The sequence below is a fragment of the Macaca nemestrina genome, chromosome 8, assembly GCF_043159975.1.
Source record: "Macaca nemestrina isolate mMacNem1 chromosome 8, mMacNem.hap1, whole genome shotgun sequence".
NCBI lineage: Eukaryota > Metazoa > Chordata > Mammalia > Primates > Cercopithecidae > Macaca > Macaca nemestrina.
In genome coordinates, this window is record NC_092132.1 from 53,857,149 (window position 1) to 54,105,539 (window position 248,391).

At 36.0% G+C, this 248,391-nt stretch overlaps 1 protein-coding gene and 1 non-coding gene across 4 annotated transcripts; one reads left to right on the top strand and one right to left on the bottom strand.

Moving 5' to 3' along the window:
- The first annotated feature begins 29,183 nt into the window (after positions 1 to 29,183).
- Positions 29,184 to 29,287, top strand: LOC112429427 (small nucleolar RNA U13). The gene has a single exon (XR_003021632.1). It is a non-coding gene; the product is annotated as a small nucleolar RNA U13 (small nucleolar RNA).
- Positions 29,288 to 99,351: 70,064 nt separating this feature from the next.
- On the bottom strand, positions 99,352 to 243,088 carry LOC105497269 (solute carrier family 26 member 7). 3 transcript variants are annotated; one of them, XM_024797730.2, is made up of 19 exons: positions 242,955 to 243,088; positions 242,531 to 242,835; positions 203,206 to 203,316; positions 197,051 to 197,223; positions 174,494 to 174,658; positions 158,728 to 158,880; positions 154,962 to 155,044; positions 152,666 to 152,813; positions 150,900 to 151,013; positions 142,186 to 142,263; positions 141,082 to 141,177; positions 134,337 to 134,443; positions 133,266 to 133,332; positions 130,058 to 130,195; positions 127,225 to 127,273; positions 107,811 to 107,908; positions 103,670 to 103,724; positions 103,482 to 103,585; positions 99,352 to 102,417 (listed from the first exon to the last, which is right to left on the bottom strand). In XM_024797730.2, the coding sequence occupies exons 2-19, from the start codon at positions 242,721 to 242,723 to the stop codon at positions 102,382 to 102,384; spliced, it is 1,968 nt and encodes a 655-aa protein (XP_024653498.2). In that variant the 5' UTR covers positions 242,724 to 242,835; positions 242,955 to 243,088; the 3' UTR covers positions 99,352 to 102,381. The 3 variants fall into 3 exon arrangements, with proteins under 3 accessions (XP_024653498.2, XP_011766578.2, XP_011766577.2); XM_011768276.3 differs by having other exon boundaries at positions 107,811 to 107,911; positions 242,531 to 242,756; positions 242,955 to 243,086; XM_011768275.3 differs by having other exon boundaries at positions 107,811 to 107,911; positions 242,955 to 243,086.
- Positions 243,089 to 248,391: the final 5,303 nt, after the last annotated feature.

Sequence of the window (248,391 nt, forward strand, 5' to 3'; positions counted from 1 at the left end):
AGGAGAGGCTGGATGAAAAAAAAAAAAAAAGCATTAAACCCATTAGAACTGGTAGTGCCTAACACTAACCATTGGTTCACTCATTCATTCACCTGACACACACTTATTTTGTGATTGCTCATGTTTTAGCTAGCCATTGCTCTTGACAAAGAATTAATGGTTAACATTTCCTGCTTTTAAGGAGACCACAGTATTTGGGGGGACAGAGAAAAATAGAATTAGTAATAATTTAATGTAGCAAGTACACTTACAGATATATGCCAGAGTGTGAACACAGGAGACACATATTGCATAACCTGGATGATCAGGGAAAGGCTTCCTAGAGGAGTAAAGGCTGTTTCTATAGGTAACACAGGCAACTGGAGGACGAAGAAAAGTGAAAGTAATTCTAGACACAGGATACAGAATTTAAAAACACACACAGGCAAGAAATAACACAGAGATCAGGTAAACTGAGAGATGTTTCACATAGAAAGGCCAGATGAAGAAAGGACTTGTCTGCCATACTAAAGGGTTTGGATCTTACTATGTTGATAAAGGAAAGCTACTAAAGATTTTTAAGACGCAGCAAAGTACAGACTGATTTGTACTTTACATAGTACACTTTTGAAGGGATATGGAATTTCAGGAGATATACTAAAAAGATAGTGGTTTGCATTCTTTTTGATCTCATTGCAAACATCATAAAGACCACAATGCATTGTAAAGACTACAGCGTACCACCATTTGGCAAAGCCATCAATTACTCTGCAATAAATCGCGAATATAGATATGGCCAGAGGACAAAGCAGAAAAGAGTTGAGACAAATCTTGGATAAAGCATAAAAGCATAGACTCTTCTTTTTTTCTCTCTCTCTGAAAACTTTCATCTCACAAATTGAAACAGTGTCTTATTGTCCTGAACAAAATCCCTCCTTTCTCAGAGGAAAACACCATGAAAATTAATGTCCACTAACATCAATGTTTGTTTGAAGTAAAGAGTCTATTATAACTCCATTAGAACAGAATTGCTTGTGGCATCAAATTACTGTGGGAAACCAGTTCATGCTCCGCCTTCCCATACACACATTGCTAAGACCCCGTAGAGAATCCATTAGTGGGACCCAGAGTCACACCAGCCTATAATTTTTCTTTGCCTTAAGAAAACAGTAGCCTGTAATTTTTCTTTGCCTGAGGTTTTAAAAGGGCTGTCCCTGCCTGAGTCTCATGTATGCTATTGTAGCCCCAAATCCAACTCATATACCAGTTACCATCTGTATACTTTCTGAAGAAAAGAAGACCCAATGGAAACAGCCCTTCTTGTTTTGTAGTTTGTCTGTGAGCAAAGACATTCTTTTTATCTGAGCTCTCTTTCTTTATTTTTCATTGTAAGTTTGGTTTTAAGCTTATAAAGAATCTCAATTACAGTCGTCCCTCAGTATCCATAGGGATTGGTTCCAGGACTCTCCAAGTATACCAAAATCCACAGATATCAAATCTCTGAGATAAAGTGGCATTGTATTTGCATATAATCGACACACATCTTTCTGCATACTTAAATCATCTCTAAATTACTTATAATAACTAATACAATGTAAATGCTATGTAAACAGTTATACTGTATTGTTTAGGGAATAATGTCAAGAAAAAAAGTTGCACATGTTCAGTACGGATGCAATTTTTTGTCTAAATATTTTTATCTGAGGTTGATTGAATCTACAGATGTGGCACCCAAAGATACGGAGAGCTGACAGCACTTGGGTTTAGTTTAATATTAGATATTTTCTGTCATCAAAACTTTTCATGTAATTTTGTAAGCTTTATGCCAATGATATAGAAATTTAACCGCAGTGTGTTAAAACAGGTTCTATGTCATTATAGAAAGCCATGTTTAAATGATCATGTTATGATATTCAAATACATTATACTGAAGCATATAAGTTTGATGTTACTTTAAAAGACAGCATTTATCTGTTATATTTATGAACACAAAAGGTTAAAATGATGATTAGAGTAGGTCAAACATGGATTATGTTTACTCAAATACACAATAAGTACTTGCTTGTTATTAGCGGAAAAAATAGATACACATCGTAGACAAGGAGAGTCTATAAAGGCACACTTTTAATTTAATAACACTTACTTCCCTAAAATCTAATTTCAAGTTCATGAGTAGAATGTCTGAATGCCATGTTCAAGTTCATGAGTAGTGTAACTGAAATCTCCTCTGGGTTAATTTTTGAAGAGCACTGGACTAATGATAAAGCAGCAATGTCTTCCCAAGTGGAATTTTTGACATATTTTTTGGATACTTTAATTTTCCACAGTGTTCCTTTTTTTCTTCTCTAATGACTCACATTCTTTGAGAGGACAGGAGTTTGTTATTTAAAAAAGGAGGAAGTATCACAAAATACACTGTTTTGTGTATAGAAGTAGTACTTGTTAAGTAAATCAGATTTCACCTCCTGGGACCTTTAAACGTTGGATGACTGTCTTTTTTGACCAATTGGTATTGCCATCCAGGAGGGAAGTCCTGATATATAGTAAGAGGCTCTCATGAAGAATCAGCAAAGAACAGAGGCAATGAATAGCGGCTGTATCCGATTTACCATCTGCCAATGAATAGTTAATAATTGGCAGCATGTGGTATAGCTCATCATGCCATTATTCTTGAACTACACCTTTCTCTTTACCCTAACTGTAGGTTCTCATCCTTTGCTCACTTATTCTCAGCATTCTTTCCTATCTCCATCTCAGATTTCCAATCTGTAAAAAACAGGACATCTTAGAACTTGGTTATGGGATCATTTCTTTTCTCTATATACCAACAAAGTCTTCCCATGGTTTTAAATATCATCTTTATGCTAATAACTTTCAGGTTCAAAATCCACTCTTACTTCTCCTTGAAATATATCCACTGTTTACTCATACCCAATTATGTTTTTGACACCAATTCTTAAATGCTTAAAAGACATCTCAAAATTAACTTTGAAAAACTAAACTCTTGATTCTTCTCCCCTTATTCTTGTTTTTCCCTTATTTGCACTGTATCAATAAATAGAATTCCACTCTTCCAACAGTTTAGGCCAAAAGTCTTTAAGTCTTCCTTGTTACCTCCCCGTCTTTCACACCCCGGATTTGATCTATTAACAAACTACATTGGTTTTTACTTCAAAATACTTTGAGAATCTAACAATTTTTCACCAATATCGGCCCCTAGTCCAAGCCAAAATTGGTTTTTGCCTGGATATTGAAGTTATCTGCAATTATCATCCTTGCTTACCTTACTACTGTCTATTTCCCACAACAACGCTCAGATTATCACTTTTCAGCTCAATATTTCCCAGATCATTCCATCTTACTCAGAATAAATTCCAAAGTTTTTATTATTGCTTACAGCTGCCTACATGTTCCGGGCCCTTTTCCTTTCTCTGTACCTATCTCCTACCACCCGATTACACCGTGCCCTAGAGCACTGCTGTGTTGTTTTCTTGCTGTTTTTTTAATGTGCCAGGTACTCTTCCACTCCAGAGACTTTGCAATTGCTGTATCTTCTACCTGGAGAATTATCTATAACTAAATCTATGTATCTATGCATCTGTAAGATAGATAAATATCATTGCATCTCTGCATCGCTTCATTCAAGTTTATGTTCAAATACAACCTTAAAAGAGAGACCTTCCTTAACTACTCTAACTAAATAGCTCACCCCATCCATTCTCTGTCCATATCTCTTTACTTTGATTATTTAACCTATTAGTACTTCAGAGCACTAGCATGACAGAGTCTTTTTTGTTTATTGTCTCTCTCCAGCCACCATCATGTATTACCCTTGGTAACAGAGACTTGTATTCTCTGAGAATCTTCAATGACTAGGGCATGAAATACTAGGTCCTTTAACAACATTTAAGAGTCAATGAATTTGTTATACTTCAAACTAGGGAATCTGTTCTACTGGCTTCATGTTAAAAAGTAATTTTAAAAGTTTGTCTGTTTTGAAGGAAAAAGCACCAGCTTTCCAAGCTGTCTTTCAATTTCTCAGAAACCTGCTTAAAATATAAACGGTTATATAAGCTTAAAAACAAGCCTGCTACTTTGGCAAAGAGACAACCATGGAATCTCCTGCCATTCATTTGCTGGTGCTGAATTTCATTTCTTCAAACTATTAACTCCTTTGCTGGTAAAATTATTCTCAAAGAATGCCTCTCAGAAAATGTTTACTTCTCTGGTCTATGAATATAGTCATATATACATATTACTACTTGCCTTTGAATAATATTATAATAACTCTTAAATCTTCATTAACTAGGCAGATTATTTAGTAGCACTATTTAAGCTTCAGACTTCTATATATGAAATAAGTATCTTGCTCCTGTGATTTTTAAGAAATATCTTATTTGTGTGAGCATTAAGACTTAAAACAGACATTGATTCTCATCCAATGTTATGGTTCTTGAATTAAAAGTTTCAACACCCACTTGTGCACTTCACTTAAGGCAAATTGTATCACTTATTACAAGTGAATAAGGCAAATACATAGACATGTCCTTGTGGAATATGCATTCTGTGAAATCCCACTTTGACTTGCAAGAATTTCCCAAATCCATCCAGAAAGTGAAAGGGATAAAAGTACGTGAAGAATGCTATATTATTACACACATGGAAAAAAAGATTCCATAACACATTTGGGATTTTCTGGTACGGAAATTCAAGGAAACTCTCCTAGAAGTCTCCTTCCCCTGGATATTCTTTGTTTGTTACAGATACTCCTCTCACTTGTTGATGACACCTTCCTGGCATTCATCCCCTTGATAAAATTTTATTCTCTCTCCTTTGTTATGTATGGGAAAAAGCAAACTTTGACTTCCTTTTCAGTATTCAAATATTATATTATGTTTGTCAAGTATCCATATTTAGCACCAATTATTCCCCAGGTATGTTTTAATCAAACACAGTATATCTGCTCAGTGTTATCCATCACAAGAAGAATAATACACTTGGAGTTTTCCCCCATATATATATTTCAGAATCAAACTTAATTCATATTTGGCAAATAGTGAGTGGTATATGATCCAGATTTTTTTTACAGTACCTACTTCTGACAGTAGAGGAACTAAGAAAATCTTCATATAGAATATTTCCAAATAACAATATCCTTTAGACATTTTTATTTAGATACCCTTTTCTGGAATCATTTCTTGGGCATGCCACAGATTTATGTACAATGTACAAACATTAAAACAATATACTTCAATTTCTGCCTTCCTGCCCTTTGTGCTATTCTTGTCAATAATTTTACTTCTATATACCTGCAGCCAACAAATACATGAAAAAAAGCTCATCATCATTAATCATTAGAGAAATGTAAATCAAAACCACAATGAAATATAATCTAATCCCAGTCAGAATGGCTATTATTAAAAAGTAAAGAAAACAACAGATGCTGGCAAGGTTGCAGTGAAAAGGGAAGACTTATGCACTGCTGGTGGGAATTCATATTTGTTCAGCTGCTGTGAAGGACAGTGTGGAAATTTCTCAAAGAACTTAAAACAGAACAACCATTTGACTCTGCAATCCCACTATTGGGTATACACCCAAAGGAAAACAAATCATTTCATCAAAAAGGCACATGCACTTGTATGTTCACTGTAGCACTATTCACAATAGCAAAGACATGGAATCAACCTCAATGCCCATTGATGGAGGACTGGATAAAGAAAATGTAGTACATATACACCATGGAATACTACACAGCCATTAGAAATGAAATTATGTCTTTTGCAGCAACATGGATGCAGCTGGGGGCCATTATCCTAAGTGAAGTAACAGGAATAGAAAACCAAATACTGCCTGTTCTCACTTATACATGGGAGCTAAACACTGAATACACATGGACAAAAGATGGGAACAATAGACACTGGAGACTGCTTGAAAGGGGGTATAGGTTGGAAGGTTACCTATGAGGTATCATGCTCATTACCTGGGTGACGGGATCATTGTACACCAACCCTCAGCGACATGCAATTTATCCCATGTGAGAAACCTGCACATGTATCCCTGGAACCTAAAATAAAAGAAGAAGAAGAAAGCATATAATCTCTTTAAAACCTAGATTACTTAATTCCACTGAAAAATAAATAGTAATTTTACTTCCACATATTATATACCCCATTATACATTGTTACTTTTTCTTAATCAAATATAGTTTAATACAATTTTAATGAGAAATAAGTTTTTATATTTATTCACATATTTACTATTTAAGAAACTCTTCTTTCCCTTGTGCAAATATCTCTATCCAACATCCTTTTCCTTAAGCCTGAAGAACTTTCTTGAACATATCTTTTAGTGCAAGTCCCCAGTGACAAATTCTCTCAGCTTTTGCTATTCTACAAAGGTCTCATTTAACTTTCATTTTTGAAAGACACTTTTGGTAGATATAGATTCTAGATTAACTTTTTTCTCAACTCTCTAAGAATATCATCCCATCGCCTTTTGGTTTGCATTACATATAATGAGAAGTCAATTAAATTTGTTACCTTGTATGTAATATATCATTTTCCTCTGAAGACTCTCTCTTCATTACTGGGTTTTAGTAGTTAGACTATGATACGTCTAGATGTGGTTTCATTTATTCATATTCAGTTTAGGTTTCACTAAGCTTTTTGAATGTGCAGATGTATATATATCACCAAATTTAAGAAATTTTCAAACTTATTCATTCAAAATTATGTTATGCCCTACCTTCCTCACCATTAAGGACTTCAATTACATGTGTGCTAGAGAGCTTATTAATGTCCAACATGTCACTGAATCTCTGTTCATTTTTTAAATCACTTTTCTTTTAGGTTCTAGTGCTCTGATTCATTGTCACTAAACATTTTCTTCTATGGTATCTATCACGCACTTAAAACTTATTTAGTGACTTTATTGCTTCAGATATTCTATTTTTCATCTCAAGAAGTTCCATTTGCTTCTTTTATAAATAGGTTTTATTTTTTCTTCTAATTATGTTCATATTTTCTTTTAAATTATTAAACATATTTATACTAATTTAAATTCCTTTTCTTTTCATTCTATCAGTATGTAACAGCTCAGAAACTATCATCCGTGGAACTTTTTTGGTACAATCCATGAGTTAAGAATGGTTTGCATATTGTGAAATATTGTTAAATACACACACACACAAATACACAGCAAAACACAACAGAGAAAAACATAAAGACCATAGGCAGCCTTCAAAGCCTAAAATATTTACATTATGGCCTCTTATATAACAAAATATTGTTTCGCCCTTAATTTATGCCATTTCTGAGTTCAATTCTGCTGACTGATGTATCTACTGACTATGAGTTTATTGCCCTACTTTTTTTTTCTTTTTGAGACAGAGTCTCACTCTGTTGCCCAGGTGGAGTACAGTGTGGCACAAGCTTGGCTCACTGCAACCTCCACCTCCCCGGTTCAAGCGATTGTCCTGCCTCAGCCTCCCGAGTAGCTGGGACTACAGGCGCATGCCACCATGCCTGGCTAATTTTTGTATTTTTAGTAGAGACAGGGTTTCACCGTGTTAGCCAGGATGGTCTTGATCTCCTAACCTTGTGATCTGCCCGCCTCAGCCTCTCAAAGTGCTGGGATTGCAGGCGTGAGCCACCACATCCGCCCTGCCCTACTTCTTTACATGTAATTTTTGATTGGATGATGAGAACTGTAATATGGCATTGTTGGTTGTGTAAATTTTGTCTTCTATAAAAGAATGTTTTATTCTAGAAAACAGTTTTTTAAATGATCATTCTGAGGATTGCTTTTCATCCTGCTAGGGCAGGTTTACAGTAACTTTTATTCTAGATTTAGTTTCGTTCTACTCCTAAGGTGTGGCTTTCTGAGGTCTCTCCTGTATGTCCCAATTACTCAAGGAGGTCTCTCTATTTCAGGTCATCAAACTGGAAATATCTCCCAAACCACTGTAATATCCAATCGTTTTTAAATTTACACTCTACATAATTCTTCCTTTACTACTAGTTGTTTTTTGCCCAACCTCATTGACACCAGTGTAGAATTCAACCAAAGATTTTGCCCAACATATGCATACCAATTTTGTATGTAGCTCATTGTTGCTATAGCTTTTATTTACCCAAACTCTACAATAATAAACCACTCTCATCAATTTGAATAATGCATTTTCTTGAAAAACAACTATGTTGGTCAGACACGGCATATATCAGTCATTCATTTCTTTTGATGATTCATATTCCATTGTATGGCTATGCCGCATTTTATTTACCTATTCATCATTTGAAGGACATTTGGACTGTTTTCACTTCTTTGTTCCATAAATAATGTTAATATAAATATTCTTATATAAGTTTTGTGTGGACAGATGTTTTTCTCTTGGGCATATATGAAAGAGTGGCATTGCTGGGTCCTATAACTACTTTAGAAATTACCATACTGTTTTCCACAGCAGTGACACCATTTTACATTCCAACGAGCAGTGTATGAAAGTACTGACTTCTCCACAACTTTGACAACACTTATTATTGCTCTTTTTTTATCATAGCTATCCTAGTAGATGTGAAATTACAACTCATTGTGATTTTGACTTGTATTTTCCTGATGTTTAACAATGAACATCTTTTTATGTACTCACTGGTTATTCGTGTATCCCTGGAGAACTATCTATTCAGATCCTTTGCCTATTTTTTAAATGGGTTATTTATAATTTTATTATTGAATTTTATTAGTTCTTTATATAGTTGATCCCTGAAGAACAGAGGTTGTGGTGCTGACTTCCTGCACAGTCAAAAATTCTCATATAGCTTTTAACTCTTCAAAAACTTAACTACTGATAGCCCATTATTGACTGGAAGCCTTCCTGATTACATAAACAGTTAACGCACATTTTGTATATGTATTATATATTGTATATATACAGCTTAATATAAAGTAAACTAGAGAAACAAAAATATTTAAAAATAAGAAAAAGAACATATATTTACTATTCATTAGGTGAAAATGGATTATCATAAAAGTCTTCATCCTTGTCCTCTTTACATTGAGTAGGCTGAGGAGGGGGAAAAGGATGGATTGGTCTGGCTGTCTCAGGAGTGGCAGAGGTGAAAGAAACGGAGGAGAAAGAAGCGGAGGCAGAAGAGGCAGGCACACTCAGTGTAATGTTTATTGAAAAAATTCACACATAAGTAGACCCATACAGTTTAAATCTGTGTTGTTCAAGGGTCAACTGTATATTCTGGATACAAGTCCCTTTTCAGATGTAAGATTTGTAAAAAAATTTCTCCCATACTGTGGATTATCTTTTCACTTTCTTTATGATGTCTTTTGAAGCACAGAAGATTTTAACTATGATGATGTCCAACTTATCTATTTATTTTTTGTCACTTTAGTGTCATATCTAAAAAACCATTACCTAATTACAGGTTATAAACATTTATACCTGGTTTTATCTAAGAAGTATATAGTTTTAGCTTTCAGCTAAAATAAATACATGTAGATATTTAATCCATTTTGCATTGACTTTGTATATAGCATGAGGTAGAGGTATAATTTCCTTCTTTAGCATGTGACTATCCAGTTGTCCCAACACCATTTGTTACCAAAAAAAAATTCCCCATTGGAATTGTCTTGGCATTCTAATATTATTATTTTTACTTTGGACTTAAAGAAATAATTTCAGGGACCCTCTCTGTCTCCAGACAACACTTAGAGAATGGCTATAGAGAATGGACATACATATATATTTGTATTTGATATAGAATGCTCTCAGAAGCCATTTAAAAAACAAGCTTCCAATGTGCCTAAATCTTCATCCTCCTGAAACAGGTTATATAGATAGAATAGCATGACCGTAATTGAGTAAAATATGCTTTCTGTCCTAGTGAATGACCTGTCATTTCTCTAAAACATTTAAGCATGTCTTCATCACCTATTGCCCACCTATAGACTAGGATAATACAATATGACTCTGTAGGATCTAAATACTGTTTTATATTTGGAGTTTTTACTTACCTAAATACAGATAAACTGAAAGATACATTATGAAATCCTCAAAGTTATGAGTTAAGGTTCTTAGGATAGGTAAGACCTCTGGATTTAAATTTTGGTCTCAAAACTTGCTGTGTGGCCTCGGCATAATTTCCAAAACTTTCTAAGCCTCTGATTCCTCATTCATAAAATAAAGACAATAATATTATTTCATTATGAATATTAATAATGTTAAAAACTAAGTCTCTGTTTCCTCATTCATAAAATAAATACAATATTATTTTATTATAAATAATATCAATATTCATAATAAAACCTTATATTATCAATGTAAGGTATAAAGCAGAGAATATATAAAGCACTTGGCACAGATTTGGGCATATACTAAGAATGCAATACATATCAGCTGTAATTAATCAACAAACATTCTTTGATTATATATGCTAAGCACTGTGTTTAAATACTGGAAATAATAAATAAGAATCAGTTCTTGACTCTAAAGCAAGGATTAACATATGCCATCTTCAGCAGCTTCCTATATGTTTGCTTAAAGACTCCCTTTTAGGGTATATTTTTATGCTTAGATTTATCCTCTTTGATCTTCAGATAGTCCAATGGCTTGTTTTTTTTACCTACCCTCCCAAACTACCACTTTCAAGATATAACACAAAGTGATCAAGTATCATTTACATTTTGATATGAACTTATTTATACCAAAGTATATGTTGAGGTTCAGTCAGTCATTCATTTCTCCATTTATTCATGAATCCAGTAATCAGACTTTATTGAGCACTTACTAGTCCTAGACACTAAGCAAGCTGGGAATGTAAATAAGATCATTTCCAAACTGTGATAAAGAATATAGGTTAATTCATGAACATGAACTATAAGAATATAAAACAATTTTATAATTAATAATTACAAACAAATACCATAAATGTCCAAAGAAAGATAAGGGAAAATTTGTTTGAATGTATCAAATCAGCCCTGGATTATGATCTTTAAGAATTAAAAAAAAAATCAGTAAGAACCAGTGAAGAATTTCTAACTGGAGGAAACTGCAGTCATAGAGTAGGATTTCTACTAGATGAGGAGAAAGAAAAGGTACAGGTATTTCTCCCTGCTCCAGAAAAATATTATATCCTAAGAATAGCATTAAGGAAAATCACTGGTATTACATTTAAGATATCTCAGGACTGCTCTTAAATGCCTGTCTTTCCCTTCCCTTCTCTATTCTCTTCCTTTTACCTAACGCTTGCTTGCTCTCAAGTCTACTTTAAAGCATTGAGATAACAGGATTTAAGATCCTCTTCTTTTTTTTCTTAATGTTGTATCTTCACTTTAACACAACTGGTGAAATTGGATTTATTGACATGATAAAGATGACCATGAAGTCATTATTTTAGACACATAATGCACAGTTTTAGGATCAGTTTCTGCTGTCTTAAGTGTTCTAGCACCTACTACACATAGCCTATGAGAAACATGAAATTGTTCAAGGAATTTGCAGGCCTAGTGAAAGGAACCATACGAGGAGACCAAAAGTAATCTCAGGATTAGATACGTCTTCAAGGTAGAGTAAGATTCAAAGTCCTGACAACCTGAATATTTGGCCAATCACACAAACTAGGTCCTGAACAGATGGGTACAAAGGAAAAGTCTAAGGAAATGTCATATATTTATCACTACTATTAATACACTGTATTGCAAGTTTATATATGGAATACTCGGCCATTAGAAAGTACGCTAGACTTTATATGATATACAAGGACATATTTTTTCCAAACAAGAAAAAATGTACCTTGTCCAGGACAATTTCTTCTTCCCTTTGGTTTGTTTTCTGTTTTTATTAATAAAGCCCACTATGCCTCATCAGATATATTAAAGATAAAATACTCCAAATAAAAAATAAAATCAAGGCGTTAAGAATACCAAAATTCCATTTCATATGGAGATAAAGGCTTCTTGTTCTTAGCACATAAAGATGCAACCCCAGAACCAAGGTCCTAGGTCTTCTTAGCCATGACCCAGTCAGCACATTGCTTCAAGGAATGAATAAGCTTGAGCTCCTTCTAAGGTTTAGATTTGCATCCAACACTCAGTACAAAGTGACAGACACAGTGTTTGTGTTATAGAATCCTAACCATTGACGAGGCTCTGGGATTCAATGTAAGTCTATAGTATTATGCACTGCCTATATTCTTGAATTGTCAAGGATGATGGTAATATAATAGTGAGGATAAATAAATGCTAAAACAGAAAAAAGTACAGCCACTTATGTATCCATTCATGAAATGCAAGCCATCCATTAAATACAAGTCACTGGAGAACTAGAAAACTGAAAGGGAAACTTTGAGATTTTACATGAGCTATGTATAAATAAAAATAATTGAAACAAGTAATTGAATTGCTATATTTCTATTTACTATTGAATGATATATTAAATATATCAAATTTTCCTTTTATACATGTTACTTGATTAAAGAGTTCATCTGTGTCTGTGTACAGTTATCATAGTTTGTGTCTCATTTAAAAAGTAAGTTGCTTCTTGGCTGGGCGCAGTGGCTCATGCCTGTAATCCCAGCACTCTGGGAGGCCAAGGAGGGTGTACCATCTGAGGTCAGGAGTTCGAGACCAGCCTGGCCAACATGGCAAGACCCTGTCTCTACTAAGAATACAAAAATTAGCCGGGCACGGTAGCAGGAGCCTGTAATCCCAGATACTCAGGAGGCTGAGGCAGGAGAATCACTTGAACACGGCAGGTGGAGGTTACAGTGAGTAGAGATCGTGCGACTGCACTCCAGCCTGGGCAACAGAGTAAGACTGTTTCTCAAAAAAAAAAAAAAAAAAAGAAAGAAAAAAGAAAAAAAGAAAGTTGCTTCTAATATTTTTAATTTTAAAAAGTACCTCTCATGTTAAAATGTAACTATAAAGTATTTGAATAACTATAATTCACAGTTGAGACTGTATGCCAACCTTGAACTATTTTGTTTAATGGATTATGTGATTATGTGATTACTGCCTGACATGTCATGTCTCTGAATCATTATAACCATTTGAAAACAAATACTTCACATCATATAGAAGAAGCCTATGAATTAGTTTCTGTTGATCACCCATAGGTTAATGATCACTTCAAGCCTATTAATAAGATTCCTACAACTTCACCAGATAACCTGCAATTTTATGCATTTTTTTTATAATAAGCACATGTGTTTATTATGATATCGTCCTTAGCAAGGCTTTTATATCAGTTTTTCATTCTTTTAAGTTGAGTTATGCCAAGTTGCTTCCTGAAACCAGAACTGATTCTACTTTGTCCAACAAGAATAAAAAAATCTCAGAATATAAATAGTTTAAAGATACTTTTTTTCCTACTGTAAATGGCACACAGATGGTGCTTAACTGTTCTCTGAATCAATTCCAAAAATGTGCAACATCCTCAATAGGGAGAACTAAAGATGGCTGAGGTTCCATGAAAATCTTTAGAACTTGTAAAGGCTTTTCTAGATTTTAGATTGAAATTTTATTACCTACAAAGTTGTTTGGAGGAAAAAACATTTTCCTAGAACATGATTTTCAATGACATTTAACAATGTCTAATAAAATATTTTAGTTTACTTTGTACATTATTTCATAGATAGGAAGACTTTAAAAACCCAAATACTTCCAAATTCAACCCCACCCTCTGGCTAGCTTGTATGTTACAGATGGAGCTTTTAACAATTTTATTTGGATTTCACTCTTCCTTGAAAGATTTATCATTCTGTTTCCAGAATTCTATGTATCTACATGTTTTATTCTCTTGCATTTAATTATTCTCTTCTTTTTCATTTCCCTTCTCATATTTCACACCTTGTCTTTCTTCTTATCCTCATAAAATAGGAAGGTGATCAAAACGAGGTAGAAGAAAGTAAATGAATGGGAGAATAAAAGAAAGAAAAAGGAGCAAGAGCAGGATCTGTAAATCACATGATTCCCACAGAAGGCCTGGCACCCACCTAATGACTCTCATACACAAGTCCATGTCCGCATCCAAAACATGACCTAGGTGATATGCCAGTATTTTCCATCTTGAAGTCAAGGATGACTTAGAAAAACATTCCTGGAAATTTGGGGACCTCAAAGAGCCATAGAAATACATGTCATTCAAATAGAGTAATATTTTGTTAGAGAGTGTCCCAATTGTCAAATGAATATAGAAATTCTGAATTTCCAGAATCAAATTAGGGGCCTATGCTTCCAACATGCAAAAGTTTATGAAGGTTCTAGGCAAAAGGCCAGCATAATTGAGGGTTCATACTACTCAAATCAGCTTTCAAAACTTTCTGAAAATGTGTTTATATACTGAGTATGTTTCTCTTCAATATTACTATGTATCAGTCACTCTGCAGGGTTCTATCCTACAAAGATGTGACAAATGGTCCGATACCAAGAAATCATTGGCTAACAGAGTCACAAAGAGCTTCTCTTGTCTTCCCCTAGAAGTTTTACAGCTTTTCTTGTGTTTAGGTCTATGGTTCATAATGTTAATTTTTTTAGTTGTCAAAGTTTATTTTTTATGTAGATATCAAATTACACCAACACTGTTTGTTGAAGAGACTATTCTTTTCCCATTGAATTATTTTATTAAGTTAATTTGAAGGTAATTAACATATGTGAGTCTATTTCTGTAGTCTATTCTGTTCCATTGATCTATATGATTGTTCTTATGCCAATACCACATTGTCTTTACTAACGTAGATTTGTGCTAAGCTAATTGCTAACTCACTGATAGGCAGTGTAAGTGCTCAGATATTTTTTCTCTTTTTCTATATTGTATAGGCTATTCTAAATTATTGATGCTTTCATACAAATTTAAGAATAAACTTGTCAATTCCCCAAAGTAGTCCTGATTGGAATTTGAATAAAATTGCATTATATCTGTAGACCAATTTGGGAAGTAATATTTTAACAATTTTGAGTCAATCAATACATTATATAGTTCCATTACTTTAGATATTCTTTAATTTCAGAAATGTTTTATAATTTTCAAAGTGCATGTCTTGCATATATTTCATTGAAGTGATGAGAGAAATTTCATATTTTTTGATGCTGTTGGATAGGGTATTATTTTTAATTTCCATTTTAAATATTTATCACTAGTATATAAAGCAATTGAGTATTAAAATATTAACTTTAAATTTTATGGCCTTTGTAACTTACTACTTTTTAGTGTTAGGTTTTTATAAATTTACATTTGGGATTTTTTTATATTAACAATCATCAGTGAGTGAAGAGCTCACAGTATTTCTTTACAATCAGTATGCATTCTCTTGACTTACTGAAGTGACTATGACCTCTAACAATGTTGACTAGATATGGTCAGATAGGTTTTTACTATTAAGCAGAAGTACAATACCAACTGTAGGTTTAAATATTTTTTGCCTATTTATTCTATCTATTATTGAGAGAAGAGTTTTGAAAATCCAAACTATAATTGTGGATTTGTCTGTTTGTCCTTGCAGTTCTACTATTTTTCTGCTTTATGTATTTTGAAGTACCATTATTAGGTGATTCAAATTTTACCTTTAGGATTGTTAGGATTGTTATGTTTTCCCGATTAATGGATCTTTTTCAGCATGCAATTTCTTTCTTTATCTCTGTTAATACCCATTTTTCTTTAGATTAGTGTTTCATGGTATATATTTTCCATCCTTTTACTTTTGACATATTTATTTTAAAATAATTTTCTTATAAATAGTAAATATTTGAGCTCGTTTTTTTAATCCAATTTGGCCATTTCTACATGTAAATTTCAGTATTTAGACCATTTATATCAAATACACCTTTTGATAGGGTTGGGCTTAAATCTATAATATGGTTGGGATTAAATCTTGCCATTTCTTATCTAGTATTCCATCTGTTCTTCGTTTCATTCTTCCTCTTTTTCTGCTATATTTTGAGTTGAGCACTTTAATAATTTCATTTTATCTCCACTATAGGCTTATTAGCCATATATCTTTGTTTTATTTTTTAAATTGTTGCTCTGCATTTTACAATATGCATTGTTAACTTATCACAGCTTACCTTCACACAATAGTATACCACTTTTTGCACAACACAGGACCCTTACAACAGTATACTTCTATTTCTTCCTTCCTATCATTTGTACTACTGCCATATATTTTGCTTTTACACTGGTTATTAACCCCACAATATTTTACCATTCTTTTTGTTATAAAGTATCATTTATCTTTTAAAAAGGTCAAAAGTAAGGGAAAAAAATCTCTTCTATATTTGTCTACATTTTTACCATTTCTGGGACATATCCATTCCGTAGACATAGATTTCCAACTGACCTCATATTATTTCTGTCCTTTATAAGACTTATTTTAAATAACATATCTTGTGGTGCAGGTAAGCTAGTGATAAATTCTCTAATTTTGTTTTTAATGTGAAAAATTACATATTTTTTATTTTTAAAAGGGATTTAGTTGGGTATAGAATTATTGGTTGACAAGTTGTTTTGTTTTGTTTCTTTACCCAGCTGACATGTCACTTCATTGTTTTTCTCTTTTGTTTTTTCTTACTAGCTTTCTGACGAAAAATCTACTGCCATTATTAACTTTGTTCTTCTCTATATGTTTCTTTTTTCTTTGGGTATTTTCAAGATTTTTTCTTTATTTTTGTTTCTAAGCAGTTTGATTATGATGTACGTAGGTATATTTAGTCTGCTAGGGGTTCTTTGAGATTTTTGGAACTGTTGTTTGTTGACTTCAGTAAATTTTGGTGAATTCTTGGCCTGTAACTCTACACGAATTGTTGGGTTCTCACTATTCCCTGTTCTCATTCTGGGATGCCAAGTCTAGGTATTTTGTAGAGTTTGATAGTGTCCCACATTTCTGGATGTTTAATTCTCTTTTCTTCTCTCTTTTTCCTATTTGCATTTCAAGTTGAATTATTTCAAATGACTTATCTTCAAGTTCATTGATTTTTTCCTCTTCTTTGTCTAGTTTGCAGATAAGTGCAAAGGAATTGTTTCTGTTAGCATTTTCAATTTTTTTTTATACTTCCCAGTCTTCTACTGAAATTCTCCTAATAATATTTTGTCTACATTTTTGCTAGATTTTAAAAATATTAATCATAGTTATTTCAAAGACTGCCGAAATTTTCCAACGTCTGGGATATCTCTATTTCTATTTCTACTGACTATTTTGTTTTCTTGCCAATGGGTCTTTTTTTTTGTCTGACACACACATACACACACACATACACACACACACACCCCAGGAAAAAAAAACAGGAATGAAAGTAGATATGAATAAACATCAAACATTGTGTGTGAAGAAACAGTAGAGACTGAGGTAACTATTATTTGTACCCAGAAATTGATATATCTCTTCTTCTCTAAGACTGTTAGTGTTGGTAGTTGAGTCAGTCTCACCAGTAATTGAAATGGATGAGAGTTTTGTAGTTGCTGTATTTATCTCAGTGCACTACCAACTCCAAATTTCTCCAATGATGGACCACAGCTTCCTCCTTGTGCTTAGTGTGACATGTGGAGTACTGAAGGTTTCATTGGTGACTTGGTGTTCCTGCACCATTTTCTGTTTTTCTCAAGCCCTACTCATGACATATAGTCTCTTTCTGAACTCCTGCCTCTTCCCAAGTGAAGGATTGCTAATGCTTGCTACTCTCTTCTGATATTTCTAGTATGTACATTGGCTATTTCTTATTGCATGTAGTAGAATACTTGAATGATAAATATATAACAAAAGTGGGTTTTATAGCCACTGAATAATATGATTAGCTACCAGAATTTGAAATATATGCTCAATATATAAAATATATCATTAAAACCAGAGCTAGTATAAACTAGAGACAAAGCCTAAACTAAGATTCTTTTTTTAATGCCTGATAGACATTTACTTCTTTAGAGTTAATATGCTCTATGTCCAGAAATTACATCATTAAAGATTATGATTTATTAAATTTACCAGTAGGCACTTGCATGATAAAATCAATTCGGGTACTAGATTATTAAATCTAAGTCTAGAAAAAAAAACAGAATTTCACATTTGCTTCACATTGGAGGCTGAAATAGCCTATCCTGGGCATTCTCTGTGAAGGAGAATATAATCCCCTGAGGTTTACACAAATTCCTTGATTATAGATAGTGGCACAAGAAAAATTCAAACTGGATTACTGCCAAATAGAAAGAAAATTAAGTATGGGTTTTTTTTTTTTTTTTTTGACCCAAATGACTCTAATTTGCTTTTAGACATTTGGTGTTTTAACAAACAAAATATCCATTAATTCAGGCCATCTGGGAAGTGCTTCTGTGCTTGGGACATAAAGTCAAGGATTTTTCTGCCCTGCTATCTTTAACTGGACTATTTGTAATAATGAGGTTCAGATATTCAACATTAGACAAGATAGTCCCAACAAATGACTTACTGAATATTTTGATAAAGGGTCTTCCACATGCTTCTTACTGATACATGTTAGTTGACATTAAATCCCATCTCCTTCCTTCTTTCTTTCATTATTTTTCCTCATTTTCTTATTTGTTCTTCATGGTAAATTCTCCCAAGCCACAGTTTTTACAGTACTACAAAGGAGAGCATTATTTTTAACTTCAGTAACTCAAATGCTACTTTCATTATATTTATCTTTTTAAACTACCACTTATATACCAAAATATATTTTTTAAATTTAAATAATTTTTAATTTAGCCTTACCCTAAGCAATTATATATTCATCAAATTAGTGGTTCTCAAACTTTAGTACACATTAGAATCACCTGGAGGGATTGCTGGGCTTCAGCTGCAAAGTTTCTGATTCAGTGTATCTGCGGTGGTGCTTGATGATTTGCATTTCTAAACTCCCAGGTGATACTGTTACTGTTTGGGAACCACAATGTAAAAACTACACACTATTTTTGGTTTTCTTGTGCTTATTACACAAACACACACACACACCCCACTCATTTTGTAGTATACTAATGTATATTCAATATATAACTATTAAAAGTGAAAGGTTGCTTTGCGAACTACCAAAAAATATTCTCACCTATTGCACTTTTTTTTGAAGGAATTTTCTAGCAGATCTCACTCTATTCTCCTGATAAATCATTCTCTATTTAGTTATTTCTACTTCTTCCCTACTTTTTTCCTTTGATTATAAAGCTCCGAATGCCTGTAATGTTATGTATTAGTTTGTTTTCACACTGCTATAAAGAACTGCCAGAGGCTGGGTAATTTATAAAGGAAAGGGGTACAATTGACTCACAGTTCCACATAGCTAGGGAGGCCTCAGGAAACTTACAATCACGGCAGAAAGGGAAGCAGGTACATATTAACATTGCAGCAGGCGAGAGAGAAGTGCAAGCAGGGGGAATGCCAGACGCTTATAAAACCATCAGATCTCGTGAGAACTCACTATCATGAGAACAGTAAGGGGAAAACTGCCTTCACGATCCCATCATTTTCCACCAGGTCTCTCCCTCAACACCTGGGGATTATAATTCAAGATGAGATTTAGATGGGGACTACCAAGCCTAACCATATCATTTTATCTGCACGCAGATAAAAGGTCTCCTGTCATACTCACACATACAGCATTAATATATAGGTGTTTGGGGTTGCTCATTAGTTGTTTCATAAATATACAGGGGTCTGGAGTTGCCCATTAGTTGGGAAAAAAAAAAAGTTTTGTCTCAAGAAACCTAGAGAAAAGCTTACAAGTACCCAATAGGAAGACCAGAGTTCATCATGCTATTTTGCACAGCCCTTCTTTCTCCACCTCTGCCTCAAAATCTAGCTGAATTACATCATGATTTTGAATCTTAAGACCATGGTCTCTTCAACACATTACTTGTAAAGCACTATTTAAGTAATGGATTTAGAGAACAGCATTTAAGACTGGTTGTTTATTAATATATGTTGACAGTGAGAACTGTAATTGCAGATTAGACAAATAATATGACAGCGGATTACTATCATTCTTCTTTTCATTATTGTCTAATAAACGTTATTACTAATACTGTTCCAACATTTCAATAAAGACAAGGTCTGCAAAATCAGAAAGGAGATGGAAATTCAAGATATTTTCTAGAACCATGTCTAAAATAAAGGCACTCCGTATTATATTTTCACAGACAATCTGGAAATGCACACCCTGCTTACTTTCACCCTTAGGATTTCCCTCACGTTGCCCTTCTCATCTGGAATGTCTTCCTTTCTCACCTCTATCAATTCAAACTTGACCTTTGCTTTAGGCTCAGCTGGAACACCACCTCTTCAACACAGCCTTCATCAATCTTTTTTCCCTTGGTACCCCTAAAGCAATTATAGAATGTATTTTAGCACTTATATTCTGTTGTATATTTTCAACATTGTTTAATAAATATTACATTTTCCTCAACCAAAGCAGGGTGTCCCTCACAGCCCCTCTAATTGTGCTAAGTATATGCTAAGTGATTCGTCTTTGTGTTTATTCTAGTGACTCCTAAAGAAATATCTAATTATACTGTTTTCCCTATTATTTAACTATATTTCTTATTTTACTCATAAATAAAAATAGTCTGAGCCAAAATTCTACTATTAATTCATTCTATTATCATAGATATGTTTTATATGTGTATATTTTACTTATTGTCTTAATTTTTATTTAATTCACTATGGCCAGCATAGCATAATTTTATAGAAAATTTGTATTGTAAGTCAGTCTTTAATATGAAGTCAATTTTTAGATTAGTTGTCTAAATGAGTAAATAGGCTCTTAATAATTCTGATTCCTCCTAAAATCAAGAAAAATATCCCAAATTTTATATCCATAAATTATAAAACATCATATAATTATACTGCTTTAGAAAAAAATACATAACATCAGGAAAAATACAGTTGTAGCTATAAAACATTATATAACTAGTTTATTTGCATTTTTCTTTTGTCAACACATCATTTTGGCATCATGTAGACAATGTTAATGTCTATACAGTGCCAAAATATTTACTGTAACAGCCAACTGACATGTGGGGAAAAAAATCTACGTATTTCCTTTTGTACACTTGATGCTAAACAACTGATTCAATTTATTTTTTAACATAGAAACAACCACATTAATCAATATTTTGAAAAATGTTTATATTCTAGTCCCTCAAATTTAGCCTAACAAAAGATGGGGAGGAAGATGACATATACTTTGTTTCCGCCAAAAGGCACCTTGCCTCTTCACAGAAGCTACAGAGGACTCTCGGGCATATGGAGACAGTTTTTACCACTGTCAGGTCCAGTGGTAGTCTGTTGAGGAGAAGCAGGAAATGCTTTATCGACCACAAAAAGGAATTGTCTCAAGAAGCTTCTACCTTTATAAATAAAATCTCAACTGAAAACTGTTGTGATACTGAGAGCATGGTAAATTGATTCAGAGAAGGAGACAAAACTTTTTTTTTTATCAGAAAAGGACACCATCAAGCATTTTTCATTTATTTAAAGTTACAGAAATAATATAAAACTAAGCAATCATACATTATATTCTGCTATATTCTAGTAATACCATAAGTGTTTTCCTTGCATTTGATAATTCTGATTCAAACCATTTCCACTGAGGTGTAAAAACATTAAGGCATAGGCTGGGCACAGTGGCTCACGCCCGTAATCCGAGCACTTTGGGAGGTCAAGGTGGGTGGATCACAAGGTCAGTAGATAGAGACCATCCTGGCCAACATGATGAAACCCCATCTCTACTAAAAATACAAAAATTAGCTGGACATGGTGGCACGTGCCTGTAATCCCAGCTACTCGGGAGGCTGAGGCAGGAGAATCGCTTGAACCAGGGAGTCAGAGGTTGCTGTGAGCTGAGAGCGTGCCACTGAACTCCAGCTTGGCAACAGAGTGAGACTCTGTCTCAACATAAAATAAAAAAAAAAAATAAAAAATAAAAAATAAAAATAAAATAAAATAAAATTTAAAAATTAAGATATAAACTCTAAAACCTATTTTCCAGAAAAGTAAAACAAGTATCTGATGCTAAAGAAAAATAAATTCTGAAGTCAGAAGACTTGAATTCAAGTCTCTGCTTCCTCATTAACCAGTTCTCCTTCATCATTAACTAGTTAGGTCACCTTGGGCTAGATGCTTTAATTGCCTAAGCCTCAATTCTCCTGTCTATAAAATGAGATTAGTAATACCAATTTTACCCTTCTATGATGAGGTTAAATGAAATAAAAGAAATATTTTTGTAAGCCATAGAAAGTAAAAACTAAACAAGAAATTGGCAGCCCAGATCACTGACTTCTTTGTTGTTATTCATATCCTCAAAGATTAAATGAATCACAGGGCTGCCATGTGCTTTCACAGATTCGATGTAGCTACAACTCAATCACTGTCCTCTAAAGTGTTAGAATATCACCTTTTTGCAAATGTTTAGTGTCATGTTGGACAAAGCATCTGCATGATTAAGTATGTATTTTCTTTTGAATGTTACTGATGTGTAGGCAGAATCTAAGTACATGTATTTGCATTTGGTCAAGTAAAAGAAAGGTTTAAAAATGCACAAGGAATAAAGGGTGCTAAGCAAAGATGGCAGTCACATTAATAACTAAACAACCAAACCTACTCCAGTGTAATTCAGCAAGTAATGGTGGACAAGACTGTCAAATTTATAGAATCTGAAGTGCTGAAAGGAAGCTTAGAAATGAAATCCTTCACCTCCCATCTCATGAGAGAATCCCTCCTGCAATTTCTATGATCAGCCAGATCATTTTCATTACATCCCTACATTCAAGCATTTTCTTTTCCACTCTTTGTGTCGGCTGGCCTAACAGCCATTCCTTAAACAGCATGACAAGTTTTTCTAGGTTCCTTCCGATTTTTTTCTTGGAGGAGATATCAAAGAATCTTTTGGGGAAGGAAGAAAGGAATGGATAGTATGAAATAAACCTCTTCTGCCTGCTATTCAGATTAATTTTCTCATATTTTCAAAAGTTATCTCAATCTAAGGTAGATGTACACAATCCCAAATCAAATAAATTTATGCTTGTGAACATATGTGTATCTTCATAATAATTTTTAATCAAATAGAAATTTTTAGTTGATATTGTGATAGTTTTACTATATTCGGTATTTTCAAACTGTTTGGGATTCTGATAGGTATTCGTAAGTACAGTTGGATTTGTTTTATACATAAAATTAACACATATATAATGTATTAACATATGTTCAGAAATTAATTTATAAAAATAAGTATTTCCAATTTTAAGTTATTATTATTCTTTATATGCTCTAACATCACTGTTCTTCCTCTTGTCCTATTGCCTTTTACTCAAGTGTAATCAAGGCCTTCACTGGAAAGACAAAACTGTAAATGTTTCTATCTACAGGTGGGAAATTGAACACATTTGCTTTGTCAGGAACTGGATAAAGAACAAGAAAAGCTGAACAAAGGAAAACTGTTTTAATGCATATGCTCCAGGACTCAGAAGACTTTGAAATAAAGTAGCACTTCCTTTTTACTTTTTTTTTGTTATAAATGTACTTTTGTACAGACACTCTTTTATGAGGTTTCTTTCTCCCGGTACCTCTGGGAATCCTGATACCATTTGTTACATGCTCTCAAATTGTATTTTGGAACTCACTGGTCACTTGGAATACCCCAATCTAATGCTGGACCATGCCCCCCAGTTCTGAGTTGAGTTTCATTTCATGTACATCTCAGGGTGGCGGTGCTTCTCCCCTATAGAAGCTTTACTGCAAGTGTAATGGTAAGCTCATCCCTCAATTCTCTAAAGCACAACTGCGCTATGTAATGCTTAATAAGACGTCACTAAAAGAAACCAGGGACGGGAACTATATCACACAGAAAACTTGAAATTGGTTGTGGCTGCGTTTAGAATACACAGTCCCAAGCCACATGTCAGTCATCTCCTGACACCTTTTCCTGTTTAGATCTTCACCTGCCTCACTGTGGTGAAAATCAACCTTCCTGCCATTCCTTGTCTCCTCTATTTTATAAAGTCCAGCTTACCTTCTGGCAAAGAGGCAAGGAGAGCTTCCTAAGTACAGTATACATCTTCTTCTGCAGTCTAGACACCAACTCCCTGAGGTGAGAAAGAAAAGAAACGGCTTTTCCTTCCTCCTGACTCCCCCAGGAGTCCCCAATCTCTTGATTGATTTCCAATCAAGTTTCTGCCCTTGATTGACCTCTCCCCAGCTTGCTTCACGGGGATCATGCATTCTTCTTAGGGAGAACTCCACCCCCTACTCACAGGCATTGGTCTCACCCTAGGCTCCTTTCAGGACAATCCCAAAATACAGAATCACCTGTGTTTTTTTCCTAGTGTAGCATGTTAAGCATTGGAAAGCTTCAATGTTGTCAAGGAACCAAGACAGGCAACAAAGCTTCATTTCTGTTTTCAGAATTTTATGAGTACATGCTTGCATAGAAAAACTCACAAACAGACATTCCCTAAGAACAAATGAAGAAACAATAATGCTAACAAAGGCAATCTTGATCAAAACAAAATGACCGAAGACAACATTTATTATCTCCATCTCAAGTGTCCGCACGTGGACTGCTTTCTGGAGATTAACACTTTCTCAAGAAGAAAATGTAGGTGCTTTTCTATAAGTATGAATAAAAGCCCACAAATGCAGACATTCCCAGAGTATAGTGGGGGATCACCACAAAGAGAAGAAGAGAAAATTCCACCCTGGAAAGCAGAAATGAAGTTCCAGTAAATTTTTAAATGGCAGATTCTCCAGTTTTAACAGCAACACAGCAAATATAATTTAATAATTACTTTATCTGCTATATTAATATCAAACATCAATAGAATACTTTGTTTCCATTATTCTTTTTATTACTACTACCACTACTATTAGAAATACTTGGGATACTAGTATCTATAGTATACTACTATCTCTGAACATGAATTTTTAATTATAATTTAGTAAAAATTTATCTTATTAGAATATTCTTACAGTAGTATGAATAGGTTTCTATGTAAATATATTATGTTTACCCTAGGTTCATAAAAATGCAAGACAGTTGAATATCACTTGTTCATAATTTTACTAATTTCTTAAAATCATTTTTAAATTTAAAACTTTAAAAATACTGGATTTTCATGCTGCTATAAAGACACATGCACACGTATGTTTATTGCGGCACTATTCACAATAGCAAAGACTTGGAATCAACCCAAATGTCCATCAGTGACAGACTGGATTAAGAAAATGTGGCACATATACACCATGGAATACTATGCAGCCATAAAAAAGGATGAGTTTGTGTCCTTTGTAGGGACATGGATGCAGCTGGAAACCATCATTCTCAGCAAACTATCACAAGAACAGAAAACCAAGTACCGCATGTTCTCACTCATAGGTGGGAACTGAACAATGAGATCACTTGGACTCGGGAAGGGGAACATCACACACCGGGGCGTATCATGGGGAGGGGGGAGGAGGGAGGGGGGAGGGATTGCATTGGGAGTTATACCTGATGTAAATAATGAGTTGATGGGTGCTGACGAGTTGATGCGTGCAGCACACCAACATGGCACAAGTATACATATGTAACAAACCTGCACGTTATGCACATGTACCCTAGAACTTAAAGTATAATAATAAAAAAAAAAATTAAAAAAAAATACTGGATTTTTATTATAACAAGTTTACAAGTAGTCATCATCTCTATTTTACAATAATGTTCTAGGCTGGGCGCAGTGGCTCACGCCTGTAATCTCAGCACTTTGGGAGGCCGAGGCGAGCGAATCAACTTGAGGTCAGGAGTTCAAGACCAGCCTGGCCAACATGGTGAAACCCCATCTCTACTAAAAATACAAGAAATTAGCTGTGGTGTTGCATGTCAGTAATCCTAGCTACTCGGGAGGCTGAGGCAGGAGAATCCCTTGAACCTAGGAGGCAGAGTTTGCAGTGAGCTGACATAATGCCACTGCACTCCAGCCTGGGTGACAGAGTAAGATTCTGTCTCAAAAACAAATAAAATAAAATAAAATAAAATAATGTTCTATATCCACATTTTAAAGTATAAGCATTATTTTCAAAATATTTTGTCCTTTGAGGTAGGCAGAATTCTAAAATAACTCACAGTGAGTAAAACCCTTGTATAACAACCTCCTTTAAATATGGGCAGAACCTAGAACTTGCTTCTAAGTTCCATATTCTAAAAATACGGAAAAGGTATTAGAATAGTCACTACATTGATTAGCTTACATTTTATGACGAGAATACAATGGCTTTTCAGATGTAATTAAGGTCCATAATCAGTTTTCTGTAAGTTAATTAAAAACGAGATGTTTACTGGGTGAGCCTAACCTAAATCAGCTCACCTAGTAAAAATCCCATCGAAACGAGGGTCCAGAGGTAAGGAACTCTCTTTCCCACTGGCTTTGAAGAAGTAAGCTACCACAGATTCTACTGCTCTGAGAAAATTAATACTGCCAGTATGAGTTTGGAAGAGGTCACTGAGCCTCAGATGAGAAACTAGCTGCAGCTGATACCTTGATTGTAGCTTTGTGAGATCCTGAGCAAAGGACCAAGTTATAGCAGCCATTCTCAGACTCCTGACCTACAGAAACTGTGAAATAATTAATGTGTGTTGCTTAAGCCACTATGATTGTAGTAATTCTTCATGCAGCAATTTAAAAAATTACTACATCATTCATCAACAAATATTTATGGAGCACCTACTATGTGTCAGTAGCTGTTCTAGTATTTGGGATACAACATTGAAGAGAACAGGGAAAGTCTCTACCTTCAGGGAGTTTCTATTATGCATCGAGGAAGAAGATCAATGCTATTGTCAATTTAAAACACTTTTTTCTTTTCTCTGAGTGATGTCAGTTACGTGGATGTTTCCCATTTCATTAGGTTAACACTAGCTGCTACAGAAGATGAATACCCAAATATTGGTGACTTAATAATAAAAGCATATTTTTTTCTTTACACAATTCAGTGAGAATGTTTGGCACATAACACTCCACATGATGACTCAGGGTGTAGCGCTGCCAGCACCTAAAGGTTCCATGACTTTTGCTTCTAACTGAGGAAAAGGAAAAGCAAAAATAGAGAAAGGCACATCTGCTTCTTAATCATCTTGGCTTGGGAGTGGAACACCTCTACTCATATTCCATTTACAGGAGCTAATCTCATGGTGGGAATTGTAGTGACTGAGCAGCAGCATCTTAGCAGATACTCTGCTTTATGAAAAGTGAGTGAGGGTGTAAATATGTACTAGACATCCACCATTGTCTGCTGCAATCCTGAATAGCTGGACATTTGCCTCAGGTAGACAAGACCATATTATAGTCTTTGAATCAGTGAATGAATATATTTATGTACATGTTTACATATTGGGGGGATATATTATGTCAGGTGAACCTGTAGAGACTATAGTGAACATCAATTGTTTTGGTTAGTGCAATAGCCCTTCCTACTTCTGGTAACGCACTGTTTTCACTTTGGTTATAGCCACAAAACCCACTGCCTACCACCAACTGGAAAACACATTGACCAGGCCTAGTCATTCAGAGTGGACTGGACCATTCTTCCAACAGCAACAATAGTCTCATGAACCAATCAGAGTCAATTAGGGTTCTCCATGGGATTTAACACCTTGAAGGATGTAAACATAGGGCTGCCAGCAGTCATAATGCCTTTCATAAGAACAAGAAGGCCTCATTCGTTAGAAAGTAAGCCTCAGAGACCACAGAAAAAGACCTAGCTCAATGTTACCTTATTTTCTCATCTTCATCTATCACACATTGACCTGGCCCGATGTTACCTTATTTTATTTTTCATCTTCATCTATCACACATCATTCTTACTTATAATCTCCCCTGTCAGATTCCTAAAGAATGGGTGGCAGCAAGAAGAGAAATGAGCTAATTAACAATGAACAGGCCGGGCGCGGTGGCTCAAGCCTGTAATCCCAGCACTTTGGGAGGCCGAGGCGGGTGGATCACGAGGTCAGGAGATCGAGACTATCCTGGCTAACATGGTGAAACCCCGTCTCTACTAAAAATACAAAAAACTAGCCGGGCGTGGTGGCGGGCGCCTGTAGTCTCAGCTACTTGGGAGGCTGAGGCGGGAGAATGGCGTGAACCCGGGAGGCGGAGCTTGCAGTGAGCCGAGATCACGCCACTGCACTCCAGCCTGGGAGACACAGCGAGACTCTGTCTCAAAAAAAAAAAAAAAAAAAAAACAAAAAAACAAAAAAAAACAATGAACAATGGAGCAAGCATGTGACAGAAGACATTGGCATGGTTGGGTGACAGGAAGGACCAAGGCTTGAGGGAAGACACAATTGCTCAAAAAAATGTAGTCAAATTAGGAAATGTCTTTAAAGCTGGACATTAAGATTTTTGGCAAAAGTAGTAATGTGAACTCCTAAAACAAATAAGAATCATAAAACTTTTGAGTTAAAATGTCACATAGAGATCATTTTATCACCCAAATGCCCATCAATCAATAAGTGGATAAAGAAACTGTGGGATATATGTAGCTATATAGCTATAGTATGTGTGTGTGCATATATATACATATATACATGTATATGTGTATATATGTATATACACATATATATACACGTATATATACACACATGTATATATGTTATATATACACACGTATATATGCATATATATACATGCGTGTATATATAACATATATAATTAAATATATATAATGAAATACTACTCAGCCATAAAAAGGAATGAATTAATAGCATTCACAGCAACCTGGATGGGATAGAGACTATTATTCTAAGTGAAGTAACTCAGGAATAGAAAACCAAACATCATATGTTCTCACTCATAAGTGGGAGCTAAGCTAAGAGGATGTAAAGGCATCATAATGATACAATGAACTTTGGAGACTTGCAGCGGGGACATGGTGGGAAGGGGGTGAGGGATAAAAGACTACAAATCAGGTTCATTGTATACTGCTTGGGTTATGGGTGCACCAAAATGTTACAAATTACCACTAAAGAACCTACTCATGTAACCAAATACCACCTGTTCCCCCAAAACCTATGGAAATAAAAAATTTAAAAAAATAAAATTAAAAAAAAGATCACTTTATCAAACACCTTTATTCTCTGGAAAATTAATTCCAAGTTCAGAGGTCAACATTGGGTAGCTGGATGGTAAATTGGCACCCTTGTGGGAAAATGAAAAAGCAAAAAATGGAGTAGTGATCTTTTTTCTAGTTCATAAGCTTGTGGATGGGTTGTCACGCACATGTATGAGTTGTGCCTTCCTCAAACCTTGTTACAATGTCAGGACATTACCTATCTGACGTGGGAAAAAAAAAAAAGGAATAGTTCAGGTGATGTCAGAGTGGGCTTGGAAAGCAGCCCTGAAGAAAACGACGTGGCTATGAAAAGCATTCCATATGGAGTACTGACGTGAGGGAAAGCCACATGCACTGAGACTTCAGGTGAGGAAATGGAGGGAGGTGATACCACTAACTAAAACAGAGACTTGAGTGAGGGTGCCAGTTCTAGGGAAATATCATACATTCTATTTTAGATGTATACATTTAGAGTATGTTGAATTTCTGAATATAGCATATCACACAGGATAACTTTCATATTGTATATCACCCAGGAGAACAAGTTATAGAGGATATATTCTGGGCTAAGAATTATAATAAGTGATTTACAGATGTCATCAAATTTAATCCTCACAACAGCCCTTGGAGGGCTGGTTTGGCAGCTTTGCCTTAAGACCCACAACTACCAAGGGCCAGGTCCAGGAGTAAAGCCAAGATTCAGGTAACTACCAAGCTCATTCTCTCAGCAATGATGTCTCCCATCATTCTGCCTTCCTGAAGATATTTTGGAGGCGTAACAAACATCATTCAACGGGTAACTTCATATGAGGCCTAAAGAAAGCAGAAGAGTCAAATACTTCCAAAGTAGGGGTAGACATATGAATTTTTAAATCACTCATACAGAAGTGATCATGGATGGTTTGAAAAAGACATTGATCATTTCTCATGTTGCAACAATGTGGTGAGAAAAGAGTATGGGGCAAAAACATGGTCCTGAGCACCCATATCCATAATTAGATTCTACTAATTATGAAAAAAATTATGGGAAAAAAGGGCCTAATCAGGCAGAACAAGGAAACTCAGAAATACAGGATTTAGACATAGTAGGTTTTAAAATGTACTGTATCTTAGAAACACAAATTTAAAGAAGATGGATTTGATGACTCAGGTCAAATACAACAGAAAGATCAAGCAAGAACGGTGAAAAAAATAATTTGGTCACTACGATGCCATGGTGGCTACGGAGGAGGCAGTTCTACTAGTAACATGGAGCCAGTTTGTGATGGCTAAATAGAAAGAGAGATGGAAACAAGGACACTGGGTCTAACTCTGCATTTCACATGGATTTTTTCTACCTACTTCTATATCATCTAATAACTGCATACAATATGTATGTCTACATTTGACACTCCCATCAAAATATTCTCTTCATTTCGTGTTTGATTCCTTGTGAGGTTCCCCTTGCTATTCTCAGGTCATGTTAGTCCACAGGAATCTACATGCTCTAAAAAGGCCAGACATTGCTGTCTATGTTCTAAATCACAGTTACTTAGGCAGAAATCCATTACCAGGGAAAACAGTGGGGAAAAGCTGTGTAGTGATAAAGGAAAGAGGACACAGTCAACAGAGCTTTTTAAAGGAATTCCTTCCTTTCCTCACTGTTACCTGTCTGGCCACAAATCACTCACAGTCAGACTGAACTGAGCTTACATGAGCTGGCTTTCTGGCAGAGTCCAGATTTGTGCCCCTTCTCAAAGGGGGAATAACTGGGCCTGCTGCAGAAGCAGCTCTCCTTTCGAATTTCAACATGGAATTTTTATGCAGTTGTGCTCACTCCTCTTTGGTGTTATAAAACAGTCAAACAAGATGAATATGGCTGGTAATTTATACTAGGAACTTGCATTGAATTATACTTGGATGACTTATTAAATGAAGGATATTATCAATATTACATCTGTCATAAATGAAAAACTCCACGTTTGAATGGATCTGATCCATTCATTGTTTTATGGGCACATTGGCCTCCAGAGAGAGTCACAAATCCAAATGATGTCCCTGAGTGATGGATTTTATGTTCTCTTCCTCAGGCATTGCTAAAAGATGTGTGAAGTCCTTATGTAAAGTGAGGGTTCCCCTTTAGCCAAGCATCAAAAGAGACTTTCATAGAAAAGTTTCATGAGACCACCTGGAAATGTTCTATCCAGCTGCAATGAGCATGAAAGGCAAGGTGGTAAATGGCAGCTAGATAAATGTGACTTCATATAAACAGAAGTACATGAAGCCTCTTTTTTCCTTACAAGTCCCTATAAAATACTTTGTGAAAAGAGCCTGGATTTGGAAGTCTAGGCTTCCTCCACTCAGTGAATATTGGTTAACTCATCCATTGCACTTTGAAACAAAGCCCAGGAAATTAAAAACTGCAACAGTTTCCTCATTTCCTTAGCCAAATTCCCTATTATACATTATATTTCTCTTTGATTTGTCATGCTTAATCTCTCTTTGGTGAACTATAATATCTTCCATACAAAACACAATCCACTATGTTCAAACTCAAGTCTAAAATAGAAAATGGATGACTAACATTATTCTAAGGGCTCTACACATCCTCTTTTATTTAATCCAGAGGACCTCTATGAAGTAGGTTATACTATTATACTAATTTTTAGATAAGAAGTTGAGTAGCAGAAAAAGATTTTTAAACTACCTAATGTAAATGCTTCAGAACTCTAGAACCCTCACTCTTAAATATTAAATGTAATTCATCATAAAAGCACTCATACAAGAACATTTCCCAGAGTGTATGTACATTTATGCTACCAATTGAAATGGCTCATCAGGTGCCCAGTGCAACCCATGGAAAGGGGATCTCACCAAGGCACGTTTTTTCGTGAAATTTTACAAGGGAGTAAGGAGGAGTAACCAAAATTTCAGAGAAAATAAACATCACCTTACAAAGGAATGGAGAGGCATATGACATATCACATTTTAACAGCAAGTTTCAATGCTAGAAGCTCATAAAGAATATGCTCAAATTTTGGAGAGGAAGTAAATTTTAACCTAGAATTATATGCCCAGCCAGACTATTAATCAGCAGACAGCAGGATTAAAAGCATTTACAAACAGGGCACAGGGGCTCACGCCTGTAATCCTAGCACTTTGGGAGGCCGAGGCAGATCACCTGAGGCCAGGAGTTCGAGACCAGCCTGGCCAACATGGCAAAACCCTGTCTCTACTAAAACTACAAAAAAAGAAAAAAAAAATTAGCTGGGTGTGGTGGTACAAGCCTGTAATTCCAGCTACTTGGGAGGCTGAGGCAGGATAATTGCTTGAACCCAGGAGCCAGAGGTAGCAGTGAGCCAAGATAGTGCCACCGCACTCCAGCCTGAGTGACAGAGTGAGACACTCTCTCTCTCTCTCTCTCTCTCTCTCACACACACACACACACACACACACACACACACGAAAAGCATTTACAGACAAGCGCTGTCTCTGAAATCCTACCTATGTATTCTTTCTTAGGAAGCTACTTGAGGGTGAACTGTAACAACATTTTGTTGTTAATGATTAAACCCACAGAAAGGAAGGCACAGGATTGAGGAAATAATAACTGCAATAACTGAGAGCACCAACAGGGCATTCTTGGATGATATTGCAGGGATGTCCTTCCCACAGGCCTCGGGAACACTCAGTCAGGACTTGGAGCAAGAATAACAAAGAGCTTCAAGAGGAAGTTCAGTAAGGAGAACAGTAACTCATGGGAATATTTTTAAATGATGGCATATTTGTAAAGAAACAAAAGCAAAAGGAGATATTTTAAGCCAATGGCTTGGAGAACAGAAAAGAAGGAGTGTTTCAGAAAAAGGAATTAATGATTTGATGATGAGTGCACTGGGGAAGGAATCAAAAAGTAAGTTTGAAACAGCTGTAATTTCTAGATAAGAGACATTCATGTTCATTTCTTAGATAACCAGGTTATAAATTTACTCTGATTTTCTGACTAGGCCACCTTCAAAGTATCTTTCTTGTAATCACCTTCTTTTCTGGCTGAGAAGGGGCCTCCTTGTGGGTACTGCAGGGAGGAGAAAGAAGGATGCTGGAAAGACCTCCTTGCTGCACCCATCTCCAACTTTGGGAGGTCACCTCCAGCCCCACCAGCCAGAGGAGATAGAGTCTAGATTCCTAAACAGAAGCAGCCAAACTGGCCCAGATATAGAGAAACTCTTTCTGGAAGTTTCTAAGTCTATGTTGTGTATTTTTGGAGGGACTTGGAGAGAGAGAGGAATGGGGAGAGACAGCTTTAACAAAGGAACCAACGTTAAAACTTAGAGCAGGAGTTAGGCCAACTGAGAAGTCGGGAAAAATTTTCAGGCTGAGGGAACAGGTTGGCAAGAAATGAGGAGACCATATCACATTCCAGAAACTGATAAAAAGTTCTGTGTGATTAGATTGTGAAAGATCTCAATTCATGTGTGAAAAACACACCGAAAAGGAGAAGAGCAATTCAGAAAACCTTTGCTGGAGGAACGGACGTTCCAAACCTGAAGTATTCATTCCATGTGAAATAGTTCTGAATCCATGCTCAAATATTTAGATGTTCCAATATAAAACAAAATAAGAAAACAGAACAAAAACACATGAACAGAGAAACAAGTATGTATGTAGAAATCCACAAAGCAAGAAAAACGGTGGAAAGCAAATGTGATCACACTGAGGAAGGATAATTTCCATCGTGTTCAAACATGATAAAAATTAGCTATAGATTTGGAAGACAGAAATCACATTTAGAGCTTTTATAAATTACTTTCTTATTATAAAAGTCATGACGGTTGTATATTCATATTTGAAACCAATCATAGTAGAACTGGTGACTCACAGGGTACCCAGGGCTGTGGCTTCAGGTGATATTCAGTGGAGAGAGTGTATACTGGGGTCATGTCAGTAAATGGATGGCCCCTTCACAATCACAGTTCATAAAACAATGGCTGGGCCAATACATAGAGACCCAAAGTGAGGTTCACTACACTAGGGCAGATAATTTGAGTTAGAGTCAAAATAATAAAATTTTTAAAATCATTCAAAGAAAATCATAACTGCCTTCTGAAATTTGAAGAATGAGAGCCAGGAAACAATATATGGATTAATTTGGGACATTCTCCAATCTTCACCAGTATTGCATCAAATGAACTGTGTTTCTTAGTTGAGTGGTGCGTGAGCATGTAAGTTTTTCACATGGAAGTTGCACTACTGGTAATATTTTTCTTATTAATCATGTTCCTTATATTTTGGCTGCCTTAGTACTCTGCTACTATTCTATAATCATGAGATGTGAGATTAAACTTATCAGAGAAGTGCGTCAGCCACCACTGCTGACAAGGTAGGCTCAAACACTTTACAGGAGGTCCTATAACCTCCAGAAGGAAATACAATGGACTTCAATTAATATCAAAGTCACAGTCAGAGAGAGTGCAGCTTTTAGGAAGAATAAAAGAGAGAGACCTAGAGAGAGGAAGGCCAGGAGGAGGCAGTTTAGAGTTTAAGTAGCAATGGAAGCTTTTGAGAAGCACCTACGGGGAATGGATTTTACCGTGCTGGAGGTTTTGGGACAAACATTAGTTTGAAAAATAAAACTTGCATGCAATCTCAGCATTTATTCCCCGAAAATGTAAGTACTTGATAATTTTGTGACTTGAGGCCTCAGGCATTTTTCTTTCCCTTAGGAACATAATTAACAATTGTTATCACTGAAATAAAAATGACTAATAAATACTTTTACGGTACTCACGAGATAACTATATACAAAGGCTCTAGGATAGAGTGTCTCCCTTTGAAATAATGACAGAATGAAAAATAAAGCAGACTAAACAGCAGTCATATCTTAAAAAGAATAAAGAGAAGACACACAAACACCAGTTCTACTACTTTTCTTTTTTCGAATATATAATAAATTACTCCTACAAAATTAAAGAGGTACAGATTAGCAAAACAGTACATAGGGTTTCTAAAACACAAATTTGAATCATACAATAATTAGCTTTATAATGTGATTTTTCATTTAAAGCATACCATAAATATACTTATTTTATTAACTAACCTTACACAAAATAATTTTTAACAATGGCATACTACTCCGTTCTATATACATCCCATAATTAATATTACCAATATCTAGAGTTGAAAATTTGGCTTCCTCTTGCTTCCTGCTCCTCTTTATTTATTCTTTAAAGACTTCTGGTATTTTCTGTCAGTTTTTGAAACTACTAAAGATTTAAAGGAGAACTCTAATCTGTGTATATCAACTATGCCAAACTTTAAAATAAAACTTGTCCTCTCTGGCTGGGTGCCTGTAATCCCAGTACTTTGGGAGGCCAAGGCGGGTGGATCACGAGGTCAGCAGTTCCAGACCAGCCTGACCAATGTGGTAAAACCCCGTCTCTAATAAAAATACAAAAATTAGCTGGGTGTGGTGACGCGTGCCTGTGGTCCCAGCTACTTTAGAGGCTGAAGCAAGAGAATCACTTGAACCCGGGAGGCGGAGGTTGCAGTGAGCTGAGATCACACCACTGTACTCCAGCCTGGGGGACAGAGCGAGACTCTATCTCAAAAACAACAACAACAACAAGTCCTCTCCTTAACTAAAGATTAAAACACTTTTTACTTTCTGAAGAGAAAAATTGTCATTTCTTTCTACTAAAATGCTAATCAATCTATGCAATTATCTAGTAGAGATGCAAGTTCAGTGAGATGAACAATAATTCTATTTTATAAAACGCTCTATTTTATATGAAGATCTATTAGACATCTACAAAGGACAAGAAGCCTCAACATACTGTTCTTTGCTCACAATTTGTTTCTCTAATGAAACATTCAGATTTATGTTATTGAAATAAATAGATTAGTTAGGGTAGAGAACATAAAGTCATGTGTTTCCAAACTCAATCCGAGATGGAAGGTTTAAGCATAAGAATTTATTAGAAAAACCTCTAAAAAGAATGATATCCTCACTTTTGCTTGAATAAAACATTATTTTGAAATAAATATCTTAGATGTACTAACGTATATGTATGTGCCTTATAATCTATAAAACATGTTCTTCATTGGGTGGTTTATTCTAATGTCAAGTGAACTGTCATCAGTAAAACTACTAACTCAACGAGCAACTAGGACTTCTTGAACATGAGCTGCAGACCCTCACTTTCACTGTGAGCCTACTGCACTTACAGCCTATGAATACATCTGCCATTGCCCTGAGAGTATATTACACTTCCTTGTTTGTCTTTCTTCCTCATTAGACCGGAAGCTCCGTGAGGAATGGTACCTTATCTTTCATGTGTTCACATCTTCCCTCCCTATCAAAACAATGGAATTATAGCAAACCTTAACAAGTTTTTGCTGGATGAATTAATCCATGTCATCTTTTCACATCAGGTCACCAAACTGCATTTTTATTGAGTTAACAGAAGTCTTCAAACATGTCTGGTAGAAAAAATATGGGCTTCTGGAAATTAAAAAGTTATTCTAAATGTTCTATTTTGTGTTTTATTATACCATCCCGTTTATTTTCTCTCAAGGATTTATGGCTAAGGTAGTCTAGACAGTGCTGTGGAATGAATATTTGTGCCCCTCCAAACTTTATATGTTGAAGCCTGATTCCTAATATGATGGTATTTGGAGGTGGGGCCTTTGGGAGATCTTGAAGCTGGAGCCTCTGAATAGGATCTCTCCCTCTCTGTCTGCTCCCTGCCATACACTGAAGACATGGCCACCTGTAAACCAAAAGACGGCTCTCACCAGATGTCAAATCTGCCAGCATCCTGATCTTGGGCTTCCCAGCCTCCAGAACTGTGAGAAATACATTTCTGTTGTTTAAGCCACCCAGTCTGTGGGACCTTGTATACAGCCTGAACAGATTAAGACAGGAAAATAGAACATGACATGAGAATGAAAGTGGTTTGAGGAAAAACTAGCCCTCATACTTATTCTATGCAAAATCAAATTGATGCTTCCATATTTGATCTAGTTATTGAAATGGAGGGGGAACCGTAAATTCCTCTAAATCCATTCTCCGGTGTTTTTGGGACTTAATCTTCTATACTTGGGTCAATAAAGTTGTGAAGCTTCAATGATTTTAGGAATAAAGAAGCAAGTAATAAGGTAGTTGTGAGGCTTTGTAGACTATAATTGAAACTCTTACTTTTTAATAGGAAAATTACTTTTACCCACATTTTTCTTTGGAGCTAAACAGACCATTGAACTGTACATGGATCCCGCTCTTTAAAGTATGTATCAATACTGTACACATCAGGCTCTTTGCTAAGATGGCTACACTGCACCAGTATCTAAATTGACATGCAGGGTTGGGTTGTATATTTGAATGTCTCTTTGTAGATAGTATGTTATACTGGTTGACTCACTCATACAAAAGGACATTATTTACTTTATTTCTATTTCTTTAAAATATCTTAGATACAATTTGATGGCAAACTATTTCCACTGAAAGGGAAATAGTGACATCTTGTGGAATCATCTAATTTTATCCTAAATTCTAGTCATTAACATTTTTATTCCTCAAAATAAGTGAAATACATATTCTCTCCTTAGAGAACAAATGAACTTTTGTAAAACTAGCATATGTCATATATATCACAACATTATTTTATGGTACTAATACTAATAATTTATTCCCTTTTTAGACTAATAAGTGACAGATGAGAAATTACCTCATGAGTACAGTGTACAATATTCGGATGATGATTACACTAAAAGCCCAGATTTCAGCACTATGCAATATATCCACGTACCAAAACTGCATTTTTATCCCCTACACCTATAAAAAAATTTAATTGAGATTTTTCGGTGAATGTATAGAGCAATAAATCTAGAAGAAAGCAAAACAAAATAAAGCAAAAACTGATACCAGGATTTCAGTCTTTTTACCATTCTAGCCATTTAAAAAATGCAACCTGAATGTAGCAAGCCATATGTTACACACAGAAGTAAACACAGATATGTTTATAGATATATGTATATAAACCTGTGGGGTCAGACAACATGGAGGAAAGTACAACTTCATTTTATAATGTTCAAGACTTGCCCCAGATCCTCATGAATTTCAAATTTTCAAATACCTGTATAGCATATTTTTAAAAATTAAATTGTACACAAATATGAACAGTGAGTCACAAAGTGGCCATAAATAACAGTCCTGGATGGTGGTCTGGCCTGGAGCCTGCACAGCAGCTAGTGTTAATGTTCTAAGATTACTAATTGTACTACCTATCTGGGAATGTGGATCATTTGAAACTATTGTGAACTGTAAATGCTAAGTTAAATAAAGCCAAGGGTCTCTCCTAGATTACATGGAAGGCAGTCTTGAGAGGCAGTTCTGATCTTAGTTTCGGATTCTCACAGATCTGAGCTAGAATCCTGGTTTCACCAGTAAGGTAAAACAGGACAAATGACTTAGTTTCATCGCAGGGACAGAAATGAAATAGAGTTGTTGTATTAATTGAAAAACAGAGGTAAAGCATTTTAGCAGAGTGACTAAAAAGTAGCACTTATTTGTTTTAGATATGGTTGTGTTACTTCCTCCCTGTGTCACATATTGTGAACTTTATTGCTGTGTCACAGTTTCTTGGAGGGCATTGTTTTACATTAGTGAGAAAGGTCAGAACCACACAGCATTTGAGAGCTTGTGGTCTAGAGTCAGTTCAAAATGTGGTTCAAATCCTGACTCAGTCACTTACTAACTGTTTGATCTTGGGCAAGTGATTCAATTTCTCTGTAAGTCAGTTTCATCATTCATAAAATGGGGCCAAAATTTTCTCTTACCTCATGTGATTTTATTATGAGGATTAAATGTATTAATGCATGTAAAGCCCTTAGAGCACTGTCTGGCACAAGGCAAAATGATATAAATGTCAGCTCTTAGTATTGTGTTATTTATAATAAAATAACATAAAAACAAATAGCACTTTTGACCTACTCATCCAAATACTCTTAAGGGGTGTAGGTGGGAGAGTTTATCTAAGTTTGACTCCTAAATTATTAATAACTTAGAACAGATTATCAGAGCATTTGCTTATTCCATGGCCCCTGATCAGTTTGTCTTGCTTATCCATTTATGAATACATATACTCAACTGGAATATGTAATTCATTTTTTCTCCTTATATAGATATGATCACAGCTTGAGTCTAAATTATGTTCACTGCTGGGATTCAAACATGGTTGAGTATTTCTAGCAGACTGGAAGAACAGTCCCAGCTTGAGCTTATTTGTGTAAGGGATTGAAAAGTTTCTTAGGAAATAACCCATCCTAAGAGAAGAAGAAAATTTCACAGACGAATTTGCCCAATAACAAAGCCTGAGTTCTCAAAAGAGGCGGGTAGGTCTCTGCCACTTGAGTTTGCTTCTAGTTCAACTCTTACAGACTTATATGACTTATGTGAATCCTGAGAAGGAGGCTGCATGATCAGTCATATTTTAAAACTATCGTAAGATAATGGGGTTCAAAGAAATCTTTATTTTAGAACTAATATGATGTATATAACAAAAAGCAAGAAGAAACAATAAGGAACAACAGGCTTGTCACAGACATCAAGATTCTCATGCGAACCCTTACCATCAGGATAGTAACAAGTGACAGAATGGCTTTAAAGGCAAGAGAGGCCCAAGCATGTGATCTTCCTGAAGGAGGGAAGAGATGAGATACATAAATGGGAGATAAAAGTAGTAATGAAGAGGACTTAATCTTGAGTAAATGTGAGACAGTCTAGAAATAATAGATAAAGCTTTGAAAAAGACTGGAGATTTGTAACAGAGAAATGGAGTTAGAGCCAGAGAAATGAAATTTATGTTTGTATTTTCCAAACTCACCAAAAAGAGGATACTAAATACATTTTGAAAGAAGAAGAATAAAACAGAGAAAAAAAGGAAAAGGAGGAAGAAAAGAGACAAGTCATCTCATACCTGAATGTGTGGGTAGAAAATTATGCGAGGTTTTTACAGAATGGGAGAAATCTTTGCAATCTATCCACCTGACTAAGGGCTAATATCCAGAATCTACAAAGAACTTAAACAAACGTACAAGAAAAAAACAACCCCATCAAAAAGTGAGCAAAGGATATGAACATATACTTCTCAATAGAAGACATTTATGCAGACAATAGACATATGAAAAAATGCTCATCATCACTGGCCATTAAAGATGTGGAAATCAAAATCACAATGAGATACCATCTCACGCCAGTTAGAATGAAGAGCATTAAAAAAATCAGGAAACGACAGATACTGGAGAGGATGTGGAGAAATAGGAATGCTTTTACGCTGTAGGTGGGAGTGTAAATTAGTTCAACCATTGTGGAAGACAGTGTGGCGATTCCTAAGGATTTAGAACTAGAAATACCGTTTGACCCAGCAATCCCATTACTAGGTATATACCCAAAGGATTATCAATCATTCTGCTATAAAGACACATGCACTGTTCTCGCTCAGAGGTGGGAATTGAACAATGAGATCACTTGGACACAGGAAGGGGAACATCATACATCGGGGCCTATTGTGGAGAGGGGAAAAGGGGGAGGGATAGCATTAGGAGATATACCTAATGTAAATGACAAGTTAATGGGTACAGCACACAACATGGCACATGTATACATATGTAACAAACCTACATGTTGTGCACATGTACCCGAGAATTTAAAGTATAATTTTAAAAAAGACACATGCACATGTATGTTTATTGCAGCACTATTCACAATAGCAAAGACTTCGACCTATCCCAAATATCCATCAATAACAGACTGGATAAAGAAAATGTGGCATATATACACCATGGAATACTATGCAGCCATAAAACGGATGAGTTCGTGTCCTCTGCAGGGACACGGATGAAGCTGGAAACCATCATTCTCAGCAAACTATCACAAGAACAGAAAACCAAACACCACATGTTCTCACTTACAAGTGGGAGTTGAACAATGAGAACACGTGGACATAGGGAGGGGAATATCACACACTGGGACCTGTTGGGGGTTGGGGGCCTATAGGAGGGATAACATTGGAAGAATGACAGGCTGATGGGTACAGCAAACTACCATGGCACGTGTATATTTATGTAGCAAAACTGCACATTCTGCACATGTACCCCACAACTTAAAGTATAATTTAAAAAAGAAAATGAAAATTATGGGAGGTTTTGTGATTAAAGGAACATGTTACAGGAAATCTGAAAGCCCTTCTTACGTTTCCAACAAACTCGGTCAATGATCAATTCTGTATTGTTGGTTAAGTCACTTAAAATTTCTCAGACTCAGTTTTCTTACTCATTCATCACTCAAGCATTCATTCAACCAGATTTATTGAGCTGTTATTATTCACCAAGTTCTGTGCTAGCCCTAGAAGTGCATATGAATATTTCCTCTATTTAAGGCACTTACAGTGTAGTGGAGAACACATGAAAATGAAGCAACTAAATAAGACGTAGAGAAGGCACTGAGGGAAGTTTTTGTGTAGGATGATATGCTTGGGTTAAGTTTTTGAAGGACGAGGAGGAGTTGTTTTGACAAAAAAAGGAAAAGAGCTCTCTAGGTGTGAGCAGCATGTGGAAACACAAGGAGGCATGAAATACCATCATACTTGTGGGAAACTGCCAGAAATTCTGTACAGCTGAATCCAAGGGTGTGTTGGGGTAATGTCGTGAGTTTGGAACGAAAGTAGTAAACGGAAGCTAAGTCAAAAAAGGCCTTGAGTATTAAGCCCATCTACAAAATGAGGAAGTTGTACTACATGGACTTCTGTTCTGACTTCCATGGAACATTTTCTCTCATGGACATAAAGCCCTTTATCCTACAACATATGGAACCATTGACACTCAAGATTGGATAAAATTAGCTCCTAATTCCAATGTGACACAGGAATCTTGTCAGCATACCAAGTGATCATTTGTTCTCTGCTCGAACACCTCCAGTGGTTGAGAATTCATCATCTCTTGAGATAGTGCAGATAGCACATTTTGCCTTTTAGACGGTAATTACTGGAACTTAAAGTCAAACATAGAAGATTGAACAATTCATTTATCTCCTCCCTTTATTTCCAAAATCCAAGTAAAATGACTAAGAAATTGCTAAATATCTACCAAGAATGTCAATAAAACTTTGGAAGCTGATTTGGAGGAATAAAGAAACTTGAAACTTAAGCCTGCCAGGGGAAAGACTAACCATGGAAAAGCTCAGGTACATCTGTAATGTCAGTCTAAATATGGGAGAATTTATTAAAGGATATGTAAGAAGAGTCTGACACACAGATTCCCTCCCTCACCCTACAAAGCCAGGAAGCTGTTCTTCCCATCCAGGCAGAAGCGCATTGGTTTACTTTCTAAAGATATTAAATTGTGAAGATTGTGGACACTCAGATACAAGGCACAGTGGATGGTGGAGGTGAAGCATCTTTGGAAAACAAGAGGACTAAGACAAGATCTGTACAGTGAATACAGAGATCCCCGAATGGTCTTCTAGTACACTGGCCGCTATCCATCGCCTTCCCCAATTTCATCTGTGGAAATTTACCAGCCCAAGAGAAATACCTCTGATACTGACATTTGAGGCTATCTCAAGGTATTCCCTCTTCTGAAATGATAACTTTGTGGTGAGGTCTACCATTTGCTTAATCTCATCTACATGATAGCATTTTAGTGCCTTTCTATAGAAGGTGCTGTAGTGTATCACCCTGAGTCCTCTTCAGGACTGAGGTGGTATTGTCAACTGTGTGAGTGTTGGTGGCTTATGGAGTATAGCTGATTCCCTCTTAGGGAATTGCTCGCAGGTCAAGAGAGATGACTCTCATAAGATCACACCCCTGGAAATAGCCCTTATAGGTATGGGATAAATAAGTCTAGCCCACTTGCTTAAATTAATTTTTACATCTGTGAGGAGACATCCAAACTCCAGAGCTTTCCATGTGATTGTCTGTGAACTGATTGCAACCATATTCCCATTCAAATTCTCAACATTTTCCCCCTTAGGTGTTGATTTCAAGGGAATTCCCAGTAAACTTGCTACAGAGACTCCATTTCCCAGACAGCCAAATTTAATACACTCACCCAAGAATATGAAAGGATATTCCAGCATTTTTTGTAAGAAACTCTCTAACATTAAAGACAGTCCAAATCAATGTATGGAAAAAAAAAAGGAACTTGAAAGAGACACATAATGTAGAGAATATTAACATTAATTGTTTAAAGAGGTAAAAATTCTGTACTCATAAAATAAAGAGCAGAATGTTACAAGAACAAAACTTTCAGAAAACAAAAAGGAGTCCCTTGGAATTCAAACTACAGTAGTGAAAATGAAAACTCTGATTAAAAGACACATTTGTGGCACTCTCCAAAACACAGAACAAAATACAAAGAAAGAGAATATGAAAGACAATATGAGAAAAGTAGAAGATTCAGAAGGTACATTTGACTAACAGGAATTCTATAAAGAGAACAACAAAAAAAAAAACAAAGGGGAAATTTGCTTTCAAAAAAAACTAATAAAGAAGACGAAAGAAGGGGCCGGGTGCAGTGGCTCACACCTATAATCCCAGCACTTCAGGAGGCTGAGGTGGGTGGATCCGAAGTTAGGAGTTCGAGACCACCCTGGTTGAAATAGTGAAACCGTGTCTACTAAAAATTAGCCAGGTGTGGTGGTGTGCACCTGTAATGCCAGCCACTCAGGAGGCAGAGGCAGGAGAATCACGTGAACCTGGGAGGCAGAGGTTACAGTGAGCCGAGATCGCACCATTGCACTCCAGCCCAGGCGACAGTGTGAGACTCCATCAAAAAAAAAAAAAAAAAAAAGAAGATGATGATGAAAGACTTTCTAAGAAATGAAAATCAAGAGTTTCCCAAGTGCCCTGTAAAATGAATGAAAAAGTTCTACACCAACGGAAATCATTGAGAAATTTCAGACTAACAAGAGAAAAAGAGAAGTTACTAAAATCTTCCCAGAAGTGGGGCAAAAAAAAGCAGCATGAATGTAAGGGCTTAGGCTTCTTAACAAAGATCCTGAAAGTTGGAAAACAATAGCATAAATCAATGTCTTCAAAATTTAGAAGTAATGTAATTTCAAATCTAGAATTCTAAGCCCAGGAATATTCTCAATCAAACTTAAAAAAGAATAGATGCTCATTTCAAAAATTTTACTTCTCATACATTTATTCTGAAGAAACTACTGCAGAAAAATGTTCCACCAAATAGGGAAATAAAACAAGAAAGAGGATACTGTAAGAGTCAAAAAAGAAGTAAAGGGAATCGCACAAACCACAGCTACATCAAGATGGAAGCCACTGAACTGAGGACTTCAGAGAGAATTTTGATAGGAAAAAATAGTGCTAAGAGATGGACCAGTGCATTTTATTGTATTGATTTAAGTTATGCAGCTGTCCTAGAGAGTTTGGGGATGAAATAACACAAATTACCTAAGGGAAAAAACAAACAAAAAAAACAGTTATTAATTCTAAGGAAGACAAATCATTCCATAAGAAAATATAGTCAGCCAGGCGTGGTGGCTCACGCCTGTAATCCAGCACTTTGGGAGGCCGAGGAGGGCCGATCACGAGGTCAGGAGATCGAGACCATCCTGGCTAACATGGTGAAACTCCGTCTCTACTAAAAATATAAAAAACACTAGCCAGGTGTGGTGGCAGGTGCCTGTAGTCCCAGCTACTAGGGAGGCTGAGGCAGGAGAATGGCATGAACCTGGGAGGTGGAGCTTGCAGTGAGCTGAGATTGCGCCACTGCAGTCCAGCCAGGGCAACAGAGGGAGACTCCACCATCTAAAAAAAAAAAGAAAAGAAGAAAGAAAATATATTCATAATACTTCATATGTCTCAATCATAAACTATTTACATAAAGTACATCCTGGATATTGATTTAAGCAGAAACAGTTATTTTAACTAAATTGACAGAACGGAGAAGGAGAAGGGAGAATAATAGAGAACCAAACTCTCATTTTCTATAGAAGTCATTAGATTTAATTTTTTTAAAGTAGAGTATGCATGACATTTGGAAAATAGAGGGAGTACCAGGAAATTAAGTAAAATAATTCCCTAGAGGTTGCCTCCAGGGAGCAAGGATTAGGGTGGAGAGGGAGAAGATAACTGTAGATTTTAATTACATGTTTGGCAGCATTTTTTTGCCTCTGTAACCAATGTATCATTTTGATAAACATTTTTTAAAAGAAAGAATTTCTTTCTCATGCTGACCTAAAATTTGCCTCCCTAAGTTCTGGTCCTAATTATATTTTCCAGGGCTCTACATACAAAAATAAATAAAAGTTTCTCTTCACCATGACTATAGTTTTAAGTAATTTAAATCAGACCTCTAATTGTCCCTTTAGTTTTCATGTATAAGGGCTAAAATCTTTCAGTTCATTCAACCATGCTTCATGTGAAATCCTTCCCTTCCCCCACCTGGTTGCTTTTCTCTATACTCAAAAGAGTGTTGTCCAGAAATAAGGATGATGCTCAGGATATAATCTGGCTAATTTACAGTAAACTATCACTTCTATCATTCTGTATAATTCGTTAAAGGCAACAAAAAATCACATTGACTTTCTTAGAAGCTAAATCTCATAAATGCTTAATATTAAAAGCAAGTCTTTTCCATGTATATAATGTTTAATTCACCTATCCTATTGGTAGGACTTGCTTTCTGGGTCATTTTTTGTCCTGGTGGAGGACCTTACATTTTTCTCTGTTAAAATATGTCTTATTATAGTCACTTTATTACCAAGTTGAAAAGAAAATATATTTCACTGTTAATTTATTCACAGAAGATATTAGCTGTCTCCTCCAAATTTGTGTCACTCATAAATTTGATAACTGTGCTTTCAATTTGTTATTGAATAAAAATAGCGAACACCACCAATCCTAGCAAGGCCGAGCCCTTCAGCCACCAGAACACACGTTTCAAGTTAACAACCATCTGTTAGCCAGCTTTACGTTGCAAGTTGTTCAACCGTTATAAGTTCATCAAATCTGGCCCTGAGCCAGATACACCAAACAGATGACAGTCCTCTATTTTAACCATTTTTTAACCTACTCATTCAGAAGATAAAATAATATCATTAAATCCATTACTTCCTTTACTGATATGCATTATTATAAAACAAGCAGTTATCAGCCTTCCTACTTCACTAGATATTCAAAGGGATGTCATTTGGCTTGTCTTATAGTGACAGATCTGGAATGCAAATGTGGATTTTGGCTCCTGACTTCTAGCCCTGTTCTTCATTCTTCAGAAGTAGGTCAGCATCTTGAGATTTATCATCATCATCATCATCATCATCATCTTAATGTGAGGCTGTAAAGTAACCATTTTTAGCCTCTTTTCCTTTTTTTTTTTTTTTTTTGAGACGGAGTCACTCTTGTCACCCAGGCTGAAGTCCAATGGCGCAATCTCTGCTCACTGCAACCTCCACCTTCTGGGTTCAGGTGATTCTCCTGCCTCAGCCTCCTAAGTAGCTGAGATTACAGGCGTCTGCCACCATGCCCAGCTAATTTTTGTATTTTTAATAGAGACGAGGTTTCAACATGTTGGCCAGGCTGATCTAGAACTCCTGAACTCTGGTGATCTGCCTGCCTTGGCCTCCCAAAGTGCTGGGATTATAGGCGTGAGCCACAGCACCCAGCCTTTAGCCTTATTTTCATACCCTGGAGATGTGAGAGCTCAGTCCTGGAGGTCATGCCATGGATTTTTAAATTGCAGTGGGCAAACCCTGCCCTCCTCAGGCCCAGCCATTCCCATTGCTTTCTGACAACTGACTGAGGTACAGCTTTAAGCCTTCTGATATTCCTAGGCAAAGAGTCTGTGCTTTGACATTTGCATTTATCTCATTATGTTTGACTGGCATATTGAGATCCATAAGCTTGTGGTTAATATATTGCCACAGATTCTTAATTAAGCTGGTTGTGCAAAAAACGCATTAGAGTCTCCAGAGAAATGTATCATCTTTGCCAGTCGTTCGCTTTGAATTTGCCTTGCTGCCCCAGTGGCATAGCAGTGGTGCTACAGGGAGGGCTGGGGTCTTGACATAACAGTCATAGGCTTCTAAAACCTGGTGCTGCTATTTGAGTTAGGAGTAGGGAGATGGTTACCATAGGAAGGGGAGACAAGCAGAATATCTAAGTTCATATGCCCCATGGGCAAATGAAACCAAAGAACAAAATATATGACAGGCAAAGTTGTCCATTGTCGTACTCCAAGGAATTACTAAACATTAATATGCTTACTTTCTACTTATCTTTTTCTATTAGTATTTTAATGAAATTGATACTTTAGGAAGCTGAGACAGAAAGATCTTTACTGAATCAAAGTCATTTATAAACACTCCCCAGGTCCCTGTGTGCTAGAAGCAGTGGTTTTCAGTTTCGCTGCCCAAACTGGCACCATCAGCACCACCTTTGAACCTAACAGAAATGCAAATTTTCAAGTCTTACCCCAGAAATATGTAATCAGAAACTTTAAATACAGAGCCCTGGAAATTCGTGCTTTACTAAGCCTTCCAGGTGATTGTCATAGACAGATAAGTTTGACAACCACTGCTGTAAAGAAATTACTCAGCTTTTCGAAAATGATTGAGTTTCAAAACAAACAACTCATTAACACTGGTGAGCATATTTACTTGCTCACTTTTCCCCATTCTGCCTGCTTGTCTGTCATTGTGTTAGCATCCCCTGCACGAACAATGCCACAAGGACTCCAGTGTCCATCAGATGTCCTCAGGAGTTCCCTTTAGGAATCAGCATTCTTACAGAAGCATGATGCATTCCCCCTCACGCATGATTCTTACCTGCCCAGGAACACCTACCTTTGCCTTCAGCCTTCTTCTCTCTATCCCATGGCCATGAGCCTTAGGAGGAAATGAATTTTATTAACTCCAGACACTGTGCATTCATCTCTTTCCCACCTTTTTTCCCCACCCTATTCAGAATTCCTTCAGGCATCCCTTTATGTTCTGACTTCAGCAGGAAGCTGCTGTTTAAATGTGGGTCATGCAATGAGTAGTGTGCCGCTGGGAGCTATGCTACTGTGCTTACTTTGTACCCTGTTGATTTCAAATGATCCCACTCTCAATTTTGTTCCAAACCTCTAGGTGATGCTTCCCTGGCACACAGTGGCTGAGACACCTCAACTCTGCCGTGCCTTCTGAGAATCTGTTAAATACAGAGAATGGGTATCGGGCTTTAGTCCAAGAAGGATTTAGGGACATTTTCCTTATTTGTCATATACACAAAGTATCCCTATGGCATGCACCGCTGCACAGTAATTTCTTTAGTAGGTATTTGGGTACATGCTATAACAAATGTATTTAAATCTTTTCAATCTGTGGATTCCTTGGTTGTTTTCCTTTTGTTATTCACTCAGTGTGCCTAGCCTTTGCCAAACAACTGCAGAGCTATGTCCTGGCCACAAGTTTTATTTGCTGCCTTTAGTCATTTTCAGTTTCTTAGTAGAAGAAAATATGAGGGTAAAAGTCAATGGAAAGCAGGTTTAGGTAAGCTCCATTTGGTCTATACATATTGCCAAGAATCCAACCATGTACTTGAAGCAAGAAAGGGGTTTCTGTTCTGATTTGGAACACTATAAATCAAATAACTAAGGTTCAGTCACTCCCAAGACTGCAGACATGGTTCCCTCCCAATATTTATTGCTAAATGTAAGAACTTACAAATGCCAACTTGGGTATGCTGCCTGCACCTGGATAATTATTTCTGGTTTGTCAGAAAATCCAGGGGCTGCTTTTGTTTGATGTTAGTGCTGTTCAGTTCTTGTTTCTGGGCTGTTTGCATGACACTTTTCTCATAGCGTATCCCGTCAGAAAGGGTGAGAGTTACCTGGAGAAGCTGTAGACCTCATGTGGCATGACGCTTGTCTCTATAAATGCCAACTGACAAGCATCTCTTCAGAGGTGCCAACATTTAAATATTTCAAAGATAGAGTTAGTGAGTGAGGAGATGTTTTCACAGCTATCTGGTATTGTTACTTGAGTTGTTACTTTCTGTGAGTGAGAAAATGATGCATCTAATGGCTACTTAGTGAACACCCCCTATGCAACAGACAATCTGATGGGCACAGCAGACACCAACCCTGCCCTCAACAAGTTTATATCTTTTAGTACCCTTTGGGAATAATAAAGGCAGACTCCTTTTTTAGTCACTTTGATTCTACCCTCTCTTTCCAGGCATCAAAGCAGCTTACACCGTGCTTGTTGACAAACACACTTAAGTACTCAGAGGTGACGGAGCTTTTCTAAGCAGCTCTATTTTGCACTGAGCTCTGTGGGAACGAGTTATATTGTCACAGCAGCACAGCTATTGGCAAGGCACCTAGAACTCTTAATTGATCATGAAGAATACAATCACTAAAGGTAACTAGGATATACTTTTCAGTAGACTAAGACTTTTCTAAAAATTTTATAACAATAGATCATCAATTTAGATTAGAGCAATATAAACATAATGCAGAACCACATACAATCTCTTTCCCCAGAAAAGCATGATACTTTTGTGTAGCTGTATAAATATAACTATTTACAAACATGAAATATGAGCTATTATAAGTATATGCTTTTGAATCTAGTTTCTTTTTTCTCAGAAAAAAAGTTTCTTTTTTCTCAGAAAAAAAGAAACTAGATTCAAAAGCATTGTCTCAGAAAAAAGAAACTAGATTCAAAACCATTTTATATGATTGTATGATACAACATTATTTGGACATGCCATCTTTTTTTAAACCATTCTCCTAGATTAGGACATTTAATCTGTTCCTAATTCCCCTCCCCTCCTCTCCCCTCCCCTCCCTTTTCTTTTCTTTTCTTTCTTTCCGGAGTCTTGCTCTGTCACCCAGGCTGGAGTGCAGTGGCACGATTTCAGCTCACTGCAACCTCCACCTCCCAGGTTCAAGCGATTCTCCCGCCTCAGTCTACTCAGCAGCTGGGACTACAGGCGCGTGCCACCATGCCTGGCTAATTTTTGTATTTTTAGTACAGACCAGGTTTCCACGTTGTCCAGGCTGGTCTCAAACTCCCGACCTCAGGTGATCCACCCGCTTCGGCCTCCCAAAGTGCTGAGATTACAGGCATGAGCCACTGCACCTGGCCTCTAATTTTCATTAGTTTGAATATCTCTATAATTTACATTCTTCTACATGATCTTTATCTTCGTTCCTTATTATTTCTTTAGAATAATTACCTTGAAGCAGTTAAATACTTAGGTCAAATCTCAAGAAGACTTTTAAGTCTTTTGGTTACACAATGGAAAAATATTTTCTAGAAATGTTATGTCAATTTATATTCTCATCAAAAATGTTTAAGAACACCTATGGAGACCAAGTTTTTTTATATTTAAATGAAACCTAAAACATCTTGTAAGTCAAAGAATATATAGGTTTTCTAAGCATGCGTCGTTCCATATGACATTTTTAACATTATTCTTTGTGCATATGTAGAATATACGATATATGAGCTGCACTACAGTAAGACACATGTTTCCAGAACGGTAATTTTGACCTTATAAATGGACTATGAAAGCTATGATTTTAGTCATAGCAATATGTTCCTTGGTTCCCCTTCTTTGCTTTTAAAACACCCTGTTTTTCCTTTGGAGAATAAGGTCTCTGATTCCTTACAATCCCAACAGGCTTTCATTCAAACTACCATACCTTCCTCTACACACAAGAAAAAGAGAATATTACCCAAAGCTGGCCATTTCCCATGTGGTCACATGATTCTGCTAAAGCCAATTAGAGTATTTTCTAAAGCTTTTCACTGGAGCTAACAGGGACTCCAAAAAAATATGTGTCTAGCCTGAGGGAAGCCATCTTGACTGGCACATGGTGAGAGTTCACCTGCAGAATGAGGTCAAATAGGGACAAGTAGAACAGTGAGCGAGTACCCTAATAATAATGTCTGATTTCCAGGATGAGCTACACCTGAAGTTGGCTTCCTTCCTGGAGTTCTAAGTTTCATGAGACAAAAATATTTGGTTCAAATTGGCTGTGATTTTTTTTTTTATACTCTTAAGTAAAAGAACCCATTTGAATAGGCAGCTATAAACTGTCCCATAGAGATAAAGGAGATACAAAATCTTAAGCCAAGTCAGAACTACATTAAGTAAAATGTGGTTCAGGGGGTTGGTGAAAGAACATGTAGTATCATTTTGAATAAAACTACTTATCTAAAGAATGGAACCAATTCTCAGGTTGAAGAAAATGAAAGACCTTGTAGAAATGTACTCATTAGGTCTTACACACTACATCCATGCTTCTCTATAGATATGAAGTAAGGAAATGCCTGCAAAAAACCATATCATGTTAGTTACTAAAGAGGAAATGATCAAATTAGTAGAAAGCAGCCCTCACTTCACTAAGTTAGCCTAGTTAGATGATAGTTAGATGAAATTAATACATGCATGTTTCTTGTTGCTTGACTACAATCTTCAAAAGTGATTAAAGTAGACTTCTTCTCTGTAGCATGTTAAAATGGGCCTCTTTAGGACATAAAGTATACGTGGGACTCTATAAGGTCAACATGTTTACCCCATTTAGATTCCATTTGATGTTGTGATGCATTCTTCGAAGGTATGCAATAGGTAAAACATCACAGGGTAATGGAAATAGCACTGAACTGAAAGTCAGAAAACCTTGTATAAGTCCAGCTTTTAGCCACAGGTAGTCATGTAACCTTGAACTAATAATTTACCTCTCTGAGTTCCATTTTATTTATGATACAACAAGAAATTTAAACTTAGGCTGTAGCACTAACAGTCAAAAATTCATATGTTCAAAATATAACATCTCAGAATAAGGAATTAGTGTTTTCTCTGGTGTATTAGTCCATTCTCATGCTGCTATAAAGAACTGCCCGAGACTGGAAAATTTAAAAAGAAAAGAGGTTTAATTCACTCACAGTTCCACAGGGCAAAGGAGGCCTCAGGAAACTTACATTCATGGTGGAAGGGAAACCAAATACATCCTTCTTCACAAGGCAGCAGGAGACAGAAGAATGGGTGCTGAGCAAAGCAAGAAGCCCCTTATGAAACCATCAGATCTTGTGAGAACTCACTCACTATCATGAGAATAGCATGGGAGAAATAGCCCTCATGATTTAATTATCCCCCACGGGGTCCTTTCCACCACACTGGGGATTATGGAAACTACAATTCAGATGAAATTTGGGTGGGGACACAGCCAAACCACCATATCATGTGAAAACTATTCATTCTTCAATCACCACTTTGGTAAATCCCCTGAGCTCTCTAGACAGCGGTATGATACATCTAACTACTCAAGACGGTTGAAAATAAAAACTAGAAAAAATATTCCAGACAAACACAGAAAACTGGTGTATCTATATTAATATCATTATTAAACATATAAATATAATTTAACACATTGTGATAAAGTACACATATTATACCCACTATAAAGATCAAGAAAGAGAATTTCAGGTGGCACAATTCTTCTGTGATTTTCTCCTTTAACATTATATTTGAAAGATATTACTGGCACCCACAATTTGTATACTGTATTTTCATATAATATTTCATGTGCGCCAGTTATTGATCTCTCATCGTTCATCACCCTACCTCTATAGTACTGGAGTTAGACCTTGTACATATTTCTCCTTTGTCAGCTAGCACAGTGTTAAACTAGGTCAGTAGAGAGCACTACAAGAAAGCTGTAAGAAGGGGCTTTCCTTTCTGCTTCCAATGAGTTTTCTTCTTGCTCCTGTGGTTCACAGCAGCCAGCAGCATCAGAAACTCCCAGCGACACACACTTCCGTGATTTCAGCAGCACTTCAGTGGATGATTTTCCAATGCACCCAGCAGGCAGCTTCCTAGTAAGTTTTGCTGGCACCCTCAGAAAATGATTTCCTGTTCTCCAGGTCTGGCCTGTGGCATTTAGCAAATTCTTTTCAGAGGCAGTGGGCCACAGCCACACTTTCTCCATGAGATGTGAAGCTCATCCTTGCCAGGGTCCCTCTTTCAAGGTTCTTCCTTCCTTGGGTACTTTCTCTCAGCTCAAAGCTGCCCCTATGTCCTCTATTTCCAGGTTGGTTAGAGTCTTCTTTACCTCCCTTGGTAGACTATTCCCTGCTACTAGCTAATAATCTCTTAAAATTAGCAATATAGTTTCTGTACCCTGATGGAATACTGACTTATAACTACTTTAGAATGGCCAGATATTCATAATTTGTGTAAGTTTTTTCAAAGAATCAACTCGCTTTTGTTAATCTTTACTACTATACATTTCTATATCACTAATCTCTGGTGATATAAATATGAATACTGCATCATTTCCTCTACTTTGCTTGGATTTCTTTTGTTATCCTTTTCCAACTGCTGAGATGGATGTTTATTTTGTTATTTTTAACCTTTCTTATTTTATAATATAGGTATTTAAATCTATAAACTGCTCTGTAAGTACAACTGTAGTTCCATCATGCATTTTCTATATGTAATATTTTGCTATCATTCAATCAAAAGTGTTACTTTCATTTTCATTTCTTTTTAACTCACAACAGTTAATGTCCAAATACTTAACAATTTTCTAGTTCTGCTTTTTATATTGACTTTTAGCTTTTATTTGCCTTTTATCAGAAAATAGTCCCTGTATGATGGCAATTCTTTAAAATTTTTGAACTTTTATGGTTCAGTGAATGGGCAATTTTTGTTTTATATATTTGAAGCAATATTAAGTGCAATTTAAGATTTAAATTGGTATATTTTCCTTATTCATATGAAGTAATCTTTTTTACCTCCCTTAATGTTTCTGCCTAAAATCTAGTTTGCCTATTATCATACCTACAAAATATTTCAGTTGGTTAATAATTTCCTAGTATATATTTCCTATTTCCACTTTTTCAACTTTTCCATATCCTTAGGTTTTAGATGTTTCTCTTTTAAATAATGTGATTGGAATTTTAGAAATTCATTCAGAAAACCTTTATATTTTAATTTAACCTTTATGTTATTATTATTTGTATAAATACTGTTATATTCAGGTTTAAATCTATTATCTATGTGTACTGCTCGACCAATATTGTTTCTCTTCTTTATTGCTTACTTTTGTATTGCTTGATTTTAGCATTTTCCTCGGTTCTATCTGGCTCAGTTCTTTTAGTGGTTATCCTGGCAATTACAATATTCATATAAAACTAAATTAATCAAAACATTTACTGTCCTCTCAGATAACACAAGGGCCTGAGAATATTTAATGCTATCCTTCTTGATTGATATTTTTGATATTTTTTCAGATATTTTGATTCAATAATTTTGATTCTATTAGATATTATTATAATTACCTTATATAATCAATGTTTCTTTATAGTTGCTCACATTATTACCCATTTTCCCCCTTAATTCCCTTTTTCATTTCACGACTTCCATCTGGGATCTCTGTCATCCTTCTTAAGCACCTTTAAAATATCCTTCAGTGAGACACTTCTATTAATAATTTTTTCAGATTCATTGCTTTGAAAATATCTTTATTTTACTCTTACCTTTGAAAAATATTTTAGATGGGTGTGAAATTCTAGGTGGACAATTTCTCCCTGGAAAATTAAAAATATTCTACTTACAGAAACTTTCACTTTTACAGTTGAGTAAAACTTACAGTTTTCAGTACTTCAAGCAGAATTTGGGTTTGGTCTCTTCAAGTTTTTAAAGGTATTTCCTCTCTTTGGTTTGTCATAATTTTGTTATTTTATGACTAGGTATGGATTTTTAAATTTTATTATAGTTGGAATTTCTTCTGGGTAACTCGATTCTGTAAATTGAAGAATTTCTCGCTTCTGGAAGTTTTTCGGCCATTATGTTTTTGAATATTACCTCTGCTCCTCCTACTGGGACTCCTATCAAATATTGCTAAAGTCCTATAGTGTCCTCTCACCTTTCTCACTCGGTTTTTCATCTACTTGTCTCTCCAGGTGTTGTTTAAATTATGGCCAATTTACCAGTTTATTCATTTTCATTTTCTTCATCCTTTCTGCTGAAAAACAGTTCCATCAAGTTTTAACTATTTACACACAAGCAGATACAGTAATTGAATAAACTCAAAACTCACACAGCTTAAATATCTAATCCTAGCCAATCTTGCCTCATTTATATCTCATCTAACTTCTCCCATACCCACAAAAGTAGAAGCAATTCCTATTGTGTATAATTTTATCTATAAATATTTTAATGTAATTTTCTGAAAGAATTTATTCAAAAATAATTACAATAATATTATCACAAATTAAATTATTAAAATATTTACTATCACCAACTATTCAGAGCCAGATTTCCAATTGTCTTGTGGATATCATTGGCTTTGGTACCTTCTTATTACTTTCCTTCAAATACTGGAGCACATTGAGCATATTTATAAGAGCTCTTTTAAAATCATTGTCTACTAATTTCATCATTTCTGTCATTTCAGGGTCTGTTTCTATTAACTGCTTTTTCTCCTAGTTAGTAGGAGTTATTATTTTCTGCTTCTTTGCATGTTTAGTAACTTTCATTACATTCTAAACAGCATAATTTTCCATCATTGAGAACTGGATTTTACTGTATTACTTTAGAGTTGTAAGCTATTATGGCAGGCAATTAGAGCACTTGTGAATCAGCTTGATCTTTTATAGGGCTTGTTTTAGGATTTTGTAGGGCCTGAGTAGAGTGGGCTTTTACTCTAACCTAAGTTTAGTCCTGCTACTAACATGTGACCCTTTCACAGTCTTCACTTAATATACTCAACATGGTCTCTTCCATCTAGTGGAAATGCAAATGATTTCCAGACTTCGTGAACTCTTAATATTGGTCAATTTACTCTTCCCTAGCAATTGTTCTTTTTATGATCATTGTTATTTATGCAGTCTTTGGATTTTACCCTATGCTTGCACAGATGGATATTAAGACAAAGCTTCAAGGAAATCATTATGTAGATTTCCACAGCTCTTTCTTGCATAGCTCTTTCTTCCATGCAGAAGTTCTCTTGCAGAATTTGCCTGAAAATTATTTGACTCTTCATGTTGGTAAAATTTCTGAGCTCTGTTTGGGCTTCCAAACTCTGCACCAATTCAAAAACTGCCACAAGACATACAGCTGTTGTGATCGCATGGCTTACTATCTTTGTTTCCCTTCCCTCAGAGCACATCAGCTTGCACTGACGTTTTTTCAACATCTAAGAAAAGTTATTTTGTACTTTTTTCTAGTTTTCTAGTTATTTACAAGGGTAGGGGAAGTCCTGTAGAGGTTAACTTTTCATAATCAGAAGCAGACATCTTCTTTTCTTTTAACATAGAAATCACAGATGTTTTATAATATTCAAATAATTCTAATGTGTGAAATCTGTTTCTGCTGCTATTACCTCTTCTGCTTCTCACTCATAATGCCTTGTTTATGCCTTTTTACATTTGGCAGAAATGTAGGCATTGTATTTTTTTTTTTTTATTGAACAGAAACTTCCTAAAGTCCAGGATAAATATGCCCTATACAGAGGCATCTGATGGTACCACCAGCTGGGAAACATCTCAAACCTGGGGACAAAACTAAAGAGGAATATTTGTCTCTTGTCACACTTTTTTAGATATTTTCTCTTTTTTCTTTCTATTTTCCTACTTCACTGCCCCACTAAGGTATATTTTTCATGTTTGGGGAGATATACAATGATAGCTTTAATTATAGGTTACCCTAATGTCCTCAGAGTGAGACTTTTTAGGTCCTACTTGAATGTGAGAGGAAGTCTTTAAACTATAGACAATTTCCTTTTTTTTTTTTTTTTTTTTTCCTTGATGTAGTCTTGCTCTGTTGCCAGGCTGGAGTGCAGTGGCACGATCGTGGCTCACTGCAGCCTCCACCTCCTGGATTCAAGCAATTCTCCTGCCTCAGCCTTCTGAGTAGCTGGGACTACAGTTGCATGCTGCCACGCCCTGCTAATTTGCTTTTATTTTTAGTAGAGATGGGGTGTCACCATGTTGGCCAGGATGGTCTTGATCTCCTGACCTTGTGATCCTCCCGCCTTGGCCTCCCAAAGTGCTGGGATTACAGGTATGAGCCGCTGCGCCCAGCCAAGATAATCTTTTATAAAACACAAAATCTTGGGTTTTAACTTCTGTTTTTCTTGCCCCAAGAGGTCCAAGAGTGTGTCACTTTTACCCTCAGCATGAAATTAACAAAGAAACAATTTTAGTGCTCTGATAGTCTGTTTATTCTGTTTATTTCTTTAGGTTTTAACTTTTCCAAAATATTTAATATTTGTTATGGCAGTATCCCAAATATATGTGCGCATTCCACTATATCTTACCATTTTTAGCAAGAGGCAGTAAGCCAAATAATCTAACACACCATTCCTACAAAAACTCTTTCAAACTAATTTTCTAAAAAGCTGAAATCATAAGAGGATGAGAGTATTGTTTTCTTTCTTCTTGGCTTTGATCCAATGTGAAGAGGTATTCTCGGTGTGACTGCTTTGAAGACCAAACCCTCCTTCATGTAGGCTGTTCTAAAGTCTAGGTTTAGAGACACAGAAAGCATTATCAGGTTTATTTGACTGCAGATCTAGAGCCACGTTCTTCAATCACATTTTTCTATAATAAAGCTTACACTTGACCTCCAGCTCTCTATTTCCTATATCTTGTTTCTCAACTGCTTCCCAAACTTGGAAACAAATAGTGATTTATCTACCAAACCCTACCCCCAAAAAGAAAATCACAACTATATATATGTAAAAAAAAATTCCATTTAATTTCCAACTAATTTTATATGAGAAAATATGAAGAGATAGAAAAGAAACAAACACAAACAAATCCTGCCTCCTAGCTGTGACAATTTAGGTGGAACAGAGGACTAGTTACATCCTTTTACTCCTCTTGTGTCCGGAAAAAAACTTGATGATCCCAACTACAAAGTCATATGGTGCACCAAAAATGACTTGCTGCAGTTTGTGGCTTTACAGTTTGTATGTCCTCAAGGTAAGTAAAAGATGTCTCAAAACAACTAAGGTCATTACACACAGCAGTATCTCCTTTTAGCACTTTTATTCAGTGATTGCTCTAAACCTCACAAGTTGAAGATAAGAAAAAACACTTTAAAAACAACCAAAAGCGTCTCAAGAAGGTAAGGTGATAATTAAGTAAAATTATTAATCTTAAAATACATCTAAAATTATTCACCACAAAATTTCTGCTCTCTGTGCACCCTTCAAATCATTCTGGTTTTTGGTGCCTGGGACAGACTGAAACCAGTCTGCATGATAACTCAATTACCAATTCACTCTACCAGTTATGCTCTACATGACAACATAATATTGGATAACTGAAGAGTCTGTGTTGGAGTTTAAAAACGTTTAAAAGTCAGAAAAGTAAACAGAATTAGGGCCATTGATAGCTCTACAGGTCATTAAATGGATTTTTTAAAGTGCTATGCTGTTCAAGAGGCAGTCAACATAAAGACTGTAAGATAGGAGAAATATGATCTGTAGACCATGTCTTAGTAACAATGCTGGCAGCAGCCACATTCAAAACCATCTGCAGCCAGTTTAGCAAACAATCTGGAATGCCACCAGGAACAAATTAAAATAGTCAATGATAGAAGAAATGAAAGCCTAGTATGGGTGAATGAAATGTTGCTTGCTGGAGAATGCAAAGACCGTAATCTTACAATATTCTAGAAGTCAGAAAAAGAATTTTTCAACATGAACGTTATATGGAGATTGAAAGTCAAATTGAGGGCCATAAAGAGAAACATGCATGGCAAAACCACCATGCCAAGGCAAGGAACTGGAATCCCAATCCCAGTGGCTTTGCTGACATAAAGTGCAACTCAACCAGGAAGAGAATGTGTTTAACGCTGCTATGATCTGTAAGGGACAATGCTCACCGAGTCAGTCCTGGAAGCACAATAATGTCAAGGACAATCATCTGTTTGAAGCCAGCAACTGAAATAATGCCCCTTGATAATACCTGAAGTGGATTTTGGTATCAGATCTTTACAAAGACAGCATGATTTGCATTTGTTAAGAATGAACTTATCATTTAGTAAATTTATGTTGTTTCTTAAATAGTAATTAAAATTAGATGCAAACAAATATAATCTGCTGAATATTCTGATTTGATCATTACACAATGTATATATTTATTGAAATATTACGCTATATCCATAAATATATACAATTACGTGTTAATTAGAAATAAAACTTAAAAAAACAGGAAAGGGTACATATCATCACTAACATTTAGTAAATGCTTACTTTGTGTCAATATGGTTCTATGTGCTTTATATAAAGTCTAAGGTAATTCTGACACCATGAAGTGTTATTATTGTCTTGTTTTATTTCAACTAACTGCCAGGATATCCTGTATATTCTTTTCCTAACCCCTCAATGATGCTGCTCCGAGAGAAAATACTATATGCCCTATCCTTTGCAATAGTTGGAGCAAGCAATTTTTAAGGATGATTATAAGAATTCTAGCATTGCAGGGATATGTGTAGAAACTGATGGAATCAAATACCCTGATGACATAACTTTTCTGATGAAGTAATGTCATCATCTCCATTTTACACAAAATGTAAAGAATGCTAGGGCACCATGAAATTTAGTAGCTTATACTTTGCTATGATAGTAGAGACATAATGTGAACTCCACTGCTTTAAAATCATATACAAATCTAACAGAGTGGTTCTGGATTTAGTGCCAGAATCCTAGTCCCATCTCACTCTGACAGTGATGAAACTCTCCAGTAGGAGAGGCTGATAGAATTCATCTATCCTGAGCTTGCCTTGGTCTCCTTCTGAATTCATCAAATTCTGTACTAGTCACTGAATAACTCTTGAGTCAACTCTATTCCAAGCCCTCCTCCCTCTTTTGCCACCCCCCATTATTTGCTGTATCTGGATAAATTCAGAAACTAGGGATGTATTTCAGTATATACCTGAAACTGTTCACAATTTTTAAATTTTAAGGATGGAGTCTTCTGTGGAAGAATTTAACATCTCCCACTGATTTCTGCAATACCAGAACCCCCATGCTCATTCTCAGAAGTTGTGTCCTCCAATGGCTTGCACAGTACAGCCTTTTTCTTTCATGGCAATGCCATTGGGAAATTAATAAAAGTTACAGGATAAATGTGGCCAAAATAACTTTCTGTTTGAGCTCAGCTTCTCCAAGCCATAGTTCATGGCATTGACTTTTTTAGAGTTCTACAGGTACTTTCTGTGTTATATTCATAAAGTTTATCTCCCTATCCTGTAGGAGTTACAATTGTTGACCAGTGGTCCCATCCTGCTATTTGATATTTCTTTTGCACTGTTTGTTGGCTTTACTTGTAAGCCCCAAAAGGATGTCAACTGTGAATCATGGTATATTTGGAAGTTACTTAAACCTATTCAGAAAGAACACCCATCCGAGCATGGATGGGGAGAGACACATTAACTACAAAATAGTGGTATTTGATTAAACTGTACAGGAACCACTGGAAAGGTTAGATGAGTATTTAAAGGTTTTTGTTTGTTTTATCATGATTCTCTGAAGAGGAACAGTAACAGGAAGAACTCACTGCAAGGAAGAGAGGTTTTTAATGTGAATTTTGAGAATGATTCAAAAGTCAGATAGGATTTACATATTTTTAAGAAGGATGGGTGCTTTTTAGCTTTGCTCTAAAATACATTTTAAAAGATTGTTTCAATTTCGAAGAGTACTATTAGAGCTGCATTTTGAGGGGTGGTCTAATTTACGCATACAGAAGGACATTCTGATATTCTCAAAATTTAAGGAATCAAATCAAATTTATATAGAGAGATGTTATTAGTGATAATGATAGCAATTTATCTTTGGAATAAAGTTTACAACAGACGTAAAGTTATTTTTTGTCTTTATTGCCTCTTTACACATCAGGCATAATATGAATTAGAATTAAGTGCTTTAAAAGCTAATTCAACAGAATGCCTTTGATGATTATTCCATTTAAACTGAATACCAACCGCTGGTTTTCCAATTTATACAAAATTTCATAGCAAAGGAAGAAACTCAGGAATTAGGCTGAAATATACTGATGAATAAGGGTATATGTCATGTATTCAAAGCTTAATATTTCCTAGGCACATCCTGGATTCTTTACATTCAGTATTTATTTAATTGACTCTATCCTATTATCCTTTAGAGATGAGGACTTTAACTATCATAGTCACTAGGCTCATGAAGTTACCATGACAAAGCATAAAGGTAGGTTAAATCCATAAACGTTCAAGTTAGTGTTTCAGGATCCAAGATTCTAGCATATTCCATAGATGACATTGTTGCGGGTACATGGGATGTCTAAATATTTATCTCAGTAATTTAAGTATTCACTTTCATAAAAATGTGAAATCGTATATATAAATACACACTCATAGATTATATATCTATACATATATAAGTGTAAAGGTACACTTATACACTCTGAAAATAACTGACATGTATATTAATCATACACAGAGTTGCGCAAATTTGAAGAAATAAAAAAATCTTCCCATAACCCAATAATTTCACTTCTAGCTAAAAAGAAATAAAAATGTATGTCCACACAAAACTTGCATACACATGTTCATAGTAGCATTGTGCTAAATAGCCCAAAAGCGGAAATAATCCAACTGTATATCAACAGGAAAGAATAAATGAAATATAGTATGCTCATACAATAGAATATTACTTGGCAATAAAACATAAGGAAGTCTTAATACATGCCACAATATAAATGAACAATAAAAATTTTCAGATAAGTGAAGAAGCTAGTTTGAAAAGACACACCATATGTTTCTATCTATATAAAATGTCTAGAATAGGCAAATCCATACTGACAGAAAGTAGGACAGTGACTCTAGGCACTAGGGAATAGAGAGTGATTGCTAGTGGGTATTGGGGGTGATAAACCTACCTAAAACTAAATAGAGATGATGACTGCATAACTATGAATATATCAAAGACCTCTGTATTATATATTTTAAAAGGCAATTTTATGACATATGAATTATGTCTCAAGAAAGCTATTATTAAAATATATAATGATCACATGTAGACTAATATTATAAATTGGTGAATTCATGAGAACAAAGTACATCATCAAGAGAAAACCATTGGCTAGAGACATATGACAAATAAGATTATGGCAACAAGAGCAAAACTATGTCTCAAAAATAAATAAATAAATAAATAAATACAATTGTGATGCATATCCAGTCTAGAGGTTATTAACTATTAAGGATAGGTACCTGCTTGTCAAAAGAGAAAATATCATGTGACCAAATAAGCTGTCATAGGCAAATGATTGCAAATCTGGCTGAAATTTGATGCTCATTCTAGCAGGCATTTTAAAAATATTATTATATTTATTAAACATAACCAGTCTTTCATGGTAAATGAAGATAAATTCACTCCATCGAAAAACTCATTAGTTTTTTCCTATAGGCAGGTGTATTTCAAACAGGCACACATAACATTTTGTGTGACTCTTGAGAAAGTCATGATGCACAAGAAGGGAACTGATATTTAGGTGGTGTCACTGGTATGACCATACTAGTTTTTAAAATAATAAAATTGTCTGTAAGTACCTGGTAAATAGCCTTTGCCTCTAGCCTCTTAGTGCCTTCTCATCTTGTGGACCTAGACCTTACCTTGAGACCCCAACCCTAGACCTCTGTATAAAGCAACTATAGGGTTCAAAACATGGTGTCCACATAATGTCAATTGTAAGTATTCTAAATATAACCCCTGATAGATGGAATCTGAAGACATTATGCTAAGTGAAATAACCAGTCACAAAAGGATAAATCTTGTATAATTCCACTTGTATCAGCTATCTACAGTAGTCAAATTCATAGAGACAGAACATAGAAGCATGATGTATTAGTCCATTCTTGTATTACTATAAAGAACTACCTGAAACTGAGTAATTTATGAAAAAAAGATGTAATTGACTCACAATTCTTTAGGCTCTACAGGAGGCATGGCTAGAGAGGCCTCAGGAAACTTATAATCATGGCAGAAGGCATAAGGGAGGCAGGCACATCTTCACATGGCCAGTAAGAGAGACAGGGAGCAAATAGAGAGGTGCTACATACTTTCAAACAAAAGATCTCCTGAAAACTACCACAAGAACAGCAAGGGGGAAGTCTGCCCCCATGATTCAATCATCTCCCACCAGTCCCCTCTCTAATACTGGAGATTACAATTTGAAATGAGATTTGGATGGAGGCACAGAGCCAGACCATATCAGGTGGTCACCAGTGTTTGAGTGAACAGAGAATGAGGAGTTACTTAAAGGGTATAGAGTTTACTTAAGGAAGATGAAAACATTCTGGAGATGCATGGTGGTGACAGTTGCACAATATTGTGAATGTATTTAATACCACAGAATTGTACACTTAAAAATGGTTAAAATTGTACATTTTATGTTATGTATATTTTATTACAATAAAACAGATTTTAGGCCGGGCTCACGCCTGTAATCCCAGCACTTTAGGAGGCTGCGGTGGGTGGATCATGAGGTCAGGAGATCAAGACCATCCTGGCTAACACGGTGAAACCCGTCTCTATTAAAAATACAAAAAAATTAGCCGGGCATGGTGGCGGGTGCCTGTGGTCCCAGCTACTTAGGAGGCTGAGGCAGGAGAATGGCGTGAACCTGAGAGGCAGAGCTTGCAGTGAGCTGATATCGTGCCACTGCACTCCAGACTGGGCAACAGAGCGAGACTCCATCTCCAAAACAACAACAACAAAAAAACTCCACACTATTTTAAAGTGGGTAACAAGCATAGAACTTGCTAACTAGAGACAGCACTGAAAATATTTAAACTATCCATTTTAAACACTGTAAAACCCTAAGTTCAAGAAGCATCTTGATAAACAAGCTTGTGATAGGTCCACAACTAGTCACTTAGGGAAACTAAGAAGAGTTGACGCTATAGGTAATACTCGGAAAGTTGATATCCTACAAGATCCTGTATTCGTCTGTTAAGGCCACTATAACAGAATACCACATCCTGGGAGGCTTCCACAACAGAAATTTATTTTCTCACAGTTCTGGAGGCTGGAAGTCCAAGATCAAGATGTCGGGAGATTTGGTTTCTGGTGAAGACTTTCCTCTGACTTGCTGAGGGCTGCCTCTGTGTTGTTTGCTCACATGATCTGTCCTCTATACATGCACACTCCTGGTATTGCTCCTCTTCTTATAGAGACGTCTGTCCTATTGAATAGGATCCTTGCCCTATACCCTCACTTAACCTTACCTCCTTAAAGCCCCTGTCTCCAAATACATTGAGAGTTAGGGCTTCAGCACATGAATTTGGGCAGAAGAATACAACTCAGTCTATAACAGATCCCTATGTACTTTTACCTACCACTCCACAGCACTATCATCAAAGGCAAAATGCTGACCAAATTCTAACAATTCTTTTACAGTCAATCTTATGACATTCTCATTTGATAATAAAGCAGTAATGATTGTGTTGCAAACTGAATGGGAATTTTAAAGATGGTAAATTACTTGAAAATGTAGTATATAGTTGTCCTCTGGGGGAAAAGTGTAAGCTCAATTATTAAATAAGGAAGCACAGAGCACTACACCTTTGCCTAGTATCATATCCATCAGACCAGATAACTGTATCTTCATCCATTATTTGATACAATAGAAATGAAATTGTTATAATAGAACATCAATGTAGAGTGCTTTGCAACTAAATTTCAATAAATGTCTTGACTGCTCCTATGATTCCAACTTACAATGCAATAACATTATGTGTGATCCACATTCTATCCCTCTCACATTCTCTCTTAATTAAAGTTTAAGAAGATTTGATTAGACAGACAAAACAAAAGCTTCTTCAAACCCGTAGACTACATACTTCAAGGATATTTTGAGTCTTTGCCAGTATTAAATTGCCCAACTTTCAAAAAGTGGTAGGTTGCTAGCTTCCTGGTCATATTGTGCCTCATCTGAACCACCTAGATCTGAGATTAATAGAAACTGACTTGCTCTTGTCATGTTGGATCTGTCCAGTTTTTTCAGTCCATTTTATATTATTTTACTTTTTATTTATTTATTTTTTGAGGCAGAGTCTCACTTTGTTACCCAGGCTGGAGTGTAATGGCACGATCTCAGTTCACTGTAACCTTCACCTCCTAGGTTCAGGTGATTGGCCTCAGTCTCCCGAGACTACAGCTGTGTGCCACCACACCTGGCTAATTTTTGTATTTTTAGTAGAGACAGGGTTTCACCATGTTGGCCAGGTTGGTCTTGAACTCCTGAACTCAGGTGATCCATCCACCCTCAGCCTCCCAAAGTACTGGGATTACAGGTGTGAGTCACCACACCTGGCTCAGTTCATTTTAAATATTTTAAAACCCTAAACTCGTATATATCTTATCCACCATTATAATATCCTAAAAATCAGGATTTGCCAGTTGAGGTTAATAATTTATATTAAGAAAGCAAAAATTTCTGAATTTATTTATAGGAAGAAACACAATATAGAAAATGCTACATTGTCTAATTGCCTTCTCACTACTGCAGCAAACAAAATATTTCTGTCTAAATGGTGAAGATTTTAGTGAAAATTTTAGAATCTTTTCGTGTGTTTATCTTATTTTATATATGTATATTTTATAAAGATAAATACTACCAAAAGTAGAACATCCTTCTTTTATCAAATATTAAAGTATCGATAACGGATGTCTACTGATCAAATAGCTGATTTATTTGGTTTCTAAGAAATTAATTGAGCCATCTGGAAAGTTCTCTTACCTCAGACAACTACCTAGTAATATATGTACATTTCAATGGCAGGCAAATTGAAGGTGCTCAATAGATAATAATCATCATAAAATAAGAATTATTATATTGCTACATCATTTATTGTTTTGTGATTAATATTCAAGTAAAAATGATTTGTTCATACAAAATTGATGTAATTCCTGTCCTGAATCAAAAATAATTTAACCCATAATTACTGAATGCCTACAATGTGCAAATCTCAGTAAGCACCTGTGAGGAAAAGTTAGTGCATCAAACAACAGCTTTAGAAGGATTAATACCAAAATAAGACTTCTTCTTTTGTTTACGGACACTTTGGAACTTTATTTTTCTCTCATAAAACTTAAACCCAGTTTGTGTAACTTGCAAGCATAATATTTTGAGAGGGATTGTTCCCTCCAGTCCCCCATAACCAGCAACAAAACCAAATTACTACTGCTATCTCTTTCTTTCTTATTTGGTTCTATCACTGCTGAAAAATATTAAAGATGAAAAGAAATCTGTTATAAGTTTCTCCAGGAATGTTCTTAAATTTGTCTCACTATTCCTCATCTACCCCTTCTGAGCCTACTGAAAGTGAAAAATAGAAGTGGTTGGCCAAAGGCAAGAATATCAAGTTAGGAAGAAGTTGTGCTCAGTTAACTCTTTTTAGCTTATTAGCATTTTACATACATCAGAAGAGGGTGGAGGAAGAGGGAAAGGCAGTAAGAGAGAAAGAAAAAGGCTATGTCTTCTGAGCTGTGTGTGGTGTCTAGTTTTAAAGAGTCAGCTCTGTTATAGTTCTTCTTTGAGAAATTGCAGTTGGAGACAAGGAAAATCAAAACATCTACATTCAACATTACGTTTTGTAAAGGATTTCCCCCAAAGATTTTCAGCTTTCATATACGAAAGAATCAGAGTTCACTGACTCAGATAAACATCTTTGCCTATAGGCTTAAAATCAGATGGACTTAGCCCTTTTTCTTGGTTGAAAACCTCAAAAGATTAGAGAAGCGATATGGTGGTGGTTGACTACTGATGAGATCAAGTGCTGTTTGAGTCCGAGTTTTCCTGCAGTCGATGAAGAAAATCTTCTATTATAATTCCATCAAATTTAGCACTGCATTGTATTATTATGTCAAAAATATCTTCAGATGTGCTAAAAATACAAGAATATTGTTATTGGAATTAAAATGCACCATTTACAATTATTTGATCCCAATCTAGTTGGCTAGACTTATACACATATATTTATCATTTTCAAGTATGGTAAGATAGTGTCAAATCACTAAAATTATTTCTTTGGGTCAATTACAGTGAACAGTACAATAGAATCTGAAAATGAAATACAGTGACTGTTATACGCTGGGCGCGGGGGCTCACGCCTATAATCATAGCACTTCAGGAGGCCAAGGCTGCCAGATTGCTTGAGCTCAGGAGTTTGAGCTCAGCCTGGGCAATATAGGAAGCTACTGTTTCAAAAAAAGAAAAGAAAAAATTACCGTGGTTATCTCATACAATTTCGTATAGACTAAATTAAAATTTTGTTTTGAATAGTAACAAACTAATCTAAATTGGAAAGCTACAGAGCTTTCCTTGAACAATTACATGTAAGTAAACAAATTTATCATTGCTAATTTTTTTTTTAAAAAGGAACATGAAACTTAACTCTTAGATAATTACACATACCAACTTTAAAACTGACAACTACTAAAATATTTACTCTGCAAACATTGCCTCAAGACTTGACTCCCTGCCACTGGATGGAGTTCATGTTAATATTGATCTTGCATCACAGTGTCCACTAACCCAAGTCCTAAAGGAGATCTCCTTTTGGTTTTATCCGCATATCTTATGTTGACTTGTATTTTTGACAAATACTATAAACCAGCTCACTTATACCTTCTACAAAATAGAAGTAATAACATTTGTTCCTTTCTTTGTTCACATAGGGTATAAATTAAGTGATATCAAGAAAGAAAGTGATATCAAGAAAGTTCTATCAAGTACTACCAAAATGTAAGACAGGACTTCTTTCTGAGAATAAAAATAATCTCCCTCCAAAATATTAAGCATAAATTGTGAGATCAAATTCACAGTTTACAAATATGAATTAACCATTTCTCTGTGTCAGATATTATCAATGACATACACACAATGAATAAGGCAAGGTTCCTTTTCTCAAAAACTTCCCAAATAATAAGGGAAATAGACAAGTAAATACAAAGTGGCAAATTTGGGTGTTATGGTGAGGCCCAAAGAGTGTAATATCAGCTTAACCTGAAAGTATCGAGAAAGAACAACCTGAAAGTATCGAGAAAGAACTTGGTAAGAAGTGGTATTTAAATAGTGTCTTGAAAGGTGATTCTCCAGCTCATTCACAAAAATATGACGAAGAATGTGTGTGAAAAATGTGTATGACTAAGAAATGAACATACAGTGGGGAATGTATGTGTCAGTACTCCTTTGATTGCAAGCAATGGAAATATAGCTCAAATGAACTTACACATAGAAAGAAAATCTGTTGATTCAAATAACCAAACTACAAAAAGGCACAGGTAGCCTTTCAGACAATGCAATCCAAGGATAAAGCTTCATTACACTCTGCTGCTCCATCTTCTCCCTGTCTCTAATCTCTCTTTTGTTTTGCATTTTATGGCTCTGAATCACTGAAGAAAGATTTTTTTTTCTACAGGGTCATTTTCCACAGGGGAGAGACCACAACCACTGAGGATTAGAGATTTACATCCTAATAGTTCACCAACAGAGAAGAAGAATATTTTTCTTCCAGTCCCAGAATGAAAATATCCAAGGAAGGACCAAGAATAAAATAAGCCCAGTTTGAGTCTTGTAAAAAAGAAGGTTAAATACAATAGCTATAACAAGATAATAGATGCCATAGTTATGAAGGTGGGCAAGGGATCATTGAGAACCTTATCATTGAGATCATTGAGAATCTCATATGCTACACAAGGAAGTTTGGATTTCACCAGGTAGGTTAAAGGGGACTAACAAAGGGTTTTATGATTATATTTCCATGCTTAGCACACAGAAGATGATGGGATAAAGGGAGAGAGGGCAGGGTGACACTTAGGAAGTCGTTGCAATGATCTCCACTTGAGATGATAATGGCTTGAACTAGAACAATAGCAATGATAATGTAAAAGAAATAGAATAAGTAGGAGTTAATATTCGCCATTCACCACTACATAGGTGTTTGAGAGGGAATATCATATAGAATGACTATAAGATTTCTGGTTTCGTTGCTAGGTAAATAATGGTAGCAGTAACCAGAATGAGAACTATACAGAGGAGAGAGATTAGTTCATTTTTGGACAAGCTGAGGGTCACATGAACCGTAAAGGCGATGTCCAGTGGGCAGTGGAGATCTAAATCCATGGCTCCATAGAGATGTCAGCTGAGCTGAGTGCATGGAATTGGGGAACACCCTCTGAGAGATGATAGATGAAGTCATGGAGATGTGTAAGGTGGCCGAAAGAATATGTAAGATAAAAAAGAAGAGAGCAAAATACAGAACTCTGTAGACTTAATGGGTATGATGACTTTGCAATGTGCCCACTTGGCTAGGCTGAACTATATTTCCCAAAATCCCCTTTACTTTTATCTTTCCAGTTGGGTTGGGGCTGAGGAGTTTCTTGGTAGAGTTGGAAGGGAGAAGGGAAGTGAGAGCTATTTTGAAACACACACATTGTTGCAGATCTCTGGATTACCTCAGTGCAGGAAGCAGCAGCGAGGCCTACAGTGGCTCTCCTTACCCCCTAGATTTGCTTTCAATTTCCCTGACTTTTGGACCAGGTATGGAAATTTTGCTCCATAATGAAGGACTTCAGCTTCTGCATAATACCTTCATCATCAAGGTCAGAGGAAACAAGAATGGACACGGGTTGCAGTTCATCCCACTGCGGTTCCAGCCCATGCTCATCGAGTTGGAGCCTGCTGTGATCCCTTTCTGACAGCCTGCCTGTGGCAATTGGGCTCCAGCATTAGATGCAAAGGCTATTTAGTATATACGTATGCTTGCATAAACCGAGGTCTCCACGATCAGTTTACATATCGATTACTATATATTACTATATGTGTGTGTATATAATTATATATGTATGTACATATATACACATAAATATATATTTGAAATATACTCAATATATACACATGTATAAATAGCATACAAATCTCCTGCTGGATCTGTGATTGAATCTGCTACAGTGGGCAAAAGAAGAGAAGACCCAAAGGAGATCTTAAAAAAAATGTTGATCAGTGATGGAGGAGGAACATAGGGTTAAAATAACGGCAGGAGACCTTTCCAAAGGAGAAAGGTAACACATGAAATGCTGCAGAAAATCCACTAAGTATGGTCTGTAGACTAGCCATCAAGTTTAGCAACTAAAATAATAGTTAACATTTGTTCCGGTAATGTCCGAGAGGAATAACAGGGAAAGAATCCTGGTGGAAATGGACCAAATATAAAATGAGAAAAAGAAAATAAATATATACTAATCTTCCAAATAGCTCAATTTTGAAGAAAAGCTGTATTAAGAAGTAGTTTCAGGATAATGCTAGGGTTATTTTGTTTGTTTATGTTGTGTTAAAAATAACAATATTTACCTTCTTAATCATTAAGAGTACAGTACAATAGTGTTAACTATACACATATTAGGTAACATCTCTAGATTTTCATGTTGCAAAACTGGGTCTCTATATCCATTGAGCCACTACTCCCTTTTTGCCCCTCCTCCTAGCCCCTGGAAACCACTATTCTATTCTGTTTCTAAGTCTTTGACTACTTTAGATCCCTCATATAAGTGGAATTATGTAGTATTTGTCTTTTTGTTGCTGGCTTATTGCATTTAGCATAATGTCTTCAAGGTTTATCCATGTTGTAGCATATAAAGGATCTCCTCTTTTAAGGCTGAATAGTATTGCATGGGGGGGGGGTGTGTATATTTATATTTGTGATATATATGTGAGATATATATGTGATATATTTAACATGATATAAATATATCATGATATATATATATAACATGATATATATATATCATATTAAATATATACATATTTAAAAAAACTTTTTTTTATCCTTCACCTGCTGATGAACATTTAGGTTGCTACCACCTAGGTTGCTTCTTGGCTACTGTGAATAATGCTGCCATGAACATGGGTGTGCAAGTATCTGTATGAGATCCTGTTTTTGATTCTTTTGGATATATTCTCAAAAGTGGAATTCTGGGTCATATAGTAATTATGTTTTTAATTTTTCAGGAATCACCACACTGTTTTCCACAGCAACTTCACCATTTTATTATACATTTCCACCAGTAGTACACATGGATTCAATTTTGTCTACATCTTCACTAACACTTATTATTTTCCATTTTTGGGTTTTTTTAAAAATAGTGTCTATCATAACAGCTATTAGTTGATATCTTATTGTGGATTCAATATGCATTTCCCTAATGATTAGATATGCTGGTCATATTTTCATATGCTTTTTGGCCATGTATACATCTTCTTTTAAGAAATGTCTATTCAAGTCCATTTGTCATTTGTCCAGTTTTTTTTTTTCTTTTTTTCTTTTTTTTTTGAGATGAAGTCTCGCTGTTGCCCCCAGGCTGGAGTGCAATGGCACGATCTCGGCTCACTGCAACCTCCACCTCCCAGGTTCAAGTGATTCTCCTGCCTCAGCCTCCCGAGTAACTGGGATTACAAGTGTGTATCACCATACCCGGCTAATTTTTTGTATTTTAAGTAGAGATGGGGTTTCACCATGTTGGCCAGACTGATCTAGAACTCCTGAACTCAGGTGATCTGCCCACCTCAGACTCCCAAAGTGCTGGGGTTATAGGTATGAGCCACCACGTCCAGCCATTTGTCTATTTTTCAATCAGATTGTCTGTTTATTGTTGAGTTGTGGGAGTTCTTTATATATTCTGGTTGTTAACCCCTTATCAGATACATGGTTTGCAAATATTTTCTCTCATTTCATAGGTTGCCATTTCACTGTGTTGATTATTTCCTTTGCTGTGCAGAAGTTTTAAAATTTGATATAGTTCAGTTTATCTATTTTTTACTTTATTCTCTATGCTTTTGATGTCATCTCTAAGAAATTATTGCCTATAGCAATGTCATAAAAAGTATTTCCTTTATGTATTTTTCTAGGAGTTGTATAGTTTCAAGTCCTACATTTAGGTATTTAATTGATTTTCAGTTAATTTTTGTATACGGGGTAGACAGGGATTTGAATCCATTCTGTTGCATGTGAATATCTAATTTGCCCAATAACATTTATGGATGAGATCATTTTTTCCCCATTGTGTAGCCTTACAATCTTTTTTGAACAATCATTTGACCATATATATAAGGATTTATTTCTGGACTATTTATTTTATTTCATTGGTCTATATGTCTGATTTTGTGCCAGTACCACACTGTTTTGATTGTTGTATCATTGTAGTACAATAACATAACCCAGAGAAATGATAGTGACAGAACAAGAACTTTGTAGTCTCCTAACATTCTCTAGGAGAATGAGACCTGATTCCATGAGACTAAAGATTATAGGTCTCTGTATAGAACTTTATAATGTAAGACAAAAAGGTCAAAATAGTCCTCAAAAATATCGGCTTCCACTTTTTCAGATTCTTTGCTCCCCACGCACCATTCTGAATATAATTTGACATTACATATAGGTTATGCTATTATAAAAGAGAATGCACTAACCAAAAGGTGAAACTCCTAATTTCCGTTTGTCAGCTTTCTCATTATAAGTTAACTAATACAGTATGTTAGCATTTTTTTCTTTTTTTGAGACAGAGTCTCACTCTGTCGCCCAGGCTGGAGTGCAGTAGCACGATCTCAGTTCACTGCAACCTCCACCTCCCAGGTTCAAGCAATTCTCCTGCCTCAGCCTCCCGAATAGCTGGGATTACAGGGGCCTGCCACCATGCCTGGCTAATTTTGTATTTTTAGTAGAGACAGGGTTTAATCATGTTGGCCAGGCTAGTCTCAAACTCCCAACTTCAGGTGATTAGCCCCCTTGGTCTCCCAAACTACTGAGATTACAGGCATGAGCCACTGCGCCTGACCTATATTAGCATTCTGGTTAACGTATTTATCTCATGAGTTTGTCTTCCTGCATCACTTTATCTTGGGATACACTGACAAATGGAACTCCTAGGTTTACAAACCCCAAATCCTGACAATAGTCTCTCTATCAATTTACTGCTTTGGGAAACTCTCTCTTTGCAATGACCAGTGAGCTCCTTGAGAGTGTCTGACTTTCCTTTACCTTAGTTACTTTTCAGTCACTGTTTATTAAATGAATGAATGAGTGAATGAGTGGTCAGTCATCACCTTTAAATGATCATCCTATAGTCCAACTAGACAACATGAATTATATTTGGAAGATTTGGAACTTCTTTGAAGTAGGAAGTATTTGAACCAAGAGTATAATGAAATGAGGTATAAATAATATTAATCTTTTTATTGTCTTGAAACATTTTCCTTATAACTTGCTTACTTTATGAAGACAATTCTCACAATAATTTAGGCTTTGATATTGGTATGACTTGGCTGTGTCCCCACCCAATCTCATCTTGAATTGTGGTTTCCCCCATGCTGTTTTTGTGACAGTGAGTAAGTTCTCATGAGATCTGATGGTTTTATAAAGGGCTTCCCCCTTAGCTTGATTTTCATTCTTTGTCCTGCCACCCTGTAAAGAGGTGTCTTCCACCATAATTGTTAGTTTCCTGAGACCTCTCTAGCTGTGCACTACTGTGTCAATGAAACCTTTTTCCTTTATATATTACCCAGTCTCAGGTATTTCTTCATAGCAGCATGAGAAATAGACTAATATAGATACTGTTGCCTTGCTACATTGCTCTGAGAGGGCTGGCACTGAAGCAGAAGATGGTTTTGGCTATTATTGTAGGCTATGAAACACCCTCTTCAAGTGCTATCAACTCTAATCCCCCATAGGTTGTTGGAGAGAGTCATGGGAATTGATGGGTTAGGCATATGGGGAAAAGATGCTTACCTAAGCTTGGATATTGTGGGGGTTGATTGATTTCCAGACAATAAAATAGCTCACTCTTATCACTTTCATCTATCACAAATAACATTGATCACTAATTATTTGTTCAAAATGTGTCCTCCCAAATACTACCTTGAATTTTCAATACATTTCAGAGTAATATCAAGTTACATTTTTGATTAACTAAAATAATAACCCACTTACTGAGTGAGCTTCCTTAGGTATCATGACCACAGGCATAAGAAATTTTAATTTAACTTTTAAAAGTAACAATAGAAAAGAGTGGCTTTATGGTGATAAAATATATTTAATATACTCCATTTTTACATTTTTAATACAAAACTAGTATTAACTAGGATTATGAATGCATTTTCAACTCTTTAGAAAAAATTTCAAATGCACACATTTTAGAAACCTTGGTCAACTTGGATTGAATGAAGTATATAGATTAGACTATCTAAATTTCTCTGGTTTAGTTAGTGTATGCAAACTAAGTTGGTGCAGCTGAATTAATCACAAGTTCAAGCTAATTCTTTTTGCAACCTTATTAAACAGGCTAGAGTTTCTGTTTTATGAATGTAAACAGAGAAAGGTCAACAATTTCACTAGGGGCATGTTCCAGGGCATGGGAATTAAGTGAAAAGTCATCCTTCATTCCCTTGCTGAACTAAAAACAGCCTCAATCCTCAATTCTTAGTTTTGGATAATGTAGAATGTGCTGTATTCACAGAGCATGTTTCTGAGCAGCAATGAAGGTCATTTATTACAGCATTGTCAGTCAACTCTGCAATGATTCTTTGATTAGTGAAAAGTACTTTTGCATGTTATGCCTTAGGATGTTTCTTTACCGGTTGTTTTTGTTTTGGGTTTTTTGTTTGCTTGTTTGTTTCCTCCAAAAGAATTTTGTGGATTGTACTGATTCTCTCCATGAGAATTTTTGGCAAGAGATTTGCTACATCATGTGCCAAAGGTGGTCCACAATAAAGCATAAAGCTCAAATTAATATACAACGTTTGTGTCTTTCTCTAGGGGATAACTGTTACATACCTTTACCAGCCTTCATAAAAGACAGCAGAGTAAGTTGTATAGAGCTCTTATTCACTCTTAACATTTAAGACTGTAACCATTTTGGAAAAAAGTTGCAAGACAGTGGGTGTGTTTGTTATATTTTAAACTTAAACCACTTCAAGCCCAATATAGGACCCATCCTTCTCTCTTACATACATCAAAACACCAGTTATTTCTTTTTTCTTGCAAGGAACACAGGGCTTCACAGATCAGACAAAAGGATTTCAAGTGAAGGTACTCCTCAGCTCCAAATCTGTGCAATAGCTTTAGACGATGTGTTTCATTGGATCAAATAATTAAGTGTGGCAACTAAGAAATACTGTCTGCCTCTTGAACTAGGATGTGATTGATATCCTTCTAATTTCTAAAATCTGGTGTTTTTACTCAATTTGATGATATTCCAGTTATGTAGCAGATCCCAGGATGGAGAAACAATACCTAAGGTCTCCCAGGGCACGTGAAGACCAGGGTTCTCACTTGTTCATTAATTTATTTGTTCAACCATTGAACCAAAATTTATTGACCCCTTCTTCAAGCTAATCACTGTGCTAGATATTTGAGGTAGGGCTATGGATACAGAAAACAAGCCCGAAATTGTTCCTATCCTCTTGAAGCTTATAAATTAACAGGTTAACAATGAGAAGACATAGGCACAGGGAGGGGAACAACACACACTGGGGCCTGTTGGGGGGCGGGGGAAGGTAGAGCATCAGGATAGATAGCTAATGCATATGGGAGTTAATACCTAGGTGATGGGTTGATAGGTGCAGCAAATCACTATGGCACATGTTTACCTATGTAACAAACCTGCATGTTGTGCACATGTATACCAGAACTTAAAATAAAATAATTAATTAACAGGTTAATGTGGCAAAAACCACAATTACTTTTACACCAACCTAGTAACATATTCTTTCCCAAAGGCTTTGAGGATGCTTTCTCTGGGAGTTCCCAGCTCCCTCTAACTTCAACGGTTTCCTCAATTTTGCCAGAAGCATGCTTCCCTGGCATTCCTAACACCAGTAAGCACAACCCAATAAGGATGATTGCTACTGTCCCATGGAAACGGGCTGTCCTATCGCTTTATATATTGCTTATCCAATTGCTCTTCCAGATCCCAGAATAGTTTCTACAATTGAAACAAAGACTTTCCCCCTTCTCTAAATAAATCTTGTGGAGCCCTGAGTATTTACTATCCCCAACTATTACATGAAGCCAATAATCCAAAAGAAGTTAGTTAGGTCCTGCTCTTTCCCCAGCTTCTTAAAGATTCTTGCTAACCTTTCAGCTTATAGCAGCAGCAGCAGCAAACAGCTATTGTCATTTGTGATGGAATTGTCACTGTTGGGACACAGAAACAGAAACCATCACTTCTCTCCTGGAGCGGCTTATAGCTGAGCTGTCCCTGCGGTATCACCTACCATTGCTCTTGCTTTATGCCCTCTCACATACTGAGATCTAGAGCTTATGAATGTTCCAGCTGTTACTCCCACTAGGGTTTTATAGTTCAACTGATTACTGGAATTTAGACCCTTTATCCCTGGTTTCTACTTTAGGGAATATCTGAACTCAGAAATTTTAGCAGTCAGATTGGCAATAGAGAATAGGTGAACTCGTGCAACTGGCCGAGGGTGATCCCTGCAGGTCTCACATTAAGACACTAGGGTTATTGACTCACTTGTCAGAGGTTTTAGGAGTGGCACACTAGGCTGAGGGTAGGTCATCTCTATCACCCTTCTACCAAAAGCAAGTCTAAAGTACTTACTTATTCAGTGTCTACCAGGAGCCAGGCTCAGTGCTAAGAATTCAACATTAGTACTAATTTCCATAAACAAATTTCTCTACAGGACAGGTATAGAAAAGCTTTTGTTGCCCAAGGAAATGAATCTAAGATTCCAACCTGCTTCAGCTTTCTCATTGTGGCTCTAATTCCCTGATGGGCCAGATCTGCTACCCTGAAACCAACCCATTTGGCTGGGACTTGTCTAATCTGCCTGGTTCTTGTCTAATCTGCCTGGTTCTTGGGGAACTGAATACTGTTCCCCAATATTCCAAGACATTCTCAAAGACCCTACTTTTAGTAGGGACAGACTCTATGAGCCCTGTTGCTATAATTTACCTGGCTGAAAATATCACCACCTGGAAACCACTGCTGACTCCACCCAACAGTTCTAACTCCTTGAAGGATGATGATGTGAATGATATTGATGAGATCTATCAGTTTTGAACTCCTGTTACATATCAGACTACATACTCGGATCTTTAAATTCAGCAGGTAATTTATTCTTTACAGAAATTATATGATATGAGCATTGTCATCTCTAGCTTACAAATGAGGAAAATGAGATTCAGAAAGGTTAAGCCATTTGCTCATGGTCTATGAATAGAAACTCAGTTTCGCTTACCCAAAGTCTATATTCTCACCTGTAGGAAATATTGTGATATAGGTCTCCATTTAGGGGATTGGCCTCTCTGATTTAGGGTAAACTATCAATCCAGTTCTCCTGGGTCTCTGACAGTTTTTAACTTAGACATGCATCCTGGGAAACCTCTTATTCTCACAAAAACCAGGACTATTGGCCACTCTTTTCCATGTCAGAAGCTTTATCTCTGGCCCCTTCTCTCTTTGTGGTACAACATGGCCAGAAACGGAGCAGGCCCAGTGTAGCAATGGCCCTCCCTGGTGTAACCTAGGAAAGATTAGAGGCTTCTAGACCTCCAATCTCAAGAGTTATACAATTTTGAGACTGTTTTCAGAAATGAACTTTAGGCTGCCTCAGTAAGAAAATAGAGAAGTATTGGGAAGCAATGTCCATTTACTTCCCTTTTTATTTATTTGCACTGTTGATTTGTTTCTTCAGTAATGAACAGAAGAGAATGCAATATTCAGAGGAGCCCTAGTTGTTACTCTTGTCAGCCTTCACATCTGAACCAGTCCTTGATGAAATGGCCCACCTTACCTTTCCTAGCTCCTTGTTTTGAACCCTGCAAGGAAAGGTTTCTGGAATGCTTTGCCATGGATGCCATCTACAACTTCAGAGCTCATCTGCTCCTGGTGGTGCTCAGGGATCAATGTGTCACCTGGGTGGCAGCAGAGCTTTTTCCAGAAAACAATTGAAGCTTAAGCCTCAGAGTCCCTCACCTACCTGAGTCTTTTCAAAGTCCCAGAGAAAGATTTCAACAATGTGTTCATATGACAGAACATTTATTTTTTTAAGATTTATAAAAGTAAGACATTTTAACCTCAGTCGATTAAGACTGGTGTCTCTTTCTAGACCTACTACTCTTCCATCATGCTTCATCATCAGCACTTGGCTTTAGCAAAGGTCTGGCTATCTTTTGAGATCTGGTGAAGGAGGCTAAGTTGAAAATGTGCCATATTATGTAAAATTTGGAAGGGTGTTTTGGAAAGTTTCAATAAAACAAATAGAAATTATAGATAGCTTATTTGGCTTTATATTTCATCTCTTTCAAGATTTACATATTAATCAAATTTTTAAAACACATAAAAGTTAATGGAGTCAAAAATATAGGAAAGGAAATCAAGAAGAAGTTATTCTGCAATGAGAAACAAATTGTAGCAAAACAAAAACTTACATACTATCAAAAGCAGAAATTCCTTACACAAAAAGATGATTTTGAAATGGAAATCATGAGTAGGTATTTGGTTTGTTTGAGAATCCCATTAACGAAAAAGAGCAAGTCACATTAAAATACTGGAAAAAAAGATCTAAATTACCTGTTAATTTGAAGAACGTGAATAGAGACAATGATGATAAAATACTCAAATACTACACCAAAGACATTGACCAACTGGTTAATGCCATTTATCAGTTCGAAGGCCTTTGAAGAGCAGTTATTGCACAAGAAAACTTGAAATACCTTGAAATAGCCAAGCTAATACATGGAAGAAATGGTTTTTCACAATTTTGACAAGCATCTTAAGTGTTCACATGATATTAAAAATGCCAAATTAGGAATCTAAAAGATTTTCAAAATTATCAATAAAAAATACAAATTTATGCAGCCATGCTAAAAGAAATAGTTTTTTTATTTTCTCTTTAAAAAAAAATGTTACATAATTGTTATATGAAGAAGTGAACAAAGAGTATGCAGGGGAAAAAATCATGTTTCTAAAAATATTATTATTTGGAAGTGAATCCCGAAGTTAATTAATTAAAAATAATTATTTTTCTGAATTTGGAGGCATTTGTGATATTTGTCAGCTTTTTGAAATATAATTTGTTTAACATTTTTCTTCATTCTAAATATTTATTTTCCTACATAATTTCACAATCTCTTTCTGACTTAAAGAGGGTATTCCCAATAGTCTAAGCTCCAGATCTCGAAAAGCCTAGACCTGCTTTTCCCTTTCTCAAATTATAAGTGAAAGTATTCACTTACTAAGCTCAGTAAATTCAATCAACTGGGCTGGCCCGGGGTACCATTGTGTGCACAGTCAGAATTTATCTTATATCATTAAATCTCCTACTTCCTATTTTAGGCAGTAACTTCTAATTGAAATGCTCAGAACTTTCCTGTTTTCAGCAGAAAAATTAGAGATTCTCCAAAGCCAATCTGAAAGTATCCTTATTGGTTCACAGGAATCCACCACTGCTTTTTCCCACAGTACATTTTAGTATCTGGTTTTTTTTCCTGTAAATTTGTAGCCTAAATATAATAGAGCACCAATAGATGTTCAATCACATATTAATCATTTGCATATATTTAGAAGATTTGATGGTAAAGTTTCACAAATTTAATCAGACTGATTTTGTAGAACCACCTGGTTTTGCTTTATTTATTGTAGTGATTTTATTGTTGTCGAGCCAGCCAGCAGCATTAGAACTCAAAAACCCTAAACATAACGTATCAAATAGGCTCAACAGACTACTGCATTTCATCCATCTTAGACCATCTGGTTCTTCACTTATCTTAAATTCTACTCATTTATGTATAGCGCCAAGGATTGTGGCAAACTATATTCTATTGTATAAAAAAGTGAAACAAATCAAAGACACCATGAATCAGTTTATTTGAAATAATTTCAACCTTTTCTGGAGATATCTGGTTATTCACTGGTAGGAACAACCAAGCTTACTTGAAACATCTTATTTATTAGATACAGCACAAGTCTCACAACATTCAAGAAATGCTCAAGTTATGACTTAAAATCCTGATTTTTATCCCAAATGTATGACTGATGACTTCAGAAAGATAATGTGGTGGAATGAAAAGGGTAGAGGAGTCATGCCACAGGATAGAAGACTATACTTCCAAGAATAAATGTTTTAGTACACAAAATTTCTATCAGGAAATGAAGTCAATCATAAAATATTTAAAGCAGTCATTGGTCTTAAGGCGGCTGAATTTAGACATTGAAAACACTGGACGGGGAATCAGAAAGACCTCGGTTCAAAAGCCATCTGGCATGGGCAGATTATTGAACCAGCTCAGTGTAACTTTCTTCATGTTAAAAATGGCATAATAATACTGACGCCGTAAGGTTATTGAGACAATAAATGAAAAAAGTGTACTTAATACTTGCCAGTAACTGGAAGATATTTTTAACTTGCTCAAATAAGATTTAGGCAATGACTTTTTACAAATAAAGGTAATGTCTAGGCAGTGTTTATCTATGTAAAATACCTTCTATTGTGTATTATATTTTGTTTGTCAATATACAGTTTTAAATAATTAGGATGAAAGTTAACCTTTTGGAGGATCTTTCCAAACATATTTGTCAGGGAACAACTTCAACCTCAGAGGAAGAGAAGAAATAAGTTACAACCGTTCCATAAACGCCCAAAGTAGACAAGACAGTTTATTACTCACAGTGAGAGGTGACGGCGTGCTAGCAGCCCTCGCTCTCCGCACCACCTCAGCCTCAGCGTCCACTCTGGCGGTGCCTGAGGAGCCCTTCAGCCCGCCACGGCACTGTGGGAGCCCGTCTCTGGGCTGACCAAGGCCGGAGCCACCTTCCGCTGCTTGCGGGGAGGTGTGGAGGGAGAGGCGCGAGCGACAACTGGGGCTGCGCGCGGTGCTCGCGGGCCAGCGTGACTTCCGGCTGGCAAAGGGGCGGGCTCTGCGGGTCCCGCACACACAGCGGCCGGCTGGCGCCCCCGGCCAGGGCAGTGAAGCGCTTAGCACCTGGGCCAGTAGCTGCGGAGGTTGCGCCGGGTCCCCCAGCACTGCCCGCCCGCATGCACCAAGCTTGAATTTTCAGCGGGCCTTAAGTGCCTCCGCACGGGACAGGGCTCGGGACCTGCAGCCCGCCATGTCTGAGCGTCCCCTGCGGTGGGCTCCTGGGCAGCTCGAGCCTCCCGATGAGCGCCACACCCTGCTCCGTGGCCCTAGGTCCCATCAACCGCCCCCCTAGGGGCTGAGGAGTGTGGGTGCACCCGGCGGGACTGGCGGCCCTGGCGCAAGATCCACTAGGTGAAGCCACCTGGGCTTCTGAGTCTAGTGGGGACTTGGAGAACTTTTATGTCTAACTAAGGGATTGTAAATACACCAATCAGCACCCTGTGTCTAGCTAAAAGATTGTAATCACACCAATCAGTGCTCTGTGTCTAGCTAAGCTAGTGGGGACTTGGAGAACTTTTATGTCTAGCTGGGGGATTGTAAATGCACCAATCAGCACTCTGTGTCTAGCTCAGGTAAACGCACCAATCAGCACCCTGTCAAAATGGTCCAATCAGCTCTCTGTAAAATGGACCAATCAGCAGGATGTGGGTGGAGCCAGATAAGGGAATAAAAGCAGGCTGCCCCAGCTGGCCCATGCAACCCTTGGGGGCCTCTTCCATGCCGGTGGTAGGTTTCGTCTTTTGCTCTTTGCAATAAATCTTGCTGCTGCTCACTCTCTGGGTCCACGCTGCCTTTAAGAGGTGTAATACTCACTGTGAAGGTCTGCAGCTTTACTCCTGTCAGCGAGACCACGAATCCACCGGAAAGAATGAACAACTCTGGACACACCATCTTTAAGAACTGTTATACTCACTGCGAGGGTCCGCAGCTTCCTTCTTGAAGTCAGCAAGACCAAGAACCCACCAATTTCAGACACAATAGCACAGCCAACAGCAGGGACATCAGCACAGTGGTCCAGATTCTTGTCTCCAAACCCCATGGGCCCAGATGGGTGCCACACATACAGTAGGTTGTACTGCAGCTGAAGAACCTGGAGCCAGGGGTCCAGTAGTTACTGAATTAAGAGCAAGCAAATCAGTCCTCCTTCACTAGGCAGTGAGCAGTTACATTGCAGTGATGCTGTGGTAACCCTGCTGCTTAGGGGTCCTTGTGACTATGAAGATTGGGCACTATCAGGAGATGAATACAGCTTGCAGTTTACACACATGGCAAGAACATGCAGAGATGCTCAGGGTCCATGTTCAACTACTTCACCCAACAAGGTTAATGTCAATAAAGAAAAAAATCTTCCTTTGAAGTTAAACGGTAACTGAAGATGCTGTTATTCACATATTCTGATTCTGATTCAATGACATGAATTCTCTTCAAAATCTACAACATTCCACTTTACAAACTGAAGTTTCCAAAATGGTGAAGAAACTACTTCTTCCCTTCCCACCTATGGAGCACTATCTAGCTAATACGCTTTTACAATTTAGTACAATATTTCAAACTGGAATAAAATTATGTGATACAAACCAAGCATTTCATTTGGGGTGTCATGTTTAGCACCTACATATATTTTTTCCAGATATTCCCGCCTCCGTCTTCTACTCAGCCACAGGAGGACATACTAAGAGGTAACACGAAAATACAAAAATCTAGTAACAACCTACAAAGTTCTAAATGAGTAGTTTGCAGTTCTAAAATGAGTAGTTTGATTTTAGGTTCTCCCATCGCCCGGGACTTAGTAAGTTGTTGACAACCGGAAAATATAGTTTGTTTGTTTGTTTCTGCAAAGGTGCAAGACAGCATCATTTTAAACTTCTACAGAGCAAAAAATTAAAAAGAGTTTGTAGGATTATGCTAAACACCATTTAACACCATAGATTTTCAAAAGATCAACTGCCTGATACGATGTTAAATATACTTGAATGTGGTCCCACATCTCTGTGCCACTTTGCCAAGTTTCCGTCGGATGTGATTTGCAACAAGCAACATATTAAACCCCCATAAATAGTCATTATAATGTAAACACTGAACACTCCTTATTGTAGCAGTGAAAGCAGCCTCTTCAAAATATATAAAACAGAAAACAAATCCTTGAATTCCATCTCAGGGCAGAAGGTGGATTTGAATTTGAAGAGATGCCAAATGGTAATTTCGGGCACAAATATTTCAGACAAAGCTGATCTATTATGAGTAATAACAGCATATGTTAGCTTCTAAGTCAGTTTGCATATGTCACAGGAAGCACACCCAATTAGCATGTGAGGCCATTTGCACTTCAGCAAAGTTACTAACAGTAAATCATAACAAAGTAGGTATGTTAGAATTATACATACTATTTGAAATATACATGAAAACCTCACACAAAAACAGTAAAAGAGAGAAAAAGAGAATCTTGAATGAATTAAATCAGCAAATTAGCTTTATTTCTATTCGTTCCTGATCTTATTATTATTATTTCTGTTTTCTTTTCACATAGGCAGTTGCTATGGTTTTTGACAGTTTCCTTTTAGCTAGCTAAGCCTGGGAGGATTAAAGAAGACATTTGGCCTTTATGGTTTTCTATGTCTGAATGTGTATGTCCCGAGGAGAAAAGGAACTGTGCAAGAAGCTATTAAGCACCAATGAGCGAGCACGGATTTGGAATGTCTGAGTTATGTTCACTGAAACAGATGTTGTGTCCCAGAATTCCCCGAGCTGCCTCAGGCTTTTGCTGGTGTCAACCCTGTGGTAAATGGGTTTTCATAATGAATTTACTGTTAATTCCCTCTCACACACAAACCATTAGAATCACATTAAAGAGCTGACTAAATGCCACCAAGGCTCAAAGCATGACTGTCTTTTGTCCACTTCTGAAGAAGCTCTGAAGAGTCCAGAATCTCAAATCAATCATTCATGATCATTTGGGGGAAGTAACACCTCCCAGTGACTGGAGAGGGGCAGACACATTTGTGGGGGTGGTTCCCAGACCCCACTCACTAGGGCGAGACTCCAATGCTTTTCCAGATAATCACAGTAAAAATTATTGCTCTTGATACCAAATGTGGAGTATTTTAGTGAACTGATCTGATTTTTAAATTATTTTGTTTAGACATTTCTCTTTTAAAAAATGTTTTAGTAAATAAAAGGATCAAAAAGCTTTGAAGTAAATGAAGTAAATATATTCAAGATACAAGTATTCCAGATGAACCACTAATCATGGGTGGAATGCCTAGAAAATACAACTGCTGAATATTTGTGCTCTGAAAGTAAGGATAAAAGCAACAGGGAGAGTCATGAAGACTGTGACAGAAACAAAGATGGAACAGAGCACTAACAGGAGGCACCTGAAGTGTGATCTGCTTTTCAAAAAATAGCAGTGCCACTAGTACTGCTCAAATAACAACAAAAATAATGGGAGATACTATTGGTTGGCATCTACTATGTTTCAAATACTATATTAAATATTTTTTACATATTACCTCATCTCCTCCTCATATAAATGACAAGAATAAAAGCCGCTGCCTTTTGTAAATGTTTCCTCTGTACCAAACACTGTTCTCACCCTTCTGTCCACCTGTAGTACTCACTGTCCCCAAGCCATGCTGTGGTCCTTTCAGCATCTGAACACCTGAATTCTTTCCTGCTTCTGAAATTTTGTGCATGAAATTTCCTCTCTTGGAGTCCTCTCATGCCTGCTTCCTCTACCCCAACCTGGATTTTTTGTTTGGATGTCTTCCTCTTATCCATAGTGTCTCACTTTTAAACTTCCTGCTCCAAGAAGTCTTCCTGAGCAGCTTACCCAGAGTAAGTTCCCAACCGTCTCGCCCAATCCCTCGTCTACCCTCCTATTGGCTATGTTATTCTCTACCATGGTGGTACCTTGTTTATTTCTTCAGGGCACGTTCTCAATTTGTAAGCATTTATTTGCATGTCTATTTACCTTGTTTTGTCTCTCCATCTCTATATTAAAACATCAAATGTCAGTTTCCAGTTCCTTTTCATTCAGTTATCTACACTAAACACATAGAAAAGTAGTAGGTACTCAATAAATATTTATTAAACAAAAGAATGTGCTAAGTGCCTTGCATCAATTCTCTCATTTAGCAAATAATCTTCCCATGAGTTTTTTGAGGTCAATGGTCTCTTAACCATATAGATAGGAAATGCCTAAGGTAAGATCCAAAACCATTTCAGTAGGACTTCAGAGCTGTGATTATAACCATTATACTCCCATTTTACAGATCCGATAATTAGTTAGTTAGTTAGTTAGTTAGTTAGTTAGTTAGTTAGTTGAGACAGAGTCTCACTCTGTTGCCCCGGCTGGATTGCAATGGCTCAATACCGGCTCACTGCAATCTCTGCCTCCTGGGTTAAAATGATTCTCCTGCCTAAGCCTCCTGAGTAGCTGGGACTACAGGCCTGTGCCACCACTCCCGGCTAATTTTTGTATTTTTAGTAGAGATGAGGTTTCACCATGTTGGCCAGGCTGGTCTTGAACTCCTGACTTCAAGTGATCTGCCAGCCTCACCCTCCCAAAGTGCTGGGATTACAGGCATGAGCCACCGTGGCCGGCCCTTGATAGATTCTTAATATCAGTTTGATATAAACTTCTTGGGACTATTTTTTTTAGGAACCCATCACGATCTTGGCCAATGCACATCCTTTTGTACAGCTTCAGTACTACTTTTCTCAAGCATCTATCAGCCACCTTCAGTTTAGCAGCTCTGCAATTTACAGCCAAGTAGATTAAGAAAAGGCAAACACCCTCCTCTTAGATACAGAGCTCTCACTGTACACAAGCTTAGGGAATAAAAATCTCACCCTGTTCTAATTTCTTTGCTCTGGAAAAAGTGCAAAGAAGAGATTCTTAAACACATTCTTGTCTCCTCTGATGATCCAAGATTTTTCTCTCTATATTTGCCATTATGCTTTGAAAACCAATTATTTCTAGCCCTACAAATCACGACTTTTAGTAACTGGCCTCAGATATAAACCAGTTATATGAATGGGAAAAAGCACACTCTATTTTGCTTTAGTAAAATTGTTTATACATTCAACAATTTTGCCCATAGAATAGGTAGGTATATATAGAGATACATATAGAAAAGAAAATGTGGATTTTCCTGAAATATTAAAAAAAAAGTGTGTGCCTAGATGCTTGGACATCTTAAGCAATGTTTAAGACAAACTAACAGTTATATTTTCTACCTATTTAGTGGCTCTAAGCATCAAATTATACAACTTGTAAAGCACTTAAAATCATGCTGACACACAGTAAATAACCAAGAATGATAATTTATTATATTTTACTTTTAAATATTTTATGTATTTTGCTATAAAATGTATCAATCACATTACCTAATAACCTAGAAATATGTTCATTTTGTTATATTTTCAATTACTTATTACTTTCCATATTTATTTTGCCTTCTCTTGGAGTTGGTTAAGGTGAAGGAGAGAATTGTCTCTGGTCAAATTAAATTGCTAATTTAACAACGCCTTGAATAAGCTGTTTCCCTTTTTAAAACTGTTTTTCCTTAATGTATCTTTTAATTTGTTATCATGAAAAGGAGTGGGATGCTGTATAGATACCCTGGACAAATAATTTTGCTAAGAAATCTGTGAGATAGGGCAGAGATAGCTAATTGTTTAGATCATAGATTGGGAAGTGGGAGTTATCAGGTAGGGAAAGAAGGCAGAAAAAGACGCTTCTGGGCAGTGAGCAAGCTCCTTCACTTACACTTTCCTCCCCTCCAGTTTTGTGTCAGCACCTGCTTCTCCCAACTCTGAATTGAAGTCAGGGGCTGCAAATGGCTGAAATAAGAAGTTGATATTTGGGTTGCTGAGATATAGCTGTATATCAGGACTTTATCTATATTTATACCTTTCATCCATTCAACAGGCATGAAGGACGAACTACTATGTTCCAGGAACCGCTATTTTAGGAACTGACAATAAAGCACTGCAGATAGCGGATCTGCCTTCATAGAACTTGTGTTTTGATAGGAAAGATAAATGATAAAGATACAGAGGGGATAGATAGATAATGAAGGGAGAGGTAGGTAGATAGATTAGATAGAGACATATAGAATGATTATGTCATTAATAATATCACATTGAATAACCATTATGAAAACATCAGGAAAATAGACAAGAGAGCCTGGATATGATTCTGGATATAAGGTTGTCTGTTAAGTGTTCTCTAGCAGGGCAACAGAAGAAATCTAACTGAAGTTGGGGAGCAAGCCATGTGACTTTCTCGGGGAAGAGCTGCTGCTCTGGACCAGATACTTTCATGAAGGACAAAAAAAGACCCATCTTGTTTAAGTCATTTTTTTCTGGGGCAGTAGAGAGAAGGACTTTTACTTAGAGCTAAACCTGCTCCTAACTAAAAGAATGTTTCCTTCTAACCTCGGGTATGTAGTAGGTTAATGGCCACAAACTCCTCCCATTCTAATAAGCATGTTCCTTTAACTGCAACTTTGCAATTCTTCCCATCCAGAGAAGTCCATCCGTATGTCCCCTTAAGTAACTGGTCTGGTGTGTAACTTGGTTTGATCAATAGAATGTGGCAGAAATGACATTCATGAGTGCCAGAGAGTGGGCCTCAAAATGCCTTCCAGCTTCTCCATTTCTTTCTTATGGTGAAAAACCTAAGATAAAAAGGTCACATGGAGAGAAAGTTCCAGCAACCTTCACCATCACAGCTGAGCCCATCTCTAGTCAATCCTTCAGCTACATGTAGCTACAAGAGTGTGCACGACTGAGATTACAGAAGATCAAGTCAGCCAAACAACAGAATTCTGAAAGATAATATATTGCCAATTTTAAAGCTACTAAATTTTGGGGTGGTTTATTACATAGCCATAGATAAGTGATACAGAAACCGGTATTGGTGTCGGGAGCTGACATAAAAACTAGAAACAATGTGGCATTAGTTTTGCTACTGGGAAACAGGCAGAGGCTGGAAGAGCAGTGAAGAAGTGCTATTGGAGACAACTAGAAAAGCAACTCAGTTATAGCCCGGTGCGGTGGCTCAGGCCTGTAATCCCAGTACTTTGGGAGGCCGAGGCAGGAGGATCACCAGGTCAGGAGATCGAGACCATCCTGGCTAACACGATGAAACCCCGTCTCTACTAAAAAAATACAAAAAATTAGCTGGGCATGGTGGCGGGCGCCTGTAGTTCCAGCCACTTGGGAGGCTGAGGCAGGAGAATGGCGTGAAACCGTGGGGGCGGAGCTTGCAGTGAGCGGAAATCGCACCACTCCAGCCTGAGAGACAGAACGAGACTCCATCTCAAGAAAAAAATAAAAGAAAAAGAGAAAAGAAAAGAAAAGCAACTCAGTTATGTAGTGGCAGAACAACAGAGAAAATATAGCCTGCGGCAATTTGAAATACAGAAAATGAATGCGTGGATCTGTAAGGAGAATGCCAGGCAGTGTTGAAAGTGCTTTTTAAGCTGCATCTGATGAGTAGAGAGGAGAGAGATGAGCTGAAGAGAGAACTGTTCAGTTTGAAAGCAGAATTTAGAAGAAATATAGAAGAGCTAGAAATTGCTGTGCTGAAAGGTAAAATTCATTCACATGTCCGTCCTGTAGAATATTCCCAGTGTAAGAAATGATCTTAGGAAAGATCATTTATCATAAGTACCTATTTAACTATGTTGTTATAAACCCCTTTAAAATCTGAGAAAGACTTAAAAGTGGTGTCTGACTAGTAGGCTTTTGATCTCACCACTCTTAGAGTCAAAAAAACTTCTAAGAATCAAAAGTGTGTTGGCAAACAGCAGTTTTTTATGCCCAAGGTAGACACAGAACAGTCCTGAAAAGAATTATGGATGCCACTTTGGGGCATGGCATCAACTTCAGTAAACTTTGCAACAATTTTCAGAGAATGGTTCTGACAGGCACTGCTTCTTTGGGTCGAAGAAAGAGAAATGGGGACCAAAAAAAAAGTCCTCTGAGTCTGAACTGTCTATGAAAAAGAAGCAGGCTGAGATGCAGCTGCAAAGACCAGCTATTTCTGATGAAAGAGTGAAGAGGTCTTTAGAGAACAGAACCAAAAGGACAGACAGTGTAGCCAGATCCAAGATCTGTTATTTGTTACAAGATCCAGTAACAATGAATTCAAGAATCACTCCCAAGATGTAGAACTAGGCTTTAACCAAATAATTTCTCTTGCCCATAGAAAAGGGGAAACGGGTGACATGTGCCCTACTGTTTTTCAGAATTGCTACAAAATTGAGACTGCTTCTCTTTTTACTCTTCTTTTGAAAAATTTATTATTATTTTAGGGTAGTTTTATATTTACAGAAAAGCTGCAAATATAATACAGAGAGTTCCAGTAAGTATACTCTTTATCTAGTTTCTCTATTAACATTTTACATAATCATGAAGCATTTGTCACAACTAAGGAACTAACATTGATACCTTACAATAAACCAAACCCGACAGTTTATTTCAATTTAACTACATTTTCTCTATTTTTTTTTTTTTCTGTTTCAGGATACCCTGTAGAATACCACAATACCTTTAGTCATCATGTCTCTTAGCCTCCTCCAGTCTGTGACAATATTGTAGTCTTTTTTTTTTTTTTTGCATTAGATAACCTTGACGGTTTTGAGGTGTATCTGCCAGGCATTTGGGACACATTAAAGGTATTCGTCTCTCAACCTGGGTTTTCTTGATTTTTTTCTTTTTTTTTTTTATGGTTAGACTACTCCAGCCCTAGAATCATCTTTTTTTTCTCCAAGGAGTCCTGCTTCCTTCTCTTGGGTAATAGTGTTAGAAACCAAAATCCAGGAGCAGGGTGTGCTCATTGCTCCATTCTTAATATTTAAAAGCGAGTGTCTACTGTGGTGATTCTGTCCCTGTCTCACCAATGTATGTTGAAGGTAGTTCAATAGGTAGTTCAGGTGGTTCTTTACAACAATGGGAGAATTAACTAACACATATTTGTAGTTTACATATCTCATCATCAAGAGAAGCTACATCTGAGGAGACTCACCCATACCCATCCAGATGCTGATCATTAGGTCCTAGACTTAAAACCTGGTGCTATAACCAGGGTGAAACTTGGAAGTTCCTGGATGGGATAAGCATACTTTACACATCAAAGGAATGTTAATAATTTGTGTAACCAAAGGTAGAGAACTCCAGAAGGTCGTTTATTGGAAGCTTACATCTTTGCCTTTGCCAAGTGGCTTTGCCGCTTCTCCCACACAGAGGTGGAATCTACTTCTCTACCCCCTTGAAACTGGGCTAGCCTGTGATGGAAGGAATGTGGTGAAAGTGACATTCTTAAGTTTTTGAGCTTAGGACTCAAGAGGCCTTGCAACTTCACCTTCATTCTGTCACAGTTCTGTGGCTTCCAGGCTTTTGAAGAAGACCCCCCAAAAAAGACCACATAGACAAAGGGAACTCAATCATCTCTGCTTTCCCAGATGAGCCCAGATCCCAGCTAATTCAGCAGCTGAGTGCAGCAACATGAGTAAGCCCAGGAAGACCAGCAGAATCCAGTAAACCTCAAAATCATGATAAATGATGAATAAGTTTTAGAGTAGTTTGTTAAGAAGAAATGGATAATTAACACAGCATATTAATTGACTGTAATAAAGGCCAATGTTCTATTAATCCAAGTCCACTTTTCCGTAAGTCCCATTTACCCAAGTCTGGGTTCATGATAAGCAATAACGTATGGTAAATTGTGATGATGAATTAATAGCTTTATTTTCCTTTATCATATTATAGTGTCCTTACTGATGACATATTGAATTAATGCTTTAACTATGAAAGAGAGTTTTATCAGTAGAAATTTTGAGAGCTGTCACAAATTGACAACAGATTTGGAGAATCGAAGCTTCTCATTACCCTTCAGATGGCTTCTTAGAAATACCTGCTTACTTTATCTAAAAGTAGAGATTAGTTCTCTAGGAGTCAAGTTAGGTAACTGCAGTGTAATTGTGATTTAAAACTGGCAGGTTTAAAGTGATCAGTAGGGGCAGCAGCTTTTTCATGAGTGAAGTTCTATTTGCCTCTTCAGATTTGCCTCAAGCCTTTTACTGTTCCCTGATGTTCCAAACACGCTCACCTTCTGGGTCTCTTGGAAACGCTAACCTCTTTTCTTTAGTTGATTTCTAGGTTTTTAATATCATTAAATATTTTTTATTTTTATTGATTGATCATTTCATTCATCCTTTCAATAAATACTTCATAACATTTAAATGGCCAGGAACACACCAATGATTACTAGATTGCCAGTACGTTTAGAAGTATATAAGTGAATAATTATGATAAAATATGGTGAGTATATAACATTAGAAGAAAGAATGACATTTTAGCAAAACATAGGTGTGCATCTAACATTAACCAAATCAGTTTTAATAAAAAACGACTCCATTTTTTGAAGTTTGACTACTCCTGACAACCTTTAAGCTTCACACCTCTGTCTTTCCTTTCTGCCCCACATTGGAGCAAGCTGATAAGAAAGCTGGAGTACTTTCTCCTTTGCTGCAGGGAAGTTCAAAACACTTCAGGAACTTTCCTTCCAGCTTCATCCCTTAACCATCATAAGAAGTTTAAGTCAGTCTCTTTTCCTTGTTGTTCAGCTGAAGCAGCCTTCCCTGCTCTTATCAGAAGGACAAATTATGTAAGTTAATGAACCTTTCCATATCCTCTTTGTACCTTTGTGGCATCATCAGTCTCAAACCAAGCTCTGTCTCATCTCTAAAAAGTGACCACAAAATAGGTGATCATAGACAGTAGCTTGAATGGCACCTTAAACTGTGAGCACATATCTAATACGTGGGATTATAGTTCTTCTTTTTTTTCCTGTTTTGCCCACAAGTATCTAAAATCCTTAAGGGCAAATAATTATTGATTCTTGTGCCTTTATCAATCAGCCTGGTGCCTGGCTCATAAGAGATGTTCAATTTTTTCTGATACATAAGTGATTTATAGAAGTCAAAGGAATATGATTTTATGAAAAAGAGTGGTCAAGAGTATAAAAGCAAACAAAATCAGTAAGAAGAGGACTGAAAAGAGGAGCCATTGACTTTGGAAATTTGAAGTGAATGGCCATCTGCGCAGAACCCTTTAGAAGTGTGATAGAGGCAAAGTTTTCTGCAGAAGCCAGAGATGAGCAAGTAGAGACAGCAAATGTCTACTCTTTCAGCACATTGGAATTGAAATTATTCAGGGGCACTGAAGAAAATCAGAGATAAAGGGCAGAAAAGGAAGCATGGCCAAATGAAGATTTTTGTTTTAAGAGAGAGGATAAATAACTTATTTTTTAAATATACTATAGTTACATCCAGTTTAGTAAAAGAGATTGAAGACACTTGGAAAAGGACAATTAACTGACACAGCTGTGCCTGGGAAAATGCAGTGGAAGTTTTTGGTTTTTTTAGAAAAGTGAAACTAAATTAACAAACAAAGTTAAGAGAAACTCAGAGTAGCAGATTTGACCTTGATTAGAAAAAAAGAACAGTTACATCAATTGTTTTAAAAAATGTAAGTACATATGGCTTGGATGTATATATCTTTAGGTGACCAGGCAATGAATAGAAAGTTGAGGAAGAAAATGCATAATAGTTTCCTGAAGATAGAGGCAAGGTTATCTGTGGAAGGCCCTTAGGAACAGGATTTAGAAGGGAGATTAAAGATGCAGTTGCAGCTTGGAATACTGGAAAGTGGAAATGGTAGAATTACTAAGCACAAAGAAGTGACAGCGCTAAAGGTTCACTCTAGGATAGAGAGAAGGAATTTTCAGGAACACCAAACTGCAGAAATGAGATCACCTTCCAACCACCTCATCTGGACACCAAACAATTGAGTCTGTATATACCACATGAGTTGGAATCCTGAGTCTAAAGAACAGAAATATCAAATTCTCCCCCACTTTTACTCAGACTGCAAGTAATTTTTCTAACAATTGTTGTGTCCTATTTTCCTTTATTCTCTCTCTTTCCTTCACATTGCTGGTGACCTGGGCAAGTGTGGTATGAGATACACAGTGAAGTGTCCCACACAGCTCCTCTGTAACTCGGGCTACAGAACATTGTTACCTAACATGCACTTTAGATCAATTTCTGATTTCTGTTTTGAATTGTGAGATGGAGTCCAAATATGTATTTTATTAATTTTTGGATATTCTGAGCATTTAATGCAACTATATCTGTTATCCATGGAATGAGAATAAAAGTGAATAAGAAATAAACTACAGTAAGCATATTCCAGAAAATGAAACTTGAAGACATACATTCACACATCTGGCAGTGATTCATAATTGAATATCATTTTCTCTCTAGTTATGATAGTTTACATCAGCCTCAATCTCCAAACTGAAAGTAGCTGAGTAATATTGCTGGCACCATCTCTTTATTCCAGCTCCATATGTGCAGAATAAAAGGTTTAACTATAATTCACTCTGGTAGCATTACACAGGGAATTTCAATGAAGGTGTTGAAAGAAAATAATTACCTATATAGCCTTAGGCTGGAAGGGAAATATCTCCTTTTCTTTTACGATGTATTTCTAGTGGATGTGTATGAGAGGCAACTTGGAGGATGGGATCATTTTCTTATATGACTACATCAACATGTGTTGGAAATGTATAAATTTGTGAAACAAGGAGAAGATTTAAATTTTCCATGATAAGGGATATTACATCCAAACTTGCACTCTTAGGAAAACTATTGCAAGTCACCCAAGAATATATGTATAGGGATAATATGTTTTAAATACTTTCTGCCCCTGACATGCTTATATTGAGCAAAGGCTTTGGTTAATTTGACACCTTCCTTTGCAATGTGACATAACTATGTACCCAGTTTTTGTTACCTAAGCATAACACTATAGGGATACCATACAGCCACAATACATTACAACTGATGCACAAACCGAAACAGACGAAGTGATGAAAACGTAAGTACCTAAGAATTATAGTACAGGGCTTCTTTTAAATACCAGACTAAAGAAAGTCTTTGTGACTGTGATCCTAAACTTTAGGGTCTAAAACGAAAGGGACTGTCATTTTAAGATACATATTCCCAAGTCCACCCCAAATAAATCCTGATTCACTAGGTCTTGTGTAGGCCATTGGAATCTGTTTGCATTTAGCAAGCAAACACTCAATTCTGGTGTAGATATTATAAGGTTCGCATTTCAAACAAGATTCAGAAGGACTCTAGCAACATCATTTGATTAATTTTAATTGATTACACCTCTACTTTCTTAAGCTAGACCCTTCCTACTTCAGTGTTTTCATTGGCTAGGTGAAGAGGAACAATTGGAAAAACAAAAGGTTTCCATGAGACAGAAATTAGATGTCAATCTCATTTGGGGCAATCACACTGTTATTCTCAAATTTTAATTCCAGAGCCAAAGCAAAACGCATAGATCAAGCTCCAGAAAGAGTTGTAATGTGGGAAGAATTGTGTTTGGCTTTATGAAACCCAGTTCTGCCATGTCTGTGTCACCGGGGGTTGGGGTCACGGGAAGAACCGGTCACCCAAAAATGCCTGAGGCCTGTTACTCAGCCTGCCTCCCCTCCCCCACCCATTCTCCATCACCACCCATCTTGCCTCCCAACATCATGCTACCACCCCAAGCCCTGTCCTCTGTAGCCCCCAAAATATTCCTAGCCGTCCTTCTTTATCAAAATTTATTGTATGCTTTGTTCTTTCAGGTCTTTGGGGACAATGTCTTATAAGTTCTTTAAGTGAACTAGTTCTTCATAAGACTAACACAATGTGTTACAATGGCTTTCATGTGTTTTCCTTTCATATACTATTTACTCCAGCCCTAGTGAATGACTGATGATGAGAACTTCAAGCCTCTTGGAAGACTGTGAAGTAGATATTTGGACTTCGGGGACATTTAGATACTCCTGAAATCATACCACCACAGGGTCAATCATGCCTACCAACTTTCTCCTGAAATACCTTTTGTAAACCTAGCTTTATCTTCAGTCTTTATTTTTCCCCACAAAATCTGTTCAGTGCACAGAAATTGGGTTCACTTCTCTCCCTTTCCTGCTCTCTCGCAGGCTTTGTTAGCATAAATAAAGGCACCCTTATTTAAACAATAGGTCCCTAACTACAAATTTAAGAAAATAAGGAGCATGGAAGCTTGAGAAGCCTGTAAGATATAAATCAAGGTGTAAGAAGTATAGAAAGAGAGGCGTTAAATAGGAAAGTTTATCTGGAAGACACATGCCAGTCCAAAAGATGTTCTGTGTTTCCTCACTTTTCTAGCCTTATGAGTCCATAAATTGCTTCAAAACCAAGAAGATTTTAAAAAGCAGCTCTAACAGTAAAGGAAATAAAGATAGATTTCTAGTTTTATTTTTATTTATTTCATTATCAAAGTATTTTATTTTTTAATGTAACAACTGTTCTTGTAATTTATGGATACTTATAGGACTTATTAATGAGCCAATTTCTAAATGACTCTTTAAAACAAGAGGCTCCAAATTAAAAAAAAATACTGAAAAACTTCCTACACTTACTATAGGTAATAGTCTTTATTATATAGAAGAGAAAGGAGATAAGTCTGATCAAAATGAATTTCCAGCCAGGTGCAGTAGTTCACGTCTGTAATCCCAGGACTCTGAAAGGTCAAGGCTGGCTTGTCACCTGAAGTCAGGAGTTCAAGACCAGCCTGGCCAACATGGGGAAACCTCATCTCTACTAAAAAATACAAAAATTATCCAAATGTGGGGGCGCACGCCTGTAGTCCCAGCTACACAGGAGGCTGAGGTGGGAGAATTGCTTGAACTCAGGAGGCGGAGGTTGTAGTGAGCTGAGATCATACCACTGTATGCCCTCCACCTTGGGTAACAGAGAGAAACTCCGTCAAAAAAAAAAAAAAAATCCCGTTGCTGAATCGATTAAAAAAAGAGTAAGGATTTTTGAAGAGTAAGTACTTTAAAAGAAATTGTTCCGGAGAACTAAATCAATTTGGAGTAACTGAGCATTCTTCTTTTAAAAAAAAAGCAAAACAAAACAAAAGAAAGCAAAAACTCAAGTGGAAAGTTATCAATAAGACTGTGTTCTGTGCCTATCTCTGAGATAACTGGTGAAATTAAGCAAGTCTATGCTGTTATTTTTGTTAAAACAGTATGATAACTTAGAGAAAACTAGCCTAGCGAGTTCGATTCTATCTTCTTTAACGAGATAGCTAATCATTAGGAACCATCACCAGAACACCATATGCCGCAGTTTCTGAATCCCCACTGGCATGTTGCAAACCCATTCCTGAACACATCACTCTGTTTCATGGCCACAGTCTCATCTGAGTAGCCAGATATGGCTAGTTATGTCTATGTAACCTACTGTCTCTAGTGGCAGAATGTTTTAACCAGACCATGATCAATGATTATGTTTTTAATACAAAAGCATGACATACAGTAAATGAAAATACAATTCTAGTAAGGCTGGTTTTCAGTTTGAAAAAAAAGAGAAAATTGTTAAAAGTCTAGGAAATGCATAACTGCTTGCTATTGACTGAATTGTGTCCCTGCACAATTCATATATTGAAGCCCTAATCTCCAATATGACTATATTTGAGATAGGATTTATAAGGAGGTAATTAAAGGTAAATGAGGTCATAAGTGTCAGGCTCCGATCTCATAGAATTAGTGTTCATATAAGAAGAGACAGCAGAGAGCTTGCTCTTTCTTTGTCTCTCCTCCCTGAGAACACAGAGAGTAGGCATCCTTCTACTAGCCAGGAAGAAAGCCCTCATTAGAAACCAAATTGGCCAGCACCTTGGTCTTGGACTTGTAGTCTCTGAAACTGAGAGAAGTACACTCCTGTTGTTTAAGCCTCCAGTTTATGGCATTTTATTGTAACAGCCCAAATGGACTAATACAGATTTTGGTACTGAGAAGTGAGGTACTACTGCAACAAATAACTAAAAATGTGGAAGAAGCATTTTAGGTGCATGCTAGAAAAAGCCTGGATTATTGTGAAAGGACTGTCATGAACTTAAAGGCGATTGTGGTGAGGGCTCAAACAGAAAAGGAAAGAGAAAGTCTCCATTTTCTTGGGGAATACATAAGTAATCCTAAATGGAGTGTTAGTAGAAATATGGTCATAACAGGCCATTCTGCTGAGGTCTCAGATAGAAATGAGGAACATGTTATTGGAAACTGGAGGAAAGGCGACCCTTGTTGTAAAGTGGTCAAGAACTTGGCTGAACTATGTTCTACTGTTTTTTTGGACAGTAGAAACACAAGTGATAAAACTGGATGTTTAGCTGAGGATATTATTTCTAGGCAAAGTGTTGAAGGAGTGGCTTGGTTGTTCCTGACTGCTTTTAGTAAAGTACGAGGGGAAAGGGGAATTGAACAAGGAGTTGTTAAGAAGAAAGTAACAAGAACTTGAAGATTTGGTAAACTATCAGTCTGTTCATGTTGCATAAAATGAGAAATCTTGTTCTGAAGAGAGCACAAAGGGTGTGGCAAAACAACCATTTGATAAGTAGATGAATGTGGTTGTGAACCATGAATCTGATTAGCCACCTCAGCAGGAGCCAGAAATAGAGATAAAATTGTGTCAGCAAACCACTGCCAGTTTGAACTGAAGGAGACAGAGATGGGACAAAATGAAGGAGAGCTATCAGATTTTTTAGGTTCTACAGCACAACACCATAGAGCTAATCAGCTGTAATGTGATATTCTTCAAGAAAAGAAAGAATGACACCACAAGCAACCCAGAGATCATCCATGCTGCCTCCTTGGTTTCAAAGGGTGGGGACATTGCCTTAATTTTAATGGGGCAGACAGCCTCAAATTGAAGTTCTAGGGGTGGGAAGACCCTGCAAAGCAATCGAGTGGAACCACCCTGTGGAAATCTGGAGGCAGGACTGCTACCCCAGAGGGTCAAAGAGGTGGGGGATCAAAGCAAAAGGGATTATTTTTGTGTCTGCATCTGATGGAATTTTCCTTGGTAGGTTTTGGACTTGCTTGGGACCTATCACTACTTCCTTCTTTCTTATTTCTCCTGTTTGGAATGGGGATATCATTTCTATGACAATGCCACCATTGTATTTTGGAAGCATATAGCTTGTCTGGCTTCATAGGTTCACAATTGGAGAGGAATTTTGCATAACAGTTTATCTTGTTTCTGTTCTCATCTATGTATGATTTAGATGATATTTTATGAAATTTTGAACTTCAGACTTGAGGGTGGATACTGGAATGAGTCAGGACCTTTGGGGCTCTTAGGATGTAATGAAAGTATTTTGAATTTGGTGAAGGCTAGAATGTTGTGGACTGAACTGTGTTTCCCCAAACTTCATACGTTTAATCCCTCATCCTCAAAGTGACTGCATTTGAACACAGGACCTATAAGAAGGTAATTAAGGTTAAACAACAGTATGAGGATAGGCCCTGATCCAATAAGATGAGTGTCCTTAGAAGAAGAGTGCTCTCTCTCTCTCACTCTCTCTCCCCCACATGAGGACATAGCTTGAAGGTGGCCATCTACAACTGAAGAAGAGAGCCCCCACCAGAAACCAAATTGACTAGCACCTTCAACTTGGACTCCTCAGACTCCAGAACTAAGAAGTAACTTTTGATTGTATAAGCTCTCTAGTCTGGTAATATGTTATAGCAGCCAGAACTAAGACACTACCATTAATCACCTTACTGCCACCCTATGTAGGAAGGCAACACTTTATCCTCTGCCATACTTCCTATCATCTTTCCTTAATGTATTTTCATTTTGGCACATATCATCATCTAACTTGCAATAAATGCATTTTAAATGTATTCTATTTTGCTTTCCCTTGATACAACAAAGTTTGTGAGGGCGTTTATTCTTTTTCTGTTTTATTATCTGCCATATCTCTAACACCTAGAAGACTTCCTTTGCTTCTACTCTTTGGAAAAGTAGCCTTTAAGACTGAAGAATAGTAGACTGAAGAATACTGAATTCAGCCTAGGAAGTCAGGAAAGACAAACAACAGTATATAATGAAGAGCCAAATCAAATAAAAAAATAAAATGTATATATTAATTAAAATTGGAATGCAAAGGATGTAAACCTGGTGAAAGAGTATGTCTAAATGTAGTTTTGTAGCACAAAGTATTCTTATCAGCAGTCCATAAATTAAGGCACAGTATCTTACAGTCCTAGGTTGAAATTTTGTAAGAACAAATTACCAAGAATAATGGATACTTCCAAGAATATTCAACACATAATACTCTGTGGCCATTCCAAGAAACAGTATGTGTTATTTGCTTTGCAGGAGAGTAAATACTATGAAATAATAGACACAAATCCATTTAAGCATAATAGTTATCATATTTTGATTTATTTCCATGTAAATTGGTTGTTACATGCTGAGTTAGTACAAAGAATTTTTAAAAAGATAATTAAATGCATTGAAAAATATAAAAAATAACTGCAGCATATTAGACTACATGATTTTTAACTAAAAATCTTTGGATTGTGAAAGTACCATTTAACTCCCTATTTGAAAGCTGGCCACAAACTCATTGCCAAATAGCATATTCTATATTGAATTAGATTATCATCCCACAGAATTCAGAATGTGCATTTCTAAGGCATAATGTATGTTCACAATATACTAATATATTTTGGCAACCACTAAATGTCAAGCATTTCCCATACAGGGTATTAACACATTAATGTTTTCATTAAAAAGGAAAGATCTCTTTCTTCATTATATAACACATTTATAGAATAGAGATCTGTCAAATAAATTACTGTAAAGTAGTTCAAGCTAAATCTTATAACACTTGAATCATATAATCGGGGGCAAATAACCTTTAAAATGAAAGACAAATGGTGAAATTTATGGGCATTTAATTTGCATAAATGTAATGTTAACAGTCTTTTCCTGGCTATATATTTTATGCTTAATTTATATATGTCACTCTATTAGGTCCTTAACACTCTTATAGGTCAGTTTTAATTTTTTCCAATTTTATTTTACCATAATAACTGTTATCAAGTAGTTTGTCATATATAAAAATAAGGTAATCTCATAAAAATAATTCAGTGTGACTATAGAAACAATCCAGCTTCAAGACCGCTATACAGTTTTTGTGTTGTCAATACCTGCTTCGAAATAAACATTTGCGTTTTAGAATGTTGTGTGTCTAAACTCATGTTTACCTCTTAAGCTCTCAGAACTCAATACCAGAGACTTCCTCCAGGTTAACAGTCATTGTAGCTTTGTTGTGTGGAAGTCTTAAAACAAAGGTCTTCATAAGGTACATGGTTTGGTCTTCCTTTACATTGAATACAACATTAGCATTTGACACCCAAGTTATTGGACTTAAAGTTTTATCCACTAAACTTCTACTATGAACACTGAAGTGCATTAAAATATAACTGCTCCAACAATACTGTGTCCATTTTGTCAACAAAGTATAAAAACCATCCATCAATTAACTATGATTTTAATGTCAGACCTGATCCATAATCTCTAATAAATTAGAAAGTGCCTGCATTATATACGTTCAATTATAGGAGTTGCATAGCAAAATATCAATTTATACACAGCAAAATATATTTTCTTTTTTGACTTTCCTTGACTCATGCTTACCTGCCAGTGACCAATGAATCAGAGATGGTGAATATTACCATCCACCAATGGAATAATTTAATTGGACAAAGCAGAATAAAATTATTTTCTCTAAGGAAACTTTACCTCCAATTATTACTTCTGCTTTTCCTTGGAAGAGTGTTTAATGGGAATGTGAGTTGGCCTCACTCATTGAGATTGAGGCTACCATAGGGAGAAACACTATTCTTTGTAGTTCATTTCAATCAAAATTGAAATGGCTGGATATGTTATAAGAATTTGAAACCTTTCTTAATTCTCTTTCATTTTATTACATTGCCCTACCTACAATTTAATGTTAAAATTAAAGGTCATATGAATGTTTACCACACATTTGCTAGAGACCATTATAATCCATCACTTGGCAGGCACTAGAATTTACTTTTATAGATGACAGAGACGGTGCCTAAATGGCTGGTATTTTAATTTTATTTTCAACCTGTTTCTCAAACTCACTTTAAAGTACCTAGCTTTTTCTTACTCTGGTAAATTTTAGAGCGGTTAAAATGCTGTTAAAAGCTTAAGCATAATTATGTGTCTATGCCTATCTTTGAAGGTGGTAATTTTTTCCCAGGTAAATCAATCTGCTAAATTAAAATGTGAAATTCTACGTACTTGTACGTGATTGAAAATATATGTATAAGCATGAAAACAATAACATACAGTTCAACCTAGCCTATGGCGTTTATTTGTCAATTATCCTGTTGGTTTGATGGGTTTGCAGATAATCACATTAAGCTTTCCTCTAACAAAAGAAAAAAAATCTATGAAGATCTACCTACCTATACATCCATATGCATATAGATAAACATATTATATTGATTATCTCTGAAATAAGAAAGTTAAAAATTATTACAGTTCATCTTATACTGGAATAGCACAAAGCTATTCTGCTAGTGGTATTTTCTCATCTAAAAATTATAAAATGTGTAATTTCGTATTCTCTTTCTCCAACAAAACTTCAGTGGAAAACAGAGCCTCTTATTGGGTAGAAATGCTAAAATTAGAGGTACTGGGTCTGAAGATCCTAAGCATTTCCAATATTCAGAGCAAAACAGACCAACGTCAAGAACTTGGTTTTATTGGGATACCCGTTTCTTTTGATTATGAAAACATTCCTGAATACTTCAGGAATGGATGTATGGAAAGATATGGAAATGAATTATTTCCAGTTTTTCATTTGTTTTGTTTGGTTTACTTTTTGTGAATTTCACATCTTACTGTGTAAAGTAATATTTAGCCTTATTGATATTTCAGAGGCCTATACAGAGAGAAGTTGTGTGAAAATGGCACATTTGCTAAGTTGTTTTTATGTATTAGTTACAGATTATCTTAAAATTTTACAAATGGCTTGTAAATGCTCAAAATTGCCTATGACAAAAGTATTTCTCAATTTTAAACATCAACTTACAGCACAATAGAAATAAAACAGCACAAAATATTATAGTAAAATAAAATAAAACCATGTTTATCCTTTAGTACACTAAAACTAAACACATACTGATTTTTATATAAAATAACTAAGTGAATCTTCTTACTAACAAAAATGAGAAAAAAGTTGGCAGTTCTTTCCAACTGCTATGCAGTTACCAAGTTACATCATACTTATTGTAGCAGAGGTCATCTGTAGGCTCTAAACAACAAAAAAGTTGTGCAAAATCCCAGCGTATGGCCTCTTTAGGCAGTTGGTAAAGACGAGAGCTGTACTGAGACAAAAGGGTCTCAGACTTCACTGTGGTCACTGAGTTTGCTCAAATTCTGAAATGGAAGAGGAAGAAATAAGTATGTGCTACTTACTCAACTCTAAATTGGTACCAAAGTAAAAGAACAGTAGTAACTGAAGCAAGCTGTCCAGCTAAGCCAAAAAAAAAAAAAAAAAAAAAAAAAACCAAATGACCCTTTTATGAGACATCAGCGTAGAGCAGTTCAAAGCTCCAGGTCCAACGTCAAACTGCTGACTCTGCAACCAACTCTATCACTTATAGATTGTGTAATTTCCCTGGTCAGTTTCCTTGTTTCTAAAAATTGATTAAATTATCGTATCTACCTCATAAGGTCATGGCAAATTCAGTTAAACAACATAGTAAAGCTTTTAGAATATTCCTGTAATATAGTGAGAGCACTCAATATATGTTAGATATAATAATAGTGTTGTTATTATTTTGTAAATACATACTGTTCTGATTGTATACAATAGAGATGACTCTGTGAGGCACCAAATGTTATTCTAGGGATGAGGAAAGGCAAAACAATTCAAAACTCAAGGAAAAATTGCAGGAAATCAAAGCTCTAAGAACAATTGTAAAACTAAACCATAAGCCCAGCATTTGTAAGATAACTTTGACACTTCAGATCATGTGAGCACTAGACTCTGCAAATAATATCTCCAAAGATGGCAACATAAGCTTAGAGGCAAGATATCAGAGCAGAAAAAACTTTTAAGGCCATATTTAGAGTTTTTATTTTTGAGAAAGGTGGATTCAAATCCCCAGGACAGTAGATCCTGGAAGAAGCATTTGTTGTACGAGTAAGCTGTTTGCAATTGATAGGCAACCACCTAATCCCGAGAGCAGTGACATTGTTGGAAAATCCAAGTTACCAAACAACAGTTTATCACTGGCCTAAAAAAAGAATGGAAACATTCTTTTACTTGGAATAAAAAATCTGAGGGTCTGAAGTGGGCTGGGGCGGGGGCGTGGGGGGGGCACTGTTAATAGATTTTAGATACCAATGGAGTAATAAGCTGATACAAAAGATGCAAAGCTTCGATTCTATATCCTGAATATTCTTATAACTCCTTCAGGCCAACTTAATCAACTCACCTTATTTGAATGGATATGACTTATTGCAGCAGATACTGATTCAAAAAAAATTGGTTTCTCTGAGTCTAGGTTTCCATAATACGTCATTCCTTTTATCAAGGAAGCTACAAGAAAGCACAAGTGATATAAGAATACATGTGGAAGTGCAGAAGAATCACATTCAACGTTAGTCAGGGACATGTTCTTACCTGTACAATGGGCTAACAATACATCCACACTCCTGCCTTTACAGTCCATGTAAACCTGGAAGAATTAAAATAGGATACCCACAGTCAATTCAGAATAGCCAGCAGGAGGAAATAAGATGGGCTTCAGAAGAAATCAAACTTTCTTTAAAGCGAATGTTTATGAAGTCAAACCACCAGAGGGAGGCATTGTTACACAGTCAGGCATAATCTGGCAAGCATCTAAAAGACTAAGATTAATACAGCAGGGCATCTACCTTTATTGCAACTAAATTTGACTGCTTACCTTTTCCACATCATTTAATAAAAGTAAAAACAGTTACTTTCCTGCCCTGTAAGAATCATATAAAATTGTTCTCAACCTCTTTTAATAGAAAACAAGGACCCATTTGTGAAAATGAAGAAAGCTGCTGACCTACTGCTTGCTTTAATATTTTACAATAATTTGGACATATTCACGTGCTCTACAAACCCTGTGCATGAATGGTAAATTGAGAACCTCACTATAATCCAAGCCAAGTTTGATTACTCAACTTCCATTTTAAAAGGATTGCAAGATGAGAGATCCTGACTCATTTGTTTGGCATCTTTTAAGTCCTAGAAAATCTCAAGCAGAAACAACTTATTAAAGGCTCTGATCTTAAATTCACTCAAATCAAAGTCAGTCTATGAACTTCCGTAAAAGTAAATTTAGGCATTTTAGTTACCAGGGGATGGATTTCATTATATAATAGTGATGTATCTTACACATAAAATATAGAAAGGTTCATTTACAATATATTCTAATAGTGTGCATTGTACATTCAAAATTTCATTCATATTCTTCCAGTAGTAAGAAGTTCTTTCTATGTGAGAATTGTGAAATAATAGAAGATACATTACTGAGTGTAAATGAGAAAAGAGCAAAAAACATGGACTGCATCTTTGCCATTGAATAAATGGCTCCCATTTTTGTAAGTTAAAATATTTAATTCAAGGTGACCTCCCAGTGTTTGACTTTTTCTTAAGCTCGGTGAAACACAAACACATTGCTATGGGCGGTTTGTAGGTGCTGATAAATATAATCTCCAGTTCACTGACCTCCTCAAAGTCCCAAGTAAAAGAATAAAGAGAAGTCACCCCACTTCCTTCAACCTACAACTCCCAAGAGAATGTTTCTAATGCTAAAGCAACTAAGAAAACAATGCAAGGAGTGTTATTAGAAAGCAAGAAGCCATGAAGGACTGAAGAGTTGCTGTGGCTCTTCACTCTGAACCTTCTTCCAGGGTGGCTGGAACTAAGAAATAATATTAGTTGCAATGATATTAATTACACTTGAAGAAATGACATTTTTAAAATGAGAAAAAATAATAGAAACTAGCATTATTGAGTTCTTCCTAACTGCTAGACACTTTCTTAAGTGCTTTATATGCAATACATCATTTTTAAGCCTCACAACAACTTGCTGAAGGGGGTATTTCTACTTCCAGTTTACAGAAAAGCAAGTAAACACTTAAGTCCAGATCACAGAACTAGTATATGGATGATATTTGGAACCAGGCTTAGTCTATCTTTAAAGTCTATATTCTTAACATAGATCATGCTGTTACTGTAACCATAATGAAATAAAGAAAATAGGAATAACAAGGAAATTTAAAAGGGCAAACTGATACAAAACTGCTGGTTTTGTATATATAGATAGAACACACCTGGCTAAGGGAATGTCATTTTATGCCAATCTAAAAATAAATTGCATCAGTTGATTGATCCTGTCATTCCAGTGTACAGATCTTTAAAACTACTAAGATGAATGATGAAAAATAAGTCTTTTTGCAACATGCCCAGTGCCAAGATTGTTTGAATTTCTCTGAATTGTCAGCCGTGGATCCTAAACTCAGTGAGAGTAGGTAATCATTTCTCCTGCTTTCTTTATTAACCCTAAGTCCTGTTTGTAATATCTAGAGAAGGAAGCTAATAATTTCAGAAACCAATTTAAAATGCAATTGAACAACAACAACAAAACACACACACACACACACACACACACACACACACACACACATATACTGGCCTTTCCCAGTTTTAAAAAAAACAATCCTAGTCTAGTGTATCTCAAAATAGGATCCTTGAGCCTCCTGCATCAGAATCACCTATGGGTGTTTAAAATGAAGCTCCTAGATCAGAATCAGAACCCAGAAGACTGCATTTTCAATGAGCACCCCAGAAGAGCCTGAAACACGCAACTTTAAGAGACTCTTGTAGACTTTAGGAACACAGAGTAAATAAAAATGCCGAATACAAGAGGCCCTCCTGTGAAGAGGGACCATGTGTTTACAATTTAGTTTCAGCTAGAAGAAAACATGAAGTATTCAGGTTGAATCCTAAGTCCAACTGTGCAAAGGTTTTATAGTGAACCACAAGAAAATGAAAACATATTATGTGGGGAGAAAGGGCGACTTGCTAAAAATAGTCACTAGATTTCAGGCCTCTGATACTTAAACTTAATTGTTTTAAACAATTTGTTTATTTTCGAAATATCTGCCAATTCTGAAACAAAATCGCCGCCTTATTTTTACAAAATGAATAAACTGAGATCCAGACAAGTGAGATGATTTCCCCCACACCTCAGCTAGTGTGATGCAGCTGGGACTATGCTGTGACTTCCACATACTAAGCAATTCCCCTCCACACACTCCCACCCATATCTTCGTAGGAAAGCAATACTAATGTTGACCTTTGTCCTACCGTGAGTTTGAAAGGCTGGACATTTCAAAGTAAATTTAAGATATAAATGAATAGAGACACAAGGTATACTACACCACAAGAAAACAATACAAGTCCACAACATGAGACCTTTTCAAGGATACTGATCTGAACCCTTTACAAGTCAATGTCTGGTTTCCACTTTCTGACCATGATATGTAACTAATACAAGACTATCCCCTCCTCCACAAAGAAGTGCACAACTGGACAAAAATATACAACAACCATGTTTAGACAATCGGCACCAGGCAGGGCAGCACAGGGCAGCTGAGGTTCCTGAGAAAGGGGGAAAAATGGGGTGAGCCCTCTGATCATGGTAGCTTTCTGCCGCAAAGCAGTTTCTGGGCCCTGGCATGATGAGGGGGACCTAATAAAAATGTGGCAGCTTCCCTGAGCTGCACAGAGAGAACCAGAGTTCAGGGAGAGATCAATGGGTGACGAAAGAACTCCAGAAATTTCCATAAGGTTTAAATTAAGTATTTGGCTCAATGTCAAGCCACACAGGGAGGCTCTAGGTGGTCTGAGTAAGAAAACCTCTGGGAAGTAAACACCTGAAGATGAGATGAGCCAATTCACAGGCTCAGAAGCTGGCAGAGGACTGAAGAAACTGAGGAACAGATGCTGCCCCACCCTCAAGACGTCCCACCACCACCAATTCAGGGTATTAAGGGAAAGAACAAAAAGAAGTAAGAAAGAAGGTGAATTCCCTGTTGACTTAGTATTTACTAAAAAAAGGAGGTAAAAAAAAAACCTTAGAAGTGTCTGAGTTTTCTGTGAATTAACAAAATTAGGTGTTCTTCTAGCTGTGGAAATGGGGTTTGGAAGCTATGTCAGTTTTAAATCCATAAGTGGAGTTTTATTTTTTGCATACCTGGATCATGGAGACCACATGGAGATCATAGGGTAGAGAAAGAGGCACTATTGCCTGAGAGAACAGAGAAAAGCCGTTGCATTGGGCACTGCTTGTGAGACCAGGAATGGTATTAGGCCAAACTGTACCCAACCGTAATGTGAGAGAAAACCTCCTGCCATCATCAAGGCACTTGCTTATGCAGCCTGTGCTCTGGAATGGGCTTTTCTCCTTTCTAGAATCCTTGTAAATTGACTGCCTAGGAGATCCTATGCCCACTGTATCTCAAGTCTATGTACTGTTCTCTCTGACTACCCCATGCAAATATTCTTAGCCCTGACCCTCACACATACATACAACTAGAAGCTGAATAGGATCTCCTGAAAACAAATCTACAGTGATGGGAGGCATGCAGTTCTACGTCCTTTGCAAATAATGGGGTGAGATGTGTATCGCAACAAGCAGCCTCAAGGCTACAGAGAGAAGGTGGTGAAAACCCCTGTTACTGAACAAAAGGGAAGAAACAGTTCTAAACACAAGCTCCATAAATACCTCAACAAGCATGGAGACTCCAGAATAGTCAAAAAAGGTAAATCCACTGCAATCCAGGATTAAAGAACACTTCTCATTAGGGCAGGACTGTGAAACTTCTTCTGTAGGAGAAACAGAGACTTGAGTTAGGCAGAATTTTAAGAGATTTCTGCTGCTGGCTTTGTTGACTGGTGGGAGGGTAACAGTGGCCTCATATTTAACAACACTAATTCTAAACACTTTTAATTTTTACATTTTTCAGTAAATTATTAATTATTTCTGAACTTTCTGATTTTGTATTGCTGGAATGCAATTTCAGGTGATTATGACATGACTCAAAGAAGAAGACAAAATAGGTTAACTACCAGTATCATTTCATATATGGACAAACTGAAGTTCAGTTTAAAAGTTTAAATGCTTTTTAAAGGATATCTGGCAAGTTAGTGCTAAACATAGACAGAAGCAAAGTCTCTAGACATTCTGAATAGTACCTTTCCCACAATATCACAATGTTTCCTTAATAGGCATGCCCAAAGTAGAGCTCTGTTTTGTGATGCCTGAAGTGTATACAATTTTGGAATCACACTTAAAAAAAAAAAAAAAAAAAAAAAAAACTCCATTGCTAGGACTTGTCCCACAGCCTTGGAAGGGATCTGTATGACGGGCTCTGAAAATTAAGCTTCATTCGGTTCATAGTAAATCGGCCTCTGAATTTACCTGATGAAAACAATAAGATTTTACTTAGGAGTTCATGACCTCTTTTTGATAGACATTCTTAGGGCCACGATTTCCTTACATGATATGACCTATTTCTTCACAGTGACAGGCCACATTTGGGGTCCCTCTGAGGAGTGATGTGGCTCTCAGAGCAGATCACACATGCTGATTCCCCCACCACTGTAGGCAAAGTCTATCACTTAAATTCAAATTCATTAACTATTATGACATTCTCTGAAAAAATTAATTCTTAATTTCAATAGCATTGCCATTTAAAATGTTCAAGGTTTTTCTGTATAGTGACTATATAAAAGTGGGACTGTGGTTGTTTCTCAATTTGGGAGAAAATATGAGGGAAATAGTGCAATTTAAAAAAATCCTGCTTACAGATTTAAAAAAGCAGTAAAACAGAAAATAAAAAATGACACTGAAAATTTATATATGACAGTAACTGTCAGGAAAAAGAGAAATGCTACAAAGTAATTTCTATGTATTTGAAAAGTGATAGGTATAAGACTTGGTTTTCAGTTTCATCTTTAGATCTATATTTATATTTATTAATCAAATAATATGCTATTAATTGAATAATAACTATGTTGTGTTTGTACTATGTTCAAGAAAGAGAAGATAATAACACTAAATAATCAATATTTCTAAGGAGTAATTTTTTTAAGGAGTGAGTGATAACAAACATGAGTGAGGTCTTATTCCTTTCTTTAGGAGTTTATAATACTTTTGAGTGTCAAGGATAGCATTGGTATATAAATGACATGATTAAAATGATAAAATGAATAAAAATGTGAATTTACAAAACAGAGTAGTCTCTTTGGAGTAATCAGGGAAGGCTTCATGCAAAAAGCAGCCTTGCAGGATATATCAGATTCCAAAAAGGAGAAATAATGTAGACGTGTAAGCATTCTGACCATGTGGACAGCCTTAATCCAACACTAATGACAGCTTAAATCTAAAACTCCTTCTGCTCCCATTCAACCATTTAATGAGGACCAACGATATGCCAGGCACTCCATTAGTGCCTTCTGTTCTGCTGTTTCTCCCAGGGCAAGGGGGGCTAAGTGGTTACTGAACATTCAGGCTATGTTTCCATAGGCCTAAAATGGTAAACTAGAACCTCAGGCAAAATTGAAAATAGCCACAACATAGCTCATCTATTGACCACTCAGCTGCAATCATTATCATTCATTATTTCCCTGATTAAACACAAGATTTACCTCTACTAATGCAGAGGCTTTTATTTATATTTTCAGGTATAATACGCCCTGGCTTATTACCAGAGATAGGAGAGTATTAAGATTGCAGGAAAAAGAAAAATACTCTAAACAGAGAATACTTGTTCCTGTCAACAGTGGAATGTTGACTGGTCATAAATATATATCTGGAAATGTTCTATTAAATTTTCACAGTATAAAAATCTCTAACAATTAAATATTAGGTAAACTTTATGAGAAAACGTTAAAAAATTATATAATATACATAGGTAAAATATATATAATGAAGTTAGATGTTTTCTTACAAAGTAAGATTTAAAAATTAGTAAGACTAATCACGTTTACAATGTATATTGGAGCTTAATATGTGAAGATTTCTTATGTTGACTTTTTCAAACTTTTTTTTTAGAAAATAAAATTTATATGGTTTCTTTAAAGTCAGTAATGAGTTGGGCCAGATGATGCCAGTTCGTGAAAGTCAATCGTGTATATATCTTCCATGCTTAATCACAGCATGTTGGTAGCTTAAAATCAGTGATAGTAGAAATATTTACACCATGGAAATTGGCAAATGCTACATATCAGAACTTCTCCACCATCTGACCTTATATCCCCACTCCAAGAATCATTTGCTATTCACCAGCATATCATTGCTTAAAGGTGGGTATTCTTATTAAATATAAAGAAAATCATCAGTAAGTTTTAAAAATCCAGTGGCTTTGATTAAATGAAAGACTTAAACCACTGACATATTTGACAATAAAATAACAATGACACAAATTGATATCAAATTTTGTCCTTTTTTAATCCATTTATACAGTCTTGTTCTTACCAAATGATTCCTGTTTTATAAAATAATACATATTTCAAAATAATCTGCAATCTAAAGTTATTTGTTCAAAAATTTCCATAGAAAAAATTAGCATTCATATTTAACTTAAATAATAAGAATTAATAGATTAAGAATTTTTCTAAGATATTTAAGCCTTATTATCTATTTACTACCAAACATAATACTAATGTCTATAAGACAGGCTTGCAGCTGGGCGCAGTGGCTCACGTCTGTAATTCCAGCACTTTGGGAGGCCGAGGCAGGTGGATCACAAAGTCAGAAGATCAAGACCATCCTGGCTAACATGGTGAAACCCCGTCTCTACTGAAAATACAAAAAATTAGCCGGGTGTGGTGGTGTGTGCCTGCAGTCCCAATTACTCCGGAGGCTGAGGCAGGAGCATGGCGTGAACCCGGGGGGCGGAGCTTGCAGTGAGCCGAGATAGCGCCACTGCACTCCAGTCTGGGAGACAGAGTGAGAGTCTGTCCACCTCCCCCACCGCCCCGCAAAAAAAGACAGGCTTGCTAGAAAGAAACTGTAATCGGAAAGAATATTAGCAGTTATTATGTATAACTGTCTGACATGAATTCAATCCTCCCTATCCACAGCCACGGCAAAGATAGCTAATGAATTTGGTATTTTTTTCCACTGAGGTCAAACAAGACCTTACAATTTCTATCAATCAGTGCTTCAGGAAGCCACTACTAGCTGATCAAAAACTTATTTGTCATTCTGAACTTAAAAAATATTACAGTGAAAAACAATCTGTGTATATGTTACTTAGAGAGATTGATAACTGCATTTAATTGATGAGAAAATCGTGATAAAATGGTATTGAAAATTCTTAAACAAGTTTTTTTTCCTTTTCTATCCTACTATATTTCACTTCTAAATTGTACTTGCAATTTTATTTATTTTCTTGTAATTATCTCATAATGTACATGATGATAGATTATTAACTCTGAAAGTATTTGGGGCTTTATCAATAGTGATTTAAAAATGTCCCTTCCATTGTCTGAGAGTGTGTTCATGCCATTGTTTGCTTCATCTTTGTTTTTTTAATCCAACCTCCTTCTGTGCTATTCCTTTAATTGAAATATGTGTATATTTTCAGGCCATCCAAAAATAAAAATAAAGCAAAGCAACAGGCTCATGCCTTGTATTTGTGGTTAATAATTTAAGTAAGCTATTTTAAGAGACGCAATTCATGATTTTCTTCTAAATGAAAAAACAGTCTTAATGGTAAAGTTACCAATTCACTCGAATGAAAATTTAAATACAATGGACATTTCTAACATTTTTCCAAAAGTAAGTGAAGTTTCTTTTACACAGTATCCTTTCAGTTCTGCCGTTGCACTAATTGTATGGCTATAACCTTGTGTTCTAAACTTCTAAGTAAATCAACCAGAGCAATAAAAATCACATAATCCTAGAAAAGAGTAAAGTGAATGCACAGCTAATATCCTGCCTTAAGCAAAATGAGGTAAGCTTGGAGCATGTGCAAAGGAGACAACTAATCTATTCCCATGTGGAATGGGGTAAATGATGGGCTTTATCTACACAAAAACAACATTTCAGAAAGAAATTAACCATCAGGTGTGGGTGGGCAATTAACTCCAGACTGTGGAAGTCAGCTCTCTCCTGTGGAATACTCATTAACTTCTTTAATTAAAAAATATTCATAGTTGCATAATTTAAAAGTGCTTTTTATATACTTCAAAAGATTCTTGACAGTCCATGAGTAACTCATAATTTTTTAAAAGAAAGTATTTTCTGTTGATATCAATTAACTATTGAAAAGCAGATTTACATCTCAAATTTCTCAAGAAAATAAGAAGTTAAGAAATATTTAAGACAAACCACAACATTCCCTTTGGAAAACATGTGCACATATTATTGAACATTTCTTTCCTTCCTTCCTTTCTCCCAGCAGTCAGCTAATATAGATGTATTGAGTGCCTACTCTAAGCACTGTCCTAGAAAATGTAAGTACAATGACGAACAAGGAAGACAGTGATCACTGCCCTCAACAGATTCACAATCAGGTTGGGAAACTCGTCAGTTGAACTAGTAATTTAAAGTGTGAAGAGGGCTAGAGATGTGCAGAAAATGCTATGGAGGTGAAGGAGACCTTGCGTGGTGGACAGAATAATGCCTCTTAAAGATGCACACATTTGACTCTCCAGAAACTGTGAATATGTTGCCTTACATGGCAAAAGGGACTTTGTAGATTTGATTAATTTAAGGATGTTGAGATGGGCAGGTTATCCTAGATTTCTCAGGTAGGCCCAGTGTCATACAAGGAGACAGGAGGTTCGAGGTCAGAGAAGATGTGGTGACAGAAGAGACCACATCTCTTCTGATATTTGAAGATGAGAGAGGAGAGATTTGATGATGTCACACTGGCGGCTTGCAAAAGGAGGACAGGGCCATGACCCAAGGAATACAGATGGCCTCTGAAAGTTGGAAAGGGCAAGGAAATGAATTCTCCTCTAGACCCTCTAGGAATGCAGCCCTGCCCAAACTTGATTTTATCTCCAGACTCATTTCAGTGACTTCTGTCATCTAGAACTGTAAAATAAGAAATTTGTGCTGTTTTAAGCCACTGCATTCATGGCAATTTATTACAGCAGCAATAGGAAACTAACATACCTGCACTGCTTATTTGAGAAATGAGTAATAAGGGTGGGAACTTGTTTAGATTTCAAGGTCTATGATGGCAGAGTTCGTGTCTACTTTCTTCATCCTTGAATATCCAGCACTCATTGTTGTGGCCAGGATTTATTAGATGTTCAATACATACAATACAGATTAACTGAGTGAACAAGAACATGAATTAATGCAGGAATGAATGGAAGAATGTGATCTGTGAGCTGAGACTTGATAATGATTGGAAGTTAAGTAGATGACTAGGCAGTGGAGGTAGACCCAGCAAGTCATAATGCTAAGAAAGACCTCAACAGAGTGCATCTTGGTATTGACATAAACTGACTGAAGTGTTTGGAGACTCAAACTGCTAAAAGTGGTAATGGAAGATTTCTCTGTAAATTGAGAAATTTTTATTTTTACTAAGAGAAATAGCATGATTTCCATTTCATACTTGATGTAACCCTGCTTCATATATTTTGAATATTCTATCATGTGCTCAACTACAAATCTTTTCCTTCTGAAACGATTTTTAGCGGGGAGGGCAATTTTTTTTTGTTTTGTTTTGTTTTTTTGAGGCAAAGTCTCGCTCTGTCACCCAGGCTGGAGTGCAATGGCCGGATCTCAGCTCACTGCAAGCTCCGCCTGCCAGGTTTACGCCATTCTCCTGCCTCAGCCTCCCGAGTAGCTGGGACTACAGGCGCCCGCCACCTCGCCCGGCTAGGTTTTTTTGTGTTTTTTAGTAGAGACGGGGTTTCACCGTGTTAACCAGGATGGTCTCGATCTCCTGACCTCGTGATCCGCCCGTCTCGGCCTCCCAAAGTGCTGGGATTACAGGCTTGAGCCACCGCGCCCGGCTGGGGAGGGCTATTTTTAATTCTCTTCCTTCTTGCCCATTCCCTTACTCAGTTTACATCTTTTCTTCCTTTAATCACTTCTAGATCTATTCTGTAGTCCCCAAAACCCACTTGATGTCTCCTGGATGACCTCACTTAGCTTAAGTTTACCATTGTCCCACCTAAACTCACTTTTCCTTTTAGCTGTTCTCCTGGCTTCACTATTATTCCCAGTTTGAGAGTTTCAAAGTTTCAGAATCATCATTTGTATCGTTCTCTCCCTTACTTCAACTCCCAAACAGTTCCAGCTGCTGTTCATTACACTGCTGAAATCCCTTTTGAGTCCTTCGTCTCCATTTTCACAACCTGGTGACCAAAGAAGGGGAAGATAGAAACTTCACTCCTCTTCTCTAGATTATTATAGCCCTATCATTCTTGCTTCCCTCCATGCAGGCTGCATTTAGATCAATCTTGAATCTCAATTTTAAGTACCCTTTCATGTATATAGCCTACTTTCAACGGGGACTTAAGTCCTGCCTCTACCCCTAACTAGCTGCATGATCCAGAGCAAGTTACATCTCCCCTATGGGCCTCAACGTCATCAGTAAAATGAAGAGTGTTCTGGTAATTATTTTAATTATTTTAAAATGAAGAGTAGAGCATTTGCCTATTACCTATTTTAGTTATTGAGAATAATGCCCTGTGAATTGCTATACAAATATTTTGTTCATTGGACAATGAAGGATAATACAATAGAAATTAAAAATGCATTATTTACCTTAAAATCTAGTTAGGAGGAAAATGACTCTATAACCATATAGGTAATATGTGATGGATTAAAGCACGTGGTAATTTCTGTGTTTCACTATTACTATTGAATTCCACTTTATAGGTGAAGATACTGAATTCCAGTCTGCACCTGACTGAGTATTCTTCTATATGGATCTAGTTGACTTTTTTCTCCCTAACAAGATTGAAAGGAAGTGTGTCCCTTCAATATATTTTACTTCCCTATTAAACCTCAGAAACAGTATAACATTTGGATTGGAAGAAAAGGGAGATGGTTCTAGTTATGAGAATCCAAATAAAGGCTTAGACCCAGAGATGATTAAGTTAGATGTTGGAGCCATAAATGGATTTGTCTGGCTGGGATGGAGAACTTGTACAATGTGTGGTGAGAAGGAAAGCAATTTGGAAGGATAAGGAAGCTTTCAGGTGCCACACTAGGGAGTAGGTACTTGATCCTCAGAAGGAAACCATTATAATTTATTAAGAACAGTAGGGATTTTTTAAAGTAGAGGTGATTTAACATTAATCTGTCATTACATCACAGAATGAAATAAAGCTGGAATGGCAATTAGATCTTAGCTGCATGTCAATTCCATTTGTAGTAGCTTCTTATAATAACATGTTGAGAGGGTTCTGAGGCTACTTTGGCTCATAGGAAAAAAATGCCCTGATCTATTATTCTATCTGGTATGCACATACATACTAGGTATTTTCTATCTATAGAATACAACAAAGGCTATCTCATAGCAGAAGATAAAAAACAATATGAAAATAATACTAATTCATTTCGAACATAATTAAGGACAGAATCAGAGTCACAGAAGTGAAAATGAAAGGTAATGAAACCAAGTTATAGGTTTTAGGGATTAAATTAAGATGCGAAATAAAAAGTAAGCACAGTACACATAACCTCAGCATTTAAAGCATAGGGGAGTAGAGCAGGGCACTACTTGAACAAGAGAGAGAGATAAGAGGACCGAGGAAACTTTGTAGGGGAGAGAAGGAGGATGTCAGAAGAAGTGTTCTGATCAACTATGTCTGACAAATATCAAAGGGCCACTGGGTACCAAAGAGTTTCACGAGGACCCAGCAAAGGTGATCATGCCCATCAGCTACTGTTCTGTGCAAAGTGGGCCTGGTCAGGATGCAGAAGTAAGAAACTCCTCTAAAAATTTTTCAGTTCAGAGAGTAAGGCACTCAAGTTAAATAAGTATTATTCTAGTCTTACATAAGTGTTCTCCGAGCACACAAGGCAGGTAAAAGTACATTTGCCACAATAAACTAGAAAAGACCAGAAAAGCTGACATCTGAGATGCATCCATGTTAATGTGGGTCCATGCAGTTCATTCATATATTTATATTCTATTTTATTATGTTGTATATTGATTTACAACGTATTATATGCTGTAATTCAATTGATATTTTAATATGTATTTTATCTTCTTACAAAAACACTCTACATATTGATTGTCCATTGTACTGCTAATGGATGTTTTGCTTATTTCCAGTTTTGGGGGATTAATAAACAATTTTATGAAAAATCTTGTAAACTCTTCCAGATACAAATATTAAGGTATTCTTTTCTAAATTGTGTTTAGAAGTGCAAAAACTAATATAATGCAGCTTTTTATTCATCTAAGTTTATATGAATGAAATTAGAACCTTACAATATGTTTTCATTTGTCTTGCTTTTTTCCCCAACATTGTTTATAAGATGTATATAATTTTCATTATTATGTGAGTATAACATATAACAAATATATTAAGTAAAAACTCAATTGTATAGATATGTCACAATTTATATGAACCTGCTGCTTTAGTTGGTCACCTGAGTTATTTCCATGTTTGGATAGTTACAAACAATATTGTCATGAATATTCTTGTTTGTATACTTTGCTGCACATAAATTATCATTTCTTCAGGGTGTACAACTAAGAGCAGAATTGCTGATCACAGGATATGTGTATCTTCAACTTTATAAGACATTGCCAAACCGTTTTCCAAGGTGGATGCACAGATGGTAATCTGAAAATGCAAAATCCGAAATGCTCCAAAATCCAAACTTTCTCAATGTCAACATGACATCATAAGTTACCTTGAATACATCATTTTACTATCTTAATGGCATGTCATAATTGTTACTGTTCAGTACTTACATGTGGATAAATGTAAGAAAATGATTGCTTATTGGTAGCATATAAATTCAGTCAGGAGTGATGGTAATGCCAAACAACTGGAGATGGATTGTCCACATCATTTGCTTTCTTATGGTTAAATGCACACAAACTTTGTTTTATGCACAAAATTATTTAAAATATTGTATAAAATTACCTTCAGGCTATGTGTATAGGGTGTACATAAAACATAAATTAATTTTGTGTTTGGAGTTGTGTCCATTCCCAAGATACCTTATAATGCATAAGTAAGTATTCCAAAATCCAGAGAAATTCAAAACCTAAAACACTTTCGGTCATAAATATTTCAGATGAGTGATACTCAACTTGTAAGAGTTTATACTACCACCAATATTGTAGGAGACTTCTTGTTGCCCTGTATCCTCACCAATCCTTGGTATTGTCAGATTTTTCTATTTTGACCAATATCATACATATAGTGTTATTTAATTTGCATTTCCCAAATAATAGCTGTAAATAATAAAGGTGAAGTCAAGCATATTTCATATGTATGTATTTTGGTAACTTAAAACAATGTCCCTTTTTGTGAAATGCCTGTTCGTGTCTTTTGCTCATTTTTCTATTGAGTTGTCTGCCTTTTTTTACTCATCGATTTGTAGTAGAAAGCAGTCCTTTCTGAATTTTATAAGTTACATCTATCTTCTTCCACTCTGACTTATTTTTTCATGTTTTATATAGTGCCTTCTGGTAAACAAAAGTTCTTAAAAATAATATAGTGAAGTTTAATAATCATTTTCTTTATGCTTAATGCTTTATATTTCTTGTTTTAAGATAATTTACTTATTCCAAGTTCTTTTAAGATATTTTCCTATGTGCTCTTCTAAGTTTACATTTTGTCTACTATATTCAGATTGATTTACCTCATACATATGTGTGGTATGGTGTGGATTAGGGGCCTAATTTCATTCATATAGATACATAATTGTCTCTGCATTATTTATCAATAAGACCGTCCTTTCCCATTGCTCTATAGTGCCATTTTTGTCATAAATAAAACAGCAATACATGTGAGGACTTTTCCCCCTCTGAGCTCTCTACTCTGTCATATTGACCTATTTATTTCTGATCCAATACTACACTGCAATGATTATTAGAGCTTTATAATACATCTCAATGCTAAGAGGACATACCCTTCATCTGTTCATATTCTTCAAGTGTCTTAACTATTCTTGGCCATTTGCATTTTTATTTAAATATGTAAATAAGCTTGTAAAAAGCCATTAAAATATTCTATTGAAACTTTACTTGATATTAAATCTAAATTTATAAATCAGTTTTAGAAATTATGCTTTTTGATATCAAGTATTCTAATCAATGGGCATTGTGTTTCCCTCCATTTATTTATGAATATTTACTTGCTACAGGTATTTTTAATGTCTCATAATAAAGTTATACACCTTCATCCTGTGTAGGTCTATATATTTTTATTTAAATTCATTTCTAAGATTTGATTTTTTTTTTTTGAGACGGAGTCTCGCTCTGTCACCCAGGCTGGAGTGCAGTGGCATGATCTTGGCTCACTGCAAGCTCCACCTCCCGAGTTCACGCCATTCTCCTTCCTCAGCCTATTTATATATACTTTATATTATATATAATATATATTATTTATATAAATATATCATTATACATTATAATATAATTATATATTTCATTTCTTTCTTGTTTCTTTTTCTCTCTTACCAAGGAGTGATGCTAATTTTATATACCATATAACCCTATATAATCCTAACAAGTATTTAGGTAATGATTTGGACTTCAGTGATTCTGCCTTCATTTTTTCTGCTCTCCCTCCCTTATTTGCTCTCTTTTTTCCATTTATTCATTAATTGACCATCTATTAAGTTTTTGTGCCTAGTGATAAAGCCATAATAGAAACAAATACCAAATTCTTTGGGAAATAATGTTAAATGAAAGAGACAGTCAATGGGAAAAGAAAAATAGTTAAGACTTGAGAAATAAGGCAGTAACCATGCCATTCTTGCTTTCTAAAAATATTCGTAATTCATTTTTTTCAAGATGGCTGACTAGGGACATCAGATACCAGTTCTCTTCAAAAACTAGGTCAAAGTTGTTGGTGAATGGGCATGTTCTGAATGGAATATTGAGGGAAGAGAGCCAGGACCTGTCAGAAATCCCAATAGAAGAAGCAGGGTTGCATACAAAAAAAGCAGCAAAATCCGAGAGATTGGCAGCAGAGGAACTCAGAGTTCCACAGAAAATATAGGTGGGGGTGCTTCTCTGTTCCCCTCACCCCTGTAACAATCTGCAGACTACCAAACTCTTAGGGAGTCCTTCCGCTCTTGTGACTGTGTAATGCTGTTGGTGGCAACTTGAGAACTTCTCAGGGTCAAAGAACCAGGTGACCAGCTCAAACATGTGTGCCCTCACTCTCCTCAGATCTAAGCTAAGATGGCACCATACTAATTGTGCACCCATGGTGGACTTCTGCCCTGCCAGAAGATTCTGTGTCATTGAGTCGCTGCACCGCCAGATTGCCCACAAACATCTTCTACAACCCACTCTGACTTTGGCAGGTGCAGAGGACCAGTGGGTCCCAGGGGAGCTTTCAGACCCCTGGAGATCTAACCTTCAGCCACTTCTATGGGTTGGCACTCAGCTCACCAAAGCCCCCCTTGGGACAAAGGAAGCATAGATGTGGTACCAATCACTGAAGGGGGGCAACACCAGCAGCCAGGAACAGACATGGAGAGGTGATCATCTCCCACTCCCCTCATCCACTATTGCAGACCCAGGAGAGGTTCTCCCTGCTGGGGGCTGGTATGTGTGAAGGAATGCACTTGGAGAAAGTGCTTCTCATGGCAGCTCCACCACCATTGAAAGTGAATCCACCCTGCTTGGGATTGCACAATGAGCAGGGACCAATTTCTCCTTCCTATACAGAACAGCAGCAGCCCTGCAATGGAGGACATAACCTACAGAGTTGTCTGCTCTGGACTGGGGAAGGTGGCTCTGCCCTGAGTTGGTTTTAGTGGCAGTGGACAGAGGGCTTTATCTACAGTCTGCAGCCACTTTGCAGCCATGAGCCAAAGGACAAAGTCTATATAAACTGAAGGTCATGAGCCCTGAGGCAGGGGTGCAATAGGGAGGTAAATTGCATTCCTGCCAGCCCAGCATTAGAATCTGGTGCTCACCCCACTGCCCCTTCCTTGGAGATCTACTCATAGCCCAACATTATCTCCCCTTGCCATCCTCCCATGAAAATAAGTGCTTCCACTCCTCAGCCTCCTGGAGAGTGAGCCAGCTCTAAACTGCCCCACAAAATAAAAACCTGCTGTCAGAAGGACATAGTGCTAGTGCAGGAGAAAAGCTACCTGAGACCTCTGTACCCTCAGCCCTGCAGAAGATACTGTTTTGGCTCTTACATTCAGTATACCACTACAACAGGCAGCATCTGAGAAAGCCAGTGCACAGAAGCTGTCCACAAACAAGGAACTCATGCAGAACCTTGCCCTGAAAGCACCCAGAAATGAAGACAAAGGATTGTAAAAAAATACACTGCAGTATACCCTCAAGGGAAAAAAGAATGAAAAATGTAAAAGTCCCATCCAAACTATATAAAACTCAAAAATAAGCAACAGTTCCTTCAGATGAGAAGGAATCAGTGAAAGAACTACTGCAGTACAAAAAGACAGAGTGTCTTGAAACCTCCAAAGGATCAAACTAGCTTTCTAGCAATTGATTCTAACCAAAAGGAAAAGTCCAAAATGACAGATAATGAATTCAAAATGTGGATTCAAAAGAAACTCAGTGAGATCCAGAAGAAAGTTGAAAACCTGCACAAAGAAACTGGAAAACAATTTAGGGTTTGAAAGATAGCTATATTTTTATAAAAGCCAAATAGACCACCTGGAATTAAACAACTCACTAAAGGAATTTCAAAACACATTTGAAAGCTTTAATAATATACTAGAAAAAAAATAATTTTAGACCTTGAAGACTAGTCTTTCAAATTAACCCTGACAGAAAAATAAAGAAAAAGATACTTTAAAAATCAAACGAAGTCTTTAAGAAATTTGAAATTATATAATACAACTAAACCTGTAACTTATAGGCATTCCTGAGAGAGAAGGAAAAGTAAGCAATTTTACTTTTATGTATGAAAAACATATTTTAGCAAATAATTCAGAGAAATGTCTTTTATCTTGCAGGTGAGGTAATTATCCAGACACAAGAAATTCAGAAAACACATGTGAGATACTGTAGAAGACATCACTGAAGCAGAGTCATCAGACTGCCCAAGGCCAACATGAAGAAAAAAAAAAAAAAAAACTTAAAGACAGCTAGAAAAAAGGGCTAAATTACCTATAAAGGAAATCCCATTACACTAACAGTAGATGTCTCAGCAGAAATATTACAAGTCAAAAGAGGTTGGAGGTCTATTTTTAACCTTCTTGAAGAAAAAAAAAAAGGCCAACCAAGAATTTTATATTCTCTCAAACTAAGCTTCATAAAAGAAGGAGAAATAGTCTTTCTCAGACAAGGAAATGCTAAAGACAACCAGACCAGCCCTACAAGAAATCTTCGAAAGAGTTCTAAACGTGAAAATGAAAGGACAATACTTGCTACCATGAAAGCATATTTTGTACAAAGTTCACAAATTTTATAAAGCAATTACACATTTGAGACTACAAAGCAACTAGGTAACAACATTATGACAGGAACAAAACCTCACATATCAATATTAACCTTGAATATAAAAGGCATACATGCTCCACTTAAAAGATATGGCTTGGCAAAATGGATTTTTTTTTAAAGACCCAACCATCTGCTTCCTCCATAGACTCATTTTATGTGTAATGACACTCACAGGCTCAAAGTAAGGGGAGGGGAGAAAGATCTATCTCACAACTGGAAAATAAAAGAACAGGAGTTTCTGTTCTTGTATCAAATAAAACAGACTTCAAACCAACAATGGCAAAAAAAAAAAAAAGAAAGAAAGACAAAGAAAGGCCTTATATAATGATTAAAGGTTTCAATTCAACAAGAAGATTTAACTATCCCTAAATATATATGCATCAAGCACTGAAGCACCCAGATTTATAAAATGAATACTACTAGACCTAAGAAAAGGGACAGTGGCCAAATTATAATAGTGGGGGACTTCAATACCCCACTGGCAGCACTCGAAAGATCACTGAGGCAGAAAACTAACAAAAGAACTCTGGATTTAAATTGGATTCTTGACTGGATAGACCTAATAGACAACTACAGAACATTTCACATAATAAGCACAGAATATACATTTTTCTCATCTGCAAATGGAACATTCTGTAAAATTGACCACATGCTTGATCATAAAGCAAATCTAAATACACTCCAAAAAAAATTCAAATCATATGAAGCATATTTTTGGAATACAGTGGGATAAAAGTATAAATCAACACTAAGAGGAATTTTCAAAATCACACAAGTATATGGAAACTAAGCAACTTGCTCCTGAATGGCTTTTGAATAAACAATGAAATTGAGGTAGAAATAAAAAGTATTTTTGAAACAAATCAGTATAGAGATACAACATACCAAAACCTCAAAGATACAGCAACAAAACAAAACAAACAAACAAACAAAAAACAGTGTTAACAGGACAGTTTATAGCATTAAGTGTCTACATCAGGAAGATAGGAAGATCTCAAATTAACAACCTAATATCATATCCAAAGGAACTATACAAATAAGAACAAATCAAACCCAAAGCTAGCAGATGAAAAGAAATAACAAAAATGAGAATAAAACTAAATGAAATTGAGACAAAAAAATACCAAGGAGAAATGAAACAATGGTTCTTTGAAAGGCTAAACAAAATTGATAGAATATTAGCTAAATAAACCAACAGAAAAAAAGAGAGAAGATTCAAATAAGCACAATGAAAAATGGTAAAGGTGACATCACAACTGACAGCACAGAAATCCAAAAGATCCTCAGAGACTACTGTAACCATCTCTATGCATACAAACTAGAAAACAAAGAGGAAATGGATAAATTCCTGGAAACATACAACCCCCCAAGATTGAACCAGGAAGACATTGAAATCCTAATCAGACCAATAAATAATTATGAGATTTATTCAGTAATAAAAAAAAAATCTACCAACCAAAAAGAAGTCCAGAACCAGATGGATTCACAGGCGAATTCTACCAGACATACAATGAAGAACTGGTGCCAAGCTCATTGAAACTATTCCAAAAAATTGAGGAAGAGAGAGTCCTCTCTAACTCATTCTTTGAAACCAGTGTCATCCTGATGCCAAAATCTGGTAAGGACACAATAAAAAAGTAATACTAAAGGCCAATATCCCTGATGAACAAAGACACAACAATTTTCAACAAAATAGTAGCAAAGTGAACGCAGCAGCACATTAGAAACAAAAATTCATTGTGATCAAGTGGGTTTTATTCCAGGGACATAAGGATGGTTCAACATTTGTAAATCAATAAATGTGGTTCACCACATAAACAGAATTAAAAACAAAAACAATATGATTATCTTAATAAATTCAGAAAAATGTATTCAATAAAATCCAACATCCCCTCATGACACAAACCCTCAACAAATTAGGTATCAAAGAAAAATATGTCAAAATAATAAAAGCAGTCTATGTCTATTGAATGGGCAAAGACTGATAGTATTCCCCTTTAGAACTGGAACAAGACAAGGATGCCCACTCTCACCATGCCTATTCAGCAAAGTACTGGAAGTGCTAGCCAGAGAAATCAGGCATGAGAAAGAAATAAAAAATATCCAAATAGGAAAAGAAGAAGTCAAACTATCTATCTTTACAAATGATACAATTCTATACCTAGAAAACTCTAAAGACTCCTCCAAAAGATTTCTGGAACTAATGAATGATTCAGTAAAGTTTCAGGATACAAAATTAATGCACAAAAGCTGTTGCATTTATGTACACCAACAAAGCTGAAAGACCAAATCAAGAACTCAATCCCATTTACAACTTCCACAAAACAAAAACAAAAACAAAAACAAAAACCTAGGAACACATTTAAACAAGGACATGAAAGGCCTCTACGAGTAGAACTACAAAACACTGATGAAAGAAATTGCAGATGGCACAAACAAATGGAGAAACGTCCCATGGTCATGGAAATGAAGAACCCATGTCATTAAAATTACTACCACTTGAAACAATCTACAGATCCAATACAATTCCTAATACATTATATCATTTTTCACAGAAATAGAAAAAATAATTCAAAACTTCATATGGAACCAAAATGGAGCTAAAATAGGCAAAGCAATCCTAAAGGAAAAAGAACAAAGCTAGAAGCTTCACATTATCCAACTTCAAACTATACTACAAGGTATAGTAACCAAAAAAGCATGGTACTGGTACAAAAACAGATACATAGATCAATGGAACAGAATAGAGAATCCAGAAATAAATCCACATACCTATAACCTATTGGTCTTCAACAATATCAACAAATATTAAAGATGAAGAAAGGACTCCTCATTCAAAAATGGTTCTGGGAAAACTGGTTAGCCACATGCAGGCAAATGAAATTGGACCCCTACTTCCACCATATACAAAAATTAACTCAAGATAGATTAACGACTTAAATGTAAGACCTGAAACTATAAAAATTCTAGAAGAAAACCTAGGAAAAACTCTTCTGGACATTGGTGTAAGCAAAAGATTTATGACTATGATCTCAAAGCAAATGCAACAAAAACAAAAGTAGACAAATGGGGCTTAGTTAAACTAGAGGCCTTCTGCACAGCAAAAGAAACAACCAACAGATTAAACAGACAACCTAGAGAATGGGAAAAGATATAGGCAAACTATGCATCCAACAAAGGACTAATATTTAGAATCTATAAGGAATTTGAACTCCAGTGAGAAAGAGAAAATAACCCCATTAAAAACTGAGCAAAGGACATGAACAGATGCTTCTCAAAAGAAGACATGCATGCAACCACCAAACATATGAAAAAATGCTCAACATCATTAATCATCAGAGAAATACAAATCAAAATCAAATGAGATACCATCTCACACCAGTCAGAAAGGCTATTATTAGAAAGTCAAACACTAACAGATGTTGGTAAGTATATGGAGAAAAGGAAATGCTTCCACACTGTGGGTGGGAATGTAAATTAGTTCAAACCCTGCCCTCCGCCATGGAAAACAGTATGGAGATTTCTCAAAGAACTAAAAAGAGAACTACCATTCAACCTGGCAATCCCACTACTGGGTATCTACCCAAAGGAAAAGAAATCATTTTATCAAAAACAAAAACAAACAAACAAAAACTCCTGCAGTCTTATGTTTATCACAGTACTATTCACAATAGAAAAGTCATAGAATCAACCTAAGTGGACTGGATAAAGAAAATGTACTATATATACACCATGGAATATTACACAGCCATAGAAAAGAATGAAATTATGTCTTTTGCAGCAACACGGATGGAGCTGGAGGTCATTATTTTAAGTGAATTAATTCAGAAATAGAAAACCAAATACCACATGTTCTCACTTATAAGTGGAAGTTAAGCAATAAGTACACATGGACATATAAATGGAAATAATAGACACTGGGAACTCCAAAAGTAGAGAGGATAGAAGATGAGGAGAAAGTTGAAAAACTACCTACTGGGTACTATTTTCACTATTTGGGTGATAGATTCACTAGAAGCCATACCCTAGTATTAATCAATACACCAACGTAATAAAAACCTGCACATGTCTCCCCTGAATCTACAATAAAATAAAAATTATTTAAAGTAAATTTTAAAAATGGATTCATAATTGAATTCCCCTTATTAAGAAAAAGAGAAGTTAAAAAATCCAGTTTTCACCCTGAATTTTCAGCATCGACCTATTTCTTCAAACTTGTGATCTAATAACAGAAAAATGTAATGCTACTTCATTCTTTTAAAACTCATGTTATTTCTTTAGCTCCATGCTAAAAAGAATATAGTTATTTTGAAGCACATGTTTAAGGTAATAGATGTCATTCCATTAGTAACACTTTTTAAAAATCTAACACATTTGTAACTGAATTTCCAAAAATTCAAAATAAAAAGTAATACAACTAGATATTTGTCAAAGACTTCCAATAAAAATCACTTTTATTTCCACCTACTTAGAAGAAATTGGCTAAGCAAATATTGCATGATACAAAAAAATAAGAGATTTTTGTAAAACCTTTTATATTAACTAAAAGTCACAATTATGAATAATTTAACTACACTGAGGCTTTAATCTTAGTAAATATCAAATTAAAAGATAAATATACAAATTTGTTTCAACTCTTTTGTTATCATTTTGTTATAATATCACAACACTTCTCATTCATATTTTTTTGTATATCTTTTAATTTTCTCTGTACTGAGACAACAGTCACATCAATTCATCAGTTTGCAATGAAAGATAATTAAACTTCTAGAGAACATTGACCTGGTAATTTAATAAGCATCCACCATCAAAATATTTGTTCTTGTCACCTGATTTTGCAGGAAAATCTGAACATGTAATAGCTTTAAATTGCTGGTTTGTTTTGGGTGGAGATCCAAAATGTATTCAAAGATATATTTCATGATAAATCCTCATCCATATTAAAACTACACTAATGCCATGAATTTCAATTTGTGGGTCAAACATTTAAGTAAATGAAAAGAAGAAGGAGAGGAAAGAGGAGAGAAAAGGAAAAGAGGTGGGAGAGGAGGAAGAAGAAGGAGAGGGAAAAGGAGAGAGGAGGGAAGAAGAAAGAAAAAAGGAGGAGATTGAAGAGAGAATAGGGAAGAGGAAGAAGTAAAGAGAAAAAGGAAGAAAAGAATGAAGAGAGAAAGAGGAGATGGAGAAAATAGAAAAAAAGGAGGAAAAAGGAAGACAGAGGAGGAAGAGAAAGAAGAGTAGAAGTGAAGGGGAGAGGGAGAAGACAGGAGAGGAGGAGGGAGAAAGAAAGAGAAGGGAGAAGGAGCCAAATGGCTAAATCTATTTTCTGCAGATAAAAGTATTAGTGCTTATTTGGTAACATAAGCTTCAGCTAAAGCCAGTAGAAGGGAGGAGGAGAGTAGAGGGAAGAGGAAAATTAGGAGAAAAGAGGAAGAAGAACAGAGGAGGGAGGCAGATGAGGAGAAGGGGAAGATTTTATTCTCTGGTCTATATTCAAGTCAAACACTTAGATTTTCTTTTTCCTTAAAGCTAACTCACCATTGCAGTTGCCATTGGATAGGGAATTGAGCAACGTGTTTTGTTCACACTAAAATAAAAACAAACATTAAGAAGAAAAATGTCATAAAATTTTACTTCTGTCTGAAGAAAATCACATCATTCTTTTATTTAGAAAGAATAACAAAAAAACTAGTCTCCAAAATTTTTTTTCACTAGCATTCTTTTCAGAATAATGTATAAAACAAACTTTGAAATAATAAAATGATAATTAATTCTAAATATATAGCAATTCAGTAAATAATTTATGTTATCAGTAAGACTGTCTTCTTCAGAATATTTCCTGCAAGACTAAGTTTGTTTTGATTTTGGATTAGAAATTAAACATTTGCACATTTTTAAAGTAGCATATTCAATCAGAAATCATCTTTATTAACATTGCATTTTAAGAGGGAGAACCACTGATCATATATATTACCACTACATGAAAATGCTGGATTAAAAAACAAACAAAAAAACAGCTCTATATCCTACAGTTAATCTTGTCTGACAATAATTGATGCCTCTAACGAGATCATGTGCTATCTACTTCACAAATAATGTACTATTGCTATTTTTGTTAATCATGATGATAGCAGTTGATATATCTTCAGTCCTCACTGTATGCCAAGGACTTCACACTAATTATTTAATCCTCAGAAAAATTGTATGAAGTGACAAATTTTATTTTTTATATAAGAGAGTCAAAGATTAAAAAGGTTAAATAACTTCACCAAAGTCACAAAGCTAGTAAGAGCACGGGTTAGAACCAAAGTTCATGCCCTTCCAATTCCAAGCCTCTTGTTCCCAACCACTACATTACACTGCTTCTCTTACAAGATGAGTTTTTATCTTAAAGGCTGACTAGAGAACCTCTGTTTTCTCTTCTTTATAGCCACAGCTTATGTATTTTAAGCCTGACTCACAGTTATCAGCTATACAATTTCCATCAGGTTATTTTATCTCTCTCGATTTCTACCTCCCTTTTTATGTAACATTCAGGTAATGCCACTTACATCTCAGGGCTGGTGATGATTAAGTTAGCCTGACTAAAGGGACTGGCCCCTGAGAGATATTCAGTGAACTTGAGTTTCCTTTCCCTTGTCTTAAAAATACCTCATCTGAAATCTCCCGTGGAAAAGAACTTCAAAATAATTTATGTAGATATTCGACCGTTAAGGTGGTGGATCATAACTCCATGCTTCTTAAGTGTGGGCTGCACACAGTGACTTTCTTCCGGAGAGCACAGAATAAAGAGAAGGGAGTCACTTTACAGTGGAGAAACCTGGCAAACACTCCCTTATCCAGGTGATCAAGGTAGAATAAACATGTTGATAAATCATGTTGATTGTAGGTACCCTTGATACAGTGTGATGAGAAGGGCACTTTACCTCTATAGTTTTCCTCCCAAAAGGGGCCCACGCTTAGAAAGGTCTCCAATCTGGTTTAATGATATTCTGTCACCATCTTGAAATTCTTAATAATTGTTGAACAGGGGACCTCACATTTTCATTTTGCACTGGGCCCCTGTAAATTACGTATCTGATCCTGTATATAAGGCTTCTATGGTACAAATTAGGGTAAGGCCCAAAGGCAGAAGTGTGAAGCTGTAAGGGACAAGAATATGGTTCAGGACAGCTCCTAAGACATCAGAAATGGGAGGGTCAAGATCTTCTATGTACCTAAAACACTGGGAATAAGTAGCTCAAGGACACAAGAAAAAAAAGGAATCCTTGTGCTCTAGAAGAGTCAAGGAAAGTTTCACGGAGACAGTAGTCAACCAAACGAATAATGCTAACTAAGATGTTACAGTGTTGAGTAGGCCAAGCACTATTCTAAATGCTTTGCCTTCATTGACTCATTTAATCATCTCAATTACATGTGAGAAAACTGAAGAACAAAGATTCAACAACTCAAATTTCCACAGGTAGTAAGTGGCATACCCAGGCAGCTTGGCCTCAAAATCCACACTCCTAACATTACAGAGGGCTTAAGGATTCAAATGATAATAGATAGCTTATTTATATTAAATCATATTGATGCAGATTTGATTCAGTATCTCTGTTAATTGACAGTATAAATGGAGATAAAGAATTCTGGAATTTTATAATAATATTATTAAAATGATTGCAACAGTTTATGCATCTCTGAAGTCATTTATCATATTCCATCACGTTTAGAGTTAGTTCTAATGCCTTTTTTTGGTTTAAAAAAAAGATCCTTTTGGCCGGGTGCGATGGCTCACACCTGTAATCCCAGCACTTGGTAGGCCGAGGCGGGCGGATCATGAAGTCAGGAGATTGAGACCATCCTGGCTAACACCATGAAACCCCGTCTGTACTAAAAATACAAAAAAACTAGCCGGGCCTGCTGGCGGGTGCCTGTAGTCCCAGCTACTCAGGAGGCTGAGGCAGGAGAATGGCGTGAACCCGGGAGGCGGAGCTTGCAGTGAGCGGAGATGGCGCCACTGAACTCAGCCCGGGCGACAGAGCAAGACTCTGTCTCAAAAAAAAAAAAAAAAAAAAAGAAAAGAAAAAAAATCCTTTGGAGGTTGGTTAAGAGTACCATTAAATTAGATCATTTGTCTTATTTATTCTTTTCAGTGCTATAGTACCTGCGACTCATGTCCATTAAATATATGCTGAATAAATGAATGAATGAACAAGAGAGTGATTACCTAAAAATCAACTAAAAGAATCAAATAATCGTAGGTTTTGCTAAAAGGAGAGGTCTCGAAATACTTGTGTGATGGATTATTACTTACTTGATACACGTTTTATTGTCATGATATAAGGTTACATGTAGTATGACATTCTAATGAAACCACTGATCCTACCTTGCTGATATCATCAAGTGGTTGATTACAGGCATTTTCCTTTTGGATTATGTTCATTAAATCAGTATAAAATTTTTTTGCATTCAGGAAAACAAGCGGGTTGTTTATTGAGATAATTTTCACCTGCTGCAGGGTTTCCTTTTAGAGGAGAAAAAGAAACAGATTTAGAACTCTGAATTAAATAATAGAGAATTATAGCCAACAAACAATCAGGTCTAAATGTCACTCAGTTTTATGAGCAATCTCTCAATTAACATTTTGATTACTAAAATGTATTTAGAGGCCTTAATGTACTATCACACTTCCTTAGGGGAAATACATATTTCCTGGTTACTAAGAAACATTAATAATGGCAAGATAAGTTGGCAGCATTTCAGAAAGTGGCCCTTATTCCTCCTAGCTGGTTTTTTCTGGAGGCAGTAGCCTAGACTATCCAAAGAGTTCAAGGAAGTCCTATCCTTTCAAAAGTATTTATTTTATTCAATCTATCAATTAAAAATTAATTTACTTAACCATCAGTATTTTTTTTTTTTAATGAAAATGTGTCCTAACGGGTCAACCATCAGTCATTTACCTCATAATGACATAGCTTTCCTTCAGCTGAAATACTTTACAAGTGATGAATATTTGTAATTTGAAGACAGAGACCTACAGGTAGTAGTAGGAATATAACTTCACTTTGGGCAGGCCTAGGGACTGGATTGCCGGGATGTGGTGAGCGATGCAGAAAGGAAGAAGGAAAAGTTTTGACACAAAAGGTGTCTGCTTTGCCCATTTTCCCATCACTTGGTGATGTGCAACTAAAACAGTCTTCTCTATGACCTTTGGGGCAAGTGTCTGATCTAGAAATGGAGAGGAGGGTAAATTCTACAAAATGACAACTCTTTATCAACTAAGTAAGCAATACTCTTTCAGGCTTTACTTCCATAGAAGAGGAGATGCAAAGAATAGCGATGCATACAGACAGAGGACAGAAGTATGAAAGAAAGAAAATATTAAGTATGTTAATTTGGACAATTCATTTAACTTCTCTCAGTTCCCTCATTTCCAAAAATGGGACAAATGTTTAAACTAGAAAATCTCAAAAAGCTCCTATAGTTACAAAACTGATTGAACTTTGCAAAGTGAGGATATTTGCAACAAATAACTCAAGAAAACAAACTGACCTTAAGTTGTCAAACTAATGTTCGGACAAGAGTAAACCTCTTAGAAACAAAAAATAAAAATTAACTCTTAGGCCTGTCATATTAGTCACCCCAAAGCACCAAAGCTTAGCCTGATCCTCTAATCACACTACATCAAACTTGTCCAAGCCGTGGCCCGTGAGCCACATGCCGCCTAGGATGGCTTTGAATGCAGCCCAACACAAATTCATAAACTTTCTTAAAACATTATGAGACTTTTTTTTCCAATTTTTGTTTAGCTCATCAACTGTCATTAGTGTTAATGTATTTTATGTGTGGCCCAAGACAATTCTTCTTCTAGTGTGGCCCAGGGAAGCCAAAAGATTGGACAACCCTGCACTACGTGATTGTGCCAGTGTGCTGCTTTAAGTTAATATGAAAAAAATGTATTTGTTAAAGAATAGAGATTCAAATTGTTCTAGAAAAGAAATTATCAGTGGGGTTAAATTCACTGAGTGGGAAGAGATCTCTCAAATCACAAAGGGTCATTTCACATGAAGAAGAGGTGGAAGAGTGCATAAATGGAAAAGATAAATGACAGATTATTTTAATTTAGTGAAAATTCCACCTGAGAACTTACATTCAACTCTTGCTTTATCTTAGTTTTGTCCCTCTTATTTTTTATAAAAAACATTGAGAAATTAGAGAGATGTAATATTATAATAAAATTTAAATCTCCATGTGAAACAGTTATTATTCAGGTCAGTGACTAGACTGAAATCAATCAAGACTTAAAGATGTGGAGAAATTTCTAGCATTTTCATCTTCCTGCAAATCCCCTCATTCACTTCTCTACATGTTTAGCCCAAGAAGAAGTTAAGGATTAGACAATTTATTAAACAGTGATTTTTAAGCTGAAAATAGTCAAATCCAAAGCCAAATTCAGTCTCAAAGCTAAGGAGGTCAGGGCTAATACATGTGTACTTGTGGTGTGGATACACAGGGGACTTCAGGGGCCCAAAAGTCAGTCTGGGGCTTTGCACAAACACTAAATTCCCATGGAAAAATTAAGGAAAGAAACAAAAGGCAAAGTTGGTGGAAAACTTGAGCCTAGAACACCCTGGAAGGCCCTGAACCCAAATAGCTCTCTGTGAAACAAATCTTTCCATAGTATTAAAAACATAAGCCATTCCCTTGGGTGCTGCAGAGGGTTCCTGATGCTACTTCCTATTTCCAGTCTATTTGGAAATACCCTGACACTGGTCCTTCTGGTGGGAGGCCAGTTTACTCTATCCTTAGGGGAATTATGAGATACTGAAACAAGTGTATGTGAAAAATAAAGGGAAAAAGGTTAGTCAAACATTAACAAAGCAGGTTCAAAATGAGGGCAATTTTTTTTTAATTGGCAAAAATATTTCAAGTCAACATTTTCCCCCTCACTTTAAACTGTTATAGTCATCCTTTAGAACAACAAACTAGAATTCAGACATAATCAATTGGCTTTCCTAAGCATGAGCAGAGCAAGACTGTTTATACAAGTTGTGTCCTTAAAAAGGTTCCCACTGTGTAAGAAACCAACTCTATTGGCATTCTGTAGCCATTGGACTGAATTACCCTCTGCTAACACACAGTTGACTGAGTTAAAAAAAAAAAAAAAAAAAAAGCAATACCATGAACCAAATTTGCTTCATTCCCTTTCCTATTTCTATCTTTCTCCATGACTTAATTCAGAATAGACTATCAGTTTAGTTTGATTACTTTATGCAACTCAGTAATGGAAAAGAGGTGTCCAAATGCCTGAATCAATCTTGACCATGATTCTACAGTGAACTGTGGTTCTAGGAACCATGCTACACTTTTATCTGAATGCTGGATCCAAAGAGATTTTCTTTTGTTCTATTGATTTGTTGCATGTCGTTTGCCACATATATTGTGATCACATATGTACCATTCGAAGTTTATAATAATTAAAAACAATTATATTTTTAACTATCATAATTTATCTAATTTTTGTGATATCTTAAAATTATCTCACCCACAAAATGATTAACAATTGCATAAAGGAAAAGTAAAACTAAACTTACACTGTCCATTTCTGTCTTCACTTTAAATTCCATTTCTTTCATGTTTTTTATACTTAGAGTCATTGCTCTAAAATTAAAGCAGATAGAAAACAAAACAAGTCATTTCCTAACCATTATATAAACAATGAAGAAACCAAAAGTAGTCATTTAATAACTAGAATGTGTCTGAAATGATTTATATTCTATAACCCATTTGTTCATAAGAGGACATTGGTAAATCTCTATATCTCTAGGATATTTGGGGATAGAGGTTAACAACAGAGGCATATAAACAGAGTCCCATCTCTCCAAGCTACTACATGTAGATTAGTAAAGAAGAATTATAAAAGAGAAAAGGCAAGAGAGTATGCAGCATTGATAAAATACTGTTTTAATGAAAAGCAAGAAAAGAAAGAATCAATGGCAAGATAGGACTGGATAATATTGAATCTGAATATATAAATTCTATAAAGAAAGACTCTATAGAGATAAAACAACATTTTTTAGAATACATTATGTCACAAATAACTTTAAGGGAAAGATGGATGTGAAGTAAATAGAAACATTATTCCCAGATGAATACTTTGTAAAGCAGAAAAAGCATTGGTCAGACTAGGGAAATGATTTATAAATTTTCAGTAAAATGACAAAAAGAGAGTGTGTTTCTCAATAAGTTATCTAGAAAATAGATGAATCTGACTTCTGAAAAATAAAATGTTCTGAAGTTATTTAATTATATTGTGAAATGATTTGTGATCATTAGCTACTAACTATCTTCACTTAATTTAAAGAAATCTCTCTATAATGCAGTATAAGGCTAAGGGGTTTATTTATTTTAAAAGAGTTTATATATTCTATTTTATAATGTTGATAAGCTATTTATCTTCATTAAGATCAACATTGTTAAATATCATATGCAGATAAAACATTTTCTTATCTGTTTGTCCCTAGTTCTCTGACAGCAAGAAAAACATGAGATTGTAGTACTATATGTTACACAGAAATAAAAGTAACTAGCAAGTATCATATGGCAAGTAACCATGTATTTTGCTGCTGTGTCCGAATAAACAGAGCATTTAGATAGGGTCCTACCTTGGGAAGCGTCCTATCACTATAGCTATGGTACAAACAACACCAAACAGCAGTCCCACATTGGCAGCAAAGCATATTGTAAATACATATGTACTGACCCATATGCCCTGAAAGAGAAACAAGAAACAGAAGTTGTGAATCCTTTGGAATTCACTTCTTTCTCATGATTGCTAAGTTCTTCACAATTGTATTCTTAACACTCTTGTGACCAGATCTCTCAGCAAGAAGATACTACTTAACAAGTGGTAAATAGAAGTTCAGAAATACAGAAACAAATCCTGCTCCATCAGACTCTCAGCAGCAGAGGTGGGGAAAAGTTTCTTCTTTTATTTCCAGACACTGCCAACCCTTAGTTCAATCCCCAACAAACACTATATTTAAGATCTGTAAATAGTTGGTTGATGTGTATGGTTCAAAAGCATGCCATGATTTCCCTCTGCTTTCTCATTTAATGTAATATTATTACAAGCAATTGTGTACAGATTTTTGGTCATTCTCAACAATATTTTGTCTTTTAGGACTGCCATAAAAATAACTAATGTCATTTATTAATACATAAGGCTCAGGAAGCCTAATTTTAAAATGACTGAGTCAAACAATGCTGCCAATGCCACTTTTAGATCAATCACTATAGAGATCATTATAATTTTATTTGTAAGGGGCCATTCAGTATGAAAGCTAAAATATCAGGGCCAACTTGGTTTTTGGGAACATTTCCAAAGATTACATGAAACTAATTCTCTTTTAGTTGGAATACCAAAGTTATTGCTGTTTTGTTCACCACTTAAAATTATAATTTGCAAAAAGATATTGTATTATAGTTGGAATTTCTAAGCTTAGTGCTGAAAAATTATATTTAAAAGCAAAATAATTTGTGAAATACAGGTTATATTTTCTTAACACTAAATCCTGCATTTATCAAACAGTAAACAAACAATGTTTTTAACCTCTGTCTTTTCCTCCCAAAACTTGCGGCACTTTGCCTCTGACTGCAATTCTAAATTTGTTTATTTCTGTCCCAATAGCTATATTATCACTTTACTTTAAAACATCTTTGAAAACATATTTTAATTCCATACACAAATGAGGAAGTTAGAAGCGTTTCTGTATTCTAAAAATAGCAGAATCTTGGGGAGGGAAGGAGTGTAAATGTTTTTCAGACAAGTCTGAAATAAATATTTCTAAAGGGCTCTTTTTTGTTGCTGTTTTTGAAATGCTTCTCCTTTGTCTGGATTATTTATCTACACTAAGTTTGAGTGATTCTTAACAGGTTTTTTTGAAAAGCCGAGCCCTTGGAAGCAAATGGAGGGAATTTTATCCATAAAATTCCTTTTGATGTAGGACAAACATACATTCTGGAGTAAAAGAGAAAATACAATTTAAATGAATGTCATGTTAAGATCCATCATCTACAAATGTAATGCTAGGTTATTACTTATTATGCATTCCCAGCTGAGATGGTTTTTCTTTATTCAGGTGAACACACAGCCATTTGAGTCTTCTGTTTATATATAGAGTGTTTTTTTCTTCCTGGTGTATTATGCTATACTTAATCATATACAAAACAAGGCTGCAAGTTTTTGACCATTATTTTAGCTTCCCATGATGACTCTGAGTTTCACTCATTCTCAAATGCTAACTGAATCTGCCCAAGTGTGGCAGAATAATACCTCACCAAAAGCTTTATAAGTCTAATTCCTCTGGGCCATCCTCACACGATTCAATATGGCATAGGGAACTAAGGATCCTGGTCCCTGCCACTTAAAAAACCATAGAGCCTGGAGGCCAGAATTCATCAGAGCAACCAGAAATTTTGGTACCATCTGGTTCTATTTTTAAAGCATATTTACTCTCCCACAACATCATCTATTATAAGTTGGGCTTTCCAAATGCTTACTTATTTCCTGGGGCTACCTTTATAGCTTTGAAAAAATATCAAATGGAAATTAATAACATAGACCAATAAATAGTTCCATTAGTTAGAATAAATCCCAATAGCATTCTGTAATAATTCCTGTTAAAGACTCAAATGCTAGTTGTCACAGTTATCAAGAATTAGTTGACTCTTGGGCCCCTATTTTTTATTTTTGTTATGTGTTCCTACTTGCTGTCTTCCCTATTTGGCACTCACAGTCCCCAAACACAAACTAACCCCAGTGTTGACCTTCAGTAGGGGACACAATCCTTTGTCTTTGTAGAAAATACATCGGCATAAAGCACAGTTTAACAGCTACTAAATTACCTCACTTCCCCCTAGCCTAACTATTCTACTATCTGTTTTTGTGGCAGATCCCTATTATTAAATTTTTACAGATCTGAATTCTGTATCCAATGTTCAGCTATTCAAACTCAGTTCTGAGCCAATGAGTCTCCATTTGGACACCTATTTTCCCATTACTTCAAAGAGGGTTTTGACTAACAACTCAAAATAGCATCAATATTAAACTGTTAGGCCTATTGTGGGGAGGGGGGAGGGGGGAGCGATAGCATTAGGAGATATACTTAATGTAAATGACGAGTTAATGGGTGCAGCACACTAACATGGCACATGGGTACATATGTAACAAACCTGCACATTGTGCACATGTACCCTAGAACTTAAAGCATAATAAAAAATGTAAAGAGGTGAAACAGTTTCTAATTTTCCATGTGATGACTATGTACATGATATTTTAAACTTTAAACCTTCAAATTAGTTTACACACACACACACACACACACACACACATATCTTGGATAATTTTACTTCCATGATATTCTAGGCATAGTCCATCTATTTAGTAATCTAGACATTATACATATTGGGTATATAGCCTATATCCTCAAAAGTCTGTGCAATATTCATACTTTGAATGCTGTGCCCAATAGTCCAATAATCCTTTGAATGCTATGCCCAATAACCCAATAATCCATGGCTTTTCACTGTTGAATCCCTTGGCAACTAAGAGATACCTATTCACTCCAACCACAGAAGGCTATTTTCAAGCTAAACCCAATGTCCCACTGAATCATCATGCACCTGCTATATCCACCTCACCTTTCTCACACCGTATCTTTGCCCGCACCCTATTGCCTACTTACTCCAAGTATTTAACTATCACATCTAAGTAAGAGACTACAAATTCTAAGCTCTTAAACAATTTTTAGCTATCAAACACCTTCAAACTTAACATGTCCAAATGCGAACTCATTAACTTCACCCCAGAATCTGTCCTTCCTCCAATGTTCTCCTTCAGTTATAACACTAATATCCTTCAATACACTCTAATCAGAAGGTATGGAATCATATTTTACTTTTCCTCCTCTTTAATCTACCTGTCCAATCATTTCACAAGTTCTATAAATTGTTAAGAAAAAATATCTCAAGTCATATCCTTTTCTCAAATTATTAATGATGCTTTAGTTCACACTGTTCCTTTCGTCAACTCTTTTGACAGTGTCCTACATAACTCTCTGCTTTTGTTATCTGCGTTGTAAACCACCTGCCATACTGTTGCTAGAATTAATGTTCTAAGTATAGATTTGGATATCAGATTTAGAGAGTATATTAAAGGCATTTTAACTCAACCCTCCTCTGTTAAAATCCACCTAAAACAATATAAAATGTGAATACAGAAGGGAAAAAATCAGCATCAATGAAGCCAGAACATGGTCAAAACTTCTAACTACAAAATACGATATAGACTTGCCAAATACTGTGAAATTTGGGTGATAATCAAGGAGGACACTCGAAGCCAACAAACTTATCCTCAGAGCTCAATCAAGTATAGATTTTTGCTTAAATGCCAGAATCCTGAAAATTCTGTACAATAATCTGGTAAGAGCTTTTAGGGGCAACAGCTTCTAAGTTCTAAGGTCAAAGATGGGCTACCAGAGAAAAATGAAATGTACCCATAGAGATTTATTTGATACCAGAGGACTGCAGAGTGAAAGGCCATTTGTATCACTTACAATCTGACTTCCTAAGTAAAGGTGACTGCAGGAAGTAAAACAAGATGAAGAATGGAGAGATGACAACAGCGTGAGATCACCAGTGAACCTGTGATTTCTGAGGCTTTGCTTCAATGATCTAAATCAGAACTGCGCGCTGCTCTACCTCATTTCCAACCTCCTGCTCTCCCTATGTTGTTTTCCAGCAAATAGGTCCCCTAAAAAATGCATTACAATTCTAAATAAATCATCAAGGGCCCTATTCATGGAAATGAGGAAAATAAAGAAAGAAAATAATGAATAAGAGGCAAAAGATAGATTCGGATATGTAATAGGCAATATAATCTCAGGAAAAAAACCTTAAATATAAAAATTCAAAGAAGGAATGATCAATGAAAAACAGAAAAACAGAAGGAGACAAAAAGCAGGCAGGCTAGAATAATACAGGAAAGAAAATGAATGAAAATAAAAGCCATGTTTAAAATTAAGAAGTAAGATAATCACAACTAGAAATACATAATCGGAGATATGTGACTAGTCCAAAGAAATCACTTACACAGAAAAACAAAATAATCCTGGGAAAATATTTAGATATGAAGGAAAACAAAGTAAAAACAAATAGAAAATTCACTGAAAATACAGCAGAATACATAGATTTGAAAAAATATTCAAAGATAAATTAGAAGAAAAATTTTGTAAATAATTCCTGATTATGAGATCAAAAGATTATGTCATGCTCAGAAATTTGAAACTGAGTGCTCAACCACAGTAATATTCTGATAATAGTACCAAACTTCATGAGTAAGAAGAAAGAACTTCATTGGGCATCCATGTAGAAAAACAAGCTTACTTATAATAACAACAAAAAAATTATGAGGGATAAAATCTACTTTATCCCTCAATGCCTAAAGATAATGTTAAGATTTAAAAAACCTGAGAGAAAGCATTTTACACTCAGTCAAAAACTTCTTTCTAGTATGAAAACAAGCAGATATTGTCACAATGAAATATCTCAAGGAATATAAAACACATGAGTTTGTGGAAAACTACTTGGTGACCTACAGAAAACAAAGAGATAAATAACTCGGGTAAGAGAATCTTTTTTTTTTTTTTTTTTAAAGACTAGAGGTAACCACTAAATGCATCTAAACAATAGAATTTTCTATATCCTATAACTCAGTGAATGATACCATCTTCCTCCACTGGTGTTCCTAAATAGAAACTCAGAAGTCTTTCCAACTGATCCACATTATATAATGAACTGGTGGTGAGGACTAACAAATACAATCTCTTTGATATTTTCCTTCTGATTTTTTCTTGTACTTCATGGTCTCAGCCTTGGTCTAGGCCTTCCTCATTTATATGCCCGAAGGTCTAAAGCAGTGCTCCAATTTCTGTATACTTCACCAGTTTGATCCGTCTTCCTCAAACTACTCAAGTGACCTTTCTAATACATACATTTTATTCTTATTTCACCTTTCAGTGCTGTCTCACTGCCTTCATAAAGAAATCAAATCATATTTGTAAGACATGAGTTGCCTTTCCCAATCCAACCCATTCTTAACTTTTCCAGCATCATCTGTCACTACTTCCATCCTCACATTATATGTTCTACCCATGCCAAATACCATAGGGTATTCAAGTAGCTTGTTGAGTAAGTTTGCATCTTCTCATTTCTTTGTTTCTATGAGCCACCTAACATATATCACCTTTAAAAGGTCACGGTTAATTTTGGCCTCTTGTTCTGCCTACAAAATACTGTTCCTTCAAGTCTCAGTTCATATTTCAGCTCTTCTGTGACAGTCTTTCATGTTAATCAGTCCAAATTAAATGTTCCTGCCTCTATTTTCCCCAAAACTAAGCTCCTACTTTTCCCTCCAGGTCATGTTGTATCCTGTCTTGCATAATAAATTAGTGTTTCTGTGTCTACTTCCTCCACAAATAACTGTCTGGAGAGACTGGACAGTTCTTTTTTCATCTGCACATTCCTCATGGTGCCCAGCATTGTACTTTGGTAGGAGCTCAGTAATACTGAGCCCCAGGAGGAATATTATGAAAGTAGGCACCAGCATAAATAATATCCCAAAATTTCTCAGAGAAAATGATCTGAAGAAGAGAAAATGTGTATTTCATATTAATAATTATATTTCAATATGGTGACTGTCATAGTAAAGCTAAACAGAGGGTACTTATGAAGTACATCTCCCATATTGGAGAGGGAGAGTATTCTGGATTGCTCTTGCATAGATAGGTTTCTCTAGAATCCGTGGGCTATTTATGTTAGTAGAAATCATACTTTATCATGGTTCAGTATATTTTAATCTGTTTCAAGCATGGTCCTCTTAATGTAACCCATTTAAAAGGCAATTCATGACACCTTTCGTATTTAGAATGAAAGTGGTCACCATTAAGAGGTTCACCCTATATGCACGCAGCATGCATTCTTAGTGATTAATGATAGTTTTTCATACAGGTTATAAATTGTCACATTTCTATTAGTGTCTATTTCCCTGGTAAGTCTTACTTCCAAAATTAATTCATATTGTAAATTAGGCATCCCAAATTCACTGAAATTATTAGCATTTCTTTAAAAGTTCTCAAACTACACATTCATCAAAATTTGACCAAACTCTATTTCTGTTTCATATATATTTCAATGCTTTTATTAAGATTTTGGAAAAAATAAATGGTAGTTTGTAAAGTGTACAAGTCTCAAATGGCTAAATCTATCTGCTGCAAATAAAATTATTAGTGTGTATTTGGTAACATAAGTTTAAGCAGAAAAGGGATAGTTTTAGGTCAAATTTCTACTTACCCAATCGATTTTATCCACATTCCAATATTTTTTTAAATCTCGGAACTGTATTAGCATTCCCTTCAGTCCCACAACAATAATGCTTGCAAGGACACACTAGAAATAAAATGTAAGTTGAAGATGAAGCAACATAAAAATTGCAACGTAAATTTAGAAGGGCCAAGGTATTTTATTGTTTTGTTTTTAAAGTACTTAATAGAGAAAAGCAATCACCAATTAGAAGACAAAAGCAATGTTTGTTTTGTTTAAAACTAACCTATTACTCTACTTTAAGAAAATAATATATTTTCTAGAAATTCATAAGGTAATATTTGTATAATTCTAAACAATAAGAACAAAAAGAAAATAAGTAAACTGTAAGGGTGAATGTCATGAAGCTCAATGCCCTCTTAACTATACATATTCATGGTCATTTGTTTGAAATATATTTGTTGCATGAAATTAAATATGTACATCATATATTTTCTTATAATTGCCTTAAATGTCAATTATCTGACTTCACCTGAAGATATTTATAACTCTCTTGAAAAGCAAACTTGATTATTGGAAGATCCTCCCATGGAAATGGTTTATTCTCACTACACACGTGAAAAATTAGAATAACAAAGGATGGAGACTGGCTCTCATAAGCCCAGTGTTTTGCATTCCTTTGGTGCCTCAGCCTTATGAAGAAGAAGGTGAAGCACTGGCACTAATGTTCTGAGTCACTTTGTATAACAGACATATCAACAGTGGGAAGCTGTATTTTGTTTCCTATTTCCTTGCCCTAGCACATATGTTTTTCTAACAAAGTTTTAGTAAAATGTATACTTCTTATAACCGACTATGCCTAATTTCACCCTCCAGATGAGCACGGAATGAATCTATTTCCACAATGCCATTCTTATGTGAGAGCCAAAAACTTAAAAAAAACAGCCACAGTACCCCCTCCCATGCCTGCCTCAAATGTGGTAGCTTTCCATACCTCCCTCATTCAGACTTTACTTCTGTAACATGGTTTCTAGATTTATGATTGTTGAGGTTATACTTCCAAGAAATTTTATATATAGTGATTCTCATGAAAAGTTAAATTAAAAAGTAGATAGTGAAAAAGCACTACCATACCATGGGCAGCCAGTAGAGCAAAGGTCCTATTGCATAGATGACTATAAGGACGAAAATGCAAGATATTAGACAAGCCACCTGTAAAATACAAGACAGACAAAAAGGAAAAAGAAAACCTTGAACTTTTTTATTATGTCAAAGTTATGGAGTGGGGGGATAATTTTAGTTTATCTTGATTAGAAGAAACAAAATGTTGGCACATAACTGTTAAATTGCTTAGACTGTCATTATCTATATTTTGCAGCTGAGGGAAGTTAAATGTGACAGCTGACAAACTGGTGCAATCAAATTAAGTCAGTGATGAGAGAAAAGCAATTTCACACAAAGAAATAGGACACCATCAACTTTTATCACACATCACAGCGATGGCTTTTTTGTTTAATAGTGAAAGTGACATTTCAATTAAAAGTTCTTTAGCCTGTTGGTGTTTAGCCTGACTCCCCTCCTTATTTTGTAGGAGGTTGTTTGGGCAATAACTGAATATGTGGCTTAGGGTACTTCTGTGCTGATAATTTCCACTGAAACATTTACCCTCTTATTTGGAGTTCTTTGTTAGTAAAGGCTCCAGTTGTGAAGTAGTTATATGGGATATGGGAGTGATCTCTGGCAGTGGAACAGGCTTCATTTTACTAAGCCTGAAAGACTGTTAGTATCATGTTCTAACCAGCCAGCCTGCTGACAAAAGGCAATTCAATTCACCTGACTCCTACAGCCATATTCCACTTGATGAAGAACTTGATTTCACAGAAGCAAATGTTCAGGACTTAATAAAACATTTGGCCAAACTGCCTTCCTAACAAGAGAAAAGAAGGCTTTCACAGGGTCACGAAGATGCCTAGAACATCATTATGGAGATATCAAAGGGAATTTGGTAGAATTTAGTAGAATTGCTTGAATTAAAAATAAATATATAAACAAACAATCAATATCAAAGGCTGGCAAAAACTCAGAGCAACTGGAATTCTCAGGCATTGCTAGTGGGAAGGCAATATGGTACAGCTACTCTGAAACAGTTTGGCAGTGTCTTATAAACTTACACATACACTTACCTTATGACTCAGGACTGGCTAAGAGAAATGAAACATGTCCACGTGAAACCTAAATATGTATTTATAGAACTTTTATTCATAAACACCAAAATCATAAATAACTAAAATATCAACCAATTGGTGAATAAATTGCAGTACATCTATACAATACAACTCAGCAATTAAAAAAATATGGATGAAATTCAAAATCATTGAGCTAATGAAAGAACCTAAACACAAAGACTACATACTATAAGATTTCATATATATGACATCCTAAAAAAAGATAAATTACAGGATGCTAGAGGCTGAAGGTAAAGGCAAAGAATTAACTACAAAGGAGTATGAGAAAACTTTTTACGGTGATAGAAATATTCTATATCTTGATTTTACTTGTTATACAGCAATTTTTTTTCAAAAAAGTGAACCATATACCTTAAAAGGATAAATTTTACTATATCTAAATTATACTTCCATAAACCTTATTTTTAGTAATTAAAAAAAAAAAAAAGAAACCTGGGAAGAGATCTCTAACAATTGCTTACATGCATATGTCCACACCCAGGGTCAGTCCAGCACCAGGACTTGTCCTAACCTGGTACTCTTAAAAGGTGTATATATGGGAAGAGGGAGAGTGGAGTGGCAGTAGCTGTAATTATTCTGCTAAGCAAGCAGTCGTTCAGGGCCTTTCCCTGTTGGGAGAGGCTGAGGGAGCTTGTTCTCCCTTCTATAGTTTGTGTAACTCATCACAAACACTCTTCAGCATACAAAGGGGAAAAACAATTCCTACCTGGGAATTAAATCAGTAGGGGAACTAATGATTGCCCATAAAAGAAGTTATAGTACACCAAATTGTCACTACACTGATCATTTAGGAGTAATTGGTGATTTTACGTAAGAATTTTTAAACAATAAAATATGATGCCTGTCATTCTACTAGACTGCAAACAGGTAGGTGTCAGAGTGCAGCTCACAGGATCCAGTCAGAGAGCTCAGTCAGTGATCCAATAAATCCATGTTTACATGAAAAGAAAAAAATACAGCTAAGGTTTATTGTAAGACAAAAGACAATGGCATGTACCCTTTTTGTGGGACTCTTCACTCATATCTTTACAATGTAACTGACAGCAAAGCCCTAAATCTTAGGAGATGGAATGAACTTTGGACAGTTGCGGTTGCAACTACTTGGAAGGATCTGAGACACAGAGAGGCAAGGTCATTATGCCAAGGTCATAGAGCTAGGGAGTTCGAAAGCATGAAGGTAATATGAAATATGTACTGAATTGGGATCCAAGAACACCAAATATATTTTAAGATTCCCAAATTTATTATAATACACTAAAGCTGTTATAGAAATTACAACCTAACCAAATAATTCTATTTTAAAACAGTAAATCACAACTACATTTGGGCTTTTCTCTAATAATATTTATCTTTTATTTACATGGTGCTTTGTATGTTCATCAACAACAATTGAACTACAATTTCAGTCTTGTAATCAAAATAAATCAAGAGTTAAATGGATCTTATTTGGCAAAGAGTGACGAACTATGGGTGAAAAAGACTTTGTTTACCTTTAATGGTAAGTCATGTAATGAAATAGACCATAAGCAAATGGATTATGTTAGCTCCCTTAATGCACTTGCCTTATCATTGTTGATGCCCTTGGTCAAAAGATAAGTTCATCTAATCAGACAAGAAACTCTTACCAGCTCTGTGCAGCGTATATACTCTCCAGTCATGGAAATTAATAATATTATAGTGTCTGCCCTCAAAGCTCTCAAAATACTGGTATTCATTCTCTTCATAAAGAAGAAGCCAGGACACTGATATTTGGATTTGTAAAAATATCTTTGAGATTATGCAATGAAAGCCATCATTCCATAATTGGCCAACTCAGTAAATTCAAAAAGAGCTCAAATTAAGATCAGATATTTGTAGTGTATAAAATAGAATTCTCTAACTTCAAGATTCCATAATAACCCACTTAAGCTATATTTCAAGTATCATCTACTTTCTTCGTATATTTTACTTGGCATATGAGGTAATATTTTCTTGCATTGCTCTGACCTACCTTTAGAAAAATTTGAAAAACAATTTAAAACCAGAACAAAAGAGATGAGCTTGTTCCTTTTTTAATTGCAGAAAACAAAACAAAACTAGCTCCTTCTTAATAAGTTTCAGGTTGGCTTCTACTGCAATTAGTAAAGCGTTCACACAATTACCCACTGGGCAAACACTGGCTAGGATTTTACTCTTTAACTCTTTCTTTCCATGTCATACCAACTAAATGTCCAAATATATTTTTGCTTGAAAATCATAACTACTGATATTTAAGAGTTAATTCTGCATAAAAGATAATGAAATAATCTATATTTTATTCTTATTACGTTCTCAAACAATTATTTTATATGCTGTATGTTAGTTGCAAAGATGACCGCACATGCATTTTTATTAGCCATACCTATATATTTGGTTGGGAGTGGAAGGAGATACCAGTCATTTACTTCCTAAGTAGTTGTCAAAGAATGCGTAAACAGTTCTTGAACTCGCTGCATGCGTAGTCTTGTGGAAAGTAGTGGAATGGCAAAAGAAATGGGAAAGGGCAGAAAGAAAAAAACAGAGAGATGACATTGGATAACTAAAGCTAGATTAAGAAGGTTTTAAAGGAGATGAAAGCAATTAGCCAAATTTTGAAAGAATAAAGGAATACAGTTTGGTGAATTAGAGTGCGGAGACAATCTCAGTGTTGCAGAAAAACATGCCAGCTGTTGTTTTCAGTCGTGGCTGAGCTGCCTGTGCAGCAGACGCAGTCTCTCATCCCTCCTGGTTATGCCTCCCGAGCTCCCTGCAGAGCACCAGCGGATCTCCTCTGTTGGAAGTGAAGAGAAGCATGCAGGAAAGAAAGCCAGGGGACACTGAGCTGCCTCCCATACTTAACCGTTCTTTACAGGGAAGGAGAAAAGGAAGAAGTGTAACATTTTTTTGTGCTATTTGTCTAATCTGTGCCACAAATTTCTTAGTCTCTTAAAGGCCTTTCTTAGATATGCATGCTTTGGGTGTCACATCTAAAAGGGGTCACTGTAAAAAGGATTTCTTCATAAAGGAAGATAGAATTGTGTGTAATAACCAGGGCACTTGGTATCAAATGATCAGTAACTCTTGTTCCAATTCAAACATTTGGTTTCATTTTCTAAAGCACTGGAAGTCTTTACCATCAGCTCACTTCTAGATAAAATTGTCCTAAATTCACTGTCAAAACAGCCACATATGGCTGTTGAGGACTTGAAATGTGGCTAGTTCATATTAAGGTATCCCGAAATCTAAAATACCAGATTTTGAAGGCTTGAACCAAGAAGAAAGCAATGTTAAAATATCATTAATAACTTTTAAATTATTAACTTTGAAATATTAATATTAAAATGATAATATTTTGACTCCACTAAGTAAATTAAAATATAAAATAAAAATTATCAATTTCTTGTACTTCAAAAATGTGGCTACTAGAAAATTTAAATTATCTGTGTAGCTCATATTATGTTTCTGTTCAATAATGCTTCTCTAAAGTGTATGATCCTAAGCCTGGTTTTAAATGGGATTTTCTGTAAATGTGCGATATTAAGCAGTAATTAAAAAAAAAACCTGTCCAGCCTGACCAGTCTCTTCTAATGTCAGCAAAACTGGTAGTTTTCTCTTACAGTTATTGGAAGCTCTCATTTCTCATTCATTCTTTTCTGTAGTAGTTATCTAACACCTACCACATGCCAGGTCCTGGGCTAGCCACTGAGGATACACTGAACCAAACTAGACAAGGTTTTGTGTTCTCCAGTAGCTTTAAGTCAAGGATAGACGGGTGACATCAATCATATAATCACACTAATGAACATTTAATGTCAAATAGCACTAAGGACGTTGACAAAGAGGAACACGACAGACCCAGAAGTGGCAGTGAGATACGAAGGATGGGAGGAATTCACATAGAGAGGAAGGGAAAGGCAGCCTCAAAAACAAAGGGAACAGACACTGGAACCCACAAGGGCTGGAGAAGGACTAGGTCTGAGAATGAGGTGGAGAACAGGCCAAGAGGAGGCTGTGCCAGGAGGCACTCAGTGCCTGGTAGACAGCAGAATGATCTGAATTCTAAGAGCCATGCAAAGCCTTTTAAGGGCTTTAAGCAAAAATAACATGCCCACATTTGCATTTTGTAAAGATAACTTTGCACAGAAATACCATTTCTACAGAAATACCAGAAATGTTTCTGAGTAAAAGTCAGTTGGTAAATTCATTAACAAGTGTAAGATGATTATCACTGATCCTTTGATTGGTTGTCATTAGCCTAAAAATTGAAGATTGTTTGTCATCTATGTCAATTTACGGGATATAAATCTAGTCCCTAAGAGAGTCAGAGCCATTTAAGGGGTTCTTCTGTGAAGTCATGTTACATAGAAAATTGCTTTCACAAATAGTCTATTTAGAACAAAACTTTTAAGGCTTGGCTTGCATAGTGCTTTTTCGGAACCATGTCAGTTATCAGTTTTACCCACATAAACTTAACACTTGCAGTGTTAAAGGTCTGAAATGACTACCATGGGAAAGCATCTTCAGTTTGAGTATGCACATTAAATCAGATTCTTTCCCTGTGCAATTTAATGGGAGCTGTAGAAAAGATTAGTGACCATCTCAACAAGCAGAGGAGCATGAAAATATTCTGCCACTGAGCTTTGTTTTCCTGGACTAGTGTTTTGTCAGATATCTTTCATTTCTTTTGAAGTCTGATGAATAGAATACCAAGCAGAAAAATAAATTCCTATTAAATAAAAAGTCCTTAGAAACATTCTGTTGTACTAGTCATTCAAACGTGTGGCCTCCAGAACAGAGAAGAGAAGGGGCGCTGCTTTATCCAAACCATATTAAACAAACATAGGCACACCCAACTAAAGTAAAAAAAAAAAAAAAAAAAAATCCCAAATTTAAAATAAGTATAAAGCTTTCTCAAATTATTCTCTTTCAGACACACAATATTAAAGATTACAAAGATGAATCATATAGATTGATTATTACTAAAATAGTAATTAGAAAAGCAGGGAAATGCCTAAGGAAACCCCAGGTATGGAACACATTCAAAGTGGAAACACTTCGAAGATTCTATTTCAACCTTCTCTGCCCACGTGATAAATGAATATGTTAACTTGCTCAAGATCCTGCCGCACAGTCAAGGGGCAACTTGGACTAGAAAACCGTCTCACTGCGTCTCGACCATACCAGGATGTTTTAATATCAAATGTTAAGAAAAGGTTCTAAACATATTTAACTATTTTTTAAATAATACTAATAATAAAATCAATGATCATTGTTAACATTTTAAGGACATTTAGTGCTCAAGCATTGTGTTAAATAAGCATTATTTACTCCTTTAGTTGTTGCAGTAATTCTACTTTAACAACCAAGTCTACTTATGCCAGAGAGGTCAAGTTACTTGTGCAAAGTCACTTCACTAGTGGTGGGGCCAAGGTACAAGCCCAGGCTCTGAAGCCCAACGCCGAACCACTCACTGTGTTTATTGAACCTGACTATGAAGAGAGAAACATAATACATTCACTCTGGTAAGAAACCAGGAAGAAATTACTATAGAATCCAGCTGGCACAATAACTCACACCGGTAATCCCAACACTGGGAGTCTGAGGTTGGAGGATTTCTCAAAGCCAGGAGTTCAAAATAAGCCTGGTCAACAAAGCAAGACCCTTATCTGTACTAAAAATTGAAAAAAAAAAAAAAAAAGGCAGGTGTGGTGGTGCATGCCTGGTATTCCAGCTACTCTGGATACTGAGGTGAAAGGATCACTTCAGCCCACGAGTTTGAGGCTACAGTGAGCAGTAGTGGTGCCACTGCACTCCAGCCTGGGCAACAGAGCAAGACTCTGCCAAAATAAAAAAAAAAAAACTGCTATAGGAATCTAGGATTTTACAGATAGAAGAGTCATCAGAGTAGGGAATAATATTTAAGTTCACTGCATATTAAACCTTCAAATTTAGATCACTAATATTTGAGAGTATAGTTTGCAAAAACATTTACGCCACTACAAAAGATGACCCTACGCTTGAAAATCCTAGCCGTGTAAAAATCCATCAGATTACTTGTGCCATATAAACCAAGGTTGAATGAGGATTTTACTTCTTAGCTGATGAGTTGTGGCAATTATTTGTCAAATTACAATACATTCAGAATTGGTTACTGCTTCCTTTCATGTACTCTACGATACACTGATATGAGTTTTATTAGTTGGTTTTATGCTATATTTTAATTTAAATCTTTAAATTAAAAGATTTAATTTAATCCCAGTGTTGGGATTACCGGTGTGAGTTATCGTGCCTGCTGGATTCTATAGTTATTTCTTCCTGGTTTCTTACCAGAGTGGATGTACTATGTTTCTATCTTCAGAGTCAGGCTCAATAAACACAGTGAGTGGTTCGGCGCTGGGCTCCAGAACCTGGGCTTGTACCCTGGCCCCACCACTAGTGAAGTGACTTTGCACAAGATTTAAAGATATTTTAATATCTGTTGATCACTTGCCCACAAAGTCAAAAACCACATACTTTTCAAAATTAATTATTCCACAACCTAAAAAAGTATTTAATATGGAAGACTCCCAATGAATGTGTGAAATGGCACAAATAATGTTTTAAAGGTTCTCATTTAATTCCTATCTTAAACATAAATTGTTTTAATAACGGTTAGCTGTTAATATTAATTTTTTACACTAAGATACTCATGATTTTTCTTATAAGAAATAGTGGCTAAGGACACAAGTTTTGGAGCAAATCTATCTGGGTTCCAATCTCAGCTCTGTCATTTACTACCTCTATGACCTGGGTAAGTTACTTTAACCTTCTTTTCCTCAACATTCTCATCTAGAAACTGAGGATAATAATTACACCTCCTTCTTAAGGTTGCCTAAATCATTAAAGGTTTAACTTTTCATAGGATTAAACAAGTTCATTTATAACAAAAGTATGACAGCCAATGCCTGGCTCACAACTCAATATCTTTTCCACCACCGCCACCATCATCATCAATAGCATCATCTTCATCACTAGGATTGTCATCATCATCATCATCATCATCATCATCATCATCATCATCTTACCAGTACCCAGCAGAATGCCTGGTATATCACAGGCTCTCAATACATGTCAAATTGATTTGAGTTCCTAAAAAATATAATAATTGTTTAACCTAAAATATGTGCTGATATCTTATTATACATTTAAATACCTGTACAACTCTATAGACAGAAATTTCAGTGTCAATGACTGATTTCTTTTTCATATAATCTATTTTATTTATTTAAAGGAAGTTAAAAATGGGAAAACGTCATGTTGACCATTTAGATTAGAAAGAAAGAAACAGAGAGGCACCACTAGAGGGAGCTTTGGCCTCAAAGGTTGCTAACCACAAAGCTGCAATCTGTACAGAATTTTTTAGTTTGCTTGTTGAATCCTTAGCTTTCGGAAGTGTCATTTATAGGAAAGAGATGAGAGAGAGAAGGACTTTCTTAAAACAACTTTGAAAAAAATTAAATTATTGAAAATAGTTTCAGGCTTTAAAGAGAAGCTAGCTCTTCCCACTCTCCTAGAATGGGAGTAAAGGCCTAGCAGAACTTTGTCCCTGCGGAACAATTCAGTTACCTGTGTCTTTGCTCCTGTGCTATACAGGCCAGCAGTCCTTCCCATGGCAGCAGCACTTGGTATGCAGAAGAAAAATGAAGACACTATATTGCTGAGGCCATGGGCCAAAAATTCCTGCAAGATTCATAATGAGAGAATATATAATATCTTAATCATAATCGACTTTTAGAGACTGCAGGTACAATTTGTCACATAATGAGGCTTGTTTGTATTCAGATTCTGTTCTCCCCACCAGTTGGGATTTAACAATTACAATACAAATAGCTAACATTTATTGGGTGCTTACAATGAGCAAGAAATTGTTCTCAAGCACTTTACTCTTTTAATCCTCATAACAACCTTATAGGGAAATACTATTTTTTGTAACGCTCTCTGTCATCAATTTCTCCTCCATCTTTAAGTCACCACAGTCATGTTTTTCTTCTCATCATTTCACAAATGACCTTCACAATGCTAAACCAATTATTCATTCTTGGCTTCCCTTGCCTAAAAGAGGCATTTGGCTGAGCATGGCAGCTCATGCCTATGATCCCAGCACTTTGGGAGGCTGAGGCAGGATGATCTCTTGAAGTTGGAAGTTTGAGACCAGCCTGAGCAACATAGCAAGGCCCCATGTTTTAAAAATGAAAAAAAAAAAAAAAGTTGCCAGGCATGGTGGTGCATGCCTGAAGTCTCAACTACTGCGGAGCCTAAGGTGGGAGAATGGCTTGAGCCCAGGACGTTGAGGTCGCAGTGAGCCATGATCATGCCACTCACTCCAGCCTGGTCAACAGAGTGAGCCTTATCTCTAGAAAAGAAAAATTTAAAATAAATAAATAAATGGAGGAGCTAAGCAGGTATTGGAGAGAACAGAATTCCCAGAAAAGGGAAGAGCAAGTGTAAACATCCATAGCCAGAAGCATGACTAGTGGGTTCAAGGAGAAGCAAGGTGGTGTTGCTAGCACAGAGTATAAAAGGGTATGAGACCAAAGAGGAAAAGAGTATTCGCAGGTTATGTAGAGCCTTGTAAACCATGAGAGAGGCTCTTACTCTGAGTGTGACTGGAAGTCACTGGAAGGTTTCGAGTAAAAGAAAGACATGGTCTGCGTTCCTCACCATTGTATGCTTTGTACCTAGACTAGTGCCTACTATATATTAGGTTCAACATATATCTGTGGAATGAATAAATCTGCTTTTGTAAAGATGAGAAAATTGGCGCACAGAGAAGATTAAGGTCACATAGTGTGAAAACGAGATTTGCACACAGGTAGTTCGATATTCATAAACTACCACACTACAACTTCTCTGTAGACCAGCACAGCTCTGTAGAACCACCATGACAGGACTTGAAACAGGACATGGGCAAACACATTTTCAGAAATATGATCAGTGTAATCTATATCCCTTGGTATTCTAAGAATAGACCCTCACATTCTTTAGGTTTTTTTTACTAAAAGTAATACTAGTGTTATTTGTACTTAGAAATCCAAAATTATTAAATATTAGCATGCAATAATAAATCTGTTTGGATTCTCTCCTAAAAACAAATCAAAAAGAACATCATGATGCCTTTTATTTTAACAAAAATGAAAGGTATTATGAACCATTAATGCCAGGTTTTTAGCTTCCTATGAATGATTTTAATATTTTTGTTTTGTTTTGTTCAACCCACTCTTGCTATACAGTTAGGAAAGTTTTATTTTTCATAAGTTCAACATTTTTAGGATCTGGGAGTGCACAGTGCAGTGATACAACTGGAGTGGAGAGGGGCTGGGGGCACACTCCACCTGGTTGTCATCAATTGAATATTTGAATTTTTTGGCAGATCCTTGAGCAAGAGCCAGTGAGGCCACATAGCCTACAAGTGCCACTCCAAAAGCTTCAGTGATTACAGCAGAGAGGATGTTCATCGGGGGAGCTCTAGGTGAAGGAATTCTGTGGAAAGAAGGACCATATTGAAGTCATCAAACTTCATGTAATTTCTGTAACAACTTGCAATGAATTTAACTGTGGTAATGACTCTGAAGTTTACATAGACTAAGTGAAATACCCATGAGAAAACCAAGCAGCCTTGCCCTTAGAAGCCCTTTGTTTTCAACATTATTTAGCAGAAAAGCAAAATTACAAGGAACACCACAGGGACAGCTCCATGCATTTAACTGGCATTTACGCCCAGGGAATTCAGATTACACCACAGAAATTCTGACTCTACAGAAATTTCCTGTATCAGAACAAAAGCAAATCTGGAGCATTCCTTCATTTGAACCTTTCCAAAATTTATTTGGCTGGTGTTGAAGACTGTATTTCCTCCCTTGAATACTACAGTGCTGTATGCAAACACTGGTTTACTGTGAGCTACAATTCTTGAGTTAATCCCTAAATTTGCCATTGAGTTCATTATCTTAATTATGTTTTTTAACTCAATCCTTTCACAGTACACTTAACTATACCTTACATCCATTAAGAAAAATATGTATAAAGGCTCCATCTAACTAACTCTCTGTTTCAAAATATAGGAGCATAGTTGTTTTTCCATTTCAAAGAACTGTTTAAAATATTTTTCTCAAATAATACCCAGCCCTTGTCTAATTGTTTTTTGAAAACCACTTGAGCCAAATTATCATTATTTATTTATCCCTGATGATTCCTTGGGAGACTTACCAAATAAATAAATAAATAAATAAATCCCTTAGGCAATAGTGGAAGAAAACTGGAAGAGAATTCATGTTGATTTTTAATACCCAGTATGTAAGTAGAATGCTTGGCCCTTTCATAATACCTATTTTACTTAATTCTCCCAACAACCTCCAAACCAAGCATCATTATACCCACTGTATGGAGGAGAAAACATTTTGAGAAAGGTTAGGTAATAGTTATCTAACATCACAAGGTGAATGGCAGAGCTGGAATGCAATCTCAGCTCCACTTATGTTCAAAGCCATGTTCTTGTTATAATTCCTTTAGCAGAAGGGTCTGGAAAGGTCACTCAAAATAAAGGAGAATTAGAGGTGATGGAGGAGAGGCACACTTTTTTAAATTTTAACCCACCGACTTAAGTAAACCATTAAGACAAATTGATTTGTATCATTACAGGTTATTATGCTATACAAAATCATTTCAAAGTAAAATAACTTAGTTTCATGAAGACTGAGTGAGCCTAATTATTAACAACAAATTGGCATAAAAGGAATAACAAACTGACTTTCAAAGGTAGAAAAGCAGGAATCTTCGAGAAAATTCAATTTGATTCATATAATCAACATTAGCCTATGTCTATATGTGATAGAAACAGGATTTTTAACATTCCCTTTTTAATTCCTGAGAATTTTTCTACTGTTTCTCCATTTTCATGTAATTAGAAACCAAAATTTGGGATTGGAAGATAAAAATTTATAGGATTCAACAATTGTAACTTTGCCCCAAATTCATAATTATCAGTGTACATGTAATGCAGCCCATTCAAAGGGAGTAACCCACAAGATACTGTCCTCCTTCCCTCATATATTTTCATTTTCTTTCAGCCCATATGTGGTACAACCTTTTGCTCATTTAGGGTGAACATCTCTTTTGTTAAACTCCTTCTTAGTGGCGAGGGGAAGGCTAAGGCCAGCTAGGGAACTACTCCTTCTTCTCCACTTCCACTCTTTCACGATTATATACTACCCAGGCCTAGGGTTTGCTATTTCCGATGATGCTTGTCTACTTTTACTATGATTTAACTGAAATGAAAATAGTCATAGAATATGTGTGGTGAGGAAGAGATAGGGCTGACTAAATCCCAGATCATAACTAATTTGCAAAGTCAATGCCCTCCATTTTGTTAATAATATATTTGCAAATATTTCCCACACCTTTTACCTGAAGTAATGCTGTATAAAGAAATTATCAACATCCTTAGTAATAGGTGAAGTCTAGGAAGTTACTCTTTCTCGACACATGAAGTGTGTATTTCTATCATTTTGTAATAGAAATTAATTAGAATAAAGAAATGAAATATTCATACCCACCCACTCCCTGTCCCTTTCTCCATCAAAAATAAACAAACAAACAAATAATATTTTTTAAAAAAATACACTACATTACCCTTGTGGAATATGACCAACTACTTCTAATCCGTATGTGTTTTCCATATTGGTGCAATAACAAGCAAATGATGCAGCAATAATCTGTGTGGTTCCATTTGCAAAAAAAAAAAATATACATTAATGACCTCTCAAACACCTTCAATTTTTAAAAGTAAACATTGTTATCATGTCACAAAGACATCAAGAATAATCTAGCAGTTGCACAGACTTTTTAAAATAAACAAAATATTAAAAGTCAAGAAGTCACTCAGTTTTGAGAGCACTGACAGTCTCCAAATTAGATGACACCCCAATCATATGGCTTTTCTAATATCTTACCCTTGTCACCTCAATTATGTCCAATTTTGTAGGGGAAAAACTACAGGATGCAGGAGTGTGTGTGTGTGCATGAAGACAGCACAATCCAACCTAAATACTTGCCTCCCATGATATGAAGGGATGCTTCGTAAGACAGCACGTTTTCTCTCCATGACAGCAGCCTTTCAAGAGTTTGAGATATTGCATCAACATTCCTAATCCATGTTAGTAATCAATGATGATTTACAGTCTCCTTTAATATTTTTAAATTTTTAGCTTTTACGATTTCTTATAGTGAAACATCCTGCTTCACAGCCTGCTGGGCTCAATGCTTTTAAAATGACCCCTATGGAGCTTCAGATACCCTATCCTTCTGTTACTGACATATGCTAAGCAAGGTTATATGTTCCCTGCCTATACCCATAATCATCTTTAATATGCATATCAGAGCCCAGTTCACCAGCCACTGCAGTCTACTGTTTTCCATCGATTTTCATTTTTCTGATAATTTTAATAGATATTAAAAATTTCACATGATTATGGTATCAGTTTGGAGTAAATCGTCTTGTAAAAGAGACATATCAATAATTCACTTAAAGTACAAATTTACAATATACATGGCCAGAAAAAAGTATAACAAATTCACACTAGCAAAATAACGAATATCTAATAATCAATGCCCAATAATATAATTTTGTAGGTTTTTCCCCTATTCCTGTTGTTCTGTTCTCTGTGATGATATTTAGCTGAATTTGCGGAGGTTTTTAAAACATGAAATAGGCTTAAAAAGCAAAACACCCTGAAGACATAAAGAAAAAGATAAAAAGCAACAAAACCATAAAGGTGATATTGTTAAACTTTATAAATATTGTGATATAATAGTAGCATTTTCTAAAGAAGCTAGTAGTAGCTAAAGATTCAGGCTATTAGTTTAGAATCAGACATATTAACATATTTAAAAATTCCTATGCCAATTAATAAATTATAATTGCTCATAATCATCATGAAACATCTATTCTAGGTCAGAAAATAATGTGAGTTGTAAAGAAAATATGCCATAGCTACAAGATACTGGATTCTTACTGAAAATTGAAGTATACAGGATGTTTGATACACAATTAATATTAAAATTAAGTGCCCTAACTCACTGAATTAGCCTTTCAGATAGTGTTTTATTCCTCGCTGTATTTCTTTACCAAAATTAAACTTTCCTTACCAGTTGAGTAATTGGTCCTTCTTCAATATTAATTCAATATGTGTGTATAAGGCCAGTACTGCCCTTAGACCTGGGCAAGAGGGGATTGCACCCCAGGTGTGACTAGTGCTTTAGAGCAGCAGTCCCCATCCTTTTTGTGCAAGACAATTTCTTCATAAACAGGGTTGGGAGAGGAGGTGGGAGATGGTTTGGGGATGATGAAGCTGTTCCCACCTCAGATTATCAGGCACTAGGTTCTCATAAGGAGCACGCAGCCTAGATCTCTCACATGCACAGTTCACAACAGGGTTTGTGTTCCTCTGAGAATCTAATGCTGCCACTGATCTGACAGGAGGCTGAGCTCAGGCAGTCATGTTCTTCTGCTGTGTGGCCAGGTTCCTAACAGTCCATGAACTGGTACCAGTCCATGGCCCGGAAGTTGGGGACCCCTGCTTCCGAGGGTTCTAATCTGACTTCTTCCAACTGTAGACTTTCCCACAAGAAGAGAGCTCTGTGGGAGTAGGGAGTTTGTGCCCAACTCAAACCAGTCCCCTTCTTTCTGAACCACAATCTGGATACTCAAGAATCTATCATTCCTTGCCCAAATGGCCTTCTGCCTGCTTGCAGGGCACCTTCTGGAAGTCCATCCTCCCAGGGTAGCTCAAGAAAGTTGGCAAAGAGATAGTCGTAGTGGTGATGGAGTGGCGATGTGTTTGGAGCCTGGATGTGAGGACAGAGGTGTCCACACATATACATATGAATCCCCTGGCAGGTGGGATAGAGCTGGAAAGTGAAGAGAGGGAGCAGACCAAGAGGCTGGGTCTCCCCACTCTGCCCCATACTGGCAGAACATAAATGACTAGGAAAATTATCTGTTCTAACCCGGCTTTCAAAGTCATCACTAAGGGATATTTGTCAACATAAGAAAACAGAATCTGTTATATTTAACATTTTGATCTATAACTTACAAGTATTGGGGCTTGCATTGGTACTTTTGCCTTGGGTCTTAGAAATGTTAGGGATAACACGTATATAAGGAATACCTTTAATCTTATTGTAAGAATAATTGTAACTGGTTTTGCAGAGAATAAGCAAATGTTTTACTACCAGCTTAACAGCCTTCCTCCCTAAGGTTATTTTCAATTTTTGGTTTTATGAAACTTATGCAATATAGCTTCCCAAGATATAATAAGCATTTCTTAATATCTACAGGACTTTGAGATAAGATGGTATGTTTCACAGTTGTTGCTGTGAAAACTAATAATCATAATACTCTGTATTTTTATGACTTATTTGAAATACACACACATATATATTATATAAATCACATATGTTATATAGATCTCAACAAATTATCAAGAGTATAGGATAATACATGGCCTAGTTATGGAGAGAAGTCTTTTGTATTAGTTGTATAGAAATGAGTCATAGCCTTCAGAGTTAATTTCCAATGTGCTAGCCTTATAATTGTACATAAACCTACATAATTTCAACAATTAGAAGGAATATTTTAATAGATAAAGTTATTTAGACAACATTTATCATATACATGTATAACTCAAAGATCATTAAAATACTAAAGCCAACTGATAGTAAATTAGTAGACTGTGGTTATACGTTAAGATTTTATTTTCAACTTAATTCTTTGTATAGTTAAGAGTTCCCATTAGAGGTTCTTGAAATTTCAGAATATATTTTCTAATGCCACAAGCCTTAGGAGCAAAATGTAATGTATTGCTTTTCCAGGTACAACAAAAACATATTTTAGAGAACCAGCTTTGGCCAATGAAAATCATGAGCATCCTTTCAATGAAGCAAAATTAGGTAAGTAACAAAAACCTTTCAATCATGAATGAACATTTATCAATTGATAATATTTCTATATATATTTCATAGGTGCCATATAAATAGGAAATGATACCATATTTTATTAATTTACAGAAGAACATGCCAGAGATATTTTGAGTCTCACCCTTATAAGTACCTCCTTATTTAAGATTTTAAGCTATACGTTTTCTTATTTATATAAAAAATTATAAGCATACGAGAAATGTTGTATAAATTAAAAACATGTGTGCTTTCTTTTTAAAATTATTGACTCAAAATGTTTCCTGTTCTTACATTACTGTATAGCCACGCAAATTAGCCCTGCTTTAATGAGAGACAGGAGTAGCTGAGGGTTACTGTAGACAATATAGTAAGCATCTGCAGATCTCCCCAAGAACTGTCAAGCTTTGTGTGGTGAAAAACTAAATGTTCATTTTATACTTACCAAAACTAAATCGACAGGAAGAACAACTTTAATTTTCCTTTTAAACTGTTCATTCAGCTCTTTAACAAGAACAAGGACCACGATGCTCAGCAAGGATAAAAGCAATGCTTCCAGTCGCACAGACTTGATGTTTTCAAAAACATATGCATAAATCTACAGTAATGAGAAAAAATACGAACAAAATTCAGGGTCACCTATAATATACTAACATGAAAATATGACCCCCAATATACTCAATGATGTTTTATAAAACTATCTTAATGGCTAGGGAGAGGAAAGGTATAGGTAGGAGGGTAGTCAGTGCTAATGCTATATATTTATTTGCATCTACAAAATTTCTGTACCCTTGATTCTTTCATCAAACTCAGGGTTTGCACCTTCCTACATAAGAACACTGCTAAAGAGAATGACTCTTCCGGCTTCATCCCTGACACTTCGAGGGGCAGAGATGTTTAACTCATTATTTATATGCAGATTCATCATTAACAGCAGTCAGGGAACCATGGGTTCCCCAACTTTGGGGCCCTCCTCAAACCCCAGAAGCAAATAAGCACACATATAGATCACACACAAAAGAGTTAAGAGCTGGCATTTAACTGACATCAGATATTTGGCTTCATGTAAAATATTAACATGTTCTCAGTCATTCAGCATTAACTTACTTGTTTATTGTTACTTACTTTATACCAAGCACCATGCCCACTGCGAGGTCTACATAGTAAAAAATTTAGACATTGCTTCAGTATTCACAGAGCTCATGGTCTAGTGTAGGAATTGCTAAGTAAAACAACAAATTAATGCATACAGTGCTATGGACATGGAAAGGGCACCTGAAATATATGACTTAGGGTTTTGAGTGGTAGTGGGCGGTGGGGTGGGGGGGCTTCTCAAAGAAGATAAATGGGAATTGGCCAGGCCAGGTTATAGATGATAGAGGGAGTAAGAGGAAGAAACCTGACAGAAAATATTCTGCCTAAAGGGCATATTTGTAAAACTTAGAGTGTAGAATGTGAGGGGAGGGGTGCATGACTTCCTGAAAAGTATGGTCAAGAAATCAATACAACTATTTGTCTTTAAAAGTGTGTAGCCCTGCTTGAAGTTATACCTACATCAAAGAATTTGCCTGAAACTAGGAAGAAAGTATAATACATTAACATCAAACACACAATCTTGGTAATTTGGGATGATCTGATGTGGCAGAAAAGGTAGGATCAATGTAAGAGTAAAATCAACCAAAAGAACAATATTAAAGCCCTTTTTAAAATCAAAGGCTATGTTTCAATTAAGTGCCAATAACTCTTTGTTCAACAACTTAGAATGTTATTGATAGTTATGTAAGTATCTAATCTACTAGCACGAAAAAGATAGGTTGAGATTTTAAAGAACCCTAAATTAGGTGCTGAATAATAATAGCCAGCCAAATACAATCTATCCTCTACATGAATGTTTGATATAAGGAAACTCAACTGGAATTTCGTTGTCTGGAAATTTAACATAGTGGTTCTCAAATTCATACAGAATATTAAACGCACAGAATATATTAGAAAATGTTGCAAGAAAATATTTATGGGTTTATACTAACAAACATAAAAGTATATTTATAATAAGTCAAAACATGATACTAATAACAAAATATATAAGAAAAAGCTGGGTGCGGTGGCTCACCACCTAGCACTGTGGGAAGCTGAGACAGGAGGATCGCTTGAAGCCAGGAGTTTGAAACCACCCTGGGCAATATAGCAAGACTCTTTCCCTATGAAAAATTTAAAAAATTAGCTGGGTGTGGTGGCATGCCCCTGTAGTCCTAGCTACCCAAGAGCCTGCTGGAGCGGGGGGATCCCTTGAGCCCGGGAATTCTAGGTTACAGTGAGCTATGATTGCACCACTACATTCCAGCCTGGGCAACAGAAGGAGATCCCATCTCTAGCTTAAATATATGTGTGTGTGTGTGTGTGTGTGTGTGTATTAAATATATATATATTAATACATATTAATTAAATATATATTAAATACATATTAATTAAATATATATATTAATATATATAGAGAGGGTCTCTAACTTAAAAACATATAACATATATATGTGTGTATATATATATGAAAAATTTTAAAACAATAAAAACCCAGAAACACGTAACAGTTGCATTATCCAATATTAAAGATTATCCAATATATCATATTTAAACAAAAACTAAGCAGAATAAAATAAATTCTAGATTAAAAGAGGTTAAATGTAAAACCTGAAGTCATAGAAAATAAAGATTTTAAAATTAGCAGAGGACATAAACAGATAACAAAAGAAATATAAATGGTGAATAAACATATGAACAAAGAGCTCAATCACACTAGTAATCAAAGAACTGTAAATTCAAACAATAAGAAAGCATTTTTTCTTTTATCATATTATTAATGATGCTTAAATAATAATAATTTAAATGTGTAATCTGGGGGAAAAAATGGGAACTCTTTTACATGCCCTTGTGAGTATAAATTGTTGTAATCCTTTGGTGATCTGATAACATGTATAGGAAGCCTTTGAAGGCAATACACATGTTAATTAGCTTGAGTGTGGAAATCATTTCACAATGTATATATACGTCAAAACATCACATTGTACATTTTGAACATATACAATTTTTATCTGTCAATTATATCTCAATAAAGCTGAAAAATAAAATAAACACTTTTGAACTGCTCTATTGTTTGCCTTAGCAATTCTACTTCAAAATATTAAGCTATGAACATAATTAAGCTCATGTGAAAAGACCTTGTTACAAAGATATTCACTGAAACATTGTTTAAAACAGCATTGAAAATGGAAACCATTTAAAGAGTAAAACAAAAGAGAACTGGTTGAATTCTCTAGGTTACATGTATACATATAATAGTCTACATCCATTAAATTCATTATTTTAGACAAAATGTATATTTATTGACATGGAAAGACCTTCCTGTTATAATGCTAAGTGGGAGAAGAAAAGTTTCAAATAAATGTGCATGGTTTGACATTGTTATGGGCTCAGTTGTGTGGCCCCCTCTGAGTTCATATGTTGAAGTCTGAACCCCCAGTGCATCAGAAAGTGACTATACTGCAAATAGGGCCTTTAAAGAGGTGATTAAGGTAAAATGAGGTCATATGGGTGGGCCATAATCCAAAATGACTGGTATCCTTATGAGAAGAGGTTAGAACACAGACATGAACCTTGTACAGAGGAAATACCATGTCAGGACACAAGGAGAAGGCCACCATCTACAAGCCAAGGGGAGAGGCCTTAAGAAGAGACCAAAATTGCCATCACCTTGATCTAGACTTCTCGATCACAGTCTCCAGGACTATAAGAAATAAAGTTCTGTTGTTTAAACCACCCAGTCTGTGATATTTGTTTTGAAAGCCCTAGAAAGCTAATATAGATATTACTTTTGATGAAATAAAATTTCATGCTTCTAAATATGTATGAATGTATCTGGAATGTTAACAGCTCTGCATAAGAGCTTATTTGTATCTTCCATGTTTTCTCTTCTGAAAATATATCACTTCAATAACTTTAGGGTTTTAAATTGTCCTTATATGCTTATTTTCAAAATGTCTCTTAACTTCTCCTTCTCTTGAACATGCTGAATCCGGTTTTTATAACTTCATTTCTAATTGTCCACAGTGAATTGGTCAAGTCTAGTTTCAGGTGATAAAGATTAGTTTTATTCTGGCACACAGATTATTCTTATAGTAGCCTAACTTTTTTGTGTTCTTTGTCCTTTCTATTTAGCATATTAAATATAATTTGACCACAACTCAAAATATTGAGTCAAAACATAATATAGATAATGAGTCAAAAGAATTTATATGGGCTATATTCCTTAGAATATCATAAAATTCTGCTTAGTAGGTTTCCTCCTCAAAAAACTCAGCCCATCTGGCCCAAGGATCAAAAGCACCTGGTATAAAGGTGGTGCATCAGGTTGAGCCTGAATTCTGCATATTGAATTTTATCATTAACATGTTAACTCTTTTGAGCAAAGAAAATGTACTCAATTAAGTGGAGCCTCACTGGCTGAAAAGAATTAGGATAATAGAATTAAGATAAAGAAAATGTACTCAATTAAATGGAGCCTCACTGGGTGAAAAGAATTAGGATAATGCAGGCTATCCAGACCCCCTTTTATCCATATAGTTAAAGGGACAATAACAAAAAACCACTGGTTATGTAATCAGATACATTAATAAACACATTAGGGGTCAGGAAGCTTTACTTATTATCTTTTTCACATAATTCTATTTTATTCCATGTTACTTGAAAACAAAAGTAGGTACTACAATATCATCGTTATCTTAGATGCAGATGACATTTTTCCTCTCTGTCTCTATGTTGTGGATGATAACTGTTCACAGGATTTCTACAGAAGGAACAGAGTTCATTACTTAAAGTTGCCCACTACTCAATCAATCCCAGGATAAAAATCCAAAATGAGAAATATTCTACAGGGAATGGGGATAGAGACGATATCAAAAAACAAATTGTCCAAATGCTTTCTGATGATTTTTCATGATTTGAGGATAAAATCGAGAATATTATTTAGACGATTTGTCAAGAAGAAGACAAACATCCAAGTATTTTAAAGCATTTAGAGAATATCTTTTCTGATGTTTTATAGGGTATTAAAAGTATGCCATGACACTGTCTGTATAAGAAAGAGTAGAAATATGCAAAACTTCCAAGCCATACAAAATTTGCTGTAGTGTGCATTTTGAGAACATGTGTTTGCAGTAATAAAAATGACCACCCCAGAATGAATGGAATGAGAAACCCCCCCAGGGTTTTTATTGTCTGTCTGGATTAAACTACAGCTCATCAAGCAAAGCACATCTCACAAGATGCTCCAGAAGAACACGGGGGTGGATAGCTCATTACAACCAGCATGAAGAACACAATAGGAAAGGAGGCTGGTGAGGAGTGTCATTCTAATGACTGTCATGTGGACCCACAGAGAGAATCACAAGCTAAAACAGGCTCATGATAGATGGGTGGCATATGGAAAAAGAAATAGGAATGGGGCTAAGGATAGACATGCACACACGCACACACACCTATTTACATATGCTCATTTAATAGAGTTCCAGGCATCCTAAGCACACATTAAATTTCTAATTTCTGGTATAAATCCAGTCATCTGAATACACTATCATGCACTGAGCTCCAGTAGATAAAAATTCCTATTGAGGATCAACATTTTCTCCCCAGATCTCAGAGAAGCAAAGATAATATTTATATCTGTATGGATAAATAAGTAAGCTATCTAACCAGAACTGCCCAGTCAGTTTAATAAAACTATAATATTCGTTCATTACATATTGAGAGCTCAGCTCATTTTGAGACTGTAATATTGGTTGTTTAAATTTACCATTTAATATAATGATATAAAATGAAAAAATATCAATATGCATAAACAAGCCATCTTGAGATAAATCACCTACCCACAGCACATGTATTGCTTCTCATTATTTTCTTTAGAGGTGAGGCTTTTTTCTAAAGTACTTCATAGACATTTACACACACACACACACACACACAAATATTTATATAATGTGTTTTATCTAATTTGCCTTTCTTTATAAGCTTTTTTATTCAATGATGGATTCTCAACTTCTAGAATGGTGTTTCGGAAAAAAGTGGATACTCAATAAATATTGTTGAATGAATGAATACTTGGGTCTAGCATAGTAATAGTAACAATAAGTCTGTAAATAGGCGTAGATTTTACCTTGAATAAGTAGAATAACAAGAAGAGAAAGGATCCAGACTCTTCTCACTACCAATACTTGGGTTACATCATATTAGGGGGATTTGCAGTTATCAAGTATTCATTTATTCAACTTGTTTATTGAAGTTCTATCATGTGCAAGACATTGAGCCAAATATTCAAGCTACCATTGCAGTAATTTTAAGTAATCCATCTTTGATATAGTCAAATTTTAATTTTATAAAAATGAAGCAACATCAAGGCTGAAAAAGTTTATATTCAGTATTTAGTTAAGAAAAGATAAATAAAGGTCTCCCTGGGTCCACAGACATTGAATTCTCATTGCATGACTGTCATACATTTCTAAACAAGGCACTGTAAAGAAATACCTATGCAGTAAAAAAAAAAAATACAAAGTTTATCCACTCTGTTAAATTTCGTAATACAAATAGAAAGATCTTATATGTTTAGAAAATATTAACAAGTATTAAAAATTAAATAAACTTTCTGCTCAATACTTTATTAACCAGAAAATTCTATTAATCAAAACATTCTTTTCCTCGGCATTCTGGTTGGTCTAGGTTTTGCTGTAATAAAATGTACATGAGAAAAAAGGATTTAAATATTTTTAGAGCATAATGATATTACTGATAATAATTCTTCACTAGTAATGATGAATACATTTTTGAATTATCCATAAAGGGACCAAAAAGATTATTTGAATAAATATTTCTATGTGAAAAACAACACATAACCCTTTAGTAGCATTGTTTATCATTCCTACACTATCTTGGCACTAAAGATCTGTGATAAATAAGTTTCTGTTTGACTAGAGAAACAACAGAGCATTAGCAAAATTAGCACACTGTGGTAAATCTATCAGCACACTATTTTAATAGTAGATATAAACTACTAATCTGCAATCTACAATTCTTAATTCCCAATATATGACTTTGAGTCAGTCATCAACCACAAAACCAGAACTATCTCCAGAAACAATGGTAACATCCATATATGCCAGCTAACACATGTGCAAACTTTGGTTTGAAAGTGCATTTGGCATAATCAGTATATAGATAGGTGTCTAAAAATATTAACTATTTTCTATGTCTCAAAAGGAGTGTATATTAAGACAACAGTAGCACCACTGAATAAATTATTTTACTCATTGTATCTACTGTAAAGTCCTATGTTGAGTAAAATTTATTAATAATCTATCCATTTAGATGGTACATTCTAAACTCCAGTGCCTGTGACTGTGACTTTATTTGCAAAAATAAGGTCTTTGCAGATGTAATTAAGTAAAGGATCGATCGCAAGATGAGAGCACCTACAATTGCCTGGGTTGGCCCTAAATCCCATGATCAGTATCTTTGTAAGAGATAGGAGAGAAGAACAAACAGCGGGGAAGGCCATGTGAAGACAGAGGTAGAAGTTGGCATGATGCAGCCACAAGCCAAGGAATGCCAGGAGCCAGCAGAAGCTGAAAAGGCAAGGATGGATTCTCCCCTAGAATCTCCAGAGGGAGCGTGGACCAGATGAGACCTTGATTTTGAAGTGTCTTCCAGAAATGTGGGAATAAATTTGTTTTGTTAAACCACTAGATTTGTGATAACAAGTTACAGTAGCCATAAGAGCCAGCACCAAATCTACTGCTGCTCACTTCTGAGACAGCTCAAAGAGAGTATTATGGGCTGACTTGTGTTCCCTCAATATTCATATGTTCAAATCCTAACCCCCAGTACTTCAGAGTGTGACTCTATTTGGAGACAGGGTCTCTAAAGAAGTAATTAAGTTAAAAGGAAGCCATTAGGGTGGGCCCTAATCCAATATGATTGGCGTCCTCCTAAGAATCAGGACACACAGACACAGGGGCTGTGCATGCCCAGGGATTCCACCATGTGAGGAAGCAGCAAGAGGGAGGCCTCAAAAGAAACCAGTCCTGCCAGCACATGGATTGTGAATCTCCAGCCTCCAGAACTGGGAGAAATTAAATTAATGTTGTTTAAGTGACTTCGTCTGTGACAGTTTATTGTGGCAGCCATAGCAAGCTAATACAGAGGGCAGAGGGGATTCCAAGCTTTTGTTCTTAGAATCACAGACCCTAGCAAATTCCCCTCTTTTCATGTTAGCTGAGGTAGAAGTATTCTAAAACACAAAAAGAAACAAAACAGAAAGTTTTCAATAATAATTACCAAGTGATCAGTACTGTTAAGAGAGATAGCCAACTGAACGAGCATCTACCAAAGGACAATTAGGCATAGTTAATATTTGTGGTGAGGATTACAACTAAAGTGCCTAACAAAGGAAATGTTCAGAAGACACTTGTCAGCACCAGAAAAAAACCTTAAAAATCAACCAGTTCCACACATATATTCTGCAGAAATAGAAACCAAGGCTCCAAAGACTACTGTCCTGCCCCAGGTGACTTGGCTTGTGCGTGACAAAATCAGGATTTTGACACAGGTTCCCTCAACCCTAGACAAACACGTGCACGTTTTACCAGTGCCTCTCTCATGATTTTTTCTGTCCAGCAGAGAATTTTTCCAAATCTCCCTGCTGGTTCCTTTTCCCTTGGGTTATGGAGGGAAGATGCTATCTCTTTGAAGAGGAGACTATTGTGGAGCATGAAGTCTTAGATTTGGGGTTTTAGTGGTGGTATTCAACGGCACCTAGCTGCTTCTCAGGCATACAAGCTCTTCTCACCCTCAAGCCTTGTGCCTTCAACATCAGCAGCAGAGTCACGTTAGTACAAGGGAAACAATAAGCTTTCCAAGTTGATTCTGAAAGCTGTTAGTACACAGACCATGGCCTTTCTTAACATAAACGTATTTGGTGAAAGCCTACCTGTATCTATACAGTGCCCTCACCCTCCGTTCCTGAAGGGAGAGGAATTTTCACATTTTTCCCTATCACAGGCAGATGGAGGGTGGTGCAGGGGGAACTCAGGAAGAAGGAATGGGGAAACTGTTTAAACTTAGTCACTTCCTAGAAGAGTAGGGGAATCAACACTTTCAGGCTCTATGCTGGCCATCTTATACACAGTGATTCATTTAATTTCTTAATTAATGCAAGGTGAGTATTATTATTTCCATTGAATGCATGAGGAAAATAAGACTTGGAGAGGTTAGCTAAATTGCTTAAGGCCACACAGAAATTGAACAATGGAGCTGACATGTAGTTCTTGGTCTTGTCTCACTATTAAACCTATATTCTGCCAGCTACACATATAAAACAAGAGTAGGGTCTGGTCTTGTAGCCAAACCTCAGGAGTTAATGAAATAGAATCACAAAATTTCTGAAATTCCACCGGAAAGAAACTTAGAAGCAAACACATTCTGTCTTTCCAACATGCCAAGTTTGTATCTACCTTAGGGAATTAGCATTTGCTGCTCTTTCTTTGTAGAATACTCTTAAATCATTCTATGGCTGGGTCTCTCTCATCCTTCTAGCCTCCACTCAAAAGCCATGTCCCCAGAAAAGGTTTCCCAGGCCATCTTATCTAAGCAGACCCAACCCTGTCACTTGACCACATTGCCCACCTTCAGTCACACTGCCTTGTTTCCTTCATTAACACTATCTGAGATTACTTTTTTTGCCAATTTGTTTGTCTCCTCTCTCCATACTTTGCGTCCTTCCTCAGTGTTTCAATAAAATTCCATGGGAACAAAAATGTTATTGTCAACTGTATCCTCAATGCCTGTGAGGTGATCAATTTGTTGAGTAAATCTGTTCTAGTGGTTCTTTAATCAAGGATGCATGTTGATCTCTTCCTACTTATGTGTAGCTTGTAAAGTCCCTCCAGATTATTCTGATTATTCTGTTGGACAATTAAGGCAGCTTTCACATCCTTGGAACCTTTAAACATGAGTCATGATTGCCCAGGCATGCCCTCTCCCCACCCCAACTTGCTTTCAAGCTCATTACATTTGAATCCTACGTGCAAGCAAATCTAAATTCCTGCTCAGGGGCACCTAAAACCAACTCTGATCCTTTAAAACTTGATGTTTGCACAAGTCCTCCTTGTTCATAAGAATGTGATGTCTCTTATCAACTTTGCCTATATCATTACATATCATTAAACATTTTAGAATAGGTATTGATAAGATCAAGCCCCTCAAATCCCACCTCCCTCTAAAGTAGTGAACATAAATAGAAAAACAAGAAAAATATAGGCTGGGTACAGTGGCTCATGCCTGTAATCCCAGCATTTTGGGAGGCCAAGGTGGGCAGATCACATGATGCCAGGAGTTCAAGACAAGCCTGGCCTACAAGGCAAAACCCCACCTCTACTAAAAATACAAAAATTACCCAGGCATGGTTGTGCACATCTGCAATCCCAGCTACTCTGGAGGCTGAGGCACAAGAATTGCTTGAACCCTTGAACCCGGGAGGTGGAGGTTGCAGGGAGCCGAGATGGCACCACTGCAATCCAGCCTCAGTGGCAGAGTGAGACTACGTCTCAAAAAAAAAAAAAAAAAAAAAAAGAAAAGAAAAGAGAAAAGAAAAAGATTAAATTGGATATTAACCACAGGCTGTATTTTTATCAGTACAAAAAAAAAAACCCAAAAGACAGAAGAAAAACCAACCAACATTCTGGTAGTTTTTTACATGATTATACCCTAATTTCTCATCAATAACTATATGATACACTGGGAATAAATCCATTTGCTATTATTTCAAGGGATACAATAAGTCTCAGAACAAATGTGGTCTAAGGGAAGTGTGGTATATTAAATAGCCAAAGACATCATGAGTATGCAACACTCACTTGGACCAAACATACAACCAGGCATTCCAAGGTCCAGGTGGCATCCAGTCATCTCTTGTTTGGTAAATTAGTTTAATTTGAATTACTTGAGCCCTGGATTTTGTGGTGATGCATTTTTCAGTGAATTGTGAGAGATAGAGAGAGCTTAGCCTAAGATGGTGGAGTTGCAAAAATATTTGCTCTCTGATTTAGAATCCTAAAGTAACCTTGGCTACAAATTTCCATATACTTGTTTCGTATCCAAATTAAACCTGCCACATCTTCTATCCCCTGCATCACTGATTGAATCAAGTTACAGATGAACATTCTTTTTCTCTCCGCTTTAATTTATTCTGTCCATTTTTCAGGGCATACTGAACATTCCTGCAATTCACAATAGAGATGTCACAATATCTGCAGAGAAACTGTGAGCTTTCACAAACCATCAAAGCGTGTTCTTGATTCGGAAATCCCACAGTGCCTAAGTCTACAAAGTAGATTTGTTCTCCACCTATAAACCCCATTTATACATATTTAATTGTGATCTCATTCTCTATAAAAGAAAAGGTTTCATTGGCTCTGACTTCCTTCTGACATTTCTATCCCATTTTATTAATGTTCTTGGTTCCTCCTTTGCAGTCTTTGCAGTACAAACTAGAAAAGTACTTTGCTTGTACTTCAGGGATTGGGGTGGGAATTAAACTGTTTTCCAGTTCTGAAACTACCCATTTATAAGGAAGGAAATAAAAACTTCCAAGAAGGATGGCTGAATATATTGCCAAGCTTGTCTTTTGCTCTTGGGTTTAGTGTACATAACCGTACATATAATTATTTAGAGCAGTGCTCATATAAAGCCATGCCAATGAAAGTATCCTTGCCAAATTTATCATAGGCTGCTGCAGGCTGAGATACTGGCGCCATCTCAAAGAAACCCACATGTGCTAATACAAACTAGGAATTTTTGTAATTTTTATTGTGCCTTTTGGAGGAAAACATCCTTTCTGATAAAAAGATACTTCATCATTCCTCAATTTAAAATTTTTTTTTGTAAATAAGAATTAAACTTTTTCTACTTATCTGTGCAAGGAACCAACTTACTGGTCAAATATCTGAATTTAAAGGAAGCCAAGAATAGAACAATTTAACTTCTGAGCCAGGATCCCAAGACAGAAGTGACCCTTATAACATTATTGTTTCTGCTTTTTTTTAAAAGATATTGCAACACTGTTCATAATTTATTAAATGGGTTTATAACTGCTGAGGGAGATTTGAGCTGAACTGTTGAAAACATTTATAAATAAAAATAAACTAAAAAACATAGCTTTTCTTTAATTGTAATGATCAACCCCCACTAACAGAAGATATATTTATTTCTAAAGGTTTTATAAATGTTCAAGCCATTCTTAAGTCATTAAAATACATATAAGTTCGTTTTGTTATTTAGTCTTTTTTAAAAATCTGATTAAGGGTCCTCTATAGAGGAAAAGCATTAGTATCTATTTACTTAAGTGGCACTTAAAAAAATCCGTAATTTGTTACATTGAACTATTAACTACTAGTGAGAAAGATAATGACTTCCATTTAATGAACACCTGTGTTCAATGCTTTTCATTTTGGAAATGAATTCCAAGAAGTATAATTATCATCAGTGTACAAAACAGACAAGACAACTGGAAATCAAAGACACTGGGTCATTAGCTCAAGTTATGGCTAGAGCTGTGGTCTGAAGACTGGTTTCTATGATTCTAAAGTTCTTTCCCCTGTTGCCTCTTTCTAAGGAAAAAAAAAAATCAGTGTCTACCTGATTGTATGAGCGCTAATAAACTAACAAAAGCTAAAAGTTACCTCAGAGAAAAAAAAATTTTTTTCCCAATGTATACCTGAAAAAGAACGCATTGATGTAATCTTTAACGTTTACTAAGAACCAGCCATAATACTAAAAGAAAGGTAGTTTAATCAGAAGTATATGAATCTAGAGATAAAACTTTAAGAACAAATTTAAAAAGTAAAGAGTTACATGTGAAGGAATTTAGGAAGGCTAAATAAAAGGGTAAGTTAGGCCTAATTATATCCACTCTTCTTAGCGATATAGTAGGGTCATGACAGTTATTCTGGAGGCTCCCTTTGAATATGCGGACCCTAGAAATTCTCAAAGGGCATTCAGAGTTCTAGGGGAAAGCCTTAGTAGTGTTTAACACTCTGGAAGAACTCCTCGCCTGAGGAAACTCTTTAACAACTTTCAGCTAGAAGAGAAAGAGCGGCCCAACCACCTGAGCTTTGCTGGAGTCGGGGCGTGGGTTCCTCGTCCCAGATGTAGAAAAGGGGAAGGCATTATGGCATGTTTATCCCTCAAGCCTATGAGAAGTCTGTTATCTACCATCTAAGGGGGCAGAACTGAGCACAAATCCCTACCGGTATCTGATTCAAATTGCTCCCTAAAAATATTTCATTGTGGCAAGGACACCTGCCACCCCAGAGCAACCACAGAGATGGAAATATTAGCTGTTTATACTCATCCAACTCAACTAGGGAATGAGATTCTCTGAATAGTACAGAATCAGACATCCCCTGGGAGGAAGACACTGTAGAAACCACATAGTGGCGAATAAAGAGACCGCAATCTGCAGACCTCAACCTAAGAATAATCAATGGACATTTTGATTGGCTAAAACTGGATTCTTTTGACAAAAATGAGTAGCCCACCTGAGACTATCAGGAATCATGACTGGATCATTGTGCAAGAGTCTTAAATATTCTAGATATCCAATTTATGTTCCAAGAATATCAGTAACATGTGCTTTATCTCTCATCAGCCTGAATTGCTTTCTAAAAGGATATAACAATTGTGAAAACTCAGAGGCAGGATGCATGTCAAAGAGTGAAAAGTCACGCAAATTGTCAAGTCATTTTGCTGTAGGTTCTTTGACATGCTAGCCAAGGCCTATATGATATCCTCTGCTCTACATCCTTGCTGAGTTCAGCTCTGCTTCTTTATGCAACACTTAAATAATCCAGGGGCAAGTGTAGCCATCATCAGATTCTCTCAGCCTATGTACACCAAAGTGCACGTCTCAATATCCCAGTGCAACCTGTGCATGATGTAAGATTTATTTCTTAATCTAACACTCAGATCACCAGAATTTTTGGCATTGTAATATCAACATCCATTTGAAACCTTGGCAAAGAACCAAAGCACCATTCCCACCTAACAGCCTCACAGTACAGGACTCTGTGATATTGAAAAGCAAGAGCAACTTTTTTTTTTCATTTTCCATCAACACAAAGCATAGCAATTTCTATCAACGGAGTAACGTGAATTTAAAGCCAGCAGTCCAAAAATATGCCCAAATCTGATTCCGTTTCAACGTAAAGTTTTGAAGAAAGACCTCTACCTGGCCAACATGGTGAAACCCTGTCTACTAAAAATACAAAAATTAGCTGGGCATGGTGGCACGCACCGGTAGTCCCAGTTACTCAGGAGGCTGAGGCAGGAGAATCGCTTGGGTTCCCAGGGTTCCCAGGAGGCGGAGATTGCAGTGAGCCAAGATCGTGCCACTGCACTCCAACCTGGTGATAAGCGAGACTCCGTCTCAAGAAAAAAAAGGAAACACCTCCAAAAAGTCCCACAGTGTTGACTTACAAGACTAGGCTAAAGTAGCTTGCAGTTTACCTCACAGAAAAACAAAATGAAAAACAAAAATCACACACAACACCCTTTAACTGAAGGGTTTAATAGAAGTTTATACACAATGCCACCAGAGAAACAAGCTGAAAGACCAATGTCATTCTCACAGCAGGCTACCCTGCTTCTTGAACACAACTAGAAAAAAAAAAATGATGATCGTTTGTGTATGCAGATATGATTCAAGAGGCCAAGTGGTAATGGACAGTCATTTCTTTAAGCTGCACATGTGCGGACAAGCAGGCCATTTCCAGGTGAAAGGTCAAGACAGAAACTATCACTGCTTTGGTTCTGTCATGTAGACCTGCTGTCACTGAAAGTCTTAATCTTTCAACCAGTCACCTGACAGCTTACAGCTACTTTGGTCTGCTTTTGTTTGAGCTGGAGCTTGGAATTATGTTGCTTCCAGACCCAGTTCCAGTGTTCTTGTTTTAGTGTTAATCATTCTTACAATGAATGAATCATTGAGCAGGATATTATCTAAGAAATAGAAATTCAGAACCAGCTTCCAGTTCTGTGTTGCCAATTGCTTTTTATTGACTACTTTACCAACTAATCAGAGAAACACACTTAGACAAGTGATACCATTTTTTTCACATATCAAATGGTCATTTAAAAAATAGCCATAACCAGAGTTGACAATGATAAGGTCAGAGTAAAATATTAATGGATACAACTTTTTATACCCCTTTGACCTAATAATTCTATTATAGGAATTTACGCTACTGAAACAATCAATGCTGCAGAGATTAATATGCAAATAAAGAGGATCCTTGTGGGGCCATGTATAATACAGAAATGCCAGAAACAACCTCAATAACACATAGATAAATTACCATACTCCATTCATTGAGCTCCTTCCAGCCATTAATATTTAAGAAAATTAAGAATGACAATACTCTCATTATGAAACAAAAATTAATGTTATTTAGTATACAGCAATGCATAAAGTTAAACAAAACAAAGTTTGGTTGTCATCAAATTCATTAACAAGACTTTTTAAAAAATAAACCTCTAATAGGATATGAGTTCTTGAGCGGTTACAGATTTTAGGTCCACTTCAAAAACAAACCCAAGAACAAAGGAGTGTTGTTAGAAAAATGTGTTGCAAATGGCCAGGTGCTGCTCTCTTTCTCAGGTTCAGGTGGTTTTTAATAACTGATTGTCTGCTACTGAGGCTCTAGACACCAATTTCGACCAGGCCTCTGATTTAATCCATACCAGGGTTTGCAATACTGAAAGAATGTGGGGGAGTGCACTATTGTTAAACTGGACCATAATTCCAGTGGATGACTTCCATTAGAAGTTGGCAACAATACCTGGCTCACAAACAACTCTAGTTTTTTTTTTTTTTCTACTTATGCCCCCAAATTAGCTCATATTCAAGTATTCATTACAAGGAATAATTTCCAAGATTAGTAGAAATTACTCACTAAATTAGTTTCACACCTTAAGTCACACTCAAAATATCCTATAAGATTTTATTTAAACCCAAGTTGCTTTAATACAGAAAAATCTCAATATTGTAATTAACCAAATTCTACTTTGTGAAACTTGCACATTCAAAAGATATGTATGAAAACATATGAAAAACTCACATAAAAGAATCCAAGTGGTCCGGATATATACGGCATTTTCATTCCCAAGAGATATTTGACTTGTGAAGTCACCACATGGGTGGCAGCCCCAGTTGTCATTGCGCTGATCACAGGCTCCGTGACCACGAATGTGGCACTGCCCAGTTGCAGCACAAACATGGCCACCTGAGAGGAGAAGGGAGGAGTGAGATGAACTTTCAGATGAAACTCCCCAAAGTTCCCAGAGGGGTTAATGTCTGACACATTTTCATTTTCATTTGATAGAATCATAGGGAACTGACGTGTAACAAGTTTCTTACATTGTATATATACAATATCTTGAGTTTCCCTGAGCACATTGTTAGGTCCCAAGAGGTTTCAAAGGTTTCAAATGTTATTAGGTACAATGCCAGTATCTCAATTAAAATTAACACAATATTTTTTCTAAATTTAGACTTTTCTCTTTTCCTAATCCTGTGTTTCAAAAAAGGGAAATACACTCAAATCAGTTTAATATATGGGTCTATGTGGAAGAGAAATCAAATTTGCATTACTGTATCTGTAATTTAAAAATTTAAAAAGGAAAAGACATGATTCACTACTTTATACCCAGTAGGCATAAAACCTCAAAAGCATTGAAGAGAGAAAGCCATTCCTCAAGATTCTCCTGGGTTCTGAGAAATGGGAACATATTCTTTGACCAGATACTTGGTCAAGTAGTAACCCATTTATGCCAGAGGCAGCAAATTTATTTTGTGAAAAATCAGACCTTGGTGATGACCTTGAGCAGTAGGATATAAATAATTCCCACAAGCTTATGTTCCAATAGTGGAACACTAGGCATAATTATTAAGGGCCAATATTTAATAAGAAAACATTAGGACTCATTTGTATATGTGGCACTGCAAAAGACAGATAGGGTAAAGATACATGTCTTAAGAAGCCCAGAAATCAGTATAAAAATCATTGTCCTTCAATATTTCCTTACTCTTCATAGCATCATCCTCCATCTCAAAACCATTTCATGACCAGGCAGAATCATCACCTCTATGTAGAAGCTGTGCATTGAACTCCGCTGGGCAAAAGTTGACAGGAATGACAGGAAGCAGCAAAACTCTTCTCTTTTTTCTTTTTTTTTTCTTTTTTTTTTTTTAGATAAGGTCTCACTCTGTCACCCAGGCTGGAGTACAGTGGCATGACCATGTCTCACTGCAACCTCCACCCCCCAGGTTCAAGTGATCCTCCCATTTTAGCCTCCTGAATAGCTGCGACTACAGACAAATGCCTGGCTCTTTTTATATTTATTTATTTATTTATTTATTTATTTATTTAGTAGAGACAGGATCTCACTGTGCTACCTAAGCTGGTTTCAAAATCTTGGGCTCAAACAATCCTCCTGCCCTGGCCTCCCAAAGTACTGGAATTACAGGTGTGAGCCACTACACCTGGCCTCTTCTAACTCCTGATACTTCAATAATGAGTGTTCTTCCTTTGCCAGAGAGATTTCAGAAGATGACCCACACTTTGGCTTAATGCAACTGTGTAAACTCTGTCATAGAAACTGCAAAAAGTAAAATTTACCATTTTGAAAGTAATGCTAAATTACATTCACAAGTATAAGCACTAGAAAATGGAAACAAAAGAGGCCATGCTGATATAACCTCTTAATGTGTTAATTACAATATTTAGGCCAGGTCTTAAAATTCTTGTTGGCAAGCCCAGTGCAGTAGCTCACACCTGTAATCCCAGCACTTTGGGAGGTCGAGGCAGGAGGCTCATGTGAGCCAAGAAGTTTAAGACAAGCCTGGGCAACGTGTGAAACCATGTCTCCTAAAAAACAAAACAAAACAAAACAAAATTAGTGTTGAGTGTGGCAGCGAGTTCCTGTAGTACCAGTTACTTAGGAGGCTGAGGTGAAAGGATGATTTGAGCCCAGGAGGTAGAGGTTGCAGTAAGCTGTGGTCACACTACTGCATGCCAACCTGGGTGACAGAGTGAGACCCTGTCTCAAAATATACATATATATATTGTTGGCAAATGAGATTAACTGTTAAAGAAATCAGAGGGAAGGATAACAATGAGATCTCCTTTTATCAAGAGGTCACAGTGATGAAAATGAGAAATATAAAGTGATATCTGGCACCACTAGAGCATAAATTGCAAAATATACTATTTCTTTATTTTGATCATAATACAATAACCCCTTGGCCAAAAGCAATAATGCTCTGAACCTGAATTACAGTGGATTTTCCTGGGCTCAAATCTGAAAATTTGAACCTATATTGTGATCCAAGTTCTACCATATCCTAGGTTTATGATCACAGAAAACCTACTGAAATTCTCCAAGCCTCATTATCATCTATAAATTATTAGAGTTAATTTTGCCTTATTTTGTAGAGTTGTGTAAGGTGAATGTCAAATAATATATGCAAGGGCTTCGAAACTTATAAAATGCTTAACCTATGATGTAGGAAGAACAACAGGGGACGTCATACGTATTTACCTTGTATGGAAAACCAGTCACCAGTTTCGAAAACGTAGAAAGGGCCACACTACATTTTCTAACTCTGTAAAACTTAAAAGAGTCTAATGCAGAAGGAAATGTATTTAAATTGTTTACAGTTTAGCAGCCACCTTTTACTCAATACATAACAAAGAAAAGAATATGGGGTGCCAATGTGGATTTCAGGCAATCTGTTACTGCCAACTCAGGATGCAAAGCAGCAGCTTCTGCTACTAACAATTTTTTAGTGACTGTATTTGTCAAAGAGAGATGTTCTGAGGGAAATACCCAAGCAATCAATTGTGTTGGCACAAGTGGAACATGGTGATTTTTTTTTTTTTTTTTTGCAACTTTTGATCTGTGGTCAGTTGGTTTTCATCCTGAAAACACAATCAGCTATGAAAAACATTGAACCAATTATTCCCAATTTCTCTACTAATAAGTTAGTTCCAACTTATGACATTGACTCTTACAAGCCACGAGGATGAAATTAGCATATTACTGAGGTATGATGAAAACCAGAGTTGAATTTTCATTTAGGCCAAATGTAGAATACAAGTCTGTGAAGTGGCGAAACCAGTGTGCGTACATGGAATTTATGCATACTTGGAATGTTGGAAAATTTGCATCAGTATGCCAAGTAATCTTGAGGACTTGTATAGACCATCATCATTTTACCTTCTGTTTTCCACTCGTTTCCTAAACTCCAGTGCCTACTGAGAGGGTTAAATAATTTGCCCTGCCTGGGAAACAAAGTTTACCTAACCTTAACTGGTCACCTACCATACCGCGTCAAGCTAAACCACCATCTTCTAGTAGTAGCTTCTTTGTCATTTCCACAATTTAAAAGTTACAAACAAAAGAGTCCAGAAGAAGTTCAAGATATAAAAAGAGTTCAACCATTTCAAGTATTAAAAAACATGGGAACCTACTTGCTATGCAAATGAGAAAAGATGAATTATGCTCTTTTAAAATATCTAAAGACTCAAAATATATAGAATGTATATTGTAACATTCTACTTGTATACATCATTATACTTTAAAAAAAATCCTCCTACCAAAAGATAAATCTTTAACATGGAGAGTTCTTGACTCTGAAAGGTCAAGTTCCTTAAAGACCTCATTTCTGATACAAACCACTGGGCATATGAAGGATGATTAAAAACATATGAGGTTTAACTGAGGAGAAATTTCTCTCTTCTGAATGACAAACTTCTTCATTACCCAAGACAATGGCAGACGTGTTAAGAGGGAAGAGGAAGAAGAGAAGTAGTAAAGGAAGGAGAACTAGCGGAGAATGGGGAGGAGAGATTTAAGAACTCCCTCTTTTCCCACCACTCAAATTTTAGTAGCTTATTCACACTGACATTAGGAATCTGGCATACAGAGGCTGGTGTACACAGCTCAAAGGTCACAAGTACACAAGCAACACAAGCTTTGCAAGAGGGGCACATAGATTGAACCATGTTTATCTTCAAACTGAAGTATGTGAAATGGGGCTTTCCTAGAATCTTGTGCTTGGAGACCCAGTATTTAAATTTGATATCAATTTAAAAATCAAGGATTTTTAAAGCTAATTACTTAATAAACAGCCACATCATCTCCTTTTACCAGTAATATGGATGATAATATTTCTAATCTAGCTAGCCAACTCCCAAAAACCTGGCCATGCAATATTTCATGAGGAAATTAATTTCATATAGTATAGTTCAGCTATTTGTAGTAATGCTGTTGTTGCGGGCTAATGCTGAAATCCTCTGACATACATTATCAAGATTCACTAGCATGATACTATTTGGTAATGCTTCTGTAAACACCATGTGTTCCACATTAATTGAATGTATCTCAGATTTCAGGCCAATTTTTTTTTTGCAAGTAGCCTTCAAATATTTTAAAATAACAAAGAGTATGTAGGAAACAATTATATTAGCCAAGTGAATAGCATATAGAATGCATTTTAGGTTATGTTGGTTTGTCTGGTATCTGGCTTTTACATTATACCAAATCACTTATTGGTCCATTCAATCAATATTTATCGAATACCTACTAAGAGTTAGGCACAGCACTGTTGTAGAATACACAGCTTCTCACGATACAGTTCACATCCTAAAAGACTGTATAAAGAGACGTGAAATGATGATGTTGGTAAAGGGGACTGTTAACTAGGACCATGAAGAAGAATGATATAGGTGACTGGATGAAAAGTTGTTCGGGTGGGGCCTGAAATGTTAAAGAGCCCTGTGTTGTATGCTGAGTAATATATTCAGGTTTGGGGGAAAGAGTTAAATTGCTGATGACATTAGGAAAACAATTCAGTCCTATTTGGAGATATGGGTGAAAAAACCTCTATGTGACCAGAGGTCTTGAGAAGAACAAAGCTGAAGTATTCATACTTTCTGATTTCAAAACTTACTAAAAAAGCTATAGTAATCAAAGCAGTGTGGTACTGGCACAAAAAGATATATAGACCAATAGAATAAAATAGCCCAGAAATAACCCCATGCATACATGGTCACATGATTTTTGGCAAGCGTACAAGACCATTCAATGAAGGAAAGGACAGTCTTTTCAACAAATGGTGCAGGGAAAATTGTATATGCATATGCAAATGAATGAAGTTGGACCCTTACCAAACACCATATACAAAAATTAATCAAAATGGTTCAGAGATCTAAATATGAGACCTGAAATTATAAAATTCTTAGAAGAAAACATGGAGCAAAAGCATCACAACATCGGATTAGGCAGTGCTATTTTTAATATGACATGAAAAGCATGGGCACCAAAAACTAAACAAATTGGGCTTCATGAAAACTTTAAAAATCTGTGCTTCTAAAGACACCATCAACAGAATAAAAAGGAAACCCACAAAATGGGAGAAAATATTTGCAAATCATATATCTGATAAGTGTTAATATCTAGAATAGACAACTCCCAAAACTCAACAAAAACAAATATCTGATTCAAAAACGGGCAAAGGATGTGTATAGACATCTCTCCAAAGAAGGTATACAAATGTCTAATAAGTACATGAAAAGATGTTCAACATCACTTATCATTAAGAAAATGCAAATCAAAACTACAATGAGAGAGCACCTCACATCCATTAGGATGACTACTATCACTCTCTCTCTCACACACACACACACACACATACATACACACATACACACACAGAAAGTAAGTTTTGGCAAGTATATGTAGGAATTGCAACACTTGTGTTCTGTTGCTGGGAATGTAAAATGGTATAGCCAATACAAAAAGCAGTATGATGGTTCCTCAAAATATCAAAAACAGAATTACCGTATGGTCCAACAATTCCATTTGGGGGTATACATGCAAAAGAAACATTGAAAGCAAGATCTCAAAGACATATGTTTACACTGATATTTATAGCAGCATTATTCAGAGTAGCTACAGTGGACACCCAAGTGTCCATCAATGGATGAATGGATAAATAAAATGTAGTATATAAAAACAATAAAATATTATTCAACCTTATAAAGGAAGGAAATACCAAAAATGTAACAACATGGATGAACCTTGAGGACATTATGCTAAATGAAATAAGCCAGTCTCAAAATGGCAAATACTGTATGATTCCACTTACATGAAATACTTAGAGTCATCAAAATCACAGAGAAATAAAATAGAATGGTGGTTTCCAAGGGCTAGAGGAAGTGAGGAATGGGAGTTATTATCTAATGAGTATAGAGTTTCAGTTTTACAAGTTGAAAAAAGTTATGGAGACATATGTGTAAAAGAAAAATAAAAACTTGGGACCTCAAATCTATCAGCCAAAAGGAAAAGAAATAAGCTGAAAGCTGAGTCATGCAAGAAATGCCTTTCCTTTTGTTACTAAGCAGATAGCTTCAGATAAAGGTTAAATATCTCCACAGGTAGCCACTCTATGTTTACCTTATCTTATGTAAGGTGCTGATATACTGAGGGCAAGAGGAATACATAGTTAATAATTCCCCTATCTGCTCCTATTCCCTTGCTACATTTGGATTACCACATCCTCCCTCTTCCTCCTCCGGCCTGCTTTTCCCCTTTAAATATTGAAGCCCATAGAATCCTTTGGAGAAAAGCACAGACCACAGACCATTTTTTTGTGACGCCATGTTCGTTTCCGCTGGGCATGTCCTTAACCTTGGCAAAATAAACTTCTAAATTGATTGAGAACTGTCTCAGATACTACTTGGTTTACAAGTGGTGGAGGTGGTTGGTGGTTACATAACCTTGTAAATGTATTTAATACGGCTGAATTAGATACTTAAAAATGGCTAAGATGGTAAATTTTGTGCTTGTGTATTTTTCTACATTTATATATATGTATGTGCGTGTATGTATATATGTAATCATTTAGGAGGTCAGGAGTTCTCAGAATGGAATGTAGAATATGATAAAGAATCTAATTGACAATGATTATGCAACAACCTCACTGAAATGGGCTGCAAAAGAATGTGCTAAAATAAATAATTTTGAAAATGACTAGAGTCTGGAAGACTGAAGGCAAAAAGAAACACTAGACTCTAACTGCTGAAGTTGTTTCCCATGGGGATAGGGGTTAATAATTCTGAAACCACTGTTGCAGCAAATCCATATGGGTATAGCTCTGCAGCAACCTCAACTCTTGCTTCCTCGGAAGAAAGAATTCAACTGAGGAGCATAAGGCAGAAGGAGGGACTGAGACAATTTTACAGCAGGAGTGAAAGTTTATTAGAAAGCTTTAGAGCAGGAATGGAGAAAAAAAGTAAAGTACACTTAGAAGGGGGCCAAGCAGGCAACTTGAGAGACCAAGTGCACTGTTTGACTTTTTGACTTGGGGTTTTATATGTTGGCATGCTTCTGGGGTCTTGTGTTTCCTTTCCTGTGATCCTTTCCTTGGGGTGGGCTGCCTGCCTGCATGCTGGCCTGCTAGTACTTGGGAGGGGAGCATGCGCAGTATGTTTACTGGAGTCATATGCATGCTCACTTGAGGCGTTCTTCCCTTCCCAGTTGAATTTCCCTGGAAGGTCATATATGAGTTAAACTCTGCCATTTTGCCTCTTAATACACATTCTTTTTTTCTTTTTTTTTTTTTTTTGTACTTTAAGTTCTAGGGTACAAGTGCACAACATGCAGGTTTGTTACATATGTACACATGTGCCATGTTGGTGTGCTGCACCCATTAACTTGTCATTTACATTAGGTATATCTCCCAATGCTATCCCTCCCCCCTCCTCCAACCCCACAACAGGCCGCAGTGTGTGATGTTCCCCTTCCTGTGTCCAAGTGTTCTCATTGTTCAATTCCCACCTATGGGTGAGAACATGTGGTGTTTGGTTTTTTGTCCTTGTGATAGTTTGCTGAGAATGATGGTTTTCACCTTCATCCATGTCCCTACAAAGGACCTGAACTCATCCTTTTTATGGCTGCATAGTATTCCATGGTGTATATGTGCCACATTTTCTTAATCCAGTCTATCATTGTTGGACATTTGGGTTGGTTCCAAGTCTTTGCTATTGTGAATAGTGCTGCAATAAACGTACGTGTGCATGTGTCTTTATAGCAGCATGATTTATAATCCTTTGGGTATATACCCAGTAATGCACATTCTTGAGCCCACTTGCTTAACTCTTGAGATCTTATTGGGAAGCTGTCCTCACCCCCTTATTTCGTTTTAACATTCTTCTAAATCTAATAACTCGATTTGTCTCCTCTTGCTTTCAGGCCATCAAGCTCCAGATCCTCAGTGAGGGATGCCATCCTGCCAAATCACCCTTCTGCAGGGGACCCATAAACTGCCCATCAGTGGGACACAACAGAGGAAATGTCCTGTCCCTGTGCCCCTTGGACTTGGCAGGATACCACTTTCAACAACCAATAGAGTCAACCCTGCCTTGACAGCTAGCAAAAGGCCAAGATCCATAGAACCACCGGATTTTTCTCCGTTTTCTCCAAAAAAATTGGGGTCTTGGACCCTTATGAGGGGAAATGTTATAGTAGGTAGCTAGTCAGACATGAGCAGGGCAGTAGAGGGCCCCCCTCCGCCCCAACCTGGAATGTCAGGCGACCATCAAGTGGTGGTCAGGCAGTTGTTAAACCGTTTCTCTAAAATAATAATTGGTCCCAGCCAGCACCAGGAAAAGGAAGTCTCCCAATAGATAGAAGCACCTGACACTGGTTATCAGCAGCTTCTCACTAAGATCTTAAGAGTTGGGTAAGTGGGCCTAACCATGCATATTAGAGGCAAAATGGCAGAGTTTAACTGGCTTATGACTTCCTAGGGACATTTGCGTGGGAAGGGAAAAACACCTCAAGTGAGCATGCGTATGACTCCAGTAAACACACTGCACATGCTCCCCTCCCAACCAACTGCTAGCAGGCCACCATGCATGCAGACAGCCCACCTCAAGGGAAAAATCAGGGGATAGGGAACACAAGACCCCGGAAGCATGCCAACATATAAAACCCCAAGTCAAAAGGTCAAATAGTGCACTTGGTCTCTCAAGTGGCCCGCTTGACCCTCTCCCATGTGTACTTGATTTTCTTTTTGTTTATGCTCTAAAACTTGGCTTGGTCTCTCCTTCTGCCTTATGCATCTCAGTTGAATTATTTCCTCTGAGAAGGCAAGAATTGAAGTTGCTACAGAACTGTACCCACACAGATCCACCACCGGCAAATATACTGGAATTGCAATATATATAATATTGCAATATATTATTATATATTTTATATAATGGAATTGCTAACTTAAGCAAATGGATGGTGAGTGGTGGGAGCCAGGTTCTCACTGCTGGAGGGGGAGATTTCAGACAAACAAGGCCATAAAGCTAGAATGATCATCGTGGTAATGCATTAGGGTTGGAGACGTAAGTATATACTCATGTTTAACTTAATATAGGCATAGATGGATACATAAACACATATAGATATGATTACATACATATAAATTATACATAATATAATTAATATACATAACATATATTTTATTATGATCTCAAGAGTTGGGCGAGTGGGTTTAAGCATGTGTATTAAGAGGCAAAATTACTGGAATTCTGCACAGATTTGCCTTATAAGATTTGCTGTATAATTAAACATAATTATATTATGCTTAATATACATAAAAATATTTCTTTGCTCTGTCAGATAAAAAGCCTTAGATGCAACAACACCCCGGTAGCAATGAACATACCTACCATCTAAATCTTAAAGTCTAACAACTTTCTCTAATAAAACAGAGATCCTTAGAGAAATGGCTGATTCTAGGACTGAGCAGGGCATATATAATACGAACCTGGATTATCTTGTAGTACCAGAAAGGAAGGAAGTGTTAAACAAGTAAATAAACAAATAAGGGTGTCAAGGCCAGACACAGAGCCAACTGAAAGAACTCCCAATGTCCAAAGCCAGGACAATTTGAAGAGCAAAATAAATAAAGTAGTATTGGATTATAACCAAAGAACAGAACAAATATCCTAGAGTCCATACTAATATAAATGATTGACTAAATAAATAAATAAATAGGGGAGAATAGGCAAATCTGTTCAGAATTCCAGTAATTTATGCAGACAATACCCACTCATTAACTCCCCACTTGACATAACCTCCACTCCTTAAGTGTGGGCTATTCATAATGACTTATTTCCACAGAATACAGTATGGAAAGGGAGAAAATAGAGTAACTGACAAGCAGTACCTCAGCCAGGTGATCAAGTTAACATCAACAATGATAAGTGTTGTTATAGTTTATGATGTGGTGAGACTGTCACTTGTTTAATGAGAGTAGAGTTTCAGTTTTACAAGATGAAAAGAGTTGTACAGATGGATGATGGTGATGGCTGCTCAGCATTATGAATGTATTCAATGCTACTGAACTACACACTTAAAAATTGTTAAGATGGTAAACTTTATGTTATGTGTATTTTATCACAATTATATGTAGACACACACACACATACACACACACACCTCTTCCTCCTAAAAATATATAAGGCCAATCTAATCATGGTAAAAAACATCAAACATATCCCAATTGAGGGGCATTCTGTAGACCACCTGACCAGTACTCCTCAAAAGTGTCAAGATTATTAAAAATTTTAAAAGTCTCAGTAATGTTCAGTAATGAGGAAACTGAAGAAAGACAGGGCAATTAAATGTAATGTGGTATCTTGGATGGGATCCTGGAACACACAATAAAAGGACATTAGGTAATAATTAACAGCCAGGCATGGTGGCTCCCGCTTATAATCCCAGTGCTTTGGAAGGCCAAGATGAAAGGATGGCTTGAGGCCAGGAGTTTGAGACCAGCCTAGGCAACATAGTGAGACCCCATTTCTACAAAAAAATTTTAAAATTGGCCTAACATTTAAAAAATTGGCATGGCAGGTGCCTATAGTCTTAGCCAGTCATGAGGCTGAGGTGAGAGGGTAACTTGAGCCCTGGAGTTCCAGGTTACTGTGAGTTATGATTGCATCACTGTACTCCAGCCTGAGCAACAGAGTGAGACTCTGTCTCAAAAAAGAAAAAAGAAATAAGGAAATCTGAATACAACATATAGACTTTAGTTAATAACAAAATATAAATCTGGTTCATTAATTGTGACAAATATACCATCCTAATGTAAGATGTTAGTAACAGGGGAAACTCTGTGGGTTATATGTCAATTCTGGGTACTATTTTTGTGCTTTGCTGCAAATCTAAAATCATCCTAAGTGAAAGTTACTAAAAATTAAAAAAAGAAAAGAAAACCCCCTCCACCTGTTCCACAGAATCTTCAGGTAAGTCTAAATTTCTCACCAAAGTGTGTGCTATTCACAAAGAGTTCCTGAATCCTGTGTACATCAGCACAGGGAAAAAGAAAGACTCTAGGAAGAGCACCAAACAACTGGGTTTTAGAGATATGGCATGTGTGCAAATAACCACACCAAGACAAAGATATAAACCACACATATAAAAGAGAGAAATAGAAAATGTGCCACTGGATTTCAGAGGGAGAAGGGAATATTGCTGGATAGGATTAAAATTATAAGCTTGACACTTAAGGAAGAAAACCATTAGAAAGCCTTCAAAAAAGAGGGAAGAGTATGAGGATCGAACAGGGCAGCATGGGATATGTTCAGAGCAAGTTTAGAAGGAAGGAAACTAGCCAAAAGTGAGTAACAGAAAATAAAGCAAGACATTTTGAAGTCAGAATATAGTCCACTGTAAAATAGTGAAAAGGGAGTTTTGCAGGAGTGAATGACATCACTTTTCCATACATTCATTAAACACCTGATCTTGCCAAGAACTATGCTGCACACTGACTCAAACATCAGACCTGCACTTTGGTAGGACTGATCTCATGTTAGAATGGCCATTTAAATTGTTAGTATAACAGGAATAGTAAAGGAAAAAGGAAAAAGTCACCTAAACTAGACAGAGCAGGAATGGAGAGCAGAGAGATGAGCCAAGTACACATTACTCCACAAACTGATCATATGTTCAGGAAATGTCTATCTGAATTTTGTGGAATTTATCAGAAATTCACTGGACTTTAGAATCATCTTTATTGGGAATTACATGGTTGAAGGGGCACCATCATCTTTTCAGTTCTCAGAAACTTCAAGAAAAAACTAGCCTCTGATGCTAGATATTATGAAAGTCAGAACTGCTAGGAATGGAAAATTTGACTCCTTCATATTTGTCTAAGAAATATGAGCTAAAGAAAACAATAGTCATAAAGTGGGATGATAGGAAGCATGATATTATTAAAAGACACAGAAGTATAAGGAGTTGTAGAGTTGTGTTTTTGTTTTTCATCAGGTGTGAGAATATTCATAAGAAAAGGTGGGAGATTTTATTGACTAGGTCTCCACACTTGAGCTAGATGGATCCAACAAAATAACCATAAGCAAATTAGAGAAGTATAAGTTTATTACTATTTGTTTATCAAGAACTGTTTTACAATTTAAACAGATACAGACACATTCCCTATCTTCTGGTAAAGGATGAAAAAAACCTCAATTTAATTTTTGTTATTTAACATAGTGATGCCACTAACATTTAACTGACCTTTTTCCTCTTCAATTTAATCAACTCACATTTATTAAGTACCAGCTGTTGGAATTATAGAGACAAATAGTCTCTGTTCTATAGAGACTCACAGTCTAGAAAAGGAGGCAAATGTGTAAAAAGTATTTCCTGGTAAATTGAGAAGCCCTATGAGGTAGGACATGAGCAATGTCTTACAGGAACACTAAGAGGAATCACATATAAGCATGTCCAGAGATCCAGGGAAGGCTTCTCTGAGATGATTATATTTGAGCTGAACCTTGAAAGACACAGAGGAGTCATACAAGTGGCATGAGAATGGGGCCTGGCATGCCTAGAGAATGACAGGCACATAGTTGTGGAGCCAAGAACATTGTCCTGCCACATGGTACATGCCCAGTACCCAGGCTGCCACTATTATTAATGAGGTAAAATATGGGAAAGACCTAGAACAATGCCTGGCCCTAGAAGTAGATGGATTAAGTTTCCTTGCTTCCTTTGTCAACACTAGTTTAGAAATCTGCATAGCAGCAGTTAAGAAAGTGTATATTGGAGTCTGACTCCTACTGTGCTAATTCCTAATTACAAGATACTAAATAAGTCACTCTATTAGTCTGTTCTCACATTGCTGTAAAGAACTACCTGAGACTGGGTAATTTATAAAGAAAAGAGGTTTAGTTGACTCACAGTTCCACAGGCTGTATAGGTAGTATGGCTGAGGAGGTCTCAGGAAACTGACAATCATGGCAAAAGGGCAAAGGGGAAGCAAGCATGTCTTCATATGGTGGCAGGAGAGAGAGAGAATGAAGGATAAGTGCCACACACTTCTGAACAACCAAATCTCATGGGAACTCACTATCACAGGAACAGCAAGGGAGTAATCTGCCCCCATGATCCAATTCCTTCCCACCAGGTTCCTCTCTTAACATTGGGGATTATAATCCAACATGAGATGTGGGTGACAACACAGAGCCAAACTATATCAGTCAGTTTACCTTCAGTATCTCTATCTGTATAATAGGGAATTATTCCTAAATAATTTTTCCTAAAATGTTAATGAGGATTGAATATATGAATACATGTAGTAAGCTTAGAACAGAGCTTGTCAAATACTAGGCTAATAAATATAATTATTTTTGTACATGAGGAAAGTTTTTTATAATTTTAAGAATGTTATAATTCTAACTTAATTAAGTTTATTACTTCTTAGCTTTGCCAGATACAAACACAGGTGGAAAGATTTAGATTAAACAGAGTAATGACTTTCTGCTGTAATGGCTGTAAAACAGTGAAACATCATCAAAAGAGATTTCAGATTGTCCTCCTCCTGCATTACAAAAGAATGAAATTGATGATGTTTCTGAAAAGAGTAAGTATGATGTGTTGAATAGGCAGGATAAACTAGTTTTAGATCCTGCATCCCTTCTATACTCCTGATCCTCTTATTTAAAACATGCAAGAAAATGTTTAGCACAACACCAAAAGTAATTGAAGAATCTCCTATTTAGTTTACAGTTGTCTTTTTATCATCCTTGAAGGAGTAAGACCATGTGTCTCCAGAATGCACTAGTATCATAATACAAGGCTTTGTCACTAAACATCACACCTTGTGTCACCCCACACTTTTACAATTGTTGAATATATGTTTATGACACAAACATATATAACTTACCTAAAAGATAACCAAACCACTACAATATCATTATTCTAGTGAAGGCAGCCTACAGTAATGAACACACCTTTCTCAGTGCAAGAAAAATCAAAAAGACAAACTAGATTTCCCCATGGCAGAAATCTTGTCCTATGGCTCCTTCAGAAAAGTAGAGCTTGAGACAATTTCCAGAGGTGAATGGTCAAGGGACAATCCCAGACCCCTCTCAGCTCCTGGAAAAACAAATATGCAAATTGCTCATCACAGGGAATAATAAAAGCTGCAGGGAAAGGGGAACAATGGTTTTTAAAGTGCATTGGCTTTTATTATGTGTTTGTGTCCCCAGTAGAAATGCTTATGGATATTGGCACTTTAAAATGTTCCACCTTGTCCTGAAATTAACATTTCATTATCGTGAGTGTGCAAGCAATTCCTTTCTTAGCTGCTACTGTTTTTACTGTTTTTAGCTAGAAAAATTTTCTTTTCTATGTGTAAAGTAGTACTAATAGTACAAAACTGCATCAGTTCCACTAAAAGACTTTCTTATGAGACAATGTGCCTTAGAAATAGATGGTAGAACTGGAAACAATAAGATTATCACACCAGTCAATTCAGTCACTGCATTATCAACTGTCAGAAATTGCATGAGTTCTAATCACAAGAGTTCCTACTGTTACAAAACCATGGCAATAAATCTACAATATAAACAGCAATTGAAGTTTTGCTGAGTGAAAGAAACCAGACCAAAAAAAAAAGAGAGAGAGAGAGAGAGGGGGGAAGGGACAGTAAATGCATTTTTGTAAAATTCTAGAAAATGCAAACTAACTCATAGTGACAAAAAGTAGATCAGTGGGTTGCTGTTGGGTGAGGAAGGGAGTTAATGGAATGGGACTACAAAGGTCAAGAAAAAAATTGTGAAATTACAGATATTTTTATTGTCTTGATGATAGGTTCATGAATATATACATATGTCAAAACATCACATTGAACATTCTAAATATGTAGAATTGATCGCATGGCAATTACACCTCAATAACACTGTTTTTAAAAGGTCCACACTCTAACGTACAACACAGAAACTATCACATTACATTATTGTTGTATAAGTGCACTTTGTTTATATTAGCAATAAAAATCAAATGGTAACAGAAAAGAGACAGAAAGTATTTATTTTGTCTGATGACCAATGAGTAAGAGACATTGGATGATCTTATGTTTATGACACAAACATTTATAGCTCACCTAAAAGATAATTAAACCACTACAATACCATTATTCTAGTTAAGGCAGCCTACAGTAATGAACACACCTTTCTCAGTCAGTACAAGAGAAAGATCAAAAAGGCAAAAAGTGAATAATCATAATCAACAAGGAAGAACCTAATAGCTATATACTGATCTTTACACTCTGATAATCAGGGCTATATCTTTTTTCTCAAGTGCTCATGAAACACTCACAAAAAAAAATGAAAAAAAATGATCGTACATTAGGTTACAAGGAAAACATTAGTAAATTAGGTAACATAAACTATTATAAACAACAGTACTCCCTGACTGCAATGAAATAACACTATAAATTATTGACAAAACTGAAAAGCAAAAAGCCTCACCCACCTAAAATTAAAATCTCTTCTCCTAATTTTTGGGTAAAGGAGGAAATACAAACTGAAATCACAGAATTTTTATTCCTAAAAAATATTGAAGCAAAATACCATATATATGAAAATCAACAGAATACATTTCAAACAATTAGCATAGAGAAATTCAGAGCACTAAATGCTTTTATCAATAAAAATGAAAAAAATAAAACAAATAAATTGAATTCCTAGATGGAAAAAGTAGAAAAAGAGCAACAACCAAACAATAAAATAATGGTAAATGGAAGGAAATCATAAAGATAAAAGCAGAGATAGAAATGGGAAAAAAGTCGACCTACTATTTTGAAATCCTGGTTTTCTTTAAAAAGTAACAAAATAGAAAAACCACTAGCTACCTGGATCAAGAACAAAGGAAAAAGCACAAATATAAAAATAGAAAATATCAAAGGGTAAAACATTGAAACAATTTTTTTAAATTACAACAGATGAAAGACCTACATGTAAATAAATTTGAAAAGTTAGAAAAAAATATAATTTTCCAATAAAATAAAGATTTCCAATTCTGGTTGTTTTAGAACTAGGCTGCTTAAACTGACCAATTTTTGTAGAAAAAACTGGAGAAGATCATCAAGAAATTATCTTACAAAAGAGCACCAGGCAACAGATTATTTTAAAGAGGAATTCTACAAAACCTCCAGTACTAGATATTCCAAAAGTGCTATACATGCTTAAAAGCATTGAGAAAGGACATTAAGAAGAAAGTAAAACATTGAGACTTAGACCTGATAAAGAAAGAAAGAAAAGAAAACTACAAGAAAGAAAACTACAGACCAGTACCACTAAAGAAAAATGATGCAAAATACTAAAGAAGAAAATTAATAAAATGAATCCAACACCACATTAAGAATAAAATAGACCGTGACCAGCTGGAATTTATTCTTGCAATTTAAAGTTGTTTCAATATTAGGGATCCCATTAATATAATAAATAATAGTTTAGAGAGAATAAAAGTAAGATTATTTCTATAGATGCTGAAAAAGCTTCAGCAATAGTCAACATTTTTTCTAGTTTCTATTAAAAGCACAAAAATAGAACAGAATTTATAATTTCTTAACATGACGAAACATATAAACTTTATTCGTGAGGACTGCATTATAATTTGTGGAGATGTTAACGGCATTGTAAGTAAACTCATGAAAGGACAAGAATGCCCACTACTTTCACAATTATCTAACTTTATAATAGAGGTTGCAAAACCCAAAGCAATTGGATTAGAGAAATCATCAGTCATATGATTTTGTAATGAAGTAAAAATACCTCTTAAAAAAATTCTAGCAAATTAATGAACAATAAAACTAATTCAAATGCTGAAAGAATTCAGTAAGATATGAGGATACAAATTTAACACACAAAAATCAATAGCTTTCAAAGACAGGAACAATAGCCAGCCAGAGGACATAATGGTAAAGAAAACTCCACTTACAATAGCAACAAAGAAGTTTAAATATGTGGGAATAAATTTGACAAAAATGTGCAAAACCTGTAGGAGGAAAATTTTAAAACACTCTGAAAAACACAAAATTAGATTTGAACAAAATGAAAAGCATCCTCTGTTCTAGGACAGGACAAATCAACATCATAAAGATGTCAGTTTAAGACAATCCCAATAAAAGTATCAGCAAGTTTCTTTTTATACAGCGATGCAAGTTTGTGCTAAAATTCATAAGGAAAACAAACATGCAAGAATAGCCAAGAAGACACACAAAAATTGAAAATACAAAGGTTGACTAGTCCTACCCTACATTAAACCATTCTATAAAGTCTCTGCAAAACAGGGTGCTACTTTCACAAGAATAGACTTAAAGACAGTGGAATAGCAAAGAAAGTCCCAAAATTGATATAAGTACATATGGAAATGACAATGGTGGCATCTTAAGTGATGAAGGTAAAGATGGACTTTTTAATAAACGTTGCTGGCACAACTAGGCAGCAACTTAGAAAAAAATAAAATTACATCCGTATCACACACCATTCACAAGCATAAACTCCACAATGATCGGGAATCTATATATACAAAGAAAAAAAGAACTTAAATCATGGAAGTCTAGAAAAAAAATATGGATGATTTTCTCCGTAAACTCAGTGTCGAAAAAAGCTAACACTGACTCAAAATAATGGGCAATAAAAGAAACGACTGATAAATTTGACTACATAATTTTTTTAATTTGCATAGTAAAATGAAGTCAAAGTACAACTGCCAAATTAGAAGGAAATACTTGCAACATCTGTCACAGAAAAAGGGCTAACATGAGACAGATATAAATAGACAATTCACAAAATTAGCACAAAATGATGTTAAACATATGAAAAGATGTTGAACCTCACTCATAATTAAAGAAATTCAAACTACTTTGAATACTACTTTTCACCTGCTTGACTAAATTTGAAAAGGCTGAGAACACATTCTGTTGGTAAGTCTGAGGCACTCTCATACACTGCTGTGGAAATGTAAACTGACACAACCCCTTTGAAAGGGATTTTAACAATGTCTAACAAAACTGTATTTGTTTTTGTTTTGAATTTACCTTTTGACCCAGTAATCTCATTCTAGGAATTCACCTTGAAGAGATGTTCCTAACAAAATGAAAATCCAGATATATACCTACATAACAGTAATAGGGAAGGGAAGTGACAGTTCTGAGTGTGCCTTTTTTTTTATAGTCCCATCTTGCTATAATAATAATTAAAATTAACAAATGTCAGACTCAGTTTATATTTTAAAATCATTAAATTATTACCTAGCATTATGTTTGCTATTTCTTGGTTTTCAGATTCCTGAATAGATCATTCATTTTTTTAATTATTATTATTATACTTTAAGTTCTAGGGTACATGTGTATAACATGCAGGTTTGTTACATATGTATACTTGTGCCATGTTGGTGTGCTGCACCCATCAACTCGTCAGCACCCACCAACTCGTCATTTACATCAGGTATAACTCCCAATGCAATCCCTCCCCCCTCCCCACTCCCCGTGATAGGCCCCGGTGTGTGATGTTCCTCTTCCTGAGTCCAAGTGATCTCATTGTTCAGTTCCCACCTATGAGTGAGAACAAGCGGTGTTTGGTTTTCTGTTCTTGCGATAGTTTGCTGAGAATGATGGTTTCCAGCTGCATCCATGTCCCTACAAAGGACACAAACTCATCCTTTTTTATGACTGCATAGTATTCCATGGTGTATATGTGCCACATTTTCTTAATCCAGTCTGTCACTGATGGACGTTTGGGTTGATTCCAAGTCTTTGCTATTGTGAATAGTGCCACAATAAACATATGTGTGCATGTGTCTTTATAGCAGCATGATTTATAATCCTTTGGGTATATACCCAGTAATGGGATGGCTGCGTCATATGGTACTTCTAGTTCTAGATCCTTGAGGAATCGCCATACTGTTTTCCATAATGGTTGAACGAGTTTACAATCCCACCAACAGTGTAAAAGTGTTCCTATTTCTCCACATCCTCTCCAGTACCTGTTGTTTCCTGACTTTTTAATGATCGCCATTCTAACTGGTGTGAATGGGAGAAAATTTTTGCAATCTACTCATCTGACAAAGGGCTAATATCTAGAACCTACAAAGAACTCAAACAAATTTACAAGAAAAAAACAAACAACCCCATCAAAAAGTGGGCAAAGGATATTAACAGACATTTCTCAAAAGAAGACATTCATACAGCCAACAGACACATGAAAAAATGCTCATCATCACTGGCCATCAGAGAAATGCAAATCAAAACCACAATGAGATACCAGATCATTCATTTTTTAATTCAACAAGTTTTCTGAGAATCTACCATGTAGAGTTCTATGCTAGGTATAATGATAACTTTAAAATGCATTAAGATAGTATTAATACCATCAAGAACTTTGTTCTTTAAATAATGTCTTACATAGAAAACAAACTAAAATATTATAGACTTACAAAACATTGGAGGAAAAGCAAAAAAAAGGCAAAGAGCAAACTAAAATCAAAAATTTTATATAATGAAGACAGTTTGCTATAAGTATACATTTTAGTTTCACTCCAATTCCTTTATTGTTCTATGCTATTCTTTCTTCTAAAAAATGCGTAAATTAAAATTAAAGAGATAGATATACTAGAATCATTAAAATAATGTTAAAGAATATAAGTCAAGTAAAGAAGTAGAGAAAGGGTTGTGTGTGGGGAAAATTAGACAAATACAAGCTACACTTTATGGGGAGAAACTTACCTGTCAGTTACAAGAAGAGAAAGCAAAAAAAAAAAACAAAAAAACAAAAAAAAACCACACACCCAATAAGTCACAGAGCCCTTATTATGTAATAACAGAAAGCAGATTAGTTCATCAATTGAATGTGTTGCCAGACACCAAAGCCCGTCCAGAACTTACTTCTATAACTTCCTGTAATACAAGAAGCAATAAATATCTTTATGGTGTAAGCCTCCAGTAGGAGGGTTCTCTGTTCCTTGCAGCTGAGAGCATTTCTAACTGTGAATCAGATCAGACATGATTGTTCAGACACTGTAACAATATAATCTTATTAACCTAAATAATTCTGTCAGCTGGATCTTCAGAGGGAAAAAAATCAACCTGAAACCAAATAATATGCAAGCAAAATCAAAACAATACACAAATAAATAAAACAAGGCAAACACACACTTCATATGTTTGTAGAAACTGGATACTTTGATTCAGTGGATTTCAAATCTGATGTAATAAAAGGAAAAATGACTGATCAGCTAAATCCCAAAGATGCAGAACTCTTGAAGTTTCTAGTTGACAATGGAAAGATGAGTTTGGAGGTCAAATAAAGTCCAGCCATCTGCTTAAAATTTGGCTAAAACGTAAGTCACATATCCGAGATCAGAGCTACAGAGGAAGAAAAGCAGATGTTTGATGAAGTTATAAGAGAAAATATGCAACTCTCTGAATCTGATTTTACGTGTAATAAAAGGCCATGAAAACAATATTATTTTTATTATCTTTAATAATATTCTACTTTGCTCTTACAATTCTAGGGAGTTTCCTTTGGGAAAATGAGACATATACTTTTTATGTTAGAATCCTGGCTTTGACTTTTAGATGTTATCATTTTAAGTCATAATCCAAATATACTAGATAATAACAGAATACCTGATGATTGTTTCAAACTTTCAGAAGATGGTTAAAATGAGACTAAGTAGAAGGTTGCTGGGTCTTACTGCTAATTATGTATACTCTTAGATTTTTACTATACTAACATATACCTAAAACTAGTACTACACTATTAAATAACCTAAAACTACTTGTTTCATGCTTTGTAGAGTAAGAGAATATACAACTCTAGTAAAAACCATAAATTCAAAGAGAAATATGAGTGAAAAAATAGAGGGACAGAAAAGAGACACAATATTATCTTTGCAATGTTAATACAAAGATTTTTTTTATTTTAAATGAATAGAAATTAAGGAAAACATATGCAAAATCCAAGGCAATGTATCCATGTTTGATCTACCAGTTCACAGGGCTGATTATTTCTAAGATGGAGATAGATGACAGATCTCAAAGAACCTCATACAGGCCAGGCAAGGAGGAAAAACCACTAAGCCTACCTGTGCAAGCCTCAGAATAGGTTGACATCATCCATGGTTGGAAAAATAAACCGAAAGTTACAGGGTACCCAAGCAACTAGTTTTTATTTTGTGATAGCTCAGATACAAGCCATAGAAAATACTGATTGGTCTACCAGTCTGGTCAGTCTCCTAGGCAAATGAGCTGCCATTCAAATGGTTGGTCTGTTTCTCTCAAGCACTATGAAGACATGAGTTCTTATCCTCATTTCATTTTACATCCTTAATTCCTTTGGCCTTTTCATATAGCTAGAAGGCAATGTAACTCTAAGAATTTTAATGCTTCCTTTCTTCTAGGTCACATGTTTTCTCTTACCATCTAATTCCAGCCAGTCATCAACTATTTTTCTCCCTTCTTGGTATTTACAAGATCTTTGACCTTGTAAATAATGTTACAGTGTAAAATAGAGTCTCCCAACCCAAAACACAGCCACCCAAGAAGTTTATGCACATGTAATTCAGTTGACCATGAGAGAGTAAGCGAAAATGTCTATCAAACAGGCAATTCCATATCTAATATTCAGTGCCTGTCTACATTTATTTTATAGTCACCTCTGGGCTTTCTAATTTTGACGACTGATTAGAAACATCAAATTACATATTCCGATAGTTTGAAGAAATAGACTGTAGCAATCTTGGCAGCAACATGATGCTGGTGGTACAGATCTGAGTCCAGTGACCTCAGATCAGCAAACATATGACATAAACCAAGTACCATTTGTTACTGTGGAGGCAACAACATCATAAAATCTGAAAACTGGAAAGGACACTAGAGATCTGGTGACATCTCCTTCCCATTGCAGGAATTTTTCCTATAACCTTCCCTTATAGTGATGACCTAGTCACTATGTGGACACAGGGATTGCCTCATTTCCTTACAAGGAAGCTCATTTCATTTTCTAAAACATTTTTTAGAAAGTTCATTCTTAAAAGACCAAAAACTGTTCCTGTGTAACTTCAATTTATTGATTCTAGTTCATTCATTCAACCAGCATTTATACAGTAATGACTCTAAACAGCATTTCCATCATGATAAAACACATCAGGCCTTTATCCATCTGGAAAGACAAATTCATGAACAAGAATAAAAATAAAACACCAATTGCCTTCCCTTTGCCGCTGTGTCCCTTTCTTTGTGCTCAAGTGTCAGTATCACTTACCTGAATCACACCTCCCAAGAAGGAAACTGCTACAGCAACGTGGATCCTTTGCATTTCAAAGTCGGATAAGCCCAGCACGCTTGTGTTACTCGGTGTGGTGAGATTCTGGATGTTCTGAGGGACAATCCGTTCCACGGCATTGGCTGATATCAAAGATGTCAAGGCAAAGGTGCCTGAAACCAAGTGGTGTGGGGAATCTTCTGTTAGTAATTCGGTTAAAAGACTCAATAAAAATTGTGGGATTCTGTCATTAAAGTTGAAGCTACATTGTGAAACCAAACAAATCTGTTAGAAACACTTTCCTCTCCTCTGTGCCCTTGCTTCTCCACTCTTCACCTCTCTCCATGGATGAAATAGAAACTTACCTCCACATATGCTTATTCATTCAACCTACAGCCACTCATCTGTTTGCTATTCTCACCTGGCTCAGACATTTTTCCACCTCTCTGCAGACTGGCATAAAGAACGTCCTGGGACAGGAAATAAGATGACAGCCTGGATTTAAATTCAACTCTCAATTTACAAATAATGTAACCTAAAGCACATTACACTGGATATAAATGGTCTCATCCATAAAGTGGGAGTACTAATACCTACATTTCAGGGTCTAAGGGGAGTATAAATGAGATGATAGGTATGAAAACCTCAGTAAATTCAGCCTTTTCCCTGAAATGTTTGCTTCTTCATTCTACCTGTGCAAATCCTACTTGTTTTTCAAGGTCTGGCTCAAATCCCACATATAATAAGGATTCATCCCAGATCTTTCCAACTAGGCTTAATCTTTCCACCCTCTGTGGTCTCATAGCAGAGCATATTTTTATTATCGTGTAACAACATATTGTGGCCCATAAAATAATTAAACATACCATTTCTGTCTACTGTTTTTAGATTAGGCTTGGTGGTATTCCCCAAGAATTGCCATGGCCTTGCACATGTATGGGACGATTTTCAATGTGTTCCCCTGTTCCTGCCAAGAGTTCTGAACCCTTCATCTTGGCACAGCATGCCTGAGAATGCAGCCTTGTGAACATGGAAATGCTGATTCTCTCAAAGAGGGGTTGGCGAATTTGGGTTATAGAAATAAACTGCAGCATTGTGCAAACATTTACTCTCATTACTTCAAGATCTTACTTTGCTTCAGGTCATAAGTGAGACTTCGTGAAAAGGGCCTGTTCAACATGTAGACATCCCAACACAAACCATGCACAAAACAGCATAAGGCAAGTGAGACATGAGTCAAACAGAAACAGGTCTCATTGGAAATTCAACACAGCCAATCCTTGGTTTTACTAGATAAGAGAGGCGGTACCTGCTATGGATTCAGAAAAACACGATGATTGTGGCCTCCAAAAAACTTGGCCTAAAATCCCAGAACTGTCACCTCAATCTTTTTGTCTATTAACAGCATTTCTCACCCAATGGGATTGTTATGAGGCTTAAATAATGTAATATAGCACATATCACAGAAGATGACATGTAGTTAACCCCTGATAAATGGTAGCTATTCATATAATTATTAATAAGACTAAAGTCAGCATGCTCTGTTATGGTCTATATTGTATGCTTTTCTCTGTTCCATAGAGTTGGTGGTACATAAATACAGACAACAGATTGAATAACATTCTCTTAATGAGATAAGTCATTCTCAATAAATCATCAATAAATCATGACCACTGTCCTTATCATAGAGTACTAAATGAAGAGTACATCAAGAAACTAATGTAATACACCTGATTTTTAGAAATAAGATTCTAGCACCCAGGATGGGAAATACCAAGTAGAGAACATTCACCATAGAATCTGGTCTTGATAGGACATATTTCTGAGGGTATGTTACAACACGATGCTCCAGAGATCAAATCAGATACTTCTGAGAGTAAAGGAGTTTGTCTTTTGGTGTTTAAATCTCCTAGAGCACAGAGCAAAATGTTTTGTACAAAAGCCACTGAACAAATGACTACAGAATTTTTTAAAAACATATAGACGAGTTAATTTTTTATTTTAGACCTGTTTTTCCTGGGATTTGGAGGAAGATGGGAGGGAATCAAATGGTAAAAGAGAAAGCCATCTAAAAGGCTTTGTTAGGTGAACAAAAGGAAGTTTCATCTGTGTGTGAGTCAATTTCAAGAACACCTCCAGACAGAGGACTTGCCAGCAATGGGTACAGCAATGGCGAGGACATGTCCACACCAGTATGGACATGGGAGTACTGCCTCTTCAGCAAGGATAATGCTTTGCTGTTTCTGAGGTAGTGAAGGACAATCAAGGGAAGTGGGACTGCCAGTGAATATGTGTGGCTGTTGTGGATGACATTCTATATTATCTATATACAGGTCTCCCCTTTGTCTTTGTCTCCTCCCTACTAATTCTCTATTCTTGCCTCATTTGCTCAACTTTTTACCCTGGTTAGGCTTTCAGCCAATTAGTGGTACCCTCATATACCACTACTTCTACCAGATAGCTCAATAGTACTGTGGGTCACAGGGTCTCATAGGAAGTGACTATGAGCCCTAGAGTTAAACAGACCCAAGTTCGAATCCCAGTTCTACTTAATATGAACCTGTGATCCTGGTCAAGTTACCCAACCTCTCTCAGCTTCCTTATTTGTAAAATGATGATAAAATAGCTAGTTACAAAATTTTGGTAGAGAATAAATGAGATTTTGTATTTTAAAAAACACTACCCCAAGTCTTATCATACTGTAATCCATCAGTAAATAACTGTTTATTTTTTTCTTCTGAAAAGTACCTTATACAGTCTTCACAATAGCCTCTCTAAATTGTTAAATTTTGCTCTTTAAATAAATTTCCCTAATTTAGTAAGATTATCCTACCAATTGTCACATATTGGTTCTGTACAGTAATGCTGTTTCCATTGGATTAATATCCAGATTTTTGACTCTTGTGTATTTATTCCAATATATCTTCTTTGCAAGCCACAAAAAGTAATCAATGGATTTATTCCTTTTTTTAAAAAAAACCATTTTACATTAAAATAAGAAAGTTCACATTGTTGAGCAAAACATCATGTTTCACATCTTTATACTCTGATTTTATGAATAGTTTACTTTTAAAGATGTCTTTAACATAATTTATTATTGTATTTAGTAAGTCAGCATTGCATTCCAGCCACCTAAATTGAAGGCAAAATCCCAAATAAAGCGATTCTTCTTCAAGAAAGTGACATCAATATCTTAATAATACTGTGGAAGTGGGATGCATATGCATCAAAATTAAATTATTTAAAAGAGAAGTATGTTCTGTATATTAATTTGCAGGAACTTATTGGTGACACTCAGTCCATATGTCCAAGATTTAAAGGAACGTTAAAAAATAATTAGTTTGTCTATTTTCCCTGATGTATATATGTTGCAAAATAAGGGAAAATTATCATTTATTTTTTAGTGACCCAAAGAATCCTAAATACTGGGATAAAAAACAAACAAGAAGGTCTAACTGGCTGTCTTTGGTGAAGTACAAATGCGGAAATAAAATGTCTTTAGCATTATTGTGTCGTAGCCCATTCGACTTAACAGAAGGGAAATCAGAATTAGTCTCTGGCTTTAATGTTGAATGACTACAGTTAAGGCTGTAAATTTTGTATATTTTGAAATGCATATTATTTATCAAGTAGACCATAAGATTCTGATAGCTGTTCATAATTTGTTAAATACAGACTCTTATGTAAATGGTAATTTCAAAATAATGCATGAAATATCTGTAAAATGTTTACACTGATTTCTTAGGACATAGAACATTTTGTGTAAGTGTGTATTTAAGTATGTTCAAATTGTGTATTTTTGTTTTCTTAAAGCAATTACATTGTATTGGACAAACTTGTTTTGCCTTTTTCTTTTATCTTGGGTTTCACAGAGAAAATGTTTTTACAGGTCAGTATTAAAACAATCTTTTTTATTGCTAAGAATATACATATTTAAATGTTTTCAAAAATGAAAACAAATTGTTAGGAAATTAGGGAACAAGATAATTGAAAAAATAGGCTTTAATAATTTATAATTAATTATTGTGCTTTTCTCTTTTTTGCACCAATACAAAAGAAAAGCTTATTCTTGAACAGTGGGTTGTAAAGTTAAAAGCTTGTGCTTTAGATTTGGTCACACCTGGGTTGTAATCCATGCACCTGTGACTTTTAATCTGTGATCTCACAGAAACTTTCTGAATTTTAGTGTTTTCTTTTCATCTGCAATGTAAAGGTAATAATCTCTATTTAAAAGGCTTCTGCTAGAACAAAACAAAATAACATATGTAAAGGTCTTAATGAAGCACCTAATAAATAGAACATCCATGGCTCTCAAACTTAAATATATCTACATACACGAATATGCATAAACATATAAATACATATATATACTATAATATGTTACCTACAGATTACATGTATAAATAAAACAGAGACCTTATGAAAATGCTGATTCTGATTCAGTAGGCCTGGCATAGAAATAAAGGCTTTGCACTTTTAACAAGCTCCCACATAATGCTGAACCTACTGGTTCATGAGCCACACTTTAGGCAGCAATGTTGTAAGTGATTGATAAATGTTGGTCCTTCCCTCATAACAAAATTAACTGATCTAAAAAGCCAAATCTACATAAATAAAATGTTATGTTAACAGAAAATATATGTATCAATGTGGTAGGCAGAATTATGACCTCTCAAATATGTTCACATCTTAATCCCCAGAACCTCTGAATGTGTTATGCCATATGGTAAGAGAGAATTAACATTGCAGATAAAATTAAAGTTGCTAAGCAGCTAATCTTAATATAAGAAGAGTATCCTGGATTATGCAGGTGTGCCCAATGTAATCACAAGGGTCCTTTGAACATGGAAAATGAAGGCAAAAAGTCAGAGTCAAAGAGAATTTGAAGATGCAATACTGCTGGCTTTGAAGATGGTTGAACGCTCCATGAGCCAAACAATGCAGGGAGCCTCTAGAAACTAGAAAAGTCAAGAAAATGGATTGCCCTTGAGCCCCCAAGAAAGAAACGCAGCTCTGCTGACCCCTTAGTTTTAATCCTGTGAATATCATTTCAGTCTTCCAAGCTCCAAACTGTAGAATAATACCTGTATTTTGTTTTAAAGACCAAACTTACAGTAATTTGTTACAGCAGCAACAGGAAACTGATACAGTCCATAATGCAAATTGACCATTGAAGAAATGGTCACGAAATGTTATTACTCAGAGGCTGAGATCACATAATCCCCAAATAAATAGAAATGTCTCTATAGATATTTCTAGTTAAAATTATTTTATGATTTCCTAAGTAGTTAAGACTAAGATACCATTTTGTAATAGTAATAGCTAACTTTATTAAATCTTATTATATATCAAGTACTAAATTAGACACTGTATATCAATTATCTAGTCCTTACTATAATCATTAGAATTTGGAAGGTAATTTTACTATCAAGAAAGCTGCAATGGAGCTTAAATTTTTGCCTAAGACCATGTAAATAGCAAACAACAAATAAGGCATGTACCCAGGTTTATCTAATACCAAATCACCATTCATATTTTATTTGGTAATAGAGAGGTAGGTAAGGTAAGAGTTACACCAAGTAAACAGCATTGCATAAACTAGCCTGGAATAAACCTAAAATATCATCATTTAGTCCACATATCAAATACATGTAAAATATTTTTCACTGTTTTTTGAGTAGCTAAATTTTTCTCTCATTTCATTGTAAATTCATAACATTTCTCTTCTTATTTTTATTTTTATTTATTTATTTTTTTGAGACAGAGTCTTACTCTGTCACTCAGCCTGGAGTGCAGTGGCGCTATCTCGGTTCACTGTGACCTCTGCCTCCTAAGTTCAAGCGGTTCTCCTGCCTCAGCCTCCCGAGTAGCTGGGACTACAGGCGCGTACTACCATGCCTCATTTCCCTTCTTTTGTGGAATCTTTGCAACTCAAAAATGCAAAGAATCCTTAGCAATAACCTTGACTATACAGTAATATAGCAATAAACCACAGAGCATATTGACTATCTGATGTGTGGAGAGTAAATATCTTGCTCTAATATTTGCTGAGGTTTTCAGCAGTAATGTTAACACTACTAAGGAGATATAATCAGTAATAATCACTAAGTCTCTTTTGTGAGTAATATTAGAAGCATAAACATAGGAATTATTACCTGTGGCAACATGACGTCCCATTCCAAATATGGCATAAATTATGGCAGGAAACAGAGACCCATATAAACCAAACACTGGGTGCACAGATGAGAGAACAGCAAAGGCCAATCCTGTGAAGAAGACTAGGGTAATTAGAACCAGCTTATAACCCCAAGACACAGTCTGTTACACAATAGAATAGGTGTTAGTTTACTTATAGACAAAATGAATCATACTTTATTCTACTTGCTCAACAAGAGACTAGCATTATTGCCCTAAATAAAAGAAAATTCCCTCCTTAATTCATTTTTGTAATTGCAAAAACCATTATTTTTGGACGAATGCTTTTTCCTTTGATTGCAGAGATGTCTACAAAAAAAAAAAAAAAAAAAAAAAAAAAAAAAAACCGGGGTTCAGAGTGTCTTCCTGTTAAATGGTAGGTTTGACAGTAACATTGTAAAATATCTCCAGGCACATTAAAATTTTAGAAGTATTTCACATATATAATTTTATTTGCACAATAGCATCTGTAAGATAGGCAAGACTAGAAGCTTTACTCCTGACAGATGAGAAGCCTGAAATGGAATGGGAACTAGGGCTGGAAAAAATGGATGCATACTCAACATTGGCTGGTTGGCCAGATACACAGCCAGCCTGGGACTGTGTGTCACAGAGGTAGGGCTGATGTACAAACTCATGTGCTTCCCAACTAACTGGACCTTGGCTTATATTTCAGGTACAGTGTCTGAGTGGAAAAAGAAATACACTTTTCTTATTCAAGGAGTAAGAAATAATTCACAACTGTTCATTTTTATTCCTTGTAGATACTATTGCCTACAGAGTTGTTATGAAACATGCACATAGAAAATGTTCTTAGACATGTCTTAATGACCACTGATGGTTTAAATGTGACCAAAATATCTATGAGTATGGGTTCATAAAATTATCTGGATTGTGGCTGGTCCTTGGAATGACAAATTCATTCAAATGTTTCAGTTAAATTGGGCATAAAGGACTTTACATATTACAAAGGCACTCGAGAATGGAGGAGGCATTAGATTCTGGAGTCTCTGAATATGAGGCCAGGTAATTATTCACACCATAAAGCCTGGCTGATTCTAATATCAATAATTTTTACTGTTGAACTTTTACCATTTTTAAATTAAATGAAATCCCCTTCTTAATAAGCTCCGTAGTTATCTTTCAGATATTTTTCAAGCAGTAGAAGCCATTTTTGCTGCATTTAAAATATATGAAAAGTCAACTAATGACCACTCCTTTCTTCTTTTTAAAAACCATCTGGGTTGCTTGTTTGCTGGTAATGTATTCCTATAGGCTGGTGAAAATATGATAAAAGTGATTATAGAAGAGTCAGTGGCAGAGGCTGTTCTAGAATTTCATAAAGGCACAGTGAGAAGTAGAAAGGATGGTGTTAAGGGGCAGGTCTTGAAGATATGTTAGCATCGGCAGGCTAAATATTCCCCATCTCTACCAAGAAGCACCTTTTGGCATTTTTAGTGCAAGCAACTTTGTAAAATATACTATTTACATCAGCCATATGAAAAGCTAGAAAACAACTTTTTCTCATCCATTTTTCAGAATAAGTTACCTGATAAAAAGTTATCTATTAAGAGACATAAATGCAGAGTGTTCCTGAGTAACAAAAAAAATGTAGCCCACATTTTACAAGATCACACAGATCGACTAAATCAGTGGTGGGGAAGAAAGGCATATTGAGCAAAAGCTCCTGGATTAATCATATGGTCACTACATTCTGATAACTGTGGTCAATACTGACAGGATCAAAATTGTTCAGAGGTAGACCCATTTGGCTGCTCTGCTTGCAACAGGTAGATGTAACATAAAGCTGGAAGCGGCTGGATCCTCTTATCTTACCCTGTGAATAGCATGAATAGCTACCTCCTGTTTATCTGCCTACCTTATCACAATAACACTCATCTCTCTCCGTGTTTACCCCAAATAAAATCCATAACAAACTTAGTTTAAAAACTGGATTTTCCCAGATCTCATGTTTCTGTCAAATTAAAATGGGAATAATCATGTAAAATATATTTAATTTTTCAACGATCCCTAGACCTGTAAATTAAATACAAAATATCATGTCAGGAGATTCTACTAGAACAACATCCAAGACCAGAAATCATGTAGACATTTCTTTTATCTCGTATTGCACAGATATTGAGCTTTTACTTTAAACAACAATATCATTCACCTTGAATGTAAATCCTCTTCTCTGTTAATGTGTCAATGAACAATGGCCAAAACACAGGAGGAATGAACTAATTCAGATATACAGTACTGTAAAACATCAAGTATCCTTTCCACAAATAAGAACCTCAAGGCCCAAGACCATCCCCCACAGAAGTACCTCAAAAAAAGGAGAGACAGTTGGATAAAGTTTCCTTTTTCTGATTCGTTTATTATGCTGGTTCATGATATAAACTGGATACATAGTCTCTCTCATACATGCACATGTGCACACACATACACACACACTCACACAAGCTAAAATATGTTAAGTGCCCCCAAAATAGTGAATAGCTTAATAAGTCAGTAACAAATTAGCAGAATTATCTCTACTTTCTCTGTAATGAAACATGGCATCCAATTCAAATAAGAGCAAAAATACAACTCTCTAATGCTATTATTTTGGGGAAAAATACTGCAAATGCTGACAGACACTTTTGTAACATAATCTAATTTAGATAAGAGCAAAAGCAACAAAAACAAAAGTATCAAGGAATAGACACAGTGTTAGGCTAAATTGTCACAAAAGAGGATGGCTGAGGGGATGGATGAAATCTTTAGATGGCTGATTATTTTTAGAGGGACAATTATTTAATGGTAATGTAAGGCTGATACAGTCACAAAAGGATGGTCACGAGAAGACTTTGAAATATGTAATTTTTAGGAAAACATACTTTGTAGGTATGATAATGGTTATAGGAGAAGAGACTCTAGATTCCCATATCAAAATCACCAGTAGTCTCAGGGTTTGTGAACACTACCAATCTTTAAAGAAGCCCTTTGTGTGAAGCTGAACATTTGCCACCAGTATGCCTTGTCCCTCCAACCCATGCTGTGCTGAGATTGGCTTCCCTAGGCACAGTGCCTGACCCCAGACCAAGAGGGACCATGAAAGCAGGTAAGTAGCCCAATCTCCGGCTCTGCTCCTATTACAATCTTTTGACTGAGATCACTAGAAAGTAACTCAATCACTAGTGATGAGAAAGGGAACTATTTATCACAGAGAAGATTTCTATATTAAGATTCAGATTTTTATTTCAGTTTCAGACTAGTTTATTTATATTTACATGACATTATAGCAAGTGTTCAGAAAACCAAAGAAACACACATGGAGTTTAGAAGTTGAGTAATGTATCCAAAGTTACAAATTGGTGCTAGAATTACACATAGAAAAGCCCTCTGTTAGATACTCTATGTTTTGTTGGCCTAGCAGCCTTACCTTTTTATTGTAAGGTCAGACAGCTAGGACTTAGAAGCACTAGTTTTGTTCCCCTCAGATATGAATAAAAAACCAACAATATTTTATAGACTATAGCCATTGTATGGAGCTTCAAATATGACCCAGAAAATTAGAGCTAACGCAACTCAGTGGGGCAGCTCTTACAGTAGAATTTACTGCCCTGGAAATGTTGTCCTCTTCATAAAGCACATTAGAGTGCTGTTATGGGTTGAATTGTGTTCCCCTAAAATTTACATGTTGAACTCCTAACCATCATTACCTCAGAATGTGATCTTACTTGGAAAAAGGTCATATCTTACATAATTAGTTAAGATGAACTCATCATGGAATAGGGTAGGACCCTAATGCAATATGACTGGTGTCCCTATAAAAGAAGACCAAGTGAAGAGACATGCAAGCACACAGGAAGAACATCATGTGACAATCAAGGCATGTGAATGCCATGTGAAGATGAAGGCACGTGAACACCACGTGAACGCCACGTGTAGATGAAGGCAAGTGAATGCCACGTGATGATGAAGGCATGTGAATGCCACATGAAGATGAAGGCATGTGAAGGCCATGTGAAGATGAAGGCATGTGAAGGCCACATGATGATGAAGGCAAGTGAATGCCACGTGACAATGAAGGTATGTGAAGGCCATGTGAAGATGAAGGCATGTGAAGGCCACATGATGATGAAGGCAAGTGAATGCCACGTGACAATGAAGGTATGTGACTGCCACATGACGATGAAGGCATGTGAAGGCCATGTGAAGATGAAGGCAAGTGAATGCCATGTGAAGATGAAGGCGTGTGAATGTCACGTGATGACGAAGGCATGTGAACACCATGTGATGATGAAGTCATGTGAATGCCACGTGAAAATGAAGGCATGTGAACATCATGTGAAGATTGAGGTGCTGTTTCCAGATGCAAAAGAATATGAAAGCTTGCCAGCAAACCACCAGAAGCTAGAGAAGATGCATGGAACAGATTCTCCCTTCACGGCCTTTGGAAGAAACCAAACCTGTCAACTCCTTAATTTTGGGCTTCTAGCCTCAAGAATAACTTCCTGTGGTGGAAGACACCCTGTTTGTGGTACTTTATTATGATCACCCTACACACCCTACACAACTAATTTAGGTGACAATGTTTAGAGGGAGACAGAAAGCAAGAGGTCATTTGATGCTGGAGAGTTCAACCTTACTTTCTGCACAGGATCAAATCACTTGTTCCTAATAAATATTAAATAATATTGCAACTTTTGTACTTCTAATTCATAATCCCTGAATCTCTATAATTTCATTTAAATTTTGTATTAGGAATCATCAAAAGTAGCACCCAAGAAATTTAGTTTCTAAAGAAGGCTATGAGGTTATGTTGCTAAAGGTAAAGATAGTCTTTTAAGGAACTGCTTGCTTAATACTCAGATGTAAGAGTTAAAGTTTCATCCAATCTCTGCTATACATGGTACCACCATTAGAAATTGTGTTCACAGGATTCTCAAGGCAATATTCTCAGGACTCAGTATCTATAACTTTAAGGAGATTGAGTCTGTTCACTGTCTAAAAACAAATGTGAGTAAAGATAGGCCAATCATATTTGGAACTGTGGTTAGTTTTTTAAAGCTTTGTAGAATTAAGTTTCCACAAAAAGAAACACACTTTAATTGTTTAATTAGTCTCTCCTATTTCTGGTACACAAGAAAGAAAATATTTGCAAAATAACAAGATGACTGACTAGGCTGACTAGCTTACGTAAAACCCTAGAGGCTCCTGCCCTCTACTCGCAGTCTGCTTCTAACCAGAGTTGCTGTTAGGGTGTTCACTGCATTTTGGGGGAATAAGAAAACAGTGCCTCTTCCCAGATGATCTAATTCACCTTGTTTGTGACCAATGACTGAGAAACTACCACTCAGAAAAACAATGGTAAATTTCCCCGATCTTCTCCAAAAATGGAAAACTAAGTATCTTCTACAAAAATGGAAAACTTTTAGTTTGGCTAGTTTCTATCTATATGTATCTATCTATATACATATATACATATATTTCTCAAAATCATGTTAAAAGACTGTATTCATTTTTTTAAGTTGCCAAACCAAAACCAAGCAATGCTTTTTAGTTAATTCTAAATGTTGGACTCACGGATGGATTATTGCATTTGGCAATGGTAGAAAAGAAACTCTAGGATTTGAGAAATTTATTTTAAAAGCAAAGCCAAAATTCTTGTCCTAATAAGTCTTACCACTTGATAATTCATAGTATTATCCAAATAACACCACCTCAGTAAAGATATTTCATATGAATAAAAGCCAGTCAATGACAAAAGCTTAAGTATTTCTTATAAATACCTGAGAGTTGGGAGTGGAGATGGCAGAGTGATGTCTTGAATATTGAGCTTCAGAGGTATTTTTGCTTGCATTTAAAAACTTAAGCCTAGAATGGCTAAGGAGAAAAGCACTTTAAAGTTCTCATTCCAAAGAATAAAGGCTAAGTACCAATAATTTCCATAAGAGAAAGAGTAAGAGTTACGAATTTGGAGAAAATACCAATAAGAAGACCCAAGGAAAAGAAATGAAAGATTAAATCCTGTGCTACATTCATTGATCACCAAGTTAAGGTCCTGATGAGTAGCCTTTTCAATGAAAATGAAAGGGCGTCTTTTATGAACAAGAGAAATGGAAAAGAAGGTGAACCTGAGGCACTTTTCTAGGTAACAATTAGAAAATAGGAATAGCTACCTCAGGAAATGTGAAGACATCGTACGAGTTCTGTTCTTCCTCTCCCTATCCCTCTCTCCCTTCCCCATCGTTTGCTTCCTCCCTCTCTCCCTTCCTGGACTTCTCCCCTTCTCTTTCTGTATTTTTAAATTTATCTCATATATTCTCTGGCTCTGAAAAAGGTGGTGGAAATATCTTGAATCCCTTAACACTAGGAGAGTGGATAGATAAAAATCTTGAGTCAGATACCCTTCTTCTAAAATTTGAGTTTTGCTTACACAAAAATTCTAGAATGTTTTTAACTCACATTTATGGTTTCATGGAAGCATGAATGATTTTTAAAAATTTTTTTGCTACTAAAAATAACTAAACAATAAAGGGGGAATGAATGACTGGATCCCAAGTAGTCTTACAAAAAGGAGCAATGCTTACGCTGAGCGCTGAATGAGGAGTAACAGATGAACAAAAAAGCATGAGGAGTAGATGCCTGAGAAGGAGATAAATTTAGGTAGAAGAAATGTGTTCAAAAGCACAGTATTCTGAAAATGTTTGTTTAGCTCACCTGGGATGTAAAGCCATTTGGTATGCTCAGCAAAAGGGACGCATGTGACAAAGTGCCAGGAGATGAAATTCGATGGTAAAGAGTCTTCAGTATTAAGTGGTAAGAACTCACCTGAGATTCGGGGTGATAGGAGCTGGAACCTACAAGACCCTCTGTTTCCTCCAACTTCCTCTGTGTTGTAACACAACAATCAGGTTAGAATTGGCAAGGCCAGGAAGGAGCATCTGAGGTCAAAGTTGATGCCACAATCACAAGCGCTTAGCTGCATTCTCTTTGGTGCCAGAGGAAATCCAACACACCTAATGACAGAGGAAAGAGCCTGTGCCTCCTCAAGAGCTGAGCAAAATCTAGAATTTTGCCACTGATTGGGGAGAAAGGAGGAGGATTTTGGCCAGCAAAAGCATAGAAGTTTCCTAAGAGAACTGCTGTCTCATCAGCCTGCTGTGGCCTGGGAGGGGTCATTCCATCCTGTGGCTCTAGAGAAGAACTGCAGCAGCACGTAGAACTTCCATAGTCAGAGAAGCCTTGTACTCAATCCTAGAAATATCTTCTCAAACCTCAGCTGATTGGCCTCTGCCCACAAAGACAGAATCTGCATTCCCTTGAACAGCTTCTTATTCATTCCTGCTTGAGAGAGCCTAATGGCCAGGTTGATGTAGGTGCTGAGAGAACACATACCCTGATTAGAACTAACTTAAGTGGTTGGTTCTTTTTTGGTTCTCAAAATAACCAAAGGTAGGAGAACAAATTGAATCTAAGAGTGACTACACATGAATGAAAAATGATGGCCTCAGATAGCTGAGAAGCTGAAAAAAGTAATCATGTGCAAATTTTACCTCAATAAGTGTGACTAAAAAAATAAGAACTCCCAAAGAGATATCAGCTAGCAAATACCAGCAAAAGATATACAACTTTCCAATATAAAACATCAATAAACAGCTGAAAAGGTATGCTTAATATTCTGAAAAGCAAAATACTACTATCATTGTGGCTGGAGAGATGCAGTCTCTGATTAGGCCAGAGTCACTTCCTATCCCTCATGGCAGATAATGTTGGCTTATAGGAACCAATGGCCCGAGAGTGGGAGGGGGATGATTCTCCAAGGTACCAGAAGAAGAAAAAACAGATGTAGGTAAGAAACACCTCCACATACATATATACCTTGATCCAGTGGCTTCGGAAACTGTCTCATATCCTGTAAGAATGCATACCTAATATTGTGAACTTAAAATAGTTTTTGTACTGGTTGAACGTGAAAATACAGGCAGCCTTTTGTATTTGCCGGCAATTGGTTCCAGGACACCCCGGGACACCAAAATCTGCAGATTTTCAAGTCACTTATAGAAAATGGCATATTATAGCCAGCCCTCCATATTCCGGGGTTTTGATGCTTATGGATATGGAGGGCTGACTGTAATCTCAATGCCTGTATCAATATAAAGATCTTTAGACACACTTCTGCACAAATGTACCATGGAATATTATACAGCTCTTTAAAAGGCTAAGAACTACATCCATTAACTGGGAGACATGTCCATTATACGTGGTTGCACATGAAAAAAAAAAGTCTCAGACTTATGTTTTGTATGATACTCTTATGTAAAAATCTAAAAAGAGGGCTACTGGTGTTTTTTTATATATCTTTGAATCTTTATCACTTTGTAAAATGAGTTCATAAAACCTATGCAATTTAAACATTTTTGATTAAGACTTTTTAAAGCAATCTGAATATTATCCTGAATTTTAAGGAAGCTATTAGGGAATTTTTTTCTAATGGGAGAAATTGTGATAAGGTTTACTTTTAGGTGGTCACTACAGAAGTTATATGGAAGAAATACGAGACTGACAGAAAGAGCAGTTAGGAAACTACTACAGATATTCAGGTTGTGGCAGTGAAGAAAGGGACAGCATTTCCCAAAGAAATATAGCTCATCATATATAAATAGGTGTTACACACACATATTTAAAAAACTAATCAGTTTCACCGCCTGAGGCTTGAGCACAGAACACTTTCTTTCTGGAATACGCCACAGGGCCAAAGGTGACTGACTGGATCCAAAGTACTGAATTAGGTTATGTGAAGAGATAGATGAAAAGAAGGAAAAATAAACTGATGGGAATTGCCAGATGCAGAGAAAAAAAGTAGGGGAAAAGAGCATAAAGGAAGCCATGGCCAAGAATCTGTGGTAATTCCACTGAAATGGCACTCCTGGCAAATAACAGAAATGTCCTTTGAATTTGACAAGAGACAGACTAATGGTGGCCTTGGAAAGAGTGCTTCCTGGGGAATAGAGGATGTGGGGAACAAGGAGGAGCAAATGGATCTTGCTGGAAGGAGAAGAGGCAGAAAATACAAATTCATCTTTGAAAAGTACCGTTTGGAAGAGGAGAGAAAGGCTTTGTGCTAAACAGGGACATGAGATCAAGAAAAGTTGAGTTTGTTTTCTTACAAGTTTTGAGATAGGAGAAACTTGGGCCAAGGGGCAGATCCAGGTTTTGTGAGTCCTAAATCTTACATATGTTGGGAGGCTTCCACAGGAAAGATAAAATTGCACATAGAATTAGTTACCTTCCACATAAAATGTGAAACTGTAAAACAACTAGAAGAAAATATTGTGGAAAACCTCCATGACATTGGTCTGGGCACTGATTTATTTTTTATATGATGCCAAAAGCCCAGGCAACAAAAGAAAAAATAGACTAATGGGATTACATCAAACTAAAAAGCTTCTGCACAGCAAAGGAAAAGAGTGAAGAGACAACCTACAGAATAGGATAAAATACTTGCCAACCATACATTCAATGAGAGGTTAATATCCAAAATATGTAAGGAACTCAAACAACTCAAGAGCAAGAAAATAAGTAACCTGATTTTTTAAATGGGCAAAAGACCTGAGTAGAAGTGTCTCAGAAGAAGACATACAAAGGGCCAATAGGTATACTAAAATAAAAGATAACAACACTAATCATTAGGGAAATACAAATTAAAATCACAATGTGATATAACCTCACCTCAGTTAGAATGGCTATTACCAAAAAGACAAAAGGTAAGTGTTGATGAGGATATGAAGAAAAGGAAAGCCATGTATACTGTTGGTGGTAATGTAAATTAGTATAGTCATTATGGAAAACAGTATGGAGGTTCCTCAAAAAATTAAAAATAGAACTTCCATATGAATCAGCAATTCCACTACTGGGCATATATCCAAAGAAAAGGAAATCAGTATATCAAAAATATACCTGCACTCCCACATTCATTGCAGCACTATTCACAATAGCCAAGATAGGGAATCAACCTAAGTGTCCATCAAAGGATAACTGGATTTTTTTTAATGTGGTATATATATATACACACTATGAAATACTGTTAAGCATTAAAATAAGGGGATCCTATCATTTGTGACATTGTAGATGAATTTGAAGTACATATTAAATGAAATAAGCCAGGCAGAGAAGGACAATTACCACCTAATCTTACTTATACAGGGAATCTAAAGAAGCTTAACTAATAGAAAGAGTGAAATGATAGTTACCAGAAGCTGACGGGGGTCGGGGTTTGGAGGAGAATTGGAGATATGTTGGTCAAAAAGCAAAAAATTTCAGTTAGGAGAAATAAGTTCAAAAGACCTATGTACACCACGGTGACTATAGTTAATAACAATATATTGCATACTTGAAAATTGCTAAGAGAACAGATTTTAAGTGTTCTCACAACAAAAAAGTGTGAGATAATGTATGTGTTAATTAGCTTGATTTAGTCATTTCATAATGCATACATATATCAAAACATCATGTTGTACTTCATAAGCATATATAATTTTTGTCAATTAAAAAATAATAAAATTCATTAAAAAGGCAAATATTCATTTAGAATGAGAAATCACACCAAATTATAAATTATAAGAAGCTGACAAATTCCATGATCCAGAAAAAAAATAATATCTTTGTATTAATTTCATGATATACTTCTATAATACTTTTACTCTATGATACCTCTGTATACATATCTAGTATATACTTCTATATATTATGATTTTAGACTGTGTAGTCTTTGAACACTTCTACATATGACTATGATTTGTGTAATATTTTCTATAGAGAGAATAAAAAGATAATTTTGGCTTTCCTCTTATTTGTCAGACATCTCTTATGCGTCAATTCAAATGTTCTTGGCCTCACCTGTCTCTTGTAGCTCTGCAAGAGCTCTGTCTGACTTCCTGTGATGCAATCTGACGGGTCCTTTTTTTTCTAGAGCCCTGGGGCTTCCCTGTTGACACCTGCTCTGGGATTCTGTTAATGCCCAGACTCATACATACCAACTCAGAGGAGCACCCAAGGAATAAAACTTTGAGCAATAAGAGAGTGAGCTGGAGAATAAATGTTTCCACTTCCCCTCTCCTCCTGCCACTGAAAGATGGTCTAGAAGTGACATTGATAGCTTTGTGGGGGGCATGGTTCCAATGATATAGCAGTCAGCCACTCTCGGAGGTAGTCAGCTCTGTAACAAGCATCCTCTCATCTCTCCCTCCTGGTCCCTAGCTCCTGCCCCCTTGGTTTACACTCCCTAACGATATGTGGTAGCAGCACATAAACCCTGACTCAGTCACTAATTTGGGGGAGAATAAGCCTAAGATAGCACTGTTTATTTAAGTTTGTTTTTTAACATTGATACATTAAAATATTTTATTTTAGTTTTGTACCAAGTTAATAATATCATGTGAAGTTTAAACTATAAAATTGAAAAAGCCTCCATTAAAATTCTTAATAGCTGTAAAGTTTTAGGGAATTTTAAGTTTTCTTGTACAGAAACATAAATACTTGAATTGCAGACATTAACAAGTTTATTGACAATGTTCTTGTTATAGGGCCATATTATGAGTTCTATTTTATGTCTATCAATGTCAGTATTTTGTGGCAACATTTTCTTAGCCAGATTGTAAACATATTGCAGCCACTTTGATGCCACTGGACATAAGATGTGTGACCCAAATGGGGTTGAGTTGGTAAGAGACATTGTTCTCAATTTATGTTAAAATATCTTACTTCTAAAATTTTACAAAAATATATGAGCATGAAAAAACATTGACTTTGAAAGGAGCATATGCAAACTGGGATGCAGTATTGAACAGGGCAGATAATTAGCATGCAAATAGCAGTTTTATATGTGAATTACCAAAGGCAGTGGGAGAATGATTAGCCTCCACTTGAGAGAGATGTCCAAGAGATAATGCCTTTGTATCAGAGGGTCAGGTTTTAAGAAAGACAAACAGGTGGAGAGAATATTTTGTGAACATTTTGAAAGTGTGCAGTTTATTCCCAAAGAAAGAGGGGTTCCTGAGGGTGCATTGGTAAAGGCTGGCAATGAAGAAATCACTGGAAGTCCAAACCAGGGAGAAGGACACACATCACAGTATTAGAAGGAAAGCAAGGGAAAAGAGGGCTCATTGAGAAAGGACTTGATTTCCATGTCAAGAATTCTAAGGATGACAGGAACCAGAGGCATGCATGTGTGTTGAAATGCAAAATACATGAAATATACCATTTATTTGTTTCTTCTTACCATTTTTACTTCAGACTCTGAGACCCCTAGGTTAGGAAGAGAAAGTGACAGCAACAGTGGTTTCTGGTTTTCTGGGTCTCAATGTTAAATGGAAGAAAATCAAAAGTTTATGGGATATGGAAGGAAGCAGATGATAAGATGAAGTGCATTTTAAAAGATCAGCAATTTATGGCTTTGTCTGAGATTGTTGGCCAAGGAATTATTTCTGCTTCAGCAAATTTTAACCCAAGTAGAAAGAAGGACAGTCAAGTGTGAATCCTGATGAGAGTCCCAACATAGCTTCTAAATCCCATAGAGTCCAATTACTAGAGGAAGGAAAGGAGAATGGTCAGTTCAGGTCCAGTTCAGCTCAGAAGGAAGAAATGATCTTGGCTACAAGGGGGCCTGATTTGGAGAAGAATTTTGATGAACACCGTCTCTAACTCCTAGTATCTGCTAGAATTTTCACTGTAGTTGTATTTAATGGAATCCAGGATTTATAAACAAAAATGGGGCTCATAGCACCACATAAAATCAATGACTTCTTTGAAAAGTAAAAAAATGTCAAATGAATGCAAGATAATAGTAACAATAAAATAATATACAAATGCAATTTAGTAGTGAATTTGTTTTCTTAAACTAGATTTTGAAATGATATGAATTATTTTTTCAAGATCACTAATAAAAAATGGCCAGTCTTTTTGTGATTTCTATCTTTTGATATTTTAGTAGAAGAGATGTTATTTAGCTATCTTCAAAATTTGAGGGGGAAAAAAAAGGAAGCAATCCCTTGGCCATAAAGTGACAGAATTATGTAAGTAAACATCAGACCATGTATGTGGGATGATATCACTTTTCAGATTGTGATTGTTTAATTAATTCAAAAATTGATTATACACAGCCATCATGCTCTGAAAGGGTTAATTTACTACTTAAAGATAATCCAGTTATTTTTGGAGAAGATTAGTTAGCTCACCGGCTTCAAGAGGATAAGTGTGCAATAGCAAACATTAAGGCCCACATGAAAATGAGGAAATACCAAGCAAGGGAAAAGGCACACAACGCTAATCTCTGACTGTAAGCAAGACTGAGAGGCGATTGTCTGGTCAGACCAGTGCATACAGTCATGGTCCAGGACAGCACTCCCTTCTCACACAATTTATCCTTAGAGGAGGAAGTGGCTTGGACACCCGACATCATACCAAAGCAGTAATGATGTTTCTCTTTGCACAGTGCCATTCCCCAGCAATTCCCCCAAAGTTTAGGCACAATAAGCTAAAAGAGAATGATCATGGATCCACATGTATCATGTAAGCATACAAAATATTCATTAAAATATTCTTTTAGGCCAGGTATGGTGGCTCACAACCATAGTCCCAGCTCTTGAGAGACCAAGGAGGGTGGATCACTTGAGCCCAGGGTTTCAAGACCAGCCTGAGCAATACAATGAGACCCTGCCTCCACAAAAAAATTTAAAGAAAAAAATCAGTGAAAGATGTATGCCTGTAGTCCCAGCTACTCAGCAGACAGAAGTGGGAGGATCATTTGAGACTGGGAGGTCAAGGCTGCAGTGAACTGTGAACATGCCTCTGCACTCCAACCTGGGCAACAAAGTAAGACACTATCTCAAAAATAATAATAATAATAATCTTCTACTCAGTTATCGTGTAAGTGCTGGCTACATGCCCAGAGACCCAAAATTCTATATTCTATGTTGTTATATATTACAATTATATATTCTATATATATTCAATATATAGAGAGTGAGTCTAAAATGCTAATTAAGCTATATGGCATAGCTTCCTATGCTGTTTTGGATTTGTTTGTTTTCTTTTTCTGTTTCTATTTTTTAACTAGATAGACGAGGGTTAGGGAGATAAGAGAAGTGGAAGAGAGACGGAATATGTGCGCATTTATGCATAGAGTACCTGCAGATGTTAAATGGTATCTATCCAGTAATTGATCTCAGTGATATTTAGAAGTAAGTTTCAAAGTACCCATCCTTGGCAATTTTTTTTAAGTAGGTACTATTTATTTGCAGTTGGCTATAGCAAGGGAGTCAGCCATGCATCGTTAGCATTTCCCAGAGACTCAACGGTAGGTAGGGGAGCAGGAAAACCTAACAGTGAATAAAAAGGGAAGGCTTGAAGTGCATTCAGGTTGGAGAAAAATTAACATGGAGAAACTGGAAGCAGGCTAACTAGAAGTAGAGCAACCTATGTAATTGCTTTGGGAAGTATATTTGGCTTTCTCTGGTTGGTTCTGAGTTGGAAGCAGTGGGTAAAAATTAAGGAAGTTGGTAGTCAGTGACCAATTTGAGATAAGAGAGTGCCCTTAAAAAGATGTCTAGAATTTGTCTGACCTAATTGTTTTCAAAAGATTTATTGCAAAGCTAATGTTCTCCACCTCCTTATCTTCTTACCTTCAGGTAGCAGAGCTAAAATCTAGAAGTATAGAAAATTCTAGAAATGTCTCGAATTAAGCACCTTGTATGCATAATTCACCTATCTATGTGCCAGGCACTGGAGATACATCAATTAACAACTCTACTACGGTTTGAATGTTTGCTTCTTCCAAATTCATGTTGAAATTTCGTTATCAGTATGAGTATTAAGAAGTGAGACTTTTAAGAATTAAGTTATCAGGGCTCCACTCTTGTGAATGGACTAATGCCATTATTGAGGAAGTGAGGTCACCCTCTCTCGCACACACTCTTGCATTCACTAGTGCTCTCTGTCTTTCTTCCCCTCTCTCTTTCTCATTCTCTTGCTCTCTGTTTCTCTCTCTCCCTCCTTGTCTGTCTACCATTATGTTATAAGACAGAAAGAAGGCCCTTGCCAGATGACAGCTGTTCAGCCTTGGACTTCTCAGCCTCCAGAACTATGAGCCAATAAATTTCTGTCCATTATAATTTATCCAGTCTCAGCATTTTATTATAGCAGCACAAAATTGACTAAGACAAATCCAAATAAAGATCTTCATCTTTGTGGAGTTGAGGTTTATAAATGTCATATCCTAGTTTATGTTCTAGTGAGGAATAGATGATAATAATAAGGTCACAATAATAGCATTTATTGAATATTTCCTTTGTACTAGATTCTGCCTTGAGCACCTTATATTCTCTCATTTGTTTTTCAAAGCAACTCTGTGTACTAGGTATTATTGTCCCTATTTTACATATTGGAATACTAAATCTTAGAGCAGCTGAAGAACTTGTTCGAGTGACACATCCAAAGTTCAAAACTGAGGTCTTTCTGACAGTTGTTCTTAATTATTTATAAAGCTCTTATGGTGTCTCCAAATCCATATTAAATTCCATGAGAGATATAAAGGGACATAAGATATGAATTACAAGGTCCTCAACTAACACAAAGTCTCATCTGACATTCAACAATTATATGTTCAATTTATAGGATAGTTAATTTAACCAAAATTTAGAGAAAGTAGAAAATTATGAGAAACATAATTTTAAAAAAGTGTTATTGGGAGATAAGACTCAAAGTGGGAGTTGATAGATGAACAAACTTTCACAAATGAATGGTCTTTCTAAGTTGCCTACCTTCCTGAAAAGTCATGAAGTTATTTGGTTATAGCTGATTTTGTCACTAAGCATACTTTCCAGTGTTATATTCTTCTTAAATTTTACTCTTTGGGTTTCTAATCATTTATTTTTTCTGTCCTGAGAACTGTATGTCTCATATATACATTTTAAGTTTGCTACATTTGGCCCTGTCAACTATACCTTTGTTTAAACTATTTCAGCACTTGGCTCCCAGAGCACCCTGATATTCATAGACCATATCTTCTCCCCTGCCTCTTCTAGCTCTTACCACTCTTAAATGTCAGTGTTTTCAAGGTTGCTTCCATCCTAATTTCTCTTTCTATTCTACAAACTATCCATTAATTATCTGATCCAATCCCATACCGTGACCACAATATACACATCTTTATGATATCCTTCCTAAGGTCTAGACCCAAATGGATAACAAGAGGTCCTATAGGCACTTACGTAACAAATACAAAATGGAAATTGTTTCTTTTGGTCCCTCTCACCACCAACCCCTCCATAACAACAAAACAACATGCATTAAAAACAAAACAAAAACAACACTGGTTGTTTTATTTATTTATGCTCTGTCTCAGAAAATGGCATCACCACCCATCCAGTCACCCAATTAAGAAACCTAGAAGTCATCAAAAGAGTCTCTTTTTTTCACCCTTATATTACATAAAAGGGTGTAATATAAAGGGTGTGATCTAAACTTATCTATTCCATTTAATATGGATGGAATTTGTCTCTCTTTTCTATTCCTACTGCCACTATTTCTGCCTTTGTCTGGTCAGATAGCAATGCTTTATTTTCCAGAGATAATTTCTCCTAACTAGTCTCCTCTAACTAGCCTCTTGCCTCTTCCAAGCATGTAATGTAAGCTGCTGCCAGAGAAATTATTATAAAACACATGCCCCTCCATAGCCCGTCTTAAGATCCACCAATGGCTCTCCATCGCCTTCTAAAATCAACCCAAATTCTTTTTTTCTGTATCATACAAGCCTTTTATGACCTAGACTATGTTAAATTCTCCACTTTCAATTCACACCAAATTATATTACTAGAAAGTATTTAAACAAACTTTCATTCTTCTTGTCATTGCATGTTTTTCCTCTGTCTATAGTGCCCTTTGTCAGTGATATCTAGTACACTTTTATGTAGCCTTCAAGATCAGTTAAAAACATAATTTTCTCTTGAAACTTTTGCTGACTACCGACTTCATCCCCATTCCAGGAAGAGTTGATCATGCTTTTAAGGATGTTAGTTCATGCTATATATTCTTCATTTGCAGTACCTACCACAATGATTTTAATTGGTTGCTTTTGTTTCCAGGGGTCCATTTAGATTACAAACATCTATTATTAAGGACTATTATACTAAGAATTACTGCCATTTATCAGTAAACTATTGTATATCAAGCAAAGTACCATGGTCTCTTCCATGAAGCCCAGGTGAACACAGAAAGGATTCTGAAAATTATATATTTACCTAGAGTAACAGATAATATGAGGAGAGAGGCAAAGGATCAAAGACAAAAGGAAGGTCCTGACTATAAGGTAGATGAAAGGGTAAGCAAGGCCAAGCAGTTATCATCAAGAAGACTGTGAACGAGACATAGAATGAAACTGAGAAGTTCATTATAGAGGCCAGGAACAACCCAACAGTGTTAAAGGCTATTTTTTTAGGAGGTACTAAGCACAAAATCTTCTTGTAGATCCTGACACTCTTTCCACATGAACACCCATAACTAGGTAAAGGTAGACAGGAATTATCCCCTGGCATGTTTCAGTGTTTTTGTGAAGGTCTAACTTTCTATAAGATTTCTCTAGACCACCTCCTAGCCTGGAAGCAGCAGAGGACAAGAATTTTCCTCCCCATATACTTTGGTTCTTTATCTCTAACTTTGCGTTCAGATGAAGAAAGTATATAAGAAAATGGTGGTCTCCAAGTTGTCTGAGCTTAGTAAGAAGCAGCTAAAATAATATTTATCCATTTAACAAGCATTAGTAGAATTATCTACTATTTTCCAGCACTATTCTAGCCACTTAGGATAAATCTTTTTTAAAAATAGGCTACAATCCCTGCTTTTACAGTGTATGCAAGAGAATATGCAGCATACAACAATAAACAATTGACACAAAATATATAAATTATTTAGTGCTATAAAAAAGAAAAATCAGAGCAGAATAAAAGACATGAGGAAAGTTCGGAGAGCATGGAAGGGAGGAAATGTGAAATGGAATGGCTGGGGTAGGCTCCAGTGAGAAAATAATATTCGGGCATTATCTTAAAGATGAGAAGTAGACATGCAACAACAGGAAAAGCTAGTAGTACAAAGCAATATAAATTATAATGCCTTAGTTATAGTGGACTGGGAAAACAGTCATTATGACTACAGCAGAGTTAAGTGGTTCAGATCTTGACAGAGAAGAGCCATATCAGATTTTCTTCTTGATGGTACTTGCAGACAGTGGTGCTGGTTAGCAGAAACCTTACCAAGATCCTTGGTACTTTAGAAACCTCTTGGATAACCAGTAATACAGTCCTATTTTAACCAACTACCAAGTTAAGATGATGCTGGCAAATTCAGGGGGATCTTAAGGGTAAAGGTCCTAAAAACTAGGGAAAAGAACAATTTATTTGACCAAGGAAAAGAACTCAATTCATAGAAATTTGAATTTCTCAGAATGTTCGTAGTAACTTCCTCTGTAAGAAATATCCCTTAGAGAGACTCCTGAATCACTCAGTTTACCTATTTCACATGCTCAATGGCTACCAGAGATTGGTGGGTGGCAAGAGTATTTGTTCATTGAGAGCTTTAAAAAATAACCACCTGAGGCCTGAAACCCTGGCTGGATTTCTCACAAATCCCTAGTGCTCAAGTGGAGCTGTCCCCTTTACTGGGAACAACTAAAACACTGGCAATTAAGTGCTGGTGCTCCTTTAAGTCTTTCCCAGGCCTGGAAAGCACTGCAGTTCTGTGTTTTGGTTATAGTGCAGTGTTTAAGTTCCAGTGATCATAGTAAACTTTCCCGAGGCCAGGAAACAATGGCAAGGCAGTGATTTAGTTTGGGTGCAGCATTTAAGTTCTGATGCTCACTACAGGTTCTCCCCAGAATGGAAAGGAATAGCAGGCCTGCGATTAAGTTCCAATATTAAGTAGTAAAGCCCTAGTACCACCAAAGAGTACCTGCAAAAGCTGAAAGAAGTGGTTATCTTCTCAAATGCACAGGAATCAATGTAAAGATACAAGGATTGTGAAAACTCATGGAAATATGAGACCACAAAAGCAGCCAACAGAGCTCTAATAATGGACCAAGAAGAACTGACGATCCATGAAATGGCTGACAAAGAACTCAGAATAATACTTTTTAAAAAATTTAGAAAATCACAAAAAAATAAAAAATTAAATTTAGAAAACAATCCAGGAAGAAAATGAGAAATTTGACAAATAAATATAAACAATTAAAAAAAGAGAAATCCTTGAAATAAAAACATACAATAACTAACCTGAAAATCTCAATACAAAGCTTCAACAGTAGATTTGATGAAACAGAGGAAAGAATAAGCGAGCTCAAATTCATATGAAATTACAAAACATATGAAATTTCAAAAACATATGAAATTATCCAATCAAAAGAGAAAAAGAAAAATGGGACACCATCAAGTGAACTAATCTCTACTTACTAGGAACACTTAAAAAAGAGAGAAAAAGGACTGGAAGGCATATTTAAGAAATAAATGGCTGAAAATTTCTCAAATCAGGAGAAAGATGGCCACATCCAGGAACAGGAACCTTGGAAGTAACCAATAAAATTCAACACAAAGAGAAAATTCCCAAGGCAAATTATGGTCAAATTAGCAAACACCAAAAGAATACTCAAAGCAGCAAAAGAAATGTATCACATGGAACAGAGTTTCAATATGGCTTTCAAAAGATTTATTAGCAGAAACCCCACAAGGCAGGAGACAGTAGAATGGTATATTCAAAGTGCTAAAAGAAAACAAACAAAAAAAAAACTGTTATCCAAGAATACTATATCCAAGAATACCATACCACTATATATACTAAGTGAAGTTAACCTTCAAATGTGAAGGAGAGATCAAGACTACCACACAAACAAGATCTGAGGAAATTCATCAGTACAAAACCTGCCTTACACAAAATGCTAAGGAAAGTTCTTTAAGCTAAAAGAAAAGTATGCTGACATGTAACAAAAAAGCATCAAAAAGTATAAAACTCTCTGGTAAAAGTGAGAGTACAAAAAATTTTAGAATACTCTTATACTGTAATTGTGGTGTATAAGCCACTTATATCTTTAGTATGAAAACTAAAAAACAAAACTATTAAAGACAATAATGACTACAACAATGGGTTAAGAAATGGGCAACATAAAATATGTAAACTGAAACATCAAAAAGTCAAAATGGGAGGAGTTGGTATGAAAGTACAAAGTTTGTTTTTGTTCATTTTTTTTGTTTGGTGATCAAGATTAAGTTGGTATCAGTTTAAAATAGCCTGTTATAACCATAAAAATATTTTTTAAGCCTCATAATAACCACAAAGAAAAAATCTGTAACAGATACACTAAAAATAAATAGCACAGAAGCAGAACATATTACTAGAGAAAGTCACTTAATCACAAATAAAGACAGTGACAGAGGAAAAAGGGCAAAAAGAAACTACAAAACAACCAGAAACAAGAAACAAAATGATAGTAGTAAATTCTGACCTATCAATAATAACATTAAATGCAAATAGGTTAAATTATCAAATGAAGAAACACACAGTGTGTCACGGTCAGTGACACTTTGAATATGGCTGAATGAATTAAAATAAAATAAGGTTCAACCATATCCTGCCTACAAAAAACTCACTTCATCTCTAACGGCACACATAGACTGAAAGTGAAGAGATAGAAAAAGATATTCTGTGCAAATGGAAACCAAAACCAAACAGGAGTAGCTGTACTTATTTAAAATAAAATAGGCATTAGGTCAAGAATGGTTTCAAAAAGACAAATAAGGACATTATACAATGATAAATGAGTTAATATGCCAAGGGGAAATAACCACTTCAAATATACATACACCCAATACTGCAGCACCCAAATATATAAATCAAATATTAATAGATCTAAAGGGAGAGATCAGTTGCAATGCAGTAATAGTAGGGGACTTTGACACCTCACTTTCAGCAATGGACAGATCTTCTCAACAGAATATGGAACATTCTCCAGGAAAGACCATATATTAGATCAGAAAACAAGTCTTCACAAATTTTTGAAAATGAAATCATATCAAGTATCTTTTCTGACCTAAATGAAATAAAAATAGAAGTCAGTGTCAGAAGGAATATTGGAAACTGTAGAAATACATGGAAATTAAATAACACGCTCCTGAATAATAATGCATCAATGAAGAAATTTAGAAGGTAATTTAAAATTCCTTGACACAAATGAAAATGGAAGCACAACATACCAAAACCTATAGGATACAGTAAAAGCAGTTCTAAGAGAGAAGTTTGTAACAATAAATCTCTACATCCAAGAAGTAAAAAGATCTCTAGTAAACAACCTAATGTTATACCTCAACAAACTAGAAAAACAGCTAACCCACAAATTAGTAAAAGGAAATAACAAAGATCAGAACAGAAATTTTTTTAAAAATAGATTTTTTAAAATATGAAAGATCAAGAACACAAAGTGTTGGGTTTTTTTAAAAATAAACAAACCTTTAGCTAGACTAACCAAGCAAAAAAGAGAAATAACTCAAATAAATAAAATCAGATATTAAAAAGGAGATATTACAATTGATACCACAGAAATACAAAAGGTCGTAAAAGACTATTGTGAACAACTATTAACCAATGAATTGAGAAATCTAGAAGAAATGGATAAATGTTCAAACACATAAAACCTACCAAGACTGAATCATGAAGAAATAGAAAACCTGAACAAACCAATAATTAGTAATGGAATTAAAGCAATAATAAAGACTCTTCTCATCAAAGCAAAGCCACGAATCTGATGATTTAACTGCTGAATTCTACCAAACATTTAAAGAAAAACTAATGTCAATTCTTCTCAAAGTCTTCCAAAACAATTGAAGAGGAGAGAATACTTCCAAACTCATTCTATGAGGTTAGCAGTACCCTGATACCAAAATAAGACAAGAACACAACAACAACAAAAAAAAGAGGTGGGGGGAATGCCAATATGCTTAATGGAGTTAAATACAAAAAATCCTCAACAAAATATTAGCAAACTGAATTCAGCAACACAATAAAAAAAAAATCATTCACCACGATCAATTAGGATTCATCCCAGGGATGCAAGGAAGTTGAGGATACACAAACCAGTAAACATAATATCTCACATTAAAAAATCAAGAAAAATATCCATATGATCATTTCAATAGATACAGAAAAAGTATTTAATAAAATTCAACATCACTTCATGATAAAAACTCTCAACAATTTAGGTATGGAAGAAATACACCTCAACACAATAAAGACCACATATCACAGGCCCATAGCTAACATCATAGTGAACGGACAAAAGTTGAAAACTTTTCCTCAAAAATCTGGAACAAGACAAGGATGCCCATTTTCACTTTTATTCAACACACTACTGATAGTCCTACCTAGAGCAATTAGGCAAGAGAAAGAAATAAAGGGCATTGAAATTGGAAAGGAGGAAGTCAAATTGCCCCTATTTGCACACGACATGATCATATATCTAGAAAGTCCTAAAGTCTCCACCAAAAAATTGTTAGAACTAATAAATGAATTCAGTGAAGTTTTAGGATACAAAATCAATATACATCAATAAAAAAAGCAAAAGCATTTTGTATGTTACAAATGAATTATACAAAAAAGAATTCAAGAAGGCAATCTCATTTACAATAGCTACAAAAATAAAATAAAATACCTAGGAATAAATATAACCAAGGATGTTAAAGATCTCTACAATAAAAACTATAAAACATAGATTAAATAAATTGAAGAAGACACAAATAAAAGGCACCCCATGTTCATAAATTGGAATAACTAATATCATTAAAATGTCCATACTATCCAAAGATATCTACAGATTAAATGCAATCCCTATCAAAATATCAATGACATTCTTCACATAAACAGAAAAAAAGCCTAAAATGTGTATGGAATCATAAAAGACCTTGAATAGCCAAAGCAATCTTGAGCAAAAAGAACAAAGCTGGAGTCATCACACTACCTAACTTCAAAATATACTACAGAGCCACACTAACCAAAACAACATGATATACAAAAATCAACTTAAAATGAATTAACCACTTAAATATAACACCCAAAACTATGTAGCCACTAAAAAAATTATAAATAAAATGCTTCAGGACATTGGTCTGAGCAAGGATTTTTTGGATAGGATCTCAAAAGCACAGGCAACAAAAGCAAAAATAGATTAATGGGATTATATCAAATGAAAGAGCGTCTACATAGCAAAGGAAACAACCAACAGAGTGAAGAGACAACCTACAGAATGGGAGAATTTGCAAACTATGCATCTAACTAGCAGTTAATATTCAGAATATAAAAGGAACTCAAACAACTCAATAGCAAAACCCAAAAAAACTGGAAAAGCGCGCGCGCGCGCACAAACACACACACACACACACACACACACACACACACACACAGAAAATCCAAATAATCCAATCAAGAAATAGGCAAAAAAAAAAAAAAAAAAAAAAACACTAAATAAACATTTTTTCAAAGACATACAAATGGCCAGCAGGTATATGACAAAATGCTCAACATCAATGATATTCAAGGAAATGCAAATCAAAACCACAATGATGCACCTCACCCGAATTAGAATGGCTATGATCAAAAAGACAAAAAATAAATCAATAACAAATGCTAGTGGGGATGCAGAAAGAGGGGAATTCTTATAAACTGTTGGAGGGAATGTAAATCAGCATAGCCATTATGGAAAATTGTTTGGAGCTTCCTCAGAAAATTAAAAATAGAACTACCATATGATCCACCAATTCCACTACTGGGTATATATCCAAAGGAATTGAAAGCAGTACGTTGAAGAGAGATCTGCATTCCCATGTTTATTGTAGGACCATCCACAATAGCCAAGAGATGAAATCAACCTAAGTATTTATCAACAGACAAATGAATAAAGAAACTGCAGTATAAACCATGGAGAATTATTCAGCTATAAAAATAGAATAAAATTCTGTCATTTGTACAAACACGGATGAACCTGGAGGACATTACGTTAAGTAAAATAAGCTAGACACAGAAAGACAAAATACCACATAATCTCACTTGCATGTGGAATCTAAAAAGGTTTATCTCATAGAAGTAGAGAGTAAAATAGTGGCTACCAGAGGCCATGGAGGGGATGGGGGAGAGGAAGTGGGGAGAAATTAGTCAATGGGCACAAAGTTACAGTTAGATAGGAGAATAAATTTTGATGCTCAATTACATAGTAGCATGCAGCTAATAAAATGTATTGTATATTTCAAGATAGCTAGAAAAGAAGATTCTGAAATTTATTACCACAAAGAAATGATAAAGATCTGAAGTGATAGATGTGATAACTACCTTGATTTGATCATTATACAATGTTTGTATATATTAAAACATCACACTGTACTGCATAAACATGTACAATTACGTGTCAATTATAAACAAAAAAAAATTTGGAAAGTAACCTCCTGAACAGATATACAGTACTTAATGAGGTTTGGGAAACCATGAAAGCAAATACTCTTAAAGAAGCAATTTGGAAGTGTCTGAATCCAATAGTGGGCTAGTGTGGGAGAATAAGTAGCCTATAATAGAGAGATATCAACAATAGAAACAACATCATGGGGAGCACTGGAGAGAGATTGGAGGCAAATCTAGTGTGGTGATCTTCCAGGAGGCTCAGGTATAAGGAGTGGGTTGAGCAGCATTTTGGTTTTCCAGGTTTATTCTTTTTCCCTAGCTTCTATTCTGCAGGTTCCCATGAAGTTCCTATTTTGTTTTAAAGTGTCAGGCTGGTAGGGCCATTGCCTGTCCAGGGATACATCTGTGCTGACACCATAGCTTCCCTCCTTGTATGTGACATTTAGGAGTGCTTCAGTTAAATGATTCTGATTTTTCTCCTGGTGCTTCTGGGGGACAATGTTAGAATTAGTTTGCTTGAGCTTGTTGGAGACATGTGTTTCAATTCCAGGGAAAGCTGTAGATGCATGAGTCTCAGCAGGCAGGAACTTTTCCTATGATAAGTGGATTCCCATATGTTATTTTACTTGGTTTTGCAGCACAAAGCCCAATGCATTTGGCACTAACTAGCTGTCCTCTGGACCAGCCCTAGGGGTAGTAACATTTAGGAAAGCAGAGCAACATGGATTTGGATCTCAATTTCATCTCTTTTTGGCTGAGACCTTATACAAGTTATTTAACCTCTCTGAACTTCAGTTTTCTACTGTTAAAAAAAAAAAAAGGAAAGATAATTCCTATCAATATGATTTTTTTATTCAACTAATATTTACTGAACAACTCCTTTGTGCTAATCACTTAACTAGTCACAAGAAATTAAGTGATAAATGAAGTAGACATGATACTATCCCTGCACCTACAGATCTCAGAGTTTAACAGGAAATACCCAGAGTAAATAAATATTTACATGTGAAGTTTTTAGAAAGAAAGAAGTATTGGAAGTTACAGGATCACATAAGAGACTTAACCCATTTCAGAAGGATTACAGTAGTGTTGTTTAAGTCTTGGAGGAGGAACCCTGCAAAGGTGATAGGAAGAAAAGAAGGGAACTAAGAGAATATTCCAGGCAAAGCCCAGAAGAAAGGGAGCTTATGGCCCAACACAGGGCAGGCACAAAGAAAGAGTTAAATAAATGTCAGCATTTGTATAGGTTTGGATATAATTATCATCCTCTTAAGATGGCATCTTCAAGATTTAAATGCCATAGTAAAGGGAGAAATTTGCACTTACAGTTGCTTTCAGTCAAGAAGGATTCTCTTTTAAAATAAGAGATAAACTGAAATCTCCTATTCAGTTTGTTTAATTAAATGATACAATGTTGCAAGTGCTTGTATCTATGATTAATATAAAGAACCAAGGCTATAAAGTCAAGGCAGCATGGTCATAAATAGTCAAAGCAGCAAAAATGATGAGTACAAAAAAGAAACCATTATAACAGATTTCCAATATCTGCCTTCCAATATCATCCATATCTGCCTGATGGTTGTCCCTTTATAGTTCAGTTTTTACTTCAGAGACTTGCAGAACTGAAATAACTTTTAGCTGAGAAGCATATATTATGAATCTAATTGGGACCAGAGAATTACTTTTCAGAGCCAATTTCCTTTCCGTAAAATTGTAGTCCTAAAATTACTATTGATTACTGTGTTGCAATTGAAAAAACTTGACATAGAATCGGTTTGAGTACAGACAATGTTTGTAAGTTAAAGAGATTCACAGCGCACAAGGTAAGATTTATGCATAGTGGCACATGGTTACATTATTAACAATTATTCAGAATTATCCTAAATAATGGTTTGCTTATTAAATGTTAAAATATTGGTTTTATATTAATAATTGTTTATTTATATTAAGCACTTTATTCAATAACCTTCAAGATTTATGAGTGCATTATCAAAGTATCAAACATTTTATAGTCTATAAAATTTTAATAATGAGGTAATTCTTAAAGTCAATATCAATAAAACTCCCTCTTCAAAACTAAAGAGCATAAAGAGCTGAGATTGTGCTAATCACTTGACCCTCCATATTCTGGAGAAAAAAAAGTCAAATAACTCCTATTCTTGTGGGTCTACAATAGTCCACAAGAGGCCAAGAGGCCAACCTGATATTCTAATGCGAGGACAGGGGAAACCAACACATGACCTTCCATGACAGCTGCTGGCTGATGCCTTCTTCCCTTACTTCTCTTGTTAGCCAGGTGCATCTTCTCACTGTCTTCCATGGGCTCAGGTTTACCCACCAAAATCTGGAGACTGCTCAGACACTGGGTAGAAAATTAGAAAACACAGATCTATCATTGCTGTTGGCTTCCTAGACTGTAATTCAGACTCCTTTCTACCCAGAACTTTGGCCCTGGGTTCTAATCCTGACTAGTTTCTTCATTTTGCCTAAGCGTCAGATACTTGATTCCCCAGTTTTACTTTTTGTGTCAACCAGTCCTACTGGTTGACATTCAAGTGCTAAACTTTACACTCACCAGGCTGAGTTTATATGTCTTAGCTAACTTCCCCGAACGGGACCTAAATCCTACCTTTGGCAATGTCTTGATTCTATCCAGCTATCTCCAGACACAGTACCACAACCTCAGCTCAAGCTGTAGAGCAGAAATTCTCAGACCTCTTGTGTCTACTACCTCCTCCAAGAGGAATGCTGCTAAGTGGAGGGGTCAAAGTTGAACACTCTGAAGAGGATACATTTCCTGGTAGGAGGAGTTCATGTCAATGGTATGTTTTACTCTCTTCTGCTATTTCCTAATCCATGCTACTGGCATAATAAAAGGACCAGGGCCTTCCTCAAGGTAAGCTCTAAGTTTCTCTTTCTTTTCCCCACAAGTGCATCCAAACCTTAGCTTTAAAAGAAAGAAAGAAACTCCTCCTGGATATCAGGTCGAAACTGCTTTGTTCCACTCCAGCTTTGCTAGAGCTATGCTTTGCACACTAACTCAGCTGATTAAGTGGGACAATGGTTGCCCTTCCCTAGATGTGAACTCTGTGTACAGTTCCCTTGAGATCCTTTCTAGGGAAGGAGTGATTAGCAGAACCCGATTTCTTAAAATTCCACATCATATAATATATATCTGTAGCGAATCAAACCTTGATAGCTTTTTAAGACTGCCAGTTTGTTGATCCAATTTTTACCACCAAATAGTCATTTCATGTTATGTTACGTAGATGAGATTGTACTAGTCTTCATGTTCCTAAATAAAAACACAGAATTCTTTGGCGACTTCCTGGGTTATACAATCTATTCAAGGCAAAAAGTGGCTGAAACCAATACTCTACAAACTTTCATTAAGAAAATGTTCCCACCCTTAAATACCCACACCAGAATGGTATCTTCAAGGTTAAAATAACAAGATCATATTCTCATATACTTTTGTATGCATTTCTGAAGACGGAAAAAATAATAAGCCCCTTGTGGGCTGGATTGTTGTCTTATACTCCTCTATTGCTTTCCAAGAACATAGCAAAAGGCTGTATTCTTTCAAATATTTTTTGAATAGAAATGAATAAAGAATCCTAGCAAGATGGATTAGTATTCTTAAAAACAAAATAATTAGGTGATGGTAAGTATTTCCAAGAATTACACATAAAAAATCCAACCCAAATCATGTGGGCAATGATGAAAGTTATTTCTCTGTGGTAACTGGTTTGTGGTGGTCTTCAAATAGTTATTAGCAAACCACAGTATAACCAGCTGTCTAGTTTACGATATCAGTGGGATTAGGGTTAAATGTTATTACAAGTGAGTCTCCCGGGGTAAATTTACATATATTCAACAACCATAATTATGTGAAGACAAATTTCTGTAAACACACATTATTTCAGTCCACAAACAACCATTATTACTCCAAGGTCAGTATTTCTAATCATTAGAGAGGTTGAGGCCAATCACATCATACTTTCCTCCTGTGACTTGCTACACAGGTGAGGTCTCACAATCATGAACATAAAGAATCACTATGATCAAGAAACCGCAAGTCCAACAGACCTAAGAGCTTAAGTAATAGAAACAGAAAGAGACAAAGTTCCCATGAAGAGAGGAGCCACCAGAAGGAGCATGGGCATAGGAAAACCCCATCCATCTATCTCAATTATGATTGTTCACTGTCAACAAATATTTTAGTACTTACTGTGTGCCAAATACTGGGGATAGGAGCTGAAAATATTTCCTGGAACTCAGGACTTTCAGTGCTAAAGCCAAGGTGATTGGTCTTCCTAGACTGTAAATAATCTCTGCCCTCAAGGAACGTATGGCTTAGGCAATTCATATGGTTTGGCTCTGTGTCCCTACCTAAATCTCATCTCTAATTGTAATCTCCATAATCCCCATGTGTCAAGGGAGGGATATGGTGGGAGGAGATTGGATCACAGTGGTGGTTTGTCCCATGTGGTTTTATAAATAGCAGTTTCCCCTGCTCTCTTCTCTCTCCTGCTGCCTTATGGAGAAGGTGCTTGTTTTTCCTTCTGCCATGACTGTAAGTTTCCTAAGGCCTCCCCAGCCATATGGAACTGTGAGTCAATTAAACCTCTTTCCTTTATAAATTACCCAGTCTCGGGTATTTCTTTACAGCAGTGTCAAAATGGACTAATACAGTGCTAAATCAAATATGAATCAAAAACAAATGCTATAAAGTTAGTTAAGGATATAAGTACCATGGAAAAACAAAATAGAGGTATCAACAGTGCATTCTGAAAGCCTGTAGTTCTCAATCCTGGCTGCTCATTTTTATTTTTATTTTTTTCATTAGTTGAGTAAGCTGAGGCACAGAACATAAAATTATTAGCCCTAAATTATCCAGAGATTCTGATTTAATTAATCTAGGGTGGAGATTGGACATGAGTATTTTTGTTCAGTGCCACAAGAGACTCTAATATGCAGCCATGGTTGAGAATTACTGAACTAAACCCATTCCTGAAATATGGTAGGTTATAATCAGGTGAAAGGGACAAGGCAGGGGAATATTATTCATTTTAGAGGAAACAGCATCTGCAAATGTCCTGAGGCAAAGAAGCATGATCCTTTAGAATACTAAGTGCAGTCCAATATAGATAGAACATGTGATGCTGAAGGGAAATTAAACAAGGTGTGACTGGAAAGGTGAGATGCAGAAATTGAAAGGCCTTGAAAAGCATTTTCAGAAGTCTAATCCTTCTCAAGTTGTGCTTGAGCTGAGTTTGAGAATGTCTGTTCTAGAGCTGAGCAGAATAAAACAGCAGGTGTTAAGCAGTGCTGATGTACAAAACAACGGGAGTGTGGAAGGGTATGGCAAATTAGAAAGTCCACGTCCATATAAAGGGTACAGGCAAAAGTCAACTTCAGCCTATTGTTGCCATTTGGGAATATGAAACCTGTGTGGTTAGATGACTATATTTAAATGAAGGGAGGGAAAGCCTTCAATTTTAAAATTAAGTCTTCTGGTGTTTAAACATTGATTCCCAATACTATAGAAGCTAATCAATGCACGCCTGTGGTTTCAGTCCCGGGGTAGTATTTGGAGTTTCAGGAAGGAGCTAGAAATAGAAAGGGATGAGAATAAAGATAGTAAGAAAACAGAGACCAAGGAGATCATGTGAAGCAAGGGAACAACACAGAGTGAAAGAGCAGGTAAAAAGGTATTTGCAGTGTTGCTGAAGGAATTTTAAAAACAAGGTTTCCACTATCTAACTAAAAATTTAGTTTTGTTCCAGTTCAAGATAGATAACAGAAGGACAAAACTGTATGTGAGAGACATCCTACCGAGCAGGGTAAATTTTGGTGGCTCTTAAGGTAGAAGCACAGGCTTACGAGTCAGAAAGACCTGCATTTAAACACTCCTTCTGCCTTATGCTAACTGGATTACCTTAGCAAATTAATCTACTTTTCTTCATCTGTTAAATACAGATAATAGTATCAAACTCTTAGGGTCATTATGAAGATTAATTGATATAATAGACAATGAATCCTTAGCACAGTTTATGGCACACTTTAAACATTTAGCAATTGTTGGTTATATCTACTATTATCAAGGAAGTGGCCATGAGGACAATGGGCATCAGGTGTATTAGACAGTCATTAAGAGGGAAGAATTTACAGAACTTGGTTAATTTAATATAGTTGTTGAGGGTACAGGGGAAGAAGGATCACTCCCAGGTTTCTGGCATGAACAACTGGGTAGATGGGGGGTGATTTGCATTATAATAAAGAATGGAGGATAAGGACTACTTTTGGTAGGAAAAATTATGTGTTCAGTTATAAAATTTGTCTCTGAGAGACACTGAGATTGTGCCCAATAGGCAGCTGGCTATTTATATCTAGAGCTAGGAAGGAAGAGTTAAGATGGAAATATATTCCTACAATTAACCAGTAGAACCGTGGCAGTAAAGCCATGAAAATGGATTAGCTTAATACCTGGGTTATATGGCTTGGCTCTGTGACCCCCCAAAATCTCACCTTAATTGTAATCCCCATAATCCGCATGTGGAGTGGGGACCAGATGGAGGTAATTGAATCATGGGGGCAGCTTCCCCCATGCTGTTCTCATGATAATGAGTGAGGCTCATGAGATCTTATGGTTTTATAAGTGTCTGGCATTTCCCACGCTTGCACTCATTCTGTCTCCTGCCACCCTGTGAAAAGGTGCCTTCCGCTATGACTGTAAGTTTCCTGAGGCCTCCCAGCCATGTGGAACTGTTCAATCAAACCTCTTCTTTAAATAAATTACCCACTCTCAGTTATTTCAGCGTGAGAATGGACTAATACACTGGGTGATGTAATAATGTGTACAACAAACCCCCATGACACGTGTTTATCTATGGAACAAACCTTCACACGTACCTCCAAACCTAAAATAAAAAACAAATGGATTAGCTCATGAAAAACAAACTGTATAGAAGGAAAAGGCAGTTAAGCTCAAAGAATGAAGGGGAAAAATGTGGGTTTTTAAAAATTTTTTTATTTAGAGAAATGATGTTAAACGAGAAGAAACTATGCTGTCTGCTGTCTGAGGCTCCTGGCTATGAATAGGAGTCAAGTCTTGCCTGTGTGCAGGTATCTCCAATGTTAAAATGGTTAGGAGAGCCCAAAGCAAGCCTTCCTCTTGGACTCAGAAAGGGAGAGGTTAAATGTCCGCAGTAGTGCTCTGAACAGGGGGTAGTAAGCATTAGAGATGCCATCTGTTCTGATAGAGGAAACAGCTGAGACAAGAAGGATCAAACCAAGCGGACGGCAGTAAGCCTCGTTATTTTCCCTTTTCATTGCTCTCTAGCCTTTAGTAAAGTTTTATTCAAACATTTCATCTGTGTGTCACCTCTGCTACATGGTAAAATCTATTATTCATGGATGCTTAGGCCAGTATTAAAGCATGTCTCCCCTCCCTCTTTCCTCCTAAGCTACTCTGTGGAGCAGAGGGCCGTGAGAGAACCTCAGGTGAAAGAGCAATAGCTCATTGTATTGCTTCTCACCAGCAAAGCTCTCTTCTGGTGGGAAATCCAGGATTTTATTTTATCAAGGCAGGTGACATGTCATCATGGGAAGGGGCAGTCTGAGGAGTAGATGTGAAGGGAGGCTCAGAGTCAGCCCCTGTCCCACCCAGGCTATGTCTGTCTTGCTAGAAGCAAGCTGGGGAACAGATACCAGTGAAAAATGAGGAATGGAGCAGTGCAGTTTTAGGTTTTAATCCATCTTAGCAGTCCTAGAAGTGGGCCAATTCACCTAATGTTCAGAGCTCATATTTTCATGAGATGCTCTTAAGTAGAATAATACCTATCTTTCTGGGTTTCATAATATTAGAAATAATGTATATATCACATTTACACTATAATAGCACTCAAATGTGTCATTAAGGTGACTAGAAGAAACCCAACTTAAATCTATATAAGCAAAGGGAAAAAGTGCACATGCAAATGAAGAGTCAGGGCTGTAGTAGTTGTCATCAGGACTCGGTTTCTCTCTGCTATGCATTTTGCTGGATTGGCTTCATTTTCAGGCTTTGGAGGTCCTGGGAAACTGTAGAGGCACATTATCTCTACGGTCATCAGTTTCAGCACAAAGGAAGTTTTGGCCGCCTAAAAGGTCTCATACATGTACTGGGACCCAGACTGACCACTCAGGTCATTTAGATTGCCATTACCATTTTAATAATAAATAGTTTACCCCTTGTATAGTAAACTCATATCCTTATGCCTAGAGGTCAGACCTTATTCTTGAATCAGTCACTGGCCAGGTGTATGGAACTATGCTAATCATCACATCTTGGCCCACAAACCTTCACCTGGTCCAGTAACTATGGCTAGATCCTGCTCTCACCTATTTCACATTAGAAACCGCAACATTTTTAAAGAAGAATAGAAGAAAGAATGCCTCAATGCCTGAGCACAATTTCCAGAAAATCTGGTTTCATTGCTAGAGATGGAACCCTTATATTAGCATTCTTTTAATCCCCAAGGTGGTTCTAATAGGCCTCCAGTTTGAGAATCCTGGTGTAGAGGCATTCAGTCCCCTGATCAGCCTGGACACCATCCACCGTGCCAGGAATAGAACCTCACCTAAATCACTTGTACTAAATATGGAAGAGGGGTTGTTTGCCCAAACTAATCTGATATACAGTTACTGAAAAGAGCAGGGATGGTTCATAGCAGATAAAAACAGAAGATACACCACATATCTCATCCTAACACTCACTGCCGATGTATTTTGTTGCAAATCTTGCCATGTTTTCAACATTCTAAAATTAAAGGTCATGGTTCTTCCATATGGACAGCTCTAAATGTTATAGGGAGCATTATGCTAAGTGCATAAATAAGTACAGGGTCCTTTAACATCTAAACCATCTTGTTTTTCATTAAAGAAAAATAAAAAGGGAGTCAAAAGTACCAAATGAAGCTTAGAGCTATAGTGAGGGATTGGGTCATGGGATGAGGGGAAATGGAGAAGGAAAACACAGAAATGTGTCACAGCTCTTCTGTATTTTCATGGGGTAAGGAAAATATACTTCAGACTCATTTAGGAATATTTGGATGCCATTGCTCCTGGAGAAAAGTTACTAGCAGGAAGATACAGTGATTAAGGGAGCTAAGTTAGAGATGCGTGGCTAATGCTAGGATTCTGTATCCCCAAAGCTGAGACCATGCAGGGAAACATTCCTAGACAAGCCTTTAATCTGTGCAATGCAGTATGCCTCAGGAATTTCCACTTATTGTTCTGCATGTCACTAAGCTGCCCTCAGGAGTGCAATGAAGCTCAGCTTCCACACACAAGGTTTGGTGCCAGCAATGCCACACATTCTGCATAATTATAAGGAACATCCATCTTTGTCTGCAGCCCAAAACCTTGTGGTTTGAATACCAGGCAACCCTATGGCAGCTTAAAAGTTACATGGTTTGGGAAGAAAAAGTCTAGGTGATCCCTTGGAATGCAAGGCCAACATTCTCATATTCCACTCCAGTGGATTAGGTTCTTATATGGCAAGTCATGCATTTCAGGTCTCCACCCTGTCTCAGTGCTTGAGTTTTCATGTTGGAAACAGAGAAACTCTTTCCCCCAAGTGGTCATTCAGGCTGCAATGTGCACTAAATGCTTTAGAGACCAGAGTCTTATACTGCTTAGCTTGCCACCCATGTTGGTGACATGTTCTAAGTCAATGACATTCTCTACAAATGTTTGCTTATCTACAAAATATATTTGACAGTGAAGGTCTTCAAGATATCAGTTAAAGAACATCACGGCAGATACTAAATATAAAGGCTCTTACCTGATATTACTAATGAGAACTGCCAAATGTTAAAAATACTTTTAAGAATACAAGTGGTTTTTAGGAAATACTTGAACTTAGTAAAAGAAGGACCTGAAGTTTCTTTTATCTTTCTTTCTTTGAAATTAATACATCTACATGTTATTTTATACATCTCTATATTATATCTATTTACTCTGGAGAGGGGTAACCACCCCTTTGGCAGTCTAGTAAAGGTGCTGGACTCCTTCCCAGAATGCATTGTAAAAATCGTAACAGATAATGCATATCATTATAAAGAAATGAAGTATATTGAAATATATGAGTCCAGGCTAACAGACCTGAAGGTTCTGTGGTTCTAGGTGAAGAAGCTAAAATTATATCATCTCCCTATAAAGGTTTTATTCAAGGGCAAATTAGAGGCATTTCAACAACATATGTTAGAAAGTATCTTGGCAGGGGAAACAAATTTAGCCATTCACAGAGCTAGATAGGTAATGGGCATACCAGCAGGAAGGGTGGCAGTGAACATATGAGTAGTGGGGGCTGTGGCAAAAGTGAGTAGCCTCTCTTAAGGGCCTGCAGATTTTGCCGCATGGGGATGTAGGCCCTGTATGGCCACGTCTCCCCAGATTTTTCAAGAGAAGCTGGGCATCTGGACTTTTATATAAACTATCCATATTTGTTACTGTTGGCTGAAGAAAAAATTAACATTGTTTGGCACAAAGAAAACGTATCTTTTACCAGATTTGTCAGGAGGCCTGCAAATTTGTAACTTCAAGAAAGTAAGAGAAGTTGGAAAAAATCAATTACTTGTATTTTAAAGTATTTTTTTTACTATCAGTATCTTTATTACATTTATTTGTATAATAAAACATAAGAATTAGTTTAAATTCAGTTTCCTCTCTAGAGTGATGGCATGCTACAATGGAACAATTGGTGGCTTCTAGAATGTTTTAATTCTTCCAAAAAACATTTATGTGCCAAGCAATACACAAGCTGGTAAGAATATATAGATTAAGAAATTGTCTTGTTTCCAGAGCTTACAGACTAGTGTGGAAAGAGTTGTCGCAAGATATTATAATACAATATGTTAATGCCTATCAAAGTGATATGTAAAAAGTACAAAGGGGGTAGGAGGGAAGAAAACATCTTCCTAGGAGATTGGGAGGGATTCTTAGAGGAGAGATCTCTTTGAGTAGAGCTTTGTATCAAGAGGCCCAGATTATTAATGATCTAATAGGACATGCTGAAGAATTGGACTTTTACTCTAGAGAAAATAGAGGTTCATTAAACAATTCTGAACAGGATCGACGCATTCAGATTTTTGTGATTATTCTGGCTGCAGTATGGAATATGGCCTACAGGCGGAGACAGAGTAAGGAATGAAGACCCACAAGATGATGATGGTTTCAACAGTTCAGACAGAGAATTACAGCGGCTGCAGGGCCATGAAACAAGACTACTTGGTTAAAATGATAGGGGATAGAAACAAAAGAAGCTGGCAGCTGATCGTATGCTAGTGGGCAGGGTGGCAAAAAGAGGAAAGAGTTGAGAATGATGCGCAGGACTGTCTAAGAGAAGAAGTTTAGCATAAAGATGAGGGCATAGTCTCAGGAGCCAGATTACTTGAGTTCAAATCCTACCTCTTCCATTCATTTGCTGTGTGACTTCAGGCAAGTTGTTTGTCCTCTCCCAGCTTCAGTTTTGTATATATGTCAAGGGTTCTTACAATACTGCTTGTATCTGTGCCTAAAAACTACTGTTGTTATTATTATCGTTCTGCTTCAAATGGAGGTTTCATTCAGTTTGTTTTAGAAGACACTGCATTTGAAGTACATTTAGAACATTCTAGGTTAGGCATACTTAAATATGTGGATCTCCAAGGCCACTCAGGAACCAAGGCTGATAGAGTCAATGCTACCTCCAATACATAGCTTTCAAATTTGCCTTGGGCACTAATACCTGCCAGCATATAGGGGACATGAGGATCATATATGACTTTTATGGACTAGGACTGGAAGAAGTATACTTCTGCTTATTTTCCCTTGGCCAAAATATAATCACAGGGCAACACCTAACCTCAAAGAAAGCTGGAAAAGGTAGTCTTGCAGTGTATACATCACATTTTACTGATAATCTGGCTGGTTTTTAAAAATTAATAAATAAATATGTAGATCTCAAGTTGAGAAGAAAGTTTCATTAATAGGTGATTAGCATCTTTTATGCTTTTAGAGAAGGCCAGGGTTTGAATCTCCAGGACACCAATGTTTGGTGGGAAGCAGAACATCTGCAGAGAATCATAAGAAGAGAAGGACAGACAGGTAGCAGGAGAAAAACAAGAGTGCTGTCTAAAAACCAAGAGAATAAAGGATTTCAGAAAGACTGTAGTCAACACAGAAAATGCTACTGATAATAGAAAAGCATCTATATTTAACAATTAGGAAATCTTTAATAAAGTAAAGATTTACTTTATTAAAATAAATTTAAAACAGCTTCTTGGTATTTGACATATAGAAAACACTCAAATGAATTTCCATTATCCTTCTTAATTTAAGTGCACTCTTGAGAGAACTAAAAGCAACTACTAGATTGAAACATAAACCTTCCATCTTCGTAGGTCAAAAGAAACATTAAATTGGACAATTTTATATAATTCAACTATGCTGAGTAACTGAACAGCTGCTTCAAAAATCGATAAAGCTAAAAAAAAAAGGTGCTTGATCCTATTGTTTGTGTTATGATGCAAGAACAAAAATTATTCCTCTTTCTTCTAATTTTCCTTAGAAAATTGAGCTGATAATAACTGCCAATATTGTATTCAGACAAACAAGAGGAAATGATATCTAAATGTCTTCCTTACTCTGTATCCCACTCTAGTTATTTTTCCTGTCACTTTGCCTTTGAATCTAAAAACTGCAGGGATGAAACCTTAATACAAAAGTGATTTGAAGGGAAGGATAGTCACACCTTTCTAAAGAAATGTCTTCTATTACTAATAACATTAGTGTTATGAAAAGTCTGGTTATTTTGGCAATGTACAGTATAAAGTGAAAATGTTAAGGGTGTTGGCTTTGGAATCAAGTCCTGACTCCACTACTTATCAGGAATGAGGTCCAGGGAAAATTTCTAACTCTTCTAAGCCTCCATTTTCTCCTGTGGAAGATGGAGAGGAGACTGCTGTGTCTTGGAATTCTGTTAGGATAGAGGGAGATAATGTATGCAAGGGTTTAGGGCATTGCCTCTTACAACAAATGGTAGCTTATGGCATTTCACTTTTTAACTCTCTATACATAGTACATGGTCATGAAAAAGTTTGAGAAAATTGTTTTTAAAAGAATAGACATTTTAAAAATAATTAGTCTTAAATTTCACAAACAAAAACGTTTAAGTTTTTGTAGTGTAGTCTTATCCATTCACTGGTAGCCTTCCAAGAGAACCAGCAGCCAGATTCATAACTTCCCAAGACACTAGGGCTGGGTACGTGCTGTGCTTCTTATCAGTCTTGGGGCTGGCCAATGTGTCCCTTCATAACCAGTGAAATACATGACTCATAAAACAAAATCCCTCAAAATCTATACCCAAATAAAAGCCACATAATTAATTACTGAAACTTCTACATAAATAATATCGCTAATGATATACCATAGATAACTTTATCTTATCCTCAAATTGTCTTATTAACTTGATATTTTCCAAAGGTAAAAAACTGAAATTATTATTAAAAACATAATTCTCTTTCATTTTACACTAAATTAAAGCAAAATAAATTTAAAACATGCTGAAACTATCTGGTTAAAAAAAAAAAAGTTCATCACATAAGTTTTCAAAGTACATTGGTAGTGTTTCATTTTGAATTTAAAACTGAATAAAAGCAAGTCCAAAAATGCCCAAACCTGTTATTTACTTTGCATTTTTCTGAAATATTACTATGCATTGCTATTGGCAAAATGGTCATTAAAAATATAAGACTATTCAGTAAAATGGAATCCCATAAAGTATGACAGTATTATGTATCCTAAAGTCACTAGTGCAGATGTTCCTAATCATACTAAAATCACAAATACATAAACCAGTTTGTTCCAGCTACAGAATAATTTAATTAAAAGAGTGCTTATAATTTAACAATATAAATAATAGTTAAAGCCAAGGAGGTAGTGAAACTGCAAGGAAATATAAACCTGCAGTGTCTATGCCAAGGAAACTGCTCTAAATTCTCAAGGTTCAGAAATTAGTTCCTTTCCTTGCTACAGGTAGAAAATTATTTGAATTAGCCAAGAACTGCAATGGATATATCTTTAAGGCAAACAAATACACACACATGCACACTAGGTCGGTAGCTTTCACCAATAGAAACACCTACCTAAATCCAGAATATCATTTAGTCTGCTTTTGGGAAAGTTAAAATCAGACTTCTCACCAGTTTAAATTTCTTACTGAGAAATAGATGTAGTAGGTAATGTGATACAGAAGTAAATCAGCATACACAGTAAAACATAAGCTCTAAGGACACACAGGATTCTCTTTGCAAATACCAATCTTGGCAGAGAGCCTCCTTTATGTACAGAAAGCTTTGTTCCTTGTTTATATCATCTCTCAAGGCTACAACAGGTAATTGTGTGCTGCTAATTAGGTTCCAAAACGATTGTGTTCAAGCCAGGAGAATTTTATAGCTTGATTCAGTGAAAGTAGGAAACTATATCAACAAGATCATGTTATAAAAACTGATTCTCCCATAATTATGAATCTTTCACTCTAAAACAGTATGAATTTTAACAGTGAAAAAACGTAATGTCATTCAAGTTTATTCGATGCTTAATAGCTATCAAAACACAGAGGAAAAAAGACAATTAGGAAAACTTCTCCAAAGATATCCAATATGCTTATTTCCCCACAGTTAATATCCATTTATTTAGCTAAATTGTTTTTTCTAGGTCATACTATTATTCCAAGAAAGCAAAGTGACATCTACTCTGCATAATACAGGAAATTCAAATGCAATACATTACCTTGGGTCACCTGTTGAACTGCCAACATTATTCCAGACACAGTGTCTGGAAGCAAGTTTTCTTTCAGATTGTAATGTGGTGCCCAATCCAAAATGGGCAGTCGCCTTCTACACCACTGTATAATGTCTTCACACTGGGGGGTATGCATCTTGCCCCAAAGCATGCTTTTCTTTTTCTTCTTTGCTCCTGTCATTTTTCAGATATCTTCTTGTAGAAGTAAACTTCTCTAAACAAGAAAAAAAATCATTGCAGAACACTCCTTTCAATGCCAAGCTCCAATTCGTCTGTGGTTTACAATGTCAAAGCTGCCCAGAAAATAAGTAAATAAAAGAGAGAGAGAGATTAACAGAAGCACTTCAATATATGCAGCTGTCTTTTTATGACACAGCTAATTATTCTAAATTTTAAAACTATAGATTAAAACCTTGAATTCTTATCTGAAGAAGTAGTTCCGGTACAAGTAATATTTTTTTCTGGTCTTGGAAAAGTAATGGGTTCGGTGTTAAGTTGGTCTACAGCTCTCTCGCCAGTAATTCCCCTTATATTCACTGTAGTCTTATGTTTTTGGCTGCAATCCCAATGGTTAATGAGGTACTTCTGGGCGTGTGTTGGAAGTGGGCTGGGCTATGCTAATGGAACCAGGAAACATCCAGCTAGTCCAGTCTCTCCCTACAAGCTGTGCAAAATCATAAAACTGCCAGAGGGATCTGTTGTGCAAAACATATTCGGAGAATCCAGCCCTATTTCTTTGAGAGCTATATATTTTCAACATTATCAGATGACTGCCAGTTCTACAAAATTCAGAAACATAACAGGGCATTGCTAAAGGTCCTTGCCATTTTTATTCCCTGGCAGATGAGTTTTCATTCATACAGAAACATTCAGATAGCTACTGCCCAGTCTGGGAAAGGAGTAACTAGTTCTCATAAACAAAGGGAAATTTCATCTCATGGGCTAAGAAAATAAGTATCACAATGAGCACATATTTGTGACAGGGGATCTTCCCTGTCTCTGAAACTGTTCATTCAGTTTTCTCTGATGGTTTCTCTAAGTCCTGTAATTCATTCTATTGTAACTGAAAATTACTGAGGAATGTCATATGGCTCAAACTGAAGTTCCTTAGCTTTTTTTATGGTGCTGCCTTTTTTTTGTATAACTTTTGGGAGTAGGTGTTCTCTTTTTAAGAAGGGGTGTTATATTTTATAGTAGAACAGACTGTCAAAGATTTTTATTTTATGATCATTTTGCTTAGCCTCCAAAAGAAAAAAAAAACACTTAAATCTATGAACTGTACCATTGGAATTAAACCAAAAAGGCAATATACTAACTAAAATTGTATAGCCAAGGAAAAGAATACCATATAAATAGTTTGCTGAGGCCTTTTTAATGCCCATTTGTTTGGAGAATAGAAATCTGATTTCTGGAAGCCTTTATAATAACAAAGTACTTGGATCCCTTGGCTACTTCTAAGGTCTCTTGCTGCACTTTTTCCCGTTGTTTTTAAATTAAAGTGAAGAGTTACTCTCCATCTTCTAAAGATGAAATCTCTGGCTTTGTGTCTGTGCAAAAATACCTTTCTTTTTAAATCCAACGAAGAGACGCGGAGGGGATGGGGGGGTGGGGGGACTTTATTTATACTTATAAAATAGAAACTGCTTTGTTTGTCCAACTGTTTACATTATATTAAATTTCTAAACCATTCAATAGTTCAGGTTTGGGACCTGTAGAGAGAGCCCCATTTAGAGACTAAGTTGTAGCATTTTAATCCTATCCTCTTGGTATGAGAGATGGACTCACCAAATAATTGTAAATTCATGCTTGAAACATTATACTGCTTTTCCTTGACAAAAAGCAATCTTTACTTTTGTTTTATATACTCCATTTATTATATACCCAAAGAAATTCAGAAGCTATAGATACACTGATTATGTATTACCTTTATAATAAAAGTAAACACAAGATTTTTTTTTTCAAATCCTATCTAGGTCATAAATTCAAATGTATGTTAACAATATGAGAAAAACAATTGAAAGCTTAACTGAAATCACCAATCAATATCTATTATTTGTGTAATTTCAATCATTTTTAAATTTGTGTTAAATTCCAGTAACAAAACATTCACATGAAAAGGATTTTATTAATTGAAGGTGAATAGAAGTACCTAAATCATATAGCAATAGCAATTGTTCTAAAACATTTTAAGACCAGGAGAGAGTAGAAATTAGTTAAATAAAATAGTTCTGAAGTCTCTCAGTTTAAAAATATCTTAAAATTAGAATAAATCTTTCCTAAAAATCTTTTTTGAAGCTTAAATCTGGAATTCCAATTCCAGATGTTTTTTTTTTTTTTTCAAATTCCATGTGCATACATATTATTTAAAACATGCCAAACCAGAGCATGGATCACTCCTATTTACAATCAGCAATGCCAGAAAGAAAGAAAAACCATTATGAAGAAATTTATTCACACACATAAGATTCTCAAAGCAACTTGAACAGCCTGTAAAATTCAAGAAGCCTAAGTGTATTCATTCAAAAGTTTCAATGAGTAAAAGTAGCTTACAGTTCAACACTATGTACCATCTATATGGAATATCTCTTTCTTAACATCTGGGATAATACCTATACAAATAAAAAGATGAACTTGTTATCTTCCACTTCATACATGGATTAACAGAAAGATTTTTGTAAAATCTTGTTTTGATTACGTCACTGGTATGTTTGAATTTCAGTTATCTCCAATATCAAACTTAAACTCATTAGTGGAAGCATTGCAGTCCTTCTCTGCTCCCCTACTGACCTTCTACTCACTAGCTTCTCATTAACTCTAATTCAGCAAGTTTTTATTGAACAATGACAATTTGCTAGACTCTGTGTGAAGTGCTACAGAAAAGGGAAGGAAAAGGAGTAGCTAGTATCTCTATATTCTAGGAGTTGTTATTTAATGAAGAAAATCAAAACATGTATAACTAACTCAAGGCAGAATGTGATAAGTAACAGTCAAGTCATGCAATGAGTCATACGGGAGCTCAGAAGGTGGAGAGTGGCATTCCCTTTGAGGGGGAAAAAAAAAAAAAGTATTTCAGCCTGCTGAGACTCTCTGTTGCAGCAAGTAAGTATACTCATGATCTCTTGGCCATTACTTTTCCTTTTTTTTTTTTTTTTTTTTTAGACAGAGTATCGCTCTTAACCCCCAGGCTGGAGTGCAATGGCTCACTGCAACCTCCACCTCCCAGGTTCAAGCGATTCTCCTGCTTCAGCCTCTGGAGTAGCTGGGATTACAGGTGCACTCACCTATTTCTATATTAATTTCCCTAGTTACATGGTCTTTTACATCTTCTAAACATTTACTCAATGTTTACCTCTTCCATGAAACTTTCCCTGGTTTCTCCACAGTTTTGTTTATGCTGTGTAATGAACATTCAGGTAACTCTCAGTGTATTTGTACATATAGAGCTGTAGTCATTTTCACTGTTTATTGGTTTTCCTCCTTTAAATCTATTTCATGTGATTTTTATCCAGTCTGACTCATGAGATTGTACATTCCTTCTGAGTAGGGATTATTCACATAAATTGCTTTGCTTCTTATTTAGAATTTAGTAGAAGGAGCTGCAGACATTGGATTCACTCAGTAAGTATTAACATACAAATGTTCATCCAAAAGTACCCAAAAATCATTTAATTTATCTCATACTGGTTTCCAGGTTGTGCTGTTAAAGAATCAGATAACCAAGTGGAGAGAAAATGAGAATAAAGGTTCTAGGAGAAAAATAAGATGAGATTTTTATCTTTGTTTGCTCAACTTCTCCCAGTTCTCTCACAATCTAAGGAAAGTTCTTTTTTTAACACAGTTTTTTTTTTCTAATATTATAAAATCTGGAGCACGAAGAGAAGAAAAACCAGATGGGAAATGCAGAAGAAACAAAGGAGACAAACAATAGATAGACACCTTCATGGGTTGGGGCTTCAGAGAGAATTTATAGCGGGTTGGCATGTGAGGCTCTCTGGGGCAATTATGAAGTGTGAGGGAATTTGACCAGGCTCAAGTGAAGAAAGAGACTTTTGAGAAATGCTGTGCAGGTTATAAATGGAATCACGTTTAATGGTTTCTGAGAGACATAAGTAAAGAGTGAAATTCCTCTCATAATACTTTTGATTTTGACATGAGGCTTCTTTGAATGTGGTCTCTGTGGAGATTAGGACACCTAAGGCACTGATTTATATCTAGTTACAATGAAAAATATAGATCAGACATTGGAAGTTATCAACCCCAAACTCATACCTACCTCAGGAAGTTGATCTATAGCATTTCTAAGAAGACACTGTAAAAGGCTCCCACTTGAGAGAAAAAATGAAGGCTGATCCTAAGGAAGGCCATACTCTACCCACCAAGCCACATAGCTGGCATGGGGATACGTCCACACAAAGTGCGTAATTGGTGTTAAGTCTACCAAACAGAGTGCTTTTTTTTTTTTAAATTTACCCAAAGTTTCATATAGGCACATCCCTGAATCCAACCTCTGTTTTAATTCTTCCAATTTCTAAAATTAAAAGGCTTAGAAAAATAACCTATTCCAATTTTCTAACATTGTATTGTTAGAACTTCTTTTCCCCAATTATTGAGGCAAAATCTGCTACTTAAGAACCCAGTCCCAATGACACATAACACATAATTAGTTCTTCAGCTTCAGGCCTAATTAATTTAGTGTAACCCTCTAAAGAGTTCTAATATTCTATGGCGCTGTTTATTTCAAAAATACTCTTACATTCAAATATGGACGCACATAGATAAGTTAATTACAGTCCTTAACAGTGCTGTTAATATTTTTCTCATGATAGGCCAACCAGTACAGTAGAGTGAGCAAAGTTCTATGTTCTTAACAATGATTGCCAACATGTCTTACTTGGCTTTCTTTGGATTGAATAGAACTTTCCAATAGTTTCTTTAGTGTGTTTTTTCTTTCTGCTATTATTTCATATTATGTGATCTATTTTGATACATAATGGGGCAAAAGGAATATAAATCAAGTGAAGTCACAAAATGCCTAGGGACCAGGTGCAGTGGCTCACACCTAAAATCCTAGCACTTTGGGAGGCAGGGGTGGGAGGATAACTTGAGCACAGGAGTTTAAGACAAGTCTGGGAAACATAGTGAGACCTCATCTCTACAAATAATAATAATAATAATTGAAAAATTTAGCTGGGCATGGTGGCTCATGCCTGTGATCCCAGCTACTCAAGAGGCTGAGGCAGGAGGATCATCTGAACTCAGGAGGTCAGGGCTGCAGTGAGCTATGATCATGCCACTGCATTCCAGCCTGGGCAACAGAGCAAGATCCTCTCTCAAAAACAAACAAACACAAAAAAGCAGCAAGAAAAAAATTGCCTAGGGAAAGAATCATTTATGTATTCAAACACATTTTACAATATTATAAGACATTTTCAAAGAAATCATAAAAAAAAAGAAAGAAAAGAGGGAAAGAGGGGAGAAGAAAAAGGAAGAAGAAAAGGAGAAAGAAGAAAAAGGAAAAGAAGAAGAAAAGGAAGAGGAGAAAGGAAGAGAAGAAAAGGTAAGGTAAAGCAGAAAGCAGTAAAAAATAATTAATTGAGGATTAATAAAAGCCTTTTCTCATTTCTGATTAACAACTGATAAACAATAAGTAAAATAAACTATGGCCGTATTACGGCTTAAGAAGACTTGAAGACGCTTAAAAAGAGATTTACCCAATATACATGTAGGAAATTCACCTCCCTAAGCACTACATAATTGTGTGTCTGTAACTTGCTTTAGCAATCCTATTTCTAGAAACATTAACCTCTATGCTAAAGGAAATATGTGTATATTGGAAGATTATGTTTCTG

What these genes read in the sequence shown, in the direction of transcription:
- LOC105497269 (XM_011768276.3), bottom strand. Translation starts at nt 242,723, where the DNA reads ATGACAGGAGCAAAGAAGAAAAAGAAAAGCATGCTTTGGGGCAAGATG. An exon ending in AGTTCAACAGGTGACCCAAG is followed by an intron (nt 203,317 to 242,530) that starts GTAATGTATTGC and finishes TCTTCTTCACAG; the next exon opens with GATTGGCCTTTGCTGTTCTC. An exon ending in GTTGGTCATATTCCACAAGG is followed by an intron (nt 152,814 to 154,961) that starts GTAATGTAGTGT and finishes TTCTTTCCACAG; the next exon opens with AATTCCTTCACCTAGAGCTC.